Source organism: Rhodnius prolixus, unplaced genomic scaffold (assembly GCF_049639745.1).
Source record: "Rhodnius prolixus isolate KJV_2025 unplaced genomic scaffold, Rpr scaffold_12, whole genome shotgun sequence".
Lineage (NCBI taxonomy): Eukaryota > Metazoa > Arthropoda > Insecta > Hemiptera > Reduviidae > Rhodnius > Rhodnius prolixus.
The window spans coordinates 7,431,065-7,719,422 of record NW_027411635.1 but is presented as its reverse complement, the minus strand read 5'-3'; the positions used below and the strand labels follow the sequence as shown (position 1 = coordinate 7,719,422).

Genomic DNA, 288,358 nt, shown 5'->3' with positions numbered 1-288,358 from the left:
TACATTGTCTATTCTTTTCTGGTCATCTGCTAAGGCTTCCTCCAGTGAGTGCGGAACACCGTGGCGCTGTCTATATTGCTCATACTCGGAACATTCCACCAGAACATGTTGCACAGTTAAGGGTTCATTACATGAACCGCATGTAGGAGGGCTATCCTGACACATGAGGTAACCATGGGTCAACCGGGTATGGCCGATCCTCAGGCGAGAAACCACTACCTCTTCTCTGCGGTTGTCCCGCGATGAGGAGTCCCAGGCTTGGACGGCAGTTTTAATCATCCTAAGCTTATTATTCGTCACCTGGGACCACTCATTCTGCCAGGATTCATAAATGTAGCTTCTAATCTGCTTGTTCTAATCGGCAAGTTCTTGGTTATGCTCATAGATTGCGTTACTATCAATGAAATATTTGCTAAGTTACAGGATGACAATAACTCAATCCAGTGTTCAACTTGATCTAACAGTTTCTGTTTGCGGTCTTTTTTATTTGTGTGATGTATTTGGTGTTAAAAATGGATATACCAGGATATCATGGCTTAAAAAGATCCATCGTTTTATTGCTGTTCATCACCAAAGTTAGAAAGGTTTGTTTAACAAGAGAGTCTGCAACAGTAATGGCAGCTGAAATAATAAATGTGTTCTTAAATATATTGAAGATATTCAACGTAAAGGACACATAGAAAATTTATCACGATTGTGATACCTCTTCTCCCAGAAGTGATGAAAAGGAAAAATAGTGAATTACATGACTTTTTTTTTTGTAACATATGAGAAAATTTATTTAATTTTGATTTCTAACTGATTGAAAAATCCATAAAATGGGGTTTCCTCTAAAAAGCAAATAAGCGCCTTACTTAAATCAAGCACAATGGCCAACATTTCTTTCATTATTAACGGTCATAAATGGTAATCAACTTACCATATTACGTGAAAGTATATCTCGCCTTCTTCCAAGGAGACCCCAAGAATATTGTTGGGTCTAGCAGCGCCATTTTTATGCATCTAGAGAACAACCGAAAATTTTATATGCAGCTGAAGATCTCAGTATGTATAATCACATGATTTATTTTTTTTGTGTGAACATTTTTATTTTATTTTAAACGGATTATAAACATTTTTAATTATCAAATAAAATTAATATCACAAAGAAGAAGTATGCAGCGAGGGACCGAGAGAGTGATTGAAATAGATGTTTGCTTTTGATTTGACAAAGAGCGGCGCTGTTCAACTAAATTTGTTGGCTGCAACAAACCACACTAGTCAGACATAAGTCGCCACACATAAAACTAATAATGGAAGTATGAAAGCAAATAAATATTTTTTTAAATAAATAAATTGTGGTATAGGCAAACAACGGAACAGGACAAACATGTATGAGTCGATAATGAAGTCAAACTTGACGGATTAGTTTAGTCGTTGGGTAATAAATTCCCTCTGGGGGAAGGATGAATATAAACCACTCTGGGGGAAAGGATGAATATAGACCACTCTGGAGGAAGGATGAATATAAACCACTCTGGTGGAAAGGTGAATATAAACCACACTGGATGCGTTTTACATAGAGGCTTTAGGGGTTAGTGCCTACCCTCAGTGAGGTGTTCTGCCGCCATGGTTTGATATTTCAAAGCTAGTCGCTATGAATATTTATGCTGCTGTGGTCTTAAGACCATGCTTGAAATAAGAGTTGAAGTTGGAGAATTGATGGTTTAGAAAAGCCAAGATGAATAGGATATGAGTTAGTGGAGACTTTTGAAGTTTGGAATGTTTTACTAATTGAAAGTACACACAGTCATGACAGCCCTTAAAAGTGTTTAGCCTAGTTCTGCCTAGTGTTCCTTAAAAAGGGGGTTACCATCATTAAGTTGTTTCAAGTTAATGACTTCACATTGCTTTGTACTAAATAGTATTTCTACATTTGCGGATCAACAAGTTGTTCTTGACAATCAAGTTAAGACAAAAATTGTGAAGGTTTACAACAATTTGATACAATAATAATAATAATAAAGGGGTAGTCCTCATACCCCTCTGGTAGAGAACTTGATTGAGGTGAAAGAAACTGAAGTAAAATTATAAAAGTAAAATAGCAAATTTAATAAATGTTTAAATTAAAATCGATAAACATATAGAATTAAGTGCTAACAAATAGCGTATTTAATTACTTTTTTACAACTACCTTAACCTAAACTAAAAAGAACGAACTCACGGTCATTCTCTAGGCCAATCTAAAATATAGTTGTAACTAGGAGTGAGAGACTTTAGGTTAGTGAGATTAAAATTGTTGGTGAACAGAGTCTAGAGAATAGATGCGCATTTGGTGAGACTGAGACTAGATGACAGAAGCTTACTTCAGATGAAGTCTAAAGAGAGATTCGTGCAATAAGTAATAAGATTATGGGTCAAATAAGTTGCAAATATTGCTGCGGAAATATCATCTGCCAGCTATTCCTTTTGTGTTCGTTCTAAAAATGATACTGTTGATCAAATGTGATATACCTAGGTCATAAATTTGAGAATACTCTAACTCAGAGCAAACTAATTTATAAATAAGGAAAATTTGGGACTCTTTATTTGGTAAAGGTTACTACATTATTTTTGTTTCTGTCTACACCATTCATTTGAGCATCATTTAAGAAATGAATTCAGCTTCAGCTTTGTGTTAAGGATTCAATGTTAATAAAGAGCACACAAGAGAAAAAAAAAAACCTTTCACAAGCCAGAGGATATCTGTCAATCATGAACAGAAGAAATAGTAGTGCACCAAATGGGAACTCAGCAATGCACCAGGTCATACAGAAAACGGTTATTAGTTAGGTATCACTTTTAGTTTGTTTGTGAGAGTTAGAGATCACCGTTTACACTTTATAAATACCATTAGGAGAATGCTTAATCTAAAACTACTTACGTTTCTTAGTAATTTCTCTACGTATGCATCTGACAACATTTTATCTTCAGGTTTGGTCTCTGCTATTTCACAGGGTGATGAAGCTTCGCTTTTTGCTATAAAAGTTGAATTTCTTCAAATATTGGAGTCTTTCTAAATCATGCAGATGTACAATTTAATTAATTAAGTACGGCTCTAAATTCCTAAGTTACTTCTCATTATAGTCTAGTAGGGAATAGCTGAAGAATTTTCTATCGGTTCTTACAAGTCTTCAATACAAAAAAATCTGCAAGCCCTACGATATTTATATATTGTCTAGTAAGATGACCAAATCGAATGGTAACTTCAGTTGAAATAGCTTTGGTAAACTTTTAGATAATTTATCAACACTATTAGTTAAGGGGTAACAATACAAAAAAATCACTTACTTGCCATCCTATCTTGAAAACAAATGTGCTTAGTCGAAATATAAAATCTGAAAATGAGAAAAAAAAATTAGATTAATGAAAAAAACGAGTAATGTGAGGGACTATACCAAATTTGATGAGCCGCTATGTTTCGAAATGTAATTTTACTTTTATTTGCTGAACAATTTAACTTACTTGTGTGAGCTGAAGTTTCATACTAGTAATCCAACTTAGATGCTTAGATGGGATCCTTTGATAGTTGGTGTAACGGGAAGTGCTGGTACATTAGTTTACTCGATCTTTACTCAGAAATTTTGAAAAAACTTCGCAATTTAAAATTTATTAAATTAAAACTGAACGTATTTAACAGAAAAAAAGAGTAATAATAATTCATTTAATTTTGGGACAATTTAAACTGACAAAAAATTGGAAAATGGCAGAAAAATAGAAGCCCCCCTTGAATAAATTGAAATTCGAATGATATTAGTTAAAAAAGAGGTAATATAGAAGCACATTAAGTATTTTGTAAGTTTGTACAAAACAGACAGTTACGACGCTTCCTATGGTGTACAGCTAAAGTGAAAGAGCAAAAAGTGGTCTAGATACCAAAATTTTGATGATTTACAGCATTCAGTTTGTATAATTGAAATTTTTCTTCTTTTATCGAATAAACAGGACAAAATTTTCTGTGCATTGTTATTATTTAAATAGTTCAATTCCATAACATACATACAGGGATTCCTGTAAAAAAATAGACACTTTCAAAATTGCATGTATTGAATTGTAATGATGTACACATCATTATAAAAAATATCATTTTTGGGGTTTGCACTTCATTTGATGTAATCATTTCATCGTGTGTAATGCAAAATAATAATTCTCTGCTTAGTGCAGTATTTCGAAACATTGAACTGTAGAAGATATAGCAAATCTGAGCATATTTCGTTAGGATCTGATCATAAGTATGCGGTCAAAGTCACTTAAACGGAATAGGCAGATTAAGGGAAAGAATATTACATTTTTTGATATTTTTTACGACATTGGCTCCAGAATTTCCTTTGAATTCCTTGGTTGAAAAAAATCGATTATTTGTGGGGGTAAACTGCCATTTCAGTGAAATGTAGACCTTTTTCAATGAAATATAGAGGTTAAGTCAGTTAAAGATAAATATGTTTTATTATAATAATTCTGAGTGTAAGGAAAAGGTATAAAATAGAACTTGGGAAATGTAGTGATAAAAAGTGTTCACTGCAGATTTTACTTTTTTTTGTACAGCCTTCAGGCCCGGAGTGAATTCTATCTGTCAGTTCTCTGGAATAACACAAATACCTTTTTTTTTGTTTTATAGGTGATTGAATAAAAGCGATGCTCTTACAAATTTTCGGTTAAAACTAACTACTTCCATCAAATCTACAGAATTTTGGTAATGTACCTCCACCTAATTATGCTCCTAAATGAGTTCCCAAGAGCTCCTATCTTATTTCTTTTTTCTTCCTCTTGTACATCTATGATCTGAATCGCCAGATGATGTTGAATTCTTTGTCAGGCTAGTTCTCACCCTATTAGTTTAATAGATTTGCTCTCTTTGTAATGAGTCAACGCGATATGACTTTGCCATTTCTTCATATCTTTAGATTTCATTTTGTTTAGATCAGGAATGGATAAATAAATTAATACATTTTTTACATTTAATATATTAATGAATACTTAATAAATTAATACATTAATACTCTCCTAGCTGCTCTGTTAAGTGCCTTAAAATCTGACTATGTAGAACCGTCGCCAGTAATATTAATAACGGATAATAAGGAATTTTCAAACTATCCTATTGTAAGGCAATCAACAATCAGTTGACGGGTTTCCTGGCTAACAACATATAATGTGATGAGTGGACCTTTCTTAGAGATTTCCAATTAGGCTTCAATAGGCTGAATACTCAATGACGGATACCTTTGTAGCGTTATCTCTTTCAAAAACTGCAGAAACTAGTAGTCCTAGCTAGAAATAACGTAGAAATAAATTTTAGAAATTTTGCTGTCTTCACTATTAGTACTACACAGATTTCATATAGATTAATACTAAATGAGATACAAGGTAATAAGAGAACAAAAATTTGATTTTATTAAATTAAAAGAACCTTGTTTTTTTTTTCTTTTAAAATTAGTTGTTCGTTAAGTTCTTGTTTCTTATCTACCTCTGCGATAGATGTAAAACTTGTTAGTGACATGTTATTTAACTTCACCATAGAAAATATCGAATTCCGCCTCAAGTTGTTTGAAATAATCGTCTGGTTGTTTGCGATTTAATTTCTCAGCTTTTTAAATCCATTTACTGAATCCGAATGGTGACTGGAATAGATGCTGAACTTTATCCATTGGTTCCATGGATTTTGTAGTTGGTTGTTTGTTGGTTGTAATTGGGTTGAGGTCGGTAAGTTGTTCAGAAACCTCCTTAGTTTACTTGTAACTTCGGTTGATTTTTTTTTTTTTTTTTAGATTGGTCTGTAAAAAATTAGAAAATGGGTTAGTTTATTGTTTTTTTAAATTTAAAACGTGACAATATTTGAGGTCATTGACACCTGGAGCTTTTTTCAGAGTATTCACTCGTTATGAACAACATTATCAAACCGAACAATGAGCTGTAATAAGCTTTAAGGAAGAAAAATCTAGGATTAGGCGCACAATTTTGATTTTTTAATAGTAATTAGTGAATAGTTTTTGAGAAAAAAAGAAGTCTGGATATGTGCACGACTTAGTCTTACTACAGTTTAGAAAATTGAATTGTTTTGAAACCTAAAATTTAAATTTTTACAACAACAGTCCAACCAAATTCAATGTTCCCTTAAGAGGTTTCCAATTGAAGTGTACAACTTACATTGACTAGGTTTAAATTAACCCCTTGTTAATTTAAGGAAATTAAAGAAACCTTTTATTTAAAAAAAATAAACAAAATGAATGACTATTTAGTAAAGTGGCGTCTTGTGGTACACAAATCTTAAACCAAGGGTGGCCAATCCGCGGACCGCATGTGGCTCGCCTTGAATAATTTTATAGCCCAAGAGATCCATCCTAATTTAACAAAATTTTATTTATTATCTCCTTATGGAACTGATTGACAGTATAATAATCAATTAAAACCCATTTTTGTAACATCAGAATCAAACATAGATTTTCATTATACCTATGTCATAAAAGAAAAATTCTAAATTGAGAAATCGGTACACAAGGTTGTGAACTCTTTTGGATCAACTTACTCCTGCGATTCGTTTTTTCGAAAATGAAAATTACCAAACATCATTTTCCACTACAATTGCAGCTTTCTAGCTGTATTTTTAAATGAGACATGGTAATAACGTTTGGGAGCTTCATATTTCCAATACTGTATCTCCTATCCTATTAGTGAAATCTCTGCTAAAATATGAGCAATTATAGTAGTACATATCTACCTCTCCATTTGTACAGAATTTCCGCTTTCTAGCTCATGTTTTGAATAAGATAAAAGGTGATAAAGTTTAGGAGTTTTAAATTTCATTCATATTTCTAACAGCTATATCTCTTTTCCTATTAGTGTAACCTCTGCTAAGATAAGGACAATTATAGCATTCAGTTACATTTACAATAGTTTAGAATTGCAGCTTTCTAGCTGTATTTATGAAAGAGATATAAGGTGATATTTGGGAGTTTTATATTTCCTTCATATTTCTAATAGTTGTATCTTCTTTTACATTATTGTAATCTCTGCGGAGATATGGACATTATAGTACTCATTTACATTTACAATTGTTTAAAATTGCAGCTTTTTAACTGTATTTATGAAAGAGATAAGGTGATAGCATTTGGGAGTTTTTATATTTCCAGCATATTTCTAATAGCTGTATCTCCTGTCCTATTGGTGTAATCTTTGCGAAAATATGGATACAGTACTCATTTATTTTAACTATTGGGCAAAATTGCATTTTTTTTTTTTTTTTGGCGTTGTATTTGAATAAGATATAAGGTAATAATTTTTGGGAACTTCACATTTCCTTCATATTTTGGATTGCTGTATTTCCTGTCCTGTTGGCGCACACCTTGCGCCCAATCTTGACTGTGTTGTGCAAGAGATAAGTGAAAGAGTTGAGAAACGAAATATAAATAAATTAAATATTATTCGCCATCTCATAATTGGCCATTATTATATTATCTACGTTTATATGTATGAATAATAATAATAATTTATTCTGTTTTGAATTTTCAATGCAAAAAGTTTTTGCAGTGGGTCCAATCTAATAGATAACATATAATTTTATAAGAGGCACGCAGGCTTATGATGAATTTCTAATTTGGCACACAAAATAATTTGAGTTAGCCACATCTGTCTTAAATTTAGCAATTTTACCAACACATTTAATTCTTATTTAAGTTATACAGGTTACAAAGATCATATCAAAGAGTTATGGTACTTGTTAATCTAATCTAATCAGTACAATCGAATTTTTGTAACGTGATAGTTCCGATTGGCTAATTTTGTCATTAAGTGTCATCGGGTGCCAACCTAAACTGAGTGTTATCGGTTGCTAAAACCAATATAGTTGTCTGCAATTTTCCGTTATAAAAATAGGCTGAACACACACACACACATAGGAACTTATATATATAAGTTACGTTATGCTGAACGAAAAATTACTTTTCCAAATTTTTTAATTTTGTTAATTTAATAACAGTTTATAAATTCTGACTTACAAAAATTTAAATAACTTTTATTTTTAAAATTTAATTCGTTCCAATGATGTCTGGGAAAAACAGCACATACCGAATGGTAAACTGACTGATATCATGGCAAGATTTAACAATAATCTAATTAGTAAGGATGTTGAAGCCCTGTTTAACGCCAGATTTAACCCTTCCCTCAGAAATATTAGCAGTTTTGGATTGGGTGAACATTACGTTCACTTTAAATGTCACATTGATATGATCAGAGTTGCCAATCAACTAAGATTAATGTCTAAGAAGAAGCCCCAACTCTATATATCCTCGATTGGGTTTATAAATTTAATACTAATTCCCCCTGCCCGTTATGTGGGGACAATAAAGATGATCTTATTCATTTCCTAATTATCTGCCCGATATTAGATGTCTTAAGATCCAAGTATCTACATATGCACAACATTAACTTTTCTTCCTGTGTTCAACCTGAAATTGTGTTGGAGAATCTCTTATGTTTCGACTCGGTTAATAAAGTAAAATATATGTACTTTTTTATAATTAACTCTGTAAAATTTAGAAATTTGTTTTCGTTAATTTAATATCTTCTTTTTTTTTTTATTTTATTTGCAACAGTGAATTTATTTTTGTTTTTGTTCTCTTTCTTTTTTCATGTATTTTATCTTTTGTATTTCATCCGGGTAAAGACACGGGTCAACCCCTTGCTACAATTGTATATTATAAGCAAGTTACAATAAATAATAAATAATAATAATAATAATAATTTTAAAATTTAATTATTACACAAACAAGTACGCAGATTATAGCACTTACAGCTATGGAATTTCTTAGTAAACTAAAGATCCTTTCAAAAGGCACAATAAGCCTCTTGTGGCTGCGGTGCCGTGGAGCGTGGGTCTCGTCCCGCTTTCTAATCTAATCTAAAAACCCATTCAAAGAGGCCGTTTTGTAATATGTATAGTGTCTAAAGCAATCTTTTATCTTATTTGGTTTAAAATATTTAAAAAATGATAAACTCATTAACATTTTTGACAAATTCTATTAAATTATTTTTGAGTTCTATATTGTTTTGTTTTATTATATCTGTAGCTTGATTGTATTCCATTATTATGATATTGCTTAATGAAATCTGATAATTTATTTGACTTTGTAACAATTTGTGAGAAATTTTAAATATCTTCTACACTAATCTTTCTCCATAATTGGTAACATAAAAATGGTTGTTGATGATTGGTAAAAATGCCACTTTTGGCTCTATTTTTAGTATAACTGCCACAATGAACACCAATTACTTCTACCTTTTCCGGAATTACTTATTTAGTAGAGTTAATAAATTTACGGTGATTAAAGATGGATTTAATTTTATAGGTAACATCTTCCACTGTATTTTCTTAGATGGGTTTACTAATATTACTATATTGTAGGTTTTTCAAAGTGTTGGTGTAAAAAACTGTCTCTTATTTACAGTTGTTCAATCAAAGGATTCAGATGGGAAAAATGAAACATTGTGTTTGATAAGTTAGTGATGTGAGGTTTCGGGGATTCCAAATTTATGGCCAGGATTATGAGTGATATCTTTTATAAATGGCATTGATGTTAAACTAAAAAGGCTGACTAAACACACTAAACAGATTAATTCACTTTTAAACATATATAAAAGTCAGAAACCTTTCTGGGATTCAATAAACATTGTGAAATACTGAGACCTATTAAAGGTTTCATGTTTCTTAGACTTTCTTAGTTATTGCTCCGAACTGCAGTATACGATCCAGTATAATCTAAAAATCATCATAAAATTTACTTACTTTTAATTGCCTGACACACAATATTTGTAAGACATTTTGTTATATTGATGGATCGTTTGTTATTTAATGTTCCACTGAGCATTTACGTTATTAGTGCTGTTTAAACACACATTTGATTAAAGCAAGCCCATTAAGATCCACTGAAAAAGAAAAAAAATGGAAACCTGTTTTTTTTACTTTGAATTACTCCTCATTATAAGAGGATCTACCAAAAGTTGGAGTACAATTTTTAAAAACAAACAAAACATACGCCTTTTTATGAAAAATAAATAATATTAATAACTTTATTATCAAATTTCTTTTAACTTACCATTCTTTCAATCCACTAATTTTTAAAATTTGTAAGTAATACATTATCTAGAATTTAAAACTACAGATTATACGGTGGTTACGTTTTTGAGAGGATATTAATTTGCTCTCAGAATGAACAAGGTCTGGTTTACACGAAAACCAATAGGAACTTTTTGGTCTGCTATGGATTTTTGTTCCAAGATAAGTTTCTCCTGATGCAATGAGGTAGGTGTAGGTACCTTGACGTCAAACAAAATAACTTTCATCATCCAACCTACTACATATAATGAAGATTTATTCTTAGAACAAAAAGCTGAAGGGTACCAAGATAATAGGAAATTAATATCGCGCGTTATAAAAGAAACCATCGAAAAATAATTAGAATCTCGCATAAACAGATTACATGAAAATATGGAAAATGTAGAGAGATATCTGACGGAGTTTTCATTAGAGACAAATAGAATGGAAAAGTTTTAAACCTCAACTTAAACAGAGTAACTTTTCTATAGAAACTAACTTAGCCACCACACCCAGAAAATCTTTCCAAATACCCCCAACAAAAATGAGCTAGAAATTTACAAAAACTAACTCGTGTTGCCGATAAAAACAGTGATTCATGTAGTAAAACATTTACTGACTGCAGCGATCCTAGTCAGCGCATTATAAGTGTAGCCTTAACTCACGGACCAGCGAAGATCCCAATTGAGCTAACTAAGGCTTTTGTTGTAAACCAACAATATTGATTTAGTGATGTGGAGATGTTAGATTTTGAATTACAAGATACTTATCATCACTAGAACTTACACGCTGCAAAAGAGAAACGAGATGGAAATCTGTTTAAATATTATTTCTATCTTCGTAATAAATTAGATCATCTTAAGAACTATATGAGGTCTTAATTATGGTATAAATAAAGCTGCACTCAGTAAAAAAAGTCTCTGCACATTAATATAAGAATTTTTCTTAGTCACGAAGGAATTATTAATTATTAAAATAACTTGGGAAAAGTAGTAAATTTATCTAAACTTAGTAAGTAAATCTACATTGTTAATAAAGCCAAATTTCTGGTAAGTATGAAAATGAAATGAAATACATAAAACAATTTTCTGAAATTATTGTGCACTTTATTTTAAAAACCAAATTAATTTATTACAGCACATATTTTAATTACATCAAAATGCGGCAGCTGTTTATTGAGTTTTGATCATAGTTCTTATAAACATTTTGAGAAAGCTAGAAGAAAAAAGAAACAAAGGGATTTGCAGCATTCATAGTTTTTTGATAGCTATTATGACATCCACTGGTATTGAACGACTAAAAAAAAAAAATTCAACAGTTTTGTTTTCTCTTAAACTTGAAGATTTTTATAAAATAACATCTGTTGAGAATGTTTTCAAATTGTGGATTAATAAAAGAAAAGAATGTTGATAAGTTAAAATTATAGAAGTAATTAAAGCAGTGACAATAGAATTACAGACGAGCTAAGTAAATAGAGATAATAAATTGCTAATAAAGAGAAGAATGCTAAAAGAAAATCTAAAAAGTGAAATAGAAAATGGCAGAAATTAAATTATGTATGAACTAATGAGAAGATGATATTGGATGAACATACTCGTATATGACATATAATCTAAATAAACGCTACATCAAGGCAATCCGGCTAATAACAGTATTCATGATTTTTCGAAATGTCAGTGTACTACTCTTTAAACCAGATAGCATACTTAAAAATTCAAAATACCCAGAACCTGTACAAATTGCAGTTTTTTTCTATGCTATCTGGTTCTACTTCAACTTGGTAGAAGCCCGAAGTCAAGTCTAATAATGAGAAGATTTAGTATCTATCTAGCTTGTCTCCTAGTTCCGCTATATTTGAAAATAGGAAAGGGTCGTCAATAGCTTCTTTTTTTTCAGTATAATTAATTATAGTTTATTGCTGTTCACCGAGTCGTTCATTTTCTTTGGCTTGATCCTGGTAGGTTGATATTTACGTGCATGTTACTTGAACGCATCTCAGTTCATTGATTCATTGGGACTAGTTGTTGAGATAGTAATGAATAGTATCTTTGTGGACCTCTAAAATTCATGGGTTTTTAATATCTTTTAGGGAATGCTCTTGGTTTGTATGATTGTCGGTGTGTGTTAAACTGGGTGCTGCTATATTTATTTAAGATGCATTGAAAGTCATTCGTTAATATAGATAATGCTGCGATTAAGTCTTATGGGTTATTTGCTTTCAAGATTGAATACTATGTAGTACCTTTAGCATAGTCCTAAGGTTTATCTTCTTGAACATACGCTGAAGATTCCTAATTCCACAGGAGTTTTATGATTTTCGAAATAAACATAATAATAAATGAAGGTAAGTCTAATATCGTGTTATTTGTTTGCCTATGTTTTAAGAGTTCCGTGTTTTAGAGTTAATTCGTTTCCTTTGTCTGAGTAGGTTTGAACTTGTACACTTTTAGTTCATCAAAGGTGTTATAATGAGAGTGAACTATCTCTAATAAGACTCTGTACTAATAAGGCTGGTCCTTCAATTTTAGCTAAACGACTTTATTACTAATTTAGTAATTTCTAAAAATCTTGTTCAAAATTCTGGTTCACCTAGAAAATCTGGGATCATTTTTAAGTTTTCCTTTTTTAATTTTTTGAATTGAAAGTAAAATTTTTTGATAATTTCGAGCGATAGAGTTAGTTTGTAAAATTTAGAATTTTTATTCGAAAAATTAGCATTCGCTAGAAATAGTTAATGATATTTAATTTTACTTACAGTAAGTACATAATGTTCATTGATGTAGGCTCTTCTATTAACTATAAAAAAGATGCACTTTATCTTAGAATCACCTTACTGACTCCGCCAGTTATGTTGTGCGTAACGAGAAATCACTATAAATGTAATAAATCAAGTAATATTCATTTTAATTCAAGTTCAAAAATTTACTACTTACACTAATACACACAAAGAATATAGCGTTTATTGGTACGAAGTTCAGAGAGAGACTAAAAGCCGTTATCAAAGTAGACGTTTTGTAACATCTGTACTTTGCTGTCATCAGCAGTATTCCGAAGGATTGTTTTGCTTGAATGAAATTTACACACATATATTTAATATAAAACCATATTTATTCTCTGCTTTTACAGTTAATAATAGAAGTGGCTACACCAATTTTGTGCTTCCTGAAAGTAGAATTGTAATTATCATTAAATATTTCTAGCGAATTCTAATTTTTCGTATAATAAATCTATCTTAATAAACAAATTCTGCCGCTCGAAATTAACAAAAATATGTTAAACAAGTTTGGAAAATAAATTAAGATTTGAAGCCTGGGAGAGAATCAAAAATTCAACTTATAAACATTTATATTTTCACTTGAAAATAGCATAGAAGAATATTTTTATTTTGTTGTTTCAATTAAGGTAAAACGCCTCATCAGTAGAATCCGATTGATGAACTTTAAATATATATATAACTGTTTTTATAGATGAAATTAATAGTAAATGGAATGTAGAGGACGCTTGTACTTGCTGCAACCTTAATTTACCGGACGACCTTTTTCATTTTTTATGCCTGCCCTTTATTTGAATCTATTAGAATAATACATTTGAATCAGTACTTGATAGATGGTAATGTCCTCATTGGCCTCCTCAAAATAGATTCCATTAATAAATTATATATTTACTACTTTACAATAAAAACCTTAAAAAGAAAAATGTTAATAGCAGATGCACTTAAGTATGTATTATAAATTTATATTAGCTCCATATTCCAAAGTCTATGTTATTATCTAACTTACATTTATTTATTTACCATTTTTTCTCTCTCCAATCTGTCAGCATTCTAAAATGGTACTTTCTATTTTTATTTCCTTAGTTTGTAAATAATGTTCGCCTTAACTTAATATCTATTCAAGGTTAGTATGGTTTTGTAGTTATAAAAATTTGGTACAGCTTGATAAATGAAAATTTCAATTCAACTTGCATAAGTTATGTATCATCAGCATGAAATTTTGTATCAGTTACAATTATATTACACCATGTTTAATTTGTGTAATGATCAGAATTTGTAAACTATGATTTATTTTATTTATTTCATTTTCTTTTTCTTTTTTCTTTTGTGATTTATTATACATTTTCATTATGCATGCAGTGAACTCTTCTGTAATGGATTATAACGTTTATAAAATTTATTTATTATACACAGAATAACATAATAATAATAATAATAATAAAGGGAAGGGATTATCTATGCGGTTAGCGTTCTGGACTTCCACGCGGAGGTCCCGGGTTCGAATCCAGCTGCTGACCCTTAGATTTTCTCTTCCTAGGAGCTTCTTACAGCTCACTATCCGGTGATGGAAAGTGTTGTCTGTAACGAGAGAACACTGTCCGGAGGCCGGCTGTGTACTGAAAAAAGCTCCGGGCGCCAATAACCTTAGATGTTGACGCGCCTTAAATCATTAAAACAAAAAAAAAATAATAATAAAAACAAATTTTACGTATAAGTCACAAAATGGCAAAGCCCGATTTAAAAGTGGAATACTACTATATAATTCCAGACTTTCACGGAGATTTATAATTGCTGGCTAGATTTCTAGAAATTCTTACGAGATTTGCCAACACGATAGACCCAAACGATTTTCAAAACGAAAACCTACAATCCTCAGTTTTAGCCTAAATTAAGTGACCAGTCGCCATTATAAAATTGCATAAATCAAACTTTAACACGTTTGAAGAACTAAAATGAATATTAGTTCAAACCTACGCAGTCAAAAGAAAGGAATTTATTCCAACTACGGAACTAGTAAGCCTTGACAAATAAAACGCCATTAGACTTTTACCAACATATTCAAAAAACACTAAATTTATTATTAACTTAAGAATATTCAGCGAATATTTAAGAAGATTTGCTCTAAGGACTAGAGGGATTACATAATCAATCTTAAAAGCAAATTACCCGTGAGACTTAAACGCAGTATTGTCTATGTTACCGAATAACTTTCAGTTATCTTAAATGAATATAGCAGCACACCATTTAACACGCAACGACAATCATACAAACCAAGAACATACCCTAATAGACCAACTCCAACTTTCCATTTTTAAATTGAAACATTAAAGGTAAAGCGCAAGAATAAAGTGGAATAGAGTTAAAATGAAGTGCCTTTTTATTACTAACTATGATGATGAGATACATCTTTTATTATTCTAACAGAAAAATATTTATGGGTGATAAAAGGCCAGCACAATGATACTAGAAGTAGGAATGAAATGCTGGGTATTTGCTGATTTGTGTACCTTTTGTCGTTTAACCAACCCTTATACTTTACTTTTAAAAGTGTAAGTTTTAAGGTAAAAGTGAAGGTTTTTAAAGGTGTTAAGGAGATAATAACATCATTACAGAAAGCATCATTTGAGAGTGTGAACTTTATTTAATGTAATCATGTCATTGTGTTTAATACCAAATGTAATTCTCTAGTGGAATATTCAGAAACTTAAGAGAGTAGAAAATGTAGCAAATCTGAGCAGTCTCAGAATAGTGATGATCAGTGTTTAAATTAGTGCTGAAATGTACGAGTTTCCAAAAATGTTAGTGAGAATTGAACCAGGAATCAGATAAGGTTCCAGTTAAAGTATCAATTTGTTTTGATCTGGACTTCAGGAAATATCCGTTTTGTGGTTTTTTTGAGTTAGATCGGTTTTCCGAAAACTGTCTGTGAGTCAAACTCCATATTTCGTTTTGCTACTACAATTGGACCGGAGCCGTAAATAAGTGGTCAAATTCACGAACGGAATGGGCACTTTAAAGAAATGATCTTACTTTTTTGAATTTTTTCGAAAATGGATCCAGAATTTTTTTTTTAAATCAATATACTCATTATTGTTTACATTTGAAACGTTACAGGAAAATTCGATTATTTGTAAGAGTAAACTGCCTTTCCAGTGTAAAGAACACCTATTTCACTGAAATGAGGTTTACAAACTAGAGTTAGAAATAAATATATTTTAGTAATTCACATATTTAATTTAAATAAATCCTATGTTAGAACTTTGTTGTTGTACTTAATTGTTCTGCTTAATTAAATATACAGCTTGACTATATTTCTTGAAATTGACTCAATATCAATTTTTGATTATTTTTAATTTCTTCTGTAATAATATTTACTCTGTCTATATTATTGCAGCATCTAAATTGCCTACAAAACCTTAAAGATGGTTCCTAACTCTTTTAGAATGCGCGTATTGACTACATGTTCTTTTATGCAATTGCCATAATCAATACCAACTATCGGCGCTAATGATCTCGGCAGTCGGTGCGCCAAAAAAAAAAAAAAAAAAAAAAAAAGAAAAAACTATCATAAAAAATACCAGCGTGAGATGAGATTTGAAGTCTGGGTGATTCTAAATGGTTTATTTCTTGGGTTATTGGTTTGACGTTCTACTAGGAAATATAACGTTAGATATGTGCATTTTTTTTTTATGTTTAGTGGCTTTTTTGCAGTACTTTTCTTATACGTATTGTTATTGTATTAGTATTTTTTGCCAGTTGTTGACGTATCATTTTATACATTTCCTGGTGCGTTTCTGTAATTTTGTTTCTTTCGACCAATACTTTGCTTTTCACTAATTCGCTCCTATGTCTAATGTAATTGTAAAGTGTTTCTGTTGGAGATTAATAAAACTAATTGTGTTTCTAATCCCATGACCTATTTGGAATTAGACTTTATAAGCCTTTGATGTGTTAGTTTTGTTGCTGAATGTATTTATTATTGGGTGCAAGGACGGCATGGTTTACCTTTACATTTATTTGTTTTGGTATTGTATTATGTTCTACTCAGTTGTTAAATACCAATTTATTTTCTGATATTCTTTGATAGGAGATCTCATAGTAATTACAGTTAAAAATTTAACGGACTCTAGTTACGCTTTCTATGAGTATGTTCTCATTGGGTCTTGTCGCTATAGTTGTGCGATTGAGCTAGGGCTTAATAAGTACCCTATCATATTTTGCCTCTATTCCTTTTGTCTATATGTTTATGTACCTATTAAATTTTGTACTGTTAGTTTTACATTTGGCCTTTACGAATTTGATTTTAGATTTCTGATTGGTTTTCCATACGTAATAATTTTCAGCTGTTTCTTTTCTTTCTTCTACTAATACATCTAATAATTGCATAGCAAATTTAATAAACATTACATCTGTTTCTTTGAAGAAGTCATGGTAATGGTATTGAATTCAGTATAGAAGTCATTACCAAAATTTAAACCACATTTCGTTCTAGGTTGAATATATTCTTACATAAATTGTAAGAATCACAGCCTCTTTTTAATTATTTACCGAGAATTCCAAGATTATTTTGTTTTTAGCCTATAACTATTTCATATCAAGTTTGTTAGGATTATATGTAACAAGCTACTAAATATATTATCTGAGAATCACTAATATTAAATGATGCTTTAATTATGGGTAATGTGACATTTTTGTAATAATTAGGGAGTGCTGTGGCATTGCTCTCTCCGTTATCTGTAAGTCGCATGTTTCTGTGTCACCTACGTTTACTATTACTGATTCTTTTTGAATAGTCCCAAGAGCTTCTGGAATATTCGTTGAGGATTCTTACTTTTACAGTTGTATAATTTTCAAAATAACATAATAAATGTAGAGTATTTTGTATTTATTTGTAAAAGTCTTATGGTATTTTATACGTGTATCTAACGTTTACAAGTTCCGTTTTTAGAGTTAATTAGTTTTTCAAAGGTGTTCATATTAATAAGAGGCACAGTAAAAAGGCCAAATAGAAGACCAGATGCTAAATAAACTTTGATACGAACCATTCAGCGAGTATATTTGAAACTTTTCTATTTTTATCAAATAAACAGGACAAATTTTCCATGTATTATGAACTGTATCGTTCAATTTAGTGATTTCCGTAAAAAGACTTTTAAAAAAGTATGTATTAAATTATCACATCATTACAGAAAGCATCATTTTAGGGTATGGACTTCATTTGATGTAATAATATAATCGTATATATTACTCGTATATATTACATTTGATGTAGTATATAATCGTATTTAATTATTACCAAATGTAAATTTTCTGCCCAGTGGAGCATCTTACAAACGAAGAAGTTTAGAATATATAGCAAATCTGAACCGTCTGAACTCTGACGAAATGTACGGTTTACAAAATATAATGTAAATGGGAATTAATCCAGGACCCAGATAAGGTGCAGAGCAAAGTAGCTATTAATTTTGCTCGGAGACTTCATTATCAGACTGATCATCTTTTACTCCTAATAGAGGACACAGCGATCGTATACAATTTTCGCAACTGTTTTTACTGGTTATACCCGTTTTGTAGTCCCTCAGACGGAAGTGTTTTTTTTTTTAAATTGTCTATTTTATTATGTGAACACTATCCTAACAACGAAAATTGCAAAAAGCTTAAATTTTATATTTCGTTTCGCTACTACGGGGCCGGGTCAGTAAGTAAGTGGTCGAAATCACTTACAACGAAATAATAAGAATTATTTAGTAATTTACAAATTTGGGTTGAAATTGAATATATACATCAAATCTGCAGAATTTGGTACAGTCATCTCCTCCTATCTTTGCTTTTTTAGGAGTGTCCAAGGGCTACCATCTTATCTGGTCCAATGGTTTTTAAAGAGAATGTAATTTTCCTATTAGGAAAAAGATTAATGAACGAGTTGTAAAATATCATGTATTTCCTGCAGTAAACACAATCAACAATTATTTCAAGGGTTTCCTAGGTGACAGTTAACTCACGAAATTAGGAGCAGATTCTTCTTGGAGATTTCCAATAAGGCTTTAAAGAACCACATACGATACTTCACTTTTCAGGGTTATCTCTTTAAAAGCGATATAAACGAGAAGTCCTGCTGAGAAATATCATAGAAAATAAATTTAGAAATTTAGTTTTACACAGTATAGGGTTAATGCTAAATGATACACAAGGTATTCAGTAAAAAAAAAAAAATTTATTCATAAAAAAATAGTTTTTATTATTACTTTAAAATTGGTGTTCATTAAGTTCTTGTTTGTTATCTACCTCATTAACTGATGTAAAACTTGTTTGTAACATGTTATTTAACTTCTCCATAACTATATCCAATTCTTCTTCAAGTTGTTTGGAATAATTGTCCGGATGTTTGCACTCTAATCCCCCAGCTTTTTCAATCCATGTACTGAATCCGGATGGTGACTGGAATAGATGCTGGAATTCATCTATTGAGTTAATTGAATCCAATGTAGTTTGTTTGTTGGTTGTTATTGGGCTGAGGTCTGTTTGAAAGTTGTTTAGAAATCTCATTGGGGTACTGGTAATTTTGTTTTTTTTTAGATCAGTCTGTAAAAAATCAGAAAATGGATTAGTTGTAACAAGATAGTAATCTCTGCATTAGGTACAACAGAACCACACTACAACACAGAGATAGGGGTTCAAGCCCATAAACTGAACTCAAGTAAAGACTAGACGTCCCGTAAAAGCAAGGAAGCCCCCCTGTGGAGTGAAACTGCAACAAATACAGTTACCTGAATATGCAAATAATAATTATTTATATCAATTGAATTTCCGCATCTACATGAATTGTAATTACTCTCCCGCAAATAACTATAGTTTCTGAAAAATAAATTACGTCTTGGAACTAATGCACCTTGTTGTAGTTGCGCGAATAATAATAATAACATTCATCAGATAGTATCCGCAAAGTACAAATTTATTGATTCTAAATTAATTGTAGGATTTGATTAAGAATAGATTTTTATACTTTATCTTTTATTCGTAAATTAATCGAACCTATAAGAATACTTTGGAATTTGGCAATAACCAACACACTCATAACTCTAGATTTTCACCCACACAGTCAAATTTACCTGTAACACTTTTAGACGATTCAAATGTTGCCTTAAATATGTTACATGTTGCCTAATAACATTTAAAGTCAAATTGCTATCAATGGCATCTTGAATCAATTTCGACTCCAATTCTATCAGTTGGATGATGCGTTCAAGACTGGATTCAGAAGTCAGATTGGTCAATTTCTTGATGGTTGACGTGTCAATAAACTTTTCAGTTCTTTCAGTTACTATACACTCTTCGGACACATCAGCAGCTGATCTGAATTCAAAAAGAAAGACTTATACAATTGATGAGTTCACCCTCTAGCTAAGTCAAACCAAAACTACACCGCCCAGACTCATAAGGTTCTTGTGGCTGCTTCCTGGAGCGCCCGTTCATTCAACCCACTACGACTCTTATAAGTCTTACGGTCTTGGCTAAACAAATCTGCCGTTAACTTTATCGAGAGTCCGCGAATGAACTTTTTAGCATAGAATCTACTTGGTAGTCACAGTTGGCATTAATTGGCGCCAGACTGTCGACCTAGATGATTATCTTCTTTTGATGGAGATTTTGTTTTTCCATTTCCTTGGCACAACATACGATTACCACTACCACCACTTAGAATTTTAAGTTCAGAGAATGGGTTCTCGTCTTGTGGCAGAAATAACTATCCTTCTAGAAACCGTCAGTAAAACACAATATGTCACACAGTGTAGATAGTCCTAAGGTCCATTCTATTTTATCAGATGCACGGTTAAAAAATTACTCCCGATGTTGTACTCTGGACTAAGACCTTAGGATTGAGTCTGACGACAACTCATTTTTTTTTTTTTTTCAGGCGGGTTTTACGTCCAACTACCAAATTAGGTGCCGTGGACAGAGGCGACTAGCAAACGTACTTTTATTAACCATTAAATAGAATCCAAGGTCTAGACCGGGAATCGAAACCAGTACCGCAATACTTCTTAGCTTTGCGGGCCTCGCCTCCAACCGTGGCACCTAAAAACTCATTATTCATCTCTTCTAATTGACACACGATTGCGGCCTGGTTAAGGCATATAAAATTTCATAAGCCTATGAGCCGCCTTTCTGGCTTTAATTTTTTATGGTAACAAGTGGATTAAGGGTTCTATACCCGCAACAGGGGTTATGGATGCTAGTTGATGCAGTGTAAGTTCATGCACGATAGCCTACATCTTCTTTTTTCGGTCAGTTAAGACGATGGACAGTTAAGGTGCCTATAGATGCTGAAGTTATCAATTATTATGCTTGTGATTTTGATTTTTTGACTCGGACATGAAACTTTCGACGTATGAGTAGGGGTTTTTAAAAGTCCTCAGAACTCACCTTACTGCATCCTGAGATTCCACTGGCAGATACTGTAACCTAGATTTGTGTCCACATAATCTGTTTATGAAACCACGTAGAAATGTGATCGTAGACTCATAAGCAGATGTCTGCAACAGAAATATACCACAGTTTGAATTCATATGACTGTCCAAAATCTTCTTTTAAATGGTTTGCCACATAGGCTAATGCAGATACTAAGATAAACGCTCAATGGAACAAGTTTAAGACTCTCAATTTAGGGTAAAATGATCTCCCAGGGACTAGCCCAAGATAAAAATTCCCGCAACATAAATGACAGTTAATTTAACTGTCCCCAATTTTAATTCTGTACAGTATTACCACAAAGCTGACGCTAAGAAAATCTGAGGTAAAATAGAGCAACCTCAGTGACTCTTTTAGGAAATATTTCTAGCTAATACATTTACACAAACATACCACACAACACTTTGCAGCTGAATGTTAAGTACTCTTATCATACCTTTGCACAATATTCCCTAATAATATGACTACTTTTATGTCGTTTACTAGTTTTGCCAGTAAAAAAGCAGATTTGGCATAAATTGTAACGAATACAGCGTAAACAATGGTATCTCAAACCAATAATCGGATGTATACCGCAAACTGCACAATGTACATCGTGCATCACTGAAACAAAAAATGCTTTTAAATACAAAGGTTCCCTTAAGGGCCACTAATATTAATATTATATTAGTGTTCTACAAAAGAAGTTTAGAAGGCATGCATGCGTATCTTTTAATATTGCATCAGTAAATAGATGTGTAATAATTTTGCAGACACAGCAATTAAAAAAAATGCTTTCAATTTCCGTTAATACAAAATATTAATATAAATATTAAAGGGCACCTCGAGCATGCTTCTAAACTCTAAACCAATTATGTAATATACGTAAGAAAGCTGTACACTGTAGTTACTAACCATTTTCCGACGTCGATAATCGATAAAAGGTAGAAACCCAAACTAAAAGCTGTGGCTCTTGTAGGATCCAATTTAGAAAATCATTTTCATTAATACCTAGTGAGCAATAATTCTGCAATACAGAAATAAGTATTAGTTAGACTGCTTCGATGGTTTTTTTCTTATGATTTAAGGCGCGTCAACATCTGGCGCCCGGAGTTTTTTTTTCAGCACACTGCCCGTCTTCGGACAACACCTTCCATCACTGCACTGTAAACTGTAAGAAGTTTCTAGGAAGAGAAAATCCAAGGGCAAGCAGGCGGATTCGATCCCGGGATCTCCGTGTGAGAATTCAATACGCTAACCACATAGCTAATCCGTTCCCTGGAGTCCTCATTATTATATCTACTTATTACTGTATCTACTATTGTATGGAATACGAATAGGTGCTTACAAATTAGTTTTACACTGAGGACGACTAAACTGTCAGCCCGTACAGATAAACAAGGCATATCGACATCCAACCACCGCCGTTATCTGGGGTTCAATGTGTAAAGTAGACTAACTTGGAACCCCCACACCTGACTGAAAATACAAAAAATGAACGAAGATACAATCATTGGACCGAACTTCACAACTGTAAAAAACTGGCCATCTAAAAATCACTTCTAAGGCCAATATGGACGTACGGAGCGGAACTTTAGGAATACGCCAGACCTTCTAGCATCAAGACAGTCCTTCTCATCCAACGTCCTCAGGATTGTAAATGGTCCTTTACACATTTTCAATCATATCTCCATTAAGATCTCAACATATATTTTATTTCCGAAGTATTCTGCTCATGATTTCTTACCTTCCATACTAATCTATCTAGTCATCCTAATCCTGAAGCTCGTGCTTTCTCTTTCACTTCCCACTCTTATAACCCACCACACCATTTAAAACAGCGATGTCTCCGTGATCTCCCAATATGGTCAAGCAATATCTCTTTTCCAGGGGAGTTCCAAAACTGGCGTCTCTCATTATGTCATACAATTGTGGCTAATAGGCAGCATGTGTTTCCAGGTATTCAATTTGCAAGATGTACAAATTTGTTATAACCAACCAAAAGCAACAGAAATGTCGGTAACTTTGATGAAGTACTTTTCATTTTATTGCCTAAGAAAAAATGTGATTTAAGAGTAATCCGAAGAATTTGTACTCATAAACGCACACAATATCTAGATCCTTAAGACAATTCAAGAGAATTTCAACAGCCCGCTCGCTTAAATAGAAAAATATTTGAATTTAACGAGTTAATTGTCACATTTCACCTATCACAGTATTTTTTTAGGTTGGTTATGTTACCCTGTAGGACCACACTTCTGTCAGCAAAAACTACCATATCGTCCGCCTACAATATAAAGCCTTAATCCTATGTTTCCAAACTTTGTTGGGCAACTATTTTTCAGTTAAAATACATTTGTAATTTTACTAATAGCTATTAGTCGGATACTTTTTGCCTGTTCAAGCTTACAACAAATTTCAGCTCACAAGACAAGCCATCTACATACAAAGCAAAAACATTCCCTCCCCCCATTGTATTTAAATAATCTTCCAGATCATCTCGAGGCGGTACGGTTTATGAAAACTTTAACAACATACTACTATTATATGCAGACAACGCAGTGCTGTCAGCCCACGAAGCACATCAAATCTAATCAACTTTATCAAAGAAACCTCGGATTCACTATACAACATGTTATACTTAAGAAGTAATTTTATTAAGAAATTCTTACATTCTTAAAGCAAGAGTCCAACGTTGGTTGTAGTAGATTCCTAGAGAAAGTATTCTGTTCAGACAGATATTCAGTTATGTTCAGCAAAGCGTTCAGTAACATCGCCAGCTTTCTGCGAGTTAAGCGAACATTATGGTCAGCCAATTCAGTGAACCAATACTGATATTTTACCTGTAACGGGGCCTGACACAACAACACAATACTTGCTTTGGCCTCAAACACAGTAATTTTGTTGTCTGTTGTATTGAATCTGTCAGAATATAACTAAATTAATACAAAATGAAATACTGAGACCTATTAAAGATTTAAAAATCAAGAGTTTCTTAGTTATTGCTCCGGACTGCAGTGTATGTGTTATGGTCCCAAAAATATACATTAAATTGACTTACTCATTTTTAGTAGACTGACACACATTTGTTAAAAAATATTTCGTTAAACTGACGGATAGATTGATATCGAATGGTCGAGTGAGGACTTTTGATGTAGCGAAAAAAATGTCATACAGTATATCTTCAAGTTCTTGTTCGCTTAAGGTTAAATATAGGTCTGTGCTCAATATTTTATGCTGTTCAAACACACGTTTGATTAAAGTAAGCCCAACACGATCCACTGAAAAAGAAGGAGAAGAAATATAGTTTACTTATAAACTATTCTTAATTCTATCTGGATCTGGATTTAAAATCCAAATATTTATGAAAAAAAAATCAATCTTTATCTTTGATACAAAGCAAGCGATAATCCTGCTGACTACAAAAATCAAATATACTTGTATATAAGAAATATTACCCTTCACGAATTTTTCCCCAGCAAAAGGCACTTAACCCTTTTTAAAAATTCAAAAAATACCTACCGATCGTCGTAATTAAGAATCGTCAACTAGGTAACTAAAATTTTCCCAGTGGGTCATCACTGACATAGATTGTCTCAAAAATTATGAGCTGGAGTTCAAACTTTTCCCTCACACTGCTTACAGCCTAGAGCTCACTCCTTCGGCCTAATACATATTCCGCCAATGCTCATTTTTTTGCGAAGAAAAATGTTTACTATGGAAGAGGAGGTGAACGCAGGTTGTATTGACTTCTTCGCCTCTCAAGAATCTTAGGTACCAAAATGCTGAGAATACTGTGAATAAACTGGTTTATCTTACTTTTTGATTCTCCTTGCAACCAAAAACGCCTAGTAAAAGCGAAGGATCAAACAAGTCAAAAATAGTTGCCTTACTACAATAGTCACTCACCATGGGTGTATTTTTTACATTAATAAAAAACAAAGAGTACTAAAAATTATGTAAGAACTGCAAATACTTTACTTACATCCTAAATTTTTCTGCAATATATCCAATTTAGCTGCAGTTCTATAAGCAGCATAACGAATACAGTTACATGACTGTACATCTTCTAAGATCTGCTTATATCTCACCAAAGTTATATCGTTTCCTATTATTCAAAGAGCAAAAAATACAAAATCACTTAAAAATATGTGTATATAATTCACAACAGAATATAACTTTTTTTATAGGAAACAAAATCGACAAACCGAAAGCCATAATTTAGCAATATATCCACATTAAATCCATAATTTTAGTAATTAGTAAATCTGTTTAGAATAACCGTTACAACTTTGAAAACATATAAACAAGCATCCCATTCAGTAACCTTTGACAAAATTGTCAGCTCGAAAATCGATATTAAGACTAGTTGGCCGATGAGCAATAATCGATAGTGAAACTTAAATATAGACAGAAGCAGTCTGCGTTTTTTTCTCTTTCATATTTCCAAAATGTTTGATTATTAATCTATTTCGTTACTGATAGAAATATAGTCTGCCACTTAGAAAATTAGGTTAGCCAACAATTCCAAGAACTTCCCACACCAAGAACTTGTGTATAAGTTCATATACTTTATGAAATTTGATAAGGTAAACTTTATAAAACATTTGATAAGGTGAGCTTTAAAAGAGATTTGAAAGTTGAGGTTTACAGGAAATTTGATATGGTGAGCTTTTTCTATCTTATTGAAAAAAAACTTAGAACTTCGGTATAGGCGGAACTTAAACTGTATGCTTTGCTTCATATCTAGAAAATGAATCTCATTATGTAAAATTAAAAGAGCATAAATCGTTCTTTAGTTTGCAACATCAGGGAATCACAAAGTTCTCAACTCAGTTCCTTATCTCACTTTTATTAATGATTGGGGCTTACAAGGGGTGAGAGCTTGTCTATGCTCTTTGGGATCTAAAGATATATAGTAGCGTAACACCCACAGTCGACAGTTTTTTTCTTGTAGTGATCCTTAGTTTTCCTTACTGGGAGGTGTCATCCAATAGAATATCGTTAAAAGTTGTATTGTTTCTTATTATAAAAGGATTACGCCATAAAAATACATATGAAGATTCAATGGAGTACCAACCTGCTATAACCCTGAATGTTGTCTGGCAATCTCATTTTTCTGTATAAATTCAATAGACTAGACCCTATAATACTACTGCACAAAGTCACCTACAATCATCCAATACCTTTCTTCAAAAACAATAATTTTTTCCTATAGTCCTCTACTCAGAATCATGAGAAGAGCCAACCATGCCAAATATTAATTTTCACCATGTAACGTATTTTTCTTAAACAAGTAGCACTCATGATTTTAAAGGAACACTATTTAAATGAATAAAGGATTGTTTATGGTAAGTGAATACTTCTTTCATTTAACCACCTGCCCTTACCTAAGTGTGTGTAGCATATTTATGTTAATAATTATTAATGAAAAACTTTGTTTATACATTTATTGTTTATATTTTAAAGTAATGTTATGTAGTTATCAGTTGCAGCACTTTTGTAGGATTATTGTAAAGAGTTAGCTCCTATACATGAAATAAATATAAATGAATAAAAACAAGCAGTTAGCGTTGCAGGAAAACAACTCTATTTCATCCTTTGTTTTTTGTTTTTACGGATTCTCCGTTTATATATATATTTTTTTAATGCTAGATTTCATCCATTTAATGTATCCAATATCACTACTGATTGTTGAAGTTGATAAGAATTTATTCTACTTGCTGATTTCATAAGTTGACGAGGAATGAATGCTTCCGAATTCGCTCACAGTTAACAAATTACGGATGAGTGTGTCACACCTAATTGACCTGAAGGTTTTTTTTGGTGATGGTCCAAGTTTCCACTTCTTCAGCGGTTCAACATAAGAGCTGAATTTATGAATAGAGTGTAGAGTAGAGGATGCCTTGGAACAAGCACACCTTCTGAGCTCCAATTACTCTCTTCAAAGTTTTTGAATTAGGCATGTAGAAGGTTTTTCTATTCTTCATCATTTTTTCTATCATGATTCAACTGTTCCAAGAATTCTGTTCTCTACTATAAAATTAGCTATTGGACTAATAAAATCATTTTTATATTCAAACACTTCATTACCAGTGGGTGATATGGCCAGTGAATATGTTGGATCTGCCTAGAAATTCTCAACGCTGTAGAGAAATGTGGCCAATTACAATGATAAGAGAAATAGGTAAATAAATAGATAAATCAGGCCGACACTTCATTACAGAATGTATTAGTCAGTGTCTTTGTTATACCATTAAAAGAACTACAACCTGGACTTCTTTTTAAGGCTATAGAGAGGCCAAAATATAAGTCAACATTTCATTTTGGTAGGTGTTAGCCAGTGAGATTGTTCTACCTACCATTAACCTAACTAGTCTGCATCTCTTGAACCTCATAAGAACTGATCATAATAATGGCAAAGGAGCATTAATTTAAGAAATACTAGATACTTTTAAAAATAGATCTAATTTTATATAATATAACAAGCGATCAATTTCGTATCACAAATAATTTACAATAGCGAGTTGGACAAAACTTTTTTAACAAAAATAACTAAACAGTCCTTTTCAGTATTATTAAGCTTACAAGATTTGGGTTAGGCTAGTTTCCAGAAATAGAAAATAAAAATATTTAGCTAATCTATGAACTGCTTGCTGCTGTAGATAATTGTTTAAAATTAGTAAAGAAGTTAATTTGGGGTTATTTATTTATTTATTTTAAGCAGTCATTTGTCATTTGCAAAAAATTTGTCTGCCTTATGGTTTAGGCACATAGAAACTGTGTCTAGTCGTGTCACGGGTATGCTTGAATCTAGTTGGCGCTCGTTCCTGTTTATGTTCGACTATAGAAGCCGCTGGGCAAGGTCCAGTCACTCTAGGCACGAATTCGTTCTTGTACGAGCTGGCCGTGATGTATTCAGTGCCGCCCAGGGTGATGTGTGACGTATTGTTAGATCTACGGGCAGAAAAATAATGATTAGTTAATTTTTAAACCGCATTGAGCAGGGGTGGGCATAGGGAGGCCCGCTCAGGAAACTCATTGCGTTAGTCGAATAAGCAGGAACACATTCAGTTTTAAGCCCAAAATGAAGAGAAATTCTAATATGAAAGAAAAGTAATAACGAGCATTCTAAACAACTCAAACGAAAACCAGAAAATAATCTTTTCAGCAAATTCTAAACATTTAAATAATAATAAAAGCAAGGAGATGAGCTCGTATCGATTCGAATCAAGATTCAGAGAACGATTCCATGTGAATTGTTGTCGATGCATGTGAATTTTAATTACCACACTAACTGGCTCACGAGTAGTAATAATATCGTGTTCTTCTTGGATGATTTCTGGATGTTTATGTGAAGAGCGCCAAGTCGGCATCCTCCTCAGTTTTTCTGGATGGATTCTTCGACATACAAAGTAATACCAAATATATAAACGATGACGATACGGCAGGCAGAAGAATCGTCATCTTTTCTAATATAAGAGACGCCAAAAAAGAATTATGAGCGTTTGACGTTAGCAAGAATCACTAGCAAAAGAAAACGTTATGAAAATCACTAGGAAGCGAAAGCCTAGTAGCGCAAGTCACTAAAAGCTGGAGTCTCTGGCAAACCGGAATTGCATAGCTGAATGCTAGGACACAGAGGCTTAGGAAGCAACGAAGAGATCGATACACTGATCAAAGAGAGCACTTTGCATACATCTTTGAACAGGGATCCATTGAAAAATAGCTTTCATTACAATCGATTGGAGAAGTATGACGGAAATGAAGTCCCAAGATTTTTTCCAGAAATTGCCCTTTAAGGAAGCATCTACGTAGGAAAATATGCTGCGAAACCGCTACAAAGAAAATGTGACCACCTTCTTTTGTTAATGCCTGCTTTATGCTCGAAAATGATTCATTGAGGCCTAAGTGTGTATTTACCTCCTTGTGGAAGTTCCGGTTTAATATTAGATTAGCTCCATAACTAACCTGACGCGAGTGACCCGTTCAGTAGATGTAATCCCAAAATTGCCATAAGATTTGGCTTCAGACTGTCCATAAAACTTCCCGTTGCCAATGGTCAAATTGTCTGCTCTACGTCCTGAAGCATATGTTTCGTGCTGTTGATTTTGCAAAGTAGCCTGTCGATGCATACTGCTTAAACTTTTACGCTCCTGCGAAGTTGGACTGATAAACTGGCCGTCAAGATTCTGCAAGCTTTTACGCTGAACGGCCGCTGCCGAAGATGTTGATATTGTAGAGTGTAAGGATTCCGTGCTGGATTGGGTGCCTTTACGATGAAGTACTGCATTGCTAACATCCGTTGAAGAACCTGGAATAATAAATAGAAAACTACATTTTAATACTCACTTTAAGTAGTTATAAGGTTAGGGAAAATACAGAAACTGTTTATTATGAGTCTAATGTTAAGCCCAGCTCATGTCAGTAAATTAATATCTATTTTTTTTTAATATCTATTTTTTGGGGGGGGGGCAAATGCCTTCAAGCCACTGTCAGCTAAAAACTACTACTACAGCTTGAAAACTACTATAGGCGCATGAAGAACTAGCTGACTAAATTATGGCTTTTCCTAAGATTTAAGAATCAATAATTGAGTATTGATAACTCTTGCCAAATGAAGAGCTCTTCAAGGCTTATTTATTCTACTCGACATAGTTTTCAATGAAAAATTAAAAATTCATAGTCTTAGTCTTACCAGTAATGACGCTCTTCCTGTGATGCCCTCTAGAACTTTGTTCAGGCAAAGGAGGTCTACCTTCTAGTGCACTTATCAGTTCCGTGCTGGTATGATGCATTTGATGCTTTTGTTGGTGCTGTTGGTGATGCACCTGTTTAGTTTCTTGATGACTAGACCAATGTTGTTGGTGGTGTTCTTGACGGACTTGTTGGTGGGCTTGCTGGTGAGTTTGTTGAAGTGTTTTTTGATGGGTTTGTAGGTGACTTTGTTGATGCGTTTGATGATGGGTTTGTTGATGGGCTTGCTGGTGAATTTGTTGATGAGTTTGATGATGGGTTTGCTGGTGACTTTGCTGCTGGGTTTGTTGATGAGTTTGCTGACTTTTTTGATGAATTTGCTGAATTTCTTGATGGGTATCTTGAGTTTGGCTGCTGTCTTTTGCTTCTTGCGTAGTCTTAGTCGTTGTCTTTGTAATATAAACGATTTCACCGTTAGCTAATTTCTTCACCTCACGTTGAACATTTCTATCGATAAGATCGCCCGAATCCACCATCTTATAGTTCTGTTGATTTGTATCCGTCTTAACGATCTGTCTACTTTCATCAGTCTTAGCGATATTTTTGCTTCTAGTCTGCAATACATCTTCCTGCATAATTTTGCTTTCAGTCTGTTTACGTTTATTAATGACGGCCATATTGTCTTCTTGATCTCTTACGGTAAACGTGCGTCGATTAGTTGTCGTTAGGTCCATAGTACCTTCACCAACTTTCAAATTTGTCTCATATTTCTTAACGCTAACACGTTGATCTTGAATGTTATTTGTAAACTGTGTCTTATGGGTCGTTATATTCTCAAATCTTCCTTCGCCAATCGTTAAATTGTCTTTAGGTTTTTTCACCAGCACTTTCTCCGATTTAATGACAGTTTGACGTTTTTCCGGGCGCTCAAAGTCACCTTCTGGGCGCAGGTTATCTTCAGGGCGCACTTGTTTTGGACGCTCTGCTGGGCGATACCCACTTGGATGCCTTTTTTCGAAGTCACCTTCTGGGTGGAGATTGTCTGGATGGCGTACAATAGGTGCCCGGTCGCCAGGTCCGTAGGGCTTTTTATCAGGGCGCATAAAATCACCTTCTAGACGTAGATTGTCCTCAGGGCGGACTTGTTTTGGGCGCTCAGCTGGACGATACTCACTTGGATGCCTTTTTTCAAAGTCACCTTCTGGACGAAGATGGTCCGGATGACGCACAATAGGAGCTCTATCACCCGGTCCATAAGGCTGTTTATCTGGGCGCTCAAAGTCTCCTTCTGGGCGTAAGTTGTCTTCGGGACGCACTTGTTTTGGACGCTCTGCTGGGCGATACTCACTTGGGCGTCTTTTTTCAAAGTCGCCTTCTGGGTGGAGATTGTCTGGATGACGCACAATAGGCGCTCTATCACCCGGTCCATAAGGCTGTTTATCTGGGCGCTCAAAGTCTCCTTCTGGGCGTAAGTTGTCTTCGGGACGCACTTGTTTTGGACGCTCTGCTGGGCGATACTCACCTGGTTGTCTTTTTTCAAAGTCGCCTTCTGGGTGGAGATTGTCTGGATGACGCACAATAGGCGCTCTATCACCCGGTCCATAAGGCTGTTTATCTGGGCGCTCAAAGTCTCCTTCTGGGCGTAAGTTGTCTTCGGGACGCACTTGTTTTGGACGCTCTGCTGGGCGATACTCACTTGGTCTTCTTTTTTCAAAGTCGCCTTCTGGGTAGAGGTTGTCTGGATGGCGTACAATAGGCGCTCTATCACCGGGTCCATAGGGCTGCTTATCGGGACGCTCGAAGTCACCTTCTGGGCGAAGATTGTCAGCATGACGTACAATAGACGCTCTGTCTCCTGGACGATAACCTTCTTTATCCGGTCGCTCGAAGTCTCCTTCAGGGTGCAGGTTATCTGGATGCCTAACTACTGGTGCTCTATCACCTGGGCGATATCCTTCTCTGGCTGGACGTTCAAAATCACCCTCTGGCCGAAGGTTATCCTGAGGTTTAATCTGCTTGGGTCTTTCCGTGGTAACCCTTTTAAAATCATCGCTTGTCCTACGGGTCTCTATAGTGCCTTCGGTTCTCAGGTTATCCTCGTGGATGTAGACTTCGGCTCGTTCACCGCGTACACAAGAGTAGTCTTCCTAAAAAATAAAAAATGAACAGGTTTTTACCTCAGCTAAGTAGAGCTTAGCTTGGATAAACTTTTATTCTAGGTTACTGTGTTTGAGTAGACATAAGGTTTGGTTAGCTTTTCTAGACGCTAAAGACAATGAGTTGACAATAAAGTAGTCTGTCTTAAACACAGGTTATATTACCATGGCCTGGCTCAGTTAAAAGTAGTACAAGCTAACTTTACCTCAGGGTTGGCATAAAGGTGGGTTATCATTACATTACTTAGCTAAGGCTTACCTTGGTTCTCATGTCGATGAATTCACCCTCCAGATAAAGGTTATCCTCATATTTCTTGACTTCAACCCTTTCACCTTGTTTTTGCTGATAATCATCTCTTGTCCTAATGATCTCCATTTCACCCTCCATCTTTAAATTATCATCATGGCGGACAATTTTCGAACGTTCTCCACGTACAATATTGTAATCGTCCTTGCGGATGAATTCTGTTTCACCAGACAGCCTTAAATTATCTTCACGTATGATAACTTCCGCACGTTCACCATATTTGACCTCTTCAACTTCACGTTTTACGAATTCGGCCTGTTCGATTCGTAGGTTATCTTTAGGTTTGATTTGCTTGGGACGTTGTGCGGGGCGGAAATCTTCAGGTGTCCGCTTTACGAAGTCACCTTCTGGGCGTAGGTTATCTTCAGGTCTTATCTGTTTTGGACGCTCAGCTGGGCGGAATTCTGCAGGTCTACGCTTCTCGAAGTCGCCTTCAGGTTTCAAATTGTCTTCTGGTTTGACTTGTTTCGGGCGTTCAGCCGGGCAGAATTCTTCTATACTACGCTTCTCGAAGTCACCTTCCAAGCGTAAGTTGTCCACTCTTTTCACCACATCATGGCGTTCACCTTTCGTCGCATAAGTCTGATTTTTACGGTAGATCGTCATATCACCTTCTTGGACTAAATTGTCTTGATGACGGATGATGTCGGTTCTTTCAAAGTTTTTAAATTCCTCTTCGATTAATCTTTTCTCGAATTCACCTTCCATTTTCAGATTATCCTCATAACGTACAATTGTAGCACGCTCACCATATTTAGGCGCTTTTGGCTTTTCCGGTGTTGTAAATTCACCTTCAGGTCTTAAATTGTCCACAGGTTTAATAGGTTTTGGACGTTCAACCATCTGCACAATGACTTCTTCTCGACGAACGAATTCTCCTTCTTCAGTTCGTAGATTATCCTCATGTATAACCAGTTCTCGTCGTTCAGCAGCCCGATATGTTTCAGGTTTACGACGTTCAAAATCACCTTCAGGTTTTAGGTTGTCTTCTGGTCTGAACTGTTTTGGACGCTCAGCTGGTCGGAATTCTTCTGGCTTACGCTGCACAAAGTCGCCTTCAGGTTTCAGATTATCTTCTGGTTTGACTTGTTTTGGGCGTTCAGCTGGATGGAATTCTTCAGGTTTTCGACGTTCAAAGTCGCCTTCCGGTTTCAGGTTGTCAGGATGTCGTACGACTGGTGCTCTATCGCCTGGTCTATAACTTTCTTTTTGAGGTCTTTCGAAATCGCCTTCAGGCCTCAAATTATCCTCTGGTCTAATCTGTTTTGGTCGCTCTGCAGGACGGAATTCATCAGGTCTACGTCTTACAAAGTCGCCTTCAGGATGCAGATTGTCTTCTGGTTTCACTTGTTTAGGACGTTCAGCTGGGCGGAATTTGTCTTTTTCTGGCCTTTCGAAGTCGCCTTCAGGTCTGAGATTATCATCTGGCCTTATCTGTCTTGGGCGCTCAGCCGGGTGAAATTCTTCTGGTCTACGCTTTTCAAACTCTCCTTCTGGTCTGAGATTGTCCGGATATCGCACGACTGGTGCCCTATCACCTGGTCTGTATTCTTCTTTCTCAGGTCTTTCGAAGTCACCTTCCGGGCGTAAGTTATCCTCAGGTTTAATTTGTTTTGGACGCTCAGCTGGGCGGAATTCATCAGGTCTGCGTCTTTCAAAGTCGCCTTCAGGTCGCAGATTATCCTCTGGTCTAATCTGTTTTGGGCGCTCTGCTGGACGGAATTCATCTGGTCTGCGTCTTTCAAAGTCGCCTTCTGGGTGCAGATTGTCCTCAGGTTTAATCTGTTTTGGACGCTCAGCTGGACGGAATTCTTTTGGTCTACGCTTCTCAAAGTCGCCTTCAGGTTTCAGATTGTCTTCTGGTTTCACTTGTTTGGGTCGCTCAGCTGGCCGGAATTTAGGTTTGTCCGGTCTTTCAAACTCGCCTTCAGGTCTGAGATTATCCTCTGGCCTAATCTGCCTTGGGCGCTCAGCTGGAAGGAATTCTTCTGGTCTACGCTTTTCAAACTCTCCTTCAGGTCTGAGATTGTCCGGATATCGCACGACTGGTGCTCTATCGCCTGGTCTGTATTCTTCTTTCTCAGGCCTTTCGAAGTCACCTTCCGGGCGTAAGTTATCCTCAGGTTTAATTTGTTTTGGACGCTCAGCTGGGCGGAATTCATCAGGTCTGCGTCTTTCAAAGTCGCCTTCAGGTCGCAGATTATCCTCTGGTCTAATCTGTTTTGGGCGCTCTGCTGGACGGAATTCATCTGGTCTGCGTCTTTCAAAGTCACCTTCAGGTCGCAGATTATCCTCTGGTCTAATCTGTTTTGGGCGCTCTGCTGGACGGAATTCATCTGGTCTACGTCTTTCAAAGTCGCCTTCAGGGTGCAGATTGTCCTCAGGTTTAATCTGTTTTGGACGCTCAGCTGGACGGAATTCTTTTGGTCTACGCTTCTCAAAGTCGCCTTCGGGTTTCAGATTGTCTTCTGGTTTCACTTGTTTGGGTCGCTCAGCTGGCCGGAATTTAGGTCTCTCCGGTCTTTCGAAGTCTCCTTCAGGTCGGAGATTATCCTCTGGCTTAACCTGTCTTGGGCGCTCAGCTGGGTGAAATTCTTCTGGTCTACGCTTTTCGAACTCTCCTTCTGGCCTGAGATTGTCAGGATAGCGTACAACAGGTGCTCTGTCGCCTGGTCTGTATTCTTCTTTCTCGGGTCTCTCGAAGTCACCTTCTGGTCGTAGGTTATCTTCAGGTTTCACCTGTTTGGGACGTTCGGCTGGCCTGAATTTCTCAGGAGTCCGTTTTTCAAATTCTCCTTCTGGTTTCAGGTTGTCTTCAGGTTTGACCTGTTTTGGCCTTTCAGCTGGGCGGAATTTGTCTTTTTCCGGCCTTTCGAAATCTCCTTCAGGTTTAAGGTTGTCTTCGGGTTTTACCTGTTTAGGACGTTCGGCAGGTCTGAATTTCTCTGGAGTTCGTTTTTCAAAGTCTCCTTCAGGTTTTAAGTTGTCTTCAGGTTTCACTTGTTTAGGACGTTCAGCTGGGCGGAATTTGTCTTTTTCTGGCCTTTCGAAATCTCCTTCAGGTTTAAGGTTGTCTTCTGGTTTCACTTGCTTAGGACGTTCAGCAGGGCGGAATTTGTCTTTTTCCGGCCTTTCGAAATCTCCTTCAGGTTTAAGGTTGTCATCGGGCTTAACCTGCTTAGGACGTTCGGCAGGTCTGAATTTCTCTGGAGTTCGTTTTTGAAAGTCTCCTTCAGGTTTTAAGTTGTCTTCAGGTTTCACTTGTTTAGGACGTTCAGCTGGGCGGAATTTGTCTTTTTCTGGTCTTTCGAAATCACCTTCTGGTTTTAGGTTATCTTCTGGTTTTACTTGCTTAGGACGTTCTGCAGGGCGGAATTTGTCTTTATCAGGTCTTTCAAATTCTCCTTCTGGTTTCAAGTTGTCTTCTGGTTTGACCTGTTTTGGCCTTTCAGCTGGACGGAATTTGTCTTTTTCTGGCCTTTCGAAATCTCCTTCAGGTTTAAGGTTGTCTTCTGGTTTCACTTGCTTAGGACGTTCAGCAGGGCGGAATTTGTCTTTTTCCGGCCTTTCGAAATCTCCTTCAGGTTTAAGGTTGTCTTCGGGCTTAATCTGTTTAGGACGTTCAGCAGGTCTGAATTTCTCTGGAGTTCGTTTTTCAAAGTCTCCTTCAGGTTTTAAGTTGTCTTCAGGTTTCACTTGTTTAGGACGTTCAGCTGGGCGGAATTTGTCTTTTTCTGGTCTTTCGAAATCACCTTCTGGTTTTAGGTTATCTTCTGGTTTTACTTGCTTAGGACGTTCTGCAGGGCGGAATTTGTCTTTATCAGGTCTTTCAAATTCTCCTTCTGGTTTCAAGTTGTCTTCTGGTTTGACCTGTTTTGGCCTTTCAGCTGGACGGAATTTGTCTTTTTCTGGCCTTTCGAAATCTCCTTCAGGTTTAAGGTTGTCTTCTGGTTTCACTTGCTTAGGACGTTCAGCAGGGCGGAATTTGTCTTTTTCCGGCCTTTCGAAATCTCCTTCAGGTTTAAGGTTGTCTTCGGGCTTAATCTGTTTAGGACGTTCAGCAGGTCTGAATTTCTCTGGAGTTCGTTTTTCAAAGTCTCCTTCAGGTTTTAAGTTGTCTTCAGGTTTCACTTGTTTAGGACGTTCAGCTGGGCGGAATTTGTCTTTTTCTGGTCGTTCGAAATCACCTTCTGGTTTTAGGTTATCTTCTGGTTTTACTTGCTTAGGACGTTCTGCAGGGCGGAATTTGTCTTTATCAGGTCTTTCAAATTCTCCTTCTGGTTTCAAGTTGTCTTCTGGTTTGACCTGTTTTGGCCTTTCAGCTGGACGGAATTTGTCTTTTTCTGGCCTTTCGAAATCTCCTTCAGGTTTAAGGTTGTCTTCTGGTTTCACTTGCTTAGGACGTTCAGCAGGGCGGAATTTGTCTTTTTCCGGCCTTTCGAAATCTCCTTCAGGTTTAAGGTTGTCTTCGGGCTTAACCTGCTTAGGACGTTCGGCAGGTCTGAATTTCTCTGGAGTTCGTTTTTGAAAGTCTCCTTCAGGTTTTAAGTTGTCTTCAGGTTTTACTTGTTTAGGACGTTCAGCTGGGCGGAATTTGTCTTTTTCTGGTCTTTCGAAATCACCTTCTGGTTTTAGGTTATCTTCTGGTTTTACTTGCTTAGGACGTTCTGCAGGGCGGAATTTTTCTTTATCAGGTCTTTCAAAATCTCCTTCAGGTTTAAGGTTGTCTTCTGGTTTCACTTGTTTAGGACGTTCAGCTGGGCGGAATTTGTCTTTTTCCGGCCTTTCGAAATCTCCTTCAGGTTTAAGGTTGTCTTCGGGTTTTACCTGTTTAGGACGTTCGGCAGGTCTGAATTTCTCTGGAGTTCGTTTTTCAAAGTCTCCTTCTGGTTTTAAGTTGTCTTCTGGTTTCACTTGTTTAGGACGTTCAGCTGGTCGGAATTTGTCTTTTTCTGGCCTTTCGAAATCACCTTCTGGTTTTAGATTATCTTCTGGTTTTACTTGCTTAGGACGTTCTGCAGGGCGGAATTTGTCTTTATCAGGTCTTTGAAATTCTCCTTCTGGTTTCAAGTTGTCTTCTGGTTTGACCTGTTTGGGCCTTTCAGCTGGACGGAATTTGTCTTTTTCTGGCCTTTCGAAATCTCCTTCTGGTTTTAAGTTGTCTTCTGGTTTCACTTGCTTAGGACGTTCAGATGGGCGGAATTTTTCTTTATCAGGTCTTTCGAAATTTCCTTCAGGTTTTAGATTATCTTGTGGTTTTATTTGTTTAGGACGTTCAGCTGGGCGGAATCTTTCTTTATCAGGCCTTTCAAAATCTCCTTCTGGTTTCAAGTTGTCTTCTGGTTTCACTTGTTTAGGGCGTTCCGCTGGTCTAAATTTCTCGGGAGCGCGTTTTTCAAATTCTCCTTCAGGTTTTAGATTGTCTTCAGGTTTCACCTGTTTCGGACGTTCAGCTGGGCGGAATTTTTCTTTATCAGGCCTTTCGAAATCTCCTTCTGGTTTCAAGTTGTCTTCTGGTTTGACCTGTTTGGGTCTTTCAGCAGGACGGAATTTGTCTTTTTCTGGCCTTTCGAAGTCACCTTCTGGTTTAAGGTTGTCTTCGGGTTTCACTTGCTTAGGACGTTCAGCTGGGCGGAATTTGTCTTTCTCTGGTCTTTCGAAATTTCCTTCAGGTTTTAAGTTATCTTCTGGTTTTACTTGCTTGGGACGTTCTGCAGGGCGGAATTTGTCTTTATCAGGTCTTTCAAATTCTCCTTCTGGTTTCAAGTTGTCTTCTGGTTTCACTTGTTTAGGTCTTTCAGCTGGACGGAATTCGTCCTTTTCTGGCCTTTCGAAATTTCCTTCAGGTTTTAAGTTATCTTCTGGTTTTATTTGCTTAGGACGTTCAGCTGGGCGGAATTTATCTTTTTCGGGTCTTTCAAAGTCGCCTTCTGGCTTTAAGTTGTCTTTAGGTTTCTTCTGCTTAGGGCGCTCTGCTGGGCGGAATTGATCTTTTTCTGGTATTTGGAAGTCACCTTCCGGTTTAAGGTTGTCTGGATGTTTGACAATTGGTTCACGTTCCATAATTGGATAGTGTTTGAATTCTTCGACATTTGTTGTCTCAAAATAGATGTCTCCATCTTGTTTTGTCCATGTTCGCCTTCTTATTGGCCGTTCTCTGAATACTTTTTTCTCTGTGTAATCAGTCTTCGAAGACGATTCAAATATCATATCGCCTATGGTTGTCAAATTGTCTTGTCTTTTAGTCACCGGTTTTTGACGTTTGGTTGTCACATGCTTTGGGTAGTCCTTTCTATTAATGGTAGTATCCTGCAAAATCAAAAAATTAGAGACAATAAATTAGGTTCAAAAATTTCTGCGGTAAAATTTTTTCTTTAGCTCTAAACGTTGAAAATCTTACCTCAATGGTACCTTCTCCTATAGTCAAATTATCAATCCTTTTCGTGACCAGCTCCGAGCGATCGACCTGGTCGTATTGTTTGAATTCGGATTTTGAGGTAGTTTCAATTATCAAATCGCCTTCCAGTTTTGTCCACGTATTTCTTCGAATCATTCTCGGTCGTTCGGTTGTTTCACCTGTAAATTCAACTTGTGCAGTAGTTTCACCTGTAAAAATGTCATATTTAGAAAAATACTCCTTATTTAAAACACTATTATTAAACACTAGAAATGTAGGGTAAAGAATTCCGGCAAAGCGGTCATTACTTACTTATGAACTCCCCTTCAGTAGTGAGGTTGTCTTTTGGTCGTTTAGTTGGTGCTCGTTCACCTTTTAGTGGTACAGCTCCTTTCTGTGGCCTTTCAAAATCTCCTTCTGGTTTCAGATTGTCTTCAGGCTTAATCTGTTTTGGGCGTTCAGCAGGGCGGAATTTTTCTTTCTCAGGTCTTTCGAAGTCACCTTCTGGTTTTAGGTTATCTTCAGGTTTCTTCTGCTTTGGGCGTTCAGCAGGACGGAATTTGTCTTTTTCGGGCCTTTCAAAATCACCTTCAGGTTTCAGGTTGTCATCAGGTTTTTTCTGTTTGGGTCTTTCTGCTGGTCGATAACCATCTTTCACTGGCCTTTCAAAGTCTCCTTCAGGTTTCAGATTGTCTTCAGGTTTCTTTTGCTTTGGGCGTTCAGCAGGACGGAATTTGTCTTTTTCGGGCCTTTCAAAATCACCTTCAGGTTTCAGGTTGTCTTCTGGTTTCACCTGTTTGGGTCTTTCTGCTGGTCGATAATCATCCGGTTTTGGCCGTTCGAAATCACCTTCTGGTCTTAAATTATCAGCTGGTTTAACCGCTTTTGGTCTCTCTGCTGGCCCAACTCTTTCTGGAGTTGGTCTTTCAAAATCACCCTCTAGTCTGATATTGTCCGGATGTTTTACCACAGGCGCTCTGTCACCTGGTCTATATTTGCTTTTATCAGGTCTTTCGAAATCACCTTCCGGTTTCAGGTTATCTTCAGGCTTCTTTGGTTTAGGGCGTTCAGCTGGTCGGAATTGGTCCTTTATGGGTCTTTCAAAGTCACCTTCAGGTTTTAGGTTGTCTTCAGGTTTTTTCTGTCTTGGGCGCTCAGCTGGGCGGAATTTGTCTTTTTCGGGCCTTTCGAAATCACCTTCTGGTTTCAGGTTGTCTTCTGGTCTCACCTGTTTGGGTCTTTCTGTTGGTCGATAGCTATCCGGTTTGGGCCGTTCAAAATCACCTTCTGGCCTTAAGTTATCAGTTGGTCTAACCGGTTTTGGTCTCTCTGCTGGCCCAACTTTTTCTGGAGTTGGTCTTTCAAATCCACCTTCTAGTTTGATATTGTCCGGATGTTTGACAATAGGCGCTCTGTCACCTGGTCTATATTGGCCTTTATCGGGTCTTTCGAAATCACCTTCAGGTCTTAGGTTGTCTTCAGGTTTTTTTTGTTTTGGGCGTTCAGCTGGTCGGAATTGGTCCTTTTCGGGCCTTTCAAAGTCACCTTCAGGTTTCAGGTTGTCTTTAGGTTTTTTTACAGGTGACCTCTCGCCTTTTACTAGGGGAAATTCTTGCCTTCTTTCTGGTTTATATTCCCCCTCCAGATGTAGATTGTCTTCAAATTTATACCTGAAACAGGTAACCATGTGCATAATAGCATTTTGAAACTCATACACACACTCACACAGGCACACACGTCAAACACCTAAAACTTACCCTGTGGGTCTTTCCACGGGTAGCTTTTTGTCAAATTCCTGCTTATAGGCGGTAGTGGCCTCAATAGGCCCTTGAGGCAATGTCAGCTGGGTTTGCAGTCTGCGCAGTTTCGGTCGTTCCACCTCTGAAGGCTTATACTCAGTGTACACATCTTGAGTAATCGATTTGCTTTCAACTGGCACGACTTCATCATTTTTCAACGGTGACGGCTCGGTTGGAAAATGTTTACAACGATGGCGTCTGTAAAATGGAATTATGAGACTTGATTAAATTTTTAGGCATAATTTAGCGCAATTCATTATAGGTTGCTAAGGTAATTTGAGCCCAAAATCCCTCTTAAGGCCCCTAAACAATTTGCATGCAAAGTTTAAGCTTTTCAAATTGGAGGCACTATTAAGTACATTATATGTATATCATCTCTATTGAACGTATCAGCACGATAAAGAAGCATCATTTTTAGGGAATCGGGATTGGAATAGTATGACGACTCATATAATCTGTGCTTACTATGGTTTATTTACTTTTTAAAGGCACAATTAAGAAATAGGGCTTTTGAGCCTTTATAGACGGGAGGGTTTTGTTCCCAAAGCTTATTGTACCAACACCCTGAACGCTGGATGTATATTTTGTAAATTCTTCCCTATTTACGTGGTCCACGGTTTTATCTAATAGTCTCTTTTCCGATATGATCTCTTGCAACACCATCTAATAGGATATGAGACGCCGTTTTTATGGACTGAAGTTTAATTTACCATATCCTATAAAAAAATGTAGCTGATTGTCACGACCCTAGTAGAAAAAAAACCTAACCTTTTACAAGACCCTGGGTATTCTCAATAATCGATTTTCGCAAATTATCTCTGTGTGCGCCGTTTTAATACATCTCTTGAACAATCATAAATTTGTTTTTTTCTCTATTTTGTTTTTTGTTAATATAATTTTACTTTTTAAAAATTTAATTTACCTTTTTTAATATTAAGTTTGCTTTATCCTTGTTCTTCTTTTTTACCTTCTCTCATTTAATTAAAATTAATTGTATCATTGTACAATATCGCTTATGGGATCCCAGCCACCTACTGTTGCACAATAACGACCCCTTCTGGTGTGACAATAAACTGTATTGAAACTAATGATTTAGTTAACCTACTCGTTCACAGATATTTAACGCATGGAAAGAACAAGCACTTCATTAATTGTACCATTGTACAATATCGCTTATGGGATCCCAGCCACCTACTGCTGCACAATAACGACCCCTTCTGCTGTGACAGTAAACTGTATTGAAACTAATGATTTAGTTAACGTACCCTTTCACAGATAGCTGTAAGTGACTATAAGTTTACAAGCCTCCAGAAAATAGGTTTCTCACTTAGGAACAGTCAATTAACCGGATGTCGGCGATATTTAACGCATAGAAAAAACAAGTACTCAAGTATCTATTCCATAGTTAACGTGATATAGACTTAACTTGAAAAACATTTCAAATAAAATGTACGCCAAGTTACAAAAAAATATTTGTTTAAAAAATATATTAATGAAGTTGTACTTTCGGAAGGATATTTTTTGTATTTGTGACACATTGCTTACAGTCAGGTTCCTTGGTGGCATTTAAAACAAACATTAAATCTGAATACTGTCATTTTTCGTTTTTAAGTTATGACGACCACATTTTAATTTGCTTTTAAGCAAACGCAATTAAAGGAATTTATTTGTAAAAACAGTTTCTCGAACACAAAAATACTCAAAAAATTAATATAAAACTTAAAACTCATACTATGTTTAAGAGAAAGTAGTACCCATAATAAACAATAAGATAACCTCAAAACTTACCGTACATAAACGGTACGAGCCAGTATTGAGCTTTAAACACCACACAACATAATATGGTAGTTCTTTAAAACCCAATTTGAGGTTACATGGCGAAACATAGTTTTGTTTACATTCTGGGTTGCCAAGGTGTTAGTTGGAATAGTGTATTAAATATTTAAGAACTATTAGAAAATAAATCTAGCCTTATCATTTTATTAAAATTAACGCCATTTAGTTATTTCCAAAACTGAACGTCCATGTTCCCGTGAGCCGAAGCAAGCAAATCAAAATTTAAAAAAAAAAATGGAAAAGTATTAGCTAAAAGCGATCATGTTTTGTAAATTATTTTGCTAACATTTCAAAACAAAAACATAAAAAAAAACAAAAATCGGTAAAAAAGTGGTTGTTATAACCTGAACAAAAAATTAGTTAAACAAAATCTTGGTGAACACTTGCATAACTTCCTCTTACTACTGTAATCATCAAGTTCTAACTAATTAATAGTCTCCAAGCTCGGAATATTTGACTTATTAATGCTCACTAATACCGTACACTGCACTGAAATGTAAAATATTAAGAAAAAGCTTACGATAACCAATACGATGTTTACTGAATAACCGAGGAAGTTTTTTTTCGAAAAAATAGATTGTCCATTGGATAAACGGGTGCAGGGGTGTTCCGTAAAGGAATTTCCTTCAAAACTCGACTTTAAAAATATATTTTAAGTAAATAAATATTAGTCTCACTAAATTTTAGTCACACTAAATTTTAGTCACACTAAATTTTAGTCACACTAAATTTTAGTCACACTAAATTCTAGTCTCACTAAATTTTAGTCACTTTAAATTTTAGTCACACTACATTTTATGGTTTTTAATTAAGTTTATTAAGGTGGAACGATAGCACAACATACAAAAATGGCACTTTAAAAGAACGCCTAACCGTCCCATTAAAAAAAAAGGAGCTCTTATTTAAATTTTTCTGGAAAAATGTTGAAAACAAATTTTTAGAGATCTACATAATTACAGTAAGTACACCAGGTTCAAAGAAATGGTTGCGGCCGTTTATGAGAAAGTCCTAAAATGCTATAAAAATGATTCGGTAATGTGGTATTTCAGCCTGATCTTGACCAAAACCTTATTGTCTCGTTCACTATTGGTATCTAAACAAAATATAAAAAAAATTAAATGTTCTAAGAATTTTTTGTGTAAGAATTTGGGGTTACGCTGGATACGAAGAGCTAGACAGACCGACTGATTGACACGTATAAGCCATTTTGTAAAAACCCCTTTTGCTAGATCAGGGAATCTCAAAATGGATTCTTATGATGGAAATTTAAAAACCAAAACCTACACGATTACAATTCTTTTTCTTATTGCAGTAAAGTAAGAGAAAGTAAAAAAAAAAACATTTATAACTTTTCAAACCAAATCCACACCCAAAAATATGGATACAGGTACACAAAGTTCAGAGGAAATCATTGGAGCAATTCTAAAAAAGTTCAGAGACAAATTCTTTCAGTCAATAGTCCTTTGACTTTTCTTGTTAAATCACCTACACACAATCACTAAACAAATAGTCTGTTTGTATGCAATTCTATTCATAGCCATAAAAGGTAGCGTGTGACCTTATAAGGCCTTGGCATATATTCTGATTCATTCTAAGGATTACTACTTCATCGAATGACTTCCGGTGTGTATATTACAAAAAAAGAAAAAAAAATTACCTTTATTTATTTATACCACTTAAATTTGAAAAAGGTAGAAATATACGAAATGTATACATAATTTACAGAAACTGCTGATAGCCAATTTCGAAATCTCAAAAAAAAAAGAGTGAAAAAAAGAGTCTTGTCATCTGATCATAAGAATTAAACGTCGGACTAAATTTTCAAAAATTTGAAGAAAAACGGCTGGTCCGGGATGCGCAACTTTTTCAAATAGATTTTTTTTTTATTAGTATTTTGATATTTTCTCAAAAACTACTTCGAAGATTTTATTGAAACTTTGTCTATAAGTTGTGTAAAGTAATCGCCTAATTTTTTTTCAGGCGGGGCTTAACGTCCAACTACCAATTAAGTGTCGCGGATGGGGAGCGGAAGCTAATACTTTACTATAAACAATTTTTTCTAACAAATAAAAAGTATTCATGTGCGGGATTTGAACCGGGGATCTTTCACATACGAAGCCACTCTCTTGACCACTAGACCAACATACTCCCCTTTATTTGGTAGTGATTACAAGCATTTAAAATGAAAACTTTTATCAGAACTTTTTTTTTTTTGGCTGAAAATTCGATTAGGTGTACTTCTAGGAGAGGAGTTCAATAAATAGATGTCCTCTAATGCACCATTTTTATACAAATTACGATTCGATGTCTTATATATTGTTTAGCAAGGTTAAATGTGTTACTTCATTTCCAAATTTGAAAATTCTTTAGCTAGAAATTACATACTTTAAATACTCAATGAATTTTTCACTTATTTTAGATATTCTTGAAAACAGCTCTTAGGTTTACCGTAAACTTCGTTTATAGATTACATACACATAAATTTAGAATTTTTTTACTTGCATCATTTCTTTTAGAAAATTTAGTTTTAGGGCAGTTGTTTGTGGTAGGCTTCTTTGTAAGGTTATATTTCAATTTAATAAAGGTTATGCAAAAGTGTTATAATGTTGGATAAAATTAAATGTTATTTGCTAAAATATACAAATATTTTAAATAAAAATAAAAATGTTTTTAAGTGAACACACCAAATGTAAGTACTTCCCAATTATGAGGGATAGGAGCTACTAAAAAGTTATTAGAACCTTAATATATCAAAGAAGAAATACGGCTAACAAATCTAAAACATAAGTGGAAAATAAGAAAGCACAAGTTAGTGTAATTTACAGATCTAATATCTATTTATTTAATACGAAGAAAAGGATATATTACGTGTTTTTATTTAAGTAGTTATACGTGTATTTTTTATTTTTTTTACAATTCTCTTGATTAAAGAGGTGTAGGTTGGCTGCATTGTATGGAGTGAGTAGGTTGGTCCCAAGGACCTTTCACAGACTGGACCTGTTCGCAGACCTTATATAGTGCTTCAAGTAACTTTCCCCGGCCAACCTAACCAGTAAGCACTGCTAGCTTTGAGAGCACCGTACAACATCCCTAAATCTTCAATGCATATGCGCATAAATGGCAAAAAATAAGCTACTTTGAACACAATCACGACTCTCTTTAGCTTAAATATCATAATTTAATCGACCAAATTTTCTTTTGACTAATAATTTACTCGAGTAAAAATTGTCCTTAAATTAGGAGATTTTAATCAAGACTTATGTCTCCGCAATATTTTTTCAAGAACGCCTCGAACTCATTGAAGCTTGGTGCCAAAAAATGGAGAATTCAACTCCACACTGCTAGTTGCGTACAAACAAACTTTCACTTTACGAAGATAGACCTGACAACCTTTACACATCAATAACACTGGCATAACCACTTCTACACGAGTTCTGGTACTTATGGCTTCACTTAGATAGTCCCTCACAAAAGACTTAAAAGGCAGGAACTCCTGCCTAACGATTACACAACAAACTCTTTCTTTACAGAACCTTACTTCGACCAATATGGATTCATGGAGCAGAATCGTGGGCTACACCTTTCATCATTCAATCCTTACAATCCGAAATCCTTCAAAGAATTGTAAACGCCCCTTACTAGACCTCTAAATCTACCCTCCATCATAAAATTAAAGTTTCCAATGTCAATGAAGTCTCCTAATCCACACCCGATTCCTAAATTACTATCTCAATCTAGCAGATCACCCGAACCCTCTCGTCCAATCTTTCATTCCAAGCCTGATAATCCTCCAAGTCGTTTAAAACGGTGATCTCCTCTAACCACTTCCTTCAACCTAGAGCATAGCCAGCACTGGCTAGTTTCTCTCATCAAGACCACCTTTTGCTGATGTATATAATGCACAGTTGTCTACAATCGAAGCATTACACTTGATACAAGCATTTAGTTTAGGTTAGATTCCCTTGGAGTTGATCGGTCAGTCTATTCTACCTCGACCCAAGGATTTGTTGTGACAGCCTGAAGATGGGGTACCCCTCAAGTTTTATCCGTTTGGTTAGACTGAAGAGTCTGAAACGGATTCCTGGGTCAAGATTGAAGACACGAGGATTTCTTCTTCAAAGTGCCGAATCCTCACAGCCAAGCATAACCTTCACTCTGATTTCAATACGTGCAATCCCGTTTCTTCTTCTTGCTGTCAAAGCTACAAAGGCTATTTGTTGATAGGCCAACGTGATGCGTTTGTTTATACAGTCTGCTTTAGTCCTACAGGGTTACGATCGTCCGTATGGAGTAATGCCGCAATGATTAATTTTGGTTAATAAACAAACTCTCCTGAGATTTATCACTTTACCAATTGCTACGTACTATTTGTGCTACTTCAAAGCTTTGTTGGTTTCACTAATTTGCATTTTCTTTTGCTGAAAACGGTTCAGGAACCATAGGGAGGGGTTCCCCGGACAAGCAATTGAAAAATTATGGTCAAAACGACAAAAAAGAAATATATTAGAGGTGAGAAAAATAGTTAAACTTTCCTCAATTAACTGCAGAACAGATCCAAATTAGTTAAACCAAATATACAACCACAACATAATAAAAACTCAATCAAGAAGGTCGTGGCAACATCTGCTATTACAGTCTTCTGATTGTAACCACAACAAAGTAACCACAACCTTCACATGGATCACACTCCTTTGTGTAGCACACATCATGACAGTCTCTGTTGACAATCATCCTAGCCGAAACGTTTGACAAATAGAGAATGATTTGATTTTACTTTGGACATCTAATCGTGCCAGATTTTTGAATTTGAGTTCAATGGAAATATCTGTTTTCAGGTCAACTGGATTAACTGGAAATTGATGTGAGTATGCCCTTTCTATCTCAAAAATGGAAAATCCCTGTAAGTTGAAATTTAAGGTGCCTCCCTCCTAAAAAAAAGGATGCCCCCAATAAGGTACTAGTCAAAATCTTCTAAGGGAAGTGTCCATTTACTACATTAAGTTTTTCAAGTTCTCCTCTAAAACGACTCAAATGACTTACTTTAAATATGGCGTACTGTTTTTTAAAAAATTTAGATCCATAAATTTGGATTAGGGGCACTTTTGGAAGAGAGAGTGGTTAGGAATCTCTTTTAAGTGTTACCATTACTGTTCAATGAACCTGTTAGCCACCTACGTAACAATAATAATAAAATTTGAAACAACTTTTTTGAAATTTAAAGCAAATAAATAGCTGAAATTTGTTAAACTACGCTCACAAAACTCTGGAGAAGTTCCCAGTGAAGGGTGACAGTGACCACCCGACGCCCACAAGAACTTGTTTTCAAAATACTTTCTCCATCCTTCGGAGGGGAGGAAAAAGTAAACAAATAAAAAATAATAATAACATGGAAAGGATTAGCTATGCGGTTAGCGCACACGGAGATCCTGAGTTCGAATCCAGATGCTGGCCCATGGATTTTTTAGGAGTTCTTACAGCTCACTGTGCAGTGATGGGCAGTGTTGTCTGTAACGAGAGAACACTGTCCGGAAGCAGGGTGACATTTCTTTGTTATGTACGGTCCTAACTCTTGTTTACTATTAAAAGAGGGGGTGTAAAATGTATTCAAAAAACATCACCAGATGTGTAAATTACCAAAACGATTTTTTGAGAAATCGATTTCAAAAAGGTATTTTGGTATTTCTAACTTTCTTTAAAAGTAATCCACACATCAGATATAAAAATCTTTGAGGTTATAAAGTTTATATTACTGTTAAAAAACCTCAAAATTGCCCTCAAATGTTAAATTGTTGTGAAAAGAATTTATAAATCGCAATCGTACGATAAAATTGAAACTTGTGTGGGGGGGCCCAATTTAACTTCTAGGATGTTCTTGATTGCTAATGCAATGATTGATGCATATATTTTTCCACCGGTGCTCGCTGCATATAATCATGGAAACATAAAAATGCAATTACAAGAACTATTTTTGCAGTTAACATTGAAAAGAAGCAGTTATTACAGACAGCTAGTGTAGTCCTTATTAAGGAATTGTCAAAACTATAATTTAGTCATTTAAGAAATATTAGCTGTGACTATAGCGACGACATTGTACGGTAGTGCGTCAGATCTTCTATTAGTTAAAAGGTCATTTAATTTTTGTTTTTTATTTTTAAAGATGTCGTCTCAGAAATAAAAGCATTCTCTGCCCACTGCCACTAATTCTACCTTTAATATTATTTTAAAACAGATTGGCGAATAGAAATAAACATTTTTGTCCGATACAGGCTGTTATATAATTTGTTTGTACATAATTCTCTTTGTAAAACTATGCTATAACAAACCATAAAAACAAAGTAAGATTTGCTAGCATATTTTCTACAATGTAGAGTAGGAGGTATGTCCTCCTATCCCTACTCCAAATTAATACCAAACAAGTTTCTAACCCAAAACAATGTGACGTCATCGCTCATTTTGTTTGCACTTGTAATAAACTATTTGTATTTCAATTGTTTGCAAACAATAGCAAGCAAAAAAAAAATCAATTATATTTTCTACGCTTGAATTTTCTAGTTTCCCAGCTTTAGAATAATAATTAACAACAGTCTGGCACGTTATATTGGGTTAATGAAAATTTTTCTTTCTCATATTATAAGTTTTATTTTGAACTCTTAATGGAAATATTCGCTTAGGAAGTCACTTAAATCCGAATTATTATTATTATTTTTTTAACAACTTAGATTTTACGTAGGCACCTACCTATTATATTTTATTACTATCGTATTTTATTGCTACTGTATTTTTTTACAACCGTTTTATTAAATAATTGTTCAAAACTAAAATGTTTAATTTTCTTTTTGTTGTTTCTGCAAAAAATTGCCACATGAGTAAATTAATAATTTGATATCAGTGAAAAGTCGGTTACGTAACTTCCCAGTTTTCTGCATTTACACCTCTCCGTTCGAGTTAGGGTTTTATTAAAAACAAAACAAAAAATCCATATGGTCTTGAAGCTCAATAAATGCACAATTTTTCGTGTAATTGGGTGACTCCTTGATTTATTAATCATTGAAAAAATAAAGTAAAAATTTCATTGTTTATAAGAAAGGTTTTGAGGCTCTGGGTTAAGCAGATTTATAGGAAATTTAATGCTCTTTCGTTTGGAATAAGCAGATTTGTTGTAGGATAAAGGATAGAAAAGTTATGGCTGTTTTTATGGTGGATAACACGAATATCGAGACGGAAAATTTAAAAATGCAAATATCTTGCGACACTATTGAGAATCGGGACAAAATGAATAGAATAGTGGAATATTTTGCAATATGTTTGCTAGGATTCGGTCAATAAAGTTAAAGATCTTTTCGCCAACGTTTCATCAAATTTACTGTCTTCATCAAGTACTATATTTTAATGGTATTTATTACTTGTAACTATTTTTTTTTTCTTAAGGCGTGTAAAACATCTGAAGTTATTGCCGCCTAAGGCCTTTTTTCAGTCCAATAATGCTGGCTTCTCAAATGAGTAATCTCTCATCACAAATCAACGCTGCCATCAATGGTCAGTAAACTGTTGTAAGTATATAGGAAAAGCAACTGGATTCGAACCTGTTACCTCCGCGTGGGAAAACGATACGCTAACCAATCAGCTAATCCTCTCCCTAGTAAATATTTGTGTGTATTCAATAACAAGAACATTGAAGTTCATCTTCAATTTGTTTGTGATAAACCTTAAACATGTGTCCATTATTATTATTCTTCGATTGGAAGTATCATGAGTATAACTGATTATATACGAGGGTCGTTTGAAAAGTCCGTGCAAAAATAAAAACTACTTAATTTTTTGGGGTAAACCTTTTTTATTTTTCAACATAATCTCCTTTTAGGCTTATACACTTCGTCCAACGCTGCTCTAGTTTGTTGATCCCTTCCGAATAATAGGATTTGTCCAAGTCTGAAAAATAGCCATTCGTTTCTGCAATCACCTCCTCGTTTGAATAAAATCTTTTTCCCGCCAGCCATTTCTTCATATTGGGGAACAAATAGTAGTCCGAGGGAGCCAAGTCTGGAGAATAGGGGGGATGAGAAACGAGTTGGAACCCTATTTCCATTAATTTTGTGACCACAACTGCTGAGGTGTGAGCTGGTGCGTTGTCGTGATGGAAAAGGACTTTTTTGTGGGCCAATCGTGGGCGTTTTTCTTGCAGCTCGGTTTTCAAACGGTCCAATAACGATGAATAATTTGCACCTGTAATAGTTTTACCCTTTTCCAGATAGTCGATGAGGATTATTCCTTGCGAATCCCAAAAGACAGTCGCCATAATCTTTCCGGCCGAAGGAACGGTCTTCGCCTTTTTTGGCGCAGATTCCCCCTTGGTAACCCATTGTTTAGATTGTTCTTTGGTCTCAGAAGTGTAGTGATGTATCCATGTTTCATCCACAGTGATGAAACGACGCTTAAAGTCCTGCGGATTCTTCTGGAACAGCTGCAAACCGTCCTTGCAACACTTCACACGATTTCGTTTTTGGTCAAGCGTGAGCAATCGCGGCACCCATCTTGCGGATAGCTTTGTCATGTCCAAATGTTGATGCAAAATATTATGTACCCGTTCATTCGAGATGCCCTCAGCACTAGCACTCTCACGCACCTTCACTCTTCTGTCATCCATCACCATATCATGGATTTTATCAATGATTTCTGTAATAGTAACCTCAACAGGGCGTCCAGAACGTTCAGCGTCACTTGTGCCCATATGGCCACTCCGAAAATTTTGAAACCACATATTAACTGTTCTAATCGAAGGTGCAGAGTCACCATAATGTTTATCAAGCTTCTCTTTAGTCTCCTGAGGCGTTTTGCCTTTCATAAAGTAGTGTTTAATCAACACACGAAATTCTTTTTCGTCCATTTTTTGAAAATCACTCGACTTCCTCGAATCAAACGAATGCCAAACACAAAGAAATAGACCGATCTGGCTGAAACTTGGTGTGTGTTCTTTCAAGAGATGTTACTAACTAAACATAACCTCGATACGCGCCAGTGGTGCTATCTCTCTGACTTTGCACGGACTTTTCAAACGACCCTCGTAATTAGTATAACATATGTTTTATGTAATTTAAATACAAACATTTTGCATATGTAATTCATATTAATTTTGAGCTACATATATGGCAACCCAATAAATTAAAGATGCTAGAGAGAGTGCACAATTTGAGTGTCTTACAACTTTACACTGTAATCAGTTTTGTGACAATCGCTACGCTATTAGAATCTTTAATGAGGTGAAGTTGGATGACGTCAAATTGATTAGGCTTCTTTTATATGCCTGTTGCCCATTCGAATATCAGTTCTAAGAACAACTTTTCTATTTTTATTTACTTATTTATTTATACATATATTATAATAATACTGTAATAATATGTACTATAATAATATGAACTATAATAATACGAACTATAATATTATATACTATAATAATAATCAATAATTAAAATTATTATAAATTACATAATATTATTATAGTGGATCCGATGTATCCATGTGCCCTCTCCTTACTGACTTATTAAAAACAAAGATATGATTTATATATATTAATGCAAACATTAATTATAATATTATTATTATAAATTATATATTATATATAATTATAATAATATATATTATATATAATTATAATAATATATATTATATTATAATTAATTATATTATATTATTATTTTTTTAATGATTTAAAGCGAGTCAACATCTGAGGTTATTGGCGCCCGGAGCTTTTTTTCAATGCACTGCCGACCTCTGGACAATGTTCTCTCATTATAGACAACACTGTCCATCACCGGTCAGTTGGTAACCGTAAAAAAAAGTTTACTTCGCAGAAAAGTGTTCGGAAACTTAGCGTAAAAAAATGAATTTAAAAGAAATGGGCATTTAGGTTAGATGATAACGCTTCAATAATTCGCCATTACGTTGACGGAATTTAGTATCGCTCGCTTCCATACTGAAAGCCGTTTGTTCTTTCTTTTAGAATTGTACAGATATTCTGTTGACATACGTATAAACACAGTCGTACGCACATCTTGAGCTAACAACTCTTCCTCCATAGTACGAGACCCTGGAAAATGGATTGCATAATTGAAATCAATGTTGAAAATTTCGACACGATTAAGCAGTAATACCACCTCCTTTTATTTGCTGTAAAAGAAAGTAAAAAATCCAATGTGCTCCCTCCACTCACTCAAAATGTTTATATTATGCATTAAAAATGCATTTTCACCACCATATTGGTAGTTTAAAAATCTCCCACCCATTTTGTCTAAATAAGGTGATGTCATGGATAAATCTGAAACATTCTTTTGACTAAACCGGTTTTGTAAGTTAAATAAAAGAAGTGAATGCACACTGGTCTAGACGTAGGATTGTATTTATGTTTTTAACTGGGACTTTAGAGTGCTGGCATGACGTCACAACACAAACTAGCTTCCTCAGAAACATCCATAAAGTCACATCCGGTGTGTGTAATTTTAAACAACTTTCTCTGTAATATTATTACCAATAGTTGTGACAAATGTTTCTCGTTATTTATTTTTTGTTTTCTCTCACATTTCTGCAAACTAAAAAGTTAAGGAAACATATTTTCAGCTAAATATGTAGGCGCCACGGTAGCCGAGCGGTTAAAGGCGATACCCGCAAAGCTAATATGTATTGTGGTACTGGGTTCGATTCCCGGTCTCTAGGCTTTGGATTTTATTTAATTGTTAATAAAAGAAATTTACAGTAAAGTATGTTTGCTAGTCGTCTCCGTCCGCAACACCTAATTTGGTAGTTTGACGTAAAAAGCTAGCCTGAAAAAAAATAGGCAATTACTTTACTTGTAGGTGGTAAAAAAAAGAAGCTCCGAACAGTCCTTCTCTAGCTACTGACAACCTATCCATTACCGGACAGAGAGCTGTAAGAAGCTTCTAGAAAGAGAAAATCTAAGTACTAACAGCTGAATTCGAACCTGGGATCTACACGAGGGAATCCAATACGCTAACAATTGAGCTAACCTTTCGTATCGTTAGAGCTATTGTTGAAAGAATCACGTAAAACTGTAAAAAAAAAGAGAACAGAATCAGTTCAATAAAAACTGATAATTCTCCGATTCAATGGTGATATCGCTTGTTAGCGACAGAATAACCTGTCTCATTCACTTATTACTGGAACGAACGGCGTAATTTATGGCAGATGTCATATTTAATTGGTGCGTTAAAAATAGCAAAACTAGAGTTATAGCTATGTTTTATCAAATTAAATGGAATTATGGTTTAAAGAAAATGTTAGAATATACCCATCAGATTGTTTTTAGTTATTTACAAACAGACATAAACGTGATGTAATTCGTATCATTGGGTAAACATGCAGCTCTTTATAATGTATTGAATGAGATCATACGATCATTATTCACTAGAAACATTAAATAAACATATAGTTAAGTAATTTTTCTGTAAAAACAAAGAGAGGTTACATCTTGGTTACATGACTAGCTTTTTAAAAAGATTAACTGAATCGATTTTCAAGAAAAATCGAAAGAACTGTTCAAAAATTTCCCACTTCCAGACTCAATTCAAATTTTAGTAACTCACTTGATTCGCAATATTATGTAAGTGATTGGGGTCATAAATGACGAATATTATATTGGTTTCATGACCGTAAATTATTAAACTAAGGATTCAAAATTGGCGAGGAATCGGTCAAATAAAAAACAACAATTCGTCTTTTTGCCATACAAAAAAAAAAAATATATTGTATTTTATTTATTTATTTAAATTTTTATATTACTGATTTTACAATTCTCTAAATTGTTTGAATTGTTTCATTTGTAATATCCAGGCCCTGAAGAAGGTAATATATTTGTCGAAACGTTGGCAAGAAGACGAGTTGTTGTTTTCATTTGGGACCGATTCTTCGCCAATTTTGAATCCTTAATTTAAGTCATTAATTACAATAAAATAGAACTTAAAAAAAAGAATTATTTTTTAAAAATTTGTTTAGTAACTTTTTTTGAAGTTACGCATCATTGCAACAAGGACAATCTTTCTATCTATCAAAACAATTTATAGATGCGTACAGATTAGATTAGATGAATTTCTGTATTTAATTTAAATTTACATATTACAGGGGTTCTGAAGTATAAAATAATTTTACGTAACCATTAGTATACGAGGGTCGTTTGAAAAGTCCGTGCAAAAATAAAAACTACTTAATTTTTTGGGGTAAACCTTTTTTATTTTTCAACATAGTCTCCTTTTAGGCTTATACACTTCGTCCAACGCTGCTCTAGTTTGTTGATCCCTTCCGAATAATAGGATTTGTCCAAGTCTGAAAAATAGCCATTCGTTTCTGCAATCACCTCCTCGTTTGAATAAAATCTTTTTCCCGCCAGCCATTTCTTCATATTGGGGAACAAATAGTAGTCCGAGGGAGCCAAGTCTGGAGATTAGGGGGGATGTGAAACGAGTTAGAACCCTATTTCCATTAATTTTGCGACCACAACTGCTGAGGTGTGAGCTGGTGCGTTGTCGTGATGGAAAAGGACTTTTTTTGTGGGCCAATCGTGGGCGTTTTTCTTGCAGCTCGGTTTTCAAACGGTCCAATAACTATGAATAATATGCACCTGTAATAGTTTTACTCTTTTCCAGATAGTCGATCAGGATTATTCCTTGCGAATCCCAAAAGACAGTCGCCATAATCTTTCCGGCCGAAGGAACGGTCCTCGCCTTTTTTGGCGCAGATTCCCCCTTGGTAACCCATTGTTTAGATTGTTCTTTGGTCTCAGGAGTGTAGTGATGTATCCATGTTTCATCCACAGTGACGAAACGACGCTTAAAGTCCTGCGGATTCTTCTGGAACAGCTGCAAACCGTCCTTGCAACACTTCACACGATTTCGTTTTTGGTCAAGCGTGAGCAATCGCGGCACCCATCTTGCGGATAGCTTTGTCATGTCCAAATGTTGATGCAAAATATTATGTACCCGTTCATTCGAGATGCCCACAGCACTAGCAATCTCACGCACCTTCACTCTTCTGTCATCCATCACCATATCATGGATTTTATCAATGATTTCTGGAGTAGTAACCTCAACAGGGCGTCCAAAACGTTCAGCGTCACTTGTGCCCATATGGCCACTCCGAAAATTTTGAAACCACTTATAAACTGTTCTTAATCGAAGGTGCAGAGTCACCATAATGTTTATCAAGCTTCTCTTTAGTCTCCTGAGGCGTTTTGCCTTTCCTAAAGTAGTGTTTAATCAACACACGAAATTCTTTTTCGTCCATTTTTTGAAAATCACTCGACTTCCTCGATTCAAACGAATGCCAAACACAAAGAAATAGACCGATCTGGCTGAAACTTGGTGTGTGTTCTTCCAAGAGATGCTACTAACTAAACATAACCTCGATACGCGCCAGTAGTGCTATCTCTCTGACTTTGCACGAACTTTTCAAACGACCCTCGTAATTGTAAATGTTATTATTTTTAATAATAAAATGAATTAAACATTCCTATTTAAAGAAAAGATAATAATAATGATTCTTAATGTAAATTAAATATAACTTAACATAAACATTCTAGCCAAACTCTATTTCTTCATTTGTTTATTACAAAATGATCTCAGCTTTAATGATTCCATTACATAATGGTAGATCTTATTTAGGTGATCATATGAGTTTATTTTGATAATATTTATTAATGGGGACACTTTTTGGAGGAACTCCGCCCTGTTAGTATCTTCTCAGTGTTGAATACAGCGGACAGACAAAGAGAAAGTACTCCAGTGTTTCAATTCTACTTAGATTGCACATCGTGCTGAGTTGTTTTGGTGCCTATGTGGTAATAACCATTTGTAGAACTGATTTTCAGTGCCTTGTAAATTCGATACTCGAATCTGGCTTTCTACTTTGAGTTTGTCTAAAGTGTAAGTATAATAAATGAGCCGTTTATTTTGAAAGTGGGGCAAATCCATTTTTGAAAAAAAAAATGAAGATAATGGTAATTATAGATAAAATTTAGTATGATCTTTTTATCTATAAACAATTTAGAGTCAAAAAAATTCAGAATCCTAATATTTGGGAGATGGAAGTTTTAGCTCTTAACAATATTGTAAATATGTTTAATTTGAAAATGGTGCAAGTCCATCTTAGGTTGAAATTATTTAACCACAAACAGTAAAATTTAACTCCGGTTGCTGTATGGTGAAGATGAAAAACCGTCGAAGCGACGACATCTCCCTAACCATCACCTTTGTTTTATTTCAATTTTTATCAAATGAATAAATATTTATATTAATTTGAATAGTATTTTGTTTTTATAGTTAAAAAAAGACTGATACGACTGAAATATTATCCATTTAAATCAACGATTACAATAATTCATTAATTTTGAAAGTGAGGCAAGTCCATTTAGTTATAATAAAACCTTTATTTTCCTTAGCCAGCACTATAAACACTATTGGATTATAAACTTACATTATCTAACACCACAAAATACCCAAAATATGTCTATTAATATTTACCAATATTTTTAAATTTATTGAACCGCAAAACCTTAAATAGCTCGAAATAACAAAAAATAGACTTGTCCCACTTTCAAAATAAACGGCACAAATACATATTTCTCAATAAGACCCAATAAACTAATTCGTAAAATCAATGCACTAGTTTTAAATAAAATAGCAAATAAATAAAATAATAGTCTATTCAGAAAAATTGTGTTTCTGGTTGATAGATTTATTTTTGATCGTGAAGTTACAGTTTGGTAATCCTGGTAATAACCAATTTGAATATAACCCGAACTTTATGCAATTTTAATTTTTTTTGTATTTATGTAGTTTACTTATACGTAGAGCAGAAGGAGGTCAATTATTCAAGAAGGGGGAGTCGAGCCGCAGAAACAATAAAGACAGCGTAGTTGGTCAGGGCCAATTAAGCAGATAAGAACCATAGCATTTAATGGAATAAGAAATGTTGTTAGATTCTACTGGTGGTGTTCTACGGCTAACTCAGAGTAAAGTAAAGTAATAGCCTAATTTTTCAGGCAGGGCTTAACGTCCAACTATCAAATTAGGTGTCGTGGACGGAGGCGACTAGCAAACATGCTTTACTGTACATTTTTTTTATTAACCATTAAATAAAATCCAAGACCAAGAGTCCGGGAATCGAACCCATGTACCATAACACATATTAGCTTTACAGGTCTCGCCTTTAACCGCTCGGCTACAGTGGCGCCTCTAAACCTCAATCTCACAGCTATACATCTGGCTGGAAGATCGCAAAGGAAGTATTTCACCGGACATCTGGAAAAGATGTTTAGTGTTTAGGAGAGAGCAAAGAGTGGGTAGATTAGATTCTTGACCAATCTAAGGCGCCAATTGACGTGCCGAAAGATGAACGAAGGTGATAGTGTGTCGTTCGTATACGGACGCTCCGAGTTTAGAAGAAAGTCACATTGAAGTAGCTCTACCAATTTTTGCCTTTCGCAATCTTTAGAGGACATTTGATTCTCAATAGCCTTACATAAATGTCGAATGGTGGACAGAAAAATACGTTGTAGGAGGTGTTTAAGGTTTAAAGAATCTGCTAGCACCTTCTCTTCTAGGGATTTACCTGGCGTTCACCCAGGTATTAGGGCAGAATATGTTCTCCGTATGGAATTGAAAAAGATTAGAATTAGTTCTGTGAAAATTACTGCCTACAGATAATGTAAAACAAAGTAAAGTAATCGTCTATTTTTTCAGGCGGGCTTTACGTCCAACTACCAATTAGGTGTCGTGGACGGAGGCGACTAGCAAACATACTTTACTTTGAATTTTTTTTATTAACCATTAAATAAAATCCAAGGCCTAAAGACCAGGAATCGAACCCAGTACCACACAATGCATATTAGCTTTGCAGGTCTCGCCTCTTAACCGCTCGGCTACCGTGGCGCCTACCACATATTAATATATATTTTTTCTAACAAATCAAAAGTAGCTATACGCGGGATTCGAACTAGGGACCTCCCATTTACAAAGACACTCTCATAACCACTAGACCAACACCAAAAAAAAAAAAAAAATTAAAAAAAAATGTTAGTTTCTTCAGTACTTTGTTCTTTAATTGATTTAACAATTGCTTTATAGGTTACAATTTTAACGTTTTCTATTAACCTTTTAGCTGTTATTAATGGCTCGATGTTAATAAGCTCATAACTATTTATTCTGTGCCGAGGTGAAATTCTTTGCCAACAGTTTTCGTTTAAATTCATTAATTTGAGATTTCTAAATGTTGCGCAATTTACAAAATATCTGAGAAGTTTTTAAAATATCTTTTCTTAAATCATTCTTCAAATTTCCACTTATCACCGTTACAATTTTTAGTTAATAGCACCAAAAGAAAAGGTGATGATTACAATCGACCGCCATTTTTCAATATAAAGTGGTCGTGTGAGTGTAGAGTTTAGTCTCAGTGGTACCAATTTAAAAGGAAGTATTCTGAAACATAGCGTAAAAAAAAAAAAGAATTAAAAAAACTAGATAGACATTTAGGCTACTTCTAAAGCTTCAATAATTGGCCACTAGGTTGAATTTTTAATTGTGCGCTTTATTCTATGAGCTATGATGTATTCTCTCCAATTCTATTAGTTCAAGATGAAACAAGTGTGATAGACTTAATAATGTAGTCTTATTTGAAAGCTATTCAATTGATGTCCCTGATCATAAACTTAAAGTCAGATAGATGACCTATCAAGCCTTCTGTAGTTTTTGCTTTTCACGTAAACATAACAGTTTTATTAAATTTGAACTTTTTATTGGTATTATTATTACCAATTTTTTTTTCCCCACGTAACGCGACAAACAGATTTTGCTTGATATAAATACTGTTGCCCGAGATAAACTACGAATATGACATTATTGTTCGCATTAATATTTCTGATGCGAGCTTGTTATCTCTCTGAGATAGTATTTAACGAGCTAGCAGCAGTTCATTCAAGGTTCTAACGTTGTTTTCACGCATTATATGCAGAAAAATCTCAACTATATAATTAGCCTTAGCTTTTGTTCTTATTCTTAAATGTGGCCAGTGACCAGGTTTAATACTACGGGCTAGAGGCAATCGTCTAACAAAGAAATAGCCACAGATCGTGGGAATTTAAGTAACACATAACGTTAATTCAATTTAATTTCGCGTTTACTCATTTTCATGAGTAATAATTTGTATAAAATCTCTGTTGGTTTAGTCAATTCCACGTAAACACCCATATTCCAACTACAATTTGAGTACTTCAATTGATTTTTAATTAAACATTAAATCTTATCTCTAGATAATTCACTTAAATTTACTTTAAATGTATTTATTTACGTAAACGTAGTTTATATTTACATATTTACATCATAGATAACAAAAAATCTGATGTAAACACCAATTTCTCCTACTGCAGTTTAAGTAACATTTTTTTTGAAAATGTATTTGTACCAAAAAAAAAATTGTCTAGGGAAGTGACACTATCAGAATGTAAATCTTCTTAATTTTGAACATTTTGTTAAATATTTAAATATCACTTCAGTGATAGAACTATAGAAATGTCCAAATCACCCCGTTACCAGAATAAATCGAATTCCCTGGAAGAAAATGCTTTAAATACAATTTTCGGAATAAATATTATGCTCAATCAATATTAAAAGTTTAAAGAAAAACGCTGTAGCTCAATTTGTTTTGTTTTAACAAAAAATTTTCATACAGGCTTTAACATCCAACTAAGAAATTTGTTGTCAAAGGACGGATACGATTAGCAACAAACATAATTTTACTGGAAACTCACGTTAACCATTTAATAAAAAAATCCAAGGCCTAAGTATGGGAATCGAACCCAGAACCACTATATATATCAGCTTAATAGGTTACGCCTCAAACCGCTCGGCTATCGTGGCGCTTAAAGTGTACGATATTGTTCGACAAAATCTGTTTAACATAAACAAATAAATGAATAGGTTCAGTTAAGTACTTCAGTAGAAGATTATTATTATTGTTATTTATATTAATATTATTATTATTGTTATTGTAATTGTTATTACTATTATTTTAATTTCTTTTTGTGGTTGATTGATTCAACCAAGAGAGAAGAGAAATTATAGCCATTTTCAGTCTTACTTTTTTTTAATTTAATTTTGCCAAGCTTTCGACTTCTGGACTAGGCAATCTTCAAGCTTTCAACTGATAAGTAAACAAATGGCATTGTTTTTGTTTCATAAGATTTTGCCAAGCTTTCGACTTCTGGACTAGGCAATCTTCAAGCTTTCAACTGATAAGTAAACAAATGGCATTGTTTTTGTTTCATACGATTTTGCCAAGCTTTCGACTTCTGGACTAGGCAATCTTCAAGCTTTCAACTGATAAGTAAACAAATTGCATTGTTTTTGTTTCATACAATTTTGCCAAGCTTTCGACTTCTGGACTAGGCAATCTTCAAGCTTTCAACTGATAAGTAAACAAATGGCATTGTTTTTGTTTCATACGGTAGGTAGTGCATAACCGTGTATTGCTCTTCACAGTTGATTATTTCTTTGTTTGTGACTGAGTATAAATTCCCTGAATTGCTTTAGCCTAGGCTGACTAACCATTTACGGGAACTTACCTAATGTAAATTTACGTCCAATTTTTAGCACGTTAACTGCTTTTCAGACCCCTGAGAATGTTATATACAATGCTTTCACCAGAGAACGATATTACTTTAATATATGCGCTGGTAATTTTTCAAATAAATGCCTTATAGTAGAAGGTAAAGTAATTGCCTATTTTTTTTCTCAGACGGGGCTTGAAGCCCAACAATAAAATGGCAACTAATTAAAATTTTCCGTCGATATACCGCCCTAGGTCATGCATGTTCCTTATATTAAGTGCGGCCACATTGAACTGAAAAGAATACTGTCGAATAATGGAGGCTGATCAAAAAGTAAGAGGTAAAACGAGATAGCACCTCGGGCTGTTGATTGTCCTGGTTTTTCATGTAATCATAATATTATGTTTTTTATTTCTTTTATTTATCTAAATAAGATTTTATTTGTTAATAATTATATTATTCAATGTAATTTCTAAATAAAGGTTGCTTTCTTTCTTGTTTTTATTTCTACACTTTTATAACCTATACTTTTTCTATTTCTATACTTTTAAAATTAAAATTTGTGCTTGAGTATCCGGACTACCGGATCCAGGCCCGGATTACAGCATAACAATCCATTTCTAGAGTGTCAGTAGTGTTTTAGGGCTAAAGATTTAGTTAACCTGTTGTCCACAGTTAGCTGTAAATGACAAAGAAGTTCACAAGCCTTTGGCAATATGTATCGCAGAAAGTGACAATGTACTGAATCTCCGTGATGTAGTTAACGAATAATAGTGATAAAGTAAATGATAATAATAAAGTGATGAATTCATGTTTCTGTACAGATATGAAGGATTTGAACAATTGAATCTTGACTTTCAGCTTGAATGTCCTTAATAATGGTAAAAGACTGCGTTACAGTTCAATTTTTTTTTGTTATAGGAAAAACCATTATTATTTTGTTTTTCATGCACTATCAGAGAGGTTCAATCCTTAAAAACCCTCATGGTATTGCTGTTTAGAAAATAACCTAGTATTAAGCTGACTAGAGTTAATTTAATTGACTACGGTAATAACGTTTCACTGAGTGTTGCAGTTTCTCGCAGAGGTTATTTTGTTACTAACTAACTACTAAACAAATATAAAAACCTATCTCCTACATATTTGATTCTCCTACAGTTTCTCCCAATCACATTAAAATGAAAAATATTTAATTAGTTATTAAACTAAAATAGTAAAGCGAGCTTCGACTATGGTGCATTCTCGAACATGTTAAGAACAATGTGCGCATCTAAATGGCTTGCATATAGTGAATCAAAGAAATTATGTTCATTATATTTTATTCGACCTTATCTTGGATTATCTTCCTTCAAAAAACAAAAATCTAGTACGGTTTTTATGTATTGTAGAAATCTGGTAATTCATCATTGCCCCTTCGCCAATAGGTTAAAATCGCCCACATTGGGTTTCCTAATAGTACATCTGCAAAGTTTTTGGCACAATGAGTATCTTTTGGATGCAGAGCCTAAGGAATAGGCCATATTTTTATCTACTCTACCAATTAAAATAGGTGCTTAGAATACTTTAAAGTTTTAAAGAAAATCGTGAGAACCTTTTTTTTTTTTTGAGATACTGGGAAAAAACTGATTCATTTAGACCTCACGTTGTTTTGAAAAAAACAAAAAACAAATGAATTAATAGAAATCACAAAGCAAAACAAAATCTGATATGAAAAACATGAGTTTCTTTTTACTACTATCTCAAGATTCCAAACTTACATGAGTTTCTATTTACTACTATCTCAAGATTCTAAACTCACATGAGTTTCTTTTTACTACTATCTCAAGATTCCAAACTTACATGAGTTTCTTTTTACTACTATCTCAAGATTCTAAACTGACATGAGTTTCTTTTTACTACTATCTCAAGATTCCAAACTCACAAATTCTCTTCCAATTCCCAACGTTTGAATCAAATTCAATTCTTGCTAGTATTGTACAGTTTGTAAATTACACTCGCGTTAGTCAATTAAACTGTTTATAAATAAAATATCGGTAATAGCCCAGATTTGATTGGCCAGCATTATTATCTTCCAAAATATTTCCACCTCTACACATATAAATGATAATAAATATAAGTTTAACCAGATAAAAATTACATAATTTGTAAATCAGGTGGTGATAATCTTGTACATTTTTATCTAAACTACCTCCCAGCTAGCATTTTTACGTGACAGGTGGTTGTCTAAATATTTCACTTATTCTGATAGATTTGTAAATCTTTTAGTTTGAAGCTCCAGAGAAAGAATAAATAATATTTTTCTTTACACAATTCAAGCTCTTCACCAGCTAAGGCTACAATAGCAAGTGAAAACGTGTGCTTTATGTATAAATTCAAGTAAATTAGAATTTAATTAAATGTTTTTTTTTTCTTTGTAATTTTAATTTTAGGCACTGTAAGTTTCTAGTTCATATAATTAGAGTAAGTTGTAATCAACTAGTTGTTCTTTTAATTTTAAATTATTAATTATATAACTGTTTGTATACATTTTATTATAATTATTCTATATTTTAGTTACTTTCACTTTACTTTTAGTTATTTTAGTTATTCAGGATTTGATGGTTTCAATTTTGTCTTTATTGATTTTTGCTTAAAAGTTGCACACATGCAAGGCAGTCTTTTTGGTAAAAAATATACATTACTTTAGGCAAATGAATATATTGTTAGCAGTTAATTATACCAAAAAGCAACCTAACAAGAAAGCTTTCCCAAACCCAATCCAAGGAATTTTCTAAAAAAAGAATTTTCTCAGTAAAATGATTGCAAGCAAAAATTATTAACTCTATTTGTATTTAATGTACATATATATTGGAAATTTACAGAAGAGCTTGAGATTCATTTTCCCACAAAGTGAATAATCCATTGTGTAAAGGAATATTTTAGGGTTAAGGAATTTTCTTCAAACTCTATTTTAGCAATACGTTTAAACTTCATAATAGTATTTAAGAGATTCAAGAAACTTCATATGAACTAACTAATATAAGTGTAATAAGTTTTAAGAAAATTGTTCGAGCGATTTTTCAAAAAAATCTTTTTATAAAAATGAAAAAATGATCCAGTTATATGGCACTTTGTTTATTTTATCTTATCTTCAATTTTAAAAGTACTCATCTAAATGAATGGTTTATTATGCGAAGATAACAATAAATAAGTTGAAGCAGTTTTTCAGACAATTAATTATAACTAATAACTCATAAATAACCTTCTTTATAATAATTTAATAATAATAAATTAATAATTTATAACTTTACAGTGATTTTTCCCATAATTTTAGATAACCTCGCCACATACAGACCGGCTAAGATAAACAAAAAATAGGCAAACAATTTTTAAAAATTTGTAAATTAATAATAACGGAACATTATAAGATGAATTTAGGGTAAAAACGTATAATCGAAAAATTTGACAATTTTTTCCTTATATTATTTCACCAACAAAATTTAAAAAATTATAAACAAAGTCGTGAAAAGTGTTAAGACCAGATATTAAAATAAATAAATCGTGTTCATGAGCTTCAAAAACATTGGGAAATTCAAAAATAAATTTAAAAAAAATCTGGAAGGCCTAATATTTCCGAAATTTCCTTCCTTGAATTTGAATCGCTTGTCCAAATTTTTGAAAATGATCGAAAGAGAAATTTAAATTCAAGCGACATGTGTATCATACGTTTTAAGGTTTTTTTTTTTTCTTTTTATATAGAAATCGAGCCTTAATTTTCTACGTGAATCAGCGTAACTTAAATAACCAGAAGATTGCCGAAAGTGCAAGAATTGATTTTAAGGAGTATAGATGCAAAATATTAAAACAAAGTAGCCCCCACTTTTATTCAGGTCTGCTTTTTGCGATTTTCTCATTAACTGTTTTTATGTAAGTTATGTATGTGTACGCGAAGAAAGGAAAAGTTCAGCAGACAATGTAAAGTAGTAATACCTCTTTTTCAGTAGGGCTTTACTGTAGACACTTATGTATTAGTGTCGTGGACGGAGGCAACTAACTAATCATACTTAAGTAAAAGTTATTCTTATTAAACATTAAATAAAAATATTAGACCCAGACCGGGGGATCGAACCCAATACCACAAATACATCTTCTTAGCTTAGTAATACTTGCCTCTAACCGCTCGGCTACCGTGACCTTGCTATTAATTGTACTTTATACAAACATTAAGATAATAAAATGCCACTTTACTGAATGGATTTTTTCAGTTTTTTAAATAAATTTTCCTGTAAATAACTCCAATGTTGTTTTATTTATTAAAATAAGAATTTGTTACACAAATTGTATACAGGCAGATCTTACAAATTTATTTGAAACATTTTTTCTAGGTAAATACACTTATGGACACTTTTGGGAGAAAAATGGGAGTAGACTTGCCTTTTAAAATGCCTTATCGTTGTAATATACGGTTCCATCATCAGTATAATATTAATATGAATAAAGTATTTAACAAAAAAAAATTAATTTATGATAAAACGATGTTGTCTGGAAGTGCTACTTCATACTGAGCACATTTATTACATTTTAGCTCTTTCTCTGCAAAAAGTTGCCATCATTTTTTTTTAAAAATTAATTTTGTAAAACAAACTACTTATATGTAAATCTGTAATTTTTATTAGAAATGTATAATTGCTAGCAAAATTTATTTAAGTGGTGTTATTAGGAATGCGAGAAAATAAGCTGTAATCTATGTTAAGTATAATAATATTTTTGTGTATGAAAAGTCTAACCAAGAATATTAGTTCAATGAAAGTGTGAGGGTTTTTTTGAGTTTTCATATTTCAAAAAAAGAATCTCACCAAAATATGAACTGTACTTATTTATATCTTTCTCTTAGTTTGAAATTTTTTTAAAATTATTAAAATATTGATTTTAATAGGATTCTAGAGAAGTTGTGACGTCACGCTTCCATCAAAAGTATCTTTTTTTTTGTAGGGAATATTTAAATAATTAATGAATTATTACAAGGTAATATTCTAGCCTAATAATTTGTTAAGGGAAATAAAAGTATACTTACCCACAAGTACAAATCTCACAGATGCACTGCTCTTTGACGGTAGTAGTTTTCCTGATGTCTTCAACATGAGTCGTATCTTTCGTGACGATTTTCCGATCGATATGGGTTTTATCAGTAATCTCTAAAGTAACTGGTTGTTTGGGTTCTTTCGGCTCAGCAGGATGTTTAGGTTTTTTAGGCTCAGCAGGTTGTTTGGGTTCTTTAAGCTCAGCAGGATGTTTAGGTTCTTTAGGCTCAGCAGGATGTTTGGGTTCTTTAGGTTCAGCAGGTTGTTTAGGTTCTTTGGGTTCTCGAGGATACTTAGATTCTTCAGGTAAGGATTTAGTCCGGATTTCCTCAATATTCTGGGAATCCAGTGTCTTCACTTCTAAAGTGCTAAGTCCTGTACGGCTAACCGTGCCCTCTACAACATCTGGAAAATCAAGCCTTTCAGTAACTACTTCTTCACGTACAGTACCATCTGGGCCGATAATTTTCCTAATAATGGTGCGTTCACCTTGTCTAGTTAATTTACGACTGGTTTTCGTTTCGGATTTAACGATTTTTCCCCCGATCATGCGTACTGTGGATGTGGTCTCTTTCAACGTACGATCATCCGTAGGTTTTAAAGGAGTTAGCTGTTGAGGTTCCCTAGATTCATCAGTAGGTAGTCGAATTATATCTTCAGAGGTTTTGTCATCACCAGGTCGCCGAGGTCTACCTTCTGGAGTTCTCTCATCACCAGGTCTTCTACCAAGAGGAGACGGCTCCTCAACACCAGGTTTACGAGGTCTATCTGCTGGAACTATCTTATCTCCAGGTCTTTGAGGTTTATCACCAGGAGTTCCCTCGTCTCCGGGTTTTCTACCAAGTGGAGTAGGTTCCTTATCACCGGGTCTTCGAGGTCTACGTTCTGGAGTTGTCTCATCTTCAGGTCTACGCGGTCTACCTTCGGGAGTTCTCTCATCACCAGGTCTTCTACGAAGTGGCATAGGTTCTTCTCCAGGTTTCTTAGAAACTGGACTAGGTGTATCACGAGGTCCTCTCTCATGTGTTATAAAATCTTCAGTTTTTACAATTTTACCACCAATCATTCTAACAGTTGTTGTTGACTCCTGTACTGTTTTTTCTGTCGTATCGCGTGGTCTTCTGTCATCAGGTTTTTGACTTCTATCTTCTGGTGTTCCCTGATATACAGATCTTCTATCAGGTTGGGAAGGTTCTTCAGCACCAGGTCTTCGAGGTCTATCTTCTACTAGTTTTTCATCACCAGGTCTTCTACCAAGAGGCGTAGGTTCCTCAGAACCAGGTCTTCGAGGTCTACCTTCGGGTGTTGTCCCATCCTCAGGTCGTCGTTTTCTATCTTCTGGAGTTTCTTTATCTCTAGGTTGTCTACCAAGTGGTGTAGAATCTTCTCCAGGTTTTTTAGAACCTGGACTAGGTGTATCATGAGGTCTTCTATCATGTGTTATAAACTCCTCGGTTTTTACAATTTTACCACCAATCATTCTAACAGTTGTTGTTGACTCTTGAACTGTTTTTTCTGTCGAATCATATGGTCTTCTATCATCTGGTTTTTGAGTTCTACCTTCCGGGCTTCCCTGATATACAGATCTTCTATCAGGTTGGGAAGGTTCTTCAGCACCAGGTCTTCGAGGTCTATCTTCTACTGGTTTTTCATCACCAGGTCTTCTACCAAGAGGCGTAGGTTCCTCAGAACCAGGTCTTCGAGGTCTACCTTCGGGTGTTGTCCCATCTTCAGGTCGTCGTTTTCTATCTTCTGGAGTTTCTTTATCTCTAGGTTGTCTACCAAGTGGCGTAAAATCTTCTCCAGGTTTCTTAGAAGCTGGACTAGGTGTATCACGAGGTCCTCTCTCATGTGTTATAAAATCTTCAGTTTTTACAATTTTACCACCTATCATTCTAACAGTTGTTGTTGACTCTTGAACTGTTTTTTCTGTCGAATCATATGGTCTTCTATCATCTGGTTTTTGAGTTCTACCTTCCGGGGTTCCCTTATATCCAGGTCTTCTACCAGGTTGTGAAGGTTCTTTAGAACCAGGTCTCCGAGGACTATCTTCTGGTGTAGTGTCGTCTTCAGGTCTTCGAGTTCTACCTTCTGGAGTTCCCTCGTCTCCAGGTCTTCTACCAAGTGGCGTAGGTTCCTTATCACCGGGTCTTCGAGGTCTATCTTCTGGAGTTGTGTCATCTTCAGGTCTACGCGGTCTACCTTCGGGAGTTCTCTCATCACCAGGTCTTCTACGAAGTGGCATAGGTTCTTCTCCAGGTTTCTTAGAAACTGGACTAGGTGTATCACGAGGTCCTCTCTCATGTGTTATAAAATCTTCAGTTTTTACAATTTTACCACCAATTATTCTTACAGTTGTTGTTGACTCCTGTACTGTTTTTTCTGTCGTATCGCGTGGTCTTCTGTCATCAGGTTTTTGACTTCTATCTTCTGGTGTTCCCTGATATACAGATCTTTTATCAGGTTGGGAAGGTTCTTCAGCACCAGGTCTTCGAGGTCTATCTTCTACATGTTTTTCATCACCAGGTCTTCTACCAAGAGGCGTATGTTCCTCAGAACCAGGTCTTCGAGGTCTACCTCCGGGAGTTGTCCCATCTTCAGGTCGTCGAGTTCTATCTTCTGGAGTTTCTTTATCTCTAGGTCGTCTACCAAGTGGCGTAGAATCTTCTCTAGGTTTCTTAGAAACTGGACTAGTTGTATCATGAGGTCCTCTTTCATGTGTTATGAACTCTTCGGTTTTTACAATTTTACCACCTATCATTCTAACAGTTGTTGTTGACTCTTGAACTGTTTTTTCTGTCGTATCATATGGTCTTCTATCATCTGGTTTTTGAGTTCTCCCTTCCGGAGTTCCCTTATATTCAGGTCTTCTACCAGGTTCGGACGGTTCTTTAGAACCAGGTCTTTGAGGACTGTCTTCTGTTATAGTGTCATCTTCAGGTCTTCTAGTTCTACCTTCTGGAGTTCCCTCGTCTCTGGGTCTTCTACCATGTGGCGTAGGTTCCTTATCATTGGGTCTTCGAGGTCTACCTTCTGGAGTTGTGTCATCTTCAGGTCTACGCGGTCTACCTTCGGGAGCTCCCTCATCTCTAGGTCTTATACCAAGTGGCGTAGGTTCTTCTCCAGGTTTCTTAGAAACTGGACTAAATGTATCACGAGGTCCTTTTTCGTGTGTTATAACTTCTTCAGATTTTACAATTTTGCCACCAATCATTCTAACAGTTGTTATTGTCTCCTGCACTGTTTTTTCTGTCGTATCGCGTGGTCTTGTATCATCAGGTTTTTGACTTCTACCTTCTGGCGTTCCCTTGTCTCCTGGTCTTCTATCAGTTTGGAAAGGTTCTTCAGCTCCAGGTCTTCGAGGTCTATCTTCTGCTGTTTTGTCATCACCAGGTCTTCTACCAAGAGGCGTAGGTTCCTTATCACCGGGTCTTCGAGGTCTACGTTCTGGAGTTGTCTCTTCTTCTGGTCGACGCGGTCTACCTTCGGGAGTTCCCTCATCTCTAGGTCTTATACCAAGTGGCGTAGGTTCTTCTCCAGGTTTCTTAGAAAGTGGACTAGGTGTATCACGAGGTCCTCTCTCATGTGTTATAAAATCTTCTGTTTTTACAATTTTACCACCTATCATTCTAACAGTTGTTGTTGACTCTTGAACTGTTTTTTCTGTCGTATCATATGGTCTTCTATCATCTGGTTTTTGACTTCTTCCTTCTGGAGTTCCCTTGTCTCCTGGTCTTCTACCAGGTTGGGAAGGTTCAAAAGCACCTGGTCTTCGAGGTCTACCTTCTGGAGTAGTATCAAATGGTGATGGTTCATCTTCTTTCTTCTTAACATCTGGACTAGGTGTACCTTTATGTATTCTTTCATTCGTAATTACTTCTTCAGTTTTGATGAGTTTACCACCTATCATTCTTACTGTTCTTGAGATTTCTTCAACAGAAGTTTCTGTAGAATCTTGTTCTCTCTTATTGATGGGTGAGAGTTTATCCCTAGGTCTTTGAGGCGCACTTTCTGGTGCTTGGCCTTCTCTAAGTTTTCTACTGTCTTCAGAGGTATGAGGTTTTCCTTTCTCTGGTGTCTTCCAGTCCCTTGGACTCTTACCATCTGATATTGATTCTTCTAGAGGTCTTCTTTTATCAGTCATTTCTTCATCAGATTCTACGATTTTACTTCTTATAGTTCTAACAGTTGTGGATTCTTGGAGAGTTCTTTCTGTGGTATCTTGTGATCTTATATCGTCTGGTCTCTGAGTAATACCTTTTGCTGTTGTCTCATATCCTGGTTTTAGAAGTCGGCCTTCTGGTGTTCTCTCATCACCAGGTCTATTTGGTCTATGTTCCAGAATGTCTTCATCTCCATGCCTTCTGCCAAACTGTTTAGGTTGTTCTCCTGGCTTCCGGCCTACTTGACTAGGTATAGTACGAGGTATTTTTCCGTCCGTAACCACGTCTTCAGACTTTATTATTTTACCACCTACCATTCTAACTGTTGTTGTGGTTTCTTGAACTGTTCTTTCGACAGTACCCAGATTTCTGTCATCAAGTTTATCTATAGATTTTTGAGGTCTACCGTCAGGTGATATCTCATATTCAGGTTTTCCATGATGATCTGGAGTTGTTTTTCGTGGCTTACCTTCGGGACTTCTTCTATCTGGACTTAATTGATCTCGTGGCCTTCTTTCATCTGTTGTTATTGTTTCTGATTTTATAATTTTACCGCCTACCATTCTTACTGTTGAAGTTGTCGATTCGGTTGTTTTGCTTTCTTTAGATTGCTTGTAGGTTCTAACCTCTGTTGAGAGTTCGTCTTCAAATGTACTTTCACCTTCAGGAGCTCTTCTCATCGGGAGTTTTTTCTCTTGTGGTGTTCTTCCAGGCAGATCTGGTGATTTCTTTTGATCTGTAATCAAATCAGATTTGACAATTTTACCACCATAAAGACGAGGCCTGCTGCCATCAGGTTCTTCCCCTGTTCTTGGAGATCTATCGTCTGGAACGCCTTCACCTCCAGGTTTTCGAATTTTAACTTCTGTAGTTCCGTCACTTGGAAGTACATCTTTTCCAGGTGTCCTTTGTTCTGGAATCTGACCCTTTTGGTAGTAATAGTCCAAATTTCTCACGTGGTGCCCATCACCTTCTTCTGTTTCAATAAATTCTTCAGTAATTCTCACTTCATCGTATGGTTTTTTAGATTTTTCCTGAGTTTGATCCAGAGGCTTTCCATATTTAGTTTTGAATTTGTCATCTTCTACAATCTCTGTAGTTGTAATCAATTTCCCGCCAACAAGTTTTGTAGTTTTTCTAATACTACTTTCCGGCACATGCACTGGACCACTTTTTTCAGATTTTCTTGGGCTTCCGGTTACTTCTTGACTATCTATTTTCCAAACAGTTGATGCAGATTCTTGCTTTATAAAGTCACTCGTAGATTTCCCGGGAACCACAGTATTTGTCTTGGAGTCTTCGGATTCAGATCTTATAATTTTCCCATCTTCAACAATATATTCTTTTATTGGCAGCTTTTCCTTTGTGTAGAGGATTTCCCTAATTTCTGGTACAGTTTCAGGTATATCATGAAATTCTTCTACAGTTTTCACAATTTTTCCACCAACCATTTTCACGCTTTCTTTGGTTGAGGTTGTGCCTTTTTGCGTTTCATAAGTTCGTGTAGTTATGGATGTATTTTGCTGTGTTTGGGGAACTCCTTTTTGGACATTGTATTTAGTTTCAGAAGTTTCAGGAAATTTTTCCACATCATGAAAATATTTCTGTTCTTCATATTGTACACTTTGACTGCTTGGTCTTTCATGAATGATTTCTTCAGTTTTCACGATTTTCCCACCAACCATTTTCACACTTTGCTTGCTTGAAGTTGTAGTTTTCTGGCTTTGATAAGTTTGTGATTGGTGAGATGACTGTTCCGAAATTCCTTCTTGGGTGTGGGAAACTCCTTCATGTACGATATGCCTGGTTTTAGGAGAAGTTTCATAAAACGTTTTTTTGTCATGAAATTGTTTTTGAACTTCATATTGCATGGTTTCATCGGTTGGTTGTCCAGGAATTATCTCTTCAGTCTTCACGATTTTTCCACCAACCATTTTCACGCTTTGCTTAGTTGTCGTGCTACTAGTTTTATGGCTTTGATACGTTTGTGAAGAATGTTGCGAAATCCCTTCATGTGTTCGGGAAACTCCTTCATGTACGATATGCCTAGATTCAGGAGACGTTTCATAAAACATTTCACTGTCAATAAATTGTTTTTGATCTTCAGATTGCTTAATTTCACCCTTTGGGCTTTCATGAAATATCTCTTCAGTTTTCACAATTTTTCCACCAACCATTTTCACGCTTTGCTTGCTAGAAGTTGTAGTTTTCTGGCTTTGATAAGTTTGTGATTGGTGAGATGATTGTTGCGAAATTCCTTCTTCTGTTTGTAAAACTCCTTCATGTACGACATGCCTAGCTTCAGGAGAAGTTTCATAAAGCATTTCTCTGTCATGATATTGCTTTTGTACTTCATATTGCATGGTTTCATCGGTTGGTTGTCCAGGAATTATCTCTTCAGTCTTCACGATTTTTCCACCAACCATTTTCACGCGTTGCTTAGTTGTCGTACTACTAGCTTTATGGCTTTGATAAGTTTGTGAGGATTGTAGGGATGAAATCCCTTCCTGAATAGGGACAGCAGCAGTGCCAGGAGAAGTATCATAAAACCTTTCCACATTGTGAAAATGTTCCTGTTCTTCAGGTTGTTTAATCTCACTCTTTGGGTTTTCATGAAATATCTCTTCAGTTTTCACAATTTTTCCACCAACCATTTTCACGCTTTGCTTGCTTGAAGTTGTAGTTTTCTGGCTTTGATAAATTTGTGATTGTTGTGAAGATTGTTGAGAAATTTCTTCTCGTTTTTGGGAATCTCCTTCATGCACGATATACCTAGTTTCAGGAGAAAATACCTGAAGATTTTCGTTATCTTGAAATTGTTTTTCATCTTCATATTGTATGGTTTCATCGGTTGGTTGTCCAGGAATTATCTCTTCAGTTTTCACAATTTTTCCACCAACCATTTTTACACTTTGCTTTGTTGAGGTACTGCTGGTTTTCTGGCTTTGATAACTTCGTGAAATTTGTGATGAATGTAGGGAAGAAATTCCTTCTTGCGTTTGGGTAACCATAGTATCAGGGGAAATATCATGAAGTTTTTCCTCATCGTGGAAATGTTTCTGATCTTCATATTGTATAATTTCACTACTTGGTTTTTCATGAATTACCTCTGTAGTTTTTACAATTTTTCCACCAATCATTTTCACGTTTTGCTGTTGGCTTTGATAAGTTTTTGAAGTACGTGATGTTTGTTGAGTAGAAAGTGTTGGTTCAATTTGTGAAAAAGGTGAAGTTTCCTTAAATTCATCAACATTATATTCTTTTTTATCTTTATATAGTACAGTTTCACTGGTTGGCCTATCATGATGAAACTTGTCCACAGTTTTGACGTGTTTTCCACCAACTATGCTAACATTTTCATCAAAACTTTTACTACTTTCTAAATCATATTTTTGCGTATGTTCTGGAAAATTTTTGATTATCACATTTGATTGATTTTTTTTATTTAAATTTTCAGTCTTTTTTTGTGAAATCTGAGAATTTTCTAAATTTATTAATTTTTGTAAATTTTCACGTTCAGCTTCTAAAAATGTTTCATTAATTTGATTATTATTTACTATATTACTTACATTTTCCGATGGATTCTCTTGTGGATTTTCATCCTCTTTTTCAGCTTCATCTTTTTCAGATTTTAAAATGATTTTCTTTAAAGACCCAATTAATTTAGAACTTTTTGAAGTTTCAGTTGACTTTTTAGCACTTGTGGTCACAGTTGTTGTCGCTGTCGAAGATGTAGTTGATAATTTTTTTTTCTTCGCATTTTTTTGGGAAATTCGGTGCATTTTGAGGGTTTTTTTGGGGGGGAGAGGAGGTGAGTGGTGAATGAGGAAATTTAAAATTATTAAAAAAAAAAAAATATTAAAAATTAAACAATATTTCAACTGCGAACTGTTCACGATACACCCGCGGATTATACTGACAGTATAATTCTACTTCACGCAGTGAAGAGACCTTCAAATTTAACACTCTCTACGTTTCAAAGTGGAAGTGGTAAAATCCCACTCAGCGTTCCTGTGTGTTAGTTTAGTAAGGCTTGTTTTCTCCTACCTACCAACAATACTAACACAAGAAGATTTCTTTAAAACTCTAGTTTGTCTGTATGTGTTCCTTTTTATTGAATGGACCTACACTTGGCTGTATTAAAATCAAACCTACACAAACATACACTGTACGGACTATAAGTGTAGGTGTGTCCACTTTATGTTAGTGAGAAATTATTATTATTATAACAATGAATCATTAAAAAAAAGAATAATAATCTGTTGCGAACACTAACTCTAACACAAAATTTTTTTCTAAAACCACAATTCGCATAATTAAATTTTTGTGAAACTTTTAAATTTGAACAAACAAGATAGTTGGACTTCAATTATAATAAAATAATACTGCTGATAAAAAAAATTTGGCATCAATGAAAGATCTTTCGGTTAAAAACATGGAGTTTTAGCCACACATTTTAATCCTCAACAGACACAGAATGTAGGACCATTTATTAAATAAAATAAAAGACTTTTTACAAAGGATTCCCTTTCCCAGATGTACTGTTCAAACAAATTTTACGGGAAAAAGTAGAATTTTTAGATTTTTGTAGAAAATTTATATAAAATTGAATGAGCCATTTTTGAAAAAAAGTTTTGATTCAGTAAACTGGTACTTTCAATTCAGCTGAATTTCATCAAATTTGGAAATTCAGTTCTACTTTAAAATATTATTTATTATTCATTAAAGATGTACTGCAGTTCAATGAAGTGCCGGAGTCTACGAGGTGTGGCTATTAAATAACGAGACTATTGCTGTAAAACATTTTATTTTAAATTTATACATGTTTAGTTATTATCACCTTCAATATACACCCCTCCCTTATCCCTACAACGCTCCATGCGAATTTACCATTGTTCGAAACAGTGCTGGAAGGTCTTTTTCTGTGAGCTCCTGCATGACGCGTGCCGCTTTTTCTTTCACAGCTTCAACGGACTGAAATCGTGTTCCTTTTAATGCAGATTTGACTTTGGGGGAACAGATAAATGTCACATGGGGGCCAGGTCTCAGGCGAATAAGGGCGGATGGCCTAAAACTGGGATGTTGTTCTCTTGGCTAGAAACGTCTTGACAGACAATGCAGTGTGAGCTGGCGCGTTGTCTTGATGGAGAACCCCGTGACTTGTTCTTCCAACAAATTGGGTCGTTTTTTTTTCCTTACTCTTTCACGGAGTTGAGCCAGCACTTCACGGTAGTAATTTTGATTAATTATAATCGATATTTTCATCCATTTTGGACGTGGCAGGGCGACCCGGGTGGTCATCATCTCCGACGTTTTCTCAGCCATCTTGGAAACGCTTGAACCACAGAAAAAACTCGCGCACGTGATTAACATTCATCGCCATAAACTTTTAATAAAAGATAAGTTTCAGTAGCGGTTTTACCCAAGTTTTGATGTGAAATTTCACGACAATTCGTTGCTCTACTACAATGTGTAGTATCATGTTTTCGGCAAAACGAAACTAACACCTCTTACACAAACGACGGTTCCGGTCAGACAGATTTTCTCTACAAAACACGTGAGACGCTGCAATCGAAAGAGAAGCTGCTTTACGCTGCACAGCTGCCGGTCGTTAGGGATTTGGCGCATGTATAGTTTTTCTGTAGCAGCATCAGTCTCGTTATTTAATAGCCACTCCTCGTATAAATCCTTGGCAAAGATCGGTCATGTCTACTGCAAGCTTTTCAAGAATTTGAAAATATTAGCTGATTCTAAAATTTCAGTTTTCAGGAATTCTAATTGGCTATTTCCGGCAAAAAGCTCAAGGTCATAATCTAAGTAAATCTCTGGTATGAACACTCGCATGACTTTTTCTTACTGCAGTTTTATATAATTAAATGTCAATAAAACTTGAGGAATATGTGACATCACACAGCTGCTCAAGAACCCAAATAACATTAAAGAAAAAAAATTTAAAGTCAAAATGATTGGCTTAAATAACGTCCAGTAGTTTCAAGTTCAACTGAAACCCTCCGCCGCGCCACGTTAGCCGAGCGGTTAAGAGGCGAGACCTGTAGAGCTTAATATGTATTGTGGTACTGGGTTCGATTCCCCCGATCTTAGGCCTTGGATTTTATTTAATGGTTAATATGAGAAATTTACAGTAAAGTATGTTTGCTAGTCGTCTCCGTCCACGACACCTAATTTGGTAATTAGCTGTACAGCCTGCCTAAAAAAATAGGCCTTACTCTACTTATACCGAATAACGTTAACAATATTTAAGATTGGAGAACTGTACATTAAAAACAGTTCACTTATATCGTAACTAATAATCTCCTTTTAAATTGGAGGATCTAGAGTTCAAGGAGGTAAACTTCCGCCATTTCGCTCACTTCTGTGAACGAACTGCACAACACATCTGACTTTGCATTGTTATATTTAGGCTACTAGCATAAAAAAAGTAATAATAATAATTGGATCACCCAGTCGAAGTGAAGTTAAAGGCTTGCAAATTTCAAAGTTGGTTTACACTCGAAAATGAAATTAGTAAATGATTTCTAACTAAAAGGAAAATGACAACAAATAAAGAAGATCTATCCAGTGCGCTAATTACTCTGCTTATTATAATATTTACATTGTAATTAATAAACAACAGTAAAATTACAATCGAATTAAACTAATAGAAATTTAACAAACATTTTTTTGATATTAATTTTAGTTAAAACTTAAAAAATTTAACATATAACTAAGAATATTGAAATAGATTTAAACTAATATGTCACACCTATGTATTATATATGGAACATACGAGGGGGTACCCAAAAATAACCGGAATTGCGTTGCCGCGCATGGAGCTTATGTAGTACGCAATTCTGCCGCTAGACGTGTATAGCGCAATTCCTTGCCAGTTCAGTCCTGCCTGTGTTGTCTGCCTGGCTCGTTCTGTTCATCTGCAGTGATTGTTTTTACCAGCGCTGTTTTGTTCTTTTTTCGTTTTTTATGATGGCAAGTTTAAGTGAACAACGTGCAGCTCTGAAATTTTGTTTTCTACTCGGCAAAAATGCTGCTGAAAGTGTTTTAATGTTGAAAACAGCTTACAAAGATGACGCTATGGGAAAAACTCAAGTATACGAGTGGTTTACTCGGTTTAAAAATGGCGACATGTCGATTGATGACAAACCTCGTTCTGGACGTCCATCAACTGCAAGAATCGACGAAAATGTTGAAAAAATTCGAGAGCTGGTGTTCACAGACCGTCGACAGACAATTGATCAACTGTCAGAGAGTAGTGGGTTATCTTGGAGCTCGGTTCAGCGAATTTTAACGGAAGATTTGGGGATGAAAAGGGTTGCTGCCAAGTTTGTTCCTCGAGTTCTGACTGACAATCAAAAAGAACATCGAGTTGAAACATGTCGTGCTTTGAAACAACAGCTTGAAACTGATCCAGACTTTCTGTCAAAGGTCATTACTGGTGATGAGTCATGGTGCTATGGTTATGACCCAGAAACAAAGCAACAGTCGAGCCAATGGAAGACGTCATCTTCACCCCGACCAAAAAAATGTCGTCAAGTCAAGTCAAACATCAAAACAATGCTGATTTGCTTTTTTGATGCCAAAGGCGTAGTCCATTCAGAGTTTGTCCCCCCAGGTCAGACCGTCAATCAAACCTTGTATTTGGAAGTTTTGAAAAGATTGCGCAATAGTGTTCGCCAAAAAAGACCCGATTTGTGGCAAACAGGAGACTGGTTCTTCCACCACGACAATGCACCTGCACACACAGCCATCTCTGTTACACAGTTTTTGGCTAAAAATGGCATGGTTCCGCTGCCCCACGCACCTTACTCGCCTGACCTGGCTCCGTGCGACTTTTTCTTATTTCCACGCATGAAAAAGGGCATGAAAGGTCACCGATTTGACAACATTGAAGAGGTCAAGAAAAAAACGAAGAAGGAGCTGTCAGCCATTTCTAAAGATGACTACAAAAAATGTTTCGAACAGTGGAAGCACCGGTGGGACAAATGTATTAGTTGTAATGGAGAGTATTTTGAAGGGGATAAGGTTGTTCTGTAAAAAATTTGTAAATAAATAGCTTTTAAAAAATAATTCCGTTTTTTTTTGGGTACCCCCTCGTACATACACATACCCAAACATGTGTATATGTGCGTGTTTACACCTTTAGTGTTAGAGAGAGATTTCCCCCGTCACAATAGTAACTAATGGGACAGAATTTATTTTCAACATGGTCTATAAATGGTATATTACATTTTGCTTAATAAATATACATGTATATACAGATGGCATTGGGAACAAGAGAAAGAGTAATGGGTAATCTTATGTATATTTATATAGATATAACTGAGTGGGCGAAAAAATAGAGAGCTAATCAAGATGGCGGAAAGTGAAGACCAACTGGTTGGAAAGAGAGATTTTGAAAGGTAGTTTTTAAGTAGAGTTTAATTTAATTTCTCAATAAGATGAACAAATTTGTTGTAAATACTTTTTTGGTCATCCTCTGATCAAAATTCTATGAATTAATCTCAAAATAAGTGAATAATCCATTCGGTAAATTAGTACGTACCTTCGGTAATCCGGAATTTCAGCAGCATATTGTTTTTAACACTTCGTTTCAATATGTAGGACACAAAAACCATACTCAAAATAGCATTTTACAATAAACCCTACCGGTACCTTCTCTCGGAGAAATGCCCTTAATTGAATTTATCTCGAAAACATTTCAAATAAAAGATTAAGACCACAGTTTTTGAAAAAAATGCAATTTTTGAGGAATTTAAATTAAAAAAAAAGAAGTGAAAAATCCATTTATTAAAATGAGACTTCCGTTCCATGGATTTTGATTGCTACTTTCCAAGTTACTGGTCCTTAGATGAGGCCTAATTTAAAATATAAAATTTTAGCTACCAGCAAAATTTTTAGATTTTGAAATATATAGTACAAAAAAACAGATAGTTTTATAAAAATCACGTCTTCTCTAGTTCTAGAATCACAAAGTGAACACATCTCAATAACCCTTATCATCCAAGGTATAGAATTTAAATAAATAAGTTCTTCTCTCAGTTTAAACAGCCATCGAAGCTTACTCAAGGCTAAGACTGGAAGGCGATGCAATGTTAAGATTAAAAAGTTGAAGTACTAGGGTCAGACAATTCTTTATACAACTGGAAATCGAGTTGAAGATTGGGCTTGTCTCAAATCACTCATCGCGAGATGTGACACCAATTCGTTCATTTAAAGAAGAGAAAAAAAGTCGGCCATTCGAGAAATGTAGGTGGTGGCAATCTTCCAGTCTTCGGAGGAGAGACTTCTCCGCTTTTTTCCGGAGCCACTGCATTTTGGATGGTGGGTCTGTGTCCAGGATTGGTACCATGACATAAGTGTGAATGGTCGTATGAATGTTGTGTAAATAATTATGTAAGTAAGTAAATAAGTTTTTATTTATCTTAGATTAGTTTATTAATGTGATGCAAGGAATATCAAGTACTCCATCACAAATCGCGATAAGTGTTAGTAAATTTAGATTGAGTGAACGAGGGACTACATTTTAGGTATGATTTAATGTGTGTGACTGTATTTATTTGCTTGAGTCTGGTTTTTGTTAGAATGATAGTTTTAGGATGAACTGGTGCAGTGTCATTCAGCAACATTGTCAGATGCAAAGGACCTTAGATGTAGAGCACCTTTAAAGCAAATGTTGAAATCCAGATTAAATTTACCAAATAGGACCTTCCATTGCCTAGACCACGAAATATTGCGAAACAACTTCAAGCGCAGCAATTTTAGGGAAACGGATGATCGATTAGGAAAGAACTCTTAGGATATATTCAAAATGAAGTCTCAGGGTAAAGAGACAGGTAATGCCAACAGACGTTTATAAGTATTCTATTAAACGAATTAGAGGCAGAAGAAGGAGAGTGCAAGCAATTCTTCAATAAAGACGAGCTGTACTCTTTCCAATTCTTCATAGTACAGCGAACCCCAAACTTGGCAACCATAGCAAAGAACAGAGCGACCAATGGCCACAAATACTTTAAATTTAACCGACAGAGGAACACACAACTCTGAGAAAAAAAAAAGAGAAAGTTTATTAATCTCCTGCCTCGCTATTAAGGCTTCATTCTTTTAAATAGGCAGCGAATGCCAAACGAGGTAGATAAAAGAACACCCAAATATCTATACTGTTGTACAACCTCAATAGGCTCCTCGTCAAAAAAGAAAAACCAGCGGTCAGATGACGCAAGCCTACTGCCTCTACGTAACACTATTATTTTGGATTTTTGCAAGTTGATCGTCAAATTCCAAAGTGTACAGTAGGAGGCCAAAATATTGATATTTACTAGCAAACTTCTAGGATATTTCTGATGCAAAAGTAAAATAGAAAAAATCCGCACGATTACAATACTTACCTTCTTTGGTTACAAGAAGTAAAATAATGAACTGACTCTAAAAATGCCAACTATTTACAATGTAATTATTAAATATTGCAATAAGAACGAAGGATGAAGTGGAAATAGTCCTGCAGGAGAAGGAAAGTATATATATATATATAAATATATATATATAAATAAATAGCCTAATTTAAAAGAATGTACCTTGGAGGTACACTGAGTGATTGATGACTGTAATGAGCAAGCTACATACCAGGAGATAATATCTTTGCAGGAGGTTAACCAGTGAGCTCTGCCTGCATTAAAATATGCGTTCCCAGTGCACCGTTCTTTTACTTTTCTTTTTGTTTCTTTATTTTATAATACTGGACACAAAATATGTTTGTTTCTTGTTAATTATGTCTTCAAGAATATAGATTTTATACTTAATAACTGTTTGGGAGTTTTTTTAACTAAGTAAAACTCACTACGGTATACTCACTGCACGGGCGTATTCTGTACGTTTGCAAGGCACGCCACTTAGTGTCACGTTTAAGACACTAAAAAGTGGCTGTTCAACAATGAACTGAATTGCTAGCTATTTATGGTCAGTCTAAAAGTAAAATTTTACGATCCATATTCACAGCTCATACAAAGCATTTCAGCAAGGAGTATATCGTGGAAAACGGGGACAGGCGAATACTAAACCCAATAAAATAAACAAATATGGCTGATTGGAAGGAATCCTAGCCCCCCTCCCAAAAAAATCTTCCCCAAAAATGCCTTCTAAAACAAAAAAGCAACAAGTTTTTTACATGAATAAAACAAAGTCAAGTATAACTAAGGGTGCGTTCCACTAAGCGTTCACAACGATCACGCTCACGACGGCGGTTTTGCCCGTTCCACTTGCTTGCGAGCGTTACAATCGAAAACTCCAAGTGGAATGGACTATGGGACCTTTTTAACCGTTCATATAAACATTACAAATGGCGACCTCGAAAATAAGTTAGAAGCTTGAAAAAGTTGTTTTTTATAATTTTAACCCCGTTTATAAGCAGTTATAATAAACTTTATTAATTATTGGTAAAGTTGACTTATATTAAAAATATACTCGTATACAATACAGGGTGTTCATTTTAAGACTGCTCAAATGCATTTCATGCTTAAACGGTTGATCTGAGCAAAAAATGGTAGAGGAAAAATTTGTTGCCCATCACCACTAGTTTCAGAATATGTGATTTAATTTTAGATTCCTGCCCGCATACGCGGCTGACGCGCGACCAAAAATGAGGGTTCACAGTTGACCCCCATTTTCATATACACCGTTTTAAAGAGTATAAAAAGTTATGAAAGAAACCGGAAACCGCAATTCGATATCTTCAAAATTAAAGGTGCTAGGCTATTTCAAAATCTGGTATTTATTCATCATATTTCAATTTTTTAACTTGTTATCAAAGAGAAAGAAGAGCACGCGATAGGTCATTTTTATGTATTTTTTCATCCCCTTTCTACTAAAAATATTGCCAAGGCAGTAAAGCTAGTATTTTTTCTTAATATCGGGAAATAAGTCGTTTTCCGAGTGATTTTTCTAACAAAAATCAAATGTTAAGAGCTTTAGATGTTCTCAAGCATACACATAATGGTTAAAAATTAATTTTACATCTGTTACAAACAAGAAGGTTTAATAATTATTTGGTAATTTTGGGAGAGTTGCGTTTAATTACCAAAAAAATTGGAAACCTCCTGCCACATATTTAAGTGATCAATATCTTTTCATGTAAAGGATCAAACTTATTCCTTAATTTATCAAATAATGAACTTTACTCAACTTGTGAAACATGTACTGGGTCTTCAAAGGTGCCTCCTATGGCTTACAAGCCAGGTTAGCCAGGAGGTTATCAACTGCTCTCTGTATGTGAGATCAACCGTTTAAGCATGAAATGCATTTGAGCCGTCTTAAAATGAACACCCTGTATATAATTCAATTTTTATATTACATTTTCGTGGAGTATTTATAAAATTTACGTTTAAATAAAATTAAAATGTCTTTTGTGGCAACAGTAGAATATTTATTAATGAAACGTAATAATGCTTTAGAAAGTTCTTTATCTAGTTCCGATGAAGAGTGGAATGCAATTTTACAAAATCGCAATAGTGAAAAGCGAAAACTTAGGCCACGTATTATTAACTATCAAAGTGTAATTGGTCTTTATTCAGTGATTCAGTAGGTAAAGGGATGAGTAATTTTTTCATTTTATTATTTTGTTTTCGGTCGCCATCTTTTGCTTTTAAAAATTGCGCCAAATTTCTGAACGCCCACTTCGACCCAGCTCTTAAGGTGTGGGACGTTGTGAGCTTCGCGTGAGCGAAAATAATGACGTCATCAATGACGTATTCGCCACGACCACTACGACCGTGGTCGTCAAGTGTGAACGGCTGAAGGTACATTTTTGTGAGCGCTTAGTGGAACCGCACCCTAAGTGTGTAGTAGTCATAGTTAATAAATATAAGTGATTATAGAAAAAAAAAGTTTAGGAGTTCAGTTCGATTGGTTTATGTGAAAATTGTGAAAAATAAAGGAGAAATCTAGAAAATTCCAATTTTCTGTCACTCCATTTTCCGTATACTCCGAATTTTGGCAACTCATTAAATCCTCGTTAATTATTATGTAGATATCGGGACAACAATCTTCCACTAAAAATGAAAACTTTAGAAGTAAACCTAACCTATCTTTTCCGTAAAAATGTCCAAATAGAATGTCTAATAAAGATACATAAATTTTAATGTTTCAGCTGCCAGTAATTTTTTTCATTTTTCGGACTAACAAAATCGAAACATACCCAAAACAGGGTTCTGAAAAACATTTTTTTTTGTTGATTTCCAGTGAAAGCTACATATCGGAGATATGATCGCAATACTCCCACTTAGTTTGGAGTAAGAGGATGTAAAGAAATAATAAAAAGTATAAAACCTGTTGCACCTACCGGCCATACGTGGGAAGTTTTTTAGTTTCTTTCGTAGTCCAGTCAACACTGTGTGTAACAGTTTTATACTTTTCAAGTTTCAGTTTGTTGACAATTTCACTTCACACGACCCCTCCTGCTCAGTGTAAGACAAAATGGATTTTTGCCGTGAAAAGTCATAAATGAAAACCAGCAAAAGTTCAAATTTGTATTTTTTCTTACAAGTACCGTACAACCTGGATTAACCAGGCTGACCTCCGGCTATAACCACCCGGGAAAACTGAAATCCCGGTTAAAACCGAATACACAGTATTACATGGTAATACATTACTGTTTCGTCCCAGAGATCAACTCCTATCTTAGACGGCAATCCTTCTTTTTATTTTTTACTTACATATTTTTTTGGTTTTGTTTTTTTGAATTTTTTTTTGTTTTTTTGCCGTTCAACTTTTTGAAAAATACTTTTCAAGTGTTGTTTGCTTTTTTTTTTAATCAAACGACCACTCTCTGACGAGTGTACGCAATTTAAAAAGGACAACTTTGTCACTGGTTTGGAATGTCCTTATCGTGAAAAAATTCAATCAATTCAACAACTGAATTCGCTGCTGCATCCAGGGATATTCCCTGGGTGATCATTCTCTTCTTCGTCGATTGCATTTCCTTCTTCCGGTTCGTCTTCTCAGATGTTCTAGACGATTTCTTCAGGATTAAGGCATGCAAACTGTGCAGCTTTCTCTATCACAATCGAACCACTCCAAAATGTCTTCTCGATTCACGTTTTTCACTTCCTTCAATCGATTGGGCGAGACGAGCGAGATTTTCAGCAAGTTTCTTCAATTGGTTCCTCTCCTTCCTGGACAACCGGGGGCCACTGGCTTGATGATCTTCTTCCAGCACTTTTGATGGGTGCTTTCTTTCATTTTTTCCCAAGCCGTTCTGCCAAGTCGTAAATAGCATCCAGTATGGCTATGCTCCTTCCAAAATCCCTTCAGAGTGATACCTTTCTCGATGTAGATTGCCGATATTTTTTTTTCAGCGCTGCGATTACTCACCTGATCAATGGGTTGGATCAGTGACGTTGTATTCTCCGGTAAAAACTTGGCAAAAATGTTACCGTCATCGGATTCCAACCAGTCTTCTACAGGGTGGAGAAGGCGCGTTGTCAATTAAAAGTACGGCTTTTTTTGCGGTAAATGTTTTCTTCCTTAAAATGTTTGCGAACGGCCGGGACGAAGACTTCGTGGAATCACTTTTTGAAGATTTCCATGTCCATCCATGCAGATTTCTGGTTGTAGTAATTGACTGGTAGATTGGTGCCCCTCTGTCTTAAAATGATCGCGGTTTTTTCGCTTTTTTTCGGTATAAAAGAGTTGCAGCCACGCCTACAATTATGTTACATCAGAAGACAAAAGGTTTTCCTATCGCCACCGAAAATTAACTTTTGTTTCGGCGCCGATCCAGGTTTCTTATGATGATTCAACATGATCCCGGTTTTATCCGAATCCCGGTTAATCGAGGGCCGGTTAATCGAGGTTATACTGTAATAAAAAGAGAAACATAATACAAAATAAAAAAAAATCTGGCCTTAACAGGTGCATTAATACGTAGTATTTAGTAACATTTATTATTTCACAGAAATATAGCTAATTCTAGTTATGTAATGAAGTTTTTTTGTTTTTTTTCTCTCTCTTCTATAGAATCAAAGTATTACAAGTAAGTTAACTTTACAAATATAAGGAATGCAGTCTATGAATAAGTATTTGACCTGGTTGGCTCAAATTGAGGTCGCAAGTAGGTTACCTAAAATGGAGATGTCGCGTTTTAATGCTTTAAACAATTTTTATTTGTTAAACTATAATTTATTTATTGGGACTTTGCCATCGAAACACCATTAATATAAGAGTGATAATAATAATAATAAAATGTTTATTAATTCGAAAAATATTTCTGTCATATAAAGCATGAAAACAAAACACACATTAATGCATGGAGTTTATTCCGTCTCCTTCAATTGCAATTAAAATGAATAAGTTTTAACCAGAAATTATAAAGGTTTAAACCAAAAAAGAGTAAAAAGTAACAAAAATTAAATCTTACTAAATTAAAATTAGCAAGAAATTGAATTTTCTTCTAAAACATTAACTTTTAATAAAACATAATTTTTTGTTTATACCAAAAAATAGATTTCTTAATTTCTTATACTCCAAATTTTACCATTTAAGTATTACTTGGTAAGTGCATTTAATATTGGGATAATTCAGGCTATAGGCAGGGCCGGATTTAGATGAAAAGAGGCCCTAGGCTATATTCCACTTATGAGGCCCTTTCACCTCCCATTTTTAAGTTTGTAAATTACATGAGAGATAATAAAATACATCACTACTGAGATATACAGGGTGAAACAGTAAGTAATATTGTCCATAGGCCTACTGTGTGTAGTACATCTAAAGTGGAGTTCAATGACGTATTAGCCAACTTCATATTTTCCACTGTTCTTGAGTGACGTCACTTTAAATTTTTTTCTAAAATCATTACTTTTTTTTCCAATAAAAATGTTATTACGCAGAAAGTTTTAGTCCGAATTCGATTCTGATGACACGGTTAGAAAGACAGATAAATTTTCTAAAAATCGACACTATTTTGAAGCATAAATTATTCTCCAAACTGCCTTAATCTTCCACCGGAACCTAGGAAAATAAAAGTAATCGAAATTTTTGAAGAAAACTCATTAGGCTCTTACGTGATCATCATCAGACCTAGGTGCTGGCACTTTTTATAAAAGTTTCCTTGTTTAATGGGCTTTCAAATGGTATAACATTTTCCAGGATTCCTTTTATCTTCGTATGAGAAATTACGTTTGTTTTACAAGAAAACGTGTTCACGAGCACTCAACAGTGTTAGTTTATCAAGTTGTTTAATTCATTGAAAACTCTTTTAGATGGACCAGTAGTCAATTTTTAAAGTAGATTGTCTTAAAATAAGGAAGTCAAAGGTTACAAATTGCAATTAAAAAAAAAAAAACTAAACTCTTTGAAATATTTGAGAAAATGTTAGGAAATATTTTAAACAAGTACTATTTTTCTAATGGAAGGTATACTGATTCACCCTGAATATTAATATGTTAAATGTTAATATAATATCATATATTATGTTTTTAGAATAGTGTAATTTTAATTTTGCTAATAATTTGAATGTAGGCCCCTCTTGATCTTGAGGCCCTAGGCTGAAGCCTAGTTAGCCTATAGGAAAATCCGGCCCTGGCTATAGGAAGACAAAATAGGACAGACAGCTATGAAGTGTGTGCTTCATTCTCTCAAATTGCACAAGGAGCAAAGCAAACACTCGTCGCTATAAATGTTTATAATTTAAATTTAAAGCTTAACATCTAGCCTTTAAAATGAACTTTGCACCACTGAATGAACATGTACTGATATAATTAAAGTCATACCTAAACTTAGAATAAAACCTATGGATGTACAGCTTGTCTGGCTTTAACGAAGACAAGTACGAGGGTCGTTTGAAAAGTCTGTGCAAAGTCAGAGAGATAGCACCACTGGCGCGTATCGAGGTTATGTTTAGTTAGTAGCATCTCTTGGAAGAACACACACCAAGTTTCAGCCAGATCGGTCTATTTCTTTGTGTTTGACATTCGTTTGAATCGAGGAAGTCGAGTGATTTTCAAAAAATGGACGAAAAAGAATCGTGTGTTGATTAAACACTACTTTATGAAAGGCAAAACGCCTCAGGAGACTAAAGAGAAGCTTGATAAACATTATGGTGACACTGCACCTTCGAATAGAACAGTTTATAAGTGGTTTCAAAATTTTCGGAGTGGCCATATGGGCACAAGTGACGCTGAACGTTCTGGACGCCCTGTTGAGGTTACTACTCCAGAAATCATTGATAAAATCCATGATATGGAGATGGATGACAGAAGAGTGAAGGTGCGTGAGATTGCTGGTGCTGTGGGCATCTCGAATGAACGGGTACATAATATTTTGCATCAACATTTGGACATGACAAAGCTATCCGCAAGATGGGTGCCGCGATTGCTTACGCTAGACCAAAAACGAAATCGTGTGAAGTGTTGCAAGGACGGTTTGCAGCTGTTCCAGAAGAATCCGCAGGACTTTAAGCGTCGTTTCGTCACTGTGGATGAAACATGGATACATCACTACACTCCTGAGACCAAAGAACAATCTAAACAATGGGTTACCAAGGGGGAATCTGTGCCAAAAAAGGCGAAGACCGTTCCTTCGGCCGGAAAGATTATGGCGACTGTCTTTTGGGATTCGCAAGGAATAATCCTCATCGACTATCTGGAAAAGGGTAAAACTATTACAGGTGCATATTATTCATAGTTATTGGACCGTTTGAAAACCGAGCTGCAAGAAAAACGCCCACGATTGGCCCACAAAAAAAGTCCTTTTCCATCACGACAACGCACCAGCTCACACCTCAGCAGTTGTGGTCGCAAAATTAATGAAAATAGGGTTCTAACTCGTTTCACATCCCCCCTAATCTCCAGACTTGGCTCCCTCGGACTACTATTTGTTCTCCAATATGAAGAAATGGCTGGCGGGAAAAAGATTTTATTCAAACGAGGAGGTGATTGCAGAAACGAATGGCTATTTTTCAGACTTGGACAAATCCTATTATTCGGAAGGGATCAACAAACTAGAGCAGCGTTGGACGAAGTGTATACGCCTAAAAGGAGACTATGTTGAAAAATAAAAAAGGTTTACCCCAAATAATTAAGTAGTTTTTATTTTTGCACGGACTTTTCAAACCCTCGTATGTATATTTTTTGTAAGATTTAGTGGGCAGGTCAGTGTTATTACAGTATACATGAGTAAATATTTCAAGTCAAACATTTCGTAAGAATCTTAAAATAAAGAAAATCAACAACAAAATTATTGTAAGTCAAACTAAAAAAAAACAAACATGTCGCTGATATCAGCACTATTGTTCTGTACATGCATAACGTAAGCAATAATATTGCAATTATTACTGTTAAGATAACGTAGTAAATTTTTTAGTTACTGAGTTAATTTTTCGCTTGAGTATAATCCAGGCTACACAGGATCGATCCTAAGTGCAGGCGACGTACGCCATTCGCCTACAATGCCAAATTTTGTAAGCTGTAGGCTCTACGAGGTGTGGCTATTAAATAACGAGACTATTGCTATTACGCGTGCCGCTTTTTCTTTCACAGCTTCAAAAGACTGAAATCGTGTTCCTTTTAATGCAGATTTGATTTTGGGGGAACAGATAAAAGTCATCAAGCGAATAAGGGCGGATGGCCTAAAATTGGGATGTTGTACTTGGCTAGAAACGTGTTGACAGACAATGCAGTGTGAGCCGGCGCCGTTGTCTTGATGGAGAACCCGTGACTTGTTCTTCCACATATCGGGCCGTTTTTTTCCTTATTCTTTCACGGAGTTGAGCAAGCAACTCACGGTGGTAACGTTGATTAAATATAATCGATATTTTCATCCGTTTTGGAAGTGGAAGGGCGACCCGGGCGGTCATCATCTCCGACGTCTTCTCAGCCATCTTGGAAACGCTTCAACCACTCAAAAAACTCGCGCACGTGATTAACATTCATCGCCATAAACTTCTTTTAATAAAAGATAAGTTTCAGTAGCGGTTTTACCAAATTTCATGTGAAATTTCACGACAATTCGTTGCTCTACTACAATGTGTAGTAAGCATGTTTTCGGCAAAACGAAACTAACACCTCTTACACAAACTCTACAAACACGTGAGGCGCTGCAATCGAAAGAGAAGGCTTTACGCTGCATGGCTGTCCGGTCGTTAGGATTTGGCGTATGCATAGTTCTTCTGTAGCAGCATCAATCTCGTTATTTAATAGCCACACCTCGTATTTAGTTCCATCAATGGGAAATGTGTAAGAAGCTCCTGAGAGAAACTCTTCAGTTACTACTGGGAGAAGAGTATGGTTAGGCTCATGTCTTCAAGTTTGTCCTGAACGCTAGTGCACAATTAAATGAGTTTAATTTTTTATTAAACTTGAAGCTTGATGACAATTTTTCAGCTGATTTGGCCACTTAACTGAAACAATTTTTATTTTCTTGAGATGCTCTTGAAAATGTCAACAACTTTACTAGAAAAACGATTAAATCAACGATATTATCCAACAAGACTGCCTAAACACATTTACTGCAATTTAAGTCGTAATGACATCCAGCATAGTGAAAAGGATTTAAATTTTAACAAAGTAAACTACTTGTTTGAAAAAATAAAATAAATAATCTAATTCAGCCAACAAAATATAAGATTTAATTGTAAACTCTACTGGGCTAACTTGAAAGTAAATGCACAGCAATGCAGTTTGTAAGAATGCAGAAGGTGAAGTTATGCAACATTGCTTAAGCTGAGATTCGTGAAAGTGGGCATCACAATAAATTAAAATTAAAATCTCACATTACTTTCACTTAGTACATGGTAAGTGAAGTTTAATTTGTATCTACATATAGGGTAAATGTTCGTTTGTTCAAAATCTTTAAATCTCCAAAAATTCTTCACCGATTGTTTTGAAATTTTGACACAACGTTGCATTCGAAAAAAAAGGGTTGTTTTTTATAAACCTATTAAATAAATGTCACACCAGTAACAGGTAAAAACATACTTTTGAAAAACAGTAACAATATTAACTACATTTGTTATACATAAATATTAATTGTACGTTAGAATCACAAAAAATTTTCTCAAACTTATTTTTTCAATTAAATGGTTACAACTGTGATCAGTATTAAAACTAAATAGAAAGAACTCTATAATTAAAATTTGCGAAGAATCATAAATAAGTAGGTTCGATTTCTAATTGGAACCTACCGACAAAGTGTAATTTTTTAAAGCTATTGAGTTATTTGCCTTGTTTTGGCTATTAAATAACGAGACTGATGCTGCTACAGAAGAACTATGCATGCGCCAAATCCTAACGACCGACAGCTGTGCAGCGTAAAGCCTTCTCTTTCGATTGCAGCGTCTCACACGTGTTTGTCGAGAAAATCTGTCTGACTGGAACCGTCGTAAGAGGTGTTAGTTTCGTTTTGCCGAAAACATGAGCAACGAATTGTCGTGAAATTTCACATCAAAACTTGATAAAACCGCTACTGAAACTTATCTTTTATTAAAACAAGTTTATGGTGATGAATGTTAATCACGTGCGCGAGTTTTTTGTGTGGTTCAAGCGTTTCCAAGATGGCTGAGAAGACGTCGGAGATGATGACCGCCCAGGTCGCCCTTTCACGTCCAAAACGGATGAAAGTATCGATTATAATTAATCAAAGTTACTACTGTGAGGTGCCTGCTCAACTCCGTGAAAGAGTAAGGAAAAAAACGACCCGATTTGTTGGAAGAACAAGTAATGGGTTCTCCATCAAGACAACGCGCTGGCTCACACTGTCAAGACGTTTCTAGCCAAGTACAACATCCCCAGTTTTAGGCCATCCGCCCTTATTCTTCTGACCTGGCCCCCATGTGACTTTTATCTGTTCCCCCAAAGTCAAATCTGCATTAAAAGGAACACGGATTTCAGTCCGTTGAAGCTGTGAAAGAAAAAGCGGCACGCGTCATGCAGGAGCTCAGAGAAAAAGACTTCCAGCACTGTTTCGAACAATGGTAAATTCACATGGAGCGTTGTAGGGATAGGGGAGGGGTGTATATTGAAGGTGATAATAACTAAATAGTATAAATTTAAAATAAAATGTTCTATAGCAATAGTCTCGTTATTTAATAGCCAAACCTCGTATATTTACTTTCTCCTGATCTACAGCAGAAATGTTGGTTAGTTTTTTTTTTCCTGGCATTGGCTTTTCACCATACAGCCAACTTCAAAGCTTATTCCTTCCTAGGATACTTGATCTTAACTATGTAACGTCCTATCCACAAATATATTTGTTAATCAAATCTTCAACAGGTTTCAGGGCATAGACATTACTAGAAAAGATGATGTCCTCGTATCTAAATGGCGCACTCAAATTTTTGTACAGCGAGATGGACAGCTCATCTCTTTCTTTCTTATAAAGTGGGCACACCATGACGATATGTTTGAAATCTTCTTCCTCCTTACACTTTTCGCACAACGGAGTAGCTCGTTTACCGATTCGATGTAGGTACGATCCGCAGACTGCATGGTTCGCTCTCAATCTGCTAATTGTAGTAGCCAATCTTTTGTTCATGCCTGTACCTTTAAACCAAGGTCTTTTAGGCAATTGGTTCACCATACGCTTGTAAAATTGACCCTTCGTACTACTACTGTAGTATGTTTGCCACATTTGTAATGCCGTTTTGGTTATTCTTCCTCTTAAATACGACATTGGAACTTTGTACTCTTCAAATCCTCCATTTTCAGTAGCATCTTTAGCGAGTGTATCCACCTACTTCATTCCCTTTAACACCGCTTTGTCCTCTTACCCAAAGAAAGTGAACGTAAACGCTCTCCTCTTTAAGAAGTGCTATACGCTCTACTATTTCCGCAATAATATGATTCATCTTGCAAAGTCCGTGCGAGTTTGTTAATCTATGCAGTGCACTCAAGCTATCAAGCGTCGAATAGGATTGTTGAGAAAAATATTTGTTGAGAAATGATAAGTTAATAAATAGATTAGAATGACCAGAGACAAAGATTAGACAGAAATGTTTTGTAGCAAGTTGATATGATCGTCTTCAAGATCATTAATGGAGATGGTACCGTCGGAGACGTAACATGGAGCGTTACTTTATTCAGCGAAGAATTTTGCAATGTAATAACTGGAGATATAGAGATGAGAATGCTTTGCTGACTCTCCATATTTGGTTGTTGCTTCTAAATATTAACTTTGTTGGTTAATGTTAGTTTTGGTCGTCTGTCAATAAACTTATTAGCCGTGCTAGCAAGAAATAGGCTAATAGATTTAGAATTAATTTTTAATAAATTATTTAGAATTGATACTAACTGCAATAAAACTTTGTTTTGTTTTTTAATAAGAGAGCGAAAAAAAAAGAAACCTTCTTCTTGGTTATGAGGAGAAATTAATCCAGGGTCTAATAAAAAACCAAAAGGTCGAAAATATGATCAGATCGAAGATAAAACGCCACATTCCGATAATTTGTCCCATTGATTGTCGTCACTCTGTACAGTGAAATCATTTCGTTGGATTCGCTACTCTTACCGCGTCTTATTTGGAGCAGTAAAAAATAATGTTTCCTTTTTTTAATAATAATTCTATGAAATTTGCGTTCTTGAGGAAAATTGCAGTTATAAAAGAGGATAAACCATTTATTTTAAAGAAAATTGGGGAATTTTATCTTTTATAGAAAAATAGAAAAAAATTGTTAAAGTTGGATTTTTTTTTTCAACATTACGCTATTTCGTGCAGTTTTTGGCAATTAACTCCTGGCAAAACTGTTGTATTGGACAGTTTTCATTAATATCAAATCCAAATAATCTGTTATTACACAATATTTGTATTTTACTGTAATACAATAATTGGTGGCAGTGAAATTAATTTAAACAATTTTAATTTTATTCATAGTTTTCAATTAAAGCGTACTAAATCGAATTGTTTTGATAAATTTTGTCTATCACCACTAGGGTTGCCAACTGCCCTTTTTTGGAAAGGACAGTCCTTTTTTAACACCTGGTTGTCCTTGTCCTTTCTTAAATTAGGAAAGGACGCCTATTGTCCTTTTTTCTGTTGTTGTTCATACAAATCTAATTTATTTTTGGTATTTTTGATTTAAGTTCTGTGACTTCTTTATTTGGCGTGTTGTTTTTCTGTTCTAACTGAACTGAATAGGTCAACAGGTTATTGATGAAACGATGAACAAAATGCTAAAAAATGGTACTGGATTTGATGGATTCTGATTAATTATATTCTTATGGTATGTGAATTACTTTCTTAATGCCGGCGCTGTTTTGAGGCCTACTTTTTTGCAATTAATCACAGATTTCTGCATCAATTTTTAAAATAACCACTATTCATGGTATATCTTTCGAAAGATGATTGTATTTAGATGTTTTTCATGAATAGTGCACGTTTTTTACGTATATAATATTTTTGAGAAAAATGAAGACAAAGTTTTTTGAAAAAAATTAGAAACTTGCTTATCCCTTATGTTTAGGCTACAAAGTAAAATACTTAATATTATTATTTTGGAATACAAATTAGCTTATTTAAAAGGAAATTTAACCTTCTTTCTAATGAGCTTACTGAAATTGCTGTAGCTATAATAGTTTGAGAAATATAGACAACTATTTGCTAAAAAGTAGTAGTACCTTGAAAAAAAATAAAATTAAAATTATCTATAAAACGGAGCCGAATCGAGCCATAGTTTATATAGAATTTTTTGTTACAAATGATGCCCAGAATCGCCTCCCGAAGTAACGGTAGTCTTATGCATAACACCCTGTATATTCCCGGGCCCCAAAATCCTGTCGACGGCCATGTATGTACATATTTTTTTTAGGGTGTCCATTTTTGGAACTGTATAGAGTTGGCAACCCTAATCACCACATTATATTGAACGCAAAAATTTAAAGTGATCCAAAATTTCTATGAAACCTCCAACTTTCTGGAAATAAAACATTGAATAATTTTCAGGCTAGATAATTGTTCAATTCAATAAATTCAGTTGGTAGTAGTTCTTTTCTAGTTGTTAATAGTTATTATTTTTGGTGGATCTCTGATTTTGGTTAGATTTTTTTTTTTAAGAACCAATCTTTATGCAAACGTTTCGAACTAAATTTAGTAGAGAAATCTTGGTATTTGTTTACAGTATCAAAATGACTGCGTAGAAACATATTCATTATTTATATAATTACAAATTAATTATAGGCCAGTTTTACATACCTTCCAAGTGGAGTTCAGTTCTTCATAGATCCTTGATGCAGTCTTGGTTTCAGTCTTCTTGAAGCTGTAGGGCTTGCCAAGGTGTTAATGATATGTGGGTGGCAGTATGTATGATAAAAGGTGAGGAAGAATTGGTTTATTAGTTTTTGTCATGTGATGTGTGTAATTGGCCTTGAATGTCCAGTTCTCTGTGCATTTGGGTGTTCATGGGGACGTTCAGTGCAATTCGTAGCACTTTATTTTGAAAAGTCTACAGATCTTTTCGTCAGACTGGATTGAAGAGGTCTAAGGAGCGTCTTGTAGAGCAGTATAATGCTAGGAGGGATTGTTAAACACAATTTAGACAGGTTTATGCACAATTGAAACTAATAACTAATTCTATAATGCTAACGATAATTATTTAGTTATCATTCTATTTGCAAACTTGAAACAAATTATATCTTAATTTTTTCTGATTTTAATTTACGTTAGAATGGGAGTTGACAAAGTATAAAGTAAGTAAGTAAGGTTGGTATACGAGGTACAGGGTAATTCGATTAAAGGCAAATCTGAAAGAAAGATTGGGTTAGGCTTTTTTTGAAGTGTCATTTTTGGTTTACTGTATTGTCTTGTCACTTATATTAACAATAGTAAGAATCAAATGTAGGGCCAACTTAAAAATACGAAAAAAACGACGGACTGGCAGAGATTTTCTGATCATGACAACTACAATTTTGTTAACGTCGTATAGTTTTCACAAAAATATAAATCTACATCTTTTATTTGATTTAGTTTTGCAGGAGAACGTGATCAGGTATATTTATTTCTATATGAGGGTCTGTGTTTAGGTTTCCTCTCTAATGTGTCATTTATGTAAAATGTACTGGGCTCTGTTTTATGTTCTTTTTTTTTAAGATAGTTAAAAGTGTAGCTAAAATTTAACTTTTTATTATCTCCTAGTAAGTCAAAATTATAAAAATGGCCCAGTAAACTTAACACAAGTGGCGGCCATCACTGAAGGAGAGGTGTAATTGTAATAAGCGGTTTTAGCAAAGATTATACAATTTTCTACTATCCTTGAAATTTTTTAGACATTACAACATAGTCGCTGGTATTAGAGGAAACAAAATATATTATCTAGTATTATATTTATACTAAGCGAACGCCGATAATATCTTAAGCATTTAAACTTTGTGCAGTAGATGCTAACTAAGAAAAACTTCTTATTCTTTCTATAATTCGGCATAATTAGTATGTTAAAAGTTTGAACAGAAAAGTCCGCTACAACATATACTATACCTGAAAGGCATCACGATAGCCGAGCCTATCTTTACATCCTACTACCAATTAGGAATCGTGGACGGAGGCGACTAGCATACATAGTTTACTGTAAATTTCTTTTATTAATCATTAAATAAAATCCAAGGCCTAAGACCGGGAATCGAACCTAGTATCACAATACATATTAGCTTGTTAATTGCCTCCGTCCACGACACCTAATTGGTAGTTGTACGTAAACCCCGCCAGAAAAACTAGGCCATTACTTTATTTAACTTTTTTTCTTTACTATACCTGATCACTATCCTAGCCCGATGATAGTGGACATCAACAAACTAATGTGGCATGGGACGAATTTTTTTCCAAAAATTCATCACCTTATAGCAGTGGTTCTCAACCTTTCTAATGTCGTGACCCCGCAATACAGTTCCTCATGTTGCGGAGACCACAAACCAAAAAATAATTTTGGTGGCTACTTCATAACTGTAATTTATGTACTGTAATCGGGGTTTCGTAAGGACCGCTGGTTTTGACAATGATTATGAAAACAACATAAAAAACTGTGAAAAATGACGTTGGCCCCGTTTTGATATCCCTAATATTTGTCGAGATATTTAAGATCAAAGTTACAATTTTATATTCTTCATGATCGGTTTTCAATATTAATTTTTCACCAGAAATACACGTTTTAGGAGGTCATCTGATTGCAAAAAATATTATTTGAGACTCAAAGAACAAAAATAATAATAATTGAAGATTTTAAAAATTATAGTGTAAAAATGGTTGTGGGTGAATCAGGATAGATTTGTTTTATCATCAAATAAAAGCAATCATCACATCATTTTAATGCACCCAGTATGAGATTCTTACCGTAATGTTAGGTCAAGAAGTCTTGCATAAGGCGCATGTTAAAATGATGTGATGGTTGCTTTTATCGAAACGGGGTCAACATCATTTTTCACAGTTTTTTATGTAGTTTTCATAATCATTGTCAAAACCAGTGGTCCTTATGAAACCCCAATCAGGTTTTTGGCCGTAACTCCGCCAAATATAAAGATACAGCATCGGGGGGTGGAAAATTTGAAAACTAGACCAAAAAAACATATAGTTTACTTCATGGGTTTTTTTGAAATTCCGCTTTCCTAAAAAGTTATTAGCGATTGGTGCGTTTTAAATGGATCACCCTGTATATTGAGAAATATTTATTACTAATTCCAATAAATAACATTAACGGCTATAACGGCGTGCGTTCCAGCTGAATAGCGCTGCTGCAGACGGTAGCGCTGCTTCTCAGCGGCTAAAGCCATCGAAAAATATGTATATTCCGATGGCTTTAGGCGACCCCTGTGTTTTGGTCGTTCGACCCCCGCCAGGGTCGCGACCCACAGGTTGAGAACCGCTGCCTTATAGTATACTGCATATTTCCTACAGCTGATAATCATAAAAAAAAAAAACTGCAATAGTTACACCATTTATGAATTTAAAATTATAAGCTTTGGACTGCATAATGCACCTTCAAACTTTGAAAGACTTATCAACAAGTTATTTTAAAATCTTGGGTTTCTATTCTCCTGCCTAGAAGACATTCTGATAGCATTCAGTTCTGGAAACGAGCGTACCAAACACTTTTAATGCTTGTTAAATCATTAACTTCATGTGAATATAAGCTGATAGTTTTATTAATTACACAGATAACTGTTACTATGAAGAAACGAAACACCTGTTATTTTTATAAATATATAGAAGGCACTGCCGTTATTATATTTAAAACACTCCCCTCCCCCCAGGGGAAAGGTTCTCTTCAGGTTTCAGGTTCTTGCTTTGGTGATATAGTTGGTATATAAAACAGCCAAAAATTCATTTCACTTTTAAGTTTAAGTTCATCTAGCTTAAACTAACTAGCATTAATTATTGTGTTTAACGCGTTTTGGCCTTTTTTTCTTTAAAGCTGAAATCTGCGCTAGCTTATTGTTAAAATAGTTAACAGAATAGAATTTCAATTCAGTGGTTTTTAAATTTCAGTTACCAAATCAATTATCCAGGCAGGAATAGAATTATTGAAACAGGCTCCTATGTGTCTTTGGCTATCTGTACATCACTACGCAAGCGGGTGCATCACTTTTATTTCAAAAGTTTATCTAAATAAGTTAGAGAGTTACCTTGAGGCAAGGGAATGCTAATCTCTGCAAATCAGGAAGTGCAAATGTAGTTTTGGTGGTATTGTTATTTATTAATCTAAAGAGATGTTGCTGGATGTTATTTAGATGTAATTTGCGGCGACCTTGGGGGGAGAGATAGACAAAATAATTGGGCCGCTGGCGTTCATTGAAGGTGGGAGGTAATACGATTCTAAATGGACGCCAACAGTGGGGGCAAAGAGCTATAGACGGAGATCTGGTGTCGAAGCGTGTCTAAAATGCTATAACACAACATGTGGGTCGACCAGTTTTGGCAAATAACAAACGTAATTTATCAACAAAATCGACTTATTTAGAAAAACTATATTAAATAAAGTGATGCGTAATAAGTGAATAATTGAAATAAAGTAAAGTAATCGCCTATTTTTTCAGGCGGGGCTTAACGTCCAACTACCATTTACTAGGTGTCGTGGACGGAGGCGAATAGCAAACGTACTTTACTATTTCTCATTTAACCATTAAATAAAATAGAAGGCTAAGACCGGGAATCGAACCCAGTACCACAAGGCATATTAGCATTGCAGGTCTCACCTCTTAACCCGCTCGGCTACCGTGGCGCCTCTAAAATAAAGTTATAAGTAATAAAATCACAATATAATTGTAACAGCGAGTTAAGAAATCAAAAGTTTGGATATGTAAGGAATAATAGCAATCCAATTAGGTGAAAAAGTCGAGTGCACCTTTTTCTTCTCGCAATTTACGTATGAATGTTACTTGAATAGTGGATGAATATTTTTTACAAAATGGCCATTTTGAAATAAATTATTTCCAGCCTGTTTTTTAAAATACAATAATTCGAAATATATTATTTATTTTATTATTTTTTTTAATTGAAAGTGTGTCAACATGTGAGACAGGTGACGTCCAGAGATTTTTCCAGTGCATTGCCGGCCTCCGGACAGTGTTCTCTCGTTACAGACAACATTGCACATGACCAGACAGTGAACTGTAAGAAGCTCCTAGGAAGAGAAATGAAATTATTCAAGTTATTTCAATAACATTAAGGATTACGAAGTATTCCATATACTGAATTCTTACATACGAGAGAACACTGTCCGGAGGCCGGTAGTGCTATTAAAAAAAGCTCCAGACGCCATTGATTTCAGATATTGACGTGCCTTAAATTAAATATAAAACCAAAAAAAGAATTAAGGACGGACTAACTTGTTTTCCTAGAAATAGAAAAGATATTGCCATATATTACAATTGTAACAGGATGTTCGAGCTGTTTTGGCAAATAACAAACGCAATTTATCAACCAAATCATCATTATTTCGAAAAACTTAAAAAAAATAAAGTGATACGTGATAGGTGTATAAATAAAATAAAGTAATTAATAAGGTGATAAGTAAAAACTTACAATACAATTGTAATGGCGGGCAAAGAAATCAAAAGACATAGTGCTAAGATTGATAGGATTAGGTGGTTTTGTTTTGTTGCTGCGATTTTTATCTATGGATTTGGAAAGCTATCTGATAATCAAGCATAAGAGGGTATTCACCATTCTAGCACAGAATCATAGTTCTCGTAAAGTAGTCGAAAAAAAGCAAAAAAGATATTGATGCCCTTAATTGCGATTCAAATAAAAAAATAGAATAGAAAAATAAACGTAAACAAATCACTGGAAACATGTTCTCAGTTAGCTTATTGTACGACAATTTGATGTAAAAAAAGTATCGTATATAGGTAAATAAAAGTGAACATATGGCCAAGAAAGAAGCAACAATAAAATATAGAATAAAAAATAGGACAATAAAAATCCACAGACATTTTTATGGCCGGACATTCTCAATAAGATTATTAATTTTCAGAACGGATGCTACATAATAATGAGTTTAGGTCTAGCAATTCACAGAACAAAGATAATCATATATTTTTTTTTATATTTTACTGACTTCCTAGTCTGTTGTGTATTTCATTCAATCAATACAACCGATGTGACTGAAACAAAGGTTTGAATCTAAGCAAATACTACTGAAAACATTATTCTAAATAATTGAATTTTGGGAAGGGCCACTTTACCTAATTAATCTTGAGTTTTCTGCCTACTTTCTCGCATTAAAGCAAATTCTAATTCTGAGAAAATATCATTAAGTAAATTGCGGTAAGAATAAATCTAGTGCATGCTTGTCCAAATTTTTTCACATAACTCTATTACCTATTTATAAAAGTCAACAATCCTAAAATGACCCAATTTTATTTTTCTTGACTTTTTTACCGGCCACTACAATTTTAAATTTTGACTTTTTTACCGGCCGCTACAATTAAAGTTTGACTTTTTTTACCGGCCACTACAATTAAATTATGACTTTTTTACCGGCCACTACAATTAAAATTTGACTTTTTTTTTACCGGTCACTACAATTAAATTTTGACTTTTTACCAGCCACTACAATTAAATTTTGACTTTACCGGCCACTACAATTAAATTTTGACTTTTTACCGGCCACTACAATTAAATTTTGACTTTACCGGCCACTACAATTAAATTTTGACTTTTTTTTACCGGCCACTACAATTAAATTTTGACTTTTTACCGGCCACTACAATTAAATTTTGACTTTACCGGCCACTACAATTAAATTTTGACTTTTTTCATTGGCCATTACAATTAAATTTTGACTTTTTTACCGTGACTTTATTATTAGTTACAAGTTTTATAGCAACTATACATTATGGTTCTTCCATAACACGTGAACTTCTTAATTATATATTAAAATGTAAATAAGAAAATTTTTTATTTTAATAGAAGTGTTCGTAACAAACACATTTTTGGGGAAAAAGAACGCCCAAGAACACCGAACATTTAATTCGAACTTCTGCATTAACAAATGAGATTAAACTTGCAAGACAAATTACTTATAACATGAAATATGAAGGTATATTGCACGAAGTTAAGGTGAGTATTGTAACTGCTGACCTTGGCACAGTACCTACTGCTGTTATAAGAAATTCATGGAACTACAATATACTGGGAAATGGATTAGCTCAGCGGTAGGCGTACCAGATAGCCACGCAGAGATACCGTGTTCGAATCCAGCTGGCCGTCTTTTGAATCCTCTTCTTGGGAGCTTCTTAAACCTCATTGTCGGCTGTTTGTAATGAGAAAAAAACTGTCCGGAGGATGGCATTGCACTGGAAAAAGCTCCGTGCGCAATGACCTCAGATGTTGGTGCAACTTAAATTAAAAAAAAAAAAAAAACCTGACTGAATATGCTTCAATCTACACTGCAGAACCAATAAGGGTAATTTACGTTGTCTTATAATTAATAAGACAATTTTAAAAATGTTATAGCGTAATCTCAAGATGGTATCTAACAGGAGGAAAAAAAGTTTTTTTTTAAATCATTGCAAAAACAGCGTTCGAACAGTAATGGTTTAAAGTGTGCAGGATAAGTAATTACTCAGAAATGTACATAAGTAAGCCGGTAAAGTTCTAACCATGATTTCTGTGGAGCATATTTGCATAAATTGCTTATTAGAGCATCACCTAAATGTAGCATTAGCAATGTAGAAGAAAATTTTGAAACATAGAGAAAAAGGCATATTGTTTACTGTTTAAATATTTACTGATTAATTTAAATATTTGGACGCTTTTTTTTTGGCGAATAACTTACTATTTTAAATAACTTTTACCTTTTATTTATATTTCTTGATATATTTTTTATTTTCAATATTTAATATGTTCCATATTCTGGGCGATAAACCTCAAGCTTTCCTATGATACAGCTCTTTAATTCATAACAGAATGTGATATACCATCAATATTGATAAGTTAAAGGCTACTCAAGATTCAGTGCTAAAAATATTGCCAACTCAACAGACCGTCTGTGCCAGAACTGGTTCTGCCCACTTGCAGTTCCACGCAATACACTGACCTCAACCGAACCGGTCCCCGGCCATTTAAGCCCAAGTTTGGCTAATATTGACATGGCCATGTGGGAAGCTAAACGTCACAGCTGTCATAAAAGTGATAGGCCTTTCTCTATGCATAAGTGTCTATGCGTAAGTGTAGATAGTTGTATAATACATAATATACAGAGGGGCAAAAATTAGTCAACCCTCATCATTGGTTTTGATTTCTAATTATAATTGTTCCATAACAATTTTAGTTATTTTTACAATAAATTATATGTAATATTAATGAAGTCTGGAAATTATGTGAATTTAATGAAGTCTTAAAATGGAATTTAAAAAACAAGAATTTATTGCTGATAAGTAACTCGAAAAAAATAAAGTATTAGGCATTTTTACACCCCTTTGATTATCACTGTCAGCATACACCACTGACATAATATAAAACTGAGCGATAGGGAAGGGATTAGCTATGCAGTTAGCGTATTGGATTCTCACGCAGAGGTCCTGGGTTCGAATCCAGCTGCTGACCCTTAGATTTTTTCTCCTAGGAGCTTCTTGCAGCTCAATGTCCGGTGATGGACAGTGTTGTTTGTAACGAGAGAACACTGCCCGAAGGCCGGTAGCGCTGTGAAAAAAGATCCGGGTGCCAATAACCTCAGATGTTGACGAGCCTTAAATCATTTGTAGCCCTCACCCAGAACAAGTCACCATTCTCTGAGCGTTTTGTAGTCAAGATAGTTTAAATGAAGTTTTCTTGAAAAAAAAATTCAAATAGGAAGTGATTGATCTACATGTATGCTGGGTTCACTAAAAAACTGTCGTGTGTATTCAGTAGGTAGCACAATTCTAGAACACATCGTTGGCCATAAAAATTTACCACGCGGGCTGCATGCGGCCCACGGGCCTACAGCTTGACACCCCTGCCTTACACCAACATGATGTGAATTAAAGTGGCCATCAATTTCCAGTTAAATTTTAAAAGATTCTCTTCGCGAATCATTAGAGCGTTTATTCCAAATTTCGCCATTTGTGCCGCAATAAAAAAGAGTTATCAAAGGAGAAAAAAGGGGTCACCTCATTATAGCGTTTAGTTACAGTAGCCACTTTTCCACCTTACTATAGCCCTTTTGACTTATAAATAACAACTGTCCTACCGGACACGTTGCTATTTAAAACACGTTTAGCAAACTTGGGGGAAGCTGCAATGTATTTGGTTGGACTGACCATTTAATGAATGAATGAAAAATAAAATGAGACTAATTGATTTTTTTTTATATACATCTGTACATTATACGAATGTTTATATGATATTTAGAGGCATGCTTGCAGTTCCAATAACATTATTACTTAGGTGGCTGATCTAGTACAGTTTGCACTGTATTGAGACATTTTTACTTGTTGCTCGTACACTGTCATAATATCAATTAGGAAACGATTTAAAGGAAAGGAGAAGTGCTTTTACCACCGTAAGAATCGACATACATATACAGTTAATTTACAGTAATAACTGTTAATTAGTAAAAGTAACGCCTATTTTTTCGGACGAGCTTAACGTCCAACTACCAAATTAGGTATCTTGGACGGATACGAGTTGCATACAAATTTTTACATATAAATTTTCCATATAAACCATTAGATAAAATCGATTGGGAATTGAACCCAGTACCACTATATATCACAGCTTTGCAGACCTCGCCTCTAACCACTCAGCTATCGTAGCGTGCTTCTCATTTTTAATTGGCACATAAAGCCAACTTAATATTATAAATTGGAAATAACTTTAGAAAAATATTTTCCATGAAATGTTAATAAAAACTATTTTGGCAAAAATAACAGAATTAATTTTAGAAAACAAAACACTAATTTAGGGCGCAACCCTTGTTCAGCAAGGAAATAAGAGCCGTCCGCAGCCTCTTATACTAAATATTTGTTTCTTTTTTATTTCTGATTTATAAGGTTATTAATATTATTAGTTCAAATTTGTAATTATTTTCCTAATTTTTAAAGTATTTGTTAATTTTTGAATCATTGAACGATGTTGTCTTTAGTTAATTTTTATGATTTAAAGCGCGTCAACATCTGATATTTGGAACCCACTGTGTACTCTTGTTACACACAACACTGTCTATCACTGGCAGTGAGCCGTTAGAAGCTCCAAGGAAGAAAAAATGCAAGGGCCAGCAGCCGGATTCGAACCCGGGATCTCCGCGGTGGAATCCATTACGCTAACCGCATAGTCGATCCCTTCCTTTTTGGTTATTGATGTCCTCAATCACCCAGGTGAACGGTTTGGCCGTAGAAACGTTAAGCCTCTCCTTGTGGCCACTCGCTTGGTTGGCTCGCGAAACCTGGCTTAACCACACAACACCTGAGCAAGGTAGGGTGTATCCTAAGTGGAATGATCACCGTGGCACAAATATCACAGATAAAAACTGTGCTTAACTTATCTTGATTTGTCAGATTTCACTTGTAATCTTAAGAATAATATAGAAACAGAATAATGTATTATTAAATTATATTTTACTCTACTATCTATGCTGTCTTGATTCCTTGTGTGCTCAATTCATATTTATTTTTCGTTTTCCTTTTATTTTAAAATTTTATATTCATGATTTTTATTGTTTTAAAATATAATAAAAATACATAAAATAATGAATAATATACGATTTTCTCTCTGGGAAAAAGTAATCATAGTTTGTGTTTTGTACTAATAATAGATGTGTATGTAAAAAAAGATATTGACAAAATACAATTTATGAATTTATCGTTTTAAAATAAAAGGGAAGCGCTGCTTCAGTGGTGTGCATGCTACCCCACAGTTTCTCTGGGTAGTAGATACGCACAAGCACATTATATTAACAGGGCATTTAAGAGGCATATTATGCTAACTTAATTTAGGTGATAAACGTTAAAAATGAAGTTAGGTACGCAGTAACGGATAATATAGCTAATTTTATCCGTGGTGGCATGCAAGTGATAGATCTTGCTGATCTTGGGTACGTTAGAGATATGCAGTTTTATTGTATGTTTCATAGTTTGTGTTCCGTATATTGTACTGACCTTCGTGTATTATAAAAACATGACTGTAGCCCTTAGGCGATTAGATCTTTACATTTTACTGATGTTAGGTACTTTAAAAATATCCGCTTTTATCTAGTGACAGATCTGTAAATTAATGTTCTTGGGGTATGTTAGAGGAATGCTTGAGTTCCCTTAAGTGCAGAAGGTAATTGTGTTCATTGCACTACCTGTTACACGTTCATTTATTAAGTCTCAAAAGACCGTCTAAATCTTAAATAAAGTGATGGGCAACATTTATATAATAGTGGTCAACTTATTCAAAGTTCACGATCCACACAGATCAACGTATTATTGCAATGTTTATTTTACAACCTTTTAATTGCGGAGTAGCCTTAAATTTCGAGTTATCAAGCTTTTTTTACAGTTCTGAATGTCAAGAAGCGATTTATTGAGACTTTAAATTTGAGTGCTTTTTCACTCTCTAATGTTGATATCTCTTTTAATTTAGCATTAAGTAGTACTTAATTGAGCAAAATTTCACATAACCCTGAACATTAAGAAGCCAGATATGGCGACTGAAAATCTGGGAGTCATATGAGATCTGTAGATTTCAACACTATATATTACATCCCTAAAATCGATCGATATTTTTTTCAATTGTAGAATCAGAAATAATCTTTGGTTAGACGTAATTTCTTGGAGTTATGTACATAACGAAAATAAATTTTGCGACTAAAAAATGAGTGTGAGGTGAAAGAATTATAAATTGAAGCAGTTGGATTAGCTTAGGATTTCTAGGAATAATAAAAAAAAATAATAATAACAAAAGGAACATATACTTGTTTTTATATTTAAAAAAAAAATTCGTTACAATTCTTTTTTAAAAAGAAATAATGATTATAATACACGAAAAAGTAAGCTCTCGAACGATTTTGCTATGTTTACTCGCGTTTGTAAGTGCTGCAAGCACAAAGAAGACAGCAAGCAATCTAACTTTTACTTTCTCGTACTAAGTAGGAAAGAGAAAGTATTGCGATCGTGTCAGATTTTTGATTTTCCGCAGATCGGAAATATCCGTTATGAACTTCGACTTCAAAACGATTTAGAAATATACGAAATTTAGATCTACACCCTTTGGAACTAATGATTCCTGAATCAATGATTTCTTTGTAAATAAAAAAAAGATAAATCCATGCTAGTTTTATAATCAGCCCTTCAAAGAAGGAATAGCCAAAACAGTTTGGACTCCAGGGCCGCGTGAGTTAGCTTTGCTGGCCGCGGATAGCCGTCCCCTTTTTAGATCAACACCCATAAAATCGTAAATGTGGATTAATAAAAACATTTTTAAAATAAAAAAGTAATATTCATTAATTATGCTTCTAAATTTTCCATAGTCTCATTTTTTTTTTTGCCTCTAAAATGTTTTGAGACAATTAAAACCCGTTGTCTATCACAAACATACATGCAGGCACCACAGCACTTATAAACGTAAGTTTGTAAGTTATTTGGCGACCTTAAAGAGCATTTGATCTCTATTGGTGATTTTTATACGAAACGCTTTAAATAGACTTGAAGACATCAAATTTTAATAATCGGAAAGTGGTGATGTGCCGTAAAGTCAAAATCTGGCGGCGTGGTTGAATTCAATTTATGTCCCGTGGCCAGCAGCTTCAGCACCACAAAGTTGGTTTTGGTCACTCGCAACAGTTCTGTTACCTGTGAACAGGAACAATAACTTAGGATTATACATAGTGGCACTGATGACGTCGACCATTAAATCAACATAATCCGCAATATGGCACGATACTTTTGCTGAAGTGCATGTCATTTCGACTATTTCTGAGAAGGTGGCAAGTATGCATTGCGGTGGCATGGCATGTTGGTGTTCAACTTTGATAAGACCTTTCCCTTTGCCACAGTGTGTACACAACGGGAACATATTTGGCAAATCGATAACTTATTGGATATGTACCGCTCCTAGTTGGCTCAATGCTGAAGAGAGTCCCCTCATTACACAATTTGAGAGTATGCATTGCATATTTCGGCGCCATATCCCATCATATTACTCTTATATTAATGAGTAGTACGTCCACGAACTAAGGAAGAATGCCAACAACGTTAATTTGCAAGTTTACAGATATCGCAAAAAATTAATATTTATCATAATACAATTTAAGGTAAATTTTGTTCACGCAACATATAACTATCTTGCCTATATTATTTTGAAAAAATTTTACAAAAGGACCAAAAAAACTTTATGCTTTTTAGAAGTGCCTGTGCCATAAACGTAAGAAATGAAAGTTCTTAGGAGTTACAGTAATTTTATTTCAATATACTTCCACTGTAATATCTCCGATTAATTGCTTATTGCGTAAGAATTTATTATTTTTATTGGTCAGACAGCTGCAGAAAAGTAATTAAAATGCAGTTGCTAGCGAACAGAAACTTAGTACTACTTTCTCCTAACTGCCCATTTACAGACGCTAGCCTGCCTCCAGGGTTCAATTTTGCACATAATTAATGAGGACCTTAAACTTATGGCAATTTATTTCAAGAAACATAGACATGTAGTGATAAACTACAATAATCTTCACAAGAAAGCAACTTCAATTTCTTGGGCAGCAAAAAATATAAGTATGGCACAAACTTTACATAGATATCAGACAATAAACTTCCAGAAGCAATATTCAATCGAAATAAAAATTTACCTTCCATTAATGTTCGACGACTTACTTGCTACGCACTATTTTTAAGCCAATTTAAGAATAAAATACAAAATCTCGCTGATAAACTGATCAGTACGTCGAAATTTTCGAGAGCCCCCACATTTATCGAGTAATGCATTTCTTTTTTAAATTATTAGTGATATATTAAATAAAGAAATGCTTTTGTTTGTTATGAATGTTTTGAATAAAATAGACTTCGTTCGTTTATTTATTCTGTTCCTACAAATCTTATTAATACAACTAATTAGTTGTTTATTATGAAAATCTTTCCCTTCCCACACCTTATTTCAGAACGTTTGAATCTCTCTGAAAAAGTGGGCTTTACATTACTTACTGATTGGGTTACCTAAAAAATAAACAACAGACCTGGACTCCTATCAGAATGTTAATAAACTTTACCTCGTAAATGCAGCAAGTTAGCTCCGTCTCGTTCATACCTGGTAAAGCTTATACAAGAACAACCAGAGCAAGTAGCATTGAACTTCTTTCAAGATGTTCAATGTAAGGCAGCACGTCACGTCAAATATATTCTTTTATGAAAATGGGTTGACTGGAGTGTTTTTCCCGCGAAGTTAGGCGGTAGTAGTGTAGAAAGAGTCACGAATCGGTAGCTTACGGATGAAATTAAGTTAAGAACACTCCCTCAACTTAAGTCAATTTGATGGAACCAACTACCCCTACCTCCTGATCCGGATTGTGTACGGATTCCAGCAAGGTCCTGGCCTGATGGAAATGCTTACATCCCGCCAAATACAAAGACTGACTATCGGATTCCTCCAGACCTGACGTCATTTCTTTGAACTCAGAATACTGTACTGGAGGTGGTGTCAACAGTACATTGATGAACGGCGAAAACCTGTGTTCATATCTAACACGTTCACAGTCGAATTCGGCGTGTGGTAATGGAATTTTCCCATCCTTTCTGAATCCAACCATTGCCTGCAAACATATTTTCCACAGATAAATTTCTAAAGTCAGGAAATACCATCTTATAAATAACCACTTTACTACCTTGTAATAACCTCCACACATGTTCTGCAATGCTTGATAGAGGGTAATTTCACGGGCATAGGGTCGCAACTTTCTTTTAGTTTTGGACTTATTTCGACGTTTAGTTTTAGAAACTTCTATCAGATTTTCTTGTTCAGTTAGAAAGGTGTCCGCTCGTGATAGAGAAGATACCAACCATCCATAAAGAAATTCATAGAGGTACCTGCGAACCCAAATATACTTCTTAAAGGGATATTGTTGTGCAACCTGAGATGGTCAGTAAAACTGCCCTACTTTTGCTTACATCTTGGTTGCATTAACTCTAAAGCAAAACTGTATAGAAAAAAAAAAAAAGAAAAAGAAAAAAAAAGGAAAACAGCTAAACCGAATACAATATTTAAGTACGATATATTTCAAAATAGGGCTACGATGGAGGAATATTTACCAGAAGATATAGTAATACTCATGAGTGCTGTACAGTTCGAGCTCGAAGCCGGACAACAGAAACATGATCATGACTCGAAGCGTATGGTAGAGAATCCAGGTGCCGAAGCAAGCTAAATGTGGTCGACCGTTGTCACATTTTATGGATAAATTGTGAAGAAATGCATCAACTCGTTCTGCCTGAAACAAATGAAGTAGTGTAACTCTGTAGTGATGACTATTACTCTACAGTTGGAACTTTGATACACGCGCCACATTATTTACATTACTGCAACCGTATATCGAATAATGCCTATTCTTGTGATTGAAGACCAAACTTTCACCTCAGTCCAAGAAAAAAAAGAAGAAAAAAACGAAACACGACCATAGTCATTTAAAAACCTTAATCAAGATGTTCTCTCACCCCGTTACCCTTGATACAGGGGATTGCAAACAAGCTTCTATCTAAAGAGCCTCTATCTACTGTGTGCAAACCCACCAACTGTTTTAAGGAGAACCTGCGAGTAAGAACCTACTTTTCTTTGTGATTTTTACACTTTACAATTGTTTTGGTGAGTAAAATACTCGTAGATTTCAGATATTAGTGTGAATTGTTTTTTTTTGGCTCATGGACTTTTTTTCTAAGTAAAGACGTACAACACCTATGTTTCTAGGATTCAACTCGGCAGTTTTAGTAGAGATTGAAATACAAACTTTTGTTACCCTAGAAACATACCTCGTCCTGTAAATTTGCAAAATCCTCCAGCAGATGTGCCAGTTTGTCTCTTTGACGGGCACGATTATGACCGCACAGCTGAATCAAACTACTGAACGGGCGAACACAATGTCCAAGAAAGCATTCCAAGTAGTCTTTAGCCTAAGAAAACAAATATAGCATTCATGTTTACAAAGAAACTAGAAATAAGGTTATTACGCCTTTAAATTGTAGGTTATCAATAATTACTTGATGATTGTTCAGTAACTGAGATCTCGGCAGCAGAACTGGTGGACTGATAAATGATCTTGCCGCATCACGGATTGCATCAAGACAATTGATAGTGTCGCCCGCACGACTGCAATGCGGCAGGTACAACAGTTGCATAACACTTCTAGAAACTATACAAGGCTTCGTGCAGCTTACCTCTAACATTAATTCCTGCAAATTTGTAGGCAACTTTACTTTTTATGTACATTACGCTATAGCCCTAAGGCTCTAGACCAGGTTAGTGCAATCTGAGCCCTCCTTACATTTTTGGGAGGCCTGTGGTATAATGGAATTACAAAACTATCAACTACTAAAAAAATATTTAAATAATTTACTAAAATTAATTAATTTTTTTTAATAAAATAATTTCTTTATTAATAAAAATAAATGTTAATCCATCTTTAACTTAAAACATTTTCTTGTGCCTTTTCATTAATTTAGAATAGTATTAAAAAAAAAAAAATCCTATCCATGTTATATACTCAATAAAATTTGGTTTAATTCTTCCATATAATAAACTGAAGTTTGTCTCCGCTTGAACGAACGAAAATGCAATTTACTTCAAGCTTTTAAATTTTCAGTGAAGTCTCCTCGCAGGATAGTAATATCGGTACATAGGGATTGTATAACGAACTAAATATATAATACCATTATCTGATGGCGTGTCAATATCATACTCGTTATGGCTAGTCCAAAGACACACTAATTTTTTTTTTATAGTACATTGCCCATCCCCTGGCAGTGAACTCGTTCAACATATAACATTTGTCTGTATTGATAATTAAAGGCACATTAAAAGAAACAAATCCTTAAGATGCTTAAAGCAACTTAAAACTTGCCTTAAGGCTATTATGGCCTTTGCCGTTGATGCGCCCGAAAAAAAAATTCAGTTCAGAAGGAAGTAAAAATAAATCTGTTTTCTAAATTTAAGTAATTATTAAACAAAAGTAAAATCCAGGTTACTTAGCTTACAACCTTTATTTGATATAAAACTCAACAAAACAAAAGCTAAAATCAGAATATGTTCACCACAACATTAGGTTAAAATATAGAGAAATTTTGAATTAAAAACTACTTACGAACACTGGACATTAAAAAACACATATTTTATAATAATGGAAGAAAATCCGAAACCAGTCAGAAATAGAAATAACATGCGTGCTACGAGGATAAAATCAGCACTATTACTTTTATATGAAACATTTTTCAAGAAAAAATGGAAGGCGTGGTAGGTTGACAGTAACTACAAAGTCCATTAAAATTCTAAAACCTTCAGTACTTCCTCAAGAAGAACCAAATGAAGTGCCCCTCCACCGTAGTCTAAATATATACTTACTAAAGCTGCATGAAACGATGTATAAGAAGACACTTTTGCCACTTGTCTTAAACGGCAGAATAACTCGTCCAATCTTTTATAGGCTTCGGTAGGAGATTTGATCTGTGTGTACCTTGGAAATGTGGGTGGTAAAAGACGTTGATTTATCAGCGGGTCGAATCCGACCATGACTGCACCATGTACTTCTGCTGTAAAATATAAAAACATAAAAATTTAAAAAAAATAAATAAATAAATACTGTCAATTAGCAAAGAGAAGATTTTTCTTGTAGCAAGAATCCTGAGGGAGGTTTGCAAAACTCATTAGCAAATGTTGAAGTAGGAAATTCGAGCTACTTAGCGTCACTACTTGAAAAAAAATCTATAAACTGTAAAAATCTATAAAATTTATAGAAACTCAAGCGACTTTCTATAACTCCATTATTAAAATTGTAAATGACAATTTTTCTTCAAAAAATACAGATGAGGTGGGAATTCAAGTATTTCTTGCCAGAAATAAGTAAAAGATCAATGTTTTTGCACTCTGCCAATCAGTCAAAACCAATATTCTGCTAGTAAGGCCTGCCGTGCTCTCATGATGTGTAGAAATATAATAGAAATAGAAATAGAAAAGAAATTTATTATTCTGGGACAATTGTCCCCTAAGAATAAATACAGGAACAAATAGAGGCCTTAACAGTTTGGCCTGTATTTATAATGGGAAGTTTAGGGACAGTTCCATAAGTACTCTGAAATAAATATACATACACTATGATAGTGCGACCTTTGATCACCTATGGAGTTGTCTTGGGTAAGTAGGGTAAGGCTGGCCTCAACCACAAAAATTCTAAAAAAATCCAACGTCTACCTTACTTATGTATTTTTTTCCCACGGCCGGGTGAAGGTAATCCTCGATCTTACAAAGGGAGGGCAAAGGAATCCATCCTCTAGAGAAGGCGCTGGAGAGCGTGGGTCATTAGCACCAAAGAGTGGCTCTGACTGCCTCCTCTCCAATCCGAAACTTTCCTAGAGGCAGATTAACAAGAATTACAGCTTTTCCTCGAGGTATAGTATCAGTATGGTGTGGAGTAGTGAATTCCCCCTAACACAACCTTCCGTAGAACGAAATTGTTCTAGTAGATTTTACTCCTAAACTAAATTTTGTTTCTTGCAGAGACGTACGATGATTCGCAAAAAAAAAGACAAAACGCAGCGAGTGAGATGTCACTACGTTTAAATATTCCGACCTAAAAAAATTAATGTCTAAGCCGTACGTACAAATTTAAAAAGTGAAATCCTACATAGCTTTACATGCTGTAAAGAACGTGCATTGTCCGGTAGCACCAAAACAGTATTATTTTTCGGTTTTTGTTTATTTTTTGTTTATAGGAACTAAACAACTCACTGAATGTTAAAAGGGCAATCGTTAATAGACGTTTTAAAGTTTTCTTGTTCTGACCATAATCTTAAGACTTTTTAAACTCGTGTGCATATTAAAAAAATTGTTCCGCAATATATATTTGTTTCGATTTATTATTTTTTACTTTTTTCCAATCATACTCTTTTAAAAAAATGAAAGTACTATGTCACAGCGTGTTAAAGGGTAGTTGAGCCCACTGTAATTTTGGTTGTAGTATATTTTAAACAATTGGGAAATTCACCAAGGCAAAAATGAAGTTCACTAGAATATGTAAAACAGGAACAAAGTTGTCGATGCGCATTAAAAAAAAATTAATAAATTAACATAAAAACAAGTTTGTTGGCATGAGAATTTTAAAAATTTTAAATTATTTTGAGAGGAAGCAAGGAAATTATTTCCTTCCTCAAAACATGAGGTTCAGGGATTACTTTCTTAACAACATTCAACGGTTAAAATAAATTGAAGTTATCAGCTAAATGAAATTAAACTAAGATTTTTGAATTTTTTATTTGCCATTAAAATAAATTAAGATTAACCTTAACTTAAAATAAATAATAGTTTTTTGTTTTTTTTTTAAAAAAAAAGCGCTATTGGCTTCAAAATATATTAATACCCTCCAAATAAATGTGGATCTTCCTACGAGCTTTGAACATTTGATCTTGGGCAATAAGAATTACAATTTGTGTCTTTCTTCAAATAAAGCACTGTCTCATGGCATTCGTTGAGTTTCCTGCGTTGCGAGATACATATAACAAAATTCGTAGCCTATTTTTTTTTTTTTTTTTGAACTGTCAAAATTAATTAAAATTTGCCTGATTATAGTTTAATTTTAAATTATCATTCCTTATGTAATGTAGTGAATTATATGTATTACAAAACATTATAAATCAGTACGTATGCACATGTGTACTTAATACAAGTTTCTATATATTCAAAAATAATCTCGTTTTTTTTTCTAACGATAATTCGTATTTAACCTTCAGATCCTAGACAGTACTGTCAAATCGGGAATCCTTGCGAAAAAAATTATTCGCAACCTAGCTATAGATCTCACAGTTTGTTTAGCCCACCTTTTTCCAAGTATAAAATGGCAAAAATCTTCAAAAACAGAATTCTAATTTTTTTAATCCCTTGAATAATTAATTTTTATAAACTATCTACACAGAGATTACATTCAAAATTTACCTTCTTTTCTCTCTACATAGTAAGTGCAGTCAGATTTAATCATGAACCAGTTGTTTAAATGTTGCAATTACAAACTTCATGCATCTTGATAGCAAGCGTCCTGGAATATAATGCAAGCAAGGATTCATGCACAAATTATTTGCCTAACAAACCACAGATTCATGCCTAGTTTAAAATAGTGTGATTAGAAGCCAAGAATAAATGAATCATTGTAATTAACCATTGTTCTTGTTAACGTAAGAGCTATTTTAATATATTTTATATTCTTTACCTATATATAGATAAAATAAGTTTACTTAATCAAAAACAATTTACTATAAACATGTTTATAATGTTTCAGCTTCTCCTCAAGATCTGTAAAATATAATTACTGCTCGGACCCCCACGCTGGGTGCCCAATATGACCCAAAATTTTATTTAATACTTTATACCGTATGAAGTTAAATGGGCGCCAGGCTAGCCCCCTAGCTAGTCTGCCCCACACTTTAACACTTAGTAACTGTTAGAAGAGAAAGTCAGAACATACCCCGAGAAGGGCTACCGGTATGTACTCAGATAAGTTACAGCCAACCAATATTAAAGCCCAGTGTCTATTTACAGTAATGGTATATAAATATTTACAATAATATATACACAAAAATATAAGCAAAAAGAGAAATACAGGACAGATACAGTGAAACTACAAAAAAAAAACCAGAAACCATCCACGGCAAACCAAAGATAAACTAATAATAAAAGAACAAAAAAAAAGGCGTTTAAGCTAAGAAAACAGGAATCACAAAAAAAAAAAAAAAATGAAAATTTAAAGCACTTGCTACAAAGAAGAGAGAGAAAGTAACTTTAGTTAGTAAACCCATTACTTACATTCATAGGCTGGAGCACATCCACGGCTTATTGTGTTCACCAAAAATGGAATCAAATCCGAACATGTGGACAACAGTTTAGTGGATTCCGCCACACCGCTAGGCGTGATATCTTTTTTATTCAATCCGATCAGTGCTTGGATTAGAATTCTTACGAAGCGAATACGCAAGAGCAACGCAGAAACATCTTGATCTGGCAAAACGTTGTTGCACTGTAAAAATGAAAAACAGGTTTAGACTAGTTCAAATAAACTGTGCGATATCTGACTAAATTATGGCAGGCATCTAGGCAATTAAAAGTACTCCTTAGCTAAGGGATTATATGAGGATTTATCAGCGATTTAATGGTAACATAATTCATAAAAACTGAACACTATTTATTAATAGCTACAATAATAATCTAAAAATGAGTTTATAGGTGGAATTTATATTAAGTGTTATACAGTCTATCCTCCTCCATCCAAAACATCTAAGTAAAAACCGCTTGAAAAAAAAATAAAATAGAAATTACTTTTTTAACTGATTTAATCCGAGGCTAATGCCAAATTGTGTTTTGAATAATGAAATTGTAATGTATTTTAATTCTTTGCACTAATATTGACCCGTCCACGACACCTAATTGGTAGTTGGACGTTAAGCCCCGCCTGATAAACTAGGCGGTTAAAGTAAGTAAGTAAAGAAATCGCCTATTTTTTCAGGCAGGGCTTAACGTCCAACTATTAATTAGCTGTCGTGGACGGGGGGGGGGGCGGAAGCTCATACTTTACTATAAACAATTTTTTCTAACAAATAAAAAGCGGGATACGAACTATGGCTCTCTCACTTACAAAGACATGCTCTTCCACTACACCAACACCCGCCCCAAAATAGGCGATTTCTTTACTTTACATTTTACTTTACTAATATTGACTAAAGCCAAGTTAGGTTATTTAATAGTTACAGCCTAAGTCTAGCATTAAGTTGAGTTTAAAAGTCAAATATGGATTCCTTAACAGCTTAAAATGTTTTGCCAAGGATGCGTTCTATTAGGCCAAAGCATTCAATCACACAAGCACTTACCATTGTGGTTTCTTGTGAGGTAGTCTTCCGTTTTCTATTTAGTTCATCTTCCACTTCTTTCAACATGCCGACTGTGCGAATTTCCGAAACATCTGGATTTAGCCTATAGCCATAGACCATCGGCTGGAAATCTTCCTCTTCGAAGACTAGTCCTCTGTAATACAAAATTAAAAAATACTACTAAGACGACTAGTTTTTTGTCTTTCTTGAAGATGCAGTCTAAACCTGAAAAACATGCTTCGAGCTTCCTCTAACGCAAATACACAGATAAAACAAGAAAACTTTTAGCGCATCGAATGAAGATATTCATGTTTGTATGGACAATATTCTTACATATGTATAACGAAGTCACAGATAACATAAGCTTGGTTTTCTATGTTGGTGCCGTTGTCGCTTCATATGAAAATGGTTTTGGCCGGAATCCGTTAAGACTCGAACATTTTGAAGAAAATCCGTTAACCGGTAGGGCGAATTTAAAGAACATATTTCTCGAGTTTTTTCACATTCTGAAAATGCCTTTACCGATAAATTAAATTTCAAATTATGTAATAAACAATCTATTTTATTTGTTCCAAACAATTTGCCGGAATAACTTTAAAACATAATTCCAGACGCGGGCACAGTAAACAATTGGATCGGAAGATATAGAATTGTTACAATTGGAGGAAGAAGAAGTTGTGTAAGATTTTTTTAATTTTTTTTTCTGTTCTACCACAACCGAGAATGAAAGTAAATATAAAGAAAAGCTTCTACATACCTGCTTACGAATTCTTTGATGATATCAATCAACTTGTAGATAGCAATACAGAACGATTTCAACGGTCTATCGACGATTACATGTGGATTGTGTATGTACAGATTTGTGAAGACAGTTTGCGCTAAAGAATGCCCGTCTAGCCATGCTACAAAGCAAGCCCATGTGGTGTCTATAATACCTATTTGTTCTGGAAGCGGGATATCCTCATGCCGTAAATGTTTTCCCTGTATAACAATATTATTGAATATATTGATAATATTCTTTTTTATTTTATCTAGTTACATTAAAATAATAAAAGTAAGAAATTTATATGTCCAAAAAGCAAAAGACATAAAAATAATAACTTTTTTTTTGTATTTGTTTTTAAGGCGCGTCAACCTCTGAGGTTATTGGCGCCCGGAGCTTCTTTCAGTGCACTACCGCCCTCCGGACAGTGTTCTCTAGATACAGACAACACTGTTCATCACCGGTCAGTGAGCTGTAAGAAGCTCCTAGGAAGATAAAATCTAAGGGCCAGCAGCTGGATTCGAACCCGTGATATTCGCTTTGGAATCCAGTATTCGCTCACCACTCAGCTACCCCCTTCCCTAAAAATAATTACTAATACTTAAAATGTTATAGTACAAGGAAAACAGGATAGAGAGAAAAAAAAATGTATAAAGAAACAACTGAAGAATCTAAATTAAGACAAGCAGTTTTCCGCAAATAATCATCATCAAGGAGTACATAAATTTCCTTATGGCACTAAAGCACCAGTATTAGTTACTGAATCTAAAGTTAATCATGCCATCTATATCCCGAGATATCAAGTGATAACGAAAAGCTCTGGTCACTTCAGTTTATGAGGATTTTATTACCGAAGGAACGGGCTGACGAATCAATTTTTGTAAATGAAAAATTGTATAGGTTTTGTGTGAAAAAATTCAAACTAATTCTGCTACACCTCTTAGAAGAGGATTCAATGAGCAACTTTCAAGCTCTACAAATGGTTTGAGTTTAGTACTTAGAGAAGAATAAGTTAATGAGCACACACTGCCTACTTCCAGTCAACACCCATGTCATTGTTTGTGAAATAATTGAGACCACATTCATAGTTTATGGCAGCCGTTAATGGAACGCTTAAACCGGGTCCAGCAGTGTTTCTCAAACAAACTGAGTTTATTAGTTAGTGGAAATTTAATTTGTAATCTCACGTTGCTCTAGATACCCAGAAAGGCAATGGAGGAAAATGTGTAGCGCACACGAAGTGTTGGACGCCCTAGGTAACGATAGGTTGATGATGGTGCAAGAACATGATGAACACACGCAATTGGAAAGCTGCCGCATTAAATAGAGAGGACTGGCGGAAGCGGATCGTGGAGGCCAAGGCCCATTGATGGGCAATGGAGCCAAGCAAGAAGAAGAAAAAAAAGAATCTCACATTGCTCTGGGCTACAATATAATCTAAGTAATTTACCTCTAAGGAAAAGTTAAACTTTATAGGCGATCTATAGACACGATTGCAGAACATCCCAGCATCCATTTTTGGATCCATCATTTCAATTGCAGACATCGCCTCGAACAGTCCAAAGAGATCATCGTGAAAAAGTTCTCCAAGTTTTAGATCTAAAAAATAAGTAATCTATTTTAGCTTTCATCATAACGTTTATAAATAGAAACTGTACAAAATAAATTTACTACAATTTATTTTTTGCTGTATTTCAAGACAGAAGCAGGTATTGGTTGCTCTAAAGTACCTTTGGTGGCCGAGAAGAAGTCATTCGTGATTTCAATCCAATTAAAAGACACTCCAGGCACGAGTACATTATTTAAGTTGTTATTTGTAGACAGTGAGTAACGTTCTCTGCAATTGAATAAATATATAAATAAAACATTTATTAGTTGGATTTTCATTAAACTTGATAGTTTCAATTTAATGGGGCGTTATATATATATATATATGCTGTGACTCCACACAAATATCTTCGGTGCCATTTTCTCAGCTGTTCTGTCCTTTAAATTCTTTCCTAGAGTGACACCTTTGTTCTTTATTTGGGACAACTGAAATAATAAGTGGAATATTTAGTAAAAAAGAAGTAAAATTGAGAAGGAATTTTGTATCGTAATGATGCAATCTCTCACAGGTGAACAGTACATATGTATCCATATGACAACAATTATAACTTTCATTGTAACCTACAGTTCTGCTTTTTATTGAAAGAAATGTGAAAAGCCTTTTGTTCATTTCTAATCGGTGTAATTCAAACATAAATTACGATGAGCAATTTGATGAAGTTTAATGATTTAAAGCAGCGGTTCCCAATCTTTTTTCATTAGTGTACCCCTTTACCTGATTGTTTCCTTAGTGTGTACCCCTAACATATATATACGTATATATATATATATATATATATATAAAATAAATAATCGTATTCTTGATTTTACGTATTGTAACTTTAAATTAACAGCAAAACAATCTGAATATAATGTGTCTTGTAAAGAACATATACATATGATATATTCCTATTAAAAAAATCATTTATGAATAGGTAAACATTTCAAACCAATAACTATTGCAGGGGTCGTAAAATGAAAGAGCAAAGCGTTTATAAAAAAGAAGTAAATTATATGCGGGCCATGTGTAATATTAGTCAAAACTAAAGCAACATTTTTTCGAATCTTTACATTTTCAAGAAACCATTTAATAGTTATTGATATACAAATTTATTTACTTTTTTAAAAAAATACTGCAGTATCGAATGAGTACTTAATTCTCATTCAGTCCCTAGGGGTACGCGTACCCCAGGTGGGAACCGCTGATTTAAAGGATTAAAGATATGTTAATTGATGTCTCCCTCAATCTAGTGCCCCTTAATCCTTAACCTTTTAGGATAATTTCTTAGATAAGTAATTCGTGGACTTCTAAAAGTACCAAATTAAATAAAGAAACATTAAAAACCTGCATTTACACCATATGTAATTTCAAATTATTTGTACCATTTTAAGAATATTAAAAAAACAAACGTTAAAGATGAAATTAAGCTCACCTCAAAATTGCAGTAACAACTATATAATATTTATGAGTGTCAAATTTTAATTTAATGGAAGGTGTGTAATTGTCAGTTTGTTTTTTCGAGTGTTCTGTTAACTACACTATACAGTTTGCCTAAGGGGTTTTCATTAGATACTTTATGCCGACACCATAATACACACTAGCCACCTTCACTTGAACAATCCAAAAATATAAGTACTGGTATACTTAGAACAGAGCTAGCAGTTCTAAATATACAGGTTTGTTAGCTGGCATCTCTAAACTATAGGAAAGGTTAATAGAAGATTTAGGGTAGTAGCGCAAAAATTTACATTTCAACAGGCCGCCACCTCAACGCATAGTAGCCACCTTCTCTTTAAAAATACAAGTGCCCTTGGTGCAGAAGTGACGGTGTGTAAAAATACGGCTAGCGGGAATCTCTAACCCTTGGGAATAGTAAAAAAAGTGATGTAGGGCAGAAGGTGACCTTTGAAGGAATTCAAAGGCGGACTCACTCTGCCTATCACAACATGATTGTTAAAGCTAATACTAATCTAGTATTTGCCTATTCATAATTAATAGTACCCACATGGATTAAAACTGTTTATCAATGAAGTACAAAGCAATGTTTTGGAAGCACGCCCAAAGGCAACCACCTATGGTCCTGAACACCCATTAAAGGTATCTTCTTAAATTACAATGCTCAGCAGATAATAGAACCAGTTGTCGGGGAGATCAATAAATATCTCAAGATTAACAACAATCCGCCGAGTTCATTCATGATAGATGCTGATAAGCTATCCATTCTTGGAAGCTAAACAGACATGTGTCAAGTATCCAGCCAACTATCAGGTTTCAGGACCAATATAGTGGAGAAATGTACCTCTTTATTTCCCGAAATCGCCCCAGAAAACAATTTTGTGTGGAAGATACTTCGATTCCAAGAATATTTCAGCAACAACTTCGATACGTGGGAAAAGATTTTAGTGCCTTCAAAGCAGCATGACTATCTGAGCAGATACAAACCCCTTTTGTAGATGAGTATCGTACCCGCCCATTCGAAATGTTAGGTTGTTGGTTTTGGTCTTACCTGTTACATAGCTCCAACCTTTTTTTGGATTAATAAAGCTTCGATCAGTATTCTCCAATTTTCGAAATTGTCTTTTGTTAGATGATCTATTTTTGCTGAGGAATTCATGTTCACATACAAAAATGAAAATTATTTACATAAAACAATACTTGAAAAAAAAAAAATGTCCAAAATTATTTACACTAAAAAACATAACATAGCAAAGGCATTAAAAATAGGGTTCAAATCAAAGGACGAAATAAAAAGAAAAAAAGGAGATAACTGGTCACAAGGATATTTTTAAAACCAAATCGTAAAGGCAACACAAAAGACCACATATACAAAGTGACGAAGCATATAAAATATACATATATGAGTAATATGATATAATAATTATGAAATAATGAGTTTGAGCATGTACAAAGCTTACTTTTATTGCTGTCTACAACTGCCTCTTTATTCCAACCCAACACAAAATACAACAAAGAATAGCATAAATATTAGTCAAGAAGAGTTGCCCATTCTCCAAAAATGTACTGCCAGTAAGTAACATAAAGATAAGAGTAAGAATAAAATCAATATAAGAATAGAGAAATGACCAAGTGTTAGCATTCCCCCGTTATTCACGAGCAAGTTTTAGAAAGAAGAGCTCAAGACAATGATGATGCTAGAGGATGCCTTTGAATTTATCTAAAGAGTTATAAGGAGATGGATTTTTAGAGTTAAAAGATAGTGTTAAAAATAAAGAAGGTTATAAATGGGGTTGACTACGAGAGATAGTAAGGATAAGACTGTACTTTGCTGAGAGTTCGTTCACTTTATCGAGATCCAAGCTCAGAAATAATTAAGCAACAACTTTTACTACCATGAAAAACTTGAAACTGTACAATTGATACTTTTGATAAAAGAATTATATATTTTTATACTGATGGGTCAAATAAGTGAACGTTAAAAAATAGAATTATCAACAAAAACAAAGTAAGAAGCATCAACAATGATAGTAAGTTTTCCTTTTTGGACTGGAGGGCCTCAGATTCATTGGGGGATTGAAACGCTTAACTGATCCCAGAACTTTGATTCCGTAGACAAATTAAAAGTAATTAATCGTTTGTTTAGAAATGCCAGTTTAGATCAGTTATCAAAGTAGTGTCTTTTAAGAAAAGTTTTACAGATTTTTTTTTTTTTCATTAAAAAGTTATTTGTTTTACCTTCGAATACCCTTAATTCTATTCTTTTTACAGAAACTTCTTCCACTCTTCTTCACGTGATAATTGTGGATTTGAATTTCAGGCATTTTCTTAGGCATCAAAACTTTTCTTCTCGTATTTCAGCACTGGAAATTGTAAAAAAAAAAAATATCTGGTTCAAGTACTAGATTTTTTCGGCAAATGAAGTTTTTTTTCGATTCGAGCCTCCACATACATATACATATAAAAGTTTTAAAAGTAACTATTTACTGACTAAATAGCCCCTTTTATAAAATGCAAACGCGAGATAATTTTCTAATTTTCATTCAGTACATTCATTCAGTATTTAAAGAAAACAACTGCGCTAATAATATTACATAATGAGAAATATTAATTAGATACGAGGGAAGGGATTAGCTGTGCGTTTAGCGTATTGGATTCCCATTGCGGTGGTCCCGGGTTCGAATCCAGCTGTTGACCCTTAGATTTTTCTCTTCCTAGGAGCTTCTTACAGCTCACTGTCCGGTGATGGACAGTGTTGTCTGTAACAAGAGAACACTGTCCGGAGGCCTGCAGTGTACTGGAAAAAGCTCCGGGCGCCAATAACCTAAGATGTTGATGCGCCTTAAATCATTAAAAAAAAAAAAAAATTAGATACGATCTAGCTAATTCAATACAGGCAGTACAGAGTCTGAACCAATTAAACAACTCCGGTTCCAATCCCAACATTTTCATTGGTCAAAACTCCTGGAATCGTACCAATACGGGACGATTTAAATCCTTCTCGAGTTCGTACTTGGTCCTATATTCCGTTTACCGGTCCAGTTTTTAAGGTTTAGTATTTTTTTTAGAGGAATAATGTTCCCTATCAACTCCTTTTTCCTAACATCTTTCGTTTTATCTATCTTGAATCTTCTCCTCCATGAATTGAAGATAACTTTAATTTCCCAATGGTCTGGCAGGATGATGACAAAACTTTGCTAAAGCATTGTTTTAAATCATACATTTGAGTGTAGCCTATTTTAGATTTTTGTGGCAATATGAGACTAGATTGTTAATTTTATATTTATTAGAGTAACTGCAAATTAGGAATTTTTTAGTTTCTGGGAGTTAAAGAAATATAGTTTTGTTTTAAAGTGGGAAAGCTAAGTTTAAATGATATATTTTAATAAAGTGCATGGCATTTGTGAGAATGTATGTGGTAAGTAAAGAAACTGGAAACAGTGAACGAATTGGTGGAATCGATTCCAACTCTGGAATTGACTCAAATCCAACGAATCCAAAGGCGAATTCACTCTGCCCATCACCAGTAAGCAACATGATTGTTAAAGCTAATACTAATCTAGTATTTGTCTATTCATAATTAATCGTACCCACATGGATAAAAATTGTATATCAATGAAGTATAAAGTAAAGAATTAAATAATGTTTTGGAAGCACGCACAAGCAGTAAATATTATCGTCATCTCTAGAAAGTAACAAACGTATTATTAAAGGCAATACATTTTGGTGGATTCATCATTGCCTACAAGTAAATACTAGGCGTACTACTAAAAATTTTAATAAAGAAATAATTAGGAAAAAAAATAAAATGGCGGGCTTAACAGCTGCAATGAATTAGCGCTTTAAGATTTGAGTTTACTCCGATCAATGTTGATTTTTGTTGGACTTGAAATCTATTTGTACAAGTTGAATGATTGCGCAATCGTTTTCTGATTTTTTTTATTTATTTAATGTACGAGCTGGCTGTTACTATCTTTCAAATTAAACCTAACCATTTGTCAAGTCATAAAGATTCAGAAGATATAGAAAAAATACATCTGAACATAAAGGCATTAAATAAAAAAAAGCAGAACATTGGACTGATATTCATTTCAACCAGCACAATCACTTGAAGTAATACAAATGGAAGGTGCGATAATGAGAATATTTACTGTATGAGAACATTAAAATTATATGAATGAAATGTGTAATTTAAAAAATCTTAAAGACTTGTTGGGATTGCTTGTAGCTAGAACAGGAAAGCTCTAAGGATAATATTGGTAGAGAAATTGCACATTTTGAGGGCCGACCACACTAGGCTAAGAAGGAAATACTTAAGTGTATCCAAAACATCATAAGGAGATTCTAAAGTTAATTCTACGATATTGCCAACAAGAGATTTAAGATGCCAAATTTACAGTTTAACATGATACGAGACCTCGTAACTATAGGAAAAAAAAAATCTAGTTAGTTACTTCACTACACACAGTTTTTTAACTCCTCAACTCGAGCAAATATTTGGGTAACTTACCTGTTTGCCATTCGATTTTTAATCACATAAGTAATAGTTCTAACTTTATGACACAACACTAAATAACTTAACTTTTCTCAATCTAATAGATGCAAATTAGTAAAATCTCTAACCGTTCACGAGTAACGCAACCCTAAAGACCGTGCTATAGACGACTACGTTTTTAAAGGAGGAAGGTTAGAGGTTATACAAGTTAGATTTAAAAAAATCCCTTACTTCAAAATAAAATATATATGTGCAGGAAACAAAATCCAGAGAAAAAAACATAAAACTGTGATACTTTGTCAGTGAATTTAAATTTCTACAAATGTGGGGGATTTCTAAATAAGCAATGTTTTAATATGCCTCGTTGTAATATTCTGGGAATTATATTTAGCGGGGCAGGGCCTCCGTTTGAGATAAGCTACTTGTTGCCTGCACAAAGGCTCTTTGATTGAAGGGCCCTATTTCAATTATATACATTCACTCGCAAAACTATAAATAATAATGATAAATTTAATATTTCTTTTATCATGTGTTACATCTTATTAGGTTAGCAAGAAAGAGGGGCATTCTTGTTCCCCAAGCGCTGCAACTGAAAGAGCCTTGTTTTCCGATCCCTTGTAGTTCTGTCAGAAAAACCCTCTTCCCTCACAAACTCTTTGGTCCTCCTCTTGTCTACAATTACCAAAGGTCTTAATAATAAAGCTAGCGATTGCTAGGCAAACTGGCAGTTTCATCTTTTTGGGCTACAGCTGCACAGCGATGCACTGTGGAACATTCATTGCAGATATTTACTGAGTCTATTGTGCTTCGTGAGGTGCTCCGTCTGGTCCAAACAAGATGCGAGATCTGATGCCAGAAGATGTGGCTGGATTAATAGAGGTTAGGAGGGATAAATGTGTATGAAGCATGCTGTCCATACGTAACTAACTCTTCACTCAAGCTCTAAGGGCTGTTGATGGAGGAGGGTCCCACAGAACAGCTGCAAGGACTTTGATTTTGAGTTCGAATATACGCAGGTTCAATAATAATTGAAATTAATCATGTTAGCTTATTAAAAATACTCTGAGGCAGTGAGAAACGCACTGAATTGGATTAATTTCTTGTGTAAGGGTAAAATCGGTACGTCTTTGCTTATCCATAATTCAACTAAGCTGCAAAGGATGCAAACCAAAAATATAGTGAAAATAGCCTTTAATCTCCTAGGGCACGGGTCATTGTGTACAGACATTTTAGAGATTTTTCATCGAGAATTAAAAAGAATTTGTCTATAGAAACTCTAAATTTAAAAAAAGGAAGTTTTTTATTGGTTTTTGAAAACCAAAATATGTTAAATTATATTATGCCTTTTCGATATTAAGTTTTCTATTTTAATAGGAAATTGCATTTTTAAATATACTTTTCATATTTAGTAAATTACATTCATGCAATTTTATTCTTGTTGAAAAATGCCTTTATACACATAAGGTTTTTTTTACAAGAAAAGAAAGAAAATATCCTACAAAAACAAGAAGTCTAGTGAAGGTTTTCTAATTGCTGCCCAATCCAATAATTAGTCCTATCAAGTCAACATCTCGTAACACGGCATTGAACACGTTTTTGTTTCTTTATGTCATGGATGAAGCAAATCTTTAAAAGGTGTTATTTACATCCAACCAAACTCCTCTTTCGATAAATAAATTCTAAGTAGTACTTGCTCGAAGAAGTTCTTCACTGAGTAACTACTTATAGTAATGGCGCTAGAGCAATGCCAAATTGATGGCCAACATTACTCACCGCAAGTTCAGCATATTCTTTTACTTCTTGAACTCTATTAGATCAGTGTTATACCACACTCTGATGGTAGACTCTTGATGTAGTATAATAGTTCTTATCTGGTTGAATGAAATTGCTCTACCATTTGAAGATATTTATCCTCCTCTTGGATTAAAGCACGAAGTGTTGTGTGAGTTTTTGTTAGATTTTTTTAATAAATTACTTGAAGTTCCTAATTATAGATTAGTGATATGCTTAATGATCAAAATGATATTCAAAGTATTATAACAATTTAGATATTGGTTTTCGTGAATTCATTGATAAAATGCAACCCATTGTACTACTGTCAATGCACAAAATAAATGTGAATTACCATTGATCCTTCGCACAGTTGTCAATTCTTCCTTCTATGAATTCAAACAAACTATTCATAATGACCTCAGTATTCCTATCCTAACCGACATAACCTCAATCCGCTATAAACAAAATTCCACAACACCTTACCTGCACATTCAAATTCAACTCAATCCTAAGCTTGCCTCTAAAGTGACCCTTCTGAACCAATATGCATCCTGGAAAAGGGCTAAAACAAGCTTTTATCTAAATTTTATAATAAACTGTTGTGACAGAAACTTATATTTTTTATTTCAAACAAGAGATGATTTTGGGAGAGTTTAGAAGTCGGGTTTGATGAGGGAGGAGGCTTTTAAAAACAAAACATTTCGAATGTTACATGCTAGCTAAATGATAGTTTCGATACTTTCAAGAATCTTGAAAACTTTTGAATGCAATCTTCACCAAATAGTTTAAAGCTATAAACACTTTTAGTAAAAGAAAAAAATTATTTGGAAATTACTGTAACGATTGCGATAAGGGAGTTATAAAATACCCTAGAATTGAGTCACTGTATTCACAACTTGAAGTTTTTATAACGGCTATTTTACACAAACATTTATTTTTTTAATACTCTAAACGCTAAATTTTATTTTAAATGGACGCATTTTACAGGCGGTTGCCTGTGTTTATAAATAAATAAATAAAAACTATGTCTCCACCGCAGGATCACACGGTTGTCACCAGCGCAGGTTTTTGTTTTACTAATATGTGCCATTTCTACAGTTTTTATTAGTTAAAGAAATCCGCAGTGAACTGTTCTATGCCACTCGCGACATAAGCGTCTAAATATGTGCCGTGTCTTATCTAATCATAACTTGCCTCAAGGTAAACTATGCACAGATAAGACGTATAGTAAACAGAACTAATACAGAACAAAACAAAATTGCGTAAAAAGCTGAATACAGATTCAAAATTAAATTTATATTCATTAAAGATCAAATAAAATTATTATAAAAAGTTCATAATACACTTCCAAATATTCAAAACAGTATAAAATAGTGATACATACATATGTAGTTAGTGAGAAGTTTATCCTCATTTCCCAGCGACTTAAATATATTATCACAAGAAGATTATGGTTAAGGTAGGTCCCTATCAGAGTTGTTAAGAATATCAAAGATAATGTGCTTGAAAAAAAAACATTTTTAGACCGTCTTATCTTCGTAAGTCCTGGTAAAAATTCAGACAGCACAATTTGTTGCCCAAATTTCAGTTGTCAACAATTTTAATTTTATGTAGCCTTGGCGTGTAGTTAATAGCTTAATAATATGAGGTACCAATGCCAATAAGAAACTAAAATGGATCATCTTCATGGGCAACAGTCATATTTAGAAATATCACTGAACAAAATTAGTGCATTACCCAAATGAAAAGTGCAAGTTTAGTTCTACTGTAGAGTTAAAAGTAACGAACTATTAGATTTTTGTTTTTCAATGCTATGGTTCCATTAGTTAAAAATGCAAGGTTTTTTGCTAATTGCATCTAATGAATCTTAGTTAATTAAAAGTAAAATAGCAAATAGTTTGTACGGTAATTTGTGAGTGTTACTAGAATAAATAGTTCCTAGATTTAACAGTTTTATCTAATTTATTGCATAACACGTCAATATGTATCAGTTACATAAACTACTATTAATACCCAATTAGAATTAGGATATGAAAATGGTTGGTTTTACATTATATTTCAAAACTAGTTTGTTTTGTTATTATAAAGCTTTCCGCTTCAAAATATATCTCTAGACTTTTTTTTTTCTATAATTAGAACTTATCCATGGGCCAACCCATACCCTGTACTTCCCTTAATGGCGCAGTTAGGGCTCAGCAGGCAGAGTACAGTCATAGAGCTCCGCGCTCGGCCAACATTTTTGCTGTTAATAATTCCATCAATTTATTATTTTCATTAGTATTATGAAACAGCAGGCGAATATCAATGATGAAGACAAATCGACAGAGAAACTAATTAAGTTATCAGGAAACAAGTAAGTTTTCCATAATATTGTAACTGTGAGCTGGGCATTTATTAGGGACCACCATTTTTTTCATTTAAAAAATAAAATAAATAAGCGTATTTTTTCTGACGATTACAATTTTTGTATCTGTATCTTCCAATGCTGGCTCCTGAAGTTCATAGGTGGTGTTGAATCTGTTCTTCAAATGGTCTCAAATAATTGACAGTAATAAAAACATGATATATGCTGCGTAATAACCTCCAATGGAAAACTACCCACATTTCCCAAATTTATAAATTAGGTTTAAAAACAGTTTTCTCAGTTAATGACTTGAGTATTACATTTCTTCCTGAGCAAATAATTATATGTTATGAATAAATACACAAAAACGAAAGCTGAGCATATGAAGGTATATATTTTTTGATAAACTCGCAACTTTTGAGACTCACAATCTTATGTTTTGCATAATTCTCTCGTTAGACTTTATTTGATATGCTTCTATGACAGAAGAAGCAAGATGACCTTGATTCCTCCTTGACAAGTGAAAAATAGATATCCTGAAATTTGTATAGCTTCAATTTCAAAGGTGGTTAGCTTTTTTCGATGCGAAACTGATCAATTTAACTTAAACATCAACCTTAATCAATCATCTCTCACTCTTTTTCACTCATATGAATGATCTAGAACTCATGTTTATAATCAACAACTCCCTTATTGATGATAGTAATATTCTTTCCTTAATCTTAAACAGCATTCTTTTCACTTCACCCTCTTTTCCACATTCTTTATTCCAGACCCAAACATATCCTGGATTTACCTGTCTATAAAATAAAGCGCCTGCTTTTATAGTTCGGATAAAGCTTTGTCTAAAAGGGTAATTAGAAACGGATAATTAGCACTTAATTCTATACTGTAGTTTAATTTTTATTTTCAAATTAAAGTAGTTTATTTTTTAATTGTTTGGTAGGTGTTATACTTGTGTATTCCTTATTTTTAATTTAAAACGAGTCATCATCTGCGGTGCAGTATGACCTCCTGACAATGTTCTATCGTTGCAGAAAACACTATCCCTTTCTGATTACAGTAGAAGAATTTAGGAAGAAAAAATATCTAAGGGGAACGCTGGACACAAAACCGAAATCTCCGCGTTAAGTCCAACGCACTATCCACGGATTTATTTATATCCATTTGCTGAGTAGGGTTATTATTTTTATTCCAATTTTCCATTGCGAAGTGACAGAAGTGAGCCATCGGGCTGAAAGAAAACAAGTTATAGCCATAAAATGGTGGACTTTTGCTGCTGTTAACCAATTATTATTATTAAATTGTTTTGCCTACATATTCCACCATAAAATATTAGACAAGGAATATATTAGTTCCAAATTACACCGACAGATAGTAGTAAATACAGGCCACATTTATTCTTATATTTACCATTAAGTGTGGTAAAATTGTACAAAACTAAAATTGTAGACAGCTATTAAAAAATATTAAAAACTATCTTATGTGGTATATTAAGTTTGGGCTGATATGTAAGGAGATATTGCTTCCCAAATGTTTGGTGCCAGTAAAGCAGGCCACAAAGCGGTGGGCCAAATTTAGTAACTAATTCTTATAACTCAATTTGTCATGATCCAATCATACCTAATGATTGATGAGTCACACAAAATGTTCAGATTGATTAATTTTGTATATAAGAATTATAAAATTTAATAACTTTGAAGATAATCTATACAGTTTAAAATATTAAAAAAAACAACGCATTCCAAACAAGAATTCTTTAGGACATAAGAAAGATCAGATAAACAAAATACCTTCACAGTAAACTTCTAATCTTCCTTAAACATATTTCATTTTAAGCTTGTGCTGTATTTCCTATTTTCCAGCTAAAAAAAATTAGACTTCTGACCACAGAACCGTTTGTTGTTGCTCTGAGAAAAACTTATAATAAATTTCCGAACTTTTACTCAGTTAAGAACAAAATGTCCTGTTGAATAATTTTTCTTATTTATTGTCTCAGGAAAACATATATAAAAGCCATAAATAAAATTGAAGTATTTTTAGACTATAAAAGTTTTTATTTATGCCATCAAACTTCAAATTGTAAGAAAAGTGAACAGCTGGTGAAGCGACACTGTACTATTTGTGAAATAAAATATGTGTTTCAACAAGAGTTCTGTACGGCGTTAGTTTTTAAAAATTCACAAATCTTAAAGAAAATAAAAGATAGTTCATTGTGACCACCATCTTTGACTAAGTTTTAAAGGAGGACGCTCTCCGAATAAATAATCTAAAAATCACAAGAACGCTTGCTGTTAAACTGGCCAAGTGTCTAAGACACATTATAACAGACCATCTACAGACTGTGGGGTAAGGTAAAAAGTGAGGTACATGAACTTAAACCTCAACAGGCCTGTCACCACAAATACACATTACATGCCAGAGCATCTTTTTAAATAATGCATCAAACATGCTCATTTAAAGGAAAAATAACTTGTGATTAGAAATGGTTTTAGGGTGAAATCATTGTTAAATGAGGGAGAAGAATGGGGCTGGACAGCAGTCAAACGGTATTTTATGTAAGTGTCTATAACACTTCAAAAATAAAAAGAAAAAAGCTAGCTTTCTTAATAATTAAATTTTTATCTAAATTGCGGAACACTCTAAAATATTGCTGAACTGAGTGCCAGCTTTAGAGGTCAACTGTGTACTTAATATATTATTTTGAATATAAATATGATTAATATAACTACATGTTTTTTTTTAAAACAAAAAAAAAACCCTCACATGTAAACCTGTAATTGAGAAATGTAATAATTTTCAGGGAGAAAGATTACAGCGTAACGTTAAAAGTAGTGGGGGAACTTGTAGACTGATTACGATTCAAAAATAAGAAAAAGTGTTAGTAGCAACACGGAGTGACCAGTTAGGTTCTAAAACGTGGTCGAGTAGTCAACAAGCTTAACCATATGTCAGTTAGTCTGTGAAATTAATTTAATATATCAATACAAATTTTAGATTTTATAACAAGCGCTAGTTTTATTTTAATTATATTTAAAAGTGATAGTTAACGTTGTAATTGTTCTTCACTTTTGTAAGTATTTTCTACTATTTTTATTTATTTTATACTAAATTTTTATTTTCACTATTTATACAGTATTTTTCTGAATAAGAATTGATTGTAACAAAAGATATGTGCTAAAAATTGATGCAGCTTCACTGACCAGCCCAATTTGGTATAGCAATATCACCGGTAGGCCTAGTCCTATCTAAAATTACTAAAGAACATAAATTGTAGTATATTTAATTGTCTAAAATTTTAATTCTACACAGTTTTACCACAAAGTTAATGCTAAACAAAATATGAGTATAAATATTGTAGTGACACTGACCTATTCAAATTGAGAAAGCAATATCTTTTCAAGTAGCTGTCATATCTAGGTACCTAAATTACACTAAAAGTAATTGGCTTCAATTTTAGTTCAATATTTGGCATAGAGTTGAAGCTAACCACGATATTAGCTATAAAACAGTACAGCTTCACTGGCCTGCCCAATATTGGGCAGCAATATCACTGTAAGGATTAGTACTATCTAGAAATACCACTGAACATAAATTTTAAGTAAATATAACAGTCTCAATTTAGTTATGTATAGTTTTGCCATAGAGTTAACAGCTAAAATGCTAGCTGTCTTAAAGAGGTAAAATAGGACAGATTCACTGACCTGCCCAACTTAAGACAGCAATATCTCTTTTAAGTAGTTGTGCTATAAAGAAATATCTCAAATCATAAAGTGTAGTAAATTTAACTTCTGTAATTTAGATAGATTTTTTGTATTTTATTTTTTAGCGATTGGGTTATTGCTAAATGGTAAAAACACTAAACAGTGCAGCTTCTTGGAATTGCCAATTTTGGGACAGCAATATCTTCTGTAGAATTGTATCTATCTAAAAATACCACAGAACCTAAATTGTAATAAATTTTATTGGCTACAATTTTAGTTCTGTAAAAAAAAATGGCTATAAAAGAATATTCTTATCTGGAAATAACACTGAATATTAGTACTTTAGATCAAAATTTTTTTGAGCTACTTTTATAATTCATTTGATTGAATTTATTAATTTTGAATTTTCATCTTCTACAGGGCAATAAATTATCCTAGCAATTCTATTATCTATTAGTTAATATATGCAACCTTATGTTATGACCTTTGAATTTAGTGGAATTGATTAGGTTTGTAGTTTTTTATTTTTATTTGTCTCTGTTAGTGTTTTAAATTGTAGTTGGGAGGTTTTAACGAGGTTTCAAGAGATATTTGAATCTTACTATAGAATATACAGTTTTATTTTATTTTTTTTCATTGTAGATTTTTGAATTTTTTTTTTGGTTGAGGGGGGGATAATCGTACTAAGTTTGGAAAAAGTGGTTCCAACAAACTTTTTCATTGCGTGTACGTCCGCCGTAACTTGCGAACAATGGATCGCAATGTTCACATTTAATATTTAATTTTTGGATTCCTTGATGTGGCACCTGGCAATAAATTATCGGGGAAAATTAGGGTATTTGTTTTTAGGGAAAAAGGGTTGATTTCTTGCTAAAGTGATATTTTAGAATATTGTAAGGTCCCAATATAATTTGCATGCAGTTAAAAAGGTATAAAATAAGTTGCTAAAATTTTGAATTTAAAAAGAAAATTCCATAAAATGAAATTAATTATTTTAACCCACATGGACACACTTTTTTTTTGTGGATAATGTCGCCCAGGTTTTAATGTAAACTTCGTAGACAGAAATTTTATTAACAATTTTACGTCCAAACTATTGCTATCAAGGAGACGTGAAAGTAGGTGACAACAAGCAAACGTACTTTACTGCAAATTTTTTTAATAATAACCGATTAAATAAAATTCAAGGTCTAAGTCCGGGAAGCGAACCCCTCTAAACCAAACAATACACCTTAGCTTTGCGGGCCTCGCTTTTTACTCTAACCGCCTTGACTATAGTGTTAACTTTGCAAAAATTAAATATTATTAAAATGCTCGTAGTTAGTAAAAAAAATTTTATGAGTCAGAAACCTTGAGAATAGTATTAAGATATTTTCGTGTAAGTGTCCACACCAGGATTTTTTTTTTTTTAAATTGGATTCAATGATTAATTTGAATACGCTTATGTGTATGTTATCAGTCAATTACTGGGTTCGCGGGCTAGCTGTGATGTCACCCTTATTTCAACACTGTCTTACTGTGTTAAAATTTAACATGAATAATATTAAAAGCCATATATCTTCTCAGTAAAAATTCTAAATAAATAAATAAAAAATAATAATAGTAATAATAAGCATGTAAACTGCTGTTACAGGGTAATTCGCGTGTGTTAAGGTCCAGCCATCTGGGAGATGCAATGAACCCGCGCCTTACGATCAAATGGTGACCCAAAAACGATAATGAATTATATAACTAGGAATTTTGTAGCATACAGCTTATTTAATGCATCTACAAAAAAAAAAAATAAGGAAATTATGCAAAAACAAATAGATTTACTCTTAAATTGTAGATGACTGTTTTTTTTTTCTTTTGGTGACTGAATTATTAAAAGTAAAGTAATCGCCAATTTTTTTCAGGCGTGGCTTAACGTCCAACTACCAATTAGGTGTCTTGGGCGGGCGGGGGGCGGAGCTCATACTATAAACAATTTTTGTCTAACAAATAAATACACGGGATTCGAACTGGGAATTACCCACTAACAAAGCCATCTCTCTTGACCACTAGATCAATACCCGTCCCGACTGAATTATTAAATTTAAGTAGTAGAAAGATTATTGTCAATTTCAATCAAATAATCTTTCATTTCCCTTAGAATTACTTTTAAAATAATTATGTGTTTACACAACGGGAATTCACAATGGAAGTAGTCAAAGCATATATTTTTGAACAAACTTTAAAGATTTTATTTATTGCAATTAACGACAAACCTGCAGGACTCGAAGCTCTAGAAGGCTAATTTTGTAAAGTAAGGTAAAGTAATCGCCTATTTTTTTCAGGCGGTGCTTAACGTCCAACTACCAATTAGGTGTCGAGGACGAAGGCGACTAGCAAACATACTTTACTGTAAATTTCTTTTATTAACCTTTAAAGAAAATCCAAGGCCTAAAGACCGGGGAATCGAACCCAGTACCACACAATACATATTAGCTTTACAGGTTTCGCTTCTAAACGCTCGGCTACCGTGGGCTACCTTGCGCAATGGTAATATCGTAACCAATGAAGGCCTCCTGAGGTGCGATTATTGCTAGTTGAGAAAAAAAACTTAAAAAAATTAACTGTAAAATTTATTTAGTAAAGAGGGGCGCCACGGTAGCCGAGTGGTTAAGAGACTAGACCTGTAAAGCTAATATGTATTGTGGAACTGGGTTCGATTCCCCTGTCTTAAGCCTTGGATTTTATTTAATTGTTAATAAAAAAATTTTTACAGTAAAGTATGTTTGCTAATCACCTCCGTCCACGACACCTAATTTGGTAGTTGCACGTAAAGCTCGCCAGAAAAAAATAGGCAATTACTTTCTTAGAAACGAGAATTAAGTTCATCTAAATTTGATTGAAAACCTTACTTAGCACAAATGATATATTAAATTTTAACTTTCTGAGATTTTTGATTTCTGAGTAACGCACATAGCACCCACTGAAAATTGACAAATTTTTACAAAAAATAACAACACTTTCTTTGGAACTCAAATGAACTTAAAATCCAAAATCTGCACGTTTATAATTACCGTTTCTCTTATTAATAGCTAGAGAAGGTAAAATTGTGAAATCTTCAGAGATATGTGTATACAATATAACAATAGTTATTTATTTAACAAGTGTGGAAAGTAGTACTTTTCCTCTCGCGAGGCAGGGTTTGCACGCACGAGCGAGCGAAGCGAGTTAAATATTATATTTTTTCTGCAACCATTAGATTTATTAACTAAAAAAATTAAAAATTCCATTTTTATAGTCTACAAAAAGTAATTTATTTATTATAAACATTTATTGTTATATTACAATTATTTACATTACTTACGTATTTACATTACTTATTACATTTTCTGCTGTTTCTTTTATTGATGGAGGAGTGTTTTCTAAACAGGAATCACTAGAATCCATTTTAAATTTCTATAAGGTAACACTATAACCTTTTTAACTGTTATAATTAAAAATATCTAATTATTTATTAAAGTATTATTTTTATTTCTATATTCCTTTCAATTTTTATTTTATTTTTTAATATTCGTTTTTTAATTATTTAGTTACGTTAAATAAGCTTATTATAGTTTTACAGAAAATATTTATGTTAATAACAAAACTTCTTATATCAAGGAAGCACAATAAAGTTTTTCCACACACTAGTACGGAAAGTGACACTAATGGGAATTTCCCCCCACTAGTGTGGGAAGTTGGGCATTACACAGCTGATTTTAATTGAGTAATGAGAACTTCCCTACATGGTTGCAGAAAAATGATTTTTTTTTACAAAAATATGAACTTAAGAAGCTTCGAAACGTTTCTATTTCCAAAAAAGTGCTTTTAAAAGTACTTCATTTCAGTAAAATGCATTTTTTTTTGGCTTCTTTGGTACGTACTAAAATTATTTTAAGCTTTTCTGTGACCACATTTCTTATTTTAAATAGTAGCTTATTTAATTCGAATGTTTTGTGTCAATAAACTACTTTATGGTAACCCGTTATATTTGGGTTGTTTATTGCTTTGTTTTCTTGTACCAATATTATTTGCAGGTAAGAGATCTAACAATAAGTTTATTTCAAAACCCTCCCTTTTTAAATAAAATCTTTTGAAATATATTTTGGGCGCCTAAAGGTTTCTTTCCCACAAATCAGATTTTTGTCACCTTTTATTATTTTGTTGTTTATTGTGTTGTAAATACCATTTTAATTGACTTGTAAACTCCCATTTTGTCTAGGTAGGAACTAATTTCATACTATTCTGGCTTTCTACTTATGGACTGCAGCTACACAGTTCGGGCTAAGGTTTTTATCGTGCAAAGAGAGTATGCTATGAAAAGTAAAAAACAACTTCTTCTACTTCTTCTTCTTGCGGGGCTCTACAGCCCCATCAATGTGCTTTGGCCTCCTCGCTCCGCTTTCGCCAGTTCTCTTTATTTCTGTTTAGAATAGATTCTCATTAATATTACAGATCATGCTCGAAATGGCTTCCACCATTAGAGATGCTTAGACATGCTCTTTTCTGCCAATTTTACCTTACTGCCATAGAAATAGTTTCTGCTTTAACCGAGTTACAGGCATCTATTATTCTCTACTTTAGTTTATCTACAGATGCAATCCCGGGCTTGATTCTGATACACCTAGATTTAGAAATGCTTTTAGATAAGCAGAAATAAGGAAATAGTCCATAGGTGTCAAATCTGGTGAACGAGCTGGCCACTGAATCGCCCCTCTTGTCGATACAACACCATCAGGCATGTAAAGAGATATCTCGATAGGCAATTTGATTGATGGGCGTGTTATATCGACTCGGGCGGCGATTCAGTGGCCACCTACCTCGTTCACCGGATTTGACACCTATGGACTATTTCCTTTGAGGATACCTGAAAAACAAGGTGACTTTTTTCTTTTTTTTTCTTATTTCTGCTTATCTAAAAGCATTTCTAAATCTAGGTGTATCAGAATCAATAAATTCTATTCTATTTATCTCTTTATTTAGTTCTCTTTATTAGGCAGCTTCTTTCCAATTGCAGGTGTTCAGCATGTTCTTGGAGTCCTCGCTAACACCATTAAACCACCGGTAACCTAAGGGCGTCCAACTCTTCTTGTGAGCTGTACATTTTCCTCCATTACCTTTCTGGGTATCTCATTATCCGCCATTCTACTTACACGGCTTGCCCCAACGCAACCTACTTAATTTTATCACTTTAATGATGTCCGGGGGGGGGGCCTGGAATAGGTGTATCAGCTTCGCATTAGAGAGCGCCTTCTCCAGGTTTCCCTTTCGTTGAAGAATCATTCTTTCAAAGCTTAATAACAGTTTTTCATCGGCTTTCGTTATTATTTACCCAGGCTTCTGATCCGTAAGTGAGAACAGTCCGAATGAGCGTCTTATCACTCTAAAACTAAAGACAACTAGTAAATCTGAAACTAGAGTTAGGGGCCTAACGCCCCTCTAGTGGACCATTCAAGTTTCTAGGGTGTGCAGAGTAGGGTTTCGAATTTTTTTTTTTTCATTTATTGAAAACCCTCCTTATCTCACATCTTGCAGAAATCAGTTCTTCGGTACTGTTATAATCGTGTTTCTCATAAAACAGAGTAACGTCTGTGTAAAACCGAAATGAGAGACCTTCATTTGTTATTTACTATAATTGAATATGATTTCCAATATTTAGTTGCGTGGCATCAGATTCAAGGATTTCATTAATAATTAATAGTCTTTATTGGTTTAATATTAATTTTCTTTTTTTGTAATCAGCTTCCGCATTTACAGGCGTTGCATCAATGCAGAAATGCATCATCAAAAATGAAATTTTCATTTGTTATTTATAAACACACAAGTATAAATAGAACAATAAACTACACTATATATTTTCACTAAACCTCTTCTTATTTTCGCTTAATTAAGATACTGAGGGATCAGTGAACGCCAAGGATATTGCTAATAAAGTTACAAAAGTGGGCGTTAAGTATAAAAAAAGGGTGGACTCCTTCAAGTCTAGACCAGTGTTGACAGGGTGTAAAAGAACTTCAATCTCAAGTTTTTCTAGTTATCTTTCTTTAGTCACTTTTTCAATTTTTATTTTTAATTGAAGGCACAATAATATTTGTGGTGATTGGTGCCTCTTTTTCAAAGCACTGTCGGCTTCTGTTACAGGCAACACTGCTCATCACCGGAGAGTGAGCTTTTTAGAACCTCCTAAAAAAAAAAAAAATCTAAGGGCCATCAGCTGGATTCGAACCCAGTATGTTTAGAACGAAATCCAGTGCACTTAACACTAAACCTTTTTTTTCACTTCTTGGCTCTTTATAAATAAAAAATTAGTATGAAGATAAATAATGTTAGTCAAGTGGTTATAATTGTGGCTTTGTAACTAGAAGATCGCCGGTTCTAATCCAGTGTAAGCTACTTTTTTTATTTGATTATACACGATTAATATACTGAGCAAATTAGCCATTATTCTTAGCGATGACTATGGTAGCCTATGGGAAAATAGAGCTGATAATCATGCACAGTGCATGTTTGTGTTGTACTATTAAAAGTAAAGTAATTGCCTATTTTTTTTTCAGGCGGGCTTTACGCCCAACTACCACAATTAGGTGTCGTGGACGGAGGCGACTAGCAAACATACTTTACTATAAATTTCTTTCATTAACCATTAAATAAAATCCAAGGCCTACTAGACCGGGAATCGAACCCAGTGCCACACAATACATATTAGCTTTACAGGTCTCGCCTCTTAACCGCTCGGCTACCGTGGCGCCTTGTGTTGTACTATAATTGTACATGGTTATTGGTGACTGATTCATCATTAATCTTGAAGGAAGAAAGAATAATGGCTGCCAATTTCAGTCATTATTATTTTTGCTTTCGACCTAGTTCATCTCCAGAACTTATTTTATTGACAAATTACAATATTTTTTTTTACATTGTTATTGTAAATTTAGGGAGTCTTCTGTCCCTACTCTGCTTTGCTTTTAAAACGAATTAATTGTACATTATAACTCTACTGTAAAACATGTTTCTACAGCCCTGAAGGTGACCTGGTCCTTAGATTGAAAGCTCCGTTAAAATAATTACTGAATTTGACATTGTTTTGTCCTTTATACTGCAATGTTATTACAGAACCGAGCGAAGGGAAAACAGTATTCAAGGCAACACCTGATTTTGGCGTCCCTCTCCAAGGTTTACCTGAAAGGTCAAATTTCCTTTTAATACTAATTTATAAAATATGACATATTTTCTTTAAATTTAGAATATTTGAAATATTATTTAATTAATTCCAACATTGTAGAATTTTTTTTTTGAAACCATACATTACACTGAAATGTAACCTTGCATTAAAAGGCTATCTCAATCTCTCTCTCTCCGAGAACGTCTATCTTCAATTCGATTTCAACAACACATTTAACAGTACACTAGAGATAGGAACGTTCACTACAGAAAAATTATACTTTAGATAGAATCTACCAATCACTCTTTATCTACCCAAAAGTATAGTCGAACTTCTCAATAACGGACACTTGCGGGGGAAAGCAAAGTGGCCGCTGTTTGGAGGTGGTCGTTAGAAGGAGGTAGGCAAGTTTCTTAATGAAAAAATGTGGTTTTTTTTTCCAAACATCTATTTAAAAATTGTTTATTATTAATAGATTTAATAACGTGCATAATTGCATAATTATTTGGCTATATGATATGCATCAAATTTTTCTTAATTATCCAAAAACTACATATTGTTGACTTAATTAATAATTTTTATAATAATCATCACATTTATTCACAACAATAATAATTTATGGTAAAATTATCATCATACTATCATCTATTATTAGAAAAATAGAACAAACCTTTCGGCAAGTTGACGATGGCTCGATTTGGTTTTTGCAAAATCTTCCAACACATTTATTTTCTCTTCTAGAGTTAACCACCTTCGTTTGAGAGACATATCGGAAAAATAATATTGTTCGTCCAAAGTTGTAATGAAAAATGATTAAAATGGTACAAGATGTATGGAGCTTATATAGGAAACTTTAGGAAAAACCAGAAAAAAAACAAAAACTTGAGAGGGGATAATTATTTTGATCACCGCGTCAAACGAACTTTTTTAATAATAAGGTGGTCGTTGGTGGGAGGTGAGACATTTAATCCGTTCCCCAAAATCAATGTCCGCGGTTCGCTAGGTGGAGTGACCGTTAGACGGAGGTTCTTTTATATAGAAAGTGTATAGGGGTAAAACGGGGAAATCCAAAAACTGCCCGTAAACAGAGATGGTCGCTAGTGAGAGTGTCCTTTATGGGAGGCTTGACTGTATAACACATTTTTCGGAAAATATGTGTCAAATAAAAATTATAGATCTGTATATAGAATGGTTACACCAAGTTTGAACAAAAACGTAGGAGCCGTTTTCGCGGAAAATTTGGTACAGGTTTAATTTTAACGATTATTGTATAAGTGGTAAGGATTTACCAAAAAAACATTATTAGCGCTTTGAATTTGTATTATTTTTTAGTGACCATAAACAATTATTATTTAGGATTAAAACTAGCGACGGTTCGGTCAAAATAATTAAACAACAACTCAGTCTTTACGTCAACGTTTCAACGAATTTATTGTCTTCCTCAGTGGCCTGGTTATTAAAAAACTATTAGAAATGTTATCAATAACAATTCGTTAGAACTTAACGTGGTTTTGTGAGTTGATTGAGTTACAGAATTGGTTCTCACTTTTTTTCTGAAACTCAACCAATTTAGATAATCACGTAATTTCTAACGAATTGACATAAGTTATAATATTTTTTTTAAAATAAGATATTATGTATTTTTATTCGTGTGTTTCAATAGCCTAATTGTTGGGTTATTTATTTGTAATATCCAAGCCCTGAGGAAGACAATAAATTTGTCGAAACGTTGGCTTAAAGACGGGGTTGCCTTTTTTTTTAATTTTGGCCGAATCCTCGCCTAGTTCGATCCTAAATATTTATAGACTCACGAGAGAAACCGAACTACCATTCACATTCACAGAAATGTCCTTAATTGAATTTCCCTGGACCGTATTTACGCAGAAAATTTTTGTTAAAAACCACTTATCTATAGACTCAGAAGATTTCCAAAAACCAGTGAAATTTCAAAATTCTAAAAATCTGTCACTATTACCATTTCTTCTCTTACATAGTAGTGACTGGGAAAATAGAAAACTTTTTAAGCTACTGATTTTATTTATAGCTCTCTGAAAACACAACTTCGGGGGCGTAGATTTTGTAGATCTTTGAGTGCGTAGATTTGCCAATAGTGGACAGTTTGTCTGCTAATAACGCCTTCCACAATTGATCCCTACCGCTGCTATTACCTGTCCTAGGTCTGAGGCTAGATCTACTGTGCACTGAATAGGTACTCGTAGGAACCACGGTTTGACAGGTATGCAACACTTAGTGGTGGTATAGATGTTGCCCTTCTTGGGAGTTGAGTTACTTTCATCCCATTTACTGTCGAAAAGTGAGAGTGACCCAATAGGCGGTACCTGCGACTGCCTAGCCTTTTTTAGTTCCGGCATCAGCCTCGTTAAAGCCGTACGAAGTGGCCGCACCAGGCGCCAAACTCTTTAGAGGCTGCTAAAAATCAACTGCAAAGAACATGTTTCTTTAAAAGATTATTTATTCTGCGACAAAGATAAATTGTATTTATATTTTTTATGGTTAAACAAAAATTTGGAGTGAACACTTACGTGTCTTTCTCTAACTACTATTCTTAAATTCTAACTTTCAAATTTCCTCCAAACTCCAAAATTTGAGTCATATTAATTTATTATTTATTTCTCCAAATTATTTCTCAGTTTTTCTGCGATTCGCTTTAAAGCCAATCCAGCTAGTGTAGTAACTAGTATACTAACTGCTCTTATAAGTTACTTAAAAAACGTTTTATTTTACAAAAATTGAGTATATATGGCCTTCGGAGGATGCTAAAGCCAGCGGTTACCTTCTTTGGACTTCGCGTTCATAACACATATAATAGATAAATATACCACAATTATTCGAAACAATTCTCTTGGGAAATTCCTTTTCATACAGTTGCTCAGAAGATTTATGATGTTTTTTTTGGCATTGGCTTTCGCCATACAGCCAGCATCGTCTAGGTGCTTATCACTAGAATATCACTCACTCTCCATTCTTACTTATAAATACATTCGCTTCACACATTCATCCCTCTACTATATACAACTATTTACATAAACCTTACAACTAATGGATGGATCAGTACTTTATATTCCTGCCATCCTTATGGCTTAACCGAAATTAAAATCACGTAATCCTGCTCTCATTATTTTCTTCCATTCATTCTAATCGGCTATAACTTTTAAATACATTCATATTTCTTTGCTAGCTCTGCTACAGATTTAAGCACATAGATGTTGGTGGAGAATATTATGTCTTCGTAGCGAAATGGTGCATCTAAATACCTGTATATGTCGTCAAACATTCGTTTCCTTTCTACCACATAACGTGGACATATCATTATTATGTTTGAAATCCTCCTCCTCATTGCAATCTACGCAAAGAGGACCTTTTGTTGATCCTGTGAAGATACGATCCGCACACCGCGTGGTTTCTCTCAGCCTGCTTATTGTCGTAAACAACCCATTTATTAGTGACAGTTCCCCTTAAACCATGGTTGTCTAGGTAACTGATCTGCTATAGTTTTATAGAATCTCCCTTCATTACCATTTTACTGTAATCTGTCTGCCACTTTTGTAGTGCTGTTTTTGCAATTGTACACTTGATATCGGTGTGTGGTAATTTATAATTAGCCATTTGTGATGTTAAGCTTGCACTAAAACAGTGGTTTACAAAATTTCTGTACGGAATGCGTCTTTTCTAGTTTATAATTTTGTATTTGTTTACATTTTGTTGCGCCTCACCATTCATACTAACTTAGAAATTTTCCTCGTTTCTGCCAAAGCAAAACGTCATTTACTAAAAAAAAAAAAAAAATGTATTTCCAAAGTATCCGTTCTTTAAAATCCACGCCGCTGGTCGCGCTACCATCTGAATGCCCTGTGGTCGATCTTCCAGAGAGGCAGTAACTTTCTCTAACGCCTTAAGGGCCCGATCATTACTGGTTGGCCGCCGTTTTCGATATATAGCCAATGTACGTGCACATACGTCCATAGGCCTACTGTGTGAAGTACATCTAAAGTGGACTTCAAAGACGTATTGGCCAACTTCATATTTTCCACCGTTCTTGAGTGACGTCACTTTACATTTTTTTTGTCTAAAAGCATTACTTTTTTGCAATAAAAATGTTATTACTCAAACAGTTTTAGTCCGAATTCGATTCTGATGACACGGTTAGAAAGATAGATAAATTTTCTAAAAATTGATACCATTTCGAAGCATAACTTATTCTCCAATCAGCCTCAATCTCTCTCCGAATCCTGGAAAAATAAAAGTAATCGAAATTTTTAAGAAAACTCATTAGGCCCTTACGTGATCATTATGAGACCTAGGTGCTGGCACTTTTTATAAAAGTTTCCTTGTTTAATGGGCTTTCTAACGGTATATCATTTTCCAGGATTCCTTTTATCTTCGTACGAGAAATTACGTTTGTTTTTGCAAGAAAACGTGTTCACGAGCACTCTACAGTGTTAGTTTATCAACTTGTTTAATTCATTGAAAACTCTTTTAGATGGACCAGTAGTCAATTTTTAAAGTAGATTGTCTTAAAATAAGGAAGTGAAAGGTTACGTCTTTGAAGTCCACTTCAGATGTACTACACACAGTAGGCCTAAGGACAATAGTTACTGGTTCACCCTGTATACTATATACGTATTATATATTTATTTACAAAAACATAATTTACAAATAAGTTAGGGATACAAAGAGTTTCGAGTTATACAAAATCATTTTTTGTCTTCTTAATCCATTATTACTGCTGTACTTACAGTAAAATTTGTTCTGTTATTTCTTATGTTTTCTCAATATAATCCATTAATATAATAAAAAATATTCGAATGTTCATTTTTTACTTTTACGATATCATTCATAGTAACAGAGGTTAAAACAAAATATTTCAATATTTATGATAGCCTTATCATAGATGCACTAGATCAGCACCCACTTTGTAAATTACATATCTTAATATATAATTACATATATTACTTTGTAATTACATGAAATTAAAAAAATCCTCTTTTTTACGCAAATTTTTCAACAGTTCAGTATATAGCTGTACTATCCGATTCAAACCCTGTTTTGGGGTTCCGAAGTGTGTTAAGGCTGCGACCATTAACTTATGGGTGCAGAGTAGGTCTCAGGAGTGGTGGCTTGCCACTACTGGTCAGAGAGACAGGCGAAGGAGTTTATTAAAGGCTATTCGCCGAGGCTGACTGCAGAATTAATCCGTCAAGGCCGTGTGGGGGCTATAAGGGGGATGATTGTAGGCCTATTAACTGGGCCACTGCAGGCTCAGAAAACACATGCATCGCATGGGCCTGGCAGATGATAGCCAGCCTCTGTAGGTTCTTTCAGGAAGAGGAGAAAACGGCACTGCACGTGTTGTGTCAGTGTGAGGGGCTTGTCTGGGGCTAAGTATATTACTTCTCGGGGAGGAAAAACCAAGGTCTGGTGAGCTTTACCCAAGAGTCACTCTCCAGCATTAAGAGTCTGATCAAAAGGACAGGTCTGGAGGGTGAGCTTTAGAGTGAGGGGAACCACAATAGATCTAAAGGAGTCGCAGTGGCGTAGGCCTTGAGGCCGCCCTAGCCTAATCAAATCTAATCTAATCAGATTCAAAGGAGGCATTTTTTGCAATAAGTGGCAATTGCCTATATACGAGGGTCGTTTGAAAAGTCCGTGCAAAAATAAAAACTACTTAATTTTTTGGGGTAAACCTTTTTTATTTTTCAACATAGTCTCCTTTTAGGCTTATATACTTCGTCCAACTCTGCTCTAGTTTGTTAATCCCTTCCGAATAATAGGATTTGTCCAAGTCTGAAAAATAGCCATTCGTTTCTGCAATCACCTCCTCGTTTGAATAAAATCTTTTTCCCGCCAGCCATTTCTTCATATTGGGGAACAAATAGTAGTCCGAGGGAGCCAAGTCTGGAGAATAGGGGGGATGTGAAACGAGTTGGAATTCTATTTCCATTAATTTTGCGACCACAACTGCTGAGGTGTTAGCTGGTGCGTTGTCGTGATGGAAAAGGACTTTTTTGTGGGCCAATCGTGGGCGTTTTTCTTGCAGCTCGGTTTTTAAACGGTCCAATAACGATGAATAATATGCACCTGTAATAGTTTTACCCTTTTCCAGATAGTCGATGAGGATTATTCCTTGCGAATCCCAAAAGACAGTCGCCATAATCTTTCCGGCCGAAGGAACGGTCTTCGCCTTTTTTTGGCGCAGATTCCCCCTTGGTAACCCATTGTTTAGATTATTCTTTGGTCTCAGGAGTGTAGTGATGTATCCACGTTTCATCCACAGTGACGAAACGACGCTTAAAGTCTTGCGGATTCTTCTGGAACAGCTGCAAACCGTCCTTGCAACACTTCACACGATTTCGTTTTTGGTCAAGCGTGAGCAATCGCGGCACCCATCTTGCGGATAGCTTTGTCATGTCCAAATGTTGATGCAAAATATTATGTACCCGTTCATTCGAGATGCCCACAGCACTAGCAATCTCACGCACCTTCACTCTCTTCTGTCATCCATCACCATATCATGGATTTTATCAATGATTTCTGGAGTAGTAACCTCAACAGGGCGTCCAGAACGTTCAGCGTCACTTGTGCCCATATGGCCACTCCGAAAATTTTGAAACCACTTATAAACTGTTCTAATGGAAGGTGCAGAGTCACCATAATGTTTATCAAGCTCCTCTTTAGTCTCCTGAGGCATTTTGCCTTTCATAAAGTAGTGTTTAATCAACACACGAAATTCTTTTTCGTCCATTTTTTGAAAATCACTAGACTTCCTCGATTCAAACGAATGCCAAACACAAAGAAATAGACCGATCTGGCTGAAACTTGGTGTGTGTTCTTCCAAGAGATGATACGCGCCAGTGGTGCTATCTCTCTGACTTTGCACGGACTTTTCAAACGACCCTCGTATGTTAATTGCACAGTTATTATTACAATAAGTGCATCTGATTACTTAACTTATATCGCTTAAGCTGATCATAAGGTTACCCAAGTTCAAGTAACGTTCATTCAAATGTAGCGTTTACTTTTTTGCTTTGGATTAATGGCGTTTAAATAAACTGAAGTAACATATTAAGACTAACTGGCTAGTGCGAAATTCATTTCTCGAAATTAATCATTTGTCTACGACAAATACACTATGACGTATACACATAGATCTAACACATTCACATGTGATTATTCACAATTATTAGGTATAAAATATTTACTTATTGTACTTACGATTATGAGAAGTTTGTAAATATCGTATTTGTTAGTAAATAAATAAATTAACCCTTTTAGTACCGGCGAAAAGAACGTGCCTAAGCGAACAATACCGGGCCGAATCGGCGAATTTGCAGAAGTTTGCGAAAATGCTCGTAAAAACGAAAGTAGAAGTGATATTTACAAAATATAAAAAGCAGCATATTCGGAAATAAAGGGAGAATAAAACGATACGAATTGTGTTTCATTATTTGTTGAAAATCATAAGAATAACATGAACATAAGACTTAACAAAAATCGTACAAAAGTGATTTCTCTTTTTCAAATGGTAATTGCACATAAAAAAAAGTCATAATTTGGTCATAGCTCTATATACATCTTTTAGTATAATGTATAGACATTATTATTGTCAATAATTCGCACTAATTCTGCGTCATCCATGTTCGTAACAGGGTATAATTTTTTCAAAAAGGTATCAACAAAACTGACAAAATTTTCTACTGCTAATTGTGTCTCTATGAAAACTTTGACGGTTTTTGAATACTGACTGCACGTTAGAAGGATCAAGAAAGACTGAAAAAGATTTTAGGCTTGCCGAGTCGATGCACGCATGCCACTTGAATACTCCGATAACTATCATAAACATCATAAAGATTGCGATTACGGACCAGAGAAACTATCCCGTGTCGACGAATATCCGAGGGATATCCCGGGTCCCGATTCTATCTTATCACTCTAACATATACAGACCCGCGGCACTAATAAGCATAAAATATTGTAGAGAGAGCGGAAACGGGCGAGGACGTCCGTACGCCGAAACGGGGGACCCGCTAGTATAGCCCGAGTCAGTGTGACCTGCGAGCCGGAAGTTCGTCACGGTCGTCCTGGTGTCAACCTGGTTGAGAGAGAGACTATTCTTAGTTGCTATTAATACGTATGTGTGTAAAGAGTTTTCGTTTATTTGTAATAAAGTTTTGTTTCGTTTACGTTGGTTTCCTTCCGTACCTTCCCCCTCCCTACAATATAACAAAAAGTTAAATCTAATAACCATTTTTTCACTTGTGTTGCATCGAATATGAACCATTTTAACATTTTATAAAGTTATTTTGAAACACAGACCTCTTGTGATGAGTACAATAAGGCCCCAACGGAGGCGCAACGATATATCGTCGTTGGTATTTTTGGCAAGTGCACCGAACGACGATATATCGTCGTTCGGTACTAAAAGGGTTAATAAATCAATTAAATAAATAAATCAAATATAATACTCAAGAGAAATGTAATTAAGAAATTAATTTGAACTCTTTCAACCTATTGGTTTGCATCCATGTACGAAATATTTGACGTTAAATAAAATTTTATTATTTTTAGTTACAAATAACGCCGAAGATATTGGCTAGTTACTTTTCAAATTTGAGTTTCACCACTCTAATTGCTTACCTTCAAATTTACATTATTGTATTTGCTAGTATCTTAATAAAAATGCTAAATTAACCTTGTTGGCTCGTTTCCTACCTTATTAACGAGTTCTAAATAAGATATTTAGTAGTTTTATACCATTTATTTATTTTCAAGGGAAAATATATTTTCCACTAATAAGTTTTTTAGATAGTGTTTTTATGATAAGAAAGTGGGTACTTGAAATATCTTAATAAGTGTTCAATATTTTAATGGTGTTGACTTACAATTTTAAAATAGCAATTATTATTATTGAAATTAACAACCTTATTAAAGATAAGGTCCGGTAGGACAGGGCACGAAAAAGTGTAACGTTGAAGAACACCCAAATTGACAATTTTTTTTCTCTTTTTCTATAAAAGATAAAATTCCCAAATTTTCTTTATAATATAGGCAAATCCTCCTTTATAACTGTATTTTTTTTTGCAACAACCTAGATCTGATAGATTTTGGGAAAAAAGTGGACAAAAATTAGCAAAAACAGCAATTTCAAAAATTGTTCTTGTTCTTCTTGTTACCTTTTTTATAAACAACGTAGCACCTAGACGCGTGAACCGATTTTCATGAATGAGGTGTCATTCGATTCAGGATTTTATGTAGATGAGCCTTTTACAGGTCTCGACGCTGTACATCGAATTGGAGAGGAGTTAGCCCCATGTATGTAAGGCCCCTTCAAAATTATTATTGCTAACAACTTTGAATATCTCTTAGCCCGATAATGATAAAATTTGGCAGGATGGTAGGGTTAGGGTTCCGCTATGTAACATTAAAGCGACGTTCTGCTCTTACATCTATTAAGAAGAAGTTATGCAGTCATTTAAAATTATTGTCCCGTAAACATATCTGAATGAATTATAATATATAGCTTAAAACCCTTTCCATTTCAAATATGTATGAAAATATTGAAGACCGAACCCTTTAGCTTTGAAAATCAACCCATATACTTAACTTCTAAAACTGTAAGTTATTGTTCAGGAGATAGTTAATGAGATATATAAGGTTAAATTTTGGTGTTATCAGATTCGTTCAAATTTCAAACCTCTCTCTTCGTATTGTTTAGATTTTAATGATTTCTGTACCAAATTTTAGAGAAAAGTTAGCTCTATAGCTTGTATAAGTTGGTAATAGGTAATGGACTAAAGAAGGTTATTAAATTTTGGTGGTTTTCAAATTCTTTCAAATGTTCAATCCTTGATATCTCTCTTCGTATTGTTCAGATTATAATAAATTTTTTAGCGAATTGTAGAGAAAAGTTTAGTTCTATATCTGGTATAAATAGCAATATTTTAGTGATAACAGTTATTAAGATATAGAAGGTTAATTTTGGAGGTTTGCAAATTTAATCAAATTTCAAACCTTTGTTGTAAAACAAGTTATCTATTTTTTTGTTCGTAGTTTGTTTTTGTCATTACTACCGTTGACCAAAAACGAAATCGTGTGAAGTGTTGCAAGGACGGTTTGCAGCTGTTCCAGAAGAATCCGCAGGACATTAAGCGTCGTTTCGTCACTGTGGATGAAACATGGATACATCACTACACTCCTGAGACCAAAGAACAATCTAAACAATGGGTTACCAAGGGGGAATCTGCGCCAAAAAAGGCGAAGACCGTTCCTTCGGCCGGAAAGATTATGGCGACTGTCTTTTGGGATTCGCAAGGAATAATCCTCATCGACTATCTGGAAAAGGGTAAAACTATTACAGGTGCATATTATTCATCGTTATTAGACCGTTTGAAAACCGAACTGCAAGAAAAACGCCCACGATTGGCCCACAAAAAAGTCCTTTTCCATCACGACAACGCACCAGCTCACACCTCAGCAGTTGTGGTCGCAAAATTAATGGAAATAGGGTTCCAACTCGTTTCACATCCCCCCTATTCTCCAGACTTGGCTCCCTCGGACTACTATTTGTTCCCCAATATGAAGAAATGGCTGGCGGGAAAAAGATTTTATTCAAACGAGGAGGTGATTGCAGAAACGAATGGCTATTTTTCAGACTTGGACAAATCCTATTATTCGGAAGGGATCAACAAACTAGAGCAGCGTTGGACGAAGTGTATAAGCCTAAAAGGAGACTATGTTGAAAAATAAAAAAGGTTTACCCCAAAAAATTATTAAATTAAATTAAAATTAAAAGTAGTTTTTATTTTTGCACGGACTTTTCAAACGACCCTCGTAATTGGTTGTTGGACGTTAAGCCACGCCTGAAAAAATAGGCGATTACTTTACTCTTTTTTTTCTACTTAAATTATGTTATTAAAATTTGAGTAAAACACATAAGTTTTTTCGTACATTTCTAAATGGCTGATATTACGAGCTGATGTATGAATGAAATATTCAATGCCTGCTGATTTGTGTAACTTTTTTTCGTTTAATCAACCCTTATAATTTACTTTTTAAATTGTAAGTTTTTGTTAAGCAAATTGGTCGTAGACGATAAGTCCAGAAATTACCCTGAAATGGGACATATTCTCGGAGATCCCAAATACCCTTCTCCTCCAAAAGTGCCCTTAAACCGATTATTTTCCCCAAAAAAGATTTCAGATAACTGTTATAGAACTATGTTATGAGCAATTAGATGCAAATAAGTATACTATTTTTTTTTGTGTGTGTAATTATGTTGGTCACACATTCCCTAGAAAATTTGACACAATTACAAAACTTCTTCTAACCTAGAAGAGCAAGTAAACACTTCTTTTTTGTTTACATTTGTAAAATTTATTAATTTAATATTTGTATTAATCTTGAATGTTTGTGTTAGTGGCAGAATGTGCAATGTAGCATTTTATCTGTTTAGTTGCTTAATAAATTGTTTTACAGATTAAGGCATTTTGTTCAGTATATGTTATTAAAACAACTTTTATTAAAAAAAAAAAAAAAAACAAAAGATTATATATTAATTGTACGTGTTAGTTAATCATTTTATGTAATTGTTAACATTTGTTAAACAATTACAATATGAGTTAAAATAAGACAAAATAAAAGAAAGTAAACAAATTGAACGCTATATTAAATTACACACTTCATTACAAATAATTGTAAAAGTCTTTACATTACACTCCTAGGCGTCCTAAACTTCTCTTTCTTTTCATATGAGAAAATGGCATGAGTTTTTCTCATTGCTAATTTGATTTCCCACAATTTTTTCTGTGAGTAGGTGTTTCTATAATGTGACCTTCCAAGTACATTATGGTTAATTCGCACATAAATTAATACTATGGTCAATATGTCGTAATTAACAATTTCTGAAAGTAATTATATAATTGACCTTAATATTTAAAGGGAGTAAATTTAAACCTTGTAACAAATAAATTAATTGATTAAGGGGTGAACAGTGTGTGTTAAAAATTTTACTCATTATTTTTCATAAATTTGGTTTTATTTATCTTATAAATTAGGTGGTCTCTTTTATTAAATGTTAGTTAGCTTCTACATTACACAGGTTTATTGTTGTATAAATATGGTATGAAGTTTATTTCAAACTTTAAATATTTAAAGTATAATTAATTCTTAACAGTTGTTTCATCACGGTAGCCGAGCGGTTAGAGGCGTAGCCCGCAAAGCTATTATGTATTGTGGTACATGGGTTCGATTCCCCAGTCCTAGGCCTTGGATTTTATTTAATGGTTAATAAAAGAAATTTTACCAGTAAAGTATGTTTGTTAGTCGTCTCCGTCTACGGCACCTAATTTGGTAGTTGGACGTAAAGCGTGCCTGGAAAAAATATAGGCATTAGTTTACATTTTAATTCTTAAACATTATACAATTTCATTTCTTTACAAATTGAATGTGGGCCAGCTAATTAAGAGTTTTACAAACATTGATACATATTCCAATTGGAGTTCAGTTCTTCATAGATCTTTATTTAATTTTAATTTTATATTAATTTACTTTATTTATTTTATATAATATTTCGTATTTTTTAATTTATATGTAAGCAGTGCTCTCAAGCAGACGGCTTTGCCATTGCTTTATTTATTTTTTAAATCTACTTTGGCTATGTATATATATGATTTCTCAATAAAATAATAATAATAATAATATTCCAATTGGAGTTCAGTTCTTCATAGATCTTGATACCGTCTTAGTTTCTGGCTTCTTAAAGAGCTGTAGGGCTTGCCAAGGTGGTAATGAGATGTGGATGGCAATGTATGAAGAGTGTGGAAGAAGTTGTTAGTTAGTTTTGGTCATGTGAGTGTGAATGGCCTTGAATGTCGAGTTCTCTGAGTGTTTGGATGTTCGTAGTAAACCAATTCGTAGTACTTTTCGTCAGTGTGTTGCTAGCTGTAATCCAGACTGGGCAGGCTGGATGTTAAAAGAGGTCTAAGGAGAGCCTTATAGAGCAGTACAGTGCCAGGAGTGTTTCTGTTAATTAGTGGTTAAACTGTTTCAGTCGAGTGTATGCTTGTTGCAGTTTAGTGTTGAGGTGCAGTCTGTAGGTCTTTACGTCAGTGTGTTGCTAGTTGTAATCCAGACTGGGCAGGTTGGATGTTAAAAGAGGTCTAAGGAGCGTCTTGTAGAGCAGTACAGTGCCAGGAGTGTTTCTGTTATTTAGTGGGTATAACTATTTCAGTCGAGTGTATGCTTGTTGCAGTTTTGTGTTGATGTGCAGTCTGCAGGTCTTTTTGTCAGTGTGTTGCTTGCTGTAATCTCCAGACTGGGCAGGCTAGATGTTAAAAGAGGTCTAAGGAGCGTCTTGTAGAGCAGTACAGTGCCAGGAGTGTTTCTGTTATTTAGTGGTTAAACTGTTTCAGTCGAGTGTATGCTTGTTGCAGTTTAGTGTTGAGGTGCAGTCTGCAGGTCTTTACGTCAGTGTGTTGCTAGTTGTAATCCAGACTGGGCAGGTTGGATGTTAAAAGAGGTCTAAGGAGCGTCTTGTAGAGCAGTACAGTGCCAGGAGTGTTTCTGTTATTTAGTGGGTATAACTGTTTCAGTCGATTGTATGCTTGTTGCAGTTTTGTGTTGATGTGCAGTCTCCAGGTGCATTAAGGATTACGCCAAGACTGCGCACTCCTTGATCCTTTTGTTTCCAGGGCATTCCCTGGTTGTTAATTTTTGAATAGGCGTAGTTCTTCTACTGATGTTTGTAAGTCAGTAATGCATTGGTAATTGTCTATGTAGAAAAGGGCCATTATTTTAACGTCTACGATTGGTAACTCGATTAAGTTGGTGTTCTGGCAAACTGGTTGGTTATGTGTTTTGGTCTAAATCCGAATTTCGGCTAGTCTCTAACGCTTCAGTATATTTTACGGGTTCTCAAGCTTTTATTTTTATAATTAGGGTACAACTGTGCATTGCCAGTAATTATGCCACGCTTTCTGGTGCCAGGCGAATCTCTGTCAACATTTACTCCAGATCCATATGACGGTTAAGTCCTATAATCTGAGAGGGTTCTAAGAAAGATATGACCTTCTTCAGCACTTCTTAATTATTCAGTGTCCTGAATCTTCCTTGAGAATAATGGCATCACAGGCCAGAAGTTTCCTCAATCGTTCCTCAGAATCTGCAAATACCGTCACGTTCTACATCGAACTTTGCTACTCAGAGCAGACACCGTCGTAACACGATGCATGGGATCGTGGTATAGAGGATGTTTTTTGTTTTTTTTGGGAGGGGCGGTCCATTTTTTCCCAAGGTAATCTGGGGTATTCAGAAATCGACCGTGGCAATGCCCTCGAATAACACGTCAAGGCCATTTATTTACTCGCCTGTTTGGTCCCGATTTCAGACAGGATATAGCCTGTGTTGGTTACGCTCTCGCTGCAAACCTCCTTCCATGGGTACACGATTCGCATAACATCCTGCATCAGGAGGAATACCTTGGCAGACTGCTCCTAGGGGTTCAGGGACCCCCTGGATGATTGACGGGTACACCTTTACCGCCCAGCAGGACTTCATCGACGTTCAGATTTAGGTCCACCAAAATTTTGATTTCAGCGGCACTTCTAGAAGTGTGCCGTGAACAGTCTCCAAGGAATAGAAAGCCTGCTATTTCCAATCATTGGGTGCAAATACCCCAAGGGCGCTATCCCCACTCACACCCACACAGCATTTACTGTTAGTAAGAATTTAAATTTTTTCAAGAATTCGCTGCTTGAACCTTGAAATTTGTGGCTAGAGAGGAAGCCATACAAGTTTTACACCAGATAATTTTTATTTCAAGATTTAAAGTTTGTTTTTTTGCAAATAAATTCATTGAAAATATATTTTATCAAAATTTTAATTATTAAAAAAAAAAAATTAATAAAACTTTTTCATTATAATGCAGGCTGTACTACCCATAAAAATGTCGCGTAAGTCGCCTATAGTGCACAAAAGATAAGAAATCTCCCATCATTTCTACATAATGTGAAAAATTCAGTTAATGTAGTTGGCGGTGGTGACATTGCTCTTGCACGTACATTTTCTGATGTAAAATACACACGCTGTCCATTTTCAAGATGTACTGCTAAATGAACAACCGTTGAATATCGTTCATGAATGGAAAATGATATACAGGTAATACGCCATACAGCCTCATTGCTACTTATGTAGCGTCCCAGTTGATATTGGGTGACTTCATCGTTAGATGCAGTTGTATTTTCCACACCAAACACTGCCATATCGCTTCCTTTGTTCACATATTTGCAAATATATTTTCTAGCTTTCACTGAATTGCAGTACTCAACATTTATGTGTGCTTTACGCGTTTTTAGTAGTAATGGAGAATATGGTACTACCCAACGATTATCAACGTCAATAGTATTGTTGAGTACTTTTAGTTTAATGGATTTTCCACCATCTTCGGTATAATTTATTCTCGTATTAATAATTGCAGAAAACTGTTTTTCATGGTTTTCATGGTTACACTTTTAACAAATATTACTAATTAAATGTTATTTTCATATTTTTGGGATATTTATTCGAGTGCACCTAGAACCCCAACTCTGATTTTAAAAAAAATTTGCAAAAACCTTCCCGGGGATATACCTAATAATTTCCCAAATTTTCACGGCGATTGGATGTATGGTTTTTGAATCTATCGAGTACAAACAAACAAACAGACACACATTCATTTTTATATATATAGATTAGGTTTGTGATATAAGCATTCTAATGAGCAATTCTAATTCTAGAAGGGGTTTGAAATCCAATTATCATTTGTGTTTTGGGAAAATACTCCATGAAAGACAGTTTTAATCCTTGATAAATGTGCTATTATATTTTCTCGTATATCTTGAGACAGACTATCCTTATTACTGTACAATATTAACAACTTTACTGTGTAATATTATTAATTAAAATAATTTTTATGTCCGCCATTATTGATTATTTTTCGTGTACCCACCAACCAGCAACTCGCATACCATAGGTTAGGAAATGCTGATACAGAAGTTTTAAGTTTCTTCTTTTCCTTTCACTTTTACCTTTAAAAGCCGTTTACAAGAAGTCGTCCCGGTTATATGTTACATTGCTCTGTAAGGTACGGCCTTACAAACTGTATAACGTTATTAATAATTAAACATGACTGTTATTCGGAGTTAGTAGAAATTTGGTAGTCCTTGAGATAATAGTAACAGATAGCTGTTTAAGGTCACTCAAGATTTTTGTCTTTTTAGTAGTTAAACCAATAAAAAAATTTATATGCAGGATCCTTCGTATTTCTAAATTGTTGTTTTTTAACTGTTAGTTAAAAATGTTCTTTCCCTGTTAAAGACCGTTTGGGTGCCCAGTTTTCTGGCTGTTAAAATTTGCAGTTTTATGTAATAGCCAACTTTTTTTTAAAATCTAAAACTGGTAGAAACTTTAGAGTCTGCTATCGATAGAAACGTATGTGCTTGGTTCTCTAACGGTTTATTTAAACAAATTAAATAATAAATAATTTATTTCAGAAGCCATTTTGTGCTCTATTGTAAATTGTTGCAATAATTCAACTCAAATTCAGTAGCAGTTATAATTTATATTATAAACAGAATTTTATTTTTTTTGAATGTACATTTTTCATCGTATTTCTCAACTTTTGGTTTTTTGGAGTTAATCGAGTTATGCAGCGAACGGCTCAATTATTAAAATAGCTGAAAGAAAATGAATTTTCTGTTTTCTTTTCAAAAATAAATACTCGGTTCTTTTGACGACTTTCTGTCACCTCCATTTCTCTCCCAAAAAAATCTTAAAATGAAACTTTTAACGTGATTTCTTTTAAAGACATTATCAAATAACAAAATAATTTCTGCTTTTGTATGAGGTTTAGTTGGTAGTTAATAAAATTCAACAAAGTTGTCTAAAAATGCTAGTTAATAAGTCTAACTATTTATTTATTTAACATTGAACTTGAAACGGATAACCGTCTATAACTGTCCGGTAGGACAGTTGTATAAGGGTTGATCATCAAAAACTGCAGGAAAAAGCGTAACGTTGAAAAACACCCAACTTTGACAATTTTTTTCTCTTTTTCTATAAAAGATAAAATTCCCAAATTTTCTTTAAATTATAGGGCAAATCCTCCTTTATAACTGTAATTTTTTTGCAACAACCTAGATCTGATAGATTTTGAGAAAAAAGTTGCCGAAAATGTGCAAAAACGGCATTTTCAAAAATTGTTGTTGTTCTTGTTCTTCTTCTTCTTCTTCTTGTTGTTGTTGTTACCTTTTTTGTAAACTGCGTAGCGCCTAAACGCGTGAACCGATTTTCATGAATGAGGTGTCATTCGATTCGGAATTTTATGTAGATGTGCCTTTTGGGGGTCTCGACTCTGTACATCGAATGGGAGAGGAGCTAGCCCCCTTTATGTAAGGCCCCCTCCAAAATTATTATTACTAATTACTCTGTAAATCTTGGCCCGATTTTGATAAAATTTGGTAGGATGATAGGGTTAGGGCTCCCCTACATAACATTAAAGCGACGATCTAATCTTACACTTGTTAAGGGGAAGTATAGCAATCGTTTCAAATTATCGACACGTGAACTGATTTTCATGAAAAAAGTGTCATTCGAATCGAAATTTTGTACAGATTTGCATTTTAAAAGTCTCGACGCTACGCCTCATAAGGAGGGGAGTTTGCCCCACCCAAGTAAAGCCCTTTCTAAAACTATTATTACCAATATTTCCATAACGCTTAGTCCGATTTTGATAAAATTTAGCACGAAGAAGTGATTAAAGGTCCTCTACGTGGCAGTGAAGTGCCATCATGCTCTTACACCTACTAAGAGGAAGTCTTGCAACTGTTAAAATTATCAATGGGTGAACCGATTTACATCAATGAATTGTCGTTCGATTCAAAATCTTTGCCTCTTTGCCTTTTTGGGAGAAGTACTGTATTCGCAGTTTGTTTTTCTTACTCCTCTTAAAAGGAAGTACTGAAATCGCAGTTTAATTTTGCTAGTTACGTACAAATACCTTCCTATTTTATTCAAAACGCTTTCTCAAAAAAATTGTTATTGAGGATGGCAACTATAATCATTCTTTATAAAGATCTCTCCAGTGGTAGTTACAGTTCCGACTTAACACCTTTTCAGGTTATAATGATAGAATTGCTTATTCCAAATTTTAAACAAATCTGTAAAGCAGATATGTAACTTTGCAAAATAGACAAAAATGAAAATCTATCCAAAAGGTACAAAAATCTCCTTAACAAAAACTTACAGTTTTAAAAGTTAAGTATAAGGGTTGATTAAACGCCAAAAGGTACACAAATCAGCTAGTACCCAACATTTCATTCATGCTTAGTTCATATAATTTAAGTAATTTTGCTGCATTAACTTTTCCTTCACATTTTTTAGAATTTATTAGATGTCACAGACCCTTATGCTGGCCAGTTCATTCATAATATTATTTTGTTATAATTATGATAAAATGTATATTATATCCGTTTTTAAATAGGTACTTTATTTTAACTCTATTCCGAATTATTCTTCGGATTTAGCTTTAATTTGCCCTTTATTCTGAGATGTCACATATATATATATATATGCAAAAGTAGAAAAAGACAAAGTTAGAGTCGGCTACTGTTTAAATTTGAATCACGGATTTGAAAGAATATTTCAGTGTTGAATTCGTTTTACCGAAATATTCGTGAGCACAAATACCACACAGTTAATAACAAGTAGATTATTCAACAATAATGATTCATTTCTCAATTGTAATTTAATTTAGACCCCCTAATTTTACTTATAGTAAAATACTGGAATAATTAGCTGTCCTAAAAAATATGTATATTTTATTTATTTTATATTACATATATACAACATTGTGGGAAGAACACCTAGTTTGAGAATGTAATTGAAGAAAACCATATTATTTGCGATAAAGCCAGATAATTATTACCTTTAATTAGAAACGTTTGGCTACTACATAAAATAACAATTACTTTAATCGAATAATGAACTTAAAAAGACGATCTAAAAAAATAAATAAAATAAAATAAATAAATAAAATAAATAAATAAAATAAACAAAATCATTGATGTATGTTGATGTAAGCATTTTTTCAAAAAGTTTTTGAATTTTTTAACCTGTAATTAATTGATTGATTGATTATTATAGATTAATAGATATTAAAGTCAATCTACAGTGCTACTTGAACAAATATTTTGTAGATAAATATGGCCAGCATAAGGGTCTGTGACATCTAATAAATTCTAAAAAATGTGAAGGAAAAGTTAATGCAGCAAAATTACTTAAATTATATGAACTAAGCATGAATGAAATGTTGGGTACTAGCTGATTTGTGTACCTTTTGGCGTTTAATCAACCCTTATACTTAACTTTTAAAACTGTAAGTTTTTGTTAAGGAGATTCCTAGATATGTTATAAAAAATGCCAAGAAACGAGAAGAGTAAATACGTAAATCATTTTTCGCAAACGTTGCTTGATCGTGCGTTAAATTGAAGATATAGCGAGCGTTGGACAGTATCTTTTAATGAAGAGATTTGAAGGCGCCTCGGTAGCCGAGCGGTTAGTGGGCAAGGCCCGCAAAGCTAAGATGTATTGTTGGTAGTGGGTTCGATTCTTGGTCTCTAAACCTTGGATTTTAATTATAGTTCAATATGAGAACTTTGTAGTAAAGTATGTTTTTGCTAGTCGCCACCGTCCATGTCACCTTATTTTCTGAATGCTGGAGGGTTTAGCGGAGCCTCGTAGTTCCGTACCGTAAGTCCAGATCGGTCCCAGAAGTGTTCTGTACTGAATTAGTTTGTGTAAACCATATTTATTTACATTCATAACATACTTTAATTTTTTTTTTTTTTTTGCCAGACACTTTGTGCTTCTTCTCCTAGTCGAAATGATTGACTTGTAATTGCAGTCACATATTGCTAGGGTCAGAGTTGTTTGTACTTGTAAATATTATTTACTTAATAGTTGTTACAAGTATAAAGTTCTCATTTTTAGGTTAGGTTGTTTAATTAACAATTATTTGTAATGTGATTTAACAATTATTAAAACTGTCTGGTAGGACAGTTGTACGTATAAGGGTTGATCGTCAAAAACTGCAAGAAAAAGCGTAACGTTGAAAAACACCCAACTTCGACAATTTTTTTCTCTTTTTCTATAAAAGATAAAATTCCCAAATTTTCTTTATAATATACGGCAAATCCTCCTTTATAATTGTAATTTTGTTCCAACAATCCAGATCTGATAGATTTTGAGAAAAAAGTTGCTGAAAATGAGCAAAAACGGCATTTTCAAAAATTGTTCTTGTTGTTGTTGTTACCTTTTTTGTAAACAACGTAGCGCCTAAACGCGTAAACCGATTTTCATGAATGAGATGTCATTCGATCCGGAATTTTATGTAGATGTGCCTTTTGGGGGTCTCGACGCTATACATCGAATGGGAGAGGAGTTAGCTCTACGTATGTAAGGCCCCCTTCAAAATTATTATTACGAGTACTAATTACATTGTAAATCTTGGCTCGATTTTGATAAAATTTGACAGGATGAAAGGGTTAGAGCTCCTCTACGTAACATTAAAGCGACGTTCTGCTCTTACACCTGTTAAGGGGAAGTATGATTTGTAATGTGATTTATAGAAGAAGAAGAAGAAGAAGAAGTCTTTATTTAATTTACAAAATTACAAAATTACATACATGTAAAATAGTATTTCAATTACAGTGAAATTAAATAAAACTAAAAATAAATTCCTTATAAAGACAAACAACATGGTCATTGACCGTCCGTGGAGTCTATGATTTATTGTTGCATTTTGTATTTATTTATTTTTGTATATATATATATATATATATTAATATATATATATCAACATATATATATATTTTTTTTTTAAATTATTATTATTATTATTATTTTTATACTGTTATTATTATTATTACCTTATATACTTCCTTCTTTCTGTCTTAACTATACAATATAAAACATAAAGCATTAAACCGAAAATTGGAAAACAAAAAATAGATTTATAATTATCCTGGATTAATAAGTGATACTCGTTTTGCATAAGCTACAGTACAATACTGAACCAAAGCAACCCAGTCTTTGCCGTTCAAATAATCCACAAAGCTCTGTCTAGAAAGAGTAGGCGAACCAAAGTAACGACCGCGCAGTTCAGCCAATGCCGGACAATCCGCCAGGAAGTGTAACAGGTCCTCATACTCATTAGTGACACATAGATTGCATTCAAGGTCGGTATTCTTAAAATATTTGTAATTCAACGGTAATAGATCACCTCGAATTTTAAATATCCATCTCATTGATTTCAAAGAAAAAGCATCAGTTAAATACAATTTATCCTCTAAAGTATAATGAAGTTCTTTATAAAATGGGTAATAACTTGTATTAAATACCTTCAGTTTGCAAATGTTATTAAAATCACTGTTTAAAGATTCAATTATAATATTAAGCGTAGTTTTCCACAAAACGCTATTGTTACAATTTGTGAAGTTTAAATTAAAATTAATATTAAATTTTTCAGCTTGACTCTTAATTTCTGAAAACCAAAAAATATTCTTTTTTATTATTTCAGTAGCTAAAATTTTGGGATATCTATTTTCGGAAAGGTTTAAGGATCTGAGTAGATATTTATAGTGCAGTTTTAATGTGTAAAGGAAAATAGGCGGTAATTTGGTTTCGAAATGTATTAACGCTGAGGGTGCGTATTTTGGGCATCTCATTAATTTCTTCATGAAAAAATAAAGAACCCTCTCAACCTCGTCATATCTTTTCCATCCCCACAATTGGGCACCATAGCAAATGATATTTCTAGTAACTGAGTTGAAAATTCTAATTTTTGATGAATATGAAATATTATTATTATCAATAAATTGTGACCATATTAAGTTTATGTGATTTATATTTATGTTCAAAATGCCTGTAATTTTTCGTTTTTTTTTTTAATAACTTAAAATTGTTTGACAAATATATACTATGTATAGTTTATATAATTATTTTTTAGTAATTGAATATTTAAAGCAAAAAAAACTGTAAAATTATGCATTTATTATTGCATAAACTGCCTAAAACGTTTAGAAATTTTATAAAGCAACTCTAGGCATTAAATAAAATGCCACGCTTGCACATCCCGTCACGAGTTCGGCACGAATCTTTAGAAGTTTCTTTAAATACTCGAATAATCGTTTGAATATCTATATATTTTAAAAATGTAACAACTTCTAAAATTTATAAAAACTAGATTTAATAATTATCATTTTTTTTCCGATTTTAATTGATACTGAGAAATTAGAAACGTCTTAAATTTTTTTAAAAAAAGGTAGAGACTGTTTTTGGCATTTTTAGGTAGTAGGGGTTCCTCTGAAACATATAAGGGATTACCAAAATCTAATAAACTCACATTGACATTTCTCTATTTAAAAGTATGCCTAATTTATTTAGGAAATAATTGATATCTATTGAGAAAAAACAGTAAATAAAAAAGATCCTAAGTTAATGGCAAATTTTCATTGTTCGAATAAAAGAAACATTAAATTCAAATTTGAAAATTAATAAATTCTAATTACAAGTATTATTTATTTGTTATTAACTGTGTGTAATTTGTGCTCTCATATTCCGCTGTAAGACGAATTCAATACTAAAATTTTGTGTTAACTTTGTGATTCAAATCACTGTGGTAATAGACCAACTCTAACTTTCCCTATTTCTTCCTTGATGTGCGAGTGAATGTGATGATTATTCCAGAATAAAGATAAATCACAAGAATTATTTGAAATAGAGTTAAAATGAAGTGCTTTTTTAGTACTAACTATGATGATAAGATACATCTTTTATAGGAAAATATTTATGGGTGATAAAAGACCAGCACAAAAGTCTTGTGACATCTAATACATTCTAAAAAATATGATCCTAGAAGTATAAATATGAATGAAATGTTGGGTACTTGCTGATTTGTGTACCTTTTGGCGTTTAATCAACCCTTATACTTAACTTTTTAAACTGTAAGTAGTCAAAGTGGACTCAACGTTTCATTCATAGTAACAGGACAGTTAGTTAGTTCTATACGTAGTGTCGTAATCCTTCGCATACTATAGAAAGGGCTACAAAGTATTAGTGAAGCATGTCTGGGCAAAACAAAACTGTAAGAACAGCGGAGTATTTTTCATCTCTTCTGTATCTATCTTTATGATTTGGGACACGACGTCTTTTTGATTTTTTTTTTTTCATTATTAAAGTTATTTTCTTTCTATTTTTTTAAGCAAGCTCAAAAACTGCTTCTAGCCTTCCAAATTTTAATAAGCTATGTAATTGAACTATATTTTCCAATAATTAATCGATTGTCCTGCGTAATATGTGCAAAAAGAAATGTAAACTGCGTGCAAAAATAAATTCACCGCCAGTAGGAGTAAGGCACAGCCTTTCATACTTTCACTCGTTCATCGACATTAATCTGTATCTTAAATGATTTCAATTTGGGAGGATGATATAAATTAAAGAAGTAGTTGATGGTTAACTAAATGACGATGCATGCTTCGAATGAGATATCGCTAACTCCCTTTGTGGTCCTCATTCAAAGGATCGCTGAAGATATCGCAGTTCTTTTTCGTTTAGGAGGAACTCCTTCAACGCCTTCTCTTCCGTACTCTTCAAAAGTTCTATTTGATTTAAATTTGGCTCCAATATGGACATAACGGAATCGAACTACAGGCTTTTGCCAAGCGGCACCCCCACCTGCGTGAGTTCAAACCTTGCAATCAAGGTTCTGCTCCGAGCAGTTATCAATTCTCCCTTCTATGTATCCAACTGAACCGAACCGTTCACAGTGACCTCAATATTCCGCTTCCTCTTCCTCCACCTCTGTCGACTCTTTTCTCGAACAATTCCTGACGTTTCTCTTAGATGTTCTAGATGCCAATGGGCTCATGATTTATGTGGTTAAAACTGTCAAATCTCTTGTACGGAGTGCCATCAAAGGGTAATTTATTCTATAATTCTTGTTAATATTGTTCAGAACAGCTGCATTACTTGTGGCATAATTTTGCCCTTAAATAATCAAAAGAATTTTTTAAAAAAATCGTTAGAACATCATTTTTTAATCTCTAATTGTCATTTATCTGTAAATTGAAATAATTTATTGCCTACGTTAATGTCAATAAACGCAGAAAGTCAAGAAACTATTGTCCCAAAACAAAACTTTTGTTTACAAAAGTTATATGCAGCATTTTACTTAATCTCTAGAATTTAAAATAAATAATTCCTCAAATTCCTTAAGTTTTATTTTGAAGCATGGAAATTGGTCGATAAAAACTTTGAAAGGAAGTTAGATCTAAGTTTATTGGAGAGTTTTACGTTCGAAAATGCATTATTGAACCTTCACAAAAAAACAGGAGCAAATTAGACAAACATCATTGCAGTCAAATATACAGGGTGAACCAGTAAGTATTGTCCGTAGGCCTACTGTGTGTAGTACATCTAAAGTGGAGTTCAATGACGTATTGGCCAACTTCATATTTTCCACTGTTCTTGAGTGACGTCACTTTACATTTTTTTGTCTAAAAGCATTACTTTTTTGCAATAAAAATGTTATTACTCAAAAAGTTTTAGTCCGAATTCGATTCTAAAGACACGGTTAGAAAGACAGATAAATTTTCTAATAATTGACACCATTTTGAAGCATAAGTCATTCTCCAAACAGCCTCAATCTTCTTCCGAATGCTGGAAAAATAAAAGTAATAGAAATTTTTCAAGAAAACTCATTAGGCCCTTACGTGATCATTATCCAGACCTAGGTGCTGGCACTTTTTACAAAAAGTTTCCTTGTCTAATGGGCTTTCAAACGGTATATCATTTTCCAGGATTCCTTTTATCTTCGTACGTGAAATTACGTTTGATTTGCTAGAAAACGTGTTGACGAGCGCACAACCGTGTTAGTTTATCAAGTTGTTTAATTCATTGAAAACTCTTTTAGATGGGCCAGTAGTCAATTTTTAAAGTAGATTGTCTTAAAATAAGGAAGTCAAAGGTTACAAATTGCACTAAAAAAAAAAAATTCTAAACTCTCTGAAATAAATTTACTGACCTAAGTTTCATAAGTTTGCTAAATAAATTTTCTAAGAAAAACTAAATCGACTTTAATTATATCTATGACCTTTTAAAAGTAATGTGCATTTAAATTTTCGGGTCAAAGCTAACCCGACAATACCAGTTGAAGTTGAGATTTTGAGGATACCAGTTAAGAGTTAACCTAACTGATGGTAAATTTAAGGAAGTCCTTACTGACCAGATAGTTCAATAAAAACATGTTAAGTTAAAAACAGGATTAATTATGGAATCGTAATTGTCTGGAAAATACAATTTGAATGTTAATAATTTTTAGCAAGAGGTCTTATAAGGTCGCTTGAATGTACAAAAAATTAAAATAACTTTCAAAAAGTCTTCTTTTATTTTTTATTTTTTTTTTATAACATTTTTACTTTCATGCGACCTCCTTTATTGGCAAGCAATCCGCCGTAGTTGTTCTGTGGGCTTGATAATTTTTGCACGCCGCGACCTACTTACTACTACACTAACGTTTCTTTCTTTTGCAGGCTATACAAGAATTCAAGATGGAATCCAGCTGACACTGCAAGAATCAACTATAGCGCTCAGAGGCCAGCTTAAATTTCCAAATTTGTTTCTGTTTTTTTTTGAAAAACTTTGTCATCTATGCAGCGATGTGCAAGTCTTATGTGATTCGTAGTAACAGTCGCGTCTTATCAGTGTTTACCATATTCCTTTTACCTAACTAACGGACCCAAGTTAGGGATAATTTGTATTCCGACTCAGTGAGCCGACTCAAGTGTTCTTGTGTTGTTAATACGTAAGCCTAGAGACATGTCTACTGCTTTAAGAGTCGCAGCTACGGCGACAGAGGTGAGTCAATAGAAGTCTTCTATAGTAATAGCTGGGATTTTTGTAACTAGAATCGTCGTCGGTGAAGCAACCAATTTGTTTCAATGCAATTCAAAATGCTATTAGAATAGAGGCTATTTGCACCGCTAGATATCATTACTTTAGAATCCTTGGGGTGCTGTTTAAGGCGGACAGGTAGGACGCAAGCCTCAGGAGCTCCGCCCATCCTAAGGGCCCCCCCAATAATCAATTAAATTTTTCCAAAAATTATACCATGTACAGGATAATTATTAATTATGATGGCAAATTGATTTTACGATTTAAAATTGGTAAGAATATATTGTATTGTAACCAACTTCTGGGTAATGTCTACTTGCTTAAACTTTGTAAATATATTTTACATAAATATCATTGGAGTACACTAAATTTAAAGAAAAATGTTGGAATCTTTTGGGGAAAAAATATACGAGGTCTGTAAATTAAGTAATGAGACTGATTTTTTTATTAAAAAAAAATTACAATTCTATATTGTCACCTTCAAAATAACTTCCTTCTGAAGCAACACAGCGCTAGAGACGTTTCTTCCACTCCTCATAGCAGTGCTCTAACTCCGATACTGGAATAGCCTTCAGCTGGTCGGTTGAATGTTTTCGACTCTCCCAAAATGAGTTCCCTTGAGGTGATTTCTGGAACGTGTCCATTACTGGTGACGAGTCTTGGGTGTTTGAGTACGACCCAGAAACCAAGCGCCAGAGCATGGAGTGGCACCTCTCCAAGGCCCCAAAAAAAAGCAAGAATGGCGAAGTCGAAGATCAAATGCATGCTGATTTGTTTTTTTCTATAACCACGGAAATCGTCCACAAAGAATTTCTACCTCAAAGTCAAACGGTCAATCAACACTTTTACCGAGAGGTTCTTGAAAAAACTACGAAAAAGGGTCATTGGTGTGAGACCAAACATCAAGAACAAGTGGGTGTTACATCACGATAATGCTCCTTGTCACACACAGCAATTTCAATAAACCAGAGTTTTTGGCCAGTAAAAACATTCCTGTGGCTCCTCAGCCTCCTTATTCGCCTGACTTTAGTCCTTGTGACTTTTTTTCTCTTCCCAAAGTTGAAAAATCACCTCAAGGGAACTCATTTTGGGACAGTCGAAAACATTCAAAAGGCTGTAACCGACCAGCTGAAGGCTATTCCAGTATTGGAGTTCGAGCACTGCTATGAGGAGTGGAAGAAACGTCTCCAGCGATGTGTGGCTTCAGAAGGAAGTTATTTTGAAGGTGACAATATAGATATATAGTTATATAGACAATATAGAATTGTAATACTTTTTGAATAAAAAAATTTAAAAAAAATCAGTCTCATTACTTAATTTACAGACCTCGTTAATAGATAATGAAAAGAAAGACTTGGGATTAGCTATGCGGTTAGTTGGATTCCCACGCAAAGGTCCCGGGTTCGAATCCAGGTGTTCACCCTTAGATTTTCTCTTCCTAGAAGCTTCTTACAGCTCACTGTCCGGTGATGGAAGAAATACTCATAGGGTTGAGCCTCTTATTGTAACAAAATCAAAATTGATTTGGTATCCTCTAGTAGGTTACCTGAGGAAAATATAAAATTTCAACCTCCAACAATGTTTCATTATTTATTTACGCAAGGTACATGTACACCCTAAATTTCTTTTTCTTATTTAGAGGACATTAAAGCGGCTATTTCTGCTGAAATCTTTAAAAAATATCTGCATAATTGCAAGAGAGATAACAATCTTTTGCGATAAACGTGGATTAATTTAATGGAATAATTAATAATTGCCAATTAATTCTTTTAACAATGATATCTAATTAACATTTAGTTGTCTTTCATAACGTTGAGGGGTACAGTTTTTTAAATTATTTTTATTTTTTTTTAAATAACTGACTAATGGCATGCTCATACCTGAGTGTAAGAATGCATCTTACATAATATAACCTACAACTTACCTACCTTGTTCCATCTCAACTTGTAATTGGCCAACTTAACCTACCTCCAACCCAGTGTATACGTTATTATTTTGGGGGTCGATAGACTATACTAAAAACTCTCTTAAAGAATGTTCTAAATCGAACTAAAACTAAATTAAAGTTTAAATTCATTTATCCTACATTCAGTTAATAAAATTACATTCATTCCATATATACGAGGTGTGGCTATAAAAATAACGAGACTATTGCTATAAAACATTTTATTTTAAATTTATACATATTTAGTTATTATCACCTTCAATATACACCACTCCCCTATCACTACAACGCTCCATGCGAATTTACCATTGTTCAAAACAGTGTTGGAAGTCTTTTTCTGTGAGCTCCTGCATGAAGCGTGCCGCTTTTTCTTTCACAGCTTCAACGGACTGAAATCGTGTTCCTTTTAATGCAGATTTGACTTTAGGGAACAGATAAAAGTCATCAGACGAATAAGACGGATGGCCTAAAACTGGGATGTTGTACTTGGCTAGAAACGTCTTGACAGAAAATGCAGTGTGAGCCGGCGCGTTGTCTTGATAGAGAACCATGACTTGTTCTTCCAACAAATCGGGTCGTTTTTTTTCCTTACTCTTTCACGGAGTTGAGCAAGCACCTCACGTTAGTAATGTTGATTAATTATAATCGATATTTTTCATCCGTTTTGGACGTGGAAGGGCGACCCGGGCGGGTCATCATCTCCGACGTCTTCTCGGCCATCTTGGAAACGCTTAAACCACTCAAAAACCGGCGCACGTGATAAACATTCATCGCCATAAACTTCTTTTAATAAAAGATTAGTTTCAGTAGCGGTTTTACCCAGTTTCAGGTGAAATTTCACGACAATTCGTTGCTCTACTACAATGTGTAGTATCATGTTTTCGGCAAAACGAAACTAACACCAACTTACACAAACGACGGTTCCGGCCAGACAGATTTCTCCACAAACACATGATACGCTGTAATTGAAAGAGAAGGCTTTACGCTGCACAGCTGTCGGTCGTCAGGATTTGGCGCATGCATAGTTCTTCTGTCGCAGCATCAGTTTCGTTATTTAATAGCCACACCTCGTACATTCCTCCTAGCTAACGAAAACCTTAACTAACCTTACTAATACTATACTAAAAGCAATATTACTACTAAAATTAAACCTAAGAATTTTAGTTTCATCTCGTCATGCCTTAAACTTTAATTTGTCGCTAGAAAATTTGACATTCGGAGGGGTCAATAAAGAATAAAGGCCCCAGTTACAATAATAATAATAAAATCAAATATTATATTAAAATTGAATTAATTATTTTTGGGTTTTTCTTAATTGCATTCTGTACACAATTATATCGATTATTACGTTTTGAAACCATTTTTTTTTCTGAGGCCCCAATCTGGGGGGGACCTTTCTATGATTAGCATTTAGGCACTGATTCTTCATTGCCAAGATATGATTTTCTTCTTGGGGTTGTCAAGGGATTTTACACTCATCTAACTCGAAAAACTTTATTTGGTCATGGTCAGTTGTAGATCAAGTTGCCGAGGTAAGTTACTTTCTTTTATGGTATCACATCGTGTAAAAATATAGATTTACAAAGTAATTGATTCCACTGGTATTTATAAAATGAAAAAAAATATATATGTTCTTTGAAAGTATAAGCTGTATTCGCTTCACACATTAATTAAAAAAAGAAATTTAAATAAATGCTAGAAAAAAAGGCAAATACAAATCACTTACCGTAAAATTTTTAAAAAAAAATCTAGCGTTTAACCTCTCTTGACTTTTTGGTTTATTATTTTCAAGATTCTAACAAATTTTCTTTAAATCCCAAAAATTTGAGTTAGATTTAATTGTTACCAGCACTAGACAGTTTGTAAAACCGTACATTACACTGAAATGTAACCATTCAGAGAAGCCTAGTCTAACTCTTTCCTAAGAACGGCTGTAAAAAGATTTTTTTTTTATAAAGTAAAATTAAAAATAAATGTATTCAAAGACAAAATTTACAAAAACTCTCCCCTTATTCAATTTTTTTTTTTTAATTTATTTTCTCTAAAATATGTTTTCAGAAAAATGAGATGTAAATTCCCTGTTAGGATTTCCTAGATAAATTCATATTTATTTCACCACCGAACCTGAACCTTATCTGAACCATAGTTCTGGTGAAAAAAGATTATAATTTAATAGATATGTCGTCAATTTTCTATTGATTGAAAGAAACAAAAACAAACAAAATGGCGTTACCTAAAAGCGTTGGTTTCAAAGATATTTTTCAAGATATTCGTAGGGAAGACGGTGGCACATTTGAACAGAATTTACAATTTCTGTTACAGAGTGCGCCAGAATCGTATTATTGAACCTTTTTATTTTATTTTCTACAACTTTCAAGTATTCTGAACGGATCTATATCAATAAACACTTATTACTTTACATGCATATCTATATTTTTTCAATTTAAAAATGTGTCAAATGTTGATATCTGGTGGGGTAGCTTTGAACACAATATAAAATAGAAAGAAATGATATTACTTTACTTTGAATCTACTTCCTATCAGTTATTTCTCTCACTTTCTCTTTTAAACCACAGAAATCTAGTTCAAAAATCAATAATGACTCAGTTCGAGATATTGTACCCGAAGTGATGAGTTTAGGAAGTTTGAACAAAATATTCGGTTTGTTGCGCTTCTTAATGTAGGTTCGGACCCACTTTCCCCTTCTCTGCGATTAAACAAAAGTCACAAACTTGCAGGAGTCGGTAGGGCACATTTTAACTGAGATGTTAAAGAGAAAATATAATATCTAACACTTATTGCAATCTTCTACAATACACTTCCAAAGCTGCAACAAAAATTTTACTTCCACATTACAAAATATAACATTCCTCAATTCTGGACTATACAAACAATTAAAGCGAAGGCAAACTCTGTTAATTATACAACAGGTCTACCACAAAATATGGAGAAAATTACCAATCATAAATGTTTTAAATATTTGGCGGAAAATTAAAAACTGTTCAAATGTGCCTCCTGTTTATGTAGGATCAATACTCAAAAATGTAGTACAATTAATAAACGATAATTGCCTTCCAATACCTGGTATTGAATACCAATAATTTCTACTGACAAAAACTTGTTAACTTCAGAGAAGATATTGCAGTAAGTTACTTAAGTGGAAATTGTATGAGTATTCACTCCAAATTTATAATTTTCTTCGATAATGTCTTTGAAGATTTTTGCCTTCAAAATTCTTGTCCATAAACAATGAAACCTAACAGTTTCATTTGAAACAATAACTGGAATAATTGTTTATTTGTCAGGCAAAGTAAGAGCGTAATAGATTGTTAAATAACCTACACTTTGCATCTTGAAAGTAACAATTGAGAGGGAAAAAAGATGGTATAATTCAACCTTCATTTGCTAAAGATTTTATCGATTTTAATGTAATTGCATAACTACTGATAATGCTCTATTAATAAAAACAGTAATTTCCTACAAATAGCAGAGAAAAATCTTGTAATATAACTGAATAAAAATTTAAGTTCTATTCATTACAGCCATAGAATTATATTAACTGAGATGTTGAGCTTTGGCAAACTCCTGCCTTTATGAGTTTTTTGACTGTTTAATATACAGATTAATAAGTTTTTATGTGCATCTTTTAATTGCTGCTAACCAACCAATCAATAATCCATGATTTGTATAACCCATTTAATTGCAGCTATTTATAGCTAATTATTAACTATAATATGGCTATTTGCTAGTTCTCGCCTGCGAGATAGGATCACCTGATCTGATTTGTTTTGCGCATAAATTCTCCTTCAAGGTCGTAGTGCGCGTAGTAGAATATTTTAGCAATTGAGTACCACTTCACTCAATTAATTCTTGTTTATCTACGAATCTATTTGCCATGATTATCCTAGCGAGTTTTTATCAAATATTTGGCTTTTTGTTACTTTGTACGGCTTCTAATGTTTTAAAAGTTCTAATCTACTAATGTTGCTTTAAAAATTGACATTTATAATAGTAATAACAGGACTTAGTGATTGTCATGTGAGTTAGGAGTGCACTTAGAATGTTTTTTTCCCCGGTGGGGTAAGGTATTTTTACATTTTAAAATAATGCGCTAATTTAGGGTACAACCCAAGTCACTTTCAACAAGCATATTTATACAAGAATATATTCACAAAATAATTTAGGCATATAGCTAGTTGCAATAATACATCTTGTGTTTTACACATTTGTCCTCAACAGTTCGGCACTCAGACAATATATAGCTTATCAGAATCCTGGACATTCTCTTAACTTGAAAGACTTCAAAATAATAATTAAAGGCGCAGATAATCGCAGCAATCCCCTCACTCAAAATTAATAAATAAATCAAAGTACAAAATGAATGAAATAAATAAAAATAAAATAATGAACACATGTTTCAGTATTGGGGTTTTAATTCAGTCCTAAATTAAATAAAAAGGATGTTTAAACAAACGTGATTTCATGCAAAACAGTTGCAATAAAAACAAAGGTATTGTCTAATTTTTCAGGCCGGCTTTACTTCCACTATCCAATTGCAATAGAACATATTATATTGTTAATCGCTTTTGTATAAATATATTCACTGAACAAATATGAGTTTGCATCAAGTAAAATGTATTGTATTATCAAAATACCAAAAATACATTTAAAGGGAGGCTAAATTTAAAATTTAATTTGACCTTTTTTTTCCTGATTTCACATTATTAAAAGAGACTCCAATATTTTGATTTCGTGAAGCCTTAAAAATGGTGCCCTTGGCCTTTATACATTCCTTGCTTTTTCTTTATTGAGCTATTAATTTTTGGTAAAAATTTTAAATAAAAAAATCTGCAATACTTTTGCTTTCGAAATTGATTTGAAAAGAGGCAGAAATAGTTTTAAACAATGATGGTTTGGGTCTAATACATTGGGAATAGCTGTAGAGTTTGTATTTAGTACTCTGAACTGCCGGCAGATGGTAGGACCTTACGGTACTCAGTATAGCATTGTTACTTTCAGCTTACCATATTATTTATTTGAATTTAACCAATAATATTAGGAATGTAGACCTGTACGACAAGTCTTGTAAGACAGTGGTTGGACAAGGTTGAACTCTTAAACACTTTCCAAATGCTAAAACCCTTTAAAAAGAATGTGTACACAATTTATAAATTGAACGAGTTAGAGAAAAAAGTACCACTTAAATACTCTGCGGACCCCTCGCTAATGGATTGTAATCTTTTTAAAAATCTGGTTAGCTTTATTGCTGATAGAAATCTTCACCCAGCAGAGGTCCAGGCAAATACTATTTTAATAAATTTTCTGCATTCCGGGGAATAAAATTTGATTTTTTAACTTGGGGCTGCAATATTTCTTGAAGTAGAAGAGATAATTCAGAACATAAATTGTAGTAAATTTAGCTATCGATTTTTTAGATACAGTTATGATGTAAGTTAATGTTAACCAAGTGATGAAAAAAAAATTAAAGAAAGTCCCATCTTCCCAACATAAAGCAATAAGCACTAAACTCCCAGACCTAAATGGTAAGCAAATTGAATTCGATATAATTTTAGATCTATACAGTATTTGACGTACAGTTATTTGCTGACCAAGGTATGAGCTATAAATAACTTTTAATTACAACAAGTAATAGCTAGGTGTGGTAGGTAGGTTGAATGGTTTGCAATAAAAGACCTTGAAGTTGTACGTTTTGCTAATTTACCGGTTGAATCCAAAATGGAACAAAACTTGACTTCTTGTAAGACTAGTTTATTAACTTACGTATACTATTTTGGCTGTGTGAGTGAGAGCTGCTGTTTTCATTTTTATTTTTTACGCAACACTCAGTTTGATTAGCATAACTAAAAAAAAGAAAAGAAAAAAGTATAATAGTTAAATTATTTTTATATTTTTTGTGAATTTTTTGGGTGGTTGACCGCACTAACCTTCTAGGCATTGAATCCATTAGATTTAACTACTTCAATTCTATGAACATTATTTTTTTTAAAATAATCCAAAATAATATTAAAATATTCTTATTATAAAGTCCATAAAGTAAAATACATAACTACTATCTTTCTATAAATTCTCAAGCATTCTTTAAAGTAGGTATTATCTCTTTTAGCGACGAAAACTTGTTCACCATACTTATTCTTTTCCAAAATCAACTATAAGTTTTCAATTGGATTGAGGTTCAAGGTCTGTAGAGGAGTTTTCCGTTGTCATCTTTACGTTCTACTACAACCATTACCTTGTTTTCCAAACTGAGTATTTGGGTTCATTGTCCCACTGAAATAAAAATATAACCCTAATCCCAAGCTTGCGCCCACATTTCTGCAAATATACAGAGGTTCAAATTGTCGGATGTACATTAGATTTTAGATTTAGATTTTAAAAGGCGTGACGGGATCCATGCCTCACGGCACCGCAGCCACAAGAGGCTTATTGTGCCTTCCCCTTTTAGGTCTAGTAGATGAAACCTTCCCTTCTAAGAAGGTTCTTTAACCTTTGCTTTTTAAGCCTTTGCTTTCCCTACCAGTTCCTTCTGTGCTATAATCTCCTTTGGTACCAAAGATGTCGTAGCGCAGTCTCTCGATTGCAACGCGAATCGAATAACAGGTGAGAGGCCGTTTCTACCTCTTCCTAGCACAATCTGCACAACGGTTCCGAGCTAATAAGCCCCTATCTTGTGCAGGTGCTTCCTGAACCTGCCGTGCCCTGTGAATAGGCCTGTATAACCAGAGTAATCTGATTTCTGCCCATACCCAGAGTCACTTTGGTTCTTTGTTTACACAGCAAGGGCATGACACTCTTGCCGTGTTTGACCCCAGGTCACTTCACCCAGTTCTTTTCACCTTCTCTCTAGATTCAATCTCTGAGAGCCTCACGAACTGCACCCTTGGTGATCCCCAGGACAGGTTCCGGGCCAATGAAAGGAGTGTTAGCTCCATTCCTGGCCATTAGATGAGCTGTCTCATTCCCCTTTATCCCCCACATGACCCGGCACCCATTCTAACAGAACTTTATTGTGCCAAAGCCAGTAGTTCTAGGGCTTTTCTGCATTCCCAGACCAGGGAAGAGGTAATTCTGAAGGAAACAATGGCCTTCAGCGCAGCCTGGCTGTCCGAAAAGATACATATCTCCCCATTTCTAAGATTCATCCGCAGATTTTCCTCAGCGCAAGTTTTAATGGCAAAGAGCTCGGCCTGAAAGACGATGGAATATCTCCCAAGAGCACTCTCAATGAAAGTTTTAATGTACATTAATAGAAGTAGGTTCTAATGAATTGTTCACAGTTTTTTTTAAATAAATATTAACAACTTCCACCGGATTCCTTAATTCAATGGTACAACGGCACCATTATACAGCAGATAGCCTGTCACCGCTTCTAAAAAAACAACCATCATAGTCCAAATTAAATTTGCATTCAAATACGACTTAAAAAAAACAAATACCCTTAGTTACTGAATTCTTGTCAATGGTTTATCACAAATATGCCATTGAAAATTTATTATACATACATGATTGGTTAGTTAAATGGAAATTTGAATACTAAACTGTTAATGCCTATAATTTAATATAAAGCCTTAAAAATATAATGTGCTATATGTTTAGTAAATATTATTTACATAAAATAATTGGAATGATTTTAAAAAAAATATATACGGACTGTTATGTAGATAGAAAATTCAAAAGAATTTTAGTTGATATAGTAGAATTTTTTCTGGAAATAACAATCAGTTATCAATACATGATTTTGTTACATTTCTGTTGGATCTATTAAATCGTAAAATAGTTATAAACTTTGTTAAAAAATTAAGAATTCGTTATCGTGTAACAGCTATTTTAATGCATCTTAATCATTATAACAATTTTCTTAAAAACATCATATACTGCTATTTACTGTGGTGTAATGAAATTCTTTGCTTTATTTGACTGTATTACTTCATTGGGTACTAAAAAAAAAATAAGTTTTAACTCTTAACATTTTTGTAGAATCCATTTTTATTGATAACTTGAATTCATTTTGTAATTCAACTCAGCAAGAAAAGATTAGAATTTAATGATGGTTTTGGTTCTTTTCGACCATTGTTGATAGATGATTTTTGGGAATATCGAAGTGCGGTCATCAATAAAAACAACTTTTTGCTTTATACCAACGTTTCGGTAATTTTTACTACCTTCTTCAGGGTCTGTACAAAAAGAATATTACACTAATATAGATAAAATTGAAAACCAAAAAAATTAAAATAAACAATAAAAATATTTTTAAAACATGAAATTAAATAGATAGATAAATAAAATAAATATAATATAAATATAATTTGGAAAAACTTACATTATAGTTAAAAAAGTTTGTGAAGTTTAATGTAGAGCTATATCATCATAACTGTTAAGGATTCACGGAAAAGCAGGTTTATATAGAGGTAAGGGAGGGGTGAAAACAATAGGGCTGGAAAAACCTAAAGTATACTTACAGACCCTGAAGAAGGTAGTAAAAATTACCGAAACGTTGGTATAAAGCAAAAAGTTGTTTTTATTGATGACCGCACCTCGATATTCCCAAAAATCATTAGAATTTAATTCAACTTCCATTTTCTGAGTACAATTCACTATTTGATTGATTTTAGTTACAGTCAATGCAGATATGTGGCAGAATAAGTTCTCCTGTTGTCTAAAGAGAGGTAATTTTCTGCTAGAACAACATTGACCATTCCAATCAATTGTCTTGAAAATAGAATTCAGATATGCTAGCTCACCGATCGGGAATCATCTTCCAAATGAACAACTTCTTCAATGAATTAATCTCTAGCAGAGTGTTATCTGCAAATCTTATCTACGAGGTACAGAAAGAGCAGATTGGCCTGGCATGACCCGCTAATTTTGAGTATTTGAGTTTAAGTGTATCCACCTAAACTCTCTTTATAAACGATTTTTTTTCTCCTCCCTTGTTCTTTGAATTATTGTCAACCGCTTATTCTCATCATACCTTCTTCATCTTTCCACGTCCAACGTAATAATTCTTCCATGTCCACAACGGCCTAGACTTTCTTTCCACTTACTCCCAGAGATCCACACTGCTTTCTCCTCTCTCCGAACCTTTTGACCAACTGTTCTCCATCTACTGATGCCGATGACTAGATACAGAAACTGTATCATCCACTGCTTTCTTCGTACATTCTAACCTTTACTCAGTTATTATGTATGACAGAAAAAGTTGTGTTTCTCTATTTTTTTTGTTTTGTTTTTGCTTACTACGCCTTACCCAGAAATTGTATACGAGTATATGTAAACTTACGTTTATCTATATTTGTTGTGTTTTGGTTTAAGATAAGAAATCATATTTACCCTGAAACTACATACCATTGTATGTAAGACATATTTGTTTATGTTTTACTTGAATTTATTTATTTCTTTAGTTCCATATATTTGTTAAATAATATTTCTAACATTTCTTCAATTTTTGCCATATACCCTATTTAGTTTCTTTAAATTCTTTGGGTGCTTGTGACTTTAGTTTCTAATTCGCTATTCTCTATCACTCTTTTTAGTATATATGTACATATACACTAGATATATGTACATATACATTAGATATATGTACATATACATTAGATATATGTACATATACACTAGATATATGTACGTATACACTAGCTATAGTTTGTTCTAGACTGAGTGAGGTCAGACTAAAATATTTTAGGAATATTTCTATAACAAATGTGAAAATATTAGAAATATTAAATGGTTCTGATTGGCCTCGGTTAGCACAATATTGTAAAGCAATAAGTATACATGGTTCTAGTATTAATTATTTACAAATGTTTTTGTGAAAACTTTTATTTACCTAAATTTTTTAATTTTCTGTTTTCTTAGTTAGATCAATAATTTAAATAATAATTTGTATAACCACTCCGCCGACGGTCTTTGACCATGGCAGTTGTCTTTATAATTTATTTTGCATACCCAGAAATGTATTTTATTAATATTTTTATTTTAATAAATAAAGACTATATAATAAAAATACACTAGCTATATGTACATATACACTAAGATATATGTACATACACATTAGATATATGTATATATACATTAGGTATATGTACATATACATTAGATATATGTACATATACACTAGATATATGTACGTATACACTAGATATATGTACGTATACACTAGATATATGTACATATTCACTAGATATATACATTTATAGTCATTTAAGGAGAATGAAAAATAATGGTTAAAAAAAGTGGTGTCAGAGATGAGTCGTTAATATTTTTCAAAATATGAAAATATTGTTTAAAGAATAAATCCTTTGAAAGAAAATGTGACCTAATGCGGTTCTAGTTGCTTCACTAATTAGGCTAAAAAGGATTAACGTAGTTAGGAAACATTTTAATTTGTTTAGGAAAAATTAAATGACACGTGGCTATTATTTATATATTTTAGCTTTTGTTCCACTAGAGGCTATTTTGGTAAAAACCAAATAATCGTTTTTGATTGCAGTTGAATTTATGGCCAAGAGTGTACAGTGCTCTGAGGTTATTCTCCAGCCTTGAATCCAGCGAAAGATTTGAAAAAACGTTCAAGGTAAGGCCTGTTTCTATCTTATTATGATTTTACAATTACAATGATGCCTACAATTTTTCAACACTAAAGAAGTTTCTTAGATTTTTAAAATGTAAAAGAAAGAAAGAAAGACAAGTGACGTTAGGTGTTACCCCTAAAACATTTAAAGTTAATGATGCTTTAGGGGAACTTTCTGAGCCAAACAACCAAAAACACTAAAATTGGTGTTCTTTGTGCTGATCTGGATGTACCTAAAGACGTATCTAACCATCACATGATTATGCCGAAGATAATATGTTACTGTAGGATACTGGTACGTGAATTCTAAACCTCAACAGGCTGCAATCGTTATGCATGCTTGCTGACTTCTCCTAAACAACAATCTTATGGGACATCTACTAAATAATAGTGACTTGTGTTGAGAAATTTAATTTACTTAGACAACTGGTTAATATATAGGATCACTTCTGTTTTGGCTTAAGGATGATTCCAGACAGAGTTTGCGCTATTCGCTGCCTTAGATTATCCTTAGATAGTAGTAAAATTCATTCCTTTCATCTTCAAATCACTCTAGGAAGTAAAAATAAAGTAATAATTTATGCTATTTGCAATGTATTCAGAAATACCTATGTATAAATAAAAACAATTATAGTTAAATTATAATGGGGAGAATTCCCTGTTTCCCAACATACGGCAGCCAAAGAGCTAGGCGTTTCTCCCCATAATGTCAAGTAAGTAAAGATCCTCTTCAAGGTTCAGGAGCCTTATAGTCGTTTTTGTGACATGATCTCTGGCATTAGAGTGCTCGATGGCCTCGAATCGCAACTGGGAATTGCAAGATATAGAAAATGTTTCCTCTCCTCTTCTCAGTTTTCACAAAGTGTGGACTCACCCACAATGGCATATTCTGTGGAGGTTTCTATGACTATCGTGCTCTAAATATCGGCCATAAGTGAGCATGACACTCGGCCTGGGGTCTGGTTTAAGGCACGCGACCAATTACCGAGTTTGCTTTGGCCTACAAAGGCTACTGGAGATTTCCCAAAGCTAGCCCCCATATAACTTACCTCGTGAATCCAAAAGCGCCAAAGGCTGTAGGTAGAGGGATGTGCTTGAAAACATCATCAACTTCATATGCACGTTCTCGCGCAACATTTGATGCCCAAAGATCGCCCTTGAGGCATCTAGACTTGAGCCGAAATTTATGCAGCTATTAATAACTAATTTAGGATAACTAATTCTATTTACTGGTCCCGACCACCTTTTCGTGACATTATCAATGTTAAAGTGAAACTTGATGTGATAAGTCCCGTCGAGCTCTAATGTTTTTGGAAAGAAAATAATAATTAAATAATATTTTTGTCTGCTCTAGTATTCAGATATCTCAGTGCGATTGGCTTCACCAGAGAGACTTCAACCAAAGCCTGACGCAAAATCATTGCAATTTGGCAAGCATTTCACTGATCATATGCTGAAGATTGAATACCACGTAAGAGGTGGTGGATGGCAAAAACCGATAATATGTCCGTTGGAATATCTGTCACTGCATCCAGCTGCCAAAGTACTGCACTATGCAATCGAGGTAAACTATAAAAACCTATTTGTCTCTAATTTACAAAAAATTAAAAATAGAAAGTCTATTGCAAAACTTTCAAACTGAAAAGGAAATAGATAAGAAAATGAATTAGTAAACAGCCATCCAAAAAATGCTATATTTACAAAAACAACTTACAGAGCAATATATAGCAACTACAGTTCCAGCAACTAGTTCTGCCCATATATGTGCGCAAGCTATATACTAATCTACAAATTAAGTTCATTTAACACAAAGCATGTGACAAAAACTTAAATTATCCTGACAAGATAAATTACTAGATCTACTAACTAATTCTACACTTATATATCACTTATCATATCAGACAAGACTAGACAATCCAGATTGTATTAAGACCCAGCTAAGCAAGAACATAATTATACCAAGTAAGCATTCAAAGCTAAAAAGTTCATTAAAGCGCTTTTAAGCGGACAATTCACAAAAACGAAATCAGCTAACCACCAACAGAAAGCGCTTAAATCACAAAAACAAAATTGAAAAATAGGTAGCCATTGTAGTTCTATCTACTAGTTCTAACCAATAATATTACCAACCTGTAGACTAGTCTAGGCTATACAATTTTAGTTTCAATGACACACAGCACATGATTAGAACAATCTACCAAGTTTCTACTTAACATGGTATGACCCAGCAGGATTCTAGACCAGCCTTGGCAATTTGTGTTGTATTAAGACCAGCATAGAACAAGAATATCGTCCAGCTAATTAAACCACTGTTTTACCAAACTTATTCCATCCTAATTCATGTCCAAGCTGTTTGTCACTCTTCTAAACATTTATGTTGTACTCCTTAACAAAAACTTACAGTTTAAAATGTTAAGTATAAGGGTTGATTAAACGCCAAAAGGTACACAAATCAGCGAGTACCCAACATTTCATTAATACTTCATTAATAGTTAAGTAATTCTACTGCATTAATTTTCATTAATAAGTTATTTTTTAGAATTTATTAGATGTCACAGACCCTTATGCTGGCCACTTCATTTATAATATTTTTTTGTTATAATTATGATAAGTCACATATATATGTACATGCATGTTAAAGTAGAAAAAAACAAAGTTAGAGTAGGCTACTGTCTTGAATTCGTCTTACCGAAATATTCGTGAGCACAAATAACACACAGTTAATAACAAGTAGATTATTCAACAAAAATTATTCATTTCTCAATTGTAATTTAATTTAGTTCCCCTAATTTTACTTATAGTAAAATACTGGAATAATTAGCTGTCCTAAAAATATGCATATCTCATTTACTTTATATTACATATATACAACACTGTGGGAAGAATACCTAGATTGAGAATGTAATTGAAGAAAACTATATTATTTGCGATAAAGCCAGATAATTATAATTATTTCCTATTATTATAAACGTTTGACTACTACATAAAATAACAATTACTTTAATCGAAGAATGAACTTAAACCGACGACTTTTATTTAAAAATAAAAATAAATAAATAAAATAAACAAAATCATTGATGTAAGTTTTTTATAAAAAGAAGTTTTGAATTTTTTAGCCTCATAATTTTTTTATATTTTTTATAACGTTTTTCTTTTTAACCTGTAATTAATAGTTTGATTATTATAAATAACTAGATATTACAGTCAATCTACAGTGCTACTTGAACATATATTTTGTAGACGAAAATGGCCAGCATAAGGGTCTGTGACATCTAATAAATTCTAAAAAATAACTTATTAATGAAAATTAATGCAGTAGAATTACTTAACTATTAATGAAGTATTAATGAAATGTTGGGTACTCGCTGATTTGTGTACCTTTTGGCGTTTAATCAACCCTTATACTTAACATTTTAAACTGTAAGTTTTTGTTAAGGAGATTTTTGTACCTTTTGGATAGATTTTCCTTTTTGTCTATTTCGCAATCTTTACAGACTTTTTTAAAATTTGGAATAAGCAATTCTATCATTATAATCTGATAAGGTGTTAAGTCGGAACCGTAACCTCCACTGGAGGGATCTTTTTAAAGAATGATTATAGTTGCGTTCCCATCCATCCTCAATAACAATCTTTTTGAAAAAGCGTTTTGAATATCATAGGAAGGTATTTGTACGTAAATAGCAAAATTAAACTGCGATTTCAGTACTTCCTTTTAAGAGGAGTAAGAAAAATAAACTACGATTGCAGTACTTCTCCCTAAAAGGCAAAGAGGCAAAGATTTTTTAATCGAACGTCAATTCATTGATTTAAATCGGTTCACTCATTAAAACTGTCCGGTAGGACAGTTGTATAAGGGTTGATCGTCAAAAACTGCACGAAAAAGCGTAACGTTGAAAAACACCCAACTTTGACAATTTTTTTCTCTTTTTCTATAAAAGATAAAATTCCCAAATTTTCTTTAAATCTTACTCCAAACCCTCCTTTATAACTGTAATTTTTTTGCAACCACCCAGATCTAATAGGTTTCGAGAAAAAAGTTGCCGAAAATGAGCAAAAACGGCTTTTTCAAAAAATGTTCTTCTTCTTCTTCTTGTTGTTCTTGTTGTTACCTTTTTTGTAAACAGCGTAGCGCCTAAACGCGTGAACCGATTTTCATGAATGAGGTGTCATTCGATTCGGAATTTTATGTAGATGTGCCTTTTGGGGGTCTCGGCCCTGTACATTGAATGGGAGAGGAGTTAGCCCCCTTTATGTAAGGCCCCCTCCAAAATTATTATTACTAATTACTCTGTAAATCTTGGCCCGATTTTGATAAAATTTGGTAGGATGATAGGGTTAGGGCTCCCCTACCTAACAATAAAGCGACGATCTGCTCTTACACTTGTTAAGGGGAAGTATAGCAATCGTTTCAAATTATCGACACGTGAACCGATTTTCATGAATGAAGTGTCATTCGAATCGAAATTTTGTACAGATTTGTACTTTAAAAGTCTCGACGCTATGCCTCATAAGGAGGGGAGTTCGCCCCACCCAAATAAGGCCCTTTCTAAAACTATTATTACCAATATTTCTACAAAGCTTAGTCCGATTTTGATAAAATTTAGCACGAAGAAGTGATTAAAGCTCCTCTATGTGGCTGTGAAGTGCCATCATGCTCTTACACCTACTAAGAGGAAGTACTGCAATCGTTAAAATTATCAATGAGTGAACCGATTTACATCAATGAATTGTCGTTCGATTCAAAATCTTTGCCTTTTAGGGAGAAGTACTGTAATCGCAGTTTATTTTTCTTGCTCCTCTTAAAAGGAAGTACTGAAATCGCAGTTTAATTTTGCTATTTACGTACAAATACCTTCCTATTTTATTCAAAACGCTTTCTCAAAAAAATGGTTATTGAGGATGGTTTGGGGACCGCAACTATAATCATTCTTTAAAAAGATCTCTCCAGTGGTAGTTACGGTTCCGATTTAACACCTTATCAGGTTATAATGATAGAATAGCTTATTCCAAATTTTAAAAAATCTGTAAAGCAGACGTAACTTTGCAAATAGACAAAAAGGAAAATCTATCCAAAAGGTACAAAAATCTCCTTAACAAAAACTTACAGTTTTAAAAGTTAAGTATAAGGGTTGATTAAACGCCAAAAGGTACACAAATCAGCAGTTCCCAACATTTCATTAATACTTCATTGATATAATTTAAGTAATTTTACTGCATTAACTTTTCCTTCACATTTTTTAGAATTTATTAGATGTCACAGACCCTTATGCTGGCCAGTTCATTCATAATATTTTTTTATTATAATTATGATAAAATGAGTGATGAATTATTCTGAGTATTGATAATTTAAACGATTGCAGTACTTCATCTTAGTAGGTGCAAGAGCATCAGCAACGTAGAGGAGCCTTAACCACTTATTCGAGCTGAATTTTATCAAAATCGGACTAAGCGTTATAAAAATATTGGTAATAATAGTTTTAGAAAGGGCCTTATTTGGGTGGGGCAAACTCCCCTCCTTATGAGGCACGGCATCGAGACTTTTAAAGTGCAAATCTGTAGAAAATTTCGATTCGAATGACACTTCATTCATGAAAATCGGTTCACGTGTCGATAATTTGCAACGATCGCTATACTTCCCCTTAACAAGTGTAAGAGCTGATCGCCGCTTTAATGTTACGTAGGGGAGCCCTAACCCTATCATCCTACCAAATTTTATAAAAATCGGGCCAAGATTTACAGAGTAATTAGTAATAATAATTTTGGAGGAGGCCTTACATAAAGGGGGCTATCTCCTCTCCCATTCGATGTACAGGGTCGAGACCCCCAAAAGGCACATCTACATAAAATTCCGAATCGGACGATACCTCATTCATGAAAATCGGTTCGCGCGTTTAGGCGCTACGTTGTTTACAAAAAAGGTAACAAGAAGAAGAACAAGAACATTTTTTGAAAAAGTCGTTTTTGCTCATTTTTAGCAACTTTTTTCTCGAAACCTATTAGATCTGGGTTGTTGCAAAAAAATTACAGTTATAAAGGAGGGTTTGCCCTTTATTTTAAAGAAAATTTGGGAATTTTATCTTTTATAGAAAAAGAGAAAAAAATTGTCTAAGTTGGGTGTTTTTCAACGTTACGCTTTTTCGTGCAGTTTTTGATGATCAACCCTTATACAACTGTCCTACCGGACAGTTTTAATTAAGACCCCGCAAATTGACAAAGACACAACTCTACCAAATAAACTATTAGTTCTGTTGTACTAATTCTGTGTTTGTGCATAACCGCGCTGTATGGTATTCAGAAACAAGAATGTTATTTTACCATTATAAACAAATGCTTCTTTTATATAAGACCATTCTGTAGGCTAGAATTGGCTTTACAATTTAAGTTGTGTGAACACACATCATGTGATAAGAAAATAATTGTACCAAGTAAACCACATGTTCTGTTAAACTAATTCTGCCTCCTATGTTTACAGTTATTTGAAGGCATGAAGGCTTATCGCGGAGAGGATGAAAAAATTAGAATCTTTCGTCCACATTTAAATATGATTAGAATGAATCAATCTGCTGATAGATGTGGATTGCCACTATTTGATTCAGATGAATTGATCAAATGTATGTGTCGACTGATTTCCATTGACCAGGAATGGGTACCACATTCCGAGGCAGCTGCCTTGTATATACGACCAACTATGATTGCTACTGAGGTAAGTGTAAACAGGTTAGTTTTACTTTAGACCAGAGCTTTCTAACTATAGTCTGTTAATTGTAGATAGAACAATCACACTATCTAAAAGGAAAGTAATGTCTATTTTTTCAGGCGGGCTTTACGTCGATTTACCAAATTAAGTATCGTAGATGGAGACGACTAGTTAACGTACTTTATTATAAATTTTTCTTATTAACCAATAATTAAAATTCAAGGCCTAGGACGGGAATCGAGACCAGTACCATAATACATCTTAGCTTCTAACACGAGACTATCGTGGAAATAACAAGAGAAATTTATATTAAAGTCTGTTTTTCTATACGCCTTCGTCCACCATACATGCCCACTCAAACCCAATGCATTTAAGTATTTGAATGATTGAAGTGATCTAGCCAGCTTATTCATAGTTATTTGTGTTTCTCTTTGTCTGCCGACTGCATTTAAAGCTTTATTTTTAAATTGATAATGTGCAGCTAATTAGATTTTTATATCAATTTTTAAATAAATGGCGAATCCAAATACTGTTTGTCAAGTATAACTTGTATAAAAATTCATTTCCATCATGTCAGTATAATTTAAAAAAAAAGAGAAGATTTTGTGTGTATTCACATTGTGTATTTTCATATACAATATTCTGTGCACTTGTATATTTATATGTATGTACGTAAATTTTACTTGAATGAGAAGTAACCCAAAAAATCATTTTTGTATAATTTTTAAATACAAAGATTTTTTGCAAACTAACGTTAAGAACAGCTGTCAGAGAAATTCCTCGTGTTTCCGATTTGTTGATACGTTTAAAAAAAAATTCAATTTACTGTTAAATGTCTACCCAAATCATTAACTGAAGTTAGCGTACACCTTATTGAACCATTTAATCGTAAATTATATTTGACAGTAGATAAACAATTTACCTAATTTCAATTGTTGTAGCCCACACTTGGTGTGAATGTGACAGAAAGTGCATTACTATATGTAATACTAACCCCCGTTGGATCTTACTTTGGACCCAAGCAACAGGCCGTAAAATTACTGGCAGATCCGAAGTTCATAAGGGCCTGGCCTGGTGGAGTTGGTGACATGAAAATGGGCTCCAACTACGCACCGACCGTGCATGTGCAGGTATTGCAAACTACATAAATTATAGCCAAAATCAGCTATCTAAAACTTTAGTTCTACACCGTTTTATCATAAAGTTATTGCTAATCATAGTTAAACTTAAAATAGGGCAATTTCACTGATTCTACTGATTGTACCAGCCCCATATCTTTTTGAGGAGTAATCATATCTACGAGGGTCGTTTGAAAATTCCGTGCAAAGTCAGAGTGATAGCACCACTGGCGCGTATCGAGGTTATGTTTAGTTAGTAGCATCTCTTGGAAGAACACACACCAAGTTTCAGCCAGATCGGTCTATTTCTTTGTGTTTGGCATTCGTTTGAATCGAGGAAGTCGAGTGATTTTCAAAAAATGGACGAAAAAGAATTTCGTGTGTTGATTAAATACTACTTTATGAAAGGGAAAACGCTTCAGGAGACTAAAGAGAAGCTTGATAAACATTATGGTGACTCTGCACCTTCGATTAGAACAGTTTATAAGTGGTTTCCAAATTTTCGGAGTGGCCATATGGGCACAAGTGACGCTGAACGTTCTGGACGCCCTGTTGAGGTTACTACTCCAGGAATCATTGATAAAATCCATGATATGGTGATGGATGACAGAAGAGTGAAGGTGCGTGAGATTGCTAGTGCTGTGGGCATCTCGAATGAACGGGTACATAATATTTTGCATCAACATTTGGACATGACTAAGCTATCCGCAAGATGGGTGCCGCGATTGCTCACGCTTGACCAAAAACGAAATCGTGTGAAGTGTTGCAAGGACGGTTTGCAGCTGTTCCAGAAGAATCCGCAGGACTTTAAGCGTCGTTTCGTCACTGTGGATGAAACATGGATACATCACTACACTCCTGAGACCAAAGAACAATCTAAACAATGGGTTACCAAGGGGGAATCTGCGCCAAAAAAGGCGAAGACCGTTCCTTCGGCCGGAAAGATTATGGCGACTGTCTTTTGGGATTCGCAAGGAATAATCCTCATCGACTATCTGGAAAAGGGTAAAACTATTACAGGTGCATATTATTCATCGTTATTGGACCGTTTGAAAAACGAGCTGCAAGAAAAACGCCCACGATTGGCCCACAAAAAAGTCCTTTTCCATCACGACAACGCACCAGCTCACACCTCAGCAGTTGTGGTCGCAAAATTAATGGAAATAGGGTTCCAACTCGTTTCACATCCCCCCTATTCTCCAGACTTGGCTCCCTCGGACTACTATTTGTTCCCCAATAAGAAGAAATGGCTGGCGGGAAAAAGATTTTATTCAAACGAGGAGTTGATTGCAGAAACGAATGGCTATTTTTCAGACTTGGACAAATCCTATTATTCGGAAGGGATCAACAAACTAGAGCAGCGTTGGACGAAGTGTATAAGCCTAAAAGGAGACTATGTTGAAAAATAAAAAAGGTTTACCCCAAAAAATTAAGTAGTTTTTATTTTTGCACGAACTTTTCAAACGACCCTCGTACATAAAAAACATAAATTTAGATTTCAACATTTTTAGTTCGGAACTATACTACTTAGTTCTATACAGTTTTTAGTCTTGCTAAAGAGTATGAGCTACAAAGGAAAGCTACACTTTCCCAACTTGGATAGCAATATTTCCTTGAGGACTCGTCCTATTTGGAAAGAGCAGCACATAAATTATAGTAAATTTAGCTGTCTATAATTTTATATACACACTGTTTGACCGTAAGTTAATACTAACTGAGATATATATGCTTTCCGATACAGAGATCAGCTGTTGCCAAAGGACTACATCAAGTTCTCTGGTTGTATGGAGATGACCATCAAGTGACAGAAGTTGGAACTATGAATATATTTATGGTTATCCGCAATTCTGATGGAGGTAATTACTAGATTACAATTTCTTAAAAAAAAACATCTCATTCTTAGGACAAAATGTTAATATTTATTTTATATATGTATTATAGAACGTGAACTTATTACACCGCCACTGAATGGGTTGATTTTGCCGGGAATCACAAGAGCTTCTATTCTGGACCTTTCCAAGGAATGGAATGACTACAAGGTTACTGAAAGAGTCTTCACGATGAGCGAGATGATCACCTTCAAGAAAGAAGGACGGGTTAGTAGTTACTCAACTTGTAGCTAACGCAACCTTATTTAGAAGATTGTTTATTTTTTTGGTGACAGATCTATTATTCTAAAGAGAATAAAAATTATTGTTAATTACAGTCATACTTTTTTATTTATTTTTGTTAAGTTTTCAGCCTAGGGTCTAGGTCATCTACAAAGCTGTGGAAAATATATTTTACAGGAACAGATTACAATGTTTATTGATTTGATTTTTAGACCTACGTAGAGCTTATTAGCAAATTAATCGCCAGTTTTTTGCAGACAGGGCTTAATGTCCTTCTCCAAAGTCGTAGACCCTGTTGAGTGAATGTGAGCGGTTTCAATATAAGTGTTGCTTTGGTTGTTAGGCAGGGACGTTACTCAACAACTTCTACAAAGTCTTATCCTCCTAGGTTCTCAGTTTCCTTCTAAATTCTTTATGTAAACATTGCTTTACTTATAAACATTTGCTTTTTCTTTGTTGCAGCTTCTGGAATTTTTCGGCGCGGGTACAGCCTGTAACGTCAGCCCCGTTGATGTCATCGTTTTCCAGGACACTGAAATTGAAATTCCCACGCTATTACAGAAAGATGCAATTCACCACCGACTGCTAACTGCTTTAAACAACATTCAGTACGGGGCAGTCGAACACCCATGGGCAATCCCAATTGACTGATTAATCAATAAACCCATGAACAGATAATAGTCTTCCATCCTAGGGAAACTCTTTGTAAGCTTGGTGGTGTACTGGTGTCAGGCCAATGTTAACTCTGATAATTTCTCTTGCGCATGTTTTGTAATCCATGCCAGTTACACGTAAAACAAATGCATTCCCTCTTATCTTTTAATTATATTTCAGATCATTCTTAATTTATATTCTCAAATCTAGTGAACATGTTGGACATGCCATCTAATATTAAACTAACGAAGGCATAAGGATTAAGGCATTGAGTAAACCCCGTCAACGGACCGATACGCAAAACGGAGTAACAGTTCTTGATATGCTAATAATTTCACGCTTTTCAGAGCGAGAAGAATTTTGTTCAACATTGCATCCAATTTGTAATTATACTATTTCTACTAATAGTAGTACTATTTCTTGTAGGCATATTAAAATGCTGCATAGTAGCAGAAACATAAATTCAAAACCAAGTGAACTACTAGCTTTTTAATATAACTAATAAGTTCTTATATTTGGCCAACCTACTTGCAGACCAGGCTAGGAAATTTTAAGATATATACCCACAGCACAGCAACAGGATACAGAATTCAAAACCTAGTAAATTGTTACTCTACAAATTATGCCCTCCTATATGACAAAGCTATGTACTAGAATTAGTAATTCTTGTTCGGCCATGTCCAGACTTAAAACAATTGATCGATGGGAACTATTCTCACCAATAGTTATTGGCTGTCTAATATCTCTAAAAGTTAAATGTAAGCTCAGCTTACGAATCATAACATCGTTTGGGGCTAGCTTTTCTCTGAAATTCTGTGTGTTTCTCTATGCTTATTGAAATATAAACCTTGGATTAGACTTGTACGGTAAATCTTTAGTCTTGATCTAAGTTCTACCATATAAAACGCTGGACATCCGACAAGATGGAGGTTAGAAGCAAATGCTAACTCGCTTTGTCTGGTTATGGCGAGAGCTTGTTGCTGGACAAGGACAACTTCATGACTAACTCGGTGCAACTAACGGTACTTCGGACTGACTTAATATTCGTAATAAGTGGAACTAGCAAATGAAAAGAAATCCCATTTAAGAAATTCACCCAAAACCAAGAGTGTTTTGGCAACAACATGCGTACACAGGCGAGAAATTCATAAGAGTAAAATATAAAAAACATAGAATAAGTAAATAATTATGTATTTTAGGACAATTGAATTCAAAAAATTAATGCTCAAGCAAATAAATTTTGTAAAATTGTGCATCTATGTATCAAATACATTTGAATCTCGAAGCAATAATCGAAAAATAAATAAAAGGCAAAACACATGATCTAGTTTTATTCACAACTTACCTACTCTAATTTTTATTTATTTATTTATTATTTCTTGTTGGGTGCCATCCACTGGAATGGTTATTTGCGTTATTCTAAAATACTCTAAAAAAAAAATTAAAACTGTAGTTTCATGGTAACTTGGTTTACGTTTAGCTCACCTAAAAACAAACAAAAAAAAACAGTCATTACTTTAACTTTATGTACAAAACTAGGCTACAATTTTTTCCCCCTGTATTAATGTTTGCAACTGCAAATTTCAGACTCGCAGCAAGCAAATGTGACAATAGTACAAAAGCACAGTATAAACATAAAATCAAAATAATAATAATAATTAAACAAAATCACTTGATGGGCTTGAATGAAGGTCGTCCAGCGATACCATCTGGATGCGTCCATTAATGTAAATTACCAATTATTCAATGGTCACAAGGCCATTGTCGCTTCAGCGTACGAAGAGCTTCGATGAAAGATTAGTAAAAGTTGTGCATTAAGGGATTAAGATGTAGAAAAAGTTTGTAGAAGAACTTGATGTAGCGGATCTGGTCAAGGTCAGAAAAAAATGGGATTCGCAGGTCGGTGTGGATGGTACGGTTGCTCACATAAATAGGTGCATCAGTGATTGTTTAAAGAATGATTGCCTGGTGAGTCTGGATCTTGTTTTAAGTGAACGCTTAGCTATTCCATATAGTTCAAGATAGTTGACAAGTTCAGAAATTTCTTGTCTGTAATAGTCAGTTTTGATTGTATGTCAAGGAGCCCTTTGAGCATTCGGCGCCTCTGGTTAAATTCAAGTCGTTTGAGACTAATGTGCGGGTTCCACGAGAGTCGCTTGTCAAGGTAAAGTCCAAAAAATATTTTTTAACAGTGTCTGCTAAAGGAATAAGAAAGTAATTCAAGTTAGTTTTGGAGCTTTACAATTCCTTCATATTTCGAATTGCTGTATTTCCAGTCCAGAGAGGGACAACAATTTAATCAATTAACTTCCAATTGAATTAAACCAAAATTTAATTTTAATCATGATTAAAATTAAGAAATTTAATCGACCAAAATTAGTTGATTAAATTACAATAAATTCACTTTTAATTTCATTGGAATAGATCAATTAAAATGTTTAATGATAAAAAAATTGAGATTAATATTAAAATTAAATAATTTGAATTTTAATTGATTGAATTAAATCCCAAATTTAGTTTTAATCACTTTGGACGATTAAACTTTTTAATTTAATCAAAATTTGTGATTAAATTTTTATAACCACAACTTTGCCACTGGTTGAACCAGGATCGGGCCAATGCACCTTAATTCTATTCTTCATAGCTGGTTCCTCATCACCATCAATATTACCACTCAAACTCGGTACTTTCACTCCACCAACCAGCTGCCCATCTTCAACAATATTATCACTTTTCAGAAACTCGTCACCTTCATTCTAACAACCTAATGCCTCATCTACATCAATTCGTCAATGGTATTAGCCTACTTTATAAGTGGCAAGTCAAATCCAAGGTTGGTTCGATGTAACATAAAGTGAGAATTACTGTAATGTATGCACAAAACTAAAACAATTACACACAAATTAACTGAGTAATGTAGCCTTACGGGAGATCTTTCTAATCAAGGAACAACCTCCAAAACGAGGTTCCACCAGAGAAGAAGAATAGCAAAGGTGAAAAAGAAGTAGCTCAGATTACTTCACTAACATGGAGATGTGTAGAAGATAGATTGACAAAATAATGGACTAATACATAAATAGGTTACATGTAATGCGGTAAAAAATAAGTTAAATATGAAAGTATGAAGTCCTATATAAGTCTAGTGAGTCGTCGAAATGGTTAAATATGAGTGTAGGATGGTCCTTTATAAGTCTAGTAAGTCACAAACTTCGTTAAATGTAGTGTAAGATAGTCGTATGTAAGACTAGTGAGTCACCAACTTGGTTAAATGTGAGTTAAATCGATGTGAGTTAGATCTATATCGATCTAGTGAGTGATAAACATGTTAAAATATGAGTCTAGTGAGTCGTCAAGAATCAATAATAGATTTTTATAACACCTATGTCACGAAAGAAAAATTTTCAGAATTGAGAAATCTGGCACAAAAAGCTGTAAGCGCTTTTGGAACTTCAAATTCACCTGCGAATCGTTTTTTCGAAAATAAAATTTATCAAACATAAAAACGGATGAAAACCTGCTACATCAATTACGTTGTGCATATTTGCGCATTGAGTTCGACTTGCAATAGATAAGTGAAAGAATTGAGATACAAATATCTCACTAATTAAATAAATTAAATATTCGGTCATGTATAATTGCCGTTATTTTTTTTTTTGCGCATCAACAGCTGAGGTTATTAGCGCCCGGAGCTTTTTCCAGTGCACTGCCGGCCTCCGGACAGTGTTCTCTCGTTACAGACAACACTGTCCATCACCGGACAGTGAGCTGTAAGAAGCTCCTAGGAAGAGAAAATCTAAGGGTCAGCTGCTGGATTCGAACCCGGGACCTCCGCGTGGGAGTCCAGTATGCTAACCTCATAGCTAATCCCTTCCCTAATTGCCGTTATTATATTATTTATGTTTATTTGTATGAATACTAATAAAAATAATAATAATTCTTTTTTGAATTTCCACTGCCAAAAGTTTTTGTAAATCTAAACTTTTATGAGTGGCCCGCAGGCTTATAATGAATTTCCATATTAGTCCACAAGATCATTTGGTTTGGTCACTTTTGGTCTAGGAGGAACCTTGGCATGGTGGACGAGGGCGTGTATTATCGGTAAAGGAAAGTAATTCAGAGTGAAAATTTTAGAAGGTAAGGATATTTTGCAGAAGCAATTAAAGAAATCTAAAAGGTCCAATTGTTTTTGAGGAGAATTGGGCCGTTAGGTTTACTGGAAAGGAAAATGTAAGAGAAGCTGGTTTGTGGAGATTGTTACGGAAAGAAGGCCTCGAGGATTAGCCACTCAACTTCTTAAGACAAGGAGGCTCGCATTGTAATCACTACGGCACATGAATAACAAGATAGGTCAGTTAGCTGTGGCCGCTGGCCAAAAGCTGTAAAAATAGGTTTCACAATTTTTTTTGGGGCCTGGTGAGCTCGTTAGTAGACGGATCTGTTTTTTTGTTATATTCCCAGCGATGCTTAGTCTCTTCATCTTGAACTGAGCTAAGATGGTGGACTCGTTGACCGCAGAGTTAAAGTATCGTCCATCATGGTAGTGCTTTCCAACGAGGAAATAATTTTTTTTAAAAAAAAGTATTCTTACACGTGTTTTACAAAGTGAAAGAGAGGAGATAAACTTAACACAGACAATTTATGCACAGGTATTACAAACAAATATAAGAGCAGTATTGCAGTTGCTGTTATTTATATTTTCTTTTAAAAAGTTAACTTTAATCTCAGCTGATTCCTAAAGCCATGTAGTTTTCTGGATTTGGTTGTACTTTTGCTACTCGTACAAAATTAGTTTATATTTTTAATTTTCGTGATTGAGAACAGGAATTTCATTTCTATAAAAGTAAGTTAACAATCTAGGTTGGTTATAAGTTGCACAATTTGCCAGACTTCACAAACGGCCAGCTGCATTCTGCATCTATCTTCAGAACAATATATTACTATCGTATTAGAACATTGTCTTGTATGCTGTTTTAAAATTCAGCTTTCAGTTCATTTTCCGCGCTTTTAGCTCTCATTTATTGGATGGTAATCAATTATTGATGCCACTTCAGTTCTGGAGTGTACAGTGGCGCTGAACGAGGGCGTTTCTCTGAACTTCGATTCAAAATAAATTAGATCATCTTAGCCAAAGATATGATGATTAATTTAATTTTTTTTAATTGGTTCGTTGTGAATGAAGAAAGAAGAAAAAAAAACATTGATTTCGTCCCATATTAATAAAATACAAATTATAGGGTAAAAGTATACCTTGCTTTTATTCACAATTAATATCCCAATTCTCACATTGAGCAGCGAACCCAGAAAATAACTTAAATAAATTTAATATGAAGTATGGAAAAAAATGTTATTATTTTAAAAATGAAAATTTAAAGCTTATTGCCTAACAAAGAATATAAAGACAGAAACTTTTATTTTGCTCCCTAGTACTATTCTTTAAGAACTACAAAAATGATAGAAATTAATACTCTGAGCAAAAGAGGAGAGCCTACGTGCAATACAAAGAATTACAATGTTATTAATTAAATATAAAATACTAATAATTATCGTAATAACATTTTTAAAATAATAAAAATGAATAAATAAAATTAAGTCTATTATGTAGCAGCGTCACCTCTAAATGAGTAGATTGTAAATTCATTTTTAATGAAACTCTTGTTATTTTATGGATTAATGATTAAGCGTTCTAGAATAAAGAGGATTAGACTAGAAATAAATTTTTGTTAATAACATTTCTAAATAAAAATTAGGATTAAATAAATTAGGATTTAATATTAACTGATCTAGTGTTTCTTAAATCAAATTGGGTTTTACTAATGTACAACTCAGTGAATATTCTGGATAATCATGAACAAAAAATTGTCAGGGTAATACTAATAGAGTTAGTGAGAGGAGATAAATGGTAAAGACTAGATCTTGTCTGGCCAGTTATGAATGGTAAGCTGTCCGAGAGAATCATCAGTCTATTAAAGCAGATCTTTGGAATTTACCTGTTCAGCTTCTTCAATTAAGATAACCACCAATCAACCATCTTTTTAAATAATTTCAACTGGATATGGATCCACTCTTACATAATAATCTGGGGTGGTAAGATGTAGCTTTTTTAAAAAGATAATTGCCCACGTTCAATAATATTTCTTTACCTGCAGCTCCTTTTTACTAACATGTACAGCAAAGCAGAATGTGAGATAAAGTCTAGAATGAGGCAGTTACATTTCCAGGTATCAGATTTTGTACTTTTCAATATATTAGCTCTGGAAGGTATTTTTTATCTTTGCTATATATACAATATATTAATTGTCTATGTGACCAATGCCAATGCCAACAATATACGTCCAAAATAGTAACTATAATTATAGTAATAATAATATAACAAAGAAATATGACCAAACTTTTAATAGCTAAAGTAGATAATAGTAAAAAAAAGATATATTGTTATATCATTTGTACTGCAGTCCCCTACAAATTTTCAACAATTTAAGTTGTAACTTTATTCAGACATCATGGCGACTAGCCTTTAAATTATAACAATTCTAATCACATACGCTGTTAATTCTGTTCTAATATCGATTTATGAGTCATGAATGTTTAAATTTTAATGTGTTGATTAAGTTTTAATATAATTAAGACTGTAATCCCTTATCAGCAGCCAATGTGTTTAATTTTTGTAACTCGGTGAGATAAGGAGCCTTATCTCACCTGTGAAAGAAGTTTGAAGTATTTGGCTGGTTACTGGCAGTGAATACTTACATAAGGTGTGTTAATTTTTTTTTTTTGCATTACTACTTACGGTAAGCAATATTTTTTAAAATAATTTGTATACAGTGAGAAGGCTAAAAACTTAATACACATTTTTTAAATTGACTCCTAAATTAACTGCATATTTAGGAAATTGCGACTCAACATTGTTTTGCCCCTAGTAAAGAAAAAAAACATTGCAATCGTTTCCATTTTTCAGGATTTGGGTATTCATAAATTTAGCGTTTTAAGGTTCGTTGATTAAAGAAAATAGTTTCTATGAATAGATTAGGAAAACCGGGATATCAAGGAACGTTCAAATTTAATATTTGACTTATGTGACTCACTCGACTTTCTCTAATCGCATTAAAATAATTAAAATTCTCTTGAAAATTTCTCTTAACTCTCTTCAAAGATTCAACAGTGACAATTAGTAATTATAAATACTTTATTTTATAACAATAAATATGTATAATATAAAGTAGTAAAAAAAAAGTAAAGTAATCGCCTATTTTTTCAGGCAGGCTTAACGTCCAACTACCAAATTAGGTGTCGTGGACGGAGGCGACTAGCAAAATACTTTACTTTAAATTTCTTTCATTAACCATTAAATAAAATCTAAGGCCTATAGACTGGGAATCGAACCCAGTACCACAATACATATTAGCTTCGCAGGGTCTCGCCTCTAACCGCTCGGCTACCTCTCTCTCACAATCGTAAATATGTACGAAACCAATCAAATACCTTCTCTTACTTTTGGGAAAAAGTAAAAACTTGTAGTTTAAAAAAAAAACACATTTTTATCTTATTTACACTTCTACCCCTAAATTATCTCAGAATTTATTATACTGGCAGACTTTTCAAAAAAAAGTGAAACTGCTCTTTTGATCGACATATGTTGAAAATTTTAATATATCTGATTTCCAATATCAATTACTTAAATTTTAGAACAATTTTTAAATCACTAAAGAATTTGGAAAAAACAAATACATATTAATATCAAAGGGGTAATTTTCTAATAATTGAGAATAATATTCTGACCAATTTTTGACTTAATACTCTCTCTATTTTTTAATTTTATTACTTTGCCAGTGACGACTATAGCTTCTATAGAGAGATAATATTCCAAAATTTGTTAAAAATGGTTTAAAATGCCATTGCTCCAAAGTAAGTTACCAAATATGGCATTCGTAGCCATTGAAAGTGAACGACGTAATGAATTTTTTTTTCAAATAAGTGTTAAACTTATTTTACTATAATGCTTTTCAAATAAAATCTATCAATTTCATTTCTTTAGCTAGTTGAAAATATTTAACCAAGACAGAAAGTAATACACCATTATTGTGATCAATATTAGCTTTAAAAAAAAAGATGGCATACTACACTTCATAATAGAATGCCCGATTGATTTTATAGACACAAATATGTAAAAAGTTTTATGAATAATTTTCCAAATACAACAAATCAGCTGATACAAGTTATCAATAGATAAATTGAATAGCTTGTTTTTATAGATTAGTTTACATAGTCTATACATAAGAAACTTAAGATTGGGGTTTAGTAACTGAAGTCAGGCTTTATTCATTTTTTTTTTTTGATGTTTACTTATTATTATTTTGGTTCAGTTGTATTTTATTGATACCCAAAAGGTTTGCTTTAGTTTTTTGCGTGAACATTTATAATGACTTTGCTTTTTATTATTTTTCTAGCTAAATTATTGAAATGTAATCTGCATAAATTAATTTTATTGTATTTCTTTTTGGTACATGTTCAAACTCATTACTACAGTATGTATTCCTTAAGAATAAAATATATCCTGTGTTCTATTATAAGTTAGCTTTAAATGTAAACTAGTTGAAGAAAGTAAAAATTATTTAAAATAATTTTCAAAGGACTGATTCATTAATGGATAGTAGTTAGCGTGTTAGTTAGTTTAATTTCAGTTACCTATTCTAATTTTATCAACGTTTTCAGTTTGTAAAATTATATTAACAGTTTATCATACAAATATGTATAGATAATAGATAGATGTAAACTTTATTTGAAAATAAATACATATATCTTACATAAATAAAAAAGTTGCTATGTATTAAAAGTAAAAACTTCTTACATAGTTTAGGGTCGTTTAGGATGATAACAAGAGAATTATATAGTGGGAAAAAGAGAGAAAAACCTGCAGCTAGTGGAGATTGTTAGTAGACATGTTTATTCTAGTAAAGGATTATAGATGGCTAGTTCATGGTAGAGTGGGTTAGGATGACCTTCTATAGTGCAGAAGAATTTCAACAGAAGGTTTGGATGAAGGGGAGTACTGGAATACAAATGTTTTGTTTAAAACATACGTGTTCTTTTCTTGAAAAATTATATTCTAACTTTATTGTACGAATAAGTTTTTGTTTTAAATATAATATATTCTTTCCTTAAAAAGTTATATTTAAAGTTTATTCTAAAAACTTGATAATTGCAACATTAATGCATATTTTATCTAATTTCCTCGGTTCAATGCGAGTTTGAACGAATAAAGGAAAGAAGAATGCAACTCACAAAAAAAGGTCTGTCTGTAATAGATGTTTTTTCAGTAGAAACTGATTTTAATGGGTTTTTGAAAAAAGCTAGAACGTTGAGCTTGATTTTTAAGATGATCACATTTGTACAGTGTATGTTTTTATCATCTCAAAAATCAGTACTTTGGAAGTAGTGACTTTACCGAGCAATTTTATAAAAGGTTTCGGGATTTAGAAATATTATTAAAAGACTTTCATATGTATGTATATGTGGTACAGCTGATAAGTATGCTTACGTCTATCATTTTCATTTGAATAATTTTCCTGTATTAATTGATTTTAGCTCAGTTCTGAGGGGTAAGATGATGCTAAATTTTAGAGATCACTCTTAGTCGTCATGTCTAAGTATAATTCACGGTTTGAACGGAGACCTTTGTTGTTCTTTTCAGATAACAATGAAGTCGTTGGTGTTCCTAGCTGCAACATTGCTGTGTTACACTGTTGTAACTGTTAAAGCGGCCAACGTGACAATATACGCTTGTCAAGTTTGCAAGTGTTATTACCAAGATTTAGACTGTTCACATAGAAATTTGACTCATCATCTAAATGACTCATCAATTGAAGGATTTAAATTCAATGATGTCATCTTTGATAGAAACTCAATTGTGCATCTAAAACCATTTCCGGTGATGACGGCATCGAAGTTAAGTTTTCGGTAAGTGAAGCATTTCTAAATTATTGAGACACTGGGTTCCAATGCCTAAATAATTTTCAGTATGGTTAGTTAATAGCCCTTTGGTAATAACTTATGCTAACTACATCCAAACCAGCCTAGCATGTTATGCAACTTTTGCTCATACAGTCTTCCTAGTCAAAATATGCCAAAAATAACCTAACCTAACTAACCTCACTTTATATCTCTAACCTATTTGTTTCCAGTCACAATGGTATCGCATCCATTGACGTAGCTACATTTAGAGCAGTGAAAAATCTGACAGAAATCGACCTGAGTCACAACCATTTGACATCACACGATCTGATTCCGCATATATTCATGGTAAATATTGTGGTGAGGGTATAGTTCAGGCTAAGCCGCTTGGACCCCACTTCTAACCCTACATTACGTATACTTTCAGGGCAGCTACTCACCTCTAGCTTACGAGCCATTAAGCTCGCTCAAGGTGTTGCGCCTCAGTGGCAACTCGTTGCACACACTACACCAAGACCTCTTTGAGCATTTGCCCAATCTACGTCATCTCAGTCTTGACTCAAACCCATTTAAACTGATCGATAGGCCAACTTCCGTGGCTGTTGGATCATTGCTGAAACTACAGGTAAAGTTATTCAAGTCTTTTTTTACCAAGTCCAAGCTTAGAATGCATGCATAACTACACTTAGATTGTAGCTAAATATTTTGAGACCATGCTTCTATCGTTTCAGACATTAGATTTATCATCAACGCAGCTGTCCGGATTGCCACCTACGTTTCTTCATACTCCAAGATATCTAGACTCGTTGAATTTGTCGAGCAACCAGTTTAAAGTGGTTCCACCATCTTTGGGCGAATCTGAGGAATCCTTGCGTGAATTAATACTTGATAACAATCCAATTTTAGAAATCAGGTGAGCAAACATATTATTAGTAAATTTTTTTCAACCCAATGAGTTTTAAAAATCAATCTACCGTTCCACATTTTCTCTCCTCAGAATATTCCCCAGCTTGAAGAATCTCGAGGTATTACATATGAACGACATGCCAAAATTGGCGGAGATCGGCTCGGGTGCTTTACAACATTTGGCCAATTTAAAGGAACTATCTATTACACACAGTCCTCAGTTGACTTCGATTGCTGAGGACGCATTTAGTGGTGAGACGAAGGAATTATCATGGCCACCTTTGTCGAAGGTGAGAGAACTTCATTTTGTATCTTGCTGCTTAGATAAACATCCTCATTACGCTCATCTGTTCTAAACCTGGACTCATGAATGGATACTAAACTTTTCACACTTGAACAATAAACATTTCATGTGTGAGATACTTATTAATATTAAAAATGTTTTCAAGGAAGCCATTTTTACTATCAACTTTCAAAAAATATTGATCCCTGTGCCCGAGTAAACTATATACATTGCAACTAGGTTTTCAAAGATGAGATAGGCATACGATATCATTTTTACGACTCTTTTCTATCACTTCGCTTTTCCATTAACAATTACAGCTTTTCATTAACAACAATCGGCTAGGGTACTTAGGTCAAGGCTTCGTAGCCAGATGGGACCACCTAACCGAGCTGGACGTCTCCATGAATCCTTGGATTTGCGACTGTGAGAACCAATGGTTTCTATCCACCTTGATGCCACACTTCATGAATGTCAACAAGAAGAAAGCAATATATATGATGTAAGTAACATAACCATGCCCACTATATTATCGTAATGCACATTTTGATAAAATCGAGGATGCTTCTAATGTGTCCTAAGCCAATTCAAATTTCAAAGCAGTCAACTATACAGCATTAAGTTAAGCTTGGAACATTCGTCTAAATAAGCTTCCATCAGAACAGTACAACACCACTTCTAGCAGGAGGAACTTCGACCATACCTCTAATATGCTAAGTCAGTGCAGAGTACAGATCAGCCTCATATAATATCCTTAACAAAAACTTACAGTTTTAAAAGTTAAGTATAAGGGTTGATTAAACGCCAAAAGGTACACAAATCAGCAGTTCCCAACATTTCATTAATACTTCATTGATATAATTTAAGTAATTTTACTGCATTAACTTTTCCTTCACATTTTTTAGAATTTATTAGATGTCACAGACCCTTATGCTGGCCATTTTCGTCTACAAAATATTTACTCAAGTAGCACACCATTTAACTTAGATTGACTGTAATATCTATTTATCTATAATAATCAAACTATTAATCACAGGTGAAAAAGAAAACGTTATAAAAAATATAAAAAAAATAAGAGGCTAAAAAATTCATAAACTTTTTTTACATCAATGATTTTATGCATTTATTTTTATTTTTAAATAAAAATCATTGGTTTAAGTTCATTCTTCGATTAAAGTAATTGTTATTTTATGTTGTAGTCAAACGTTTGTAATAATAAGTAATAAATAATCTGGCTTTATCGCAAATAATATAGTTTTCTTCAATTACATTCTCAATCTAGGTGTTCTTCCCACAATGTTATATATATGTAATATAAAATAAAGAAAATAAAGATATGCATATTTTTAGGACAGCTAATTATTCCAGTATTTTACCATAAGTAAAATTAGGGGGACTAAATTAAATTACAATTGAGAAATGAGTAAATATTGTTGAATAATCTACTTGTTATTAAATGTATGTTATTTGTGCTCACGAATATTTCGGTAAGACGAATTTAAGACTGAAATATTGTTTTGAATCCTCCGTGATTGAAATTTAAAAAGTGGCCGACTCTAACTTTGTTTTTTTCTACTTTAACATGCATGTATATGTGACTACTCAGAATAATTCATCACTCATTTTATCATAATTATAATAAAAAAATATTATGAATGAACTGGCCAGCATAAGGGTCTGTGACATCTAATAAATTCTAAAAAATGTGAAGGAAAAGTTAATGCAGTAAAATTACTTAAATTATATCAATGAAGTATTAATGAAATGTTGGGAACTGCTGATTTGTGTACCTTTTGGCGTTTAATCAACCCTTATACTTAACTTTTAAAACTGTAAGTTTTTGTTAAGGAGATTTTTGTACCTTTTGGATAGATTTTCCTTTTTGTCTATTTGCAAAGTTACGTCTGCTTTACAGATTTTTTAAAATTTGGAATAAGCTATTCTATCATTATAACCTGATAAGGTGTTAAATCGGAACCGTAACTACCACTGGAGAGATCTTTTTAAAGAATGATTATAGTTGCGGTCCCCAAACCATCCTCAATAACCATTTTTTTGAGAAAGCGTTTTGAATAAAATAGGAAGGTATTTGTACGTAAATAGCAAAATTAAACTGCGATTTCAGTACTTCCTTTTAAGAGGAGCAAGAAAAATAAACTGCGATTACAGTACTTCTCCCTAAAAGGCAAAGATTGATGTAAATCGGTTCACTCATTGATAATTTTAACGATTGCAGTACTTCCTCTTAGTAGGTGTAAGAGCATGATGGCACTTCACAGCCACGTAGAGGAGCTTTAACCACTTATTTGAGCTAAATTTTATCAAAATCGGACTAAGCTTTGTAGAAATATTGGTAATAATAGTTTTAGAAAGGGCCTTATTTGGGTGGGGCGAACTCCCCTCCTTATGAGGCATAGCGTCGAGACTTTTAAAGTACAAATCTGTACAAAATTTCGATTCGAATGACACTTCATTCATGAAAATCGGTTCACGTTTCGATAATTTGAAACGATTGCTATACTTCCCCTTAACAAGTGTAAGAGCAGATCGTCGCTTTATTGTTAGGTAGGGGAGCCCTAACCCTATCATCCTACCAAATTTTATCAAAATCGGGCCAAGATTTACAGAGTAATTAGTAATAATAATTTTGGAGGGGGCCTTACATAAAGGGGGCTAACTCCTCTCCCATTCGATGTACAGGGCCGAGACCCCCAAAAGGCACATCTACATAAAATTCCGAATCGAATGACACCTCATTCATGAAAATCGGTTCACGCGTTTAGGCGCTACGTTGTTTACAAAAAAGGTAACAAGAACAACAACAACAACAAGAGGAAGAAGAAGAACAAGAACAAGAACATTTTTTGAAAAAGCCGTTTTTGCTCATTTTCGGCAACTTTTTTCTCGAAACCTATTAGATCTGGGTGGTTGCAAAAAAATTACAGTTATAAAGGAGGATTTGCCCTATATTATAAAGAAAATTTGGGAATTTTATCTTTAATAGAAAAATAGAAAAAAATTGTCAAAGTTGGGTGTTTTTCAACGTTACACTTTTTCGTGCAGTATTTGATGGTCAACCCTTATACAACTGTCCTACCGGACAGTTTTAATTAAGGGAGTTGCAACTTTGCATCTGATGCTGTCTCAGCTAATATAAAATACAGATCTTATTACGGCAAAATTTGTACGAATGCCTCTAATTATGCATAAACTCAGTGAGGAATACAGATCTATCACCCATGTAATATTAGGAGGAAGCATAGCTCAAAAGTCTGTATTCATTGCAACACACAGATGGAGCTCCTATTAAGATTAAGCAAAATGCTGCCTTCTTTTAAAACTATTCCAATTCAGTCCCATATTTAAATCTATCATGAACAATATGGGGTAATGAAAGCAAGCTCCTAATGTAGCCCAAGACAGCACTATAATCAGATCTACTACCTTTATATTTAGGGAAAACTAAGCATTGCTCTAAACTGTTACACTCAGCTTCATATGATATTAAGCATGACTACTAGCATGTTTATGTTCTCTGAAGTGCCTGAGTCATTACAATGTACAGTTAAAAATCTACCACCTGCTGTATATATTGTTATGAAACTACAAGTTTTTCTCTATTCTCTGTTTTGGATTTCCTATTTTCGCAGGTGTGAAGAGCCTACAGAGATGAGAGGCCGGCTATTGATGAATCTGACTAAGACTGGCGTAGATATGCGGTGTCTAGACTCAAGAGGCAGTCGACCCGAACAGGATTCTCTAGTGCTGGTTGCCATATTGATTGGATTATTGATGTCCATTCCATTAGCAATGGCATCCTTTGCATTTTACCAGCGAGTCTATGGAAATGCCTCACCTTTGGTGCGATTTTCTTACCATAGAGCCTCATTTGTCGACACCATTTCCTAAAAAACAAAATAACAAAAAAAAAAATCGTAAACAATTTTTTATTATCTAGAATTAATTTTTTAAATTTAAATTAAGTGCTATTAGTTAAGAATCTTTTGAGGATGTATAGATTTCGAGAAACATATGATATTCACAAAAATCGTATACACGGCATAAGGAGGTTGGAAGCCATTTGGACAGAAAAATATAGCGAGCCCCACTTGAAAAATATTTTTTTATTTAGTAAAATTAACTATCAAATTCAAATAAATCCTAATAACAATATAATAATAAATTTAGTTGGGAAAATAGTTGAAAAAAAATTTGTCTGTAAAAGCTACTTTCAGTTAGACACATTTGTAAAAATTTGTAAGACAATATATTAAATTTGAATTAGTAAAAAATACCAGAATAATCATTTAAATAACTAAAAGGTAGCAATGTTAATATTTAACTTTACCTATGTGACTTTTGAGCTATCTTATTCTCTGCTAACCGGTTCAAATATGGATAATATTTGTTCGCAATATTAATATCAATAATAATAATAATAAGTATATTTACAATAATAATAAGAGAAGGGATTAGAAAGGAAGTGGTTAGCTATACTGGATTCCAACGTGGAGACCCCAGGTACGAATCCAGCTATAAGCCCTTAGATTTATCTTCCTAGGTGCTTCTTATAGTTCATTGTCCGGCAATGGAATTATTACAGTTGTCTGTAACGGGAGAACACTGTCCAGTAGCCGGCAGTGAATTAGGTAAAGCTCCATGCGCCAACAACCTCAGATGTTGACGTGCCTTAAAAATTATAAAATTAAAAAATATTAATTATTATTATTATAGTTGAAAAATAAAACGTTTATTGTACTAGAAAAGTTTATTTTCAACATAGTTCATTGAACAAATAAATAAATAAAAATTAGTATTCCTATTTATGAATATGCAGCATTCAAAGACAATCATTAGAATCATTTCGAAATAATCGCAATGATTAATTTAATGATAGGTTAAACCAAAAAAAGAGTGGCGGATCCAGAATGTCAAATTTTTGGAAGAGGAGCCAATATAGTAAGGTGATGAAGAGTTCAGAGGATAGTAAGCGGACTGACCGAGTAAATATGAATGCCTTTATGGATTCATATTGAAAATAATATTGAAATAATAAGAGTTATTGAAGATTAGTACGGAATGGAAAACAAATTATCATTATTCTTTTTTAATTTGTGTTAGGTCTTAACTCTTTAAAAATAAGTATTATGGTTATTAAATCTTGAGTACTTTCCATAAGAAATTAAAATATGATTTTATTGTGTGAATTAAGACAAGAGTTAGATTTTGAAAAACTCTGAAATAGCTATACCTTAGAGGTAGAGGGCAGTAATTTAATAAAGAAACATTAAAAGAACATAAATCGGAGAGCAGATTGAAGATAATACTGCCTCTACTTCCTGAAATAATAAAAATTGGGAGAGCAGACTAAAAATAATATTGAAACTAATAATTAATAGTAAAAGCAGGAAATCTAAAGGGATGGCGGACGCCACCAACACTTAGAATGCCATTGATAAAAAAAAAATAAATAAAAACAATAAAATATTCTTATATTTACAGTTAAGACAGTAGCACAAAAACATACAATAATGAGTTCTAGTCCATAAAAGTAATTATTAAAATACTAACAATTTTGTCTCTTCACAATTAGGTATAAAGTTACAATCAGCACGTGCTTGACTTTATTTTAAAATATTTGTATCCTTGCAATTAAACTTCAGATTCATACTTAGACAATTTGGCATGGCTTTGGACTTAGCCTTAGACTGACTATTAGAGGCTTTGGACTTAGCCTTAGACTGACTATTAGAGGCTTTGGACTTAGCCTTAGACTGACTATTAGAGGCTTTGGACTTAGCCTTAGACTGACTATTAGAGGCTTTGGACTTAGCCTTAGACTGACTATTAGAGGCTTTGGACTTAGCCTTAGACTGACTATTAGAGGCTTTGGACTTAGCCTTAGACTGACTATTAGAGGCTTTGGACTTAGCCTTAGACTGACTATTAGAGGCTTTGAACTTAGCCTTAGGCTGACTATTAGAGGCTTTGGACTTAGCCTTAGACTGACTATTAGAGGCTTTGGACTTAGCCTTAGACTGACACTATTCATTACCTTTACAATCAAAACACTGGCTGACACATAGCGCATTGACTGAGACACGACACAAGGGGAGAATGGCCATTAAAATTATAATATTATAGTCTCATCCAGAACTCAGGACAGAGGGACCTACACAGGAGTAATTTATTCATATTTCAGCTCTTATTTTTAGCCATTTAGAAACGTTCGGAAAAGCTTATCTATTTCATTCAAATTTCGTAACAACAATATAATTTAAATAATTTTATTGCGTTAAATTTTCATAAATATTGTTTAGAATTAATGTCACAGACCTATGCTGGCTGGCCATTTTCATCTAAAAATATTTTTGAGTAAAGAGTAGCACCCATTTAATTTAAATTAAATTTTTCGATCGTTTCTAAATGGCTGAAATTACAAGCTGAAATATGAATGAAATTTTTGGTACTTGCTGATTTGTGTACCTTTATTCGTTTAATCAACCCTTATACTTAACTTTTTAAACTGTAAGTTTTAAAGGTATACATTCACTAAAGATTTAAATATATTCAAAAACTAGTTGATACATGCCGTTTTACCTCAATTGTAGAAGTCTAACACTTTAGATTTATCTAGATTTTATTTTTACTTTACAAGTGTTACAATAATTGTTTAAAGAGTTTGTCATTAACTGTAGTGATAAGTGGGTGCAAGGTGTGTAAGTATAAGTTGTCAATTCAAAAAAATACTTGAAAACATCACATAAATAAACGAACTGTTTCCTTATTAGAGCAAATATTATTGTCTTAATTGTGTCATCATTTTTTCCATAACATTTTAAACTGCCCTTCCTCTAGCTTGGGAGCTGGTGACGCCCATTTATTGGTATCTTAAGCCATTCAACAGAACAGAAGAATCAAGTTACATAAACGTTAGGAACTCTGTAGCTTTAACATTTTCGGGTGGTTACTTTTCGTCTATTTTACAAACATGAGATTACTGTTTATTAGAGGTAATTTATAATTTTAACGAAGTGAGAAATTGGAGCTGGTCTAAAGTGGATACAATTAATGTTATCCGATTGAAACCAGGTACACTATGGTTTGCTTTGAATGTTATCAGTTAATAGGTTTTCGTTTTTAAATCTTATATTTGTGTTTCTTGGAAATAATTTCATTTTATGTGCGTTTTTTTTCCTCTTTTAAGCTATTAGTAGATTAGATTAGATTAGATTATCAGGGTGGGACCTATGCTCCACGGCACCGCAGCCAAAAAAGGCTTATTGTGCCTTTCCCCTTTGGATCTAGTAGACAAAACCTCCCCTACTAAAGAGGTTGAGAACTTTCTCTACTAGTTCTTTTTGCGCTCCAAAATTCTTTTGGTCTCCAAGATCCAAAGGTTTCAGAGCGCAATCACTCGATTGCAAATCAATCGAACAGCCAGTGAGAGGCCGTTTCCTCCTCATCCTGACACAATTTGCACACCGGTTCCGAGCTAAGCTATTAGTAAGGGTACGTTCACAACGGAACTGTGAGTATAGATGATAGCAGAGATGATAACTGATAGAGTAAAATATAATCGCTGATTAGTGTGCACAACAGAGCTGTGATACATGCAACATGTCCGAGTAGTGAAGAAGTGTTTTTATGTTCAGCAGCAACAAAATGGTATAGTTTAAAGAAAAAACGCTTTAGAAAATATCATGTACATTCCATATACAGGGTGAATCAGTAAGTATTATCCATAGGCCTACTGTGTGAAGAACATCTAAAGTGGAGTTCCATGACGTATTGGCCAACTTCATATTTTCTACTGTTCTTTAGTGACGTCACTTTAAATTTGTTTTCTAAAATCATTACTTTTTTTTGCAATAAAAATGTTATTACTCAAACAGTTTTAGTCCGAATTCGATTCTGATGACCCGGTTAGAAAGACAGATAAATTTCCTAAAAATTGACACCATTTCGAAGCATAAGTCATTCTCCAAACAGCCTCAATCTCTCTCCGAATCCTGGAAAAATAAAAGTAATCGAAATTTTTAAGAAAACTCATTAAGCCCTTACGTGATCATTATGAGACCTAGGTGCTGGCACTTTTTCTAAAAGTTTCCTTGTTTAATGGGCTTTCAAACGGTATATCATTTTCCAGGATTCTTTTTATCTTCGTCAGAGAAATTACGTTTGTTTTACCAGAAAACGTGTTCACGAGCACTCAACAGTGTTATGGTACAATAGAAAATTTTGAAACCAAGTCTAACAGATAAGTGAAGTTTATTTGTAAGGCACCTAGTTGTATTGGTTAATACCTAATTCAGATTATAAAGATTATCTGTTAGTGGGTTCAAAGGGTTGTTAAGGCTTATTCATATTTTTTTCTTTTTCAACCGGGTAGTTGTGTGTGAAATTGTAATTTGGAGTAAATACAAACTATATGTATTTTTTTTTTTTATAAAAATAGCACTTGTTTAAAATATTTCCTAACATTTTCTCAAATATTTCAGAGTTTAGATTTTTTTTTTTTTTTGTGCAATTTGTAATCTTTGACTTCCTTATTTAAAGACAGCCTACTTTAAAATTGACTATTGGTCCATCTAAAAGAGTTTTCAATGAAAGAAACAGCTTGATAATTAACACTCTTGAGTGCTCGTGAACACGTTTTCTTGCAAAAACAAACGTAATTTCTCGTACGAAGATAAAAGGAATCCTGGAAAATGATATACCGTTAGAAAGCCCATTAAACAAGGAAACTTTTATAAAAAGTGCCAGCACCTAGGTCTCATAATGATCACGTAAGGGCCTAATGAGTTTTCTTAAAAATTTCGATTACTTTTATTTTTCCAGGATTCGGAGAGAGATTGAGGCTGATTGGAGAATAAGTTATGCTTCGAAATGGTATCAATTTTTAGAAAATTTATCTATCTTTCTAACCGTGTCATCAGAATCGAATTCGGACTAAAACTGTTTGAGTAATAACATTTTTATTGGAAAAAAGTAATGATTTTTAGAAAAAAACTTTAAAGTGACGTCACTCAAGAACAGAGGAAAATATGAAGTTGGCCAATACGTCATTGAGCTCCACTTTAGATGTACTACACACAGTAGGCCTATGGACAATACTTACTGGTTCACCCTGTATAAAAAACGAAGAACTTTGGGTGAATTTCACCATTTATTTAAAGAACTTAGAAATTATCCCGATCGTTTTTTTTTTTTGAATATGTGAGGATGGGTCCACCCACATTCGACTATATTTTAGAAAAAATAAGGTCAAAATTAAGAAAACGTTGGAAAAATTGTCATGGAAATCCTATAACCATAGAAGAAAAACTAGTGATTACTCTTAGGTAAGTAATGGTTTTATTGAGAAAAAACAAATAAATACACATAAAAATAAATGTAAGCACGGTTTAAAAAACAAAATATTGTTAAAAGTAAATAATAACAAAAAATAATGAGTAAAGCCAGCATTAATTAATTTTTCTACGTCCATTTTGAAGCTCCGATACTAGAGTTCAGCTAGCAAAAAAATGAAATATTTAATTCTATAATCTATGCTCGTTTATACCTGCGCGTATGAGTCGCAGCTTCGTTGTGCACGCTCACATTCGAATATATTATGTTTTTCTTTAAGCGCTGATGCATCATCACTCCTATCATCTCTGCTATCATCTATGCTCACAGCTCCGTTGTGAGCTGTGGAACTAAGGTAGTTGAGAGCAGCTGTTTCTGCCTATTCAGTGATTATAGCTTATTTCTGATTCAACCTGGAAGCGGCGTCTTCGAAAGCATTTCCCCCTGTACTGGAACTTGTACGGTACATGGGTGGAACAGTTTCCACCTTGATGGTTCAGTAAAAAGAAAAGCAATCGCAAATTTGAATGACTTGTTGTCTTGAAAAGTGAATTTAACCCTTCAGCCATCACGTCGGGTCATATTGACCCAGCTCATACTTTCAAGTCTTCTATTTTAATATCTATAAGGGCTGGGTTCGCGAAATTTTTATTTATCTCTTTTTGACGTATTTTGATTGAGATGGCATTGGATTTTTTTCCCGCCGCGTGCTGTACGGGCTCGAACCAGCAATTTTGACCCGAGGTGACGGTTTGTGTCATTCATTTCTTAGTGTTTTGACCCGAGGTGATTCCTTGAGTAACATTTTTCTCCTCCAATAAAACTGTTTCCGAAGCAAGTAATTCTTTAATTTTATTCAATAAAAGTTTTTTTTTTATTGTTATTGTTATTAATAATATTGTACGAGTATCAAAGTTGCCTTGCCGCCGAGGGGGGTGTAGCTATTGTCCGTGGAGATTGTTCTGGGAGTTTAGTGAACGAAGTCTATCGCGGTCCACCACTGTGTAAAAACCGAGGGAGCGGCCCCAGTGGGAGTGGGGGTAGGATTTGCAGTCACAGTTTGAAATATAAAAATCACATATAAAAATAATGCTCAAAGTAAAAATATAAATTTCAAAATGGACCGACGAACCTTCCTCAAAAGTTTGGGGCATCAATTATTGCGAAACGTCATTATCAGAAGGTCGCTGAGCACCGTCATCCCACGGAATTTGAAGGTGAGGATAAATATGTATCTGCAAGAAGAAGGCGCAACAATTCTTCCGATTGCAACAAATGGAGAAGACATTACTAACCCTAAAAAACGAAGAAGATACCACATATGCCCTAGTACAAGAGACAATAAATATCCTACTTTATGCAGTAACTGTAAAAATTACATATGTAAGATACACTCAGTAACTATTTGCACTAACTGTAGAAATAATTGTAATTAATTAACTGTTTTAATTTTAATTGTAAACTGTAAATATTTTCTCTGTTTTTCATTACATGCTTAGCAGCACCTCATTTAGAAATTACATCTTTATGTTATTGATTTTTTTTTAAATTTGTATTTCTGTTTTATTGAAGTATAAATAAATGTTTTGTCTTCGATTTCTATTCCCTATAACATAAAGATGTAAACTAATATCATTTAGTTAGTTTTTTTTTATTATTTAATAGTTTTTAATACTGGGTCAATATGACCCGAGGTGACGGCTTATGGCACTTCACATAAGGTGACGGCTCAAGGGTTAATGGCCGAAGTTAGTCGGATACTGACTGGTCAATTTGGATTGCATGGATAAACTGCATTTTTAGTTAAGCCAGGAGATTTTTTTTTTTTTAATTAACGTATTTCTTTCTTTTTTTTTTTTAATCTGAAATTCAAGTACGTTTTACCGTATGTTAGCAACCAAACAGATACTCGAGCAATTGGTAAAACATACAAGCTTTTGGCCATAATATGGACACTTGCCTTGTGTGCTATATGGCATAAATCCGTAACCTTCTCTCAGCTAGATGGTACAGGCATTATATACAGGCAGAGTGGAAGGGTAAAGGAATAGCGGAACTCTTATCTACGGCTTGCAAGAAACACTCCCCCTAAAACCCCGCACCCTAGGTGTGTATGTGTTCCTGGATGCAATGATTGATTTCTAAAAGCAGCCTGGCGGTCTTAAAACTCCCACCTCATACCTCACTCACTCGCAACCATTTTGTCGTCGTTAACAGTAGACCAGAAAAGACATTTCCAGCGCAGATACACTTGCACATAGTCTTTTGGTGGGAAGGGTGGTCCCTTATTGTTAACTCCTTCACCACGCCAGGGATGATGTCACACTCCCCCCTTACACTGCCAAGCCTCAATGGTGGGGGGGGGCTGTTCACACATAGTCTGTGACGACAACACTCTTAAGCTTAGGTGGCAAAAAAAAGGAAAGAAGAAGACTGCTTCAATATATAAGAAGGGATGAGGAAAGCATTTTTAAACTATTTTACCCAACCTCCATACACACCAATCTACCTTAACCACCTCGCAGCTCGCTCCCTTAGGGAGAAGAGACAGATCTCACCCTTATTTAACCCTCTTTCTTCGCCTCTAGAACGGGGACGAAATTCATTTTCTGCCTGTTAAGAAAGTTTACCAGAGCTAGTAAATTTTTTTTTTTTTATCCACCCTCTCTTTTAAGGAGTGGTGAGTAGGTTGGAAGCTCTATATCTGGAGTGAAAGGGGTAAAATAAGGAAGTATTGGTGGTTAAATCAAGCCGCTATCAGTAGTGTAACACTCACTGAGGCTCCAAAAAAGCTCCAAACCATATACCCCATTAAAGGAAAGTCATATTGGAGTAAATTGAATAGGTATACCTAGCCTGCTGTAAGTACACCTTATAATCCTTCTACCAATACAAAATAAGAGCAAAGTACAAGTGCGCACGCACAAGACATTTTCTTACATTATGGACCGTTTATTTTGAAAATGGTATAAGTCCATTTTCAGTTATTTCGAGAAAATTAAAGGTTAAAATATCTGTTAATTATAAAATTTAGACAAATTGTATGAAGTCTGGCAATGTTTCTACTGTTTTATCAATATATAATTTGGTTATATAAATTTGATTTAGGCGTATTTTACTAAACTGATGTATACTTACAGGTGCAAATGGACTTACACCACTTTCAAAATTAGTCAATTGTAAAAATCGTTTAGTTTCAATTTTGAAAAATCAAATAATATATATTTTCAAATAATAATATACTAATATATAATAATATTTCATGTTAATAAATAATAATATACTTCATATTAATCCAATCTCACCACCATAGTCTACGAACACTTCTAGTCCACTGACCCTTACAAATAATTTCTATTCTAATTTCTTCTCGACTGTTTTTGTTGGGAAAAACTGTTTGTTTGGTTTGATTTGTGGCCGTTGACCACAAAGTTGGTACCACAAAGCTAAACGTGTCACTGACTAGGAGTGAGGAGAACTTTTTGGCTCCTCTCTTGTGAAAGGAAACTTGTTTCAGAGCGCCAGTCAGCCGAAGCTATTCGAGAACGGCGGTTCTATCCAGTTCCAAATAAAAAAATGTCATTAAGGGTGACTCAGATTCGGTGACGGAGGGACGTGTAATAAATAAAACGTAGACGAAGGGAAGCTAAAATAAAATGCTCTTAGATTAAAATGAACTTAACTCTTCAGACGGTCTAAGGACCAAGAATATGTCTGTCTAAATGCTTTTATATTTAAAGGTATATAATTTTGTAAAACCTTTTAATAAAGACTGAAAATAAAATTAACTTAAACACTTTTATGCAATCAAAAGAACAATGGAATAAAAAGAAATGGGGAAAAGTAAATGTCTTTATAAAATACTTTTATAATATAAAATATTTTATAAATAAAATACTTGGCTGATTCGCTTGGCACGAGAGGCCAAAAAAAAAAAATACTTTTACTAATAGTCACAACTTAAACTTTGAATGAAATTACATTTATAAACAATAATTCTTAAATCGGTACAAATAATGTTTGTGAAGTAGGTGGGTAAAATAAATTTCGTTACTCACAGAGCCGTAGGTGATAGAAATGTTATAATTTGCAGCTGCCACTGGCCAGGCAAAAAGTTAGTATACGAATCATGTTTTATTGTGACAAATCATTATTTCATGGAGTATTGCAGTCCGACTGCCACTTTTAAGTTGTAATAAAATATAACTAACTAGTACAGCCTGTGCCATCTAGCGGATATTTCGGTTACAAACTCATTTACTAGATGAATTTGACACGTCTCACAAGTATTTTGTGTAAAAGAAAATTATTACAAATGCGATTCATTACGCATGATGTCACCCATAACCAAACCAATTTCTCAATGATAGTATCTTTTTACTCAGTAGATTGTTCACTTTCTCGAAATTGGCTTCTAGGTTTTGGTAAACTTCGTATATACTTGACAAATACACATAGCTTTGTAGCCATCGCTTTTCATGAAAACTTCGCTTTAGTGCAGTTCAAGGGGTAGGGTTTTTGGGTGAAGGCTTCACTATAAAGATATATTACAGTGTAAGCATGGTTAAAAACAATAAATATTACTCAAACGTTTGGAATTTGAGGAAGATTGGCGAGTTAGAACCTCGAGAAAGACTATGGCATTTCTCTCTCGCTTTTACCCTCTCATGATGGGCCTGGATTTATCAGTTCAAGGACATTTATTACAAGAAAATTTTAACATGTTTCAAATAAAGTTTTAATTTTACAGGGTAATGGCTGCATGCTCTTAAAATTTAGGCCATTGTCTAGATTTTCATGTTTTGGATGTTATTTTCATTTCATATATTCTTATTTTATTTTTGGGCTAGTCCACATCTTGGCCAACCATCAATTAAAAGTAGCAAAGGGATGTTCAGAGGCTAGTTAAATAATATGGAACCGATTGGAAGACCTCTAACAATTTCTAGTAGCACAGTTGAAAGAGGTGACCGTTAAGTGTTGGCAACAACTTTATTTTACAATTGTGTTTTACTGCTGCTTTAAGACAATCGTAGGCGCATTAAAGTGTATTAAAATATATATATAATAATGAGTATAATTTGCTATACAATCGTTTGCATAAATTGGATACCATGGATTACTGAAAACTACGCATACAAACATTATAATAGTGATACCTTATTTACAAAACAGTCCGAAACAAGTAAAAATTATGAAATCACTATTTCATTTACTGGCTAGGTTTAACTTCTCATAGTTAGGCTATTTGAAGAAAGTGTTGTCGACAAATCATCGTGGCTTTCTATTGGCCTAACAGGCTACCTAAACTTTACATGTCTAATACGCCACTGTGATTTGTGAATTTTATTTATTGAATATCATTTCTATTTAAAAATACAGTTACAATTTTGCTTAATCATTTCTCTCCAATTCACTAATAACACCATAAATTAAGATTTTTCCGAACAATTATATTTTTGGATTCATACTTGTAATTTTACCTGGATGCAGAAAAGTTTTAAATATTGGTAATTTTATTGAAAATCGTGTAAAGAAAAATGGGCATGTTGATCAATAAGAAACCGCCATTTTCTAAGTTCATTTGCTGATTTTATTAAAATCTAAAATTCTAAATGTGACTATCAGAGGATTCCTAGCAAGTATTGGTAACGAATTGACTTATTTTCCTTGATTATAAGCCAAGCAGTTTTAGCATATTTATATCCTATTTTTATGAATTTTGTGTGAATTATTATGTATTTAATTCTATTATAGGATTTATTAATCTTAGATGAAAGTATAACAAAAACCCTAACACACATCAATATAGTTTCTGCAGACTCATTAAGAAAAGCGAATTTTAAGGAAATTAATCTAAAGTTGCTCGAAACATGGAAGGATATTTTCAAATTTTGAATTTGCTAAAAAGTTAGTTACTCGTGCGCAATTAAACCAGTACATACTTATTAATTATATAATAAAAATTATTATTAATAAGAAAATAAACAAACAAAAAATTGTATTAAGAAATCTTTTTAATTTTACAAATTTGGAAAAAATGTAATCCTTCGCCAAAACAATTAACTTCTTAAAGCTTCTTTAAATGTAAAAAAAATGTTTGAATTTTCTAATTTAAAAATCAGGATTTATTAGTCCTGAGTCCACTGAACCACTCATAACTTCGGTCCTTCAATAAATTTGCATCTTGACTGCGTTCCATCGTCTCTCTCCGGAATGAATTAAACCGATTTGAGTACAGCTCTACCATTTCCTCACGTAATGCGAATTCATCCTTCGTGGTAGCCCTGAAAACCAAAATAAAAAAAATGGTGTGTAATATGGGTTTTAATATGATTGGAAAGAATCTTAACTGGAGCTTTGGACTGCGGCCATACTATTCTAAGGAAACCGCAGTCAAATAACAGCCTTTTAAATTTACATAAAATCAATATTTAAGAAATTGTTACTCACTTTTTAATCTCTTTAATTGGAACATCATGTTTAACGCAGATATTGCATCGTTTTCCAGGGTCATATTTATCCTGTAAAATTCAAAATAAGATTTTTAGAAATTACTATTTAATCACAAAATTCCTTAGAGCAGAGGTTCTCAATTTATAGGTATTGCGGAACATAGATAACGAGATATTTACCTTCCAAAACTCTGATATATCGAATGTTAAAGTTCTATTTACGAGTATTGGAGTATTGTAGAGTAAATAGGATGGAAATAAATCTATGATGCAAGTCGCATTGCATTATTGCGAGCAACATTAATCAATTACTTTTTTTTTTGAATGACCATAATAATGTAATCAAACAAAAATAAATGTAACATAAAACAGTGCTCAATATTTCTGCAATACTTGCTGGAATGTTTAGCAATGCTGCTCGCATTTCTTGCAGTAAGTTTTCGAGTTTCAAGTGCAATCATACATTATCATACCCATTTAATGGCAAAAGTCAATTTTTCTTCTTTTTTAATATTCCCATGTAATCTTTTTTTAAAAATATTTTGATAGTAATCCGTAGTTCACTTTATGCAATTCTTTATAGTTTAGAAATGCTTATAAACATAATTTATTCTTTTCTATTCTATCCATTCATCACGAAATGTAAAATGGAATGAAAGGCATAAGCCTTGCTAGAAAGCGATATTTATTCAAATGATAACCAAATCATAAAACTGAAATCAGGTAGATAACCAATACTGCAATCAACCATTCCGTAATTTTCACTTTTAATGTTTTTTTAAATAACATAAAAAGTTTATTCAAATAAACTATATATTGTAATTATTATTACCATTCTGTTCACGCAATACCATTGAGAAGCATTGCCCTGGATTCCTGTCTGATGAAGTAGCTAGCCGACTAGTGAATTTATTAGACAACCACCATTTCTAAAAATTACCCAATCAAACAAAATAAATCTTACCAAGTATTGTTTTGTCGGATCAGGCAAATGTGGCCTATAGTCATTTAAATAAACTGTTATCATACCAGACTTTTCCATGTCCTGGTAGTTACTGTAAACCAAATGCTGAATTAATGAGATGCGTTAAAAAAAAAAAAAAAAATCGTTTATTTATTTTTGCACTATTGTTTTTAATAAACACATCAATTAATGCTAATATTAAAATTATAAGCTCATCAAGTTCTACAGCAACTACTCTTTCTTCGGCAAGCTAATGACTCCGTGACCTTTTCTAAACATATTCGCCATCACCAAAAATGATAACAAAATAATGAACCTGTAATGTTCTGCTTTACATTTATAGTATCATTTTAAAAGATTTATTTTGCTGGTTTGTGAACTCAAATAACTAGTCAGAGTATGAGATATTGTTTAAGTACAACCTAAAGATAAATTAAGTATTTATTCCTTAATTAAAAACGATTTTGTATTTAAAACAACTTTTTTTTTCTGTTGAGAGCAATACATAATTATAAGATAAACAAATCTTATTTGTTTATTCTCAGTAATAAAGTAACCAATGAAATGCATTACTTAATACAATTAAGTATTAAATGCCTGAGCCTGTACGAGCGCGTACGAAGGAACAATCCCATTGATTATTGGTCTCAATATCAGACACCAACACCAAGACTGAAGAGCCAAAAGACTTTTTTAACTAACTTTAAAGAAGTAATGGAGCGCCTGCAGCTAGATTGCACAAACCGAGAGGCATTTATATACCCAAAAAGCCCCCTAAGATTAGCGCAGGTACAATGTAACCTTCAGTTAACTAGAGCTGTTAAAAAAGGAATAACGCCTGAGTGGGAGCTAAAGGCAATAGCTCTAGAGACCATTATTAATCGTTACCCTTCACCCGATTGGTTTCATGTCTACACAGACGGTTCAGCCCTAGAAGCAAGATATAATGCAGGAGCCGGTGTGTACTCTGAAGCCTTTCAAATATCAGCACCTGTGGGGAAAGTATCCACTAATTATGAGCTATACTATTAGCCCTTGACAAAGTGAAGTGGGGTCCTTGGAGCCGTATTGTGGTCTTTGTTGACTCGCGTGCTGCGATTCTAGCTATAGCTGGAGCGAGCTATGCAGAGTCGGCAGTCATAGCGAAATGCAGAGCAGCGATTGAGGCTGCCAATAAAAGCAATAAGACAATAGCGCTCCAATGGATTCCAGGACACTGTGGGCTGCTTGGAAACGAGAGAGCCGATGAAATGGCAAAAAGAGGTGCGCAAATGGATCAACCTGAGCAACCGATCTCTATGCACGCTTTTAAAAGGATAACTGATGCCTGTCTTCGAACAGAAGTGAAGTGCAGACAAAAAGCAAAAGCGGATGGAAAACGATGGCAAGTATTGGTTGAACCAGGTGGACGAGTTCCACCTAATCTGACAAGAAGGGATGGCGTGGCCTGCTTCAGACTGCTCATGGGTCATGATTATTTGCAGGCCCACCTATGTCGCATTGGGTTGGCGGTGGACCCGACCTGCACTCTGTGTGGAAGAGAAGACATGTCCTCCGAACACCTTGACGTGTGTCCTTCTATCGAGGACATAAGAAGTCTTATCTTATCGGACAATATCTACAGGAAAAAAGCATTAGTGTACTGGGAAGCCCGACGTCGAATGGCAGAACTGCCGTGACTTACGGGTGGCGTAGATAAAAAAAAAAAAAAACTTAATACAATTTTAAAGTTTGACTAAAAAGAATTAAAATAATTAAAAGGAACTAATGTAATCACAAATTTATAAATAAAATGATTATTTAAAAACAGATCATATAATTGATTGGATAACGTTGTAAGTCAAATACATTACTAAATTTGTTATAATTTTTCAAATTCTTGATGTGTTTGTTTTTTTAATATAATTCAATATAATCTTTCAAAATTCATATCTTAAGTTACATCATTTTCGCTATTATACTGAGAAAAATAGAAATTAATGAGTAATATTATTTCCTGAGAGTAAATTTCTGTGATTAGCTATTTCGAAAGATACAAAATTTCTGTCTTAACTCTTCTACATGCTCCTCTCCTCTATACAATTCAAAGTGCTGACCTCTCACTGCATCCAAATACAGCCACTTTTACCTTCTCTGACGATACAGCCATTTTATCGTCTGACAATAAGTAGTGTCTACTGTTTGATGTGCCACTCGTGAACCACCTGCTAAGATGCCATATTACGACCGCTATCGCTGGATGGCCGTCGTACACTTTAGTAATGTCAGTGTGTTCTTGGCCTTTAGCCTATCAGCAAACTCATTTATGGACTATTGCAAGACATCTGTTTTACTTGTTGCAGTTGTAAAAATTTCAATAAAGGTTAAAAAAAAAAACTCTTCTACAGAATAGGATATCTGGACTTTAAAAAATTTCAAAACTTTTCGTAATTTTAATCGGTACGAGCTTAAAAGCTACATATATATTGTACTTTCTCAAGTAAAATGTACTTAATAACATGCAGGCCAGGTTACAGATTATGCAACTAAGTACAGACCTGGAAGCAACAGATTCTTTAAACAGAAGAAAATTTGTACCTCCATTTCCAGAATTTTTCCCCTTTTCTGGACGCAATTCTAACTTTTACGTCGGGAGGTTTCCCTAAGGCTTTCCTACCACATTCTGCCTGCCTTGGGTCCATTCATAATAAGGAACCATACCTTGTCAGCCAATTGGCTTACACTATTTCGTGACAGACTTTTTGAATATATTTAATTTATTTGATTAAATGTATCCCCTAAAACTATCTGCATAAAATCGCTGTTATTAAGTTAAATACTAAAACATTGTGTAAATATAGAGAAAATAAATAATATGTATCTACAGTTTAAAAAATCTATCGATCGGAGGAAGATGTCTTAAAGATACATATATTCTATAAAAATAACAATGGCAATATGGTAAAAGCAAATAAAATACTTCATATTCTCATTTTAAGGTGAAAGTTAAGGATAACTTACTATGGTCTTCGAGAATGCTTTTTATTTTTTAAAAGTCCATAGTTGGCCTAGAAAAGAAAGAAGACATTAGTAAAGACTTCATGAAAAAAGTTGAAACTTAATATACTTAATCAGGCATAGTGAATTGATAAAAAGCAACAATCTATTTATAAGTAAAAGTAAGACCAACTAAACTTGTAACAAATAATTAAAATATTGTTTATATTGCTGCTATAATTGTTACATTGTACATTTAAATGTTTTAAAACATTTTTAGTAGAAAATGTATAATATTCATTGGTAGTGTGTGTCTCCTAACGCCGGTTGAAAGCAATGGCAAAGTTTTTATCCTCTAACTAAATAATGTAAGTGAAGGTGAGAGGTGCAAATACCAGAGCGTTTAGCTGCTAAAAACCGTTCCTTTAGAACTCTCATGAAAAAGAAACTGATAACATAAACTGTTATGGCACCTGTTATTGCAATAACTAAACGGACCTATAGAATTAAGCTCTAGTAGTTATATCTAACCCTAAGTTATATAATATTATATATATTATACATTATCTACAAACTACTTGGATTTTAATTCTGCTCTCTATAAAATAACGCGTATTATTTTATTTTTTATTTTAAAAACTTATGTTCATTTATTTCTACATTAAATATTTAACAAGTGGTACTGTAAATAAGACTTAAAGGTACCCAAAGTACGTATGTTTTGTTCATACATAATACTCTAAAATTAATTGTACAGACCATATAATAATTATAATATCCGGCATCTTTTATTGGCGTTGTGAAGTCAGTTCCGTATGTCGACCAGTTCTTAGAGATGGGTTCTTCAGGCCGATTATTACAGTGCTTACTGTGGCAAAACGTACAATTCCCATCTATATCACTTTTGCGAGATTCCATTTGGACTTGGCAACCAATGAAAAGCTGAAATTAATGAAATGAACAAACTAGAACCAGTTCAAAGCCAAGAAACAATGTCACAAAAATAAGTAAAATGCTGTTTACCTGCAAACTTGACTTCTCAAAATTGGTATAAATTTAAAATAAAATCTAATGTCTGTGCAGTTGCTATAGTAATAAATAATAATATAAAGCATTATTTTCTATGAAATCCAAAGAAGATAAATTATTGCCGAATTTTATGCAATTTTATTCAAAAAGGATGAACAGTAGTGTAACATTATGCAATGCTCTAGTAAATGATTATCTGAGAAAAAATTACTATTTTTTAGTCAATCTAGGCTGGAATTGCAACTTTTGCCTGTGTTTTTAAAGCCTTCATTTTGAAATAAAGGTGACCCAGTGAGTAACATCGAGCACTATTCTAGTAATGGTTATCTGAGAAAAAATTACTCTTTTTTGGTCAATCTAGGCTGGGATTGTAACATTATCCTGTGTTTTTAAAGCCTACATTTTGAAATAAAGGTGACCCAGTGTGTAACATCGAGCATTGCTGTAGTATTTACTATAACCATTTGGTTATCTGAGAAAAAATTACTCTTTTTTAGTCAATCTAGGCTGGGATTATAACTTTTTCCTGTGTTTTTAAAGCCTACATTTTGAAATAAAGGTGACCCAGTGTGTAACATCGAGCACCGCTCTAGTAAATGGTTATCTGGGTTTAAATATCCTTCTACTTCGGTTAATCTAGATCGGGATGGCAACACTTTTCTAGTACATGGTTATCTGAGATTAAAATTACACTTTTCTAATCAATTTTTGACAGGGTTGCAACGTTTTCCAGTGTTTTTAATGCATATATTTTAATTTGAAGGCGACTTAGTGTTTAACATTGAGCGTTACGGTAAACGGTTATCTAAGATTAAATATCATTCATTTTGTGTCAATCGTAGGGATTGCCATTTTTTCCAGTGTTTTTAAAGGATATATATTTTGCAATGAAGGCGACTCAGTAAGTAACATCTAGTATTGCGCTAGTGGATTACTTATCTGTGTTTAAATATCTTTCTATTTCTCTCAATGTAGGTCAGGATTGAAAATTTATCGTGTTTTTAAATAATATATTTTGAAATGAATGCGCCCCAGTGTGTAATATCGATCACTGTTCTAGTATATATGAGATAAAAATTATTATTTTTTTAGTTAATCTAGATAGAGATTGCAACTTTTCTAGTGTTTATTAAGTTAATTATATGTAGAAAGTTTTACAGTTTTGTAACATTCATCACAGCTCAATGGTTAAAATGGTTATTTGAAATTAATGTCTCTTTTTCGAATGAATTTGGCCGGAATCCCGTCTTTTTTCGTTTTTTTTTTTTTTTTTTTTTTTTTTTTTTTTTTTTTTTTTTTTTTTTTTAAGTTTATGTTTAGAACTAAGGAACACTGTAAAATTCAGCCTTTTGCCGCCAAAGGTTATTTTAGATTAAAATTGCTTTCTTTGATCATGCAGACTGGTTTTGCACTTTTTTAAAAAAAATTGATTTACATATGTGCAGGTTTAGTGCAGCAATAGAAAGTAGAAATCGTCGTATTAAATTAATTATTATATAAAATTGATTTTTATTATTATTTTTTTTTTTGGCATTGGCTTTTCAACGTACAGCCAACTTCAACGTTCATACCTTCCTCTGGATATTTGATCTTAACTATGTAACTATCTATCCACAAGTATATTTGTTAATCAAATCTTCTTCACTATTTCTCTTTTAAAGAAATAAAATAAATAATAATTTATAAATGAATTATTTTTATAAGCAGTTATTTTAGGTGGGAACAGACCGACGACATATTAAACCTGAACTACCACAAGACAAATTCCAAGCTTAATTAACAGCCAGTGATAATTTTAAGCAATTATTGTTTTATTTTGTTAGTTTGCACTAGAAGCGAACTGGCTGGAATATCTAAGACATTTTTCTCCTTATTAAAAAAAAGAAAAAAGAATTTACTTTTGACTGATTACGTCATTATAATAATTATTTGTTGATATATTTTTCTAAGCATGAATTTGTTTATTTTAATTTTTTAAATTTAGCGGAAAATTCAATTATTTTCAGTTCACAGAGGCGTTTGCAGCGTAATGAAGTGATTAGTGTTGATTCAGCCAATTTAGAATACATGTTATTCATTATTGAAAATATTCTTTCAATGGGACCGAATGTGCCTAGATGGCTAAAAATGTATTCTATGATTTATATTTGTATCTAATTCTAATGGTAGCGTGCAAAGACAAAATACTCGTAATTCACTGGTAGCCGGTACAATATCATCAATACAGTTAAAAAACGAGACTATATACAAAGTCTAGTTGGTACTGTGATGGAACCTAAGCTGCTGAACAGTAGAATTCCACAACTAGCATTAAAGTCTAATGAACATTTTTATCAAAATTGAAGGATTAATAAAAAATCATTTTCAACTAAGTTTAAGTGAATTAACAGGGTACAGAGATAAATAAAGATAGTAAACCTTGAAACCTGTGATTTGGTTGATTCATTCAATGATACAGACACCAGAATTAGGTGTAATAGGCTTACAGTACGTGCATCCTCTTTAATTTTATAATAATGCTTGGTTGAATACCAATATTAGCCTCTAAACATTGTTGTCATAAGTATGCAAGGTTTTGCCTTTATAAAAGAAATAAAGTTAACATCAAGTTCTTAGAATACTGTAGGAATAAACTTGATTATTCCAAATTTTAAAAATATGTACAAATACGAATTTTAGTGGGGAATGAATAATATTAAAATCAAACATCAGAATGATTAAATTCAGTTTATTTTTATTTTTTTAACCTGTGATTGATAGTTTGATGGCTCCTAGTACAATCAATCTAAGTTAAATAGTGTGTTAATTTTTATTGAATAAATATTTTGTAAATGAAAATGTCCAGTATAATATCTAATAAATTATGTACAATATTGATGAAAATCTAATGCAGTAAAATTACTTAAATGATATCAATTGTCATAATTAATCACATAATCTTTCAAACGATTTTTGAAAGGCGGAGAAATTATGAGTCAATGTATGAATGAAATAATGTTGAGTAACTTACTGATTTATCTACCTTTTGGCGTTTTATCCACTTTTATAAAGACTTTTTAAGTTCGTAAGCTCTTTAAGGAAATTTTTGTGACTTTGTGAACAAGTTTATATGACTAATGATAAAAAATAAAAAGAACCAATTGGAAATCGGGAATAATTAGGCTGATTCACGCAGAGAATAGGGAATAAAATGTTTTTAATAATGCGTTGTGATTCAGACGCCGATGAGTACACATATATTTTATATCAATGTTATAGATTTCCCACAATCATAAATAAATTATTACCAATTACGAGGTGTGGCTATTAAATAACGAGACTGATGCTGCTACAGAAGAACTATGCATGCGCCAAATCCTAACGACCGACAGCCATGCAGCGTAAAGCCTTCTCTTTCGATTGCAGCGTCTCACGTGTTTGTAGAGAAATCTGTCTGACCGGAACCGTCGTTCGGATAAGAGGTGTTAGTTTCGTTTTGCTGAAAACATGATACTACACATTTAGTAGAGCTACGAATTGTCGTGAAATTTCACATGAAACTTGGTAAAACCGCTACTGAAACTTATCTTTTATTAAAAGAAGTTTATGGCGATGAATGTTAATCACGTGCGCGAGTTTTTGAGTGGTTCAAGCGTTTCCAAGATGGCCGAGAAGACGTTGGAGATGATGACCGCCCAGGTCGCCCAAAACAGATGAAAAATATCGATTATAATTAATCAACATTACTACCGTAAGGTGCTTGCTCAACTCCGTGAAAAAGTAAGGAAAAAAAACGACCCGATTTGTTGGAAGAACAAGTCATGGGTTCTCTCCATCAAGACAACGCGCCGGCTCACACTGCATTGTCTCTGTCAAGACGTTTCTAGCCAAGTACAACATCCCAGTTTTAGGCCATCCGCCCTTATTTGCCTGACCTGGCCCCCGTGTGACTTTTATCTGTTCCCCCAAAGTCAAATCTGCATTAAAATGATCGCGATTTCAGTCCGTTGAAGCTGTGAAAGAAAAAGCGGCACGCTTCATGCAGGAGCTCACAGAAAAAGACTTCCAGCACTGTTTCGAACAATGGTAAATTCGCATGGAGCGTTGTAGGGATAGGGGAGGTGTGTATATTGAAGGTGATAATAACTAAATATGTATAAATTAAAAAAAAATGTTTTATAGCAATAATCTCGTTATTTAATAGCCACACCTCGTATACTTTCAAATCATAGTAATAGAGAATATTTTTTTAATTATCTTATTACAATTATTTAATTATAAAGTCGATAATGTCTGCAGGACAATTTTAATTGTGGTGTTCGCTAACAGAGGTAGCTAGGGAGCCTTAAATAAATCCTGTTAAACCTTATCAGCGTAAAAGTAGAGGAAGATGCTTTAAATTATTACACTTTTTTTTTTTTTTAATTTTTTGTTTGCCCATCTGGAATCATTTAGGTACTTGTGTCCACTCTTATCAATAATTCATTGCCAGATTACCTAGCACTTTTTTCCACCCTTATTTCTGGGAGAATGTAAAAATGTAAGCGATTTCAATATTTGTATGGTGAACTTTGCCAAAAAATACTGTGCGCACGTGTCTGACTTTAAAATTATGTCCAATGCTCAACCCCAACGCTAAGTTCTACCTGTAGGTCTTGCGGGGTCAAATGTTTATGTCCTCCGTGACAGTGACAAAGAACGTAGCTATATGGTACATATAACTTTGAACTACCACTAATCATGAAGTGGTACAGATCCTATAACTTGTACAGCATTAAATTAAGGGTAACTAAAAAGTAATTGCATTTTTGTAGATTTAAACTTTTATTTAGAAAACATTACCAGAAAAATTTGATTAAGGCACTACTGAAAGAGAAGATGACAATGTAAGTAAATATTATTTTTCTTCCTAAATACCTTACTATCTGTATAAATTGTCACAAGAATAAATTTGAATGTCCCTTAGAGATATGTCGCTTATGACGGTACGATTGCGTTCAAATTTTCAACAGTAAGATAAATAATAAATTCTTTGAGAAAAGCAAGTTAAATTAAAGTTGCTATTATTAAATTAAAGGAGTCGATATTTTTAAATTGAGGATGTACGAAAAAGTTATTGTCTCATCCATTACATACATTTTACGTTAAAAATGAATTATGATTATAAGTAAACAAACAAACAAAAAAATTAATTTAGCAAATCGAACATTTATTTTATAATTTTGGAAAAAAAAAAATTTTTGAAACAATTCAATACAAAAAACATAACTTTTGAAAATTTGTGTAAAACTTGTGAAAGAATTTAAATAAATTTAGAAAAGGTTTTTATTATTTTTTTTTTTTTTTTTTGAAATCTTCATTAATTTTATGATTAATCGTCATCATCTCTGATTTTCAATTCCCTGGACTGTTCTTGAACCCATTGATACTGTCCAATCAACATCTCTTCGAGCTCATCAGGGAGCATGTCTTCATTATTTGTAGTATCTCTGAAAAGCAAAATTTTAAAAAAAAAATTAAATTTTAATATGAGACCGAACAGTTAGCGAGAAACAAACTCTGGACAGCGGTCATTCTAAGAGAACCGCAATCAGTAACAGCGCTATAATTAGTCAATACTCAAGGAAATGTTACTCACTTTTTTGTAATACGTTTATAGGCGATATTGTGTCGTTTCACTCGGCTATATATATTCTGTAAAATTCAAAATAAGATTTTTAGAAATAACAATTTAATTACTAAATTCCTTAGAGCAGAGGTTCTCAGTTTATAGGTATTGCAGAACATAGATAACGAGATATTTACCTTTCAAAACTTTGATATACCGAATGTTAAAGTTCTATTTATTGGAGTATTGTAGAGTAAATAGGATGGAAATAAATCAATGATGCAAGTTGCATTGCATTATTGCAAGACACATAAATCAATAAGTTTTTTTTTAATTACCATAATAATGTTTAAAGGGTTATCTATACTTTTAATCAAACAAAAATAAATGTAATATAAAACAGTGCTCAATATTTCTGCAGTAATTGCTGGAATGTTCAGTAATGCTGCTTGCAGTAAGTTTTCGAGTTTCAAGTGCAATCATACATTATCATACCTATTTAATAGCAAAAGTCAATTTTTCTTCTTTTTTAATATTCCCATGTAATCTTTTTTTAAAAATATTTTGATAGTAATCCGTGGTTCGAAAAATGGGGTAAAGACTCGTCTGTCAACTAGTTAGACCTACAGCACTTTATGCGATTCTACATAGTTTAGAAATGCTTATGAACATGATTTATCTTCTCCTATTCTATTCATTCATCACGAAAAGAAAAAAAAGAATAGGCATAAGCTTAGATAGAAAGCGATATTTATTCAAATGATAACCAAGTCATAAAATTAAAGTCAGGTAGGTAACCAATACTGTACTCAATCATTCCATAATTTTCACTTTTAATGTTTTTTGGAATAACATAAAAATTTTATACAAGTGAACTATATATTGTAATTATTTCTACCATTCTTTTCACGCAATACCATTGAGAAGCATTGCCCTGGATACCTGTCTGATGAAGTAGCTAGCCGACTAGTGAATTTATTAGACAACCATCTTTTCTAAAAATTGAACATACCTTTGTATCTTTAGTCGGGTAAGGAAAGAGTAGCCTATTTGAATACGTGGTAGGCTTGTCAGACGTTTCTTCTACATCTTTGTACTTCCACAAGTTATAACTGTAAACCAAATGCTGCATTAATGAGATGCGGGGGGGGGGGGGAAATTGCAATTTTATTGATTTATAAAAACTTGTCAATTAATGCTAATTTTGATAATATAGCACCAAATGATGAGTGCTGAACATGTATCAAACCGAGTCTTTTTACAGAAGTAAATTTCGTCGCCATTTCTAATACCTCTCTTTTCTTGGCGCAATTCAAACTTCTATGTTGGATGGTACATGCAAATAAAGTAATTTATACGTTTATTTTTCTTTATAAAAACTGAAAGATGAAGTGTAACTTACAATGGTCCTTTACACTTTAGAGGTTTCTCTAGATTTCGGTCTTTATTTTCCAATACTTTGATGCTTCCCTAGAAAAAAACAAAGAAAGAAACAAGACATTAGCAAGAAGATTAATGAGTATGCAAAAGATGAAAATATTTTACCAATCTAAGCAAATTGGTAAAAAGTAACAATCTATTTATAATTGAAGGAGATTCATGCAAGCTTTTAATTTTTGTAAAAATACGACCAAATATCAAATTATTGTTTATACTGTTGCTACAATTGTTACATTATACCAGCGTGAATGGCTTGAATAAAATCATTTGCCATATATCCAGTAGAAAATGTACAATATTCCTTGATAGTTTGTCTCCTAACGACGTTGAAAGCAATGGCAAAGTTTTTATTTTCTAACTACGTAATGTAGGTGAAGCTGAGAGGTGCACCTTCCCAAAAATGTAAGTACTTGAGCGCTTGGCTTCTAAAAACCATTCCTCTCTATAAACCTTCATGAAAAAAAAAAGGAATACCAGTGATTATTGCATGGGGGAAATACAGTGTTAATTAAAACAGGACAGTTTACAGAACAACTGGTAGGACAGTTCTTTAAGGGTTGATCGGCACGAAAAAGCGTAACATTGAAAAAACACCCAACTTTGGCCCATGCAGCTCAACATTTGACATCAGTCATACATTTCCTAAACATGTGAATCCAATTTATTGTTTATTTTTATACTTTCCAATGCATGTAATAGTATTCAAGTATTTCTTGAATTATCATTCAAACTTTTAAATAATCGAAAATGCGGTTTCTCAGAAAATATCAAACCTTTGAAAGTCTATTCTGTAAATTTGCATATCAAAATAAAAGATTTTCTTAACACATAGATTAAAGAATAGTTTATTTTTGTAAAAAAAAAAGCAGTTATCATTATTATTATTATTACAATGTTTTAATTGTAGAAAAGAACATTCATTTTTTTCTTTAAATCAAAGGGTTTTCCCTTCATTTTGAAAACTTATTTGAAACAAAGAGGTTTTTAAGCTATATGTTATAAAGAGGGAATCTACAATATTCTCTAATGTGTTCGGATGAAATTTTTGTTCATACACAATACTCTCTAATAAATTGTACATACTAGGATATCGTTCAATTCTTTGGCATCTTTAATAGGTGGTTTTTCACATTTTGATGTTGACGGTATAGGTTCTTCTAATGACCCAAAGTTACTTTTATTAAATGACGTACTCGGTCCGGCACAATCACTGTCTATTTTGACTTGTGATCTGAAAAAAAGCTGAAATTAATGAATTGAATAAGGGTGCCCTAGTTCTAATAAAAAAATAGGAACTAATGTTGAACACCAATAATTTGTATCTATTTCATTTTTTCTTTATGACAAAGAAGAAATCTCGTGGGAGTACACGTTAACTGGGATAAACGTGTTTGATTAAAAATAGTTTTTAAATTTTCTAAGCATTGTATGCTGTTTGTTGACTTACTTTCTAATAAGTCATTTTTTGAAAAATACTAATAAGAAAAATAGACAAATGATAAGATTTTACAGCTAAAAACATCTATTATTAGGAGGAAAATGTTTTAATGATACATATATTAAAATAGCAACGGCATTATGATATATGCAAATAAAATAATTCATATTCTAATTTTAAAAGGGAAAGTTAACTTACAATGGTCTCTGAGTATTCCTACGATTTCTGGATAGTACGTAGTTGGTCTAGAAATAATGAAAGGAGACATTAGTACTTCATGAAAAAAGTAAAAACTAGTTATATTTAATCAGGCTTAATGCATTGATAAAAACGAACAATCTATTTGTAATTGAAAGAGAGACACTCATGCTTTTAATGTTTGTAAATGTATGACCTAAATTTGTATCGAATAATTAAAATATTCTTTATACTACTGCTATAATTGTTGCATTATACTTGTGTTAGTGGCTCGAATAAAATGTTTTAAAATATTTCTAGTAGAAAATTTACAACATCCATTGATAGTGTGTCTCCTCACGCCAGTTGACGTAGAAAGTAACTGCAAAGTTTCTAGCTCCTAAATACGACATAGTGGCGAAGCTGTGAGATGCTTCCCCCCAAAAAATAAGCGTTTTTTAAGGCGCATCGTCTGGGTTGGTCGTTAGCACCAATAGGGCGTATTTTTATTTTTTTCTATTGCAAAAACTAACGTTCATATTTTTCAAAACTAAAAGGTTTGGTGTACAATACTTTCATACATATTTCAAATAGAACGGCTTTTAAGCTATATTATTTATTCAAGAAAATAGATTTACGGGACGATAATTTTATATGATTGCATAACTTCCCTTTAGTAAGTGTAAGAATAGATAGTCGCTTTACTGTTACGTGGGGGAGCGCTAACCCTCAAAATTTAAAGCTTAAATCCTGTAAAATTACCACACAATCGAGCTAAAATTTACAGAGTAATTAGTAATAATAAATTTGGAGGTCCTTACAAAGCATGAGGGTAAGGGTAACTCCTTTCCCATTTAAAGTACAGCGTCGGGACCCTTAAAAGAACGTCTACATAAAATTCTAAATCGAATGACACCTTATTCATGAAAATCAGTCAGCGCGTTTAGGCGCTATGTTGTTTCCAAATAGGTAAAACTATCAAGAAGAACAAAAATATTTTATGAAAATGTCGTTTTTGCTCTTTTTCGACAATCTTTTTTTCGAAATCTATTTGATCTGAGTTGTTGGAAAAAATAGCAGTTATAAAGGGGTAATTGCTCTATACGTTAATGAAAATGTGGGATTTTTATCTATAACAAGAACAGAGAAAGAAATTGTCAGAGTTGGGTGTTTTTAAACGTTACACTTTTTCATGCTCTTTTTGAAGATCAACCTCTTAATATAATATACATCTGTCATACCGAACAGTTTTAAAGAAAGAATGCACAAAATTCTCAAATGTGTTTGCATGAAACTTATGTTTACACTCAATACTCCCAGATAAATTGTACATACCAGTATATCGGTTAAGAGCTCAACATCTTGTTCCATCGGCGGTTCAAATTCAAATTTTGACGTAGACGGTATAGGTTCTGGAGACCCAATTTTTCCTGTATTATATGACGTGCTCGGCCCGGCATAATCACTGCCTATTTTAAGTTGTGAACTGTAAAAAGCTGAAATTAATTAATTGAATAAGGCAGCCCTAGTTCTAATAAAAAAACAGGAACTAATTTTGAACACCAATAATTTGTACCTTAAGGCTTTTAACCTGCAAATGTAGCTCTCCAAAATTTAAATATTTCTTTAAAAAAAAAATTCAAATCTACTTAAATTGTCTATGGTAATCTATACAAATAAAAATATATTGTAAATGTTAGTTTGTTCAAATTTTTTAAGTTTTTCACTGATAGCTTTGAAATTTTTACACGACTTTGTATTCGAATATGCATATTTTACACGCTATACTAAATACTCGTATATTACGATTCCATATTAATATTTCCGACATACAAAAAAATTATTAAACTGTACTGAAGCCAAATAAAAGCGTACAGAATTCTAAATGTTATCGGCAGATCGCTCTTACGTCGTGCTTGATGAAAGCTCTAGAGAGAATGATCAGATTTTGATTAGAAAGGTGGCTGAAACACAATCGTAAGTTGCCTCACAGCCTATTTGGTACCAGAAAAAGTAAATCTGTGAATGATTCTAAGATTTACATAAAGTAAGTTACCTCTTTAGGCATTTTTTCTAGATTTTATCTCTGCCCACATAAACGTACCACTATCACTATTGTATGAAAATATGAAGGCTCTAAGCCTACCACCTAAATTAGTCTTTATCTACTTAAATTTTTCTTTAAGACAAAGAAGAAATCTCGTGGGAGTACACGTTAACTGGGATACATGTGATTGATTAAACATAGTTTCCAAAATTTCCAAGCATTAAACGCTGTTTGTTGACTTACTTTCTATTAAGTCTCTTTTTGAAAAATACTAATAAGAAAAATAGACAAATGATAAGATTATACAGCTAAAAACATCTATTATTCGGAGGAAGATGATTTAATGATACATATATTAAAATAAATGTGGCATTATGATACATGCAAATAAAATAATTCATATTCTAATTTTAAGAGGGGAAGTTAAGGATAACTTACGATGGTCGTCGAGTCTGCCTAAGATTTCTGGATAGTGCGTAGTTGGCCTAGAAATAATGAAAGGAGACATTAGTAATTACTACATGAACAAAGGTAAAACTTATTATACATTATAAGGCTTAGTGAATTGATAAAAAGCAATAATTTATTTATAATTGAAGGAGACGCATTCATGCTTTTAATGTTTGTAAAAGTATGACCTAAACCTGTATCGAATAATTAAAGCATTCTTTATACTACTGCTATAATTGTTGCATTATACTAGTGTTAATGGCTCGAATAAAATGTTTTGAAATATTTCTAGTAAGAAAATGGACAACATTCATTGATAGTATGCCTCTTCTCGCTTGTTGACGTCGAAAGTAAAGGCGAAGTTTCTACCTTCTAATACGACATAGTGGCGAAGCTGTGAGATGCTTTCCCAGAATGTAAATCCAAGAGTGTTTGGATTTAAAAGCTAAAACCATTCCTTTTGTACCCTTATGAAAAAGAAGGAAGACCAGAGGTTAGTGCGGAAAAATACAAACGTGATTATCAGTTTACAGCACAGTTAACTATCTCGCTTCGAGTTTTTATAACAATGCTATATAAAAAGTTTATGGAGGTTTTATTTTGGTTTTAAGAACAGCTAAACAGATCTGTGGAATTAAGCTCTAGTAGACGATTAATATAATGCACTATATATTATTCGAAATCTATAAATCACTACCTATATGATTTTTATGATAATCGATACCCATGGGAGCATGATTACAGACCATTTTTGGATGTTTTTCTCTACTTGAAAAAAAAGCTTTTTTTTAAGGTGCATTGTTTGGGATGGTCGAGGAGGGAGTATTTTTATTTTTTTCTATTGTAAAATCTAAAGTTCATTTTTTTTTCAAAACTAAGCGGTTCGGTCTTCAATATATTCATACGTACTTGAAAAGGAAAGGCTTTTAAGCTATATTAAAACTGTTCAGTATGGCAGTTGTATAAGGGTTGATCATCAAAATGAGCACGTAGAAGCGTAACATTGAAAAACACTCAATTTTGACAGTTCTCTTTTTCTATAAAAGATAAAATTCCCAAATTTTCTTTATAATATACGGCAAATCCCCCTTTATAAGTGTAATTTTTTCCCAAAGTTGCTGAAAATGAGCAAAGACGGTATTTTCAAAAATTGTTCCTTTTGTTGTTACCTTTTTTGTAAACAACGAAGCGCCTAAATGCGCTGACCGATTTTCATTAATGAGGTGACATTCGCTTCGGAATTTTATGTAGATGGGCCTTTTCGAAGTCTCGACGCTGTACATCGAATGGAAGATGAGTTAGCCACATGTATGAAAGCCCCCCCCCGTTCGAAATTATTATTACAAAGAACTCTATTAATCTTAGCTCGATTTTGATAAAATTAGGAGGGTGAAAGGGTTAGGGCTCCTTTACGGAACGTTAAAGAGACGTCCTGTTCTTACTCTAAATGGAAGTAATGCATTCATTTAAAATTATCGTCCCGTGAACCAGTTTTCTTAAATGATTTATATTATCTCCTTACAAAAATCTTACAGTTCAAAAAGGTAATTATAAGGGTTGATTAAACGCCAAAAGGTAAACAAATCAGAAGTACCCACTATTTTATTAATAGTTCATTATGATATCATTTAAGCGATTTTACAATTTTAAAAGGAGAATGCTCAAAATTCTCAAATGTGATTGTATGAAACTTTTGTTAATATTCTAAGATAAATTGGACATACCAGTATATCGCTTATCAGTTCATCATCTTCTTCAACTGGCGGGATAAAGTCACATTTTGAAGTAGACGGTATAGGCTCTACGAGAGACCCAGTGTTACCTTTATTATAAGACGTGCTCGGCCCGGCACAATCACTTTCTATTTTAAGTTGTGAACTGTAAAAAGCTGAGATTAATGAATTGAATAAGGCAGCCCTAGTTCTAATAAAATAGGAGAAACTAATATCAAAAAACCAATAATATGTACCTTAAGGCATTTTATCTTAAAGAAAATGTAGCTCCTCAAACTTTATATAATTCCTACCAAAATTTAAATCTATCTAAAGCATCTACGGTAATCTATTAAATCGAAATATAAATGTTCGTTTGTTAAAAATTTTTAATCTTCCACAGTTCTTCATTGAACCAATTGAAATTTTTACACAAAGTTGTAATCAAACACGCGTATTTTACACGCTATACTACATGTGTTATTATTCTATATCAATCTAATCTACTTACAAAAAAATATTAAACTGAATAGAAGCCGAATATAAGCATACAGAATTCTAAATTTTTCGGCCGATCGCTCTTAAATCATGCTTGATGAAAACTCTAGAGAGAATCATTAAATTTTGATTAGAAAGATGGCTGGAACACCATCGTAAATTGCCTCACAGCATATTTGGTCCCAGAAAAAGAAAATCTGTGAATGATTCTAGGATTTACTTAAAAGTAAATTACCTCGTTAGGCATTTTTTAGATTTTATCTCTGCCCACGTAAACGTACCACTATCACTATTGTATGAAAATATGAAGGCTCTAAGACTGCCACCTAAGTTAGTCATTATCTATTTCATTTTATCTTTATGACAAAGAAGAAATCTCGTGGGAGTACACGTTAACTGGGATACATGTGATTGATTAAAAATAGTTTCCAAAATTACCAACTTTAAAGGTGTTTGTTGACTTACATTCTAATGAATAAAATAATTAAATGATAAAAAAATACGGCCTACAGATATCCATCAACTGCAGGAAGATATCTTAAAGATATAAATAAATAAAAATAAATAACAATGGCCATATGATACATGCAAATAAAATAATTCATATTCTCATTTTAAGGTAAAAGTTAAGGATATCTTACAATGGCCTTCGAGTCCTTCTACGATTTCTTGATACTTCGTAATTCGCCTAGAAAAAACGAAAGGAGACATTAGTAAGTATTTCACGAAAAAAGTTAAAACAATACGCATAATCAGGCATAGTGAATAGATAAAAGCAACAATCTATTTATAATTGAAATGTGTTGGTATGAAACATTTGTTGATATTTTAAAATAAATTGTACATACCAGTATTTCGCTTAATAGTTCATCGTCATCATCCATTGGCGGGTTGATTTCACACTTCGAGGTAGACGGTAAAGGTTCTTCTGAAGACGCTGTGTTAACTTTATTATATGACGTGCTCGGCCCGGCACTATCACTGTCAATTTTAAGTTGCGGCCTGAAAAAAAAGGAAATGAATAAGGCACCAGTAGTTCTAATACCAAAGCAGAACCCAATGTAAAAAATTCAATATGTACCTTATAGCTTTAAAAAATGTAGCTCCTCAAACTATATATATTTCCTGAAAAATTTAAATCTAAGTGAACCGTCTACGGTAATCTATATAAATAAAAATATAAATGTTTGTCTGTCAAAAATTTTGAATCTTCCACAGTTCTTCATTGAACAAATTGAAATTTTTACACAAAGTTGTAATCAAACCCGCGTATTTTACACGCTAAACTATATGTATTATTATTCCATATCAATCTAATCTACTTACAAAAAAATATTAAACTGAATGGATGCCTAATAAAAACATTTAGAATTCTAAATGTTATCGGCAGATCGCTGTTACGTCATGCTTGATGAAAACTCTAGAGAGAATCATTAAATTTTGATTAGAAAGATGGCTGGACCCCCATCGTAAATTGCCTCACAGCATATTTGGTCCCAGAAAAAGGAAATATGAGAATGATTCTAGGATTTACATAAAGTAAATTACATCTTTAGACATTTTTTCTAGGTTTTATCTCTGCCCACGTAAACGTACTACTATCACTATTGTATGAAAATATGAAGGCTCGAAGACTGCCACCTAAGTTAGTCTTTATCTATTTCATTTTTTAATTATGCCAAAGAAGAAATCTCGTGGGAGCACACGTTAACTGGGATACATGTGATTGATTAAAAATAGTTTCCAAAATTACCAACTTTAAAGGTGTTTGTTGACTTACATTCTAATGAATAAAATAATTAAATGATAAAAAAAATACGGCTTATAGATATGCATCAACCGCAGGAAGATATCTTAAAGTTATAAATATATAAAAATAAATAACAATAGTAATATGATACATGCAAATAAAATAATTCATATTCTCATATTAAGGTGAAAGTTAAGGATATCTTACAATGGCCTTCGAGTCCTTCTACGATTTCTTGATACTTCGTAATTCGCCTAGAAAAAACGAAAGGAGACATTAGTAAGTATTTCACGAAAAAAGTTAAAACAATACGCTTAATCAGGCATAGTGAATTGATAAAAGCAATCATCTATTTATAATTGAAATTTGTTGATATTTTAAAATAAATTGTACATACCAGTATTTCGCTTAATAGTTCATCATCATCATCCATTGGCGGGTTGAACTCACACTTTGAGGTTGACGGTAAAGGTTCTTCTGAAGACGCTGTGTTAACTTTATTATATGACGTGCTCGGCCCGGCACTATCACTGTCAATTTTAAGTTGCGGCCTGAAAAAAAAGGAAATGAATAAGGCACCAGTAGTTCTAATACCAAAGCAGAACCCAATGTAAAAAATTCAATATGTACCTTATAGCTTTAAAAAATGAAGCTCCTCAAACTATATATATTTCCTGAAAAATTTAAATCTAAGTGAAGCGTCTACGGTAATCTATATAAATAAAAATATAAATGTTCGTCTGTTAAAAATTTTGAATCTTCCACAGTTCATCATTGAACAAATTGAAATTTTTACACAAAGTTGTAATCAAACACGTATTTTGTAATAAAACGCGTATTTTACACGGTAAACTATATGTATTATTATTCTTTATCAATCTAATCTACTTACAAAAAAATATTAAACTGAATGGATGCCGAATAAAAACATTTAGAATTCTAAATGTTATCGGCAGATCGCTGTTACGTCATGCTTGATGAAAACTCTAGAGAGAATCATTAAATTTTGATTAGAAAGATGGCTGGACCACCATCGTAAATTGCCTCACAGCATATTTGGTCCCAGAAAAAGGAAATATGAGAATGATTTTAGCATTTACATAAAAAAAATTACCTCTTTAGGCATTTATTCTAGATTTTATCTCTGCCCACGTAAACGTACTACTATCACTATTGTATGAAAATATGAAGGCTCGAAGACTGCCACCTAAGTTAGTCTTTATCTATTTCATTTTTTCATTATGACAAAGAAGAAATCTCGTGGGAGTACACGTTAACTGAGATACATGTGATTGATTAAAAATAGTTTTCAAAATTACAACTTTAAAGGTGTTTGTTGACTTACATTCTAATGAATAAAATAATTAAATGATAAAAAAATACGGCTTATAGATATCCATCAACCGCAGGAAGATATCTTAAAGTTATAAATATATAAAAAAAAATAACAATAGCAATATGATACATGCAAATAAAATAATTCATATTCTCATATTAAGGTGAAAGTTAAGGATATCTTACAATGGCCTTCGAGTCTTTCTACGATTTCTTGATACTTCGTAATTCGCCTAGAAAAAACGAAAGGAGACATTAGTAAGTATTTCACGAAAAAAGTTAAAACAATACGCTTAATCAGGAATAGTGAATTGATAAAAGCAATAATCTATTTATAATTGAAATTTGTTGATATTTTAAAATAAATTGTACATACCAGTATTTCGCTTAATAGTTCATCATCATCATCCATTGGCGGGTTGAACTCACACTTTGAGGTTGACGGTAAAGGTTCTTCTGAAGACGCTGTGTTAACTTTATTATATGACGTGCTCGGCCCGGCACTATCACTGTCAATTTTAAGTTGCGGCCTGAAAAAAAAGGAAATGAATAAGGCACCAGTAGTTCTAATACCAAAGCAGAACCCAATGTAAAAAATTCAATATGTACCTTATAGCTTTAAAAATGTAGCTCCTCAAACTATATATATTTCCTGAAAAATTTAAATCTAAGTGAAGCGTCTACGGTAATCTATATAAATAAAAATATAAATGTTCGTCTGTTAAAAATTTTGAATCTTCCACAGTTCATCATTGAACAAATTGAAATTTTTACACAAAGTTGTAATCAAACACGTATTTTGTAATAAAACGCGTATTTTACACGGTAAACTATATGTATTATTATTCTTTATCAATCTAATCTACTTACAAAAAAATATTAAACTGAATGGATGCCGAATAAAAACATTTAGAATTCTAAATGTTATCGGCAGATCGCTGTTACGTCATGCTTGATGAAAACTCTAGAGAGAATCATTAAATTTTGATTAGAAAGATGGCTGGACCACCATCGTAAATTGCCTCACAGCATATTTGGTCCCAGAAAAAGGAAATATGAGAATGATTCAAGGATTTACATAAAAAAAATTACCTCTTTAGGCATTTATTCTAGATTTTATCACTGCCCACGTAAACGTACTACTATCACTATTGTATGAAAATATGAAGGCTCGACGACTGCCACCTAAGTTAGTCTTTATCTATTTCATTTTTTCATTATGACAAAGAAGAAATCTCGTGGGAGTACACGTTAACTGAGATACATGTGATTGATTAAAAATAGTTTTCAAAATTACAACTTTAAAGGTGTTTGTTGACTTACATTCTAATGAATAAAATAATTAAATGATAAAAAAATACGGCTTATAGATATCCATCAACCGCAGGAAGATATCTTAAAGTTATAAATATATAAAAAAAAATAACAATAGCAATATGATACATGCAAATAAAATAATTCATATTCTCATATTAAGGTGAAAGTTAAGGATATCTTACAATGGCCTTCGAGTCTTTCTACGATTTCTTGATACTTCGTAATTCGCCTAGAAAAAACGAAAGGAGACATTAGTAAGTATTTCACGAAAAAAGTTAAAACAATACGCTTAATCAGGAATAGTGAATTGATAAAAGCAATAATCTATTTATAATTGAAATTTGTTGATATTTTAAAATAAATTGTACATACCAGTATTTCGCTTAATAGTTCATCATCATCATCCATTGGCGGGTTGAACTCACACTTTGAGGTTGACGGTAAAGGTTCTTCTGAAGACGCTGTGTTAACTTTATTATATGACGTGCTCGGCCCGGCACTATCACTGTCAATTTTAAGTTGCGGCCTGAAAAAAAAGGAAATGAATAAGGCACCAGTAGTTCTAATACCAAAGCAGAACCCAATGTAAAAAATTCAATATGTACCTTATAGCTTTAAAAATGTAGCTCCTCAAACTATATATATTTCCTGAAAAATTTAAATCTAAGTGAAGCGTCTACGGTAATCTATATAAATAAAAATATAAATGTTCGTCTGTTAAAAATTTTGAATCTTCCACAGTTCATCATTGAACAAATTGAAATTTTTACACAAAGTTGTAATCAAACACGTATTTTGTAATAAAACGCGTATTTTACACGGTAAACTATATGTATTATTATTCTTTATCAATCTAATCTACTTACAAAAAAATATTAAACTGAATGGATGCCGAATAAAAACATTTAGAATTCTAAATGTTATCGGCAGATCGCTGTTACGTCATGCTTGATGAAAACTCTAGAGAGAATCATTAAATTTTGATTAGAAAGATGGCTGGACCACCATCGTAAATTGCCTCACAGCATATTTGGTCCCAGAAAAAGGAAATATGAGAATGATTCTAGGATTTACATAAAAAAAATTACCTCTTTAGGCATTTATTCTAGATTTTATCACTGCCCACGTAAACGTACTACTATCACTATTGTATGAAAATATGAAGGCTCGACGACTGCCACCTAAATTAGTCTTTATCTATTTCATTTTTTAATTATGACAAAGAAGAAATCTCGTGGGAGTACACGTTAACTGGGATACATGTGATTGATTAAAAATAGTTTCCAAAATTACCAACTTTAAAGGTGTTTGTTGACTTACATTCTAATGAATAAAATAATTAAATGATAAAAAAATACGGCTTATAGATATCCATCAACCGCAGGAAGATATCTTAAAGTTATAAATATATAAAAATAAATAACAATAGCAATATGATACATACAAATAAAATAATTAATATTCTCATATTAAGGTGAAAGTTAAGGATATCTTACAATGGCCTTCGAGTCCTTCTACGATTTCTTGATACTTCGTAATTCGCCTAGAATAAACGAAAGGAGACATTAGTAAGTATATCACGAAAAAAGTTAAAACAATACGCTTAATCATGCATAGTGAATTGATAAAAGCAATAATCTATTTATAATTGAAATTTGTTGATATTTTAAAATAAATTGTACATACCAGTATTTCGCTTAATAGTTCATCATCATCATCATCCATTGGCGGGTTGAACTCACACTTTGAGGTTGACGGTAAAGGTTCTTCTGAAGACGCTGTGTTAACTTTATTATATGACGTGCTCGGCCCGGCACTATCACTGTCAATTTTAAGTTGCGGCCTGAAAAAAGTGGAAATGAATAAGGCACCAGTAGTTCTAATACCAAAGCAGAACCCAATGTAAAAAATTCAATATGTACCTTATAGCTTTAAAAAATGAAGCTCCTCAAACTATATATATTTCCTGAAAAATTTAAATCTAAGTGAAGCGTCTACGGTAATCTATATAAATAAAAATATAAATGTTCGTTTGTTAAAAATTTTTAATCTTCCACAGTTCTTCATTGAACAAATTGAAATTTTTACACAAAGTTGTAATCAAACACGTATTTTGTAATAAAACGCGTATTTTACACGGTAAACTATATGTATTATTATTCTATATCAATCTAATCTACTTACAAAAAAATATTAAACTGAATGGATGCCGAATAAAAACATTTAGAATTCTAAATGTTATCGGCAGATCGCTGTTACGTCATGCTTGATGAAAACTCTAGAGAGAATCATTAAATTTTGATTAGAAAGATGGCTGGACCACCATCGTAAATTGCCTCACAGCATATTTGGTCCCAGAAAAAGGAAATATGAGAATGATTCTAGGATTTACATAAAGTAAATTACCTCTTTAGACATTTTTTCTAGGTTTTATCTCTGCCCACGTAAACGTACTACTATCACTATTGTATGAAAATATGAAGGCTCGAAGACTGCAACCTAAATTAGTCTTTATCTATTTCATTTTTTAATTATGACAAAGAAGAAATCTCGTGGGAGTACACGTTAACTGGGATACATGTGATTGATTAAAAATAGTTTCCAAAATTACCAACTTTAAAGGTGTTTGTTGACTTACATTCTAATGAATAAAATAATTAAATGATAAAAAAATACGGCTTATAGATATCCATCAACCGCAGGAAGATATCTTAAAGTTATAAATATATAAAAATAAATAACAATAGCAATATGATACATACAAATAAAATAATTAATATTCTCATATTAAGGTGAAAGTTAAGGATATCTTACAATGGCCTTCGAGTCCTTCTACGATTTCTTGATACTTCGTAATTCGCCTAGAATAAACGAAAGGAGACATTAGTAAGTATATCACGAAAAAAGTTAAAACAATACGCTTAATCATGCATAGTGAATTGATAAAAGCAATAATCTATTTATAATTGAAATTTGTTGATATTTTAAAATAAATTGTACATACCAGTATTTCGCTTAATAGTTCATCATCATCATCATCCATTGGCGGGTTGAACTCACACTTTGAGGTTGACGGTAAAGGTTCTTCTGAAGACGCTGTGTTAACTTTATTATATGACGTGCTCGGCCCGGCACTATCACTGTCAATTTTAAGTTGCGGCCTGAAAAAAGTGGAAATGAATAAGGCACCAGTAGTTCTAATACCAAAGCAGAACCCAATGTAAAAAATTCAATATGTACCTTATAGCTTTAAAAAATGAAGCTCCTCAAACTATATATATTTCCTGAAAAATTTAAATCTAAGTGAAGCGTCTACGGTAATCTATATAAATAAAAATATAAATGTTCGTTTGTTAAAAATTTTTAATCTTCCACAGTTCTTCATTGAACAAATTGAAATTTTTACACAAAGTTGTAATCAAACACGCGTATTTTACACGCTAAACTATATGTATTATTATTCTATATCAATCTAATCTACTTATAAAAAAATATTAAACTGAATTGAAGCCGAATAAAAACATTTAGAATTCTAAATGTTATCGGCAGATCGCTGTTACGTCATGCTTGATGAAAACTCTAGAGAGAATCATTAAATTTTGATTAGAAAGATGGCTGGACCACCATCGTAAATTGCCTCACAGCATATTTGGTTCCAGAAAAAGGAAATATGAGAATGATTCTAGGATTTACATAAAGTAAATTACCTCTTTAGACATTTTTTCTAGGTTTTATCTCTGCCCACGTAAAAGTACTACTATCACTATTGTATGAAAATATGAAGGCTCGAAGACTGCAACCTAAATTAGTCTTTATCTATTTCATTTTTTAATTATGACAAAGAAGAAATCTCGTGGGAGTACACGTTAACTGGGATACATGTGATTGATTAAAAATAGTTTCCAAAATTACCAACTTTAAAGGTGTTTGTTGACTTACATTCTAATGAATAAAATAATTAAATGATAAAAAAATACGGCTTATAGATATCCATCAACCGCAGGAAGATATCTTAAAGTTATAAATATATAAAAATAAATAACAATAGCAATATGATACATGCAAATAAAATAATTCATATTCTCATATTAAGGTGAAAGTTAAGGATATCTTACAATGGCCTTCGAGTCCATCTACGATTTCTTGATACTTCGTAATTCGCCTAGAATAAACGAAAGGAGACATTAGTAAGTATATCACGAAAAAAGTTAAAACAATACGCTTAATCAGGAATAGTGAATTGATAAAAGCAATAATCTATTTATAATTGAAATTTGATGATATTTTAAAATAAATTGTACATACCAGTATTTCGCTTAATAGTTCATCATCATCATCATCCATTGGCGGCTTGAACTCACACTTTGAGGTTGACGGTAAAGGTTCTTCTGAAGACGCTGTGTTAACTTTATTATATGACGTGCTCGGCCCGGCACTATCACTGTCAATTTTAAGTTGCGGCCTGAAAAAAGTGGAAATGAATAAGGCACCAGTAGTTCTAATACCAAAGCAGAACCCAATGTAAAAAATTCAATATGTACCTTATAGCTTTAAAAAATGAAGCTCCTCAAACTATATATATTTCCTGAAAAATTTAAATCTAAGTGAAGCGTCTACGGTAATCTATATAAATAAAAATATAAATGTTCCTTTGTTAAAAATTTTTAATCTTCCACAGTTCTTCATTGAACAAATTGAAATTTTTACACAAAGTTGTAATCAAACACGCGTATTTTACACGCTAAACTATATGTATTATTATTCTATATCAATCTAATCTACTTATAAAAAAATATTAAACTGAATTGAAGCCGAATAAAAACATTTAGAATTCTAAATGTTATCGGCAGATCGCTGTTACGTCATGCTTGATGAAAACTCTAGAGAGAATCATTAAATTTTGATTAGAAAGATGGCTGGACCACCATCGTAAATTGCCTCACAGCATATTTGGTCCCAGAAAAAGGAAATATGAGAATGATTCTAGGATTTACATAAAGTAAATTACCTCTATAGACATATTTCTAGGTTTTATCTCTGCCCACGTAAACGTACTACTATCACTATTGTATGAAAATATGAAGGCTCGACGACTGCCACCTAAGTTAGTCTTTATCTATTTCATTTTTTCATTATGACAAAGAAGAAATCTCGTGGGAGTACACGTTAACTGAGATACATGTGATTGATTAAAAATAGTTTTCAAAATTACAACTTTAAAGGTGTTTGTTGACTTACATTCTAATGAATAAAATAATTAAATGATAAAAAAATACGGCTTATAGATATCCATCAACTGCAGGAAGATATCTTAAAGTTATAAATATATAAAAATAAATAACAATAGCAATATGATACATGCAAATAAAATAATTCATATTTTCATATTAAGGTGAAAGTTAAGGATATCTTACAATGGCCTTCGAGTCCATCTACGATTTCTTGATACTTCGTAATTCGCCTGGAATAAACGAAAGGAGACATTAGTAAGTATATCACGAAAAAAGTTAAAACAATACGCTTAATCAGGAATAGTGAATTGATAAAAGCAATAATCTATTTATAATTGAAATTTGTTGATATTTTAAAATAAATTGTACATACCAGTATTTCGCTTAATAGTTCATCATCATCATCATCATCCATTGGCGGGTTGAACTCACACTTTGAGGTTGACGGTAAAGGTTCTTCTGAAGACGCTGTGTTAACTTTATTATATGACGTGCTCGGCCCGGCACTATCACTGTCAATTTTAAGTTGCGGCCTGAAAAAAGTGGAAATGAATAAGGCACCAGTAGTTCTAATACCAAAGCAGAACCCAATGTAAAAAATTCAATATGTACCTTATAGCTTTAAAAAATGAAGCTCCTCAAACTATATATATTTCCTGAAAAATTTAAATCTAAGTGAAGCGTCTACGGTAATCTATATAAATAAAAATATAAATGTTCGCTTGTTAACAATTTTTAATTTTCCACAGTTCTTCATTGAACAAATTGAAATTTTTGCACAAAGTTGTAATCAAACACGCGTATTTTACACGCTAAACTATATGTATTATTATTCTATATCAATCTAATCTACTTACAAAAAAATATTAAACTGAATGGATGCCGAATAAAAACATTTAGAATTCTAAATGTTATCGGCAGATCGCTGTTACGTCATGCTTGATGAAAACTTTAGAGAGAATCATGAAATTTTGATTAGAAAGATGACTGGACCACCATCGTAAATTGCCTCACAGCATATTTGGTCCCAGAAAAAAGAAATATGAGAATGATTCTAGGATTTACATAAAGTAAATTACCTCTTTAGACATTTTTTCTAGATTTTATCTCTGCCCACGTAAACGTACTATCACTATTGTATGAAAATATGAAGGCTCTAAGACTGCCACCTAAGTTAGTCATTATCTATTTCATTTTATCTTTATGACAAAGAAGAAATCTCGTGGGAGTACACGTTAACTGGGATACATGTGATTGATTAAAAATAGTTTCCAAAATTGCCAACTTTAAAGGTGTTTCTTGACTCACATTCTAATGAATAAAATAATTAAATGATAAAAACATACGGCCTACAGATATCCATCAACTGCAGGAAGATATCTTAAAGATATAAATAAATAAAAATAAATAACAATGGCAATATGATACATGCAAATAAAATAATTCATATTCTCATTTTAAGGTTAAAGTTAAGGATATCTTACAATGGCCTTCGAGTCCTTCTACGATTTCTTGATACATCGTAATTCGTCTAGAAAAAACGAAAGGAGACATTAGTAAGTATTTTACGAAAAAAGTTAAAACAATACGCATAATCAGGCATAGTGAATTGATAAAAGGAACAATCTATTTATAATTGAAATGTGTTGGTATGAAACATTTGTTGATATTTTAAAATAAATTGTACATACCAGTATTTCGCTTAATAGTTCATCATCATCATCCATTGGCGGGTTGATCTCACACTTCGAGGTAGACGGTAAAGGTTCTTCTGAAGACGCTGTGTTAACTTTATTATATGACGTGCTCGGCCCGGCACAATCACTGTCTATCTTAAGCGGTGGACTGTAAAAATCTGAAATTAATGAATTGAATAAGGCAGCCCTAGTTCTAATAAAATAGGAGGAACTAATATCAAAAAACCAATAATATGTACCTTAAGGCTTTTAACCTTAAAGAAAATGTAGCTCCTCAAACTTTATATACTTCCTACCAAAATTTAAATCTATCTGAAGCATCTATGGTAATCTATATAAATAGAAATATAAATGTTGGTTTGTTAAAATTTTTTAATATTTTAAAGTTCTTTATTGAAACCATTAAAATTTTTACACAACGTTGTATTCGAACACGCGTATTTTACACACTACACTATATGTATTATGACTCCACATCAATCTTTCTGACTTATAAAAAAATATTGATCTGTACTGAAGCCAAATAAAAGTATAACGAATTCTAAATGTTATCGGCCGATGACTCTTACGTCATGCTTGATGAAAGCTCTAGAGAGTATCATCAAATTTTGATTAGAAAGGTGGCTGAAACACAATCGTAACTTGCCTCACGGCATATTTGGTCCCAGAAAAAGGAAATATGTGAATGATTCTAGGATTTACATAAAGTAAATTACCTCTTTAGGCATTTTTTCTAGATTTTATCTCTGCTCACGTAAACGTACTACTATCACTATTGTATGAAAATATGAAGGTTTGAAGACTGCCACCTAAGTTAGTCTTTATCTATTTCATTTTATCATTATGACAAAAAGAAATCTCGTGGGAGTACACGTTAACTGGGATACATGTGATTGATTAAACATAGTTTGCAAAATTTCCAAGCATTAAACGCTGTTTGTTGACTTACTTTCTAATAAGTCTTTTTTTGAAAAATACTAATAAGAAAAATAGACAAATGATAAGACTATACAGGTAAAAACCTCTATTATTCGGAGGAAAATGTTTTAATGATACATTTTAAAAAATAACAATGGCAATATGATGCATGCAAATAAAATAATTCATATTCTTATTTTAAGGTGAAAGTTAAGGATATCTTACAATGGCCTTCGAGTCCTTCTATGATTTCTTGATACATCGTAATTCGTCTAGAAAAAACGAAAGGACACATTAGTAAGTATTTCACGAAAAAAGTTAAAACAATACGCTTAATTAGGCATAGTGAATTGATAAAAGCAACAATCTATTTATAATTGAAATGTGTTGGTATGAAACATTTTTTGATATTCTCAAATAAATTGTACTTGCCATTATTGCGTTTAGCAGATCATCTTCTTCCATTGGTAGGTTGTAACCATATTTTGATGTAGACGGTATAGGTTCTTTTGGTGACCCAATATTATTTCTATTATATGACGTGCTTGGTCCGGCACAGTCACTGTTTATTTGGAGTTGGGTCCTGAAAAAAGTGGAAATTAATAAGGCACCAGTAGTTCTAATACCAAAGCTGTAACCAATGTAAAAGATTCAATAATGCGCACCTCAAAATTTTATCCTCGAAATGTAGCTTCTCAAAATTTACATACTTTTTAAAGAAATGCAAATCTTTTTGAAGTATCTATGGTAATAATTAATAAATAATAAATTAAAATTATATTTTTTAATGTGTGGAATAATATAAAAACAAAATGACAAAATTTTGATTTAATGGAAGCGTTAAAAGAATCGATAGTTGCGATTAATGGAAGCAATGAATATTATCTTCTGTAATGAGCAGGATAAGTTCTTTAAAAGTATACCCGCTCTATTCATAATAGGCAGCAATATGGTTTGGGCTCAAGTCACACGGAGACCAATAATCGCTTTCTCTTAATAGCACAACATGATAATAACCTTGTTCATTGAAACATTTGGCTTCCAGGTTTAGTAAAAAATATCTACCTAAAATAGAAATCCGCAATATGCGTATCGGATTGTACTTCTAAACTCGTCCTTGCTAATAAATTAATACATATTCTCATTTTAAGGTGAATGTTGAGGATAACTTACGATGATCTGCTAAACTGCGGGGGTTTCACATCCAGATTATTGTCTTTATCTTGTAATACTTCGCAGTTTGCCTAGAATAAAAAATGAAACGAGATATTAGGAAGTACTTACAATTTAAGAAGTTAAGTATTAAGGGTTCGTTAAGCGTCAAATGGGGCTAAATTAGAGTGATGTTTAATTGCTTTTATTGATTCGTACAAAGAAAAGGATTGGTCCGAAAATTGGCAAGAGGGATTGTTTTAGTCCTTTCTGTTGTCAAAATTAATTTTATTTTGAAAGAAACTGGGTGCTAAATTTTTATCCTCGAAATGTAGCTAAATTGATAAAATCCATGAACCCGTCACCCTGAACTAGCTGAATATTAGCATTCCTACAATGTTATATATATTGTAACGAAGTTGACCTGAGCCAGAGAAGAAGGGCCTAGATTGTTCTGGGAGTTGGCTGACCGAAGTCTATAACGGTCCACCATTGTGTAAACAAAAAGACCGGGCTTTACCTGAGCCGGAGAAGAAAGGGATAGATTGTTTAGGGAGTTTAGTGATCGAAGGCTATAACGGTCCACCACTGTGTAAAAGCAAGCCAATGGGGCGGCCCCAGTTGGGGTGGAGGCAGTATGTGTTTTCCCAGCCAATGAGTGGCACGTGGGAGTGAGACAGACGGAGTTAAAGTGGGGCAGTCTCAGTTGGAGTGGGGGAATCGCAGTTGGAGTGCGGCAGACAGAGTTGCTGTGAGTTTGGAGAGACACATTTCGAGAGAGTCAGTGTTGCGGAGTGCTTCAGAGTTAGCCAGTTAGGCGGTTAGTCAGTTAGTGAATAGAGCTTTGTTTGCGCAGCTGAGACTTGTGCAATTCAGTGTAGTGCGGACCAGTAGTCAGTCGTGGAACAGTTTTGTGGTGTTACGTAGTGAGTAAGTAACAGTAAAGTGTTGTGACTGTTGTAAATGGTAACTGTAATGAATAGCGGTAGTTGCTAGTAAATGTTAATGTGCTAATAAATCAAATCACTACTTATAAGTTTAGCGAGTTTTATTATTTATCAAACCCACATATTAATAACTGGTGGCAGTCATTAGTTGTGTAAGTAAAGTTTTTAAATAGTAAAAGGACAAAAACTTTACAATATGTAATACATAATTAGATAAAAAAAAAGCATATTTTTTGAGTAGGCGCTTGTTTGAACTAAACTAATTATTTGATTATAAAACTTCTTTACAAATACTCAAAGAGATTATAATTAATTATAATCTAGAAATTACTGTTACAAGTGGTTATTTATTTATAATTAGCTATGTTTAATTTGTGTTCTTGTATTCTTCAGTAGCGAAAAATTTCGTAATTTAAATATTATGGGTTAAGTATTTCGTTTGTCAAAGAAATAAAAAGTAGAAAAATGAAAAATGCAATCATCCATTTTATTACGGGCCAAGTGGGTGTGGTGAGTAGGTGTGGATTAATAAACTATTCTCGCTTCTGATTGGCTCTCCAACCAATCTACTTTTTACACTTCCACTCTTCAATGTGATTGGCCAATTCATTATAGGTAATTATTGTATTTCTATGAAAAACGAAAGTTTAATTTTTTTTTACTAATTTTTTTTTCACAGATATCATATTACGCAATAAATAATATTTACTGAATCAATTCACTACAGTTCACTTTTATAAACTTATAACTTCAAAGTTTACAATCAAGACTACTCGTTTTTTATACAGTCATAAAATGTTCTGGAACCGTTAGAAGCTTACAGTATATGCTAGGCAAAAAAAAACGTTGCTTTACTAAAAGTAGGATGTTCCACATCATTCTAGATCGTTTCAGACTTTATTCACTAGCTCTTCTAGTGGCTTCCTAGTAAACTAGAGGATTCTATCTTCTCTCAAGAGATGGCTCTAAAGTCGTTTTGTTACAGTTAGAATAACTATTTTTAAAATATATGCTTCAACCCCAAGTTTCGCTTTGCGGATTTCAATAAAATTAATTGTTGTTAGTTTCTCAAACGGGTATAGGGGCGAAGTTCCCTATTTTAAAACGAAACGTAGGCGAGTGGTTTGTGGGGGAAAAAATCAAAGGTGTGGAGGCGAAGCCCCCCCCCAAATGAAATAAAATGATCAAGATTGGAGTGATTGTTAATAATTGTGGTAATAGAATCCGCCATATTGATATATACATTGTAAACAGTGCCAGTAAAAAATGTTTTACATTTGTTTAATTAAATTTTGCGGTTGACATGGTAACAGTTAAACATAATCATTCCAATATTAGGCCACATAGTAGGGGGTCATTTGTTAAAATTTGCCCAAATATTTTGGCCAGCATAAGGGTGTGTAACTAATAAATTCTAAACAATATTAATGAAAATTTAATGCAGTAAAATCACTTAAATTATATTATTTAAATTTGAATATAACACTTGAGCTTTTTCAAATGTTTTTAAATGGCTTAACTTTCGAGCTGAAGTATGAATGAAATGTTAGGTACTCGCTGATTTGTGTATCTTTCGTCGTTTAATCAACCCTTATACTTAACTTTTTTTAACTGTAAGTTTTTATTAGAGATTTTTGTATCTTTTAGACAGATTTCTTTTTAGTTCCTTGATTTGAACAACTTTAAATATATCTAATAAATAAATATTAGGGTATCTAAAATAATTAAATATCCTATCGGCTGATATCTGCTGGGAACAAGGAATACAAAGTTTTTATTAACGCCTTGAAGTTTTGGACGCCCATGCACCTAAACATTTGACATCAAAGTCATAGATTTCCTAAACATGTGAATCCAATTAAATGTTTATTTTTATACTTTCCAATGAATGTAATAGTTAAGTATTTCTACAATAATCGAAATTGCCATTTTTTAGAAAATTCCAAACCTTTAAAAGTCTATTCTGTATTTATTTATTGTTTTATAGCACACTGTACTTTAAACAAGGAGTTGGCCCGATTAACATTTATTAATATATAATAATTTTAATAAAACAAAAGTTCGTGCTAAGTTATACAAACAAGAGAAATTAAAAATAATAATAATAATGAAAAGATATCCATCAAAGGTAACAAACAGAATAGAACTTTGAATAAACTTAAATATTAAACTGAACTTCAGACATAAATATATAATTCAAACTTAAAAAAATAAGAATGCATCGTAAAACTAAAAGAATTTAATATTTAAAAATATTTATAAGTAATAATTAAACTACCAATCATTTAAAATAAAACTTCTGCATCTTATTTATTGCCTTACATACAAAATTAAATATTTGATCAATATTATTGACTGAAGTAATTGTTAATAACTGTTGGTAGTAATCATGAAAAGATCTTTCAGTATCATTACTTCCTGGGAGAATGGTTCTAAAAGAATTCAATGTTGGACATTCAAACAAAAAATGCATTAAAGAGTCGGGCTTCATCATACTACAAATTATACAAATATTGTTGCTATCAAATTCAAATTTACTGTTGTTAAAATATAAAATAAATTTTGCTAAATTGGCCAAACGTAATTGAATTATTATTCTTATTTTTTTTAATGTTACAGTTAAATTTTAAATCCTAGAGTGCTTAGATTTCTATACACACAATTATATTTAGAATTAAATACTGATTCAATATCTTTACTTAAATAGTTATTGGTTAATCTGGAGATTATATTTTTTAATTCGATTTTAAGATAAATTGGATCTCTAGATAAAGACTTGTCTGGGTAGCCAATAGATTGTAACTCGTGTTTTAACTGAGAAACCCAGTTATAGGTAAGATTGCCGCCTTTGAAATCAATTTTGTAAAGTAAGTTAAGGAGAATTAGGGGTAGTCTATAGGAAGGCATATTCAGAATTTTTATAAACAACTTTAGCATAGCTTTAATAATATTTACTTTTAAAGGTTTAACCCCACACTCGAGACGGACAAGATAGTTAGGACAGATTCTTGGCAGATTATAAATCCATTTCAAAAAACTGAAAGTTGAACTGGTTCGATATCATTAGCGTACCTATAAGCCTCTGTCTATTCTGTAAAGTTGCATGTCTGGTGTACAAATGTTATTAACATGTGGAATAAGCAATAGTTCAATTATTCTTGTGAAATCAAAGTGTTTCAATTTGAATACATATTTGAAGTGGAAAGGCTTTTAAGCTAAGTTTTAAAGAGGGAATATACAAAATTCTCAAATGTTGTAGTTTTCTTCACAGTCAATACTCTAAAATAAATTGTAAATACACTACAATGCGTTTACCAGTCCAGTATTTTCTTCCATTGCCTGTATGAATTGAGATCCAGTAGTATTAGAATTCTTAGTGTTGTCTTCTTCATCTGGCGATTCATTACTACATATACTGGATGACTTGCTTGGCCCATCGCTGTTTTTATCCATGATTTTTCTAGGCAACCAGAAAATGCTGACATTAATGAAATGAATAAAGTAGAACAAGTTTGAACAGCAAAGCAACAATGTCAAAAACAAAATAAAATATTTATACTTAACTATTTACCTTCAAAAAGTTGATTCTCAAAAATTTTAAAATGATACTAAAGGTTTCTACGGTTGCTATAGGAATAAATAATTTATAAAAATATAAAGCATTATTTTATATTAAATCCAAAGAACATAATTTTTGGCACAATTTTATGTAATTTCGTATAGAATTCTAGATGATACAAGAAATGTCTGCGTTATTTACCAGCTGTATATAGCACAAAATGATTTTTTTTTTTTTTAAATTTAGATTGTTATGAATGATGAGTCTAAACGATTTTTAATGATGATCGATTAATATTATTGTTGTACAGTAGGTTTAGGTTAATGATGTGATAAATTACTAATTACTAAATTTATTAATTTAATAAAATAATTAATTTTTTACAGCAAGTCTTTTTACATTTTATTCTTGTCTCAAATTTTGAAATTTCTTTGCTCTATCTCTACATAGAATGGCCCCCGAGGTAATTCTTTATTTCTATCATTTAACCTATTACTAATTGAAATTTCATTTTTGAGAATTGTTTCGTTTTCCAATAATTATTGCAACAATTTTGATTAATTTTAAATGACTGTAGCAATTTTTTAGAATGTTTATTACAGGCCGTAGTTCACCTGCAATGAAGATAACCAAATGGGGTTGAATGATCACTTAGTGAAATATTTTATGTAGCTACAAAGTTGTGCACTTCATCGATAGAATAATTTTAAGTTCTATTGCCTGCCTAATAAAAAACGAAAACTGCAATAGAGTTGCCGTCCCCTAAAAACAATTTTCTTGTGAAAATGTATCTAATAAAATAGGAAGGTATTTGTACGTGAATAGCAAAATGGAACTGTAATTTCAGTACTTCATTTTGAAATTTGAACGATATGCAAAACCTCTAAAATTTAACCTTCTATATCTCAATAACTAGTTTGACTGAAAAATTGCTATTTATACGAGCTATAGAGCAAACATTTCTCTACAATTTGGTAAAGAATTCATTAGAATCGTTGCAATAATAAGGGAGATACAGAGGTTTGAAATTTGAACTAGTATGTGCCAAACCTCTAAAATTTAACCTTCTGTATTTCAATAAATAGTAGTATTAAGACATTGCTATTCAATCCAGTTATAGAGCAAACTTTTCTCTATAATTTGGTAAAGAATTCATTAGAATAGTTGTAATAATAAGGGAGATATAGAGGTTTGAAATTTGAACTAGTATGTGCAAAACCTACAATTCAGTAAAGAATTCATTAGAATCGTTGCTGTAATAAGGGAGGTTTGAAATTTGAACTAGTATGTGCAAAACCTTTAAAATTTAACCTTCTATATTTCAATAAAAAGTAGTATTAAAACATTGCTATTTAATACAGTTATAGAGCAAAGTATTCTCTACTATTCAGTAAAGAATTCATTAGAATCGTTGCTGTAATAAGGGAGCTACAGAGGTCTGAAATTTGAACTAGTATGTGCAAAACCTTTAAAATTTAACCTTCTATATTTCAATAAGTAGTAGCAATTAAACATTGCTATTTAATACAGTTATAGAGCAAAGTATTCTCTACTATTCAGTAAAGAATTCATTAGAATCGTTGCTGTAATAAGGGAGATACAGAGGTTTGAAATTTGAACTAGTATGTGCAAAACCTTTAAAATTTAACCTTCTATATTTCAATAAAAAGTAGTATTAAAACATTGCTATTTAATACAGTTATAGAGCAAAGTATTCTCTACAATTCAGTAAAGAATTCATTAGAATCGTTGCTGTAATAGCCTGCCTGAAAAATTAAATAAAAGCTTGGCCACAGAGAATGGTAGAGGAAAATTCCCCAGGTAAGTTGGCGTGTGAGGATGTAGGAGAAAAACCAATGATTGGAAGAAAGGCAGTTCTTACTGGAGAGAACCGAGATTGGTATTTACGACTAAGCTTTGCTCCAAAAAATGCACAAAATCAACCATCTGCTTGAGACTCATTCACCCTACAAAATCATTCACCCAACTTTGCCATTTTTATTTTTAACATTTATTGCCATAATTTGTCACCAAAAAATTATTTCAATGAGAGAGGCAGTTTTTCTTTTTTATTATTATTTTATTTTGTCCGAGTGCTTTACAATTTGATGAATTTATTGATGATGATGTCATTAGTCATTTTAGCGCGGATGTCACATAAAAATCGTCACGAGTGTGATAATATGTTGTTATCGAGGTATAGTGTGTGAATGGGGTCGGATAATTCGAATTCATTGGGTTTTGGTTTGGATTTCTTATCAGCTAGCATAGATCTTGATCATTTTGTAGGATATAGAACATGGTGCTGTCAGTCAGAGACCGGGCATCATGACTGGAACTAGTCCAGAGGGGGGGGGGCTTTCCCTCGGCCATGCCTGGGCTGGACGATTTGTGCCCTTAACTGCACTCTAACCCCTCCGAAAATGCGCTTTTATCTAAAAGCTTGTCACAAAGTTATTGAAGGAATCTTGTATACCCTTCCCCGTTGTTGGCCAGTCTAACCCTGGTAAGATAACCATCAGTAATCAAGTTTTAAAAGAGGGACAGCGCCTAACACCCCATCGTTACTGGGAACGCGCGTGAACATGCTATACAAAATGAGTATATTGCATACCACCTCTTCCTTCTCATATTATAAACCCCCCTACAGATAAAGGGGTTATAACCTTTACATTTTATAACAAGTAACAAGGAAGGTTACAAAAAGCAATGAGAGAAGATTCCTAGCCACATTAGATTACAATGTATACACACTCGAATGAACCGTAATGACTAATGCAATCTAAATTTTAATATTATTCTAAAACTGATCTTTTATCAGGACTCCAGTCAATTTTAATAAAGAAATAACTACACCCTCATTCGCCAATAACCTCTATTAGGCAAACTTATTTAGAATAACAATTTTAGCTAGTTTAATTTCTGTAAGAAAACTGTAGCATCTTCTTTGGTTATCATTTTCTTTTTCGGGAAAACTATGTAGAACCAAACTTGTTAATAGCAACATTTACTACAATTTATACTACAAATACAGGGTGAACCAGTAAGTAATGTCCATAGGCCTACTGTGTGTAGTACATCTAAAGTGGAGTTCAATGACGTATTGGCCAACTTCATATTTTCTACTGTTCATGAGTAACGTCACTTTAATTTTTTTTTCCTAAAAACATTACTTTTTTGTAATAAAAATGTTATTACTCAGAAAGTTTTAGTCCGAATTCTATTCTGATGAAACGGTTAGAAAGACAGATAAATTTTCTAAAAATTGGCACCATTTTGAAGCATAAGTTATTCTCCAAACAGCCTCAATCTTCCTCCGAATACTGGGAAAAATAAAAGTAATCGAAATTTTTAAGAAAACTCATTAGGCCCTTATGTGATCATTATCAGACCTGTGTTGGCACTTTTTATAAAAGTTTCCTTATCTAATGGGCTTTCTAACAGTATCTCATTTTCCAGGATTCCTTTTATCTTCGTACGAGAAATTACGTTTGTTTTTACAAGAAAACGTGTTCACGTGCACTCAACAGTGTTAGTTTAGCAAGTTGTTTAATTCATTGAAAACTCTTTTAGATGGACTAGTAGTGAATTTTTAAAGTAGATTGTCTTAAAATAAGGAAGTCAAAGGTTACACTTTAAACATTTACTTCTGATTTTACTGAAATATTTGACAAAATGTTAGGAATATCCTTCAAATTTTAGTTTTAGTTAAAGGTAAGATTTCTGTCATACACTAATAATGTAATAACTATACATTATATTATCTACAGTAATTACTTCAATTAGAACTAATTTTCATTTTTCACCTTATCATATCTTGCACGCCCAAAAATAAAAATAAACACTACTTGACTAAGAAAGCAGTGATTTGCTTGTCCAGAATTAACGAACGATTTTTTTTGACCTGAAAGTAACAGACCATTTAAATTTATAAAGTATTTCAGTTCAAAATAACAGTGCGATTAAAACGTGCTTCATTTCTCCGACAATTTACGGAGATAGCCGAAAGGCCTAGCCTTTGGACCCTTCACTACTATCAAGCAGTTATCAACAACTTCAGTAGAGAACTGCGCATGCGCGGGAGGCTGTGATAAGTGCCAGTATTGTTGATAATTGTTGATAATTCAGTCTTCACTAATTTAATTTTTTTTTTTTTTTTTTTTTTAACAAAGCTTCATTCAAATATAGAAATTTGTAAAAGATTAACAAAAAAATAAATTTTTGCATATTATGAAAAAATATTTTGAGTAGCCTGAAGCCACTGGCTATACAACATTCAGTTTTGCCTGGTTCTCCTTCAGAATCGTCTCCATACATGACTGTTCTCGGTTTTTCTTCTACAAACACTTATTCCGAATTTCCAGTGATCGTCCTCTACATCAACAAACCTTCTCAGTCACGGTCTCCTTCTAAATCATCGTCCTCTTGGCCAACCTTGGTCACATCATCTCTTTAGGCATCTTTAGGTGTCCCAGGCATTCTCTGCACGTGCCACTGTAGGTACATAACTGCAGTTACGTTGTACTTGTCGTATTTCAATATATAACTATATTTTTGATGAATTATTGAAGCCCAAAATTTGGGGGGATCCTGTTTTAGTACTAATCTTGTTGAGCATTAAGCTTATTTGCAGAACCCAAATTGTGGCAGCTAAATTTGGGTTTTGTAATATTTCGGGATAGGATTATTCATTTTTAAGTTCTTATTATAAAAAAATAAATATACATATATAAGTAGCAATTTTAAGTCTATTAAGGCTGGTCTACGCAATAGATGTTAGTTGAACTAATATTACTCGTTGCACTAATAGTCCGAACTATGATACTAAGGGAAATATTTCTCAAACTAAGAGGCCACGCGGCCTTTGTTAAGTGGCTAATGTCGGAGAATTAAGTCCCTCGATAAGTACTGTACACAGTAATAAATAGAGGGGTCGGTACTTTACTAATACTTACGTAAGTATATTTTTTAAAGTTGCCTATTTTTTATACGGTCTTAGACTGAATAAGAATGTAACTTTTTTTTTCTTCTACTTTTTTGTAGCCGATTTTTTTTTATTGTTATATGGGTGGAGGATAGTGGAGATGAACTTTGTACTGACCTGTGGACGCTTTAGAGGCATGCTTATAGGTGGGTAGGGCTGTTTAGTTGGGTTGGGGTCTGCACATTGCACTACAGACCTTTCAAGAGCTTTAGATCTATAGACCTATTTACTGGGAACAAGTAAGACTCTATAGCATCCTTCTTTATGTTAGGATATCTCTATGTTAAGATAAATTTAAGAATCTCTACAGCACCCTTCTCTATTTTAGGATATCTGAAAAATCTCAGAATCTCTACAGCACCCATTTCTACGTTACGATATCTGAGAAATCTCAGAATCTGTACAGCACCCTTCTCTATGTTAAGATACCTGAGAAATCTCAGATTCTCTACAGCAACCTTCTCTGTGTTAAGATATTTGAAAAATCTCAGATTCTCTACAGCACCCTTCTCTAAGTTAGGATATCTGCGCAATCTTAGAATCTCTACAGCACCCTTCTCTATGTTAGGATATCTGCGCAATCTCAGAATCTCTACAGCACCCTTCTCTATGTTAGGATATCTGCGCAATCTCAGAATCTCTACAGCACCCTTCTCTATGTTAGGATATCTGCGCAATCTCAGAATCTCTACAGCACCCTTCTCTATGTTAGGATATCTGCGCAATCTCAGAATCTCTACAGCACCCTCCTCTATGTTAGAATATCTGAGAAATTTCAGAATCTCTACAGCACCCTTTTCTATGTTAGGATACCTGAGAAATCTCAGATTCTCTACAGCACCCTTCTCTATGTTAGGATATCTGAGAAATCTCAGATTCTCTACAGCACCCTTCTCTGTGTTAAGATATCTGAAAAATCTCAGATTCTCTACAGCACCCTTCTCTATGTTAGGATATCTGCGCAATCTCAGAATCTCTACAGCACCCTTCTCTGTGTTAGGATATCTGCGCAATCTCAGAATCTCTACAGCACCCTTCTCTATGTTAGGATATCTGAGAAATCTCAGAATCAGGCAATTTACTCTAAAGAATATATTGTATCTTTTTCCAACATCTGTTCTAAAGCAAATAATGAGTTTTCCTTGAATGAAGCATCGCAGTCCGTCTGGAGCAGTGGCGTTTCATGAATATTGGAAACAAACATATATAATTTACAAAAATGTTTGCTACCAATGTTTTATTTATTTTATCTCTTTTACTGTTTATTTCAAATTAATGCCATTCACGCTTAAGCAAAAACATTCGTGGAATATGGATGGTTTTATTACAAAATGAAATTAAACAAAATGTAAATTAACACTAGAAGTTACAGTGAAAATGGAGCACTAAAAAAGTTACAAACTATTTTCTTAGAAAATTTGTATATTATAACTTTTATTTGGGAATTCAGCCTGAATAATGGGAAAAATTATTGGGAGAAACAGTTAATTAATGGAATGGTTGCATCTTCATTTTTGGTGTGGAAGACAATAATGTTTTTTTGTTATTCCTTATTTACCCCCCCCCCAATCTAAATTTGCTTCTAGGTACTCCAAATGGTAAAAAATGTATAATGAAGCTGCTTTTTATTTTAATTAGTCCATTGTCATCAGTACAAGTGCGAAGGATGTGAACTGCGAGTCAAAAAATAGAATAAAATAATTACATCACCCTTTATAGTAAGTGGTAAATGATTGAAATGATGGAAAGATAACAAATTTTAACCTTTTTCAGAGAGCATGAGTGTTCTTGAAATAAATAATAATTTTTTATACGTTTTCTGAGCAATGTCCTGATCCTTTAATTTTATAAGTTATTCTAATTTTTCCTCGACTCAGGATTTTGAAGAAGCGCTAGTGGTATATATTGATTCCGCTGCCTCCTTAACTTATTTCTCATCTAATTATTTCTATTGTATATAAAATACTTTACAAATTATTTTAATTATTTTTTGCTCCTTAAGTATTCCTTGAATTATCAAATCATGCAATAAAAAATTTGTATTTTAAAACACTCCTAACATAAAGATGATTGCTAAATCTTTTGTTTTTTATTTCTACTTTTAAGTTGAGCTAGAATTAAAACAAAACACTTGAAACATTGTTATTTTATTAAAAAAAATTGAATAGAAAACTAGGGATGTTGTTCAATATAATTTGGCTATATTGAAACTGTCCGGTAGGACAGTTGTATAAGGGGTGATCGTCAAAAACTGCACGAAAAAGCGTAACGTTGAAAAACACCCAACTTTGACAATTTTTTTCTCTTTTTCTATAAAAGATAAAATTCCCAAATTTTCTTTAAAATATAGGGCAAACCCTCCTTTATAACTGTAATTTTTTTTTGCAACAACCCAGATCTGATAGATTTTGAGAAAAAAGTTGCTGAAAATGAGCAAAAACGTTTTTTTCAAAAATTGGTCTTGTTCTTGTTCTTGTTGTGCTGATTTGTGTACCCTTTGGCGTTTAATCAACCCTTATACTTAACTTTTAAAACTGTAAGTTTTTGTTTTAAGTTAATTTGAATCTTCTTCTTGTAGCTCTACAGCCCGGTGTGGGCCTTGGCTTCTCTAATGATGTTACACCAGATATTCCTATTTCTCGTTTTTCCTCTCCAGACATCTTCTCCAACGGTCTTTTAGTTCTTCCTCAACCTCCTGGAGCCTATGTGGTCTTCCAACTCTTTTTTTTTTTTGCGAAACAGGGTACCAAACAGTAATCAGCGCGGCATTCTGTTTTCAGCCAATTCTTTCCACGTGACCTAGCCACTCCATTCGTCGGACTCTTATGAAGTGCGTTACGCAGACATCTTTATACCAACTCATAGAGCTTCACAGTTCTCTCGAATTCTTCAACTATCAGTTTCATTCTCATAAATCGGACCGAATATTTTCCTTAATATCTTTCGTTCGTATATCATGAGACTGTTGCCTAAGCAGTAGTAAGGGTCCAACTTTTGGCGCCATACTTCATGACTGGTCGTGATCAGGGTTTTGTATAACCTTACCTTAGTGGTCCTCAACAAGTTTGAAGTTTTAAATAAATTGTAATTCGCAAATTATGCCCGGTTATCCGACTGTTTACCTCACCTGAAAGTTTATTTGAATAAAGTTATGGCCTAATTTTCAGGCGGGGCTTAACGTCCAACTACCAATTAGGTGACGTAGCCGGAGGCAGAAGCACTTACTATTTAAATACAAGATTAGAAGGCTATCTGTGGACTACGAAAAATATAAAAAGGACGTGTTGGACAGTGGCGGATAAACTCAATGCATCCTAGCCAACTTTTCTTAAGTAGTCCAAGCACAAGTACTAATGCAATTGGTGCACAATTGGCCGGCTGTTACGTTCTGTTAGCAGGCCATATCCACACTATGCAAGAAGTAAATACTTGGATGTAGAATATTGTCACATGAATTTGATCCAAAGAGGCTGCCCGAAATTACTGGGACATCTGGCTGCTAATCGTTGATGGATCGTGGACACTTTACAGCTGGCCAATCGTTATTAGTTGATCATGATCAGTAGGAAGTGAAGAGGAGCTCAATTCTTGGTGAAAATAGCACAGGATATCATAACTTCCTTTCTGACCATAGTAGGTAAATACAGTATCATTATTTTGAGTAGACGAACCGTACAGCACGAAATGATTACCGCTTTACAAACCTTGTAAGTGTAACCCTTAATTTTATACTGTTGTAACGAACTCGGGGGTAAATTAGGGGTGCTGTAAACCTCCCCGCTTTGATTACTGCAGAGGGTGCTTCTGACAGCGAGTGCTTATTTGTTCAATGTAAAACCCTTGTAATACATGGTCAGACGTTCTACAGTTCTATGTTAATTGTTTAATCATACCTCTAAAGTACTTCGTGAAAGCATTATGTACAGATCTACAAAATGCTATTAGGAGAAATGTGCATGCCTCAAATTTTTCCCAAGTAAAAAACTTACTTATTTCCTACTCATCAAGGAGATGTAATGTCTCTAGTGTCCCAAATAATTATAACGACTAAATGTACCAATTACTTACTGACGTGGTTTTATGTGTCCTGATTGGTCGAATTTGATCATGACTCTAAGGGCCTCAATCAATTACAATTTACAGATCTACCACTAACTAAAGGCAGCTAAGAGTGTCTCTGAAGGTTACATGAGGACAATCTACAGTGCCGGAGCTTCATTTTGGGGATTCATGACGTTCAAAAGCGACCTACTCAAATTTAAATAGTTCACTCTTATTTTAATTTAAAGGGAAACAATCGTGTATTATCACGATTAACATCAGAGGTCATTGGCGCTAAGCTTTTTCCAGTGCACTGCCGGCCTCCGGACAGTTTTCCCTCGTTACAGACAACACTGTCCAACACGGATCAGTGAGGTATATGTTAAGAAGTTATGAAATGTACTTATTAAAAAAAAGAATCAAAAATTTCTAGTGTCATCCACACACGACAATCTCTATACAGGGTGACCAAAGTTATATGTTCCACCCCCCTTTTTTTTTGGCGAGAAATTTCGAAAAAATAAAAAACACGTATTTAATCATTTTTAGTCTAGTTTATTTTTAGTGATTGACCCATTTTTTTAAACCCCTGTATCTCGAGATACAGCATCCAACTTTGTTTTTTCAAATGGAACGTTATAGTTTTTTTTTTTGCATATTTTTATAGTATTTGAGCTCCTAAAAACAACAAAAAAAAATTTTTTTTGAAATCGATTAGGTTTTTCAAAAGTTATGGTAATTTAAAATATGAAAAACAAAGTTCAATTTATTGTCAGAATTACGTTATTTTTTTAAAAGAATCTGTTCAAACTGGGCACAATTAACGGATAGGCAAGCCAAAACTCTGGACTCCCACGCTTTGTGTGTAGCAGCACTTATGGTGGCGAAGTCAAGATCCAGGCAGGATAGAGTTATTCGACATTCAGGTTGTTTTTTCTACAAACGTTTGGTTTTTCTAACAAATAAAAAGTAGTCATACGCGGGATTCGAACTAGTGATCTCCTACACACAAAGCCAAGCTCTTGACCACTAGACCAACCTATCTGTAACAACTTATAAATTAATTTGTATAGTAATTTTATATATAAGTACTGAGAATAACTAAAGTTGCCTTTAAACTGTTAACAGTCTTTACAAATTACTCAGTATCTACCACCTAATATATTTATTAACAGCGAAGGCTTTTATCAAAGAGTTACAAGAGAGTAGGGTTGAGGTATAGAATTTGTAACCCCCTTAAATACTATCCCTCCTACATCGCTTATTGAGTTAGCTATACACAATTGCTTGTATCCCTCCTCAATTACAAAAGCAACCGTATATTATACTTACAATATCATTTTCAACACCTCCGTCTCCGCTATGAGACTAACTGACTGTATCCATTTACTGTACATTAAACCAAATTATTGGCGATCTCAATTCAATTAGTTAAATAATAGTTTAGGGGCGAACTTTGACTACTAAATAGTAACGTAATAGTAATTATTACTTTCTCTTAACCCTAGTAAGTGGAAGTATGGCGATTATACGGATTTTGTTTTATTTTTAATTTTCTTAGGAACCGGTTCAAGTGATATCTAGGAACCGATTCTTTATTTTCTAAGAGTAAGAACAAATCACTTACCTAGCCTCACTTAGCATTAAAAATACCATTTTTTTTCACGCAGCATGTCATTAAACTATAAAATCTTATTACAAAAAATAACGCTTTTAGAACCACCGAAATTTGTTTTGACAAGAAATGATTGACAGGGCACTATAATTTCCAATTTTAGTCAAAAATGTTTAATAACATTATAGTGGGAAAACATGACTTCAAACCAAGTTGCTGGTTGGTGGTACACGCAAAATAATCAAAAATGGTGGACATAAAAAATAAATCATAAAAATATCACAAAAACGTTTTTTCCTATAATTCATAAAAAATATTTTAATTAATAATATTATACAGTAAAGTTGTTAATATTGTACAGTAATAAGGTTAGTCTGTTCCAAGATATACGAGAAACTATACGAGGGTCGTTTGAAAAGTACGTGCAAAAATAAAAACTACTTAATTTTTTGGGGTAAACCTTTTTTATTTTTCAACATAGTCTCCTTTTAGGCTTATACACTTCGTCCAACGCTGCTCTAGTTTGTTGATCCCTTCCGAATAATAGGATTTGTCCAAGTCTGAAAAATAGCCATTCGTTTCTGCAATCACCTCCTCGTTTGAATAAAATCTTTTTCCCGCCAGCCATTTCTTCATATTGGGGAACAAATAGTAGTCCGAGGGAGCCAAGTCTGGAGAATAAGGGGGATGTGAAACGAGTTGGAACCCTATTTCCATTAATTTTGAGACCACAACTGCTGAGGTGTGAGCTGGTGCGTTGTCGTGATGGAAAAAGACTTTTTTGTGGGCCAATCGTGGGCGTTTTTCTTGCAGCTCGGTTTTCAAACGGTCCAATAACGATGAATAATATGCACCTGTAATAGTTTTACCCTTTTCCAGATAGTCGATCAGGATTATTCCTTGCGAATCCCAAAAGACAGTCGCCATAATCTTTCCGGCCGAAGGAACGGTCTTCGCCTTTTTTGGCGCAGATTCCCCCTTGGTAACCCATTCTTTAGATTGTTCTTTGGTCTCAGAAGTGTAGTGATGTATCCATGTTTCATCCACAGTGACGAAACGACGCTTAAAGTCCTGCGGATTCTTTTGGAACAGCTGCAAACCGTCCTTGCAATACTTCACACGATTTCGTTTTTGGTCAAGCGTGAGCAATCGCGGCACCCATCTTGCGGATAGCTTTGTCATGTCCAAATGTTGATGCAAAATATTATGTACCCGTTCATTCGAGATGCCCACAGCACTAGCAATCTCACGCACCTTCACTCTTCTGTCATCCATCACCATATCATGGATTTTATCAATGATTTCTGGAGTAGTAAACTCAACAGGGCGTCCAGAACGTTCAGCGTCACTTGTGCCCATATGGCCACTCCGAAAATTTTGAAACCACTTATAAACTGTTCTAATCGAAGGTGCAGAGTCACCATAATGTTTATCAAGCTTCTCTTTGGTCTCCTGAGGCGTTTTGCCTTTCATAAAGTAGTGTTTAATCAACACACGAAATTCTTTTTCGTCCATTTTTTGAAAATCACTCGACTTCCTCGATTCAAACGAATGCCAAACACAAAGAAATAGACCGATCTGGCTGAAACTTGGTGTGTGTTCTTCCAAGAGATGCTACTAACTAAACATAACCTCGATACGCGCCAGTAGTGCTATCTCTCTGACTTTGCACGGACTTTTCAAACGACCCTCGTAATAGCACATTTAACAGGATTAAAATAGTCTTTAATAGAGTATTTTCCAAAACCTGAAAACACAAATGATAATTGGATTTCAAACCCCCTTTCTAGAATTAGAATGCTTTTATCACAAACCTAATATTTCTATAATAAAACAGGGAACATTTGCACTTGACTGATTTAAATAAAGTAAATAACATTATGTTTAATATATTTCGGGATTCTCAAAATTTATTACAAAAGTTGGTCAACAATATTTAGATAAATTCATTTCTTTTCGAGTTATGAGAATTCTTTCTGAAATTAAATTGGGTGGCCTTTATGTTATTAAATTTAAAATAAATACTGTAATTTATACAATCAAACCCAAAGATCATTGTTTAAGGAAACATGAATAGTTTATCAGCTGTCCAGTTTATGAAAGTTTTAGAATCCCGCTCCATATAAACAAATATAGTAATCCTAAAGAAGAACTTTGTAAATTAATTAATAATTTTGAAGAGAAAAATATGTACGCAATTTTTAATTATTTAAAAAAAAGTTTTAAAACTAAGATCTTACACTTTACAAAGTTTATAAAGTGAACATGAACTTGAACTCCTTTGTAACAGATATATTGTATCTCTATACAAATAAAGATAATAATAATGCACTCGGAATAACAAATTTCACGAAATACGATCATTTTTACGAAGTGGTACAAATTAGCATGATGTACTTACTACCAAGTGGTACGCGAGGTTGGGAAATGCTGGTTTAAAGTGATTAAGGTTAAGAAAGGATTATTAGCTCAGTGTTTAGCGCACCGAATTCGCACTCTGAGATCTCGGGTTCAAATCTATCTTGGTGGCCATCAGATTTTCTGTAATTGGGTGAATCATTGAAAAAATACAGTTGAAAATTTTAACAGAAATCTTCGAGAACGAATTTTGTAGACATTAAAGTAAAAATTTCATTGTTTATAAGAAAGGTTTTGAGGCTCTGCGATAAGCAGATTTATAGGAAATTTAATGCTCTTTCGTTTGGAATAAGCAGATTTGTTGTAGGATAAAGGATAGAAAAGTTACGGCCCGTTTTTATGGTGGAAAACGCGAATATCGGCAGAAAAGTTGTAAATGCAAATATCTTGCGACACTGTCGAGAATCGGGCCAAAGTGAAGAGAATATTTTTTGTTGCATTTGAGCTGCTGAATCACCTCCCGAAAGTTTCGACCTCCACTCCGTGTACACCCCTGTATATCCTACTATCTGTTGCATTTTGTTCCTTGTCTGTCTATTGGGTAACAACTATCTGTTGGACTTCACCAAGCCTCCCGGATTTGATGCCAGAACGGTCTGCAGCATCCCTAAAACTTAATGGGAACTCTGTGTAGTCACAGGTTTGCCAACCCATGTAAAACCATATTCCCTTCTCATCAGCTAAAGCTTTTGCCTTCTACCTTTTGTATGTGTGTGAGTAGAGATAGAGGAGTATAACTGGCAACAGTTTCTTCTGATCTCCAACCAAGCGTTCACTAGCGTCCATCCATCCGTTAAACGCTACAAACCTCTTCAGCTCACTAACACATACAAACATAAACACACACACACAAACACGCGCGCGCGTGCGATACAACAATATCTCCCTCTATCTCTGAAGTATCAGTCTGATATTGCCCAGTTAGAGGCACATATACAGGCCCCCCTCAGACTCCTAAAACCCCTGCACAACTTTACAAACAACGCACAATTAATTACATTTACACTCTCGTTAGGCCTGCTCGTAAGTTCAGGAGTCTTTATTTCATTTGTTTTTACTTTCTCATAACACCGCTCTTAGGAGTGGGCTCTTTTTTTTTTCTCTCCTGTTTTAAGTTTTTCACCTGTAATTCAAGACTAGTTAATGAAGAAGGGTAAATTGTGACTGTTTCATTGGCCGTCATACTAAAAACATCTGAATATACTTTCTATTATTAATTGTTGTTCATTCTTTTTGGTGACTGATAGGAGTAATGGAGCCAACACTCCTTTCATTGGCCCGGAGCCTGTCCTGGGGATCACCACGGGTGCAGTTCGTGTGGCTCTCAGAGATTGGATCTGGAGAGAACACGAAAAAAACTGGGTGATGCTTCCTGGGGTTAAACACAGCAAGAGTGTTATGCCCTTGCTGTGCAAACATAGAACCAAAGATACTTTGGGCTTGGGCAGGAATCAGATCACTCTGATTACGGGCCTATTCATAGGGCACGGTAGGTTCAGAAAGCACCTGCAAAAATTAGGACTTATTAGCTCGGAACCGTGGTGCAGATTGTGCCAGGAAGAGGAGGAAACGGCCTCTCATCTGTTATTCGATTGCGTTGCAATCGAGAGACTGCGCTACGACATCTTTGGGACTTTGAGACCAAAGGAGATTATAGCGCAGAAGGAACTGGTAGGGAAAGCCCTCAACCTTCTTAGAAGGAGAGGTTTCACCTGCTTGATTTAGAGGGAAGGCACAATAAGCCTCTTGTGGCTGCGGTGCCGTGGGGTATAGGTCCCGTCCTGCCCGTCTAAATCTAATCTAATCTTCGACCTAGGGACTAGATTAGACAACCTAACACATATTACACATAGACCGATCACACTCAGTCCATGAACAGACAAGACAGAAGACACACCAACCCTGAAATGTAATAGTACTATTTTCTAAACTAGCCCTGAAGATGACTAGTCCCTAGGTCGAAAGCTCGGTTCTATTATTAATATTATCAAAGTTTCAGCCAATGTTCACTGAACTTCGAGTATTTGAGTCATACTTATTCTCACTAACATTATCAAACTTACTGTTCATTATTTTTGGTGACTGATTCATAGTTTCAATCAATAGGAGTTCCTAATGTTGTATTTATGGTTATCAATATAATAATTTCAAAACTGATACGAACAATTTAAACCAACATATGGACCGTTTATTTTGAAAGTGGTGTAAGTCCATTTTTGAAAAAATGAGATATCACGTAATTCATGCTTAATTTTATGTTAATTTTTGATGTATAACTAGTCCGTGTTTAATTTCTTAAAAAATTTCCATGTTTTGTAGAATTTAAAATTGGTCGGTAAATGAAATTGCATAATCATCGATTATGAATGTGGTGTAAGTCCAATTGACAGAGGTAGGCGGCTTAGCAGATGGTTGCCGATCAGTAGCCTGTTATTTTACATTTGTTTTATATTAAATGCTATCAATATCTTGTGATTTTAACAATGTAATTAGCGTCTAAAATTAAAAATATTACTTCTATTTTATGTCGTGTCATTATTTGTAAACAAAATTGGATTAATATGAAGTATATTATTATTTATTAACATGAAATATTATTATATATTATTATATTATTATTTGAAAATATATATTATTTGATTTTTCAAAATTGAAATTAAACGATTTTTACAATTGTCTAATTTTGAAAGTCCATTTGCAGCCCGTAAGTATACACCAGTTTAGTAAAATACGCATAAATCAAATTTATATAACCAAATTACATATTGATAAAACAGTAGAAACATTGCCAGACTTCATATAATTTGTCTAAATTTTATAATTAACAGATATGTTACCCTTAATTTTCTCGAAATAACAGAAAATGGACTTACACCACTTTCAAAATAAACGGTCCATATACGCTAACTTAGAATAGAATATAAAAGAAATTTATTATTCTGGACCAATTGTCCCCTAAGAATAAATACAGGTACAAATAGAGGCCTTAACAGTTTGGCCTGTGATTGAAAGAAAATAAATAAATAAGTATTTACAAAAAGTGAAAATAAAAATAACAGCAGAAATTAAGGAAATAAATTAAAACAATTAGAATTTCGGAGGAAGCTGAATAGAAAGTAGATAACTGAATAGACGGGATTTAAAGATAGAAAGGGTAGGAGCATGGTGGACAGATGATGGCAAGGAGTTCCAGACAGAGGTAGCACGTATTAGGAAGGATTTGTCAAAGGATGAGGCACGGTGTGAGAGAATACAGAGATCGGATGAGCGAGATCTGGTATTACGGGAATGGATGGAGGATTTAAACTTAAGGAGTTGAAAAATATAGGAAGGCCTTTGAGACTGGATGACCTGAAAAAGGAAAGAAGCCAAAAAATATTGGCTGCGATAGACAGGGGAAAAGCCATTTCATCTCATCGTAGCAGTGCGAAATGCGAGAGTCTCTGGGGAATGCTGAAAATAAATCTTATGAAGCAGTTCATGAGAGGCGCTTGAGCTTAGCTTCGAGATCACCAGAAAGACCGGCCATACACTGGAGCAACCATAGTCGAAATGGGGGAATATAAAAGAGGAAACTAGGAGTTGCTGGGTCTTAATTAGCTCCCCAAATTTTTGGCAATGGTTTTCCCAAAATTTGCTTGTTCTGAGTTGAAGCAAAAAAATTGCTCTTATAAACGTGGGTATAAGCTTTATATTAAATATTTATTAATATTAAGTAGATGATTAGTCTGTACATGACAACAAAATAGCGCATTAGAGAGAGATATCTGTCTCTATAACAATACTAAAAAGAATCCTTAACTGATTTTTGCTTGAGAACTTTGTGAATTGATGTAAGAAACGCTAAAAAGAAAAATCACCCACTTATGTTCTCAAACGGGAACAAAAAGAGCGATCGCATTTTACTTTTATTATTTTTTTTGTTGTACAGAAGCCACAAAGCACGGGGTGTGTCGACTAGGTCAAAAGAATGAGGCAACGATAATAGTTGTACTTTTATTAAACACACGCACTAAAAACTAACACAGAACTTCAAACTTACTATATTTTATTATATGTGTAATAGTGAGTCTCTCACAAAACTGACAAAAGGTGACTTAGGCACAATAGGGTGAGTTCGCTATATAGAGGGTGAACATAAGTACAAAATGTTCAGCAACTTCAGTGCCACTTCAAAATATATACACTACAATACAGCTTTGACCTTTACTATTATATTTTTATTTTTTTGTACAACTCAAAACTAACATAATAGTTCTATAGTGGTGTAACTTACTGTCCTCTTCTTAGGTAAAGAATAGTTTAGGACAAAATGATAATAATAGTTACAATAAATAATAATAATATGAATAATAACTGCCATTTTGAGTTTTGGATTCAACAAATTGTCCCATTCTAGGACTGGACACGGTAGCTCTTTTCGATAAGGTTCCTGGATATATAAAACCTATTATACGAGGCGTTTTTTTTTAAAGTTAGTACTGTTTTGGAATTCAGCCTCTGCAGTGCTGTGATCGGTATTTGGGGCATGCGCGTTGTGTACCTACATTTTGTCCAAAAAAAACAAGGCTTGGGGGAGAGAACTAACCCCCCAAAACTTCTAATTTTGGCCTTTATTTATTACTGGGTCTTCATTTTTTTCAGTTCTTAACTTATATTCCTCTTCTTGTTGTAATATTTTTATTTTTGCCACAACAGATGAAAGTGTCAGAACCAAAGAGGCGTGTCTCCACTGTTCTCAGCAAAGTGTATTCTAAGATTTTGATTTTTGAAAAAAAAATAAGGCCCAGAAGGTTGGACGATGCAAATAACAGACAAACTGACCCACAAATATACCGAACAATGTGTAATGCAAGGAGTGATCTTTAAGTAAGTGGTGTTTTAAACAAAATTTGGCCATTGCAATGCTGCGAACGGCATTTGGCGCACACTCGCTCGGGAACTCTACATCTGTCAGGAAGAAACCAGACACTATTACGGAAACATTCGACCGTATTTCCGTTTGTTTGTGAGTAATTAAAAATGTCTCCGCCGATTGAGAATCCCTCCGACTGTGGAATACGCACATGTGATTCGTTTTCTTAATACTAAAGATGTGAAAATGGCTGTAGTTCATCGTGTGATCAATAAGGTTTATGGAGAAAAGATTATGAACAGTGGAATGATACGGAAATGGGTTTGAGCTTTTAAAGATGGCTGCACGAATGATTTGGAATGAATTGGGCATCCTTTAGTCATTACTGAAGATTTTTGGTGCAAAAAAGTGAAACAGAACAGAAACATTACGAATGTATCGTTATCAAATGAAATTCCTCGCAACTGACAATAAGTGTTCTCCATGAAATTATTATAAGTTGTGTTCACGCTGGGTTCAAACCGAAAAAGTTGTCTGAGGTGGACAAAAACGTTCGTTTAGCTAGTGACCGATCTAGCACCCAGTTGGCTGTTTTTGCATTTGAAGATGCATCTGGGTGGTCAGCGCCAAGACGAAGATGATGAGGTTAAAACGACCGTGTTGCAGTGGTTGTCAAATCAGGCGGCAGACTTCTTTGAGGATGAGATTCAAAAGCTGGGTTGTACGATACGATAAGTGCCTGAATATTAGTGGCGATTATGGAGAAAAATAGATTAAGCTAACAAGGCTTTCACGTAAAAATAAAATTGTTAAGAAATGTATACTTGTTTTTTCTTATATTTCAAAGCGGTACTTACTTAAAAAAAAACACCCCACGTACGTATCTACAAGAAAACAAATTATAGCACACCTACATACACACATTGAATACAAAATATTATTAACGATAGGCCTATTATAATTTTTATTGTCACTCAAAAATTTTAGGCAAATATGAACAGAATAGAACAAGATGTCACACAATAGAAAGCTTTTGACTTCAACTAGACACATCTGCCCTTAGATATTTTTACAAAGGGTGCTAGTGAACTATACCGACAAAAATTATTAGGGTCCGCTTTCATGCTATCCTAATATAGTGAAGGAATACGTGAGGAAAATCAATTAGGAACACCTAATTCTCACAAATACATACGAGGGTCGTTTGAAAAGTCCATGCAAAAATAAAAGCTACTTAATTTTTGGGGGTAAACCTTTTTTATTTTTCAACATAGTCTTCTTTTAGGCTTATACACTTCGTCCAACGCTGCTCTAGTTTGTTGATCCCTTCCGAATAATAGGATTTGTCCAAGTCTGAAAAATAGCCATTCGTTTCTGCAATCACCTCCTCGTTTGAATAAAATCTTTTTCCCGCCAGCCATTTCTTCATATTGGGGAACAAATAGTAGTCCGAGGGAGCCAAGTCTGGAGAATAGGGGGTATGTGAAACGAGTTGGAACCCTATTTCCATTAATTTTGCGACCACAACTGCTGAGGTGTGAGTTGGTGCGTTGTCGTGATGGAAAAGGACTTTTTTGTGAGCCAATCGTGGGCGTTTTTCTTGCAGCTCGGTTTTCAAACGGTCCAATAACGATGAATAATATGCACCTGTAATAGTTTTACCCTTTTCCAGATAGTCGATGAGGATTATTCCTTGCGAATCCCAAAAGACAGTCGCCATAATCTTTCCGGCCGAAGGAACGGTCTTCGCCTTTTTTGGCGCAGATTCCCCCTTGGTAACCCATTGTTTAGATTGTTCTTTGGTCTCAGGAGTGTAGTGATGTATCCATGTTTCATCCACAGTGACGAAACGACGCTTAAAGTCCTGCGGATTCTTCTGGAACAGCTGCAAACCGTCCTTACAACACTTCACAAGATTTCGTTTTTGGTCAAGCGTGAGCAATCGCGGCACCCATCTTGCGGATAGCTTTGTCATGTCCAAATGTTGATGCAAAATATTATGTACCCGTTCATTCGAGATGCCCACAGCACTAGCAATCTCACGCACCTTCACCCTTCTGTCATCCATCACCATATCATGGATTTTATCAATGATTTCTGGAATAGTAACCTCAACAGGGCGTCCAGAACGTTCAGCGTCACTTGTGCCCATGTGGCCACTCTGAAAATTTTGAAACCACTTATAAACTGTTCTAATCGAAGGTGCAGAGTCACCATAATGTTTATCAAGCTTCTCTTTAGTCTCCTGAGGCGTTTTGCCTTTCATAAAGTAGTGTTTAATCAACACACGAAATTCTTTTTCGTCCATTTTTTGAAAATCACTCGACTTTGGTCGGATATACTCGTATCTTTTTTAATAATAATAAAAACACATAATTATAAATTTTACGTTGGTACCTCATTAACACTGCATTGCCAATGCTCGAACTTAGTCAGTTATTGCCAATGTGGAGTCATATTGACTCCATAATTTATTTTTATCTTTCTTTTATATTGATTTTAATTTTAATAATAAAATTTGCATTAAAGGATGAGAAAGAATAGGAATTAAGAACGGAAAACAAATTTGGGCGCTGTCCACAAATCGGCTTTAACATTTCACTAACTTCAACTTCAACTTAGGATCGTAGTAATTTCAGTATTTTCTAAAACCCTGACGGGAGAGGGAAGGGATTAGCTATAAGGTTAGCATACTGGACTCCCACGCGGAGGTCCCGGGTTCGAATCCAGCTGCTGACTCTTAGATTTTCTCTTCCTAGGAGCTTCTTACAGCTCACTGTCCGGTGATGGACAGTGTTGTCTGTAACGAGAGAACACTGTCCGGAGGCCGGCAGTGCACTGAAAAAAGCTCCGGGCGCCAATAACCTTAGATGTTGACGCGCCTTAAATCATAAAAAAAAAAAAAAAAACCTGACTGGACTGCCTTCTGGTCAGGGACTTTTTCATTTTTTTGTAAATTACGTTCACTATTTTTTCAAATTACCCAATTCGCTGCAAGTATTTGCTGCAATTCGGACAGAAAATCAATTCTAGAAAGAGGCTTTCTAGTGCCTTGATACTTTCTATGAAAATTATGTAAATTTATCAAAAAGCATTTAGGCAATAAATGTTGATCAATATTAAAAAAGAAACACAATGACTACCTTCAAGTTTTTTACGATTAGCACTCAAATTTCGATTCACCGAATCATTATGTAAAGATGAGTGTAGCAACCCAGTTTATTGAGCTTCCCTTTGTACGATACCGCTGTAACATTTAGCTCAAAAAAGAATAAACATGAATGAATCTTGCTTTCGATTTTCATAATCTATGGAAATATAAATTTTATTGGCACTCAATAATATCAAGAGGAAAATCTCAGAATTCTTCGCGAGGAAGGCAGCAGAAGGGTTTGAAGTAGAAGTAAATTTCCCTGTATGGGCAGACCAAATTGGTAATCTGGAGTCAAGTTAATAACAGAAAATCTACTTATATTACCAATCAGGAGTCGAAATGACTCCGATATATTTACGTGTAGTGCCAATCAGGAGTAGAAATGACTCCTATGATTCAAGTAAACTAATCTGCAAAAAGGAAACTAAGAATACCACGCTCTTCAGCTCGTGACTATCGAATGGTGAGAGAGTGGGGATAGCATATCTAAGAGCATTTCGGGATAGCTATGAGATGTGGGGAAACAGAGACCATTCCTACTTTTTTTTGGAGTCAAATTGACTTCGGATTGGCAATGCAGTGTCAAGTCATAAAATAAGTAAGGAACGTTGAAGGTTAAGGAAATATAAGAAGACAAGAAGCTTCATCTCGGGGATTCATGACGTACAAAAGAGACCTACCCAAATTTAAAATTTTCACACTTATTTTAATTTAAAGGAAAAGAATCGTGTATTAACACGGTTAACATCAGAGGTAATTGGCGCTAAGCTTTTTTCAGTACACTACCGGCCTCCGGACAGTTTTTCCTCGTTATAGACAACACTGTCCGTCATCGGTCGTATAAATGAAATGTGCTCGTAAAAAAATAGAAATAAAAATTTCTATTGTCATCACACACACACACACGACAATCTCTACTATTCTCAAAATTTTAACTCTCAAATTTTTCACAAAGACCAAAAATTTGAGACATTAAACTCTAAGTGCTTAGAATTTCCTGGGTAAAAGTTGCAAAGAAATGTGTTTGTAATTTCATTTGATTCTTATTAATATTATACAGGTGGTAAGACGGTACAATAAACAGTAATGGCACGTCAGAAAAAGGGGTAACAACTCCTTTCTTTGAAGTGTCCTCAATTGAATTTTCTTATGGATGTGTCAAAAATATGTCAAAAATGAAAAATTACAGATAGCTGGAACCTTATTTTTCAATCAAGGCACTTGACTGCCGGCCTCCGGACAGTGTTCTGTCGTTACATACAACACTGCCCTATTGATGAAAATTCTACAACCGAAAATACCATTTATTTTTTTTTTAAGTATTCTCAATTTTTTGAGTAATTTTCGAAAATTTTCTTTCAAGTACCACTAATAATTTATTTGAAACATTTTCCATCTTTTTTAAAATTCAAAAAAAAATAAAGTATGAATTTACTTTTCAATCAGAATTTGGAAGTTCAAAAATGGTAATATAACTAAAATAAATTCAAAAAAACAATGCTGTTGAAACGAAAGCGGAGAAAAAAAATTGACAGAATTGCTTAGAAGTTTCAGTAAAGGTAACCAATTAAAATTTTTACGTGTATCCTTGATCTAGAAATTGTTTGCAATCGCATTGGACATTAGGCTATTCCAAAATTATGAATGGAGTTACTATGGCAAAAAATAAATAATGGAATTTAAAAAAAAAAATCCGCAATTAAACTGTCAGTGGTTGCAATAGTACTGCAATCAGACACAAGGCTGCACTACTGTGTACTGTAGGACAATCGAAAATTCAGATTATTCTTAGCGTCTTTGGTTTGTTTAGTAAGCTTCTTAAATTATTATTATTATTACTTTGTTTTTTTTCTATTAAAGGCGCGTCACCATCTGAGCTTATTAGCGCCCTCCGAACATTGTTCTCTCATTTTATACAACACTGTCCATCTCCATAGATAGAGAAAATCTAAGGGCCAGCAACTGGATTCGAACCCTGGACCTCCGCGTTGAAATCCAGTATTAGCTAACCGCTCAGCTAATCTTATCCCTTCCTTAAATTATACTTAATGAAGTAGATGATGGGCAAATTATACTAAGGTTGTAGTATTGTAAAGAATAATGTTACGATAAAATGATGGATAATTTAGCATTTAATTTTGAGTTGGAGTTTTTTTTTGGCGTGCAACTTAAGTATGGGATACCGAGTTTTAAGGGATTGGGCAAGAATGCATTGTGAGGGATTTCTCTTGAGGTATAAGTTCATGATCCTTTGCGTTTAATTCCTTTTATGTTTCTATCAGAATAGTATTCCATTGCATTTAGTAAAATATTAATAATAATGAACCTGAGTTTTTTTTTTAATTGAAATGCACTTAAAGTATTCTTAACGCCGGCGCGTTGTCTCGTACATAAAAGGTTAATAGTAATGTACGAGGTGTGGCTATTAAATAACGAGACTATTGCTATTAAACATTTTATTTAAAATGTATACATATTTAGTTATTATCACCTTCAATATACACCACTCCCCTATCCCTACAACGCTCCAGGCGAATTTACCATTGTTCGAAACAGTGTTGGAAGTCTTTTTTTGTAAGCTCCTGCATGACGAGTGCCGCTTTTTCTTACACAGCTTCAACGGACTGAAATCGTGTTCCTTTTAATGCAGATTTGACTTTGGGGAACAGATAAAAGTCATATGGGGGATCAGGTCAGGCGAATAAGGGCGGATGGCCTAAAACTGGGATGTTGTACTTGGCTAGAAACGTCTTGACAGACAATGCAGTGTGAGCTGGCGCGTTGTCATGATGGAGAACCCCGTGACTTGTTCTTACAACAAATCGGGTCCTTTTTTTTCCTTAATCTTTCACGGAGTTGAGCAAGCACCTCACGGTAGTAATGTTGATTAATTTGTAATCGATATTTTCATCCGTTTTGGACGTGGAAGGGCGACCTGGGTGGTCATCATCTCCGACGTCTTCTCGGCCATCTTGGAAACGCTTGAACCACTCAAAAACTCGCGCACGTGATTAACATTCATCGCCATAAACTTCTTTTAATAAAAGATAAGTTTCAGTAGCGGTTTTACCCAGTTTCATGTGAAATTTCAACGACAATTCGTTGCTCTATTACATGTGTAGTATCATGTTTTCGGCAAAACGAAACTAACACTTCTTACACAAACGACGGTTCCGGTCAGACAGGTTTCTCTACAAACACGTGAGACGCTGCAATCGAAAGAGAAGGCTTTACGCTGTATGCTTATATACAGCTAATTGGTAGTTGTACTTTAAGCCTCGCCTGAAATAATAGGCGATTACTTTACAGTAGCCTAGAGTGCACCCAACAGCCACCAACAAGAGCAATAAAAATAAAAAACAAAGATGGTTCTTTGCAGAAATAAGATGAAAGAAAGATGGGTGTTAATCCAATTTTATATACAGGCAACTTCCGGCTTATAAGAATAAGTAATATAAAGGAGATACTACGGTTTAAAATTACGGAAAGAAGATACGAAATTGTGAAGGGTAGAAAAGATCGTGAAGGCAGTAGTAGTATGAACAGTTAAGGGTGGCTAGACTGTCCTAAACAGACCTCAACCAAAAAGCATCCTGCAGGATAGAACCAACCCCACTTTTGCATTGCTTCCAAGCTAAAACTTCGCCCTGTATCTCCTATCCAGAGTTTCAACTTGGATGAACAATTTAAACTAAACGTTTTTGGTGGTGAGAGGGGAAACGGAAAGGCAGAACGAGCAACAAACCCACACAATGGCAAAAATAATGCTAACAAACACAAGTTAATATAAAACTGAACTGAATTGTGTGTTAGTGCTAGATTTTCAGGGCCTAGTCTATCGCATAGATTAGGATAGAATTAGTGATTTTTGAACAGAATTTTAGCTTCATGTCATAGGGCTTTTTGTTAAATCAACTTAGATTGTCTAGAACCCCAATCTAGGATACACCTTGGCCATATCCACGTCAAGAAAAAACGCTATACTCTTCACCAAACGCAGACCCACTGTTAACCGACAAAATCAGATGTAATAACAATCTCATTCCGTGGTCTACCCAACTATGTTGAAAAATAAAAAAGGTTTACCCCAAAAAATTAAGTAGTTTTTATTTTTGCACGGACTTTTCAAACGACCCTCGTACCTAGGCCTAACTTTGGACAACAAACTGACTTTCGCTACCCACGTACAGGACAAAGTAAACACAGGCAAACTGGACTACAATACTATTATTTCCTCTACTCTCACGTGACTCCAAAATGACTGGTGACTAACAAACTCCTCCTCTACAAACTAGTCATTAGGCCCGATGTTGCTCTACGCCTGGAGCCTGGACTTGTAGTAGCAACATCAAGCAACTTCAGATAACGTAAAACAAATTTCTCAGACTAGCGACAGACTCTCCACGACGCACTAGAATTGGCTCACTCCACGAGACTGCGTCCATTATCCCCCGTACACTCCTATATCCAAAATCGTCTACTCTAACTCCTTTCCAACCTAGACTGCCATCCCAATCCACTATGCCGCGACATAGCCTCCTACAGATCCTTCTACAACATACAGACACAGAAGACTGAATCATATCCTACTCTAACTCTCTACACTAGCTGCAGGTTTTTCCTCTCCTTTTTTCCCTGCAGTCCAATCCTCCTCACCAAACTTTTCTCTTTCTTCACTCAGTTAAGAAGGTTGAAATGTTTTTATACATTTATACTTCCTTATTTATTTTATGTATGGTATATATTTATTATAATAAATATTTATTCTATTCTTCCAGGACAACACAGAACACATTTTGACTGACTCTTCTCGGACGCACTAATCATTGACTCACTCCACGGAGACTGCATCCATTATCCCCCGGTAGACTCCTATATCCAAAATCGTCTGCTCTAACTCCTTTCCATCCTAGACTGCCATCCTAATCCACTCTGCCACGACATAGCCTCCTACAGATCCTTCTATACCCTACAGGCACAAAAGAATAAAACAGATACTCCTCTAACTCTCTACACTAGCTGCAGGTTTTTCCTCTCCTTTTTTCCCTGCATTCCAATCCTCCTCACCTAACTTTTCTCTATCTTTACTTAGTTAAGAAGGTTGAAACGTATTTACATTTATACGTCTATATTTATTCTATGTATATAGGGTGTCCCAAGCTATATGGATAACAGACTTTTTCTCGGAAACTAAGATAGCTTGAGAAAAAACTAAAAAATACGTGTTCTCTTAGTTTTTTTTTAGGAATCCAAATTTAATTTTTAAATTTTTTTCGGTGCTTCCAGAAGCGAGATACAGGCACCAACTTCATTTTTTCAAATGGGAAGGTGCGGTTTTTATTTAAGAAATAGATTCCTCTATTTTTTTAAGAAAAATTTACTCGAACGGTTTTTTTTCTGTGAGCGATATTTCAGAAGTTATGAATGAAAACATGATTCTTATAAGAAATTTCAAAATGATAATATTATAACGGTTTTTTGATTGAATAAGAAGAAAAGTACTATTTTATCTTAAATTTTACTCCTCATTAACATTACAGATCATGCTCGAAATGGCCTCCACCATTAAAGATGCATAGACATGCTCTTTCCTGCCAATTGTCCCTTACTGCCAAAGAAATAGATTCAGCTTTTACTGAGTTACAGGCATCTATTATTCTCTGCTTTAGTTCATCTACAAATACAATCCCGGCTTGATTCTGCTGCACCTAGATTTAGAAATGCTTTTAGATAAGCAGAAATAAGGAAAGAAAGAAAAAAGTTATGAATAATCACCTTGTTTTTCAGGTATCCCCAAAGGAAATAGTCCATAGGTGTCAAATCCGGTGAACGAGGTGGCCACTGAATCGGTCCTCGTGTCGATCTAACACCATCAGGCATGTAAAGAGATACCTTGATAGGCAATTTGATGGACGTGTTCTTGCTCACAGAAAAAAACCGTTCGAGTAAATTTTTCTTACTAAAAATAGAGGAATCTATTTCTGAAATAAAAACCGCACCTGCCCATTTGAAAAAATTAAGTTGGTGCCTGTATCTCGCTTCTGGAAGCCCCGAAAAAAATTTACAAATTAAATTTGGATTTCTAACAAAAAACTAAGGGAACACGTATTTTTTAGTTTTTTTCTAGCTATCTTAGTTTCCGAGAAAAAGTCTGTTAACCATATAGCTTGGGACACCCTGTATATTTATTATAATAAATATTTATTCTATTATTCTACAGGGAAGGGATTAGCTATGAGGTTAGCATACTGGACTCCCACGCGGAGGTCCCGGGTTCGAATCCAGCAGCTGACCCTTAGATTTTCTCTTCCTAGGAGCTTCTTACAGCTCACTGTCCGGTGATGGAGTGTTGTCTGTAACGAGAGAACACTGTCCGGAGGCCGGCAGTGCACTGGAAAAAGCTCCGGGCGCTAATGACCTCAGCTGTTGATGCGCCAAAAAAAAAAAAATAAAATAAAAAAAAAATAAATATTATTCTACACCTTGGCCATTTATTAGGGCCGGATCAGTTTTCGAGATCTATCTGTAAACTAGGTTAAAAATTATTAATTGGACGGATTTCTGTGTCACAACACGAATTAAACTATGCCACAACATAGGAGATTGTGGCTAGCAAAACTAACCTATTTCTAGAATTCTTCTTTTGTTTTCAGGAAGGTGCATGCTCTTTGAAAAACTGAGACCAATGGGAGGCAATATTTATTATTATCAAGCCTAGAGTCACTAGCTCAGTTTACTTCTCAGTGTAGTTTGAGATTCATTCATCTCTCCGGTCGTCCGACATATTATAAAAAAAAAAATACATATGCGAGGGAATGCATTCTGTGAGTCATGTCTCTTCTAAGCAGCTCAAGAATAGGGTTCCCCAGTGAATGACATAAGCTGTTACCATCGCTTGAATAGCTACCCACTGTCTAGTAGGGTACGACGGTTTGCTACCAAAGCTATCCACAAGCTATATAGCCTTCTGTCAATCCTTAAACTCCGAGATACTGTAACTTGTTCAGTCCAGCTTCAACCTACTTTTCGACCAAAAGCGCCATATGAGATTATGAATACATTTTAACTCTTTGAGGCACACGATTTTAAAGAAAATAAAAGCCCTAGTTTCACAGAATGTCTTTTATTATAAAAAATGGAAATAAACATTCATTTCCATTATTTTACATATGTAATCATCCCTCTCAAATAATCATCACTCTCAAAATACGAAAAAAAGAAAAGAAAAAAATTAATAACATTTCGATAGTCCTTTTTCAGTGCGGGACACTGGTATTGTATAATACCACTATGCAACTAATGCTTTATATGATGTTCATTCAAACACAACTTTTTACCAAAACAAAGCGGAACTTTGCAGACAGTACAGCATTGTCATTCAGCGCACTGTTCCTTGAAATGTTTAAGTTCCATGTTTTGACCCAATTTTTTATAAACAATACGAGGTGTGTTCAAAAAGTAACGGGAATTTTCGTTTTTTGAAAAAATTTTTTATTTATTCATCTACATTAATATTGTCGCCTTCAAAGTAGTCCCCTTCGCATACAATACACTTGTGCCAGCGCTTTTTCCAATCCTCGAAACACTTCTGAAACTCGATCTTTGTGATAGCTTTCAGCTCTTTCAGCGATTCGCTTTTAATGTCATCTATGCTTGTAAAACGACGGCCTTTTAATGTTCTCTTTATGTTTGGAAATAGAAAAAAGTCACATGGAGCCATGTCTGGCGAATATGGAGGCTGGGGCATCGTTAAAGTTTTGTTTTTGGCCAAAAATTCACGAACAAGCAATGAAGTGTGAGCAGGTGCATTATCGTGGTGCAAAATCCATGAATTGTTTTGCCACAAATCCGGGCGTTTTTTTCGGATTGCTTCACGCAAACGGCGTTGAACTTGTAGGTAGTACTCCTTATTGATTGTTTGACCTTGTGGCAAGAATTCATGATGCACTATGCCATTAAAATCGAAGAACACAGTGAGCATAACCTTCACATTCGACCGCACTTGTCGAGCCTTTTTCGGTCTTGGCGATCCAGAATGCCTCCACTGGGACGATTGAGCCTTAGTTTCGACATCATATCCGTAAGCCCATGTTTCGTCACCTGTTATAACACGTTTCAGTAGATCCGCATCGTTGTCGACTTCATTGAGTGACTCTTGAGCAACTTCCATTCTCCGCTGTTTTTGTTCGAAATTCAACAATTTTGGAACAAATTTTGTTGCCACACGTTTCATACCCAAAACATCCGAAAAAATTTCATGGCATGAGCCAATTGATATGGCAACATCATCAGCGACTTCTCTGATTGTGATTCGGCGATCGTTCATAACCATTTCTTTCACTTTTTTCACGTTTTCATCGGTTGTTGATGTGCTTGGACGTCCAGGTCGTTCGTCATCTTCAACGTTTTCGCGGCCATCTTGGAAACGCTTATACCACTCGTAAATCCTTGTTTTACTCATAGCAGACTCACCATATGCCTTTATTAACATTTCACACACTTTATTTCATTTTTTACGCAAAATTTAATACAAATTCTTTGATCCATTTTTTTTAACAAACAAAAATCGCCAAGCTCGAAAAACACGTCTAACCTTAACGGCTGCCACTTAAGAAGTAAACAATGAATATTACTGAAAATTTTATCGTACTTCAGGGGCATGTGTACCAACATAATAAAAAAAAAAATTTACAATCAGACTCTCCAAACCCGCGAAATTTAAAAATTCCCGTTACTTTTTGAACACACCTCGTATATGAATTAACAACAGCTGCATCCAAATAATAGAACAGTATGCGGTGCCACCATATTTTACTATCGGTCAAGTTTATAATAAATATAAAAATTATTTCACTTATTTTCGCATTTACCATTGGTGCATAGCACTGCCAACTGAATGAAAAACTTTAAATAACATATTAAGCTGTATGTATGAATAACTTCAACTTTTCGAAGTGGGTTAAAATATATCCCACCATGCAGCAAAAGGTAGGACAGTCTTTAACACACCTAGCCGCAAAGAGTTAAAGGAGGTTGTGCGTATTACTAAAGAAAATAAATAATCTAATAAGTGTAGACCAATCTAATCAAGATATTTCTAAGCCCAGTCATTTTGGTTTAAATCAAAACATTTTGAAACAGTAAAATGTAATTTTTTTTTAAGCAATTAAAATCTCTAGTAAACTACAAATTATTTGTAACCATCCACTTTACAACTATTTGAAAACTTATAACCTACAACCCTCTTAATACCTTAACAAAGTACTAATAGCGTTACGTGGTTATTCATCTAAGTAATCTGTAGTCGGGGTGAAACTCTAAATTTACACCATTTGTAACTTGTCCTAAAGAATTCCATAGAATCCTTTACTTTACATATTCGTATTTTTTTAAAATATAAATTCATAAAAATATAACATTCAAGTAGTCAAAATATAAACGCAAAAATAACTCTAAGTGGTATATTAAAACTGTACGATAGGACAAGTTGTACGAGGACTGTAAATTAAGTAGTGAGACTGATTTTTTTAAATTTGTTTATTCAAAAAGAATTACAATTCTACGAGGGGGTACCCAAAAATAACCGGAATTGCGTTGCCGCGCATGGAGCTTATGTAGTACGCATTTCTGCCGCTAGACGTGTATAGCGCAATTCCTTGCCAGTTCAGTCCTGCCTGTGTTGTCTGCCTGGCTTGTTCTGTTCATCTGCAGTGATTGTTTTTACCAGCGCTGTTTTGTTCTTTTTTCGTTTTTTATGATGGCAAGTTTAAGTGAACAACGTGCAGCTCTGAAATTTTGTTTTCTACTCGGCAAAAATGCTGCTGAAAGTGTTTTAATGTTGAAAACAGCTTACAAAGATGACGCTATGGGAAAAACTCAAGTATACGAGTGGTTTACTCGGTTTAAAAATGGCGACATGTCGATTGATGACAAACCTCGTTCTGGACGTCCATCAACTGCCCGAATCGACGAAAATGTTGAAAAAATTCGAGAGCTGGTGTTCACAGACCGTCGACAGACAATTGATCAACTGTCAGAGAGTAGTGGGTTATCTTGGAGCTCGGTTCAGCGAATTTTAACGGAAGATTTGGGGATGAAAAGGGTTGCTGCCAAGTTTGTTCCTCGAGTTCTGACTGACAATCAAAAAGAACATCGAGTTGAAACATGTCGTGCTTTGAAACAACAGCTTGAAACTGATCCAGACTTTCTGTCAAAGGTCATTACTGGTGATGAGTCATGGTGCTATGGTTATGACCCAGAAACAAAGCAACAGTCGAGCCAATGGAAGACGTCATCTTCACCCCGACCAAAAAAATGTCGTCAAGTCAAGTCAAACATCAAAACAATGCTGATTTGCTTTTTTGATGCCAAAGGCGTAGTCCATTCAGAGTTTGTCCCCCCAGGTCAGACCGTCAATCAAACCTTGTATTTGGAAGTTTTGAAAAGATTGCGCAATAGTGTTCGCCAAAAAAAAGACCCGATTTGTGGCAAACAGGAGACTGGTTCTTCCACCACGACAATGCACCTGCACACACAGCCATCTCTGTTACACAGTTTTTGGCTAAAAATGGCATGGTTCCGCTGCCCCACGCACCTTACTCGCCTGACCTGGCTCCGTGCGACTTTTTCTTATTTCCACGCATGAAAAAGGGCATGAAAGGTCACCGATTTGACAACATTGAAGAGGTCAAGAAAAAAACGAAGAAGGAGCTGTCAGCCATTTCTAAAGATGACTACAAGAAATGTTTCGAACAGTGGAAGCACCGGTGGGACAAATGTATTAGTTGTAATGGAGAGTATTTTGAAGGGGATAAGGTTGTTCTGTAAAAAATTTGTAAAATAGCTTTTAAAAAATAATTCCGGTTTTTTTTGGGTACCCCCTCGTATATTGTCACCTTCAAAATAACTTCCTTCTGAAGCCACACAGCGCTGGAGGCGTTTCTTCCACTTCTCATAGCAGTTGCTCGAACTCCGATACTGGAATAGCCTTTAGCTGGCCGGTTACAACCGTTTGAATGTTTTCCGACTGTCCCAAAATGAGTTCCCTTGAGGTGATTTTTCAACTTCGGGAAGAGAAAAAATGTCACAAGGACTCAAGTCAGTGACAGACTCGTATAAGGGTGAAAAACACCCAACTTTGACAAATTTTTTTTTTTTCTCTTTTTCTATAAAAGATAAAATTCCCAAATTTTCTTTAAAATTAAGGGCATATCCTTATTTATGACTGTAATTTTTTGCAACAATCCAGATCTAATAGATTTTGAGGAAAAAGTGGCAAATTGGAGAAAAAAAACGGCATTTTCAAAAATTGTTCTTGTTCTTGTTTTTGTTATCTTTTTTTGTAAACATGTTAAGTAAAAAAAACGAAATATTGATATAGTAAATAATGAAAACATAATAATTATGAACAAACTGTTAAAAACAGAACTTCATTAAATTCAGAGTTTATTTATTGAATTAAAACATAACTCTGTACTGTCAAGCTTCTTTACAAAAAAATTTATTAGTGATTTCCATTTCTTATAACCCGATTTAAATACACTAATAACTGTATCCTAAACTATCTTTTTCAAAATGACGCAAACGAAACTCTTTTTTCCAAAATTATAAATATCTTCTGGCATAGATCTGTTAAAGAGGCTCATTAAGAATACATTTTTATCCCAAAATTCAAAATTTGAATAAAAATTTGCTAATCAAAATGTCACTTTCACTGTAACATATATCTTATAAATAAATAAATGTATATTTACTATTCAGCACAAATTTTAGAAAATCTAATTGCTTTAACAACGGTCGAGTGAGTAAGGTGAAGTGTTCCACACGATATTTTACGAGGGTCGTTTGAAAAGTCCGCGCAAAGTCAGAGAGATAGCACTACTGGCGCGTATCGAGGTTATGTTTAGTTAGTAGCATCTCTTGGAAGAACACACACCAAGTTTCAGCCAGATCGGTCTATTTCTTTGTGTTTGGCATTCGTTTGAATCGAGGAAGTCGAGTGATTTTCAAAAAATGGACGAAAAAGAATTTCGTGTGTTGATTAAACACTACTTTATGAAAGGCAAAACGCCTCAGGAGACTAAAGAGAAGCTTGATAAACATTATGGTGACTCTGCACCTTCGATTAGAACAGTTTATAAGTAGTTTCAAAATTTTCGGAGTGGCCATATGGGCACAAGTGACGCTGAACGTTCTGGACGCCCTGTTGAGGTTACTACTCCAGAAATCATTGATAAAATCCATGATATGGTGATGGATGACAGAAGAGTGGAGATTGCTAGTGCTGTGGGCATCTCGAATGAACGGGTACATAATATTTTGCATCAACATTTGGACATGACAAAGCTATCCGCAAGATGGGTGCCGCGATTGTTTACGCTTGACCAAAAACGAAATCGTGTGAAGTGTTGTAAGGACGGTTTGCAGCTGTTCCAGAAGAATCCGCAGGACTTTAAGCGTCGTTTCGTCACTATGGATGAAACATGGATACATCACTACACTCCTGAGACCAAAGAACAATCTAAACAATGGGTTACCAAGGGGGAATCTGCGCCAAAAAAGGTGAAGACCGTTCCTTCGGCCGGAAAGATTATGGCGACTGTCTTTTGGGATTCGCAAGGAATAATCCTCATCGACTATCTGGAAAAGGGTAAAACTATTACAGGTGCATATTATTCATCGTTATTGGACCGTTTGAAAACCGAGCTGCAAGAAAAACGCCCACGATTGGCCCACAAAAAAGTCCTTTTCCATCACGACAACGCACCAGCTCACACCTCAGCAGTTGTGGTCGCAAAATTAATGGAAATAGGGTTCCAACTCGTTTCACATCGCCCCTATTCTCCAGACTTGGCTCTCTCGGACTACTATTTGTTCCCCAATATGAAGAAATGGCTGGCGGGAAAAAGATTTTATTCAAACGAGGAGGTGATTGCAGAAACGAATGGCTATTTTTCAGACTTGGACAAATCCTATTATTCGGAAGGGATCAACAAACTAGAGCAGCGCTGGACGAAGTGTATAAGCCTAAAAGGAGACTATGTTGAAAAATAAAAAAGGTTTATCCCAAAAAATTAAGTAGTTTTTATTTTTGCACGAACTTTTCAAACGACCCTCGTATAAATATGGATTCAAAAGAATTCTTTTCACTACTTTGATTCGTTCCTGTGGACCGAATCTAGTCGAATGAGCAGTACTTAACCTATAAATAATTTATCATAACCTCATATTGGTTTGTTATTTGAAAAAAATGTATGGAAATAATAATAATAGTTTTAATCTTTTTAGCGATGTTTAATGTATATTTTATTGTAACACCAAAAAATATTTGGAATCGCCTCTTCTAATAAATAATTTACGAATAATAATAATAATAATAATAATGATAAAAATTAAATGAGTTGAATATAATCAATGAGGCAAATGTGAACAATTAAAGGATCAATCAAACTATTTATATTACGCGTTTTAAATATACATATGATTGTAAACAAAAATTGATGGAAAAAAATCATTATGTTTTAGGTGACGGTCTAATTCTCTGGCCTTTCGAATCAGTTAAGTTGAACTAGAGATTACTAGGTTAGAATTTAAATTCTACTTACATAAATGTGTGTTAGTTCAACTTAAATTATGTGGTCTAGCCTATTATATAGCTTGGTATATATTAGGGCAGAATTATTTAAGTAGAACTATTATTTACTAGGTTAGAATTTGTGTTAATACAATTTAAATCCGTCTAGTCTAGCCTAGTATTTAGCTCAGTAATATATATATGTATATATATTTGGACAACATTATTCTATGTATTTTCTAGTTGTAAAGTTATTTTGTTTGTAAAATAGAATATGCTCTCTCTCCGAGGTATTTCCTGCTGAGTGTGTGTTGATCTTCTGGGTCAGTGGTTAGTCAGTGAATTGTGACAATGTAACAGCCCTAAAGCAACTCTAAGAACTATCTCTCCTCTTTTACGGACCTAGTACGGGTGTACTCCCACGTGCATAATACTTTGTCTATTTTAAAATATTTTGTTAGATAAATATATATATATATTATACACATATATATATTTAATACTTTATAATCAAAACTTGTCAAAATAAAATAAATTGTTTAACCTTTCTGTGAAGCATTGCAATTAGCTGCATTACTTTAAGAACATCACAGACATTATGGTCTCGATTATTTAAAATATTCTTAGCCCAGGACGTCAGTGCGCACTAACTAAATCTCCACTAACTAATTAAGATAACTCGTTATAAGCTGTACTGACATATTGTTTCAAGGACTCTAAGTAACCAAATGAATAAAAAAATAGAGGCAGATGTACTTAATTGCAATGAATCATAACTGCAGTGGCACCACAAGAATACAAAAGTTACATTCAGAAAGTAGATTCACACACATCTGGAGAGGGAGTTTTACATCGATATCGAACAAGCAATAGCGGCAAACGTGTAGAAGTTGTAAAAATAATGGTTGATATAAGCGTAGTACAAATTATTCAAAAACTATAATTACAAATTCTAAGAAAGAATTCAATTTAATTCCAGTTTTTGAAAATGTTTCTTTGGAAGCCAAAGAATTCAATACAGAAAAGTGCTATAACCTTCTTTTACATAATACTAACATTTTTAGCCCTCGCGAGAAATGTACCATCGATTAGAATAAGTGGTAGTCCAAAGGAAACGAGGTTTTGACCCGTTAGTGAATAGGGGAGATAGAAGTTCAAAGTACAGCTCGTTAAGTTTTGAGGCAGTCTGATACCAAGTGTGTGGTCTTGCGTTCTCATCCTGTAGAAGATTTTTCTGTTGACTAAAGATGGTTACTTTTGGGCAATCATTAACCCTATGTGATAGGTAACTCATCGAAAACCAACTCGAAATCATCACTGAAAAGTCAGAGAGATTATGATAAATAGAAAAACCATTTGGATTTGTAACACTTTAACCTTACGTGCATTTGGCTGAGGTAAACATTTGTGAGGAATAACCTTCTATGTTATTGGCATCATTTCAATAGATGCAAGTACCTATGCAGCAGTAGAATGAGGCCACTTCTAACCTGCCACCAAGTTTTCTAGCAAAGAGGATCAGTTTCAACAACTCATCATGAAACACGTCAGAACTGACTCAATGACTTAAGACAGCTAGTTGTTCCTAAATGAATCTGAACGTCAGAACTGACTCAATGACTTAAGACAGCTAATTGTTCCTAAATGAATCTGAACGTCAGAACTGACTCAATGACTTAAGACAGCTAGTTGTTCCTAAATGAATCTGAACGTCAGAAATGATTCAATGACTTAAGACAGCTAGTTGTTTCTAAACGAGTCTGAGCTTCATAACTGACTCAATGACTTAAGACAGCTAGTTGTTTCTAAACGAGTCTGAGTTTCATAACTGACTCAATGACTTAAGACAGCTAGTTGTTTCTAAACGAGTCTGGAGCTTCATAACTGACTCAATGACTTAAGACAGCTAGTTGTTCCTAAATTAGTTTAAACGTCAGAACTGACTAAATGACTTTCGGCAGCCAATTTTTCCCAAATCGGTCTAATAACGAAAGAATCCTCAACATCAACGTTCTTTGAGGACCATTCCTTCTCAGCACCATTACAGAACAGGTAATTCCTAAGTGCCTTCACCCAGTAAAATCAAATGTTATATTATCTTTCACTCAGTTCATTCCTTCATCATTAAATAGCATTGTTTAACGTTAGAAATTTTTATTAATCTTATCCAATAGCTTAACATCTTTTAAAAAGCTTTAGGTTTATTATGTATCCTTTCAGTTTCATCCTAACTTAACAGTCAGGTTTGTTCCTTAGTAGATACAATTTTCGAAACTCCCAGTCGCCCTTTTTCGATTATTCTATGAAGTCAGATAGC

The 288,358-nt window shown here is 33.9% G+C and overlaps 8 protein-coding genes, 1 long non-coding RNA gene and 1 pseudogene across 28 annotated transcripts in view; 3 read left to right on the top strand and 7 right to left on the bottom strand.

Annotated features, from left to right (window-relative positions):
- The window catches only part of LOC141461878 (uncharacterized), a 15,354-nt gene extending 2,178 nt beyond the window's left edge, over positions 1-13,176 (bottom strand). The window contains exons 1-8 of one of the 12 annotated variants that reach the window (XR_012463059.1): positions 13,051-13,176; positions 12,861-12,976; positions 9,797-9,936; positions 5,426-5,789; positions 3,484-5,286; positions 3,310-3,356; positions 2,903-3,034; positions 920-1,002 (exon numbers count right to left, since the gene is read on the bottom strand). Coding sequence is in view for 5 of the 12 variants with exons in the window: in XM_074143302.1 (XP_073999403.1) it covers positions 4-279 (276 nt within the window). In the remaining 7 variants the exon portion in view is untranslated. Of the gene's footprint in view, positions 622-919; positions 1,003-2,902; positions 3,035-3,309; positions 5,287-5,425; positions 5,790-9,796; positions 9,937-12,860 lie in introns of all 12 variants that reach the window. The other 11 variants (XR_012463056.1, XR_012463055.1, XR_012463060.1 and 8 more) reach the window with 11 other exon arrangements.
- Positions 13,177-19,072: 5,896 nt separating this feature from the next.
- LOC141461877 (dystrophin-like) lies at positions 19,073-25,673 on the bottom strand. Of its 2 annotated transcripts, none has more exons than XM_074143297.1 (9): positions 25,535-25,673; positions 25,312-25,434; positions 24,388-24,607; positions 23,999-24,248; positions 22,242-22,353; positions 21,784-21,950; positions 21,303-21,412; positions 19,988-20,231; positions 19,073-19,460 (listed from the first exon to the last, which is right to left on the bottom strand). In XM_074143297.1, exons 1-9 carry the CDS (start codon positions 25,542-25,544, stop codon positions 19,125-19,127), a joined length of 1,572 nt encoding a protein of 523 aa, XP_073999398.1. In that variant the 5' UTR covers positions 25,545-25,673; the 3' UTR covers positions 19,073-19,124. The 2 variants fall into 2 exon arrangements, with proteins under 2 accessions (XP_073999398.1, XP_073999400.1); XM_074143299.1 differs by having other exon boundaries at positions 23,999-24,110.
- A 2,102-nt stretch (positions 25,674-27,775) lies between these two features.
- Positions 27,776-74,270, bottom strand: Sdb (SAXO downstream of blistered). The gene is made up of 8 exons (XM_074143296.1): positions 66,176-74,270; positions 40,641-40,880; positions 39,196-40,553; positions 38,887-39,092; positions 32,439-38,795; positions 30,025-32,170; positions 29,298-29,640; positions 27,776-28,283 (listed from the first exon to the last, which is right to left on the bottom strand). Exons 1-8 carry the CDS (start codon positions 74,125-74,127, stop codon positions 28,085-28,087), a joined length of 18,801 nt encoding a protein of 6,266 aa, XP_073999397.1. The 5' UTR covers positions 74,128-74,270; the 3' UTR covers positions 27,776-28,084.
- A 31,421-nt stretch (positions 74,271-105,691) lies between these two features.
- On the bottom strand, positions 105,692-124,299 carry Naa35 (N-alpha-acetyltransferase 35). 3 transcript variants are annotated; one of them, XM_074143614.1, is made up of 14 exons: positions 124,144-124,293; positions 121,872-121,996; positions 118,321-118,427; positions 118,041-118,189; positions 116,585-116,808; positions 115,828-115,981; positions 114,770-114,980; positions 111,323-111,510; positions 109,966-110,157; positions 109,738-109,878; positions 109,024-109,202; positions 108,600-108,801; positions 108,270-108,527; positions 105,692-106,578 (listed from the first exon to the last, which is right to left on the bottom strand). In XM_074143614.1, the coding sequence occupies exons 2-14, from the start codon at positions 121,967-121,969 to the stop codon at positions 106,441-106,443; spliced, it is 2,241 nt and encodes a 746-aa protein (XP_073999715.1). In that variant the 5' UTR covers positions 121,970-121,996; positions 124,144-124,293; the 3' UTR covers positions 105,692-106,440. The 3 variants fall into 3 exon arrangements, with proteins under 3 accessions (XP_073999715.1, XP_073999717.1, XP_073999716.1); XM_074143616.1 differs by lacking the exon at positions 121,872-121,996 and adding an exon at positions 120,685-120,779 and having other exon boundaries at positions 124,144-124,290; XM_074143615.1 differs by lacking the exon at positions 121,872-121,996 and having other exon boundaries at positions 124,144-124,299.
- Positions 124,300-127,202: 2,903 nt separating this feature from the next.
- Bcat (Branched chain amino acid transaminase) lies at positions 127,203-189,367 on the top strand. 3 transcript variants are annotated; one of them, XM_074143610.1, is made up of 9 exons: positions 127,203-127,360; positions 164,758-165,082; positions 177,574-177,657; positions 179,009-179,218; positions 184,127-184,357; positions 185,293-185,481; positions 187,211-187,325; positions 187,411-187,565; positions 188,043-189,367. In XM_074143610.1, the coding sequence occupies exons 2-9, from the start codon at positions 165,044-165,046 to the stop codon at positions 188,229-188,231; spliced, it is 1,212 nt and encodes a 403-aa protein (XP_073999711.1). In that variant the 5' UTR covers positions 127,203-127,360; positions 164,758-165,043; the 3' UTR covers positions 188,232-189,367. The 3 variants fall into 3 exon arrangements, with proteins under 3 accessions (XP_073999711.1, XP_073999710.1, XP_073999713.1); XM_074143609.1 differs by lacking the exon at positions 127,203-127,360 and adding an exon at positions 131,126-131,318; XM_074143612.1 differs by lacking the exons at positions 127,203-127,360; positions 164,758-165,082 and adding an exon at positions 170,952-171,143.
- Positions 134,456-134,564, top strand: LOC141462099 (U4 spliceosomal RNA; annotated as a pseudogene).
- LOC141462039 (uncharacterized) lies at positions 189,013-191,732 on the bottom strand. Its single transcript, XR_012463086.1, has 2 exons — positions 189,907-191,732; positions 189,013-189,719 (listed from the first exon to the last, which is right to left on the bottom strand). It is a non-coding gene; the product is annotated as an uncharacterized lncRNA (long non-coding RNA).
- Positions 191,733-194,842: 3,110 nt separating this feature from the next.
- On the top strand, positions 194,843-204,848 carry LOC141461653 (leucine-rich repeat transmembrane protein FLRT1-like). Of its 2 annotated transcripts, none has more exons than XM_074142858.1 (8): positions 194,843-194,986; positions 197,923-198,188; positions 198,413-198,530; positions 198,610-198,807; positions 198,914-199,095; positions 199,180-199,378; positions 199,692-199,873; positions 203,022-204,848. In XM_074142858.1, the coding sequence occupies exons 2-8, from the start codon at positions 197,929-197,931 to the stop codon at positions 203,278-203,280; spliced, it is 1,398 nt and encodes a 465-aa protein (XP_073998959.1). In that variant the 5' UTR covers positions 194,843-194,986; positions 197,923-197,928; the 3' UTR covers positions 203,281-204,848. The 2 variants fall into 2 exon arrangements, with proteins under 2 accessions (XP_073998959.1, XP_073998958.1); XM_074142857.1 differs by having other exon boundaries at positions 194,873-195,022.
- Positions 204,849-214,746: 9,898 nt separating this feature from the next.
- On the bottom strand, positions 214,747-220,209 carry LOC141462062 (uncharacterized). The gene is made up of 6 exons (XM_074143654.1): positions 220,141-220,209; positions 219,877-220,059; positions 219,142-219,188; positions 216,142-216,232; positions 215,176-215,246; positions 214,747-215,009 (listed from the first exon to the last, which is right to left on the bottom strand). The coding sequence occupies exons 2-6, from the start codon at positions 220,033-220,035 to the stop codon at positions 214,844-214,846; spliced, it is 534 nt and encodes a 177-aa protein (XP_073999755.1). The 5' UTR covers positions 220,036-220,059; positions 220,141-220,209; the 3' UTR covers positions 214,747-214,843.
- Positions 220,210-224,932: 4,723 nt separating this feature from the next.
- On the bottom strand, positions 224,933-251,604 carry LOC141461796 (uncharacterized). 3 transcript variants are annotated; one of them, XM_074143135.1, is made up of 32 exons: positions 251,158-251,226; positions 246,917-246,987; positions 246,409-246,485; positions 246,176-246,326; positions 245,969-246,015; positions 244,820-244,983; positions 244,613-244,659; positions 243,502-243,661; positions 243,312-243,358; positions 242,203-242,359; positions 242,013-242,059; positions 240,902-241,058; positions 240,712-240,758; positions 239,584-239,740; positions 239,394-239,440; positions 238,270-238,423; positions 238,080-238,126; positions 236,957-237,110; positions 236,767-236,813; positions 235,643-235,796; positions 235,453-235,499; positions 234,344-234,497; positions 234,137-234,183; positions 233,010-233,163; positions 231,274-231,320; positions 230,124-230,274; positions 228,810-228,856; positions 228,257-228,404; positions 227,136-227,203; positions 226,746-226,845; positions 225,764-225,819; positions 224,933-225,614 (listed from the first exon to the last, which is right to left on the bottom strand). In XM_074143135.1, the coding sequence occupies exons 5-32, from the start codon at positions 246,003-246,005 to the stop codon at positions 225,497-225,499; spliced, it is 2,760 nt and encodes a 919-aa protein (XP_073999236.1). In that variant the 5' UTR covers positions 246,006-246,015; positions 246,176-246,326; positions 246,409-246,485; positions 246,917-246,987; positions 251,158-251,226; the 3' UTR covers positions 224,933-225,496. The 3 variants fall into 3 exon arrangements, with proteins under 3 accessions (XP_073999236.1, XP_073999235.1, XP_073999234.1); XM_074143134.1 differs by having other exon boundaries at positions 225,295-225,614; positions 244,820-244,973; XM_074143133.1 differs by lacking the exon at positions 246,409-246,485 and adding an exon at positions 251,414-251,604 and having other exon boundaries at positions 225,297-225,614; positions 244,820-244,973; positions 251,158-251,302.
- Positions 251,605-288,358: the final 36,754 nt, after the last annotated feature.

Excerpts from the sequence above, each read along its gene's own strand:
- LOC141461877 (XM_074143297.1), bottom strand. Across the intron at positions 24,249-24,387 it reads TGTCAGTCTACTAAAAATGA|ATTCAATACAACAGACAACA; the intron begins GTAAGTCAATTT and ends ATATTCTGACAG. Across the intron at positions 21,413-21,783 it reads TTAGGGAATATTGTGCAAAG|ACATCTGCTTATGAGTCTAC; the intron begins GTATGATAAGAG and ends TTTCTGTTGCAG.
- Sdb (XM_074143296.1), bottom strand. The coding sequence starts at position 74,127 with ATGCACCGAATTTCCCAAAAAAATGCGAAGAAAAAAAAATTATCAACT. Across the intron at positions 40,881-66,175 it reads TGTGAGATTTGTACTTGTGG|ACGCCATCGTTGTAAACATT; the intron begins GTAAGTATACTT and ends TCCATTTTACAG. Across the intron at positions 28,284-29,297 it reads GAACGGGTCACTCGCGTCAG|ATCTAACAATACGTCACACA; the intron begins GTTAGTTATGGA and ends TTCTGCCCGTAG.
- Naa35 (XM_074143614.1), bottom strand. The coding sequence starts at position 121,969 with ATGCCTAAGAAAATGCCTGAAATTCAAATCCACAATTATCACGTGAAG. Across the intron at positions 118,190-118,320 it reads CTTCTTCTCGGCCACCAAAG|ATCTAAAACTTGGAGAACTT; the intron begins GTACTTTAGAGC and ends CTTATTTTTTAG. Across the intron at positions 109,879-109,965 it reads AGTTACTGAACAATCATCAA|GCTAAAGACTACTTGGAATG; the intron begins GTAATTATTGAT and ends TTGTTTTCTTAG.
- Bcat (XM_074143610.1), top strand. The coding sequence starts at position 165,044 with ATGTCTACTGCTTTAAGAGTCGCAGCTACGGCGACAGAG. Across the intron at positions 177,658-179,008 it reads GATTTGAAAAAACGTTCAAG|TATTCAGATATCTCAGTGCG; the intron begins GTAAGGCCTGTT and ends TGTCTGCTCTAG. Across the intron at positions 179,219-184,126 it reads TACTGCACTATGCAATCGAG|TTATTTGAAGGCATGAAGGC; the intron begins GTAAACTATAAA and ends CTATGTTTACAG.
- LOC141461653 (XM_074142858.1), top strand. The coding sequence starts at position 197,929 with ATGAAGTCGTTGGTGTTCCTAGCTGCAACATTGCTGTGTTACACTGTT. Across the intron at positions 199,096-199,179 it reads AATCCAATTTTAGAAATCAG|AATATTCCCCAGCTTGAAGA; the intron begins GTGAGCAAACAT and ends TTCTCTCCTCAG. Across the intron at positions 199,379-199,691 it reads CATGGCCACCTTTGTCGAAG|CTTTTCATTAACAACAATCG; the intron begins GTGAGAGAACTT and ends TAACAATTACAG.
- LOC141462062 (XM_074143654.1), bottom strand. The coding sequence starts at position 220,035 with ATGGAATCTCGCAAAAGTGATATAGATGGGAATTGTACGTTTTGCCAC. Across the intron at positions 216,233-219,141 it reads AAGCATTCTCGAAGACCATA|TAACTACCAGGACATGGAAA; the intron begins GTAAGTTATCCT and ends TTTGGTTTACAG. Across the intron at positions 215,010-215,175 it reads CCAATTAAAGAGATTAAAAA|GGCTACCACGAAGGATGAAT; the intron begins GTGAGTAACAAT and ends TTTGGTTTTCAG.
- LOC141461796 (XM_074143133.1), bottom strand. The coding sequence starts at position 251,295 with ATGGATAAAAACAGCGATGGGCCAAGCAAGTCATCCAGTATATGTAGT. Across the intron at positions 233,164-234,136 it reads AGAAGGACTCGAAGGCCATT|TTCACAACTTAAAATAGAAA; the intron begins GTAAGATATCCT and ends AGCTTTTTACAG. Across the intron at positions 225,820-226,745 it reads ACCCGACTAAAGATACAAAG|AATATATATAGCCGAGTGAA; the intron begins GTATGTTCAATT and ends TGAATTTTACAG.